Source organism: Netta rufina (assembly GCF_964035555.1).
Source record: "Netta rufina genome assembly, chromosome: 5".
In the NCBI taxonomy this organism is placed as follows: Eukaryota; Metazoa; Chordata; class Aves; order Anseriformes; family Anatidae; genus Netta; species Netta rufina.
Window position 1 is genome coordinate 47,488,136 of NC_140128.1, and position 240,883 is coordinate 47,729,018.

The following is a 240,883-nucleotide window of genomic DNA, read 5'->3' on the forward strand; positions in this document are numbered from 1 at the left end:
CCTACACCACACAATTGGCCTTTTTGCTCTTTTTCGTGCCTTTTCTCGCTAGTTACGGGAGGTAACAGTTATCCCTGCCATGGTGAAAATAGAGAAGCTGCACGCGACCAAGTGTTTATGAAATAGAGAAGAGTATAAAGCCCAAACCTCTGTTCTTGCTGTCACCTTCCTGCCTCCATATCTGCACCTGTGAAGTCGCTGCCCTCCTGATGTGGCCGTGGGTGGTAAGCAGGTGGTTTTGCAGGGATCCAGGCAGGAAGGTGTGCCCAAGTTCCTCATTTTGCTCACTGCCAGTTGGCAGCATGACCAAAAATCACCCCCAGCCCACCAGCACAGGTGAGTTATGTTTTAAGTGATGTGCACTGCACAGTAAAGGGAGACGAAGAGCAGTGGAGGACAGCAAAAATCTCAATTGGCAGTACCCTAATAACTGTGGACATTAACTAATCTGATGGGGTTTTAAAGTTCACACTGTGAACACTGATATTTGCTGTGAAATGGGAAGACAGTTTGAACTGATATTTTTCCTATTAATAAGTGTTTGAAAGGATGTTAGAAGAAATTATTGCTGTAGCAATCAGAGCTCTCTGTGTGAAATCGCTTCACGGGCTTTGAGTTCAGGGCAAGGCTGCTGAATAAATTTTGGGAGCTGTCTGGAGAGGACCCAATGCAACCAGCACTGTGCCTGGGTGCAGAATTGTTATCCTGGGAGTATTTCTTAGGTCTGTGTCTTGCCTAGTTTTAAATTCACTCCGATGGCATCGTCTGCACAGGAAGATGCAGGCGAGGTAACAGGACCGCACCGTCCTGCCTGAGGGTAGCCTTTGCCTGTGTGCTTGTACCTTCTTCTCTTTCAGACACAATCAGTCCCTTGCCAATCTGACAGCATGCTGGGAGCCATGTGACATCCTCTGGTTGTTCATCCACCCCTCTGCCACCCTCCCATGACCGGGATCACCCCATCCTCCTGCCCAGCCCCTGCGCACAATTCCCCAGTCCAGGATGGAGCAGCCCATGCTGAGCAGCCAGCATCTCTGCTGGGACGAGAGGAGCAGGGGACACCAGCCATGTGTCTCCCACAAAGCTGTCAGATGCCATCAGCTTGCATGCCTGCAGCCCTGAGGAAATCCCAGTCAGCACAGAAGCGGGTACAGTTATGTTTGTTTAGCCACTCCTCACTAATGAGGGTCAAACCACACCACATTTAATGGCATTTGTAGAACACAGAGCGCTTTGGGTTAGGCATTTCCCTGTGTTTCCTCGGGTGTTCAGTACATCCCCTAGGGTGTATTGGTTCTTACATACACACGTGGTTTGTAGAGGTGAGGCTGTCCTTCACAGTTTCTTCTGTTTCTCAAGCATGCATCAGCTTTGTGAATAGTGCACATAATTTAGCATCAGGTGGCTACACACAGTGGCTTCTCTCTCTTGCTTGGACAGGGAAAAATGCTATTCCCTTTTCCCAGGGTGGAGCTGAGACAAAGATTGTAACTTGTACTGATGCTAAGCAATGCTGTGATCGCCAGTGCATATAAAACCCAAACCAACCTTCCTTCAGCCAAATAATTACATTTATAACATAATACACCTACAGTATTACACAAGAAGGAGTCTGGAAATGAGCATTTGACACTCAGTCCAAACCAGAAAAACCTTCAGTCAAGGAAAAAAAGCAACTGCTAAAACCTTCTGATATTCCTTCCCAGCAGCCTGCTGCAGGGGGGAACAGATTCACTCTTCCTTCAAATCAAAGCCTTTTGTTTTCCTCATGTGTTTCCCACTCTTCTTTCTGCCTTTACATCATAATCAATACAGTCTAAGCTTAGGGAATATTATCGGAGCCATGATTGCAGCCTCTAACATTATAATCCATAGGGTTGCTGGGAGCATTAAAACATCCAGGATAAATTAATTCAGTGTAAGTAAAAGCTTTGAAGCTAGGAGCATCACTAGGCTTTTGAAGCTTAAGCCCTGTTTAGATTACTTGATTAAAGCAGGTCCAAAGCTTCACCAATCAATACATTTTGCTTAGGAGCAGTGTTGATACAGAAGCATATTTAATTGGATCTGCAGCACCCCGCCCAGAAGATAGTCCTTGAGAGCGAGATAACGTGCTGGGGCAAAATCCTCCCCATGTGCTGCGCACGCCCACACAGCTCACTCGCAGAAGTGGTAGGGAACAGCCTGGGTAAGGGAAAAGGGAGCAGGGAATGACTAGGAAATTACAAACTTGGAAAAGTAACTGAACCTTCTACTAGCCTAAAATGCTATCAAGTGACCTAATGTAGACAGATGCACCTACATCCATGCGTTATTAAAGGCACAGTCCTGCTCTTCAGCCAAGGTTTACCACCACCTTCAGAGGAAACAGGGCAGGGGGTTTGGTTACCTGGCTGGCAGCATCTCTGACACCATTACCAACATCACACCCAATGGCCAACATGGACCAAAAGGCAATTCTTTGTGCTAAAATTAAGAAAATGGCTACAAATGCTAAGTGGTATTTATGGGGTTTTACGGGTCCCATAAAATTATAGTATTTATGTTGCCTGTTTAAAATATTACAGTTTTAACAGACCAGTGAACTCTGCTGGGTTTTTCACAAAACTGAGAGAAGAGGATACAGACAACAAGAGGGTACAGACATTGAATTTTAACACCAAAATCTAAAACCTTGTGTCCATCGTAATAAGACTTCTCAGCAGTTCAAGGTCTGTCCTTTAACCTTATTATCTGTGAACAGATCATCTGGAAAAGCCCTTAGTCTGAACATTAGATCATGTTTCAGAAAAGCTAAAATAACTATTTATTTTTTTTTGTCACCTGAAAATATGAATATGCAACAGGTACTGCCCATTCAGACTTACAGTAAAGGGGGAGAACACGCTTACTTTTGCTCCTCTTGGGTTATCTCCCGAGTTATTTACACCTAAAAATAAATAAAAATAAATAAATAAATAAATAAATAAATAAATAAATAAAAATAAATAAATAAAAATTAATAAATTCAAGTGAGGATCAGGGAAGGACAAAGGAGGAGGTCAAGATAAACCAAAGAACACCTACAAAAATGCTTTGCTTTCTTCAGAGAAGGTGTTGCAGTCGGCAGAACTCAGCACAGCTCTCTTTTTAAGGGTTGCTGAAGTCCTGGTTATATGGGGAATTGTTTGGCAGAAGTGCTTGAGGTCCTAGGGCCACGTAGCAGAGATCTGAGCTCACCCTGGCTCTGGGCAGCCCTGCATGGAGCCAGCAGGAGGTGGCCCCCAGCACTGAGCTGCTCTCAGGAGGCAGTGAGTGCATGAGGTGCTCAGTCCTGGCTGCGGGGAATGCCAGACGATGGCTTCAGTGCCAGCACTGGTGATTGGAAACAAAGCTGCCTTTTGTACCCCGGTGGAACACATGATCCATTTAGATTTCTAATTGGACCTGATTAGACATTTGGACAACTTATTTGCAGTAGCAATTTAAATGAATTGGTTGTATTTTCCAGCCTATTGAATAGGTCTTTAAGGAGCTCCGTGACGTGCTGAAGTATTTCCACAGGTAGCTTGTTTGGCACCACGCATGCTCGCACCCAGGTTTCACAGTCTCCTCCCCACAGCTCCAGCAGGGTTAGCTCCAGCAGGCTGAAGGTCCTCACCTATACCTGTCAGTGAAGAGCAGATAATGGTTTGCGTATTGTCCCACATCCCCACATGCCTCCCTGGCTGTGCAGCTAACTCCACATTCAGACTTCGGGTAAGAGTGAGCCACAGCACAAGAGAAATCACAAGTTTCTTTTGCCAGAGGTGACTAAAATGCAGCTATGAAAAACTTCTAAGGCGGTGAACCTTATGCAGCCTGCCCCTTCCTTTGGCAGCCACTTCCGAGTTTCTCATTTGTCTCAAAATCTGTATTTTATCGTCAGTGCCTTAAAATTAAATATGCATTTGTCTTTTTACTTCATTGTACATCAGACAGTTATCCTGATAGTGAGCTCGTGTATTTCAGTGGCATTTGCACTCTGAATGAATAAACAACTGGAGGCACTGTGAGGGATACAAGCTTTCCCTGCCTGTGAGCACATCTTTTCTTTTGCCCCTGAACCCGGAACCAGAAATGATTGCAATTTTTCCTTATGAATACAGCTAGGCACAAGTGATTACTTGGCTGTTTCAAGATGAATTGCTTTAATAATAATAATAATAATAAAATTCTCCCAAGTCTAGGAAACAATTAATCCTTTTTTTTTTTTTTTCTTCCATTGCCACTAAACCCTGAAAAGAGATCACTCAGTGCAGCCTTCAGAGTCCAGGTACTCCATGTGGAAGCGAGGCCATGGCAAGGCCTTGCTTCGTGGCCAGTGCTTTGCTCCACAGACCAGGGTCCCCTCTGATCCTCCCATTTGCTGTGAACACCACCAGTGACTGGGATGACATTACCCGCCTGACGGAGATGAGTGATTTGCTTCCAGTTAGATCCATTGTCACAGGCTGTTAATTCTACTGCAGGCTCATTTGAAGGGAGTGGCGAAGCATCATGGCAAGCAAACAGCTCCTGCCTGTGTGGAGCACTGGCTGCCCAGGCAATAGGGCCTCCTGTGTGTTGGATTTCAGCAGTCCCCTGTTTCCACATTTGTTTATGCTCCAGCTTACTAAAGCAAACACAATGCCTATGCAAGGCTAGACGTTCCTAAGGGGTCAGACTGTGTTAAGTCAGATGGCTCTCTGTGTAAATAGCTGGTGTTATAAAAAGAGAGATAAGAAAAAGCTGTGAAAGGTACTTTGTACTCAAACTCTGTATTGGAGGCTGTCAGCCTGCCACCACACAGAGTATGGTTCAGTTGCCTGAAATGAAGAAAAACAGGGCAGTGAGGAAGAAGAAAGGAGGATGGAGATGTGGCTTTGCAGAAGCAGAGATGCATCCTGACATGGAACCCAGGAATCGGTTGGTAATTCTCTTCCAAGTCATTTAACAAGTGGAATAATTTCAAGGCGGTGATTTTGTTCTCACTCACATCAGCATTCATCAGCCTCCAGTCCACTAGATGAAGTGACGTTTAGGCTAACTGGTTCAGGAAAAGCCCTCCAGGCATTATTTTAATATTATTTAACTTTGGTACCTGGGTGAGGAACTCAGCCTCCCAGAGCATCCCCAGAGCATCCAGATGTTGATGGAAAAGAGACAGTTCACCCCCATGGAGGCTCCTCCACCATCCAGGGAGCCTCGCCTCCTCGTTCTTGCACCTATTTCAGATATTTAAAGTTAGGAGATGTTAAAATGGTTCTCACTTCTCCCTGTAGAAAGTTAATACTAAAACTGGTCCTGTGTGTTGTCATTTGGGGAATAGTCTAGCAGAAATGTTAAAGGATGCCCTGTCACTGTAATTGCATGTTACTGTTCAGACGGTGGCACTTCATTACGTGGGACAGAGACAAGGTAGCAGGGGCCTGGATCCCCAGGAGCAGCTGCAGTGCTGGGACAGTGGCTGTGGTGGCACAGAACAGGCAGCCACAATGCTTTAGAGGAGACAAAATGCTGTGAGAAGTGGTGAAATCAAACAGGATTGTCTGTCTTGCCTGGGGTGCCTGAGCTCTGTCTGTATTCACGTTTTTCCTCAGAAATCCCAAGCTTGATGAGGAGTGACATCAATGCAGCCCCAGCACGGAGAAGGGTTTGTAGCGAACACTGGCCATGCAAACCTCCTCAGGGTACATTTGCATGGCTTCAGGCAGCCTGAAATGTGCTTCACATCACCATCCCTGCCATTAGGGAGAAGTCCCTCAAAAGCAAAAGGTCTAGGAGAGACAAAGCCATGTTGGTTTCCTGCATGAGATCCTGAGCACTCACTTCTGACAGGGCTTCCTTTCCCCAGGGCTCCTGGATGTCTCAGCACCAGGAACCTCTCGTGTTGCCTCCTCTTCCTCCTCAGCAGCTGGTAAGCACTTTCCTTTCCCTCCTCTTCTCCACTTTGCTCACAAAACTCAGCAATTCAAAGCAGCTGACCGGCTGCTGTTTGCAGTCTTATAGCTAATATTCCCCAAATCCATCTTATGCAAGGTGGATCACCAGCTCTGTCTCACTGCAGGCACAGCTCCTCCCCACCACTGTGAAGGAGGGGACAGAAGGCAGTGCCCACCAGGAAGAGGTCAGGTCTCCTCCTGGAGGCTGGAGGTCTCTTCCTCCGGTTGAGGAGGATTACAGTACTGCATTACACAAACCCCCTTGTATTTGATTACACCCCAGGTAGCGTGGCTTCTGTAACTGAGATGGTGAATGAACTAGGTTGGAATAAGCAAGTGTATTAATTAGTATGCCGATAGCAGAATAAAGCTATTTTTAAAATCACTGTACAGCACTGCTCTTTACTATGATTGCGGAGATTATATAAGATGATGATTAAAATCAGGTTCCTGCATCGCAGACTGATCCTTGCTTTAGAGATGCAAAAACAAAGCTGCAGAGGAGTGAGGAGAACGCATTTTTTTATGTCTCTCTCTGTTTGTATCTCCTAATAAAGGGCAAAGCAGTCATGTCATCAACCTCTGAGTCGTCATCCTAACTCATCCCACTTTTTATAAGCAATATTTTGCCAACAAGCCATTTATTTTTTAAGAGTGGGTGTGTACATATGGGAATGTCGGCACAGGAGAAAACTGCTGTGTCACCCACCAGCACGTAGCGGAGTTACCGGGCGTCCCCAGTGCACAGCGCCTGACTTGTGCATTGCATCCAGCAGAAGTATTTCTCATGTTCATGCATCACTCTGTTGATGTACTAACATTAATTAAAAAAAAAAAAAAAAAAAAAGCAGGAGAAGAAAAAATGTCTGCACTATCTTTGTGTATTTTATAACTCATTGAAAATAGAAAAAGAGAAGCATCTCAGCAGTAGGAAGATACTGCACTCCAGGACCAAGAAAAGATGCTCTTGTTTTCAATCACGGTTACTTGGGAAAAGCCTCTAGAAATTGATTGTCATTAAGGACTTGGCGAAAACATTGCTTATGATGATAAGCAGAGATTTCAAAATTTTGTGTTTACAGCCTCCTGCACTGTTATATTGTTATATATACAATAATTATTTGATTTCTTACACCACAGTGGAGAGCAGCACTGCTTATCAAATATAAAGAGGCAGCCAATCCTAACACAAATAGAAATATAACAAAGCCTGCAGATTTATAAGCAATCAGAACTATGTCAAGAAGCATAAGATAAAAAGCACGGTATATGTTTGTTGTTAATTCTGACAAATGTTTGCCTTACAATGTTTTCCACAGAGTTTCTCGCCATTGTTAATCAATCATCAGCTGTATTTTTAGATGAAATTTTTAAATGCTTTAATTATCTTGTGTGGAAAACATGCCCAGTCATGGCATCGCATTGTATTAAAGCTGAATATTTAGTCATTTATAGTAGTTCTTTAAAGAAGCAGATGTCACAGAAAATATCATTATTTGATTTCCTGGCATAATAAAGGATCATACCTTGAAGCCATTTGCCATTGCTTACATTCTCTTCTTTCCTTCCAGTCACCTCCACCAGACGACATACCCAGGCAAGCACAAGGGTCAAACACAGCCTTCTATGCCAGGGTGTCGATAGTAGCAGGTACTGTTGTAGAGAGAAAGAAATTTAATAAGGAGACCATATAGACTTTGGCATTTTGTGCTTATCCATTTTGTGAAAGACACCCTCCTCCTGCAAACAGCTCAGGTGAGTCTGGGCTCCCACGATCTCCCACCATCACGTAACCATTGAGGCCTGCGTTGTTCTTATGAGGGCTCCCTCAGCCTCATTCAGGAGCTCAGCTCCAGTGAGGGCCAGAGGGCTTGGACGAGGACATGTTGCAGCTCTGCAGTCTCAGTGGGAGAAGTGGGAAGTGCCCTGCTTGTGCTACCTGGGTTGTTTGGATGTTTTTAGCTAAAATTTGCAATTGCAAAAGCTCAAAGTCCTATACATGCCTCACTCCTGCTGTTTCTCCATGAGGCCCCTAAAGGACCCCACCACCATGTAGGGAGCAGTGGGCAGCAAGGGCCCCTGACAGCATGGTGGCTTTTGGTGGGCAGGTGCCCCTGTGTGGAGCAAGGCCCAGAGGGCACTGATAGCACTGCAGACTGCAGACATGGCCAGGCCCAGCACCCTATGGTGGCCTCTGAGGTGCTGTGGTGGCCAGGAGGAACCAGGTTTCAGCATGGTGGCACCAGCGCCCGCTGAGCTGGTCACAGCCAGATCTATTCAGTCCAAGGCTGAGGTCAACAACAGGGAGGAACCTGCTGGGCACCACCACTGTGGGGTGACAGAGGACAGGGCTCTCCTGCTTGAGGGTATATATAATAAAGGATCCAGCAAATGTGGACTGGAGACCCATTTTGTGTCAAAAGGGGCATGTGAACTTCTGAGGGAGGGACTGCAGCCTGTGGGCCACCCATGATGGAGCATGGTCACCTCTCAGGGTCTGCATCCCATAGCAGCCCATGCTGGAGCAGGGTCAGCCCTGAAGAAAGGGCAGCAGAGGAACTGGGTAGGCCCAAAGCAGCAGGACAAGCAGTAAGCATCAAAGAGCAGCAAAAGAGCCCCCACACGTCACTTGGACTGCTCATGCTGCTCAGCGGCTTGCTGGAGGCATTTCGACAAACTGATTGTAACCTGTGGTGAAAACAGGGATGTTGAGGCTGGAGAGGAGGTAGGACAGGTGTTTATGCAAGTAGTTGATTGTTTGTGTCCTTTCTAAATACCCAAATGAGCAATCAGCAGCTTGTGTTAATTGGCAATAAAGTAAAATTTGCAACTGGAGACCATTTTGCCCATGACAGGCAAATTTCAAGGTTGCACAAAAAGCTACAGCACAGCTGGGATTCAGCCTGCCTCAGAATGCCTGAGGTGAACCAGTTAAGGCCTTCCTGCAATTCCCCTGCAAGGGAAGCCCAAGACCATGCATTTGGCAAGCCTGCATCTAAAGGCTAAGATCTCCTGTGCCGCGACTGGGTGGGCCGGGTTTCTCTTGTCCGGCAGCTCCCCAAATGCCCTGAGGTGTTGCAGGGCACGGTGTGAGGGGGAGCAGGACAGGGAGCTGTGGGCCTCCCGCCCCCAGCACACAAAGCACTGCCAGTCATCTGCAGAGCATGGCACGGTGGTGGCTGTGCAAGGAGCCACCAGAGGATGGCCCAGAGCAATTAAACGTATTTTCATTCCCACCAGTCTCCTCTCATCTCCTTGTCTGAGCTGTTTTGTCCTCACCTTCATTCTGTCACAGTGGCAGCGAACGCTGAGAGCAGGTTTCAGAGCAAAACTTTGATGGGCAATACATTAAAGCACCAATTGCCTGGTCAGACATAGGTCTGGGCATTATCATGCTCTTCTATACCTATCTTGGAAACTTGTTTCTTTTGTCCCGTGCCCTCAGGAGGTGTCCACATCTACCTGGTCCTTGAGATGCCTGCAGTGGGGTACCCAGCACCAACTGCAGGGCAGCGAGGACTGAGGGGTATTTCTGTGGCACCGCCTCAGCCACCAGCGCACGGAGCTGCCAGGAACCACCCTCCGCTGCCAGCACCAGCTCCACCCGGCCACAGAAAAGATTTCTGTTCGACAGAAGAACAGTGGAGCTTTTCTTCTCTTTCTGCTCAGCCCTGTTACAAGTTAAATCTATAAATATAAGGGCTCGTCAGAGAGCCCATGTTCAAACCACAGTACTTGGGGAATAATTTATAAGATTTCGCTCCTCAGATTAGTTTCAAGTGGAGAAAGCTATGAGGCAACTACATTGTTTTATGTACCCTTTATTATTCACCCTCTGAAGAGATGACTTTTGCACTGTTTCCCCTGCTCTAGCCTTATGTTTTATTGCTTGGACTATACAGAAAGGCATCGACCAGGCTGGGCTTTAGCAGAACTGGTCCCTGTGGCAGCCTGGGGCAGCTCCAAGGACTTGAAGAGTAGGACATCTACTAGATGGTGAAGGACTGATTTGCTTTAGGCAACTGGCTTTCAAGTTCTCAGCTTTACAGTATTTCCTCCTACAAAGAGTCTTCATACAGCAGTGCACAGGAGTAACTTGGCAGAAGAACTGGGAGTCCTGATGCTGCAGAAATAAGAATCAAGCCTGAGGACGGCTGATGCAAAGATTAGAAAGCAATGTTTTTTGGACTCTTATATACATCCCGTTATATACGTACAATTACTGAATCTCTTCTGATAGTTGATAATATATAATAATAATAATAAAAAAAGACACAATTCCCAGTGAAATCAGCTTTGTTTCCAGACTCTGAAACTGATGACAAAGGAAGATCAAACCCTAACTTTAACAGCAATTTAATATTGCCTACTCATTTGCATATGACAGGAAATTAACATGAGTTGATACCTACTGCAGTGAAAATACAGGTAATGTTCCACTGGGGCTAGAACTATTTAAAAATGAAACAATTAATTTGCAAAAGAAAATCACTGTTGGTTCTCCTTAATATCTAAGTATATTTTGAAGCCAATATTCACAAAACTACAATTGTTCAATTGATGCAACTCAGTAATTTTTATTGCAACTGGAAGACAATACATCACAGAAACTTTATGGTAGGTTTTGGGAAAGTGTTATTTACAATAATAATTGATGAAATAGTTTGTCTTTGGCAATATGATTACACATCAAGAAAATGTAAAATGCAAGTATGCCTCTAAATCAACATTTTCATATTTCCTAAAGATCAGCTGATTGCACTTGCCTTCGGACTGCTCATTTAGGTAAACACAAATACAACTTAACATCACTGTTCATTCCCCATCACAGTTCGTATTTTAATATTGATGAAATTGGCAGTTTCAGACGCCAAGTACAGGAAAAAAAAAATTGGCTTATCACTGTACTAAATTAACTTATTGGCCAGTTAAGGTCCTGTGACCCTTAAGCATTGATATTAAATTTCTCGGTCTTTTGATTGCTTTATCACTTTTTCTGTAAAACAAAATATTTCAGAAATTACAGATCAGAGTATAAAAAAATGTACAAGTCCATAATGCTTTTCATACACGCACAAGTCATTCCCCCCAACATTTTACATCATGGCAGTTTTAAGTAGTGAGTGTGAATGATGCAGGCATGGAACTGGTTATCAGATACAGGTATTACTTTCAGTTGTTGAAAAATCCCACACACATACTCAAGAAATGTACAATGCTCTCTTAACTTAAAAATGTACTGAAGTTTAATGTCATCTGAATGAAAAAAGAAAGTCTTGGGATTTTAGGCCACAGTAAACACAAGAGAAAGAATCCCACTTCTAGATGATGGCCATCATAGAGCACAATGCGTCATTTTAGCACAAGTTGCCATTTATCCCTTAAACCCTCAGACAATGAGCTCTCGTAACTGCTGGCCTGATCCAAAGCTCAATGAAATTAACTGAAAATGAAAAAGTGAAACAAAAAAAAAGCCTTCCATTGACTGTGAGAGGCCGTTACATCAGGTCATTTTCCCCCTCTTTGCAAAAGGAAATGTGATACAGTAGAAAAACCATTACATAGCTTCAGATAAATATTCCTTGTTTCAATGTTAAAACGAAAACAAAACCCAAGCTCCCAAAACCAGGAAAGGCTACTTATTAGAACAACTCAAAGTGACCTTTAGATCATTTCTGGTTTTAAATGTACACCAGCAAAATACAGCACCATAGACACATTAGGTTGAGACTTCTTTTTGGTCAGTGAAGCTAGTACTTGTTGGCTGAACTGTGGAAGAATCGTAAGGTCATATACATGATAAAGCAACCCAGCTGACAAGTCTCTGCTTAATTCAAGAATAACCAGTACTAAAAATAAAAATGCAAAAATAAAAAACCCTAATAAACCACCATCAATTAATACTTTCTAAATAAAAGGGGGTTAACAGATGAATTCACAAATGTATGCAGATTTATACAGAACACCGAATGTTGTGTGTAAATCCTTATAAACTCCAGCTTAAAACAGAAACACACAAATGTATAGTTCGACTTACACATTCCATTTCAAAGGAAAAGAGACATCATTACAACTTGGTAACTGTGCTAACTGCAATATAAACCAAACAGAAAGTCAGAGTTTGGCAGATAACTAAGAAGAGGGTTATCACTTAGGTTATATAGCAAAGTGTTGATGTATATTACATAGAGTAGTATAAATAATAAAAAAGTATTATTTAAATTAGATCACAGTGCTGCATTATGTGCATAACAGTGTTTGATATATTACTGGAGGGCTGTGAAGAACACTAAAACTTAACTGGTCAGACAGTCAACACTGATACTCTGTTACAATCAAGAGGATGTATGGTTCAAATGCTCTTTTGGTGGCAAAGTCAAGAAAAAGTTTTAAAACGTTTCCTACAAGGTATGCCAATGAGCTCTTGAGGCAGCAGTGGCATGCCTGAAGGAACGTCTGCATTCTCCATGAAGTGAAGTAAGTCGCATTGCCTCTGAAATTGTAAATGCGCGCTCTCTGTAGTTTTCTTCTAATCCTGGAGTATGGGAGAGGAATGTTTTAGAAAATGCCTAGGGCCAGATCAAAGGAAAAATGGCCATAATACTAAAACAGTAGATTTTCAAGAACACTTGGGTGTCCATAGCTCCACTGACTGCAATGGAGATGAGACACCTGGAGGTTCTAGAAAATCTCAGACACGTCTATCTACACCTTTAGATACAGAAATACTTCAAGAAAATTCAGGGCCTCAATTATTTGGGAGCCAATATCAATTGTGGCTGCCAAGAAAATAGGACAAAGTATTGTTTTGGTCATTTTATCCACGGTGCTGTTTGGCATACAATTTGGGATTCCGTTCTTTGCTCAAGTTCGTTGACATCTCACTACCTCACTCCAGTGAAGAATGCAGCCCACAGGGTTTCCTTGTATCTTTTGCAAAGGTAGACAGCAATTCAGTTGAACACTGGGAGCTGATGCACCTCCTTTGGGACTCCTTTTTCCCATTTCAAGGTAAGACAGGAGTCGGCCTATGGACATCAACTGAATTACCAGTGAGAATACAGTCACAGGCTAGTTCTGTAGTCCTAAACAGCACGTCTCATCACTCTGCAAAACTCTGGTGACCTCGACAGAACTACTGCTGGTTTTGCCAGGAAAAGATCAGCATCAGATTGCTTTCAGAAACAGCTACAGATGATGCATTAAAGCTGTTCAAGAACTGTGCTTGAGTTTCTAAATGCAGGCAAAATCTGCATCAAAATGACTTCTCAGTAGAACATCCACCTGCTTGCAGCATGCAAGCACGAACGGCAGATTTCACCTCCCTGCAGACTCCAGTGAAATCTGCTCGTGGCATTAGCTCTGGCCTGCAAGAGCCCCTTGCTGCAGAAGGCATATTCCCAAGGAACACGTGGTGAAGTCTGAGCGACCCTTAAACACATGCCTGTGTGAAACCTGCCACTAAACACTTGCTGACCTACTGGGATTCCCCGAGCCCCCACCTGTTTTGGAGAACCATGAATTTGGCAATACTGATAGGATGAGGAAAATCGAAAGTTTGAGATTCTATGACTTCTCACCTAAAAATGGCTTAGTAAGGAAAGCAAACAAGCAAAACCAAACCACCTCATGTCTGGAAAGGGAGAGAGTTCGTAATACAGTGCAATAACCACTCAGTTTTTGGCATGACTTGGTGAAAGGAGAGACAACTGGATTGAGAGGCTGACCACGCACTTCTTTTGGGGGAAAAAAAGTTTCAATTCCTCTTAAATAAGAGAACTTTTCTGATGGAGCATTATTACCAATTCTGACAAAGCTGCCATTGTCAGCCAGGCACAAAAACGTTTTAAAAGGCGACTCAAATATTTTATACAACTCCAAATTATGTACTTCTCATCAATAGTTAGAGGAAGGGTTGGTAGGGACGAGTTGTTTCAAACTCCAGAAATCATCTGTTGATGGCATCAGCGCTCAGCCAAACTGCTGGTTCCTGAACAAAACTGTGTAAATTCCTACTGAACACCACCTCCTCAGCAGATCAGACTAGGAACAACACATTTTACATGAAAATAGATGTTTGCCAACATTTTAAGTTTACCAGCAAGTATATAAAGGAGGTGTTGAAGTTGTAGATAGATTATATATGTGTATATATATAAAAATAACCTGCCTAATTAGATATTTATGCAAATGACCATTTTCTAAGATAATACTAGAGGTAATTATATATCTAGCCACCAAGAGTCCACATTAATGTATGGTAGGTATACAGCAGATACTGATCTCACCTGCACTGCCATCAGTGAGGTTGCTCTGAATTAGTGTTGTGTGTGACTGGGCAGGAGCTGGCCACCTGCACACCACCACATCGCTTTCTCTGGAGGAAAGAAATGGGTGAGCCCTGTTTTGAATGTATTTTCTGCCACTGAATTTGAGTTTTAAATGTGGCTTTTTGATAAATACTAGAGGAGCTCCTCGATGGAACAACTTACGCACTGAGTGAAGGTGGTGGCAAGCTGGTACTGTGCTGTCTGTATTTCCAGTGACTCTCCCAAAGTCTGTAACAGAAAGGACCGAGCTGACTGACCCAGTGCAATCACACTGGGAGGGCTCTGGCCAGAGGGAAGGATATGGCTCATTCATCTCTGTGCTACCTGGCCGACAGAAAGCTTCCCGTTTTCCCCAACTTTATCTCAAGGGCTTTTGGCAGCCAATAGATTTAGTATCTACGTACTCCAGCTTTAGCTTATGCTGGCCATCAGCCCCGGGACCAGCAAAGGGGAGCACACAGCTGCTCCTTCCACCGTCCTTGGCTCTCTCCTTCCTGATCTGCATAGCTGGCAGTTGTGCTGGGCTCCAGCAGCTGTCAGGCAGCTCCTGGATCCCGGGACACAGGGGTGAGATGGGAGGAGAGGCACAACATTGTGTGCTGCCCCCAGCATGGTCCTGTTCTTCACATTACAAAATGTTCGTGGAGCACAGGAAGGCTGGCAGGCCCAGCCCAGCCTGCCTTCAGTCTTCCCACTCCTAACTGCACATACAACAAGTGCAGTTTTTATTTCACCCCACGGAGTGGGAAGTCAGACCCTTCTCTAACTCACTCTCCATAAACCAGCTCCGCCTTGGTGATGCTGCTGCCTGGAACAGCTGTGAGGGCTGTAAACCTGTTCTTTTACAGGAGCAGACCATTTCATTCTGTTAAGTGGTAGGGTTTTTCAGTCCTTGGGATTTTCTTTTTGCCTCTACGATATTCTACATGAGGAATTTTTCATGCCAAACTGACGAATCCAGGTGAGAGACTGCATTATTTATTTCACAGCTTCCCTCGGCTGTAGGGGGTCTCCATTCTAACAGTCGTCATGTCAGGAGAGGAGCACTATACCTGAATCACACCCTCTGTAGCACTGGTTTTTCTCGGGACACCTCAGTAAGGCTCTTGACTAACATCATTTTCTCATGGCAAATTAGCAAAGCTATTTTCTTATCTACTTATTCCTGAATCAAATCAGCGAGTTTTCCTCAATTAATCTCCCATTATTCTCTTGATTCTGTCATACACACTCACTACTAAACTTGCCCTCATATTATTGCGTCATGTTACACATGTACAGACGAAGAAAGGACACACTTTTAACTTTTTTTTTCTTTTTTTTTTCTTTTTTTTTTTTTAAACAGAAGTAGGGAGAGGGGGGCTGAATGTGCAGACAAGGCAGTATAATTCAACCATCCAAGCCCTACCAGAGCATGAAGATTTTATTTTTTAATATTGCAGAGTAAGTTCCCCAACAGTCAGTGTTTGTCCCTGAAGAAGGTTAAACCTTAAACACCTGCTTCAAAAAAACCCCAACAACAAAAAAGAACCAAAACAAAAACAAAACGAAAAAAAAAAAAAGAAAAAAAAGAAAAAAAATATCAAACTCTAAGCCTAAGGGCTTAAAAATTAGAGGCATAGCCTTTTTCTCTATTTTCTATATTTATATGAAAATAATTCATGCTTCATGCTAAATACATTATTTACCTTACAAGAACTTTGTCATCTTTGAATAAAAAACATTGTTTGCTTTTTGTGTTCCCCCCCTCCCAAAAGGAATCCATGCAATGTGGATCAGTTTTTTTCTGCTGGCTACGCTGGTTGAATCTGGAAATCTGCTGTTATTTTTGCACAGACGACTCCTGACTGACATTAACTGCACACTCGCTTCTGAGGGCAGTGTTGGAGCTGTTTTGTTGAACTTAATTTCACTGCTCACCAATATGCTGTCTTGTTTTGTGAATTACAGAATAATACTAATGGCAGGTTTTGTAGCTTTTTTCCCCCAGTTAGATCAAGTATTTGATCCACAGAAAAAGATTTGGATTTATTTCCTTCCTTAATATAGCTGTAATTTCTTAGACTTGATTGCTTTTCACTCAGGCAGTTTAGAAGACATAGCTTGTTTTTCCCTATCACTATTATTTTTTGCACGCAGTGCCGATTTTCAGGCTTATGGCTTTTTGAGTATTTAATTTAATATAGAAGACATAATTCAATGCTTAGCGATGCTATTGACAGTGCCCCTCCAATTCTTCTCATAGTTTCACTGAAACCCATTGCATACATTGTTTCACTTTCCCCAAACTAAGTTTACCAGTCTTCCCATTATGAGCCACGTATAGTACATGAAGCACTACAAGTGCATTACAGTATGCGCAGCTGCCACCAGTGGCTGTCCAAAGACTTCTATGGCACAGTATCTGAGTGCCTCTAGATAGTTCTTGGTTTGGTGTTGAGAAGTACGTGCCTCCTCTTTCCCCCAGATCTCTTTATTCACATTCACTTATAACCCAATTGTAAGGCCATTAAAAAAAATATCATAAGGGCCAGGCCTGAATGACTACTAAATTATGCACATCTCTTCTAGTGTAAAAGGGATTTCCAAGTGCCCAATTTTACTCCCATCACAATAATGTTGATGTCACTGCGTATTCAACCATGCATTTTTTTGACAAGCCGGAGAAAGCAATGGCAATTTTGGCTTTTTGTTGTTGTTAACTTTTTGTCTTCAGGTAATGAAAAGCTTTTGTAAATTAGCTGAGTGTCAGTATGAGTTCTATGGCTTCAATCTCCTTTAAAAGTAAAAATCTTAAGGGTCCAAAAAAAAAAAAAAAAACAAAAAACCACAAAACCAAAGGAAAGAAAGAAAAAAAACAAAACCAAAAACAAATAGAAAGAAAAAAAGGAAAAAATTGCTGATATTGCCACAAATCATTAGAATTCACCTGACGTGCTGAAACAAAACTTTGTAAGTTCAAACAAATCATTGATTTGTTCTAATTTTTTGTGGTTTCCTTTTGCTCTTTCTGCCCCTTTGCCGTCCGATTGGTGATGTTGTTCAAACAGGACCGAATTCCTGCTAAATGCAGGAGGGATCCTGCCGCTTCTTTCATCTCCTCATCGTCACTCTCAGGGGGCTTTTCCGTACGTCTCTTTTTAAGAGGCAGTGTGTCACTTGGTACTTTTTTCGCCTTCATTAAATGTTGCCTTTTCTTGTACTGGGATGCATATCCACTGTCAGCTAAAGAATCCTTGGTCTCCTTCCGATTTTGCTTTTTGTCCTCCTCTTCTGTTTCACTATGGCTCTCGTGGCTCTGGAAGCTAACTTCACTTCCTTCACTGCTGTCTTGGCTACCTTTAGTTGCAAATTCATACTGGTCATCAGCAGAGGAAGAGGAAACGGAGTCACTAGCAGGTGATGTGCTCCTGTGGTTGGAAGATTTGGCACTGCTGTAGTTGTGATCCTCCTTCGGGTCACCGCTAACAACTGGAGAGCCACACGACTGTTCGCTTTCTGTCCGCATCCGGCAGTTTGTTATCCCATTCCTGTAACAACAAATGGAAGCGGTCTTAAAAAACACATGGAAGTAATCCTGCTTCAGAGCAAAAGATACTGAGGTAAAACCAACTGACAAAGAATTATGACCATCAAAATAGTGTCCATGCAGGCCACTTTCAGAGCCTGACTTTTTACAGACTCCAGTTGCTTGAGGATTGGACTCTACACATGTAACAAGGCAAGAGAAAGGCAGCAACAGTACAAGAGGTAGGAGCAAGGAGGATGGCCACAATAAGCAATGACTAAACAGTCCTGCTCTGAGTTAAAAAAAAAAAGAAAAAAAGAAAAAAAGAAAAAAAAAAAACACCAAACCAAAAACATTGTTTTATCTACTAGTTATTAAACAAGCTCTGATGAGTTGCATCTTTTTCCCTATACCCTTTTCATGTAAAATTAAGCTACCAATAATGTGGGGAAGAGACACTACCTTTCTGGTGTACTGCTTTTGCCTCCTCTCAGAGACTTCCTCAGCTCTCCAGGGTAGCAAATGTTTCAGCTAGAATTAGCACGGCTCCCAGACAGGACTTTTCCTGACAGTGCACCCAAGTAGAGCACTCAGGTAGTAACCCAGTCATGTTTCTGACTGAGATCACTTTACTGATGATCTTAAAAACGATATAATATTAAGACACTAGCTGTCAACAAAATATTATGATGTGCTTAAAACAGACAGTAGAAAAAAATCTGTGTTTGCTCTAGAAGTTGTCGTTTTCCACTTGGGTTTTATGGCACTCAGCGCTGCGGGAACTACTGCAGCACAATATATTTTAAAACTAATAGGGTCCCCTTCTGCACTGAAAATATTAGAGCATTGCCACTGACTTCACAGTACAGAACTCAATGGCTGAAAGGCTGTTGCAGAAGGGACTGACCCTGTGCAGTGCTTAACTCCTACCAAAAAATGAGAAGAGGATGCTCATCACTGAGTAAAGGCATCCTCACTGCCCCCGACAGCTCACTAGCCTTGAACCCCTCATTCAATAAAAAGAAAAATACCAAAACCAAGAAAGATTGTTGCCTGTTAAACTATCACATGATAAACTGCTTCAAAACCTGGTCCTACCGCCTCCATGCTATCACCACGGTGCCTTCACACATTTACAGCTGTGTTGGATAAGAACCTTTTCTTAAATGCACGCTGAACACAGGTATTTCTTCGGAGGAATGGCACAGTGGCAAGCCCAGAGTATTACTGTGCCTCTACTTAAAACATGAGCAAGTGCTTTAGGGTTCAGGGGGTGGACCTCGGGTCTGGTTTCTTTACAGAAGAAACAGCAGAGTATTATCCATTTCAGAAAGGTAAGGCTGAAAGGTGGGAAATATAAGAATGGTAGGTAATCCACAGCTCCCAGTCAGCTCAGTGCTCTTGTCTGTGGAGCTTACTGAAATAAGAAAGAGGCTTTTGAGAAGCAGTGACAGGACAATGCTAAAAGGCAGTGCATTAATCAGTCACTCCAAATGTTCTTATTTACAGTATTTTCAAATAAATGTATATAATGCAAGGGCTGGTTATTAGCAAAGAAAGCCTCTTGCCAACCTCTTCTGCTCAATAAAATTATTTTCCCCTAGATTTTCAAGTAGCTTTATGATCCATAAATTATATACAGAACCCAGAAGGAATACACAAAGCTCCTTCAATTATTAATAACTAAATGCAATGTCATTCATGATTGTGCAGCAAGCCAGCTGCATTTACTCTGTGATGGTTTGCCACTGCAGGGGTTGTCATTAGAGGATGCCAAATGCTTAAAAGAAGAAATCATCCGTACTAAACTAGTTGTAAGGTGAATTTATAACCAGCTCCTTAAGATCAGTCATTACGAAAAAGCATGTGATGCATTTTAAGTGACAGATTCTTCATTTTTAGGGTAAATTTACATTTAAAGATGTTCAAAATTATCATAAATTAGCATAAAATTAAAGTGACTTGATTTTACTAGGCATCTAATAGTCAGAGCAATGCGGTTCAATAAAAATCACATGCCACTGATTTTCCATACAAAACCACCAATAAATTCCTGCTCCAAGGGAACAAACACAGGACAGAACAGGTAGAAACTCAAATGGGATTCCTACTGACTTGGTTATGAGTGAACGAGACTTCTGAAAGATGGGATTTAAATCAAGATGCCCATTTTCATGTGATTGAATCTAACCCTGTTTGTTCCCAGAGAGGATCAATAAAAGGAAACCAACAGTTCCATGAAGCAGAGAAACCATGTGCCAAAAGGCCTCTCTGGTTTGCCCCCTCTTGAGTCTTCAGTGTTTGCTTTTCCATAAAGGGGCTATAATTTGGATTCAAAAGCTCTGCCCAAGGGACTTACTCCAGATCCCAATCCTTTCAGAAAAGCACAAAAACAGAATGAAAAGGCCTGGGGATTACAGAAGCAATGTCCTGGGGGAAGGTGTAGTACTATGGGGTTAGGATCCCACAGAGAGTGACTGCAAAGAGGTATGATGGCAAAGAAAGACAGAAAGGTGAAAAAAAAAAAAAAACACCACAAATGTAATCACTTAAAAAATGGGAGGAAATAGGAAATGCCAATACACTTCAAAGGAAAGGGAACTATGGTGGAACTGGTCAGGAAATGGACAGCATTTACATCTCAGAAAATTCTTTGTTTTTCACTTACATTTTGAAAGATTTCCAACCAGTTCTGCTTGGGGAAATAAAAAAAAGGAAGAGAAAGCAGGTCAAGGAGAGAATTAGCAAAGGATATCCACAGAAATGAAAATGAGTTATACAGGGTTTTAGGATATACATCAGGTCAAAATTCATGTAGCCTGGAAGTAAATTAATCTGATAGGCAATAGCTCAAGCATAAGATATGAAGAATTAGTTGTAATTGATATTACTACATAAATAAGAGTTGAATAAAATAATATCTAAACCATTCATGTTGCACACATGCTTCGAGACGTTCTAAAGCTTTATATTGCTTTTACACAGTTACACACTCACTAACAAATTAATCTTGTGATCTACAAAGTTCAACATACAACATCAGTGGACAGAACTCCCCTGTGTTTCGGGGAATATATTTTGGCCAGCTAAATCTACTATTGCTCATAATTCTGGTTGTAATTCTAACTTTATCACTACAGTAATAGTGATAAACAATAGATTAACTATCTAGCAATAATAGATTTTTAAAACCGGCAACTGCTCTGATGCTTGGATTATCTTTAAATTACACAGGGGAAGATAAAGCATTTAAAGTTCTGTGCTTAGTATAACAGAGAGGGAAAAAATATTTAAATACCTTACTTCCCATTTTCTAGTTCAGCACTTCATTTCAAAATTCTCAGAAACTGACATTTTCAAATATTTTAAAGCAGTGGCTTCCTCTGTCAGGAAAGGCCATGGGACAGTCACTAGAGCTTTTCATCTTATACACATGGACTATTTTATTTGCTTGATGGACCTCAACCACAGTTATACAACCAAAAGTACCAAGCACAGCTTCTTTTAAAAATATTTCAATTTGGCTGTAGCAAAATTACACAACCCTCAAGCACTACAGGGATAAGTTTGGCCTTTGGAAAGCCTGACTCCATTCCCACTGTTAATTGATAAGAGTTCTGTTACTAATTTCATCGGGAGCCAGACAGAGCCCACAGGAGCTGGATCTCAAGTTAGCAATGAAGCAGTTTCCTTTGCCTTTTGAAGGGGTTTTCCTCAGGATTAGACAGGATATAAGTCTCCATCCTTCTGCCAAGGGCAGACATATCTTCCTTAAATTTCTCTACTGTCTTTAAAAGAAGATATGTAACCACGTTCTGTTTGCAAAATGGCAAGAAGTTTTGCTGGAAAATACTTACTGTATTCCACACCAGAGACAGGTACCTTCCCTTGATGAGCAAAACAAACCTATGTAGAGTTTAAGTACCAGCTTAACTACCTCCAGTCCTTCTGGATGACAAATATTGTATACACGTAGGTGACAGTTTTGGAAACAATCAGTTAAAAGATATGAAGAAAGCAATACAGTGTGGTACTGTAAGCGTGGTATACACATTTTGACAGGTTCCAGGTTTGCTAAAACTGTAAAGCACTCTTTTACTGTATAGGTAATGTAATTCCAGAGGAAAATTCAGGAAAGTGAGAAGTTTTAGACACAGGTAGTTGAACTGTTATTTAAAAATACTACACAGGAGCAGATAGGCTGATGAGCTAGCACATGGAAGATAATTGATGCTCACTTGCTGCATGATGAGATTCTGGTTATTGAGTCAAAAGTCAACAAGCTGGTTACACTACTGATAGAAGCTCTTAGAGAGATACTTTACAGCATAATCCTATGCAAAGGACCGCAACAAATATGAGTCATGAGCTGTTAGCAGAAAGAGCACTTTGTCAATATCAACAGCAAATCTGAAGTTCAGACAAATGCAGTGCTCTTCTTTTGCAGGAAAAATAATTGTCAGACAGTACTTTTGTCCTTTAGTTACTAAAAAAAAACCCTTCAGCTGCCAAGGATCCTACCTATTACAGGTGAAAAGGGGAATGCAATGCAACAAGGGTGACCTGGGGCTTGTTAAGCTGATCACACCAGTAATAAACAAGAACATGAAGACTATACAGGTAAGAATTTATGAAAGAAAGCATCTACCAGTTCTTTTACCTAAGCTAAAGTAAACATTAATAAATAAGGACAGTATGTAATTCTACTTACGCTTTAGCATCTATGCTGCACGTGTTACTTATGTTTGGTTTATTTAATCACTGCTTGAATGGCTGACTTGAGGAAGAAAAAAAAAATCAAAAATAAAGCCAGCAGGAGGAACAAAGTCACCATAATGGAAGCTAGGCTGAGCTAATTGCCCTATACATTTGAAGTTAAAATAATCATAACTAACAATCTTGCCTCATCAAATAAAGTTGGGCACAAAACCCATTCTTGTCACACACCAATGATGAGGAGCTACAGAGGAACTGCAGCATTAATGGTAAAAAAAGAACAGATATTTTAAAACCTAGTTATGCTGAAGGAGATAAGGCTTGTTAGTGTTGTATTTTTGTGTGTTGTGGGTTGTTTGTTTTTTTCCTTCTCCAAACTAAAGCAAGTGCAGTAGCTCTACCTGTGTGGATGCACTTGCTTTCCCTAGGAAGAGGGAACATATAGTCTTGGAAACTTAAACAGGAGTTTTTTTTTTCACTTAGGGAAATTCCCTGGGAAATTGTGCTTGCAATTGGAAGGTAACTGTGAAATTCCTTCAGAAGCTAGAAATATTCTGTGAGGAAAGAGAATTTAAAAACAAAAAAATCCCAATAATTTCCCACTAATTTTTATTTTTAACCTGTATTAATTTAAATAATTGAGTTTTCCTAACAAACACTAGTGAAAGCAATTTAACCTGTTACCTAGGCATAAGTGGCATATAAAAAAGTTTTGTCTAAGTTTTCAACTAGCCTGAAACATACGTTGGATTCATCCTGGTGAATTATTATCTAAAAAAAACCAAACAAATAGTTAAGCAAAGATGGTCAATACTATTCTCCAACCTGAATTTTCTGACTGTATCAACAAAGACAATGCCAAGTTCAGCCACAGCATCTTTACTAGGACTGTCCCAAAACCTAATGGTTTTACCTGCTCCTTAAGATTTCCCACCAAGGTAGCTGTGAACTCTGCTTGCCTCTTTCCTACCTGCATCTCACGTGAATTTGCTGGCTAGTGCTGTGGGATGGGGTTGTCTTTCGGCCTTCCCATCAGAACAGGCTGTTGAACAGACCATGAAGCCCTGTGCACCAGGATGAGCGACAAGCTGTCCATACAGTGCTGCAGCTCCAAAGGTAAAAAGAAATCCGTGGGAGCTAAAAGCATCTGCTTTCCTCAGCTATATAATTCAGTGGGAAAAGCATAATTAGGGCAGAACACAGCCAACAGGTTAGGAATTAAGAATTCAGACCCAACCTGGACACCCTGGGAGTCTATCTGAACAATGTTCAACAGCCTCTGTAGCACAGCGAACATTCAGGGCAGAGGAAAAGAAAAAAAGGCCTATTACAGAAATATTACCAAGGATATTTTGTAAAACATCTTTTGCAGGCTATCCTGGACCGAATAACAAGGCCTATGCCACACAGCTGGTGAGGTTCTCTGTGGAGAGAAACTCCACCAACTGCACCTCGGTGGGTCTGCCTGCTTCAGGCAGACACAGACATGAACCACTCGTGCACTGGGGAAAACCAAAGAACACTATAAACGTCATGGTGAGAGGCTTCCTGCTGACTGCTCTGAAATCATAGAGCAAAGAGCTCTTCCAAGCTCGTGCTCTTCCACAGGGTCGGTGTAACTGGTAACGCCTCACTAATTTGGAATTATATAGATAAAGCTTCTTGCATCTTGCCACACAATGCACACTGCAGATGCATTGGCCATTTTGATAGAGACTACACCTACTGAAGTGTCTACAGAAGTCCTCCTAAGTAAACATCTAAAGGGTATTTTCTGATTTTACACTGAAGAGCAAAAGCTCACCTTTGAAGCACAGCCAACTCCTTGTTGCACGGAAGGCACTGCTGGTTTTGCTGACTTTCACTGGATACCTTTTTAACTCAGTATTTTATTTTCTACATATTCAGACTATCACTGCATTTGCTTTTAGATTCACTAAGGGAACTGGATAGGGATATGGTCTGCCAAAAATATCTATGATGGATCTCATGTAAGAGACATGCTACACGCTGTGCAGCTTTGAAGCGTTATTTTCCCCTGCTGTCTTCGGGTGGGTCTTAGACTTGTCAGCCACAACATGGAAAGTATGGATGATAAACAAGCTAAAAGTGGTGGGAATAAAGTAAATAAAAAGCTACTGTCAAAACACATCCAATTATGCTCTGCTGTGGAGATTTAACACCAGAGGATGATTTCAAAGTAAAAAACAGTGTGGGATGCCTTTTCCATTTGTAGATTAGTTTGGAACGGAAGGTCTATTTGTGCAATTTAAGCCAAATGCACTACAACATAATGATGCTCTCCTCAATTGCTGTTCTTTCTTCGTGGAAATGGGTGGATTTGTTGTTTTTAAATACTTTTCAGTAGGTTTTTTAAATTCATCCTACTTAAATTCACTGTATTTTATTTTATATATAAAAGATAGCATAATTGCACATAATTACATAGGAACAACAACACATCAATACATCGTGCAGGAACAAGGTGTGCTAATACATTGTCACACTGTTGAAAAGAATAGCACAGTAAACCTTCCACCTAATGGGAGCTAACATAACAGAAATCACTGATTTCAACAACTTAGTTCTGTGTTGTGGCTTCCCTTCTGAATAACAGAATACCACCTAATTACAGCTGCAAGTCTAACCTAAGACCAACCTTTTTGTTACTTTGTTTTGACAATACGAGCAGTCTGTGAAACAGGATAACGTACTGCAAGTTATTTGCACAGTCTGCTTGATAACAAATCTTTCAGCTGGCTGCACAGACATTTATGTTTCACTTTGCTGCATTCTTCAGCATGTGACATGGACCTGAACTGTAAGTGCAAGCAGTGGGCAGTGTAACAGAACTAACATGCTAGACCTGCAGAGGGGAAATGAGAGGGTTCATCAGTACAGAGAAATACAGAAACTTTTATGTCTGCAGAGACTCAGCAGCAGCAGTATCAGAGTATGTCCTAGGGCACTAAAGGGAAAAAAGTAGCACCAAAAAAAAAAAAAGTTTATACAGTCCCCAAAATGTGAGGAACTCCAATGATGGTACAGAAAACAGCATCTCCTTCAGGGAGGGAGCTGGCAGACTCCATGTGCACCACACTACTTGCTTTAGTTACCTAACTGCCAGCAAGGAAAGAAAAAACACATGACCAGACAGCACACATAGATACAGACACTGTGCAACGAGTGTCTGAAAATGTTCTCAGGCATTTCTGTTTCACAGCCTATATGAAAATTAACAGGAAAGTGGTGGTCTGTGGTCTGGCCTGGTTTTTGAGAGAAACTAGTGGTTTGCCTGACAACCACGGAAGAGGCTGGGTACTAAATAACTAAACATTTCCCAAAGCACTGAATGCATTAGGTGAAAAAGGGGAAAATAAATGCTGTATCTGTGAATGGTCCAGGCAATCCTATACAGCAAGAGACTTCAAAAGCATGGACTGTGGTTTGCAGACAGGCTCTCACAAGCAAACAGTATTTCCCCAGTCTGGGGAACAGCAAGCCCAAAGACCATTAAGACATTGAGGAAATAAACACAAAATGAAATAAACCCCTTAGACAGCAAGGAAGGGCCAACAGAACACCAGCACCTTAGAGAAGAACCGGCAACTTCTACATTATGTACAGTAATAAAGAAAAACAGTAAGAGGTTTAATTTGATATGCAAGGATCCACTACCAAGGGAATGCTAGAGGCCCCCTAAGTTAAAAGAAAAACCACATCATTTTAGGCCTTTCACTTAGGACACCAGAGGAACTCTCCAATACCCATTTGAATAAAATCTTGTAAAGAAGCTGTCTGGCTCTTCCTGAGTATACAGGCTGAGGGACATAATTTCTGCAGATAACTGGAACAAGAGCCTGCACCACCCCTGGTGAAAGCTGGAAGGGGAAACTGACCTGAACATGCCTAAAAATGCCCCCTGCCAGCCTGACTGGAGCATCTCCCTCTGTGCAGGGATGACAGCTCTGTGTGAGCAGAACTCCTACTCGTACTGCAACAGAGGAAGGCTGCATGGACACTGTGATAAACTCCCTCTGCTGTACATGATAAGCAGAAGTTGTATGGATTTTCATGAGATGCCATGAAAGCTCAACAGGACAGGCCCCACTTAGCTCTGTGTATTTGAGGAGAGGAGCAAGCACGAATAAACAGGATCTCATTTTTACAACAACAGGTAACAGAAGTATTCAGTTTTGAGAAGCCAGAATGATGGTCTAAAAGGTACTGTGCATCCAGGCTGACCTTCCTAGAGAAATTCTGAATTTTGATATCCCCAGCAGGCACAATATAAAACTGCCTTCTGAACTTGCTCTACTGCAGAGAGCCCCCTAACTTCTCAAAGTGCATGTTTTTTTCCAAGAATTAGGAGAGGGGATATTGCAGGAGCCCTTAAATATGAGCAGACATCATGCAGACTAGCAATATATTCATAGCAAGCTATTTCTAATACTGCCTAAGGCTGAAGAAGAGAATAAAAAGAATTAGAAATATGTCTGCATTAACAAATTATAAATGCTTTTCTCTAAAACAGGGCAAGAAGCACATAAGCAAGGGAGGTGTAAAATCCCTTATTTCCTGAATTTACATTAGGAAGTAGCTGGCAAAGATCCTGTCCTACCTGCTGGAAAAAAAAATAACAAGAGTCCTCTGAAAATGCATAAAAATTAACATAAAAGTTATATACAGTCTCACAGCAGCATAGCAGTTTGGGGATGTCTACATAGAAGGAAGCTTCTGAGTGGCCTGGAAGGAAGAGCAGACCTATCTCCATCCTAAGTCAACCCTGCTTACAAAACAGTCTCCTCTGCTTAAGCAATAGCCCTGAGCTGGAAATGCAGATAAGCTCAAGAGAGAATATTCAGACCACTATGTCCTCCATTTAGCTTGGACACTTCATAAATATAAATACATATATATATAGAGAGAATTAATGATCCAATAGTCCCAGAGCAGTGCAATCCCCACTGGAGCAGAATGCAAGTCCTGGCCAAAGCCAGCGGCAAAGCTAGTGAAGGGGGTTGACCTCCACTGCTAGCAAGGCCAGACTGTGGAAAAGCGAGACGGAAACAAACTGCAGACTTCTGGAGGATGACCCTCGGGGCTGCGTCCCTACAGCGCAGCAAATGTTAAAAACATTTGAAACAGCTGCCACCAAAAACCTGGATTTTATTCCAATTAGTGTCTTCCCCTCTATGCATTTTTAAGCATCAAGATTACACGAATGTCATAGGTTCTCTCTCTCTCTCAATTTATTGCATGTAAAAACTATCCAAAGAGCTAGACACTAATTCTAAAAAGGGAGAAAAACTAAAGTGCAAATGGGAAAAAATCCCAAGCAAATAATGATGGAGTAAGTAGCTATCAAGCTACTTTATTTCACTGCTCTGCAGCCACTTGCTGAGATCAGAGGCTGCAACTGGAGTAGCCCAGCAAAGCAGGGGCAGCGCTGATTATGAAACCCCACCCAGAACACCCAACTGCTTGAGCTGAAATGGCTTTTACCTATTCTGAGGGCTGTGAAAGAGAAGAGCACTGACAGCACACTTGACCAAATTTATCTCTGTTGTGACTGACTGCAAATGGAGCTCCACCGAAGGCAAATTGTTCTTGCAATGAGAAACCATCACGGCTTTAAGTAAAGCAAAGCACTGATGCACAGTTCTTATTACCATCACTAGATGTCCCTTACTGCCCTGTTTTCTGAAAAAAGTTGAGGATCTTCAGACAACATTTTACCCTTGAATGTTGCAGTATAACCTTGAAATAGAATCTGTAATGAAAGAAACCACCTCACAAAGACCTACATTAATAACAAAATGACAGCTATATGTTTAGATATCTTTCAGAAATTGCTTTAATATTACTGATATGCTTCTCTCTCATATTTAATCCTTGGAAAAGGTTCAGGAAATTGTCTTTAAAAAAGTGGCAGAGGCAGGGGGAGCAGGAAAACACATCTGCACTTAGAAAAACAGGTCACCCAAGGAGCTTCTCACCATAAACTGTTTGCAATTTGCTAGTGAAAACAAAACTATGCTTTTTATAAGCCACTATGCAACAGACAGATATGCTATGACTATCCTGCAAAGAATGATAAACCACACATTTTAGATGGCAAAGGTTTTTTTCATTTATAATCTCCAAAGCATTAGCAAGCAGTAAAGTTTCTATTGATGTGAGCTTACATATACTTCTACATTCTTTACAAAATACTAATTTATTTCACAAGGATATCACAATGAATGACTCTTACCTTACTGCAACAGCCATGCTTCCTATAGGGTTGATTGGCAATGGCCTGGCTCCAGGAAATATTCCTCTACTCAGAACTCGAGCTCCATTTTGTATCACTCCTGGAGGAACTAAGAAGAAAAAAAAAAAAAAAAAAAAAGAACATTTTTCCTTTTAAAGGAAATGCCAGAAAAGCATGTGTGCAAAATGTGGAAGTTAAGCTTTTCAAATAATTGAGAAAACATCAGAGAAGTAATACACCTCATGTAGTACTCTGCTTACCTTTTAGCTTCTCAGTCTCAACTCTCATGAATGCCATCCTATTTTCAATGCTATTTTCATGGCAACAAGTTTAGCAGCAACCAGTGGTAACATGGCTTGTAGAAGCCACTGCCTGACCTAGCTGCTGCTGACCATTCCTTGTACAACTGAATCACTGGATTTATAATCACAGTTCTGCTGGGAAGGTATGTGCTTGGAGTCAAAACCAGCTATGAGCATGGATGCAACTGTTTCATCTACAATAAGAAAGAATGACCCCTCACAGACAAACAGAATAAAAACAATTTACTCGCAAGGACATAAGTCACAGCTTGTTATCATCCTGGCTCACTTTCTGAGCAACAATCTCTTGGCCTCTGTCTCCTGCAAAATAAAATATTAACTACAAATGCGGATTTACAAGGCAAAGAGAAGAGGCTGAAAAGGCATTAGCTCCATACCACTTCTCAGCTCCTCTCTTCTGCACCCAACGACCTGTGTCACCCCACCTGACAGCAGCAAAATGCCCCCAGAACCCGGAGAGAGGCTTCATGGGGACTTTTACCTTGGCTGCATATCAAAAACTGCAGCTCTGCCCAATAAGATTTTAACCAAGGACTGAGTGCTTTGTTTGCATCCAGGCACTTTTCTGTGTCCTCAGCATTTTCTTCCTCCACCCTGGGCTGCAGGACTACTGAACACAGCACTCACCTGTGATTTAGGCACAATACCCTTGGTTTGCACTGCTGTTATGTCCCTGCAGGCTGCAGTGACAACCTCCAACAGCCTCCACCTGAACTTGCTTCTTTAATGTCCACAGATAGACAGTTTGCTCATTTTTTCTTTACCCTCATAATAAGTCAACATATCTACCATACCCTCCCCTGGTGGGGAGCATCCAAAAAGACAGTGGTTACCATCACTCTGTATGTCATTTTTAAACATCCAGGTATTATAAAAATACATATGAGATAAAAACAAACCGCATCACCTCACATACAGCTACAGAATTTTACTTTTAAAGGTTGTACTTAAGCAAATTACAGAGACTGAGAAACTCATTCAGCCTAAGAACCAAAGCATACCCAGCTTCAAATGCTGACCCCTAAAACTGTTAGTGTATTCCTAGGCAGAGAAATACAGGCTTAGAAGTACATTATTTTTAAGCTGCTGAGGTACATTGCTATCAACACCAAGCCAGATCCAAGCTCCCCTTCCTGCCATCCTGATGCTCACCTTGCTTCACTCCTGACCACAAAGATTAGTTCTGGGAAAATAATCTTCTTTCTGCTGCTGGTGAGAGCACATCACCCCTAATCAAATCCTGCCACTGCCTGATACCCACCCTTGCATTTGAGCACCTCTTAAGAACAGGTCATTTATATTTAGGTGCTTAAGTACAGCCTAAAATGGCTAAAATTACAGAATCTACTTTATAACAACTAGGGTCAGCTTTCAATGACCAAAATAATTTAAAAATTGCTTTTTACTATTTATACTTCACTGCTGTGTGCATTTTCTTCCAGCACTAGATTATGAGAAATCGATTGTGGCCATTTCACTCAGGGGACACTACAAGACTTTCAGTGCTCCAATGTTTGGGTTCGTAGGTAGTACAGAGGAATGCTAAAAAATTGCTAAAAAATTCAGACTTTGGAGTTTTTATTATATTTGTTTCAACACCATGGCCTTAAGAAGGCCAAAATAACACTGTCATAAAAGCAAAGCACTCTGCTCAAGGATATAGCTAACCAAATGCACAGATAACAGGCAAACTCAAAGCTACAGACAGATAAACCTGCTAAATATCGAAAGATCAATAAAAAGACATCATTTCCAATGGCATGGTTTTTCCATCAGGCTTACAAGAGGGATAGATATCATTTTTCACTATGTAGTACAGTTTCTCTGTATTTACAAAGCTCCCTTAGAAGAAATGAACCAAGAAATTTGACCTAGAGAGATATGGTAATTTAATCTTTACTCAGATACAAACCATAGAGTTTTATACTGAAATAAAACATTTATGCATAAACACACACAGTCACTTGTCAATTAGTTATGTGTGTTGCTTAAATAAATACACATATCCAACTTCAAAGTAAACACGCTGACAATTCTACTCTAAAAAAAGAGCAACAGGCTCCTTGATGCCCAAAGTCTTCTCTCCATAGTTACCCAATTACCCTGGTCTATTGGCAAAGTTAGCTGATGCTTATCTTACCCTGGCTTCTCTCCTGCTCTCTCTTTCTGCCTGACAACTCTGTTGCTTCTTTAAAAAAAAGCCTGCTCACTCTTCCGAATCAATTCTCCCAAAATCTTGGCTCATTTCCTTCCATCTTGACTTTCTCTCAGTTTCATTCTTCTGCACTGCTATGTATATAAAATACACCGTAACGTTTCATAGCTTGGACTTTCTATATATCAACATCCCCACTCCAACCATTCCTCCATCTTCCACCACCCTTTGCTCTTTGCAGGCTTTTAAGTCATGATGCCCTACTCAGAAGCATTCTCTTCCAAAGCTTAATGTTTAGAAACATCCTCACCCCAACACACAATCTCTGCCCTTCAGGAATGTACAGATCTTACAGAGAAGAAGGAAGAGAAGAAGGAAGAGAAGAAGGAAGAGAAGAAGGAAGAGAAGAAGGAAGAGAAGAAGGAAGAGAAGAAGGAAGAGAAGAAGGAAGAGACGAGACGAGACGTAGAAGTTTGCTATCCTATGAAATTAACCCCAAAGAGACACCTTGACTGCCCAGTACCTGTATTCCCACCTATGAAATTCACTTCAATTGTGCCTGGTCTGTTCAGCGTGCCACCACTCATTCAAAGACTTCAATTAGTACCAAAAGAAGCCTTCATTTTTCTCTGAAGTACACCACAGCTCTGTATATTGAAATCAACACTCAGAATCCAGTAACCATTTCAGCTTGCAACAGCAGTGGTTTTGGAACTCATTTCTCTTTTTGTTTGCCAACGCAGCAGTACCACTACATGGGTAGTTAAGCCATGCAGACAGAAATACAGGAAGGTTGTAGACAAGGGATCAGCTGAAGGAGGACACTGGACTTGGCAGTGTATCCTTTCTGTAAACATCTGGAACCAGCAAGAGAAAAACACAGCTTACTGGTAAATGAGCTCCTGTAGCATCATAACCTCACATGAAAAGCAGTGGTGATCAAAATAACTCAGTGGTAAACGTTATTAATTTCTACATCATGCACACAGCCGGTGTGCCACTGTAAGCCTGACACCTATTCATCACGCATCTCTACTTATAAACTAGCATCTCAAGCAGCATCGATACCCATCCCTCCCCAGATGACAGTAACTGATTTATATTACAATTTTTTTTATCTATAAACTGCTAATGTGCATGTTATTCAGGGTACCTAGATCCTATCCCTGCCTTTGTGCAGGCTGTATGAAGGTGGTTACTGATTATCCAAAGAACTGTTTTCCAGCGTTGGTATGTTTGAAGGTTTGTGGATTATTTACTGGAAAAGATGCGGTACTTTTATTCCAAAGATACAGTTGTGCCTTTCCAGCTTTAATTAAGTTTTGAAGCCGTACTTTGAGGTTAGGCGTTTATACTTTACATTGAAGATTCAAGGTGTGGAGGTAAAATAATTTAACCCGAACCATATCAAAAATCAGTGCCAGTCTGGGCTAACACCTTACAGCCCTGACTCTTTTCTAAGGCTTCTTTAACCAGTAGCACAGGCAGGTTACACGGTTCCTCATTCCTAGGCAGAAGTGTGAAATGCAATTTACACCTTTTCTGTGCAAGTGCCTAGAGACATTTATGTCTGAGAAACTCAGCTCTGGAGTACAATGCAAAAAGATCAGTGCACCTCTTTGATAAAGGTTTCCTCTTTCATAAAATGTTCTTAGTGAAACTTGAAGAGTCTGAAACAACAAAATCATTACTCACCTTTCAGCTTCTATCATTGCTATGTTTTGAAAGAGGCAATGGATCTCATTTCTCTCTCAGAAAGCTTAAAACCCAAGCAATACTTCAACTGCAGTAAACAGAGGTAAAAAAAATCTAGAGAGATCTGCCTTTAATCTTTTGCATTAAGAAGGAAATGATTTGGGGATCTTACACTGCTCTGGTGAAATTCCACAACTGGAATAGGATTTGATGGAATTTCAAGCCTCTAGTGATTAACTGTGGAGAGAAGCAATACACGTAACATCAAAAAATCAAAACTACATCTCTGAAATTCTCCAAGGGGGAGAATAATCCATCTTTTATACTCTATAGCGAGCCTTTACATTACAGTTTAACAGACAATAAAGTGAATGCCATGTTGTAGAACATACCATAACCTGAATCCATCAAAGCATTGTGTTCAGATAACGTTAGAAAGATCCAAGAGAAGTCTACAAAGATCCAGTGCTGCTCTGCAACCTGCACGCAGCAGCTGGAGGTGAAAGATAACTAGAAGGCCATATGGCCATCCTACGTCTAATGCAGGACCTGCTTGAATTCAGAGCATATTCTTGAGCAGAGTATCCCAAACTATGGGGCTTCTTTCATCACAGCCCTTGGAACATGGCATCCATAACCTCTTCCTCTCAAGTGTGCGTGTGGTGGTGAAGCAAACTTCACCTAACCAGCTGAGCTAACAACCTTGTCCAAGATTTTTTGTAAATCAAGGAAATTAAAAAGAAAAGATGTAACAAACAAGTAGCTTATGTCATCTGGGAAAGAAGCATACTCTATTAAACTGTCTAGCTCAAGGTAACCATGATTTAGACCAGTGAGGAAGAATGAATATTTACTGAAAATGAACTTCTCAAAAGTGAAATATTAAGAGCACAAAGGTATCCTGTGGGGACAGACTGGTTCTCTGCCTCTCTGTCACCATGTGGCACATGCATTTATGCCAGGACTCTCTTCTGTGACCCATCACGTGTAGCACAGAACAAATCACTGTAGGCAAGAGAAAATTGAGTTTCTGCTAATATCTGTCAGCTTTAGCTTCTTTCCGCCAATTCCTCTTCTAGGACAGTGTTTAGCAGAATACTTTATCTCAGGCTACAAGGACTGAAAATAGGAAATTGCTGATGATGTGTAATTGATGGGACAGAAGAAGTTGCCAAAAGCAAATGTTTTCTGCCAAATGTGTAACTTTATTCACTTCAACTCTCTTATCTCAGCCATAAATTTGATACCATCTGCCCAACTTCTTCAGTTTTACTGTTCAAGAGTAATTTCACAATTCTTAAATTCCAGAGTCTGCAGTCCTAACGAGCTGCAAATCAAGAATGCATCCGACAAGCTATTTACCCTAAGCAAAAATTTGAGAGGGGAGGGAAAAGTATATCCCGATAATCCCATCCCACTCATACCTTCAGTATGGACATTTTATAAAAACAATGTAATCTTCAGAGTTATTTTTCTGCATTAAGTAAAAAAAATAGCGCTGCTTATTTTGGAGAACCCTGTAGTGAAATATCTTGTGTTCAGAAACAGGACAAAAATTAACAACCCCCAAACCCACACTTCCCCCAAACAAACAAACCAAACCATACTGCTAAATCAGAATACAAGGATCAGGGAGAAAGTATTTCAGAACAGAAAGTTTTCTCTCCAATTTCGTTTTTTCACTTTAATGACATAATACTGAAAAACTGAAGTTAAAAAAAAATCCACTTAAATAAAAGTTGAGGATGCCATTCTCCGCAAGTCGCCAACAAATGGAATGGAAAGTTTCAACCCAATGAAAATGTTTTTCCAATTTTCACTTTGCTACAGAATTGTCAGCAAAAATAGCTTTATGAAACATTTCACTGTCAATGATTTGTCATTTTCTGATATAAAAAGTTAGGCTGGAAGCCGCCTCATCAGCTATAGTAAATAATTTGTGCACAAGCAGTACAAACAGAACACTGCACTTAACAAATTTCACTTAGAATAAAAATACACCAGGAAGGCAGCATTTTCTATTTGGTCTGTTTTTAAGGCAATTTTATATCAGCTTTTTGCCTTCGTTTCTCTAAATGTACCTCTGATGTATACAATCCACCTGCATTCACTTAAAATGTAAATTTCATTGGGGTAGTTTTAGAAGCACAGAAGTAATAGATCTCTTTCAGGAATTTCTTCTTATCCCATCAAATTTAAAATATACTAAAGGTATGTATCCTGCATTATATATAACTTGATGAAAGAAAGACTTCCGAAACAGAGAGATGCTGATCGCACCCTTGGAGAGCCTGCTCTTTAAGAAGCACCCAGAAAAACTCCATTCTCCTATCTTCCCAAACATCCTTGCCACAGTGCACCTATAAGGAACCATCCCCAAAAACAGCACTGTAAAGTATCCTGAAGGCCACCACTTCACAGCTCATCTGGAGGAGTAGTAACAAAAACAGGAGATAAATTCTGGGAGCTGAGGAGCCTCTCCTGGAATTTCCTGGTTTCCACCCAAATCCCTTCTGCAAGCATTGTTTACAGCCAATGGTAGTCTTAAACTTCAGCTTGAGCAACATACACATGGTGGTGTGCAATTCCCAAATTATATAGCAACGGGCACAGGCCTGTGAAGCTATGTTTAAGATCGCTGAGTCAGGAGCTTCTCACATTAAATAAGGTTTCCAGCACACTGCTTTGACCACAGCACGTTTCACCAGCATTTGCATCAACAACAGGCTATACGAGCTCCCTTCACACTGGTTTTTGCAAATAGTTTCAAGTTCACTATGATCTCACTAAACAGAAAGGTATTGCTACTTAAAATGCCAACAGTGACTTGAACCTCTGGAAGTCCAAACACTGCAGAAGCACTAAATGCAGTCTCCATTTTGTTCATGGCAAAACAATGGCTAAATGACATACCCAGGACAGTACCGCTCTGGAGTCAGGAATGCTCTGCTGGTGTAAGTGCCAGCTAGCAACATTCACATTATCACTGGTAAGAAGCGAAGTACTGAAAATCTTAGCAATCGTACAAAATAACTCATGGGCTTGACTGAGTGAGTAGCCATGACCTCAAAGCAGAGCTTTGCCACGTATTTGGCACCTTTTCCTTTGTCCTCTCTGTGAGCTAGGTTCCACCAGAGCAAACAAGCCCAGCCACTGGACACGACCTGCCCGTGATGGCCCAGCCAACATGCAGTCCCCTACAGGTAAAAATGCAGCATTCAATGAAAGTCATGTATTTTGGTATGAATATTCATGTACTGCTACTATTGAAATCTGAAGTATTCACAAGCTGTGATAGTTCTGACTACAGAAAGCAGGTGTTCCAGGTTGTGTGTTTTGTTTTGTTTTTTACATAATCAAACAATACAAAACTTGATGAAATGCAAGGACTTCAACAAACTCAAATAAATAAACCGTTAAAACTATGTTTCTGCCTGCCCTTAGCATATCACAGTATTTTAATGCTTCATTCTCGGTGCCGGTTGGATGGTGTGTTTCAACAGAGTCCTGCACAGACCTAGCAACTCCTTAACTTCTGCCTTTAGTTACACTCTCAAAATATTTAGTCTGTGAAAATAGTGCAAAGTGTTAATATTTGGAAATTGTTTAGAAATTTCTGATGTCAACAACCCAACTGTAATTGCACTATTTCCAACCTTTAGTGACAAAATGAACAATCAATTTCGTAAGTCTATAAAGTAACCCCCGCGCCCCCCCAATGTCCAAATCATGATATTTTACTCTTTTATTTTGTGATTTTTTGCATGAAAATTAAACCACGGTGTCATTGGAGCAAATGGAAAGCAATGCTTGTGCTAGATCAGACACCATTTCATGATTTCATATAAAAGCAAAGGCTGATTTTTAAATTCATGTGCGGCTGTCAGCAGCGTTGAAGATGTTGGTATGGAATTTTAAATGGCCATTTAGAAATGTAAAGCTAATTAATCAGTCTATGACAAGGAAGGACTCGTTTACTCTAGATTTGCTGATGCCACTGAGATGGGATTCCTTTCTGACAGACAATATTAAAAACAAAACAAAACAAATTTTAGTAGGACTTTGAATGATGGCTGTAGCTAACTTTTATCCTGAAGATGCTTTTAGCATCCACATTGCCCAGACAAGCACAGATTTTCACCCTGATGGAAAGGCAGCTGTTAGTTCAACAAGATGCCTTCAAAGTAAAAAGCCAGCATGTGCAACCATCCACACAGGCATGAGTTTGGACTGTGCCATAACCTCCTTTGGATATATCCATGGTTCACAGTGACGTTTACATATTTTCAGGACATTTTGCAACCCTGATGGTTTGAGCGCATGCTTGATACCACAGTGTGATACGACGAACAGAATCCTAAATCTTCAAGGCGCCAAAGAATATCAGCATGCTTACTGCACTGGTAATTTACAGGTTGATTTACAGAGCACTGCAGTCACTAGCAGAGCACAGAATGAATTGTGAGCTTCCATACGATGCTCAGGATTGCTGTGAAACTTTTATAGCCCATTTGCCTTTTATTTGAAAATGAATTTAAAATGCAATTTTTCATGCAATTGTTTCTTAATGTGCACTAGTAATTAATTTGCTTTAAGTTGTCTAAGATTTTCCTAACGTGGTAGATAAGCTAGACTCTACTGCAATTTGTACAATATGCTGATTTATTTCCTCAAGGGTCCATTCTCACACACACACAAATATTTCTCCTTCATAATTTAGAGGACCTCTGAGGTTATAATCAACACTCCTGCCTTTTCTCCTGGCTCCAGTCAATCCTACCCAGCATTTGGAAGGATTCATGAACTGAGTAGACTCAGCACGTCATTGTAAAGGCACAGAAGAAGACATCGTTACTACTTGCTGGCATCGAGGAGGGAGCAACACGAGTGAAGGAGCCACCTTCCTGCTCTCATCTCCCTCTCACTTCTGAGGCCCTGACACAACAGCCCATGGGGAAGGTGACATGGAGGAGAGACATGCCAAACTCGCAAAAGGTTACAATTTCCTTCCTCAGAATGACCTCTTCAAACTGAAATGGCAATGAGCCATTTTCCAATCCACACTCTAAGATCTCTATGACATGAAAGTGTCCACATCACTTTCATGCAAACAGCTACAGCGCTGGGAAACATGTACATGACACAAAAATCTGCCATGTGTGTTTAGTATGTGCAGCATACTATGCATTTCCTCCCTTTCCTCCCTTCCATGGCTCCTCCAGAAGTCTGGATTATTGTGATTTCTCCCCATGCTTTTCTGTCCACATACCACTACATTTCTTCTTTGGTCTCTCACACACAACCTGTCTTGCACTCTTATTCTATGCCACTCTCTTCCTCTTTTTTTTTTCCCCCCCCACAACTCTGACATACTGAAATTTCTGATCCTCTAAAGACTTCTCATTTCATTCTTCCCCCAACCCCACCAATAACTTCCTCTCCCTGATAAAATCCTTCCTTTTTCCTACCCATACATAGCTGGAATTGCTCACTTTTACTGCCCACAGCTCCTGAAGGCTGTGTAGGAAATGAGGGCAAGGACCAGCCTCTCTAGTATGGACTGTTTCTTGGTACATCACGCTCTCCCCCCACAGGAGCTTCTCAACAGATATTTCTCTGGCAGGGTCACAAAGCAGGCTGACAATAGCTTTCCTCGGTTGCACAGGAGATGCTTTGATGGTAATTGACTCTTCCCCAGGCAGAGTATCAAAGCGCGAATCAAGGCTTCCCCTGGAATTTGGATTTGGTTGCCTGAGCTAGAACAATAGCGGTGAGGCTAGACAGGCTTCATAATGGCTTCTTCTTTAACTTCTGCCTTGATTTTTTAGAGCCGCCTGTCACTTGGCATTACTGCCGTGCTTGCTGACCAGTGATATGTTTGTTTTCTTGCACTCCCTGCTTTTGTGCAGCTGTATTCCTCCATGGATTCCTCTAATACCTCTGCTGTAAGCTCTCTGGGGCAGGATGATTCTCCCACCATGTGTGCAGCCCAGTACAGTGGGGGCCGGAGCCTCTTCAGAGCTCTGCTAATACATGGCATCAAACCCTCAGGCCTGGTCACAGAACAAGAAGGGTTGTATTGGCAGGAAATCAGACTTTTCCTTACTCCCTGTTGCCTGCCTACTGCCTTGAATCAGACAGTGCAAAAAAGGGAAGTGGGCAGGATGCGTGCAAGGAAGGAGTTGAAACGGTGCCCAAGTGAATGGAAAGTATCCAGATGGCTGCGGTAACTCACACGATGGGAGTCAAATCAAAACAAAATGAAAACAAAACCATATGCCGCGTACCCTCCGCTCTCTTGCTCTCTTTCTCTCCCTGCCTTTCTCCTGGCTGTTGCCCCAGGTCTTTCCATCAGTATGGATAATAGTACGTTACTCAATTACGTGTATGTCATGAATAACAATAACCCCTCTTTTACATTAGAGATTATGGATTACTATTATTCATGTAACAATGACTGTAACATGAACCACAAAATTATACTCATGTAAGGGTCAAGGAAGTGTAAGGGTCTAAAAGGGAAGTTGTATTTCTTCATTAAATCCTTCTTTTTATCTGGTATGCTGTATACTTACAAAAGAGAATATTAACTTTACATGTCTATGTTGCTATATGCTATAGAAATATCTACTCACAACCTGCTTGTATCTCAGGGGGAGTATTCAAAAGCATCATGGCAGTGGCAGCATCAATGTCAGGATCTGGAAAATCAACCAATAAATACATTATTTACAACTGGGCTAATCTTTTTGCCCCCGTTGCTAAACTATAGGTTCAATTGAATCTCTGCAGTGAAAAGGTGTAAGAGTTCATTACTCAGATGGCTCTTTGATCCCACATTGTATTCACCCCCAAACTTGCATGTGATCCCAATACTGCTGCTGAGCTGAGCGCAGTGATGAATGTCACCACACCGTCCTCGTGTGTGCACGGTAGCACATTAGCCTCTGTTAGCCTCACGAATTCGCTATTTAATTTTGTGACAAGTATTTAGATTTCATTACACAGGATCTGTGAAAGCAGGTGCAACATCACAATTTGGTATCAGCACAACGGGACAAACCAAGAGAAGAGAGGGAAAGCATAAGGACACACCTTCACCTGAGCAAGTACAGAAGACGACGCTTGGTCTTTTTCATTTGTCAGTAAGGATTTCAGTCATGTCTGAGAAAGTGTTGGGAGCAAAACTGCTATGATTTAGAGAGAAGAGAAAAAAAAAAGAAGCTAGCATTTCATTGAAGCACCAACTTACTTGCATCCTTATCCATTGTCACTTTAATATAAGCAAAAATCATCAGCCGGCTGCTGTTACTCTTAAATTGGTTTCTGAATCCATCACCAACAGTCAGTTGACAGATGGTAAGTTATAGAGACAGAACAAAATATGATCCTTTTATAACTATATTCACTTGCTTCACACACAGCAGCACGGCTGCCATGGAAATGTGGGTAGCTATGACAACAGTAAACAACCCAAGAACGGCCACTGAATAAGCTGAAAAGAACATCTGCCCCAGCCAAGCGTCCCAGCTGCCCTGGGGCGCAACTCGCTAATCGTGCCGTGTGACAGAGAAAGCCGCCTATGCCGTGTCCGAATAAATGAAGTGTGCAATTGAAGCAGACATAAAAACGCACACCCTTGCCGACTGCTGCCTCCGTGCTGCTAAACTGAATGACTAATGAGTACGGGTTTCTTGTTTTTATTTTATTTTTATTTTTTATTTTTGCAGCTTGTTAGTATTTATGCTAAATTGCATACCAAAAAATTCAATTTACTGGTAATAGCTTCATGGCTCTTTCTTTTGGCTATTATGTCAGAAAACTACTTTTCACTGTTAAAAAAAATAAATATTTTGTACATCTATATATTTCATATCTGTTTCCAGGAGAGTAATGTGATGTGAAGTAAAAATCCTGCAAGTTATTAACAATGCAAATGGTGTAGAGAGCATCTCACCCATTAAGAATATATATTTTTTTTACTAGTTTAAGCATGTACTATTTTGCTGTGATAACACAGCTGGAAATACAATCCTAATATGGCTACTCTATTATTTAATTGCTAAAACAGTAAACAGCAACACTGTAGTAAGTGGAAAACTAAAGTCGGAGTAGCAGCAGACTACCAGAATAAAAGGTGCAAACATACTGAGGAGCAGATGCCTGTCTGTGTCCTGGACAGATGAGCATATTCTTTTCCAAAAGTCACCAGCAGACTCCTCAAAAAAGCAGCTGTACCAACTTATGTTAGTTTTCAACTCTGAAGGTACATCAAAAGCAATATTCCTGCTGCAAGCATCTGTGCTGCAAGTGCCACCCCCGAACAGTTTAAGCCCTGAATGCGTGCCATTTTGCAGCACTGGGTCCAGACACCACACAGACCACACAGCAGAAGAGGTTCCCTTTAGTCAAACTGAAGAGGGATAATCTGCCTAAATTCAAAATAAAAAGGGGAAAAAAGCAAAGAAGCCCAAGACAGTAAAGCCAAACCACTAAACCAGAATTCCTCCATCTCTTTCACAACATAAAGGACTGCTAGAAGTTGAATTTACTGTCCTAACTTGTACAGCCAACTTCAGCATTTGTTTATAGACTGTTCCTGGATTTTATTTTCTTGTTTTACTTTAAATAAGTCCCACTACTTGCTAACTGTGTAGCATAAAGTTAATTTTGCTGCTGAAAGAATAAAAGGGCACAGCAGAGAAAAAAAAAAAAAAAGACAAAACAAAAAAACAAACACATTTCCTATTGACTTTGGGTTTTGTTTGTGCAACAAGCTTCTGTGTTTTCAGATAAAATTGATGCAACCAGTCTATCTTGAAATGTGTATTCTTAGCCTTCAGACCAGTAACGGCACCACCATGTTTCTGTAATGACTTCATGACTCTAATACGAGTTGTTTACAACACACTATTGAATCCACGGCAGCTGCTTTCCAAAGCACACCCGTGATTCAAGCCCATCCGCACGTGCTGTGGTGCCTGGCATGTTTATATTGGTATGCTCCGGAGGACACCAGGCAGCTCCGTGAAGCCCCAGCAGAGACAGGCACCTGTGGTGGTGTCAGTAGGACCGAGGACAAGGTGCTTTGGGTCATCCTCCTGCAGACGGAGGAGAAAGGAGGGCCTGGCTGCACAGGAGGAGGCCTCAGCCAGGCCGGAGAACGAATGCATCAGACTTGCTCAGGGAAGAAACCTGGGCAGTAGGTAAGGCTGAAGACAAGGGCCAAGGACGAAGAGAGGGGCTGAGGTCAGGCACAGCTCTCAGCAGCCACAGACCATACCAAGAGGTGCAGCAGCAAAGCCTGAGGGCAAACTGAAGGGCCGGATCATTCTCACACAGCGGTTCCGCTCACAGTCTGGAGGTGCCCTTCTGAGAAGGATGCCAAGAAGACCAGTGAAGATGCAGTCATGAGGAGCAGCACTGAAGGCAGGTGAGGGCAGGGTGCCCCCCCTCAAACTGCTGCTTCCCGCTCAGCTCCCTGACCCCCAGCAGTGCCCCCAGCCCCTTCCCACAGGTGGGGTCTCCACGAAACCCCTTCCAGGCCGACCCTCCCGCTTCCAGCAGCACAGGCTGACCTCGGGGGGCACCCTGACTGGCACAGTGACAAGGGTCCCTCTGTGCATCGCTGAAGCCCTGGATTTCCTAGCTGACTTCCCTACCCCACCTGAAGTGTCTGTGATCAGCACAAAGGCTTTTGAAGTTATTAGCAGTGGGTGGTGAGTGAAAAATGATTGCAGAAACAGCTTTCCCTAGGAAACCGGGTTAAAAATAACTACATCCAAAGTTTTGGAGTTTAGAAAATTAAATAAATATTTAAATGAATGCATTTGAGTTTCTTTTTGCTAATTAAGGTAAGTGGAGAGTCAACTCAGTACACAAACTGCGTTTTCACTTTTTGCTAGTGGAAAACAGAAGAGGCCCAACTTTCCCAGTGAAAAAGGAAAGTAAAAAACAAAGAAGAAGGAGGTTAGGGGATGTTTTATGAAGTAAGAGTCAAAGTCTCAAACAGGCAACATCAGATAGTGACAAAAAATTGCCAGCAGCCACATCCTCCCTAACAGACAACTGCTGCCTCATCTACTCGGTGCTTCACGCTACACCCTGAAGTTTCAGAGCTCGGTGCCCCATCCCCAATGTGCCCTTTACAGGCTATCAGAAAGAACCTGGAAGGAACCTCAAGCACTTACATGAACTCATAAGGCACAAAAGCATACATCCCAAGGCGGTTCAAAGCCAACGTGGTGCAGGAACTCCGACACAGATGTAGTATCCCCACTAGCAATGGAAGCCTAGCATCGTTTTTGCTAGCATTGCTTTCAAAGACAAAGCTTCCTTTGATGAAGACAACATCAAAAACAGGTAAGACACAAACCTCATAGCAAGTGTGTTTCTTGCATTTTAGATTCAAGGCCCTATTCAGCGAAGTGTTGAAAAGTGAACACCAAACCTGTAAGGAGCATGCAGTTTTTTGTTTTTTTTTTTTTACTGTGGAACTAACCTAAAATGCATCCCTTTGTGGAATTACAATCCAGTACATGTTGTCAAGATGTGTTTTGAGCCAGGCCTACATATTACCTGTGAAGATTAGAATCTGTCCTGCACTGACATTGAGTGGCAAAATAGTAGGCCTGAAATATTATGGCACGAGGTAATTTAAAAACATTCAGCAACACAGAGGGTAACCTTTGGGTAACAGACTGTTATTCTGGAATTGACAAAAAAAAAAAACCAAAAACAAATAGGGTACCTGAGAAAGTTGGACAGCTGTCCATCTATTATATTTGTGATCTCTGATTTGAGTTCATTTCATAGAGAGCGGAAGTGTTTTATAAGAATTAATATTATGTTCCTTATTTGGTATTTTATTATTTCAAGCTTTTATCTGATCTCACTGAATGCTTCAAATCCAGCCCCGTCCAGCTAAGCCACAATAAAAATTAGAGTAACAGAGTCCCTCTTGATTTTGCTAGAAGGTATTTATTTTTACAGCTATACTATATGATTTTAAAGAAAATAGCAGTTAAGGCAATTCAAAGCAACCATGACCTGAATTTTCAAGCACAGATGCCTACTGAGAGACACTTAAGATGCATATTTAGGTAATACTAAAATGTTACTGCCAACTGATGTAAAAAATACAGTTAGTAAACAAACTGCACCATCTGTACACCGCAACCATTGCCATGTTATCTCATCAGGAAGGAATTTATAAGATCTTCTTTTAATTTAAAATTACTATATCTAAAATAGAGCTATTTTTGTAAAGAATTTCACTTCACCATTCAGTGTTGTAGCTTTCAACCCCTTCTGTTTCTGCAACAGCATCCTCCACTGCTTTTTTCAATTCAAATCCTCTACTCTAGCTGGCATGCATAATACTTACAGCCACTCCATTCAGAATATAAAAGTCCAGTTTATTCCTTTTCTACAAGATCAATCTCTTTATTCCCTGCCTCAATTCCTAGTATAGCCCACTCCTATACCCTTTTCTGTGGTCTGATTCTTTGATATTTTCAGTTTTCACCAGCAGGAAAATGCTGCAATAGCAACACTGTCTCCCACCTTTTACCTTCGGGCTTATTAAATTGCAGCAGAGTGAAAAGCAGCTTGGCTCTATTAAACTTGTCTGTTAATAGATGTGCCTATTCCCTTCCCACATCATGATGGTTAACCTTGGTATGAGTCAGGTTAGGTCAAAGATACGGAGATAATTAATAGAGTGAAGGCTTTTATAAATATATATATATATTTCTGATTTTTTATTTATTTTGCTTAATGACAGAATAAGAACTTAGTTATTAAAATAGAACAGCAAAGTACAAGATAGATAGAAAGAAATACCTGAAGAGAACTGTAAATACAGTAACTGTAAAACTCTTTGATGTAGGATGCTACTGAGTCCACTTCTGCAATATTTAAATAAGGTTGAGTAGCGCTCTTAAAACAAGCACGAGTACTTGTGGCAGCATACTGTAAAACAATAGGATTCAGAACCAAGAGCTTGGGAAGAAACACGAAATTATATTCATACCTCAACAACAGTGCACGAAAAGACCAAGAACAGGAATTGTGAAAGCTTACAGTAGAGGCTAGGAGGAAGTTATTTCACAAGTAATGCAAAACTGGTCTGGCAGTTACAGTGGTTCTCCCTCTCCTTTGAAAGGATCTGGTATGAGGCACAGGAGACAAAAGGTATGGGTCTAAATGAACCATTAATTTTTCCTGTGTTTTAAGTTTATTTGTGGCACTGCCAAGTAAGCTACTGCACAAAGAAACCCAAGAAGACAAAGTCCAAGTTTAAACAATACAGAGCATTTAAAACAGAAACCTTCTTCCTGCTCCTCTGTTTTGTTGAATTTATATCATCACAGATCTACTGAAGCAATTTCCATTTTCTGACCACCATTTTATCAGCTGAAAATCTTTACAAACAGTTACCACATGTATTCTTGTTAAAAACACTAGTTTCTGTATAAAAAAGGGTAGGAGAAAGAGTTAAAGAAGGTATTACAAATGCCCAAATTCATCAAAAGGATCATCTATCGCTTTGAAAGCTGTATGAAACCAAAACATATCATCATAACTTTTTATCTCTGCAGTAAAGATTAAGATCAATTAACTGTTAAAAGAAAGACTAACAACACTGATATGTATTTTACCAGCACAAGATAAACATCTTCTAAGAGACAGCTATGGAGATATGAGAAATACAACTTTTATATGAAAATGGCACATTATAATATATTCTCTGCTTAAAAACAGGGGAGATGTTTGATTTGTTTTTGTTTCTTTAATTTTAAAAGCACTTTTCCTTTTGCCGTGCATTACTGCGAGCTTCTTTGTCTACATTGAAGGATGTGAAAGTAAAATCTACCCATTGCAAAGGCAACAGTAAAGACTTCGTTGACTCCATGCAGCCTGTGCAGCTGGTGGGACTGAAGAGAAAACATCAGCTGGAGAAAGCACTAGCCACGAGCCTAGCACAGAAGAGAAACAACTTGCTGTTCCATCATGTACTTACCTAATTCGTGATCAGGAATTTCAACCATCTTCTTAACTCATTGCTGCAGCCTCAGCTTCTACAGTAGAATACGGGATTGTGAGGGCTTCAACTCCTTGCAGCCTTACAGGTTGCACACACATTTTCATCAAAGGATACACACACACACACACACACACACTCCCTCTTTGTCCCCAGTTATACAGATGTGTTATCTCTAACTGGGACATCAAAGTGATCAGTGCTCGAGCTTTCATAATGCCCCTGCTGCGAAAAATGTTTTTTTCTTCCAGCAAAGCTGGAAGGCAGATGGCAGGAGGAAGCCCTCTACAGAACTCAGACCACTTAAAGCCAAATAAACCATACCTTATTGTCACAGGCAAGTGTTTTTTGAAAGCACTCATTTCCCTCTTGTGCTATTTCAAAATCATGTCCGTCCCAAGCCAGCCACTGCCCTTGAGAACCGCTCACGCCTTCCAGCCCTGCACGTGCAAGGCATGCTGGCTGGCAAAGAACCGCCACTTCTTGCACAGCTGGAGGGACCCTCAGGGAAACGCTTACAAGTTCCTCCCCTCTCTCAGCCAAGAGTTGTGCAGGAAAAGGTGGCTTTTGGGTACTTCTCAGCAAGGCACATCTTCGGGAGGGCTTCACCCATGCATCCCACCTGCTAGAATCGTGAGGGCGCAACCCATGAACACAGAAGAGGCAGATAGAAATTCCATGTGGGATTCAGGATCCAGTGAACAAACAGAAAAATGTCAAGTAAACATGAAAACAACAACGAGAAAGGTTTTTCAGTGATTTGAAGGAAAAAAAATGCTACTAATGATGAGGAAAGGGGTCAGGCATGTGACACTGTCAGCGAAAGGACTGAATATATTGTAACTGGGGAGCCAAATGCAGCAAAAACAACAGCAAAATGATGAACAAAAACCCAACAGCTAAAATAGCTGTGTGCTAATAAAGCAGGCAGACTGACAATAAAAGAGGAACTCAAGGTACTAGTGTTATTACAGGAAAATTCACAAACAGGGTGGAATAGCAATTACTATTGAAACAGGTGTCAAAAGGTCTGCGCTTTTCAGGGAAAAGAAATGCAGGTTTTATACAGTAGGATACTGTCACGCAGTAATGAAACTGCAGGCTTCTGAAAAAAATAGAAAATGGGAAATGTTGAGATGAAAATCAGGCTGTTGCAAGATGGTCAAAGAAGTTTTCTAAGAGAGTGACGCTGGGCCTGCTCTTGACTTTTTGCACCAGCTCTAGATGTGGATAGAGCTCTGCATCATTAACGAAATGGGAATTATGTCAGCACAGGAGACTAACTCCGCAGTACAGAGTAGAGAACAAATGCTATTAGCAATGGTAAGGCCAGTTATTCCTGAATGTGACAGCTGACAAGTTTCTTTATCCACGTTGCTGAATGAACAAGAATAGATTCTTTTCTGCTCTTTTTCTTAGGTAATAAGGACAACTTTGGAACAAGGGACCACAAATTGATTCAGCTTATATGAAGTGGGAAGAATAACAGCGAGCCTAATTTTGCTGCACAGCTATGATTTCAGGAGAAAGTTTTGCCGAACTAAAAATGGTTCCTCTGGAACCGCTGGAAGACACTGTCTGAAGAGCCCTCAGCATGGAGGAGATCGGCAATTTCCGTAAGTCAACGTGCAAAGACCTCGCTCAAACTTGTATCCTGAGAAAAGCTGGCAAGATTCATTCATTCGTTAAAAAAAAAAAAAAAAAAAAAAAAAAAAAGCTGGACAACTGAAGTGACTTGGAAACCTACTTTAGGAGAGAAAACAGAGCTTGGCTTCCTCAGCTAAGCAAAACAAGCAGAGAAAAAGTAAGGCTCTGTCAATACAACAAGGTGACCAAGGAGCACAGGAGGGGGAGGAAGCTAAGAAGAAGAACCATTAAGTTTAAAGGTAACATCAGTGAAACAACCTCAGTGCTGAAGAGACTGATAATTAGAACAGTTCTAGACATCCGAGCAATGACATTCTGGAAAACTCTTCTAATGGGAGCTTGAACAAAGGAAAAAGATTGAATGTGAGCTTTCACAAGTATTTATGCAGTGACAGGGCTTAGAGTGTGACCCAGGGAATGGGACTCACCAGAAGCTGCCTTCCAAACAGTGCTGCTCTACAGCACTTCAGCCGTGACACCACGAAGGAAAGCTGGTGAGCAAGCTGTGCGAGATCTCGCTTCCAAGAGGTCTCACCTCTCCCTCTGTGCACCCATGCCTACAGATAACTGCCTGTGCAGACTCTCTCAACTTCACTTTTCTGCTTTCCTCAGCAGGGCAGTGGAGCAGGTCCAGGCAGGAGGTGCTGGGAGGTGCCAGCAGGCACAGCTTCGTATGCAGGGGACGTGGAGAATTGAAGGTTTGGCTCAGTAACCTGCAACTTAGGGAAGTCTGTGCAGAGTGGCTTCTTCATGAATCTAGGAAAGGCTGGGAAAATTGGCTGCAAGCCCACAAGTTCCCTCGCTGGTATACATTGTGCAGGCCTGGGTTATGAGGTGTGGATGCAGACAGCCAGAATTGCCACCAGAAGTATGTTTAAAATAGCACACAACGATAAGCAGAACCGACAAGCAGGTACACAGAGGGGTGGGCATGCAGGCTGCCTGGGCTGAACTCCGTATCACAGAATCATGAATCCAACCCAGGTTTGGCTTCTAGCTCTAGATTAGATGTCTTTTCTTATTTTTTTTTTCCCCCAGGGAGGGTTAAGAGAGGATAAATGGAGGTTGGTTAGTGCTAGTTCTTGAGAAGTGTCACACCTTAGAGAGCTGATCACTTTCTGTTTGCAGAATTATGTCCAAGACAGGCACAGCATAAATAAATCAAATCCTAGTCAGTACCATTTACTTCTCTTCTTCCTCAGATTATGATCAATGAGCAGCCATTACTGTGACTCAATCAATAAATAAATGCATCAAATGACTAGTTTTGAAAAATGATTACTAAACACGTTGGAAACCCTGCTTGGGTAACTCTTTCTCCCTTGTGAGTGTTTTTAAGTGTATCCCCATTAAAGACCAACAGGACCAGACACCCAGCCACATTGGAGCAGATTAAAGCCTATTTTCCATTAGAGCACTCGACAATCGATACCTTGCACTGCTGCAAGCCAGCCCCAGCCCGCGTGTGCAGGCACTGCAGACACGCCGGTCCCTGGTGACGACCGAGCGCTCCCCGCAGGGAGCCGTGTCCAACACCGCTCCTACAGGCTGCTCGTCTGCCCCTCAGAGGCAAATCGATGGACAAGGGAAGGCAGTCCCAGCAGCAATGCCATCCTGTGACAAAGCCGCTTCCACTCTTCCTGCAATACTTGTTCTTCTACAACTCATCCGTTTTGAAACAAAGGGAACAAGAGAAGAGCAGGAACCTGGTGTTCAGGACCTCTTGACATTTTTGGCTGCATACCCAGGGGAGTTAAGGGAAGAAATGCAGGTCAGTGGGAAGACAAATGTGTTTCATGACAATTATTTTGAAGAATTATTATCATGAAACATGAAAACAAGACAGCCTTTGAAGACATCAACACTTCAGTTGTTGCAGTATGATGTAACATAACCAATGAATTAGCAGCAGAATTATTTTCTAATTCCAACAGTGAAAATATTCTGACACCACATTAGCCTTTTTTAATGAAAGCTCCTATTGAAAGCAACGCACTGAACACAGGCTGGCTGAACACCGAGGAGACTTTAAGAGTGTAATTAGTCAGCCTTATGCAGGGCTTTAACTTATCTTAAATAGCATACATAATAATAGTATTTATTTAAAACAACTGCAACGCATTTTGTTCAGACGAAACATTACAGCGTATTTATTAGTTTTTTGTTTCTTACTTTCAGTACTCAGTAGATGAGATTTTGTAGAAGATGCACCGCAAACCTGAACAAACTATAAAACTCGCTTTCGCTTATACTTTTCAGTTGCATGTGCATCTTGTATCTTCCAGTAAACACTTTGCTAATGCAAAGATCTAGTACCACCTGTGCTATACAATATCAAACACGTAAGTTAAAATTGGCTTTGCTGGAATACTTTATTTAAACATTTCAAAACCAGAGGAAATAAGAAACGCTATGAACCAAACCGTGGTGAGAGAAGAATTCACTTGAGCCACTAGAGAGGGACCCAAGGCTTGGCTTTGCACGTAAGTTGCATTTACAGGCCCTGGGATGGTTCCAGCAGGCCAAACTGCTACCAAGGAGCTCCTTTCTAACCAAAGGGGTTGAAACACCTTTCTACTTATCATTGAGAAGGGGAGGCACAGGAGTCCACTTCTGCCAGCCTTTGGTTTGCTGTGAATGGTCTAAGTAATGGACAGAAAACAACACAAAGTCCTTTGCAAGCTTTCAGATCTTCAATGGAAAGACGTATCACAGAATCACAGAATTTCTAGGTTGGAAGAGACCTCAAGATCATCGAGTCCAACCTCTGACCTAACATTAACAGTCCCCACTAAACTATATCCCTAAGCTCTACATCTAAACGTCTTTTTAAAGACTTCCAGGGATGGTGACTCCACCACTTCCCTGGGCAGCCTGTTCCAATGTCTAACAACCCTTTCGGTAAAGAAGTTCTTCCTAAGATCCAACCTAAAACTCCCCTGGCGCAACTGAAGCCCATTCCCCCTCGTCCTGTCACCAGGCACGTGGAAGAGCAGGCCAACCCCCACCTCACTACAGCCTCCTTTAAGGTACCTGTAGAGAGCGATAAGGTCGCCCCTGAGCCTCCTTTTCTCCAGGCTGAACAATCCCAGCTCCCTCAGCTGCTCCTCGTAGGACTTGTATACTTCACAAAATGGAGTGGGTAAGCTAAGGGGGCTCTTTTCCCGTTCTCTTTACATAATGAATGGAGAACCAAAAAAGCTGCTGGATGTCTAAAAAAAAACAACACATGAAGTGAAGCTTTATCCAAATAGTAGCAAGAGCTGTGCCTGTAATCGAGGCGTACATAAGCCGGGTAAGTAGCAGTCTCTGTGGAAGAGGATCGCAGTGCCAGCATCCTGCAGGGCTGAACCTGGGACTGGAACAGCTGTACAGCTTAGCTACAGCTCAGGACAGTTTTGTAAAATATTAGTGCTTCATTAACAAGAGTCACAAGTGTGTTTTTGCACCATTCTCATGAGAATACAGCAAGGCTGGGAAGGAAACAATGGCTTAAATTGTACTAGGTCTCATTACCACTGCAGCTCTACCAACCTGGGCTGGAGGTAAGGCCACTGCTCCAAGCACAGTGGGTGGGTGATAAAAGCTGCTATGAAGAAAGAGGCAACTTGGTTTCAGCAAATATAAAGTCTTGTCATTGATGTTATTTTTACAACTAAATAAGAAAATGCCCCACTCTCCTTTTTGTACTCCATAATTTCAGTGAATTTCAGTGAGGCCACGGTTTATTGATTCATCCACAGGTCTCTGTAATACCTGTCAGTAGTATAGCATACAGGTATTTCTGGCCTTTTAGAGAGTTCTTCACATACATACAAGTAAACAGTTCACAGCAACTTCAACTTAAATTTACTGGCATGATCGGTGTGTGTCAGATGTGTGTGTTTGTGAGAGCAAAGCACCGCCTGTCTGAGGAAACAAATCTGAATAAAGTTTGGCAGTCATACTGATTAAATTCAAACAGAACAGAGAGAACACATTCATCTTGCCCTGCTCCCCATCTCTGCCTCTCTGAACACCGACCTTCACTGATCACCTGCCCTCTCAAGCGAAAGCCACATGGGCTCACTAATGACCACTCTAAGAGACCCTCTGGGCTCATCTCCCGACCCTTCCACAACCACAAGATACAGAGTGTCTACACACCAGCACCTCATAGGAGGTCACCCTCCCCACTCTTCATCTTCCTGCTTCTCTTCTTTCTGTGTCCAGCAGGGGGTAGAAAAATCTCAAAGTATATGGGTGGCAGACCTCAAAACAAGCAAATTCAGAATGAAAAAAGCTTCTATTTATTTTTCATTTTAAGTTCATCATTTATAAGCAAACATCTGTCTTGCAAGCAGTCAAGAATAGAACTGAAAACCTTATGGGGATTCTTTTCTCTTCCTTCCCATAGCACATGCCCAATGCCCTGGTTTGAAAATCATTTTTCATAAATCTAGCGCAACATTTCATCTGCTACAAGAAACATGCTAATGGGATGCATTACAGTCATTGTAGAACCTTAGTTATAGAAGCCACTAATATTCTTGCATTGGTATATACCAGTGAAAATACTTCTATTTCATGCAAAATTGTCAGTGAAATTCCAGTAAAATCAGAGAGCCATGAGTTAGAGGTAACCAAGACAGGTAACCAAGTGCAAGATTTAACAATAACACAGTAACAGAAAACAGAATAAAGCCTTAAAATGGCCAGAAATAAATTGTCTCTCTCCCTTGTTTCAGAGGAGACCAACCAGTGGCAGCTGTTGTCAGATTAACAATTAACATTGCTGGACTTGATGCTGGCTGGGAAGGGCCTCCTTTCTCAGGGATGCATCTAGGCACCTACCTTCATTTCAGTTTCAATGCAAAATACCGGCAAAAATATTTGACGTTTATTTCCACATCATTATTGGACATTTTAGAAGTGTGGGAATGTCTTTGCAGTTTATTCATAATGATAGTTTTAGAAGTGGGAGAACTTCCTTTTCTACTCCTTTCATCTCAGAAACATCAAATCTGATCTGGTCCTTGATCATGATAATGTAACACAGCTTGCTTAGGATTTTTACTGATGGGACTGTTTTGAGATTTCTAGAAAGGACGCTGATGAGTATTAACTATGATGTCTGTCATTTTATATCTCTGGGTAATCCTTCAGTTCTAGCATTGTAATAGCAGAGGGCCTCTCAAGAATTTAAACACAGAAATTCTCCCTTCTCATTCCAAACTTTCCGATTAAGTAGTTTGATTAGGGGTATATGTGTACAGAGAAAGAAAGATGGACAGATGTGTTTGTACAAAGTAATGGAGAAAAGAGGTAGAAAAATGAATTTTGTAGCAAAACCTCAGGTAAAACTCTGGCTGAGCACATATCCAATGTAAAATCCGCCTTTCATGGCCCTCACAGTCAAGGCAGCAATTGGATGTAATTGCTGATGGAGGTCACAGCTTTTCAGGGACAAACCTGTAGGAAATCTCTTGGAAAGCTCTGACTAGGCTTTCTAGGCTGGAAAGTTAAGCAGATACAGTCACAAGAAGCTCTATACATCACAGAAGGAAATTTTCTTTTAAAATCAGCAGAAAGGTTCTCTCTGAGTAGCAAATTTTCAGATGTACTAACAAGCTATGTGAGAGCTTACATTTCAGACCAAAGGAGAGGTTGAAAGTTCCCCAGTCCAGATGGGTGACAGCAGATGCTTCTTGCTGGTGTAGTAAAATGGGGATTCGGGATCTCTGAAAAAATGACAGGCCCCCAGAGCAGAGGCAGAAACAACTGGTCTGCTGCGGGAAGGACACTGCCTTGCATCTGTCCCATCTTCTCCACCACCCACTTTTGTCACTTGCTCACAGAAACCTGGATTTCCTAACACAGACCAAAACACAAATCTAAAAGAGCTGGAGGCTTACATGCCATGTTGGTTGATGCCATCACCTCCATGAGAAGACACACAAATCTTACATCTCCACAGTGCCACCAGCTGACCAAATCCAGAGGAAGCTCCTCGCTGACCCTGCATGGTTATTCGGTCTTCCCTAATTTTGCCTATTTTCACACGTTTTTAACATGCTAAACCTCATCTTGCTTTACAAATCTGGCTAGGGAAGAGCAGTTGACTGTAATCACCTCTGCATTTCACAAGCTGGCCAAACGGCTTTCCTTTCAGATGCCCTAAATGTATTGACAGCTGTTCTCATTAGTGACTTTCCCCTCTGCACCCTGCAGAACACAACTGAAAACAAGTTACTAGTCAAAAGCTTTCCTAATTCTTAAAATATGATTCCCTTCCAATTTTCCTTTCCATCTTCCCATTCCTCTTTGTCACACATTAGTCCTCCCAATGCTTTTTTTGTCCTTCTTCTAAGTGGTGCCTGTCACCACAGCACTGCTGCCAACTCCAGCCCCAGGCCTGCCCAGTCACAGCCATCACCTGTGCTTCCCAAAAGCAGGACTCAAGGCCAGGCCTGCACAACGACTGCTCCCAGCAAGCCAGGGCTGGACTTTAGGTGGGGTCAGAAACAAGCTCCACACTCAGCAGACAGCGATAGCTGAACACTGAAATCCAATGCTGTAATAAGTAGGTCAGCTTGTTCCTATAAAAGCAAAGGGTTTAACGCTGACCGTGCCTGCCAGCGGGAGCAGGAAACGACTGCAGCTTCCCACTGCCCATGTTCAGCCCCTTCCTTTCCACGACTCTTCTCCTTCTCTTCCTCCTGCTCCTCTTGGGCCACAGTGTGCAGGTGCTGGACCTGGCGAACCTTGGCCAAGCGACTCCTCCTGCGCAGGGCTGCGGCCGGAGCCACCCCTGAAACCTGGCAGCAAATTCCAAGAAAACAAACACCATCGCTAGGCAATTGAAGGGGTTGGTAGCAACAAACAAAACCCGCTTCGATGAGGATCCAGGGCTCTGTTTTTGCCAACAGGTTCAACAGGTTTTGAGCATGAAGTCACAACGAGCTTTATTAGTGCCTAGAAGCGGAACACCACAAAGATCTCGTTATCTGTGTTTCACCTCTGTCCTTGTCCTTGCTGGGCACACACTTCAGTGCCTCAGTGCTTTGCAGCTCCGCTGCTCTGTCCCCACTGCAGGCCTGGCCCTGACCCCTCAGCTCCTGCTGCCTGTCCTCCTCCCTGCCTCCCGCAGCACAAAACCCCAACACCCTTCCCAGCGCAAAACCCCAACACTCTTCCCATTTCCTCGCACGAGTTTCCAGTTGTGTAAGGAAGCAGTACTGGAACAGCAAACTCAAACTTCACACGGCAGGACTGAAACTGAACTCTCCCTGGTGAGCGCTGCTGCTGGCCCTTCTGAGGAGACCGCTGCAGCCTCAGGGGAGAGAGCTCCATAAACGCGCGGCAGGATCACACCCACACACCTCCTTCACATCCCCACAACTGACAGAGAAAGCTCATCTCGGTGCAGGGATATCGCTTGCTAGGGACACCAGGATATTCCAATAAAGGCTCCGATCTACTCTTTGTCATTTTTTTTTTTTTTAAATAGAACAGCAGTCAATGGTGTTTACTAAATATAGCACAAAAACCAAGAAAGTTGATTCAAACATTTCTTTTTCTCTCAATGAAAAAGACCACGACGGTGCCTCTGGAAGTGTTTCTATGAATCAGGCCGGCATGGCACTGCATGGACTGGGAGAGCACGACACGATGCCAACCACCACCTACTCTTCCCACGAGCTGCCCTGGAAAGCGTTCAGCTTTTGTCAATAACCACCAGTCCATTTTATTTTGTGATGCTGCACAATGTAGCAGAACACACAAGCTGGCTGTAATCAAAAGCTTTATAGCCTGCTAAACTTGTTTTAAATAATGCATAAATACCAAAAAAGACACACTGTACTCTTCATCCGTTTTCACGTGAACTCAGTTCCCTGTTTGTTGCATTTTCTGTTTATAGCAGCATGACTTAAAACCACAGAATAAATAAAATTACTTTCCACTCCATTTTAGCTCTATTCCAGAAACGTACACTACATTTAATTACTGTTTTGGTCGAGTCCACCTACACAGATGAGCTGTGCCTGTGTGAGTCAACCGGTGTGTCTGCATGCAAAGCACAGAAGAGGTTAAAAAAATGAGGGCACTTATGTCAGCCCCTCCTTCCTCTCCCCTGCATTTCATCACACTGAAAGGGTTTAAAAGTAAAAAATTCCTTCCACATCATATAATCCTGGCATCTGCTGTGTAGCAAATCAAGCTCACTCATTTTGCGATGTTATTCCCAAAAGTAGCTGTACAGATTCAGGTCTAGAACTCCATTTTCCATTCCCCGAAGTTTCTGAATACCTGCTTTTCCTATTTAGGTACATCAGAAAAAGCAGTAAACACAGCTAGTAAATACAAAGCAATCTTCTCTGTCTAAGTGCAATTCTGACTGCATTACTTAAGAAATATAATTTCCTGAGGCTTTTTACTACCTTGCTTTATGATACACATGATATGGTATCAATCTACCAACTTCCTTCTGCTGCCCCTTTCTTCAGCAGCTCGCAGCTCACCCATGACATTATTTAGTTCAAATACTAAGCCATTACTGAGATTAAGGCACAGAAGGAATGCAGTCTAGAGAGCGAGTAGGTCGCTGTGGTCATGTTTATTATTTAATAACAGTGGGAATAATTCATATCACAGCAACAATTCTCTGTGACTCCATTTATCAACTTCAAAGTAAAGCACATCAGACCGCCAGGCAGGGACAGGAGACCCAGAGACTCAGCTCAGCCGCACTCCCTCTGACAAGCCCTGGGCCCACAATCAAGGTTGGGCTCCAGAGGAAGACTTTTGGGATCAGTCCTTCTTCCCATGTCCAGCAAAGCTGTGTCAACAGAACCTGGAGTGTGGCAAAGCCTCAAATTCATATCCCCGTTCACTTCCATGCAGCCACTGTGGTTTCAGGTGAGGCGTTGCATTCTCCCTTCTAAATGGATGAAGTTTAATTCCTCAATGTTGCATGGGCTGCCTGTCTTCTTTAGTTACTCAGCAAGCTTTTTGAGGCAAAGACTCTCTAACTACATGCGTCTTTGATGGCAGTAATTGCTGCATTTGTCCTGAAGTGCAGTTTTTCAGAGTTCTAATGCGATTGAACAAGAAACCTAATGCCCTCACTAACAACTTTCTGATACATCTCAGCCACACAGGACAACGTCTCAGTCACTGAGCTAAGATAACCATTAATTTCCTTCTTTAACATACTTTTCTACACGCTCACAATTTGTTGCATGGGATTTTCAATATATATTGAAGCTACAATGAAACAGAAACAAGAAGGGTAAGAAAGAGAAGACTTTATTCCAAGAATTCCCTGAGTCCTAGAGACGGCGTAGATGAGGTATTTTATTTTCAGCTTGCTTTTTCTTAAATGCCTTTATTCTGAAGCTTCAGCAATTGATGAACTACTAACTGTGTTTCCAAATCCTTACAACAGGGCCAAGGTTTTTGCCTTTTTGTTTGGCTAATCTTTTCACACATCTATTTGCCTTGCTGCCACGACAACTAAACAGCAAATAAGTGATTTGGGTTCATTCAATAGATTCCAAATTGGGAGCCTGCCTATTTTGTTTGCTTTAGGGCAAAAGGAGGAAGCAAACAGCAGCTTTGTAAGTGAAGTTGCTGATATTCTTCTCTCAATTATGGCTCTGAAAAGATATAGAAATGCAAAGTACTCTTTACAAACAGAGTCGGTTCATGCTGATCCAACTTGTTTCAATTCACTTTAATTTAATTCTGCCTCTAGAGGTAGTTTAACTGTGATACCTACCATGGATTTTTGCATTTAGACAGATTGTTTTCAACGCAGCAGGACAAAATAATGTTAATAAGTTCCATTTAGTTTTGAGTATTTGCTTAAAAAGAGGGTGGAGGCTCACAAGCAACAAACTCCAAGGCCATAACCTGCTTTCAGGGTGCTTGATCCTATTTTCTGATTTGTTTCATCTTACCATTTCCCAGGGCTGACATTGTTTAATATTTTTCCCTCTGAGGTGGAAAAGAAAAAGCTACTTTATAATGTTAAAAACAAAGCAAAACACTAAAACCAAAAACAAAAAAATATATACAAGCATTTTTGAATAACTGCTTGCCAAGGATGTAATGCTGCGTAATACTTTTGCAGAGTAGCTGCAGCAGGAGTCAGGTCTGGCACATGCCATTTGAGCTGCAGTTTGAAACAGGTACGGTTGTTTTGCTTTGAAGCACAACTTTACTGCTCTATGACTTTATGGCAGTAATTTGAAGACTTCTTATCCAACTTAAAAAAAAATAAAAAGAGAAAAAAAAAAACACTGGAGTCAATATATTCTTTAATAAAATTAAGGCAATTTAAGATTTTCAAACTTCATTCAGCTTCTTCCCAGCCTGGCCTGGCAACTAGACAAGTACAACACACACCATGGCAAGAGGCCAGAGTAATATCACAGCTAGGAATCTCCTTTCTTTAAAAGTCCACAAAATGTCATGAATGAGATTTGGCGTTTTTTTTTTACACGGATTTTAAAAAAACAAACAATTCCTGCATCTTCACTGAAAGGGAGCCCTCTCATGCTATTCTGCAAGGAGCAGAGAACAAAGACAAGGGACACGAAGAGCATAACCCACTGAGCTCTGCCAGCAGAGCAGGGGCATCTCCGCTTCCAGCTTCTCCTTAAGCACCACAGGCAGTCACAGAAAACTGTTTATTCAGCAACATCATGCTGGGAAGTAAATCCTCAATGCTCCCAACACACAACTTTCAGAAAGTTCCCAGTGGTGCTTTACTATTCCAGTCCCTATTTACTGTGTGCTCAACAGAAGTCACATATATGATTAAAAGCAAAGCTGCTCTCACGCAGGATGACCTCCTGAGTGCAGAAGAATAACTTTGCTCTAGAAGTGGAATTGTTGTTGGGTGGGGGCAAGATGGAGGAATGAAAGGGGAGAGGCAGAACAGCAAATTCCTCACCTGGTTACCCCTCCTGGAGACAAACATGAGAAAGGAACAAAAAAGATGTCACCTCAGAGGCCCAAGAAATTCAAAAACATGTGACCAATACAAGACTCACAGACCTGCACAAGGATGGAAATCTGCTCCTTTGTCAACTGAAGGTAGAAAGTCAACCAGAAAGATGTGAACAGCCCTCCACAAAGCTCACAGAAGCACAGAATACCCCGAGTTGGAAGGGACCCACACGGACCAATGGGTCCAGCTCCTGGACTCGATGTTGACCCAGCTGTAGTTTCTGGTGGCATTTACAGCCCCATAGACATCCACATCCTCCCTCCCTCCCCCATATGAAGGTTCTCGCTTTACACAAACTCTACAAATGATTAAAAATTACACAAAATTTTATAAAATTACATGGTATGCTTCTGCTTCTGCTGCCAGCCCCGAAGTGCCGAGCACACTGTTATGCTATCAAGTTCTGTACTCCGTGCCAGTCACTCCCCAAGGTGTTTATGTGAAGCACTCAGGCAAAATGAACAGAACATCTGTATTCTATTTGCTAATGAGCAATCATCATTTCTACAATTCTCCAGCCAGGGATTTTGCTGTTTGGAATACTAATGCCATTTAAAAAAATTAAAGGGAAAAAAAATGTTCTGCTCATTAGTACTACAGTTACTAAAATACTTTTGCACCGTTTACAGTGCAACCAGGCTTCTACTGGAGTTGCTTTTTCAGTATTTTTAAGAAAATTAGAGCTTTCAGAAATAAAAACTTTGATGATATGTACTTAATGTATTTTCAGAATTAACATCATTTGCAATGTAGTGCTTGCTTTAATTGCTTTTCACCCACACAGAGGCAAGAATTTAAAATAAACTATTATAAAAGCCTTTCAAACACACCCTTCTGAAGATCCCCTTCATCGCTTGCTTTTTGTATTTTGGCAGCACCCACAGCAGGCTAGAACAGGTTAAAAAAATAAAGTTATAAAAATACAGGCCAAGGTCTGCCAAATTAATTATCTGAGACTCTGGGTGTGCAGAGACAGCGGGGGAAGACAACAGCTTTGAAACGTGGGACACGTTTTGTCTGTGGGCAGAAACGGCTGGCAGCTTCCCTGCTACCCACGGGTGTCTGCACCACGTGAGGGCCTGGCTGCTGCTTGGACAGAAAGGCCCTATCCTAAAATCATGCAGCACTCGGGCATTTCAGTGACCGCGTGCAACCCTCCTTTATCATGCCAGGCATCAGAAATAGTCCTGCTGAAGTCAGTGAAGGGCAGCAAATGAGATCAGAATAGGATATTAAATTGACAAACATAATTAAAGTGGCTTATGTAAGAATTGTCCGTATATTTGCTCATGGCTTACTGAAAAATAACTTAGCAATCAAGAGGAAAAAGACTAAATACAGGGTTTGATCGACCTAAGAAAGCCCAGCGTGGTACTCGTGCTGTGGTGTGGCAGCAGGGGAGGGAACACAGCCCTGCGAGGCACATGGAGCACAGCACCTCAGAAACGTCTGGTTCCCTACACCGGGGCACAGATGTATTTCAATATGCTGTCATGCCCTAAGAATAACCACCCTTATCACCCGACCCACCACGGCACGGGGCATGGTCAGGACATTTCAATCCCTGACAAGACTGCCAGTGGCAGCTCCGCTCCCGAGCGGGACAAGGTCTCTGCCACTGCCACAGGGTCTCCTGGCCAGGGCGAGGCTGCCCTGAAGTGCACGTCCCGTCCACTGCCATGGCAGCCGGCAGCACCCGCAGCCCCTGTCACGCACAAGAGGGAATGCTGTGCCACGCTTAAAAGCCACCTTCCTTGGAGGCAGAACGAAACAAGAGGAGACAGCAAGGAGAGCCTCGCTCCTGCAAATGCTGGGTGAAACCATCTGTTCAGTGCAAGCCTTGCCCTCGCTGCACATCCTTGGCTTCGCATCACTTCAGAGATGTTTCGTTTGCACACAGCTGGCCACATTTCCTGTGTTTCGTCCGGTCAGGAAGGAGGAAGTCTTTATTCTTCAGCATTTACCTGTAATTTTAGCAGTAACCAACCAATTCTGACAATATGTCTTTTCTTCTTACAGGTCTTCCAGCTCCTGGCAAAACCAGACCAAGCCTGAACTGAGAAGCTGGCCCCAGCTCTCAAAAGGCCCACCAAATGTCCTCTTCTCTAGCCTGCCTCACCTGAGCCAAGTATTAGGACAACCAAAATTAAGGCTACACAACATGCTGATGTGAGAAAGTGCTTCTTGTGCCCTGACAGGGTAACTTGCACCCCTTCTCATCTGCCTTCAGCGCGCAGTCTGCTCTCCCCAGGCGAAGGAAAAACACAGCACAAGGGCTGCTGCCATTCTGCAGCCTTCTAGGTCTGCTTAAGGAAACAACAAAACCCTATTCTAATACACAGATGACCACAAATCATACCTCTGCCTCACTTCCCCAAAACTAATTATACACGTGTCACCAGAATGTCATACATCTCCCTCTTTCCACCTAAAGACCACACTTCTACTCTTCACGGTCTAACACATCATATACTGAACACTATTCTCCATGCAACAGTTTAGGGGAAAAAAAAAGCAAACTAATCCTTCAAGTGATGTGTGTTCTTTTATAAACTTACCTAAAAAATAACACTGGAGCACAGCAGTTATTATTTAACAACACATCCAATGGGGAAAAATAAACCACACACCTTATATAAATATCGATAGAATCCTTTCTTCTTACTGTATTACTAGTAGCCCATACCCACACCAACAGCAAACAAAGAAACAAGGTGTACTTGCACTGAAATATCCAGCACGCCTTCACTGTGAAAGTCAAGCATGAACCACATTTAAAGGTATACTAAATAAAAATCTGGTACATTGCTGAACACAAATTCACACAGTTCGCTTTAAAGTGCAGAATTTGTTACATCTGAGTTTGAGCAAAGCTGCAAAATTACCTGTGGAGGGCCAGAAGATTCTTTTAAAGGGAAATACAAGAATAAGAACCAAAAAGAAGCAGGAAAACCTCAGAAAGTACAAAAGGAAACCGTTAAACTGAGCACGTATCAATGCCTGTGGTAAAATAACAGAGGTGGGCTGTGGAAAATACAAGGCTGAAAGACCCAAAATGTTCACACAAATACAGAGGGACCATCATTTGCACATCAGGATTCCCTGTCTCAGTGTGAATCAAATGGAAACTCAGAGGCAACATTAATTACCTTCATTATGCAATGCCTACACATTTTTGCTAGAATATACTAGCAAACAAGCAGACCAATTGTTTCAAAATCCATCAGAATCACAAATATTGATGTGTTTCTTTGACTTCAAGAAAAGGAAAACAAACAAAAAAAATAAACAAGCAGTGGAAGTTGAATGGCCCACACTTGCTAAAAAGCAATAAATTAGAACTGAACAAAAAATCCCATGCAAACATGAAAGAGTACAGAGACCTTTGTCTCCTCAAATATCCAAACACCCCCCTCCACTAGTACATGAGCACACAGCACTGGGCAACGTACCAGCGACACACTGCAAACAGAGCAGGCTGCATTACTGAACCAGCAGCAAGACACGAGTTCTTAAACTAGATTTTAATGGAAGTACTTTCATGAAAATTGAAAAATAGAGGGACACCAAGAAATCTGATGGAATTCAGTGCAACACAAGTAAGTCTGATAAAATTTTCAGTTTCTGTTTTAAGTCAAAAAGCCAGCTCTAGAGGATGTTCTCACAGCAAGCCCACTAATGAGGAAGTTTGATACTTTGAGCATAAAAAGATAACATATTCAAATGGTAAGCATGGGAATAAAGCCACCTACCTTCAAAGTACTTGTGACCAGCAGAAGGCAAGGGAGTTGGATCTTACTTTCTTCTTACACATTAATGGAGTCATGGTCACTCATCATTAATAAACTAGTTTTAGCAGTGCAAGATTGTAATTAGGAGAAAATTCATATGCGAGTCCCAAAAGGAGATGCATACAAAGAGCATCAAGCAGCAGGACTGTAGGAAACATCTGATAACCAAATGTGTGCACACAACATAAAACAGAGACATTTGTTTATTGACAGTTTCAAACTAGGTTGAACATTTTATTTACTGTTATCTCATTTTCAGTATTACACAGCTCATCTGGGAGAGGGCAACCAGGATGCAAGTTTAACAAGCACGAACCACGTTCTTGTGCATGTGCTTGTGCTAACAACCACAGGGAACATCAGCTCTTTACCTTCTGCTTTTCCCTGTGTAGGGCTACAGCAGCAGAACTACCTCAAGGCACATCAAGCACGTGGCACGCAGCATCATCCCTCGTACCAGTGTCTTCAGGCAGCTGCTGAGCCAGGTGACCTGCTGCCAGCCAGGCTGTTCCCTCCTTGGCAGCAGCAATGCCTGCTCTAGGTGGGGTATAGAGCTCTCCAGCTGCCTCCCTCCACACCCCGCTGAGGTGAGTCCAACTCTTTTTCCCAGTCAAGCCTTGTCTCCTGGTGCAGAGATCTGGCAGATGCCACTTCTAGCGGGAGGAGACAGAGCCAAGCATTTGGTGGCTTGCAGTCAGACTTTTTGGGATGGGACAATGTTCTGGTGGGACATCTGCTATGGATGAAACGGTTGAAATAAGATGTTCCTGAAACATCCAGCCCTACCACACTGTTTGGATTCCTTTGGGGTTGGTGCATTCAACTAGGTTACTGGGTTTAAGTTCAAGGAAAGAACAACCAACCACATTTTAAACTACCAGGGTTTCGATACAGACATGCTGACAAAATCACAACATAAAGTCAACAGGGGTGCCATGCAAGTTTGGATTTCTCTTTCTCCTTCCTCTGAGACAGCACACAGCCGCACAGCCCCAAACAGACAGACAGCCCCCGTCCTTCCAAGCAGCTCTGTGCTAGGTTAGCCTCATCCTCTACGTGCACGTTAACATTAAATGGTTCCATTTGAGAACTACCCACTGAAGCAATTTTAGCTTCACAATTAGCACCAGCATGAGTACAGAAAATCAGACCTATGGCTTTAGCCCAGTTCCAGTCCTCCTGTACTGAGTCCAGGGCAACGATTTCATAAAGCACTGCAGTATCCTGTACAGCTGTGTCAAAATGGCGTAACACTGATCGCCTGTGACAGGAGGCATTTGTACTAAGAGATCTCTGAAAGCAGTACAGTATTTCTTTGTGTGAAGGAGCTGAGAAATCATACTCCCCACCCCCCCAAACCTTCTTTTCCTTTGTGCACTGCCAAGCAAAACGGGCCCAAAAACATGCTCTTTTTATTCTTTAACTGATGGAAATTACATTAGAGAGAAGCCCAGCACAAAGGAAGTTTTGGCAAGGAATATGCCTTTTATGTTATGTTCCATAAAACACTCAGAGATGTATCGACTGATATTTACAAGAGATGTTCTTCACACAGCTATACGTGGTGGCTGCTGCACTGCTGACTTGATCTCCACTTCAAACTGGCAATATAAAACAAAACATTTGGTATAAGCACTTTTTAAAGAAAGAAAGACCCGAAAAACAAAACTCCTATTCCTTTATGCCAATTTTTAAACTAATGTGTGCTGCACATAGGAAAGAACTTCCAACTTCCCATGCATTTCTGAGTATTACACAAAATAGGAGCGACCTGCATTATAAGCAATTGGTAACAAATGTATATGGAGTCTTTGTTCCTACATGAAAATAACTCTAACTTATTTCACAATCTAAACAATCTCCTCTTCTGAGCCTTCGAGCCAGCGTTATTCCCCATTTTGTTCTTTCCCACTGGCAGCACTGATTTCCTGCCTTCCTCTGTGACTGCTACAACTTGAAAACCAGGAAGACTTCTGGTTTCAAACTTGTGCTCCATTTCCAGTGATAGTGGTCTGGAATAGTTTTTGTTGGGAGACAGCAAAGAGTCAACAAACCACACGAATATGGGCAAGGTGTGCAGCACGGTGCCAGAACACAGTCCTTCCCAGCAAAACCTTTCCATCACAGGGGTGTGCTCCAATCTTTAGCTACACGGTTTTGCTCAGCATTGATGCTGTCACTGTGCTCTGAAGTGCTTTATTAGTGGCAATTCGTCCCCAAAAGGCACTCTTATCTGCACAACCATGAAGCTGTTTAGCAGTAACAACACTAAGAAATTTTCCAGTTTTGATAAGGATAACTAACACGCTGAAACACTCGCCAGTTTCAACTTCTTGCCCAAATACTGACAGAACATGATTTGAAACACATGAGAGAGGTTAAGGGGTTAGAGGGTGAAGACTGCTCTGAATATGGCAGAGTTCATTTTTGTAGCCACAGCCCACACTTGCCCATACCACCGTGTCCATATAGAACCAGGAGGAAAGCTGCCTTGGTTTGCGCTGACTTGAAAGAGCAACAAACCATTGTGGTGGCAGAGGTAACACATGCCTTGGTGTGCACGAAAGCCATCTCTAAACAACCGCCAGGGCCTTTCATGTACCTGACGAGGCTAACTGGCAGTGGAGCTTGGAGGTCTCTTCTACACCCAGGGCCTCTGGGGCACGGGGAGCACTCATCAGCGGTGCTGGAGGCATCCCCTAGGGTGATGCTCACCCACCCTCCACGTCCCATTGCAGCAGCATTCTGCTCCTCCACCATCCAGACTGTCAGGTCCACATTTCCTTCTCAAGAAACCAGTGGCTGGCAGAGCACAGCTGGGATCATGCTGGTGTGAACAGCCTCACACTTCCAGGGAAGCAGGTCACAGCCCAAGCAGGTACCAGAGACCTGCTCTCACCAAGCCCAGGTACAACACTGATAGAGCCAACAGGGGGAGAGCTTTTCATGGACACAGCTGTACAACTCTTCTCCGTGACAATAAGTGATTGCTCTTCTGAGTTCCCAAAGCTGCAGTGAGGAGTTCAGCTGGGAGCACTGGTTTCTCTTTGTGAGAGGATGATGAGGCGGAACTGGCAAAGCTTGCTGGTGTAAACCAGAGCTTGGTAACATTTGAGCCAGGTCTGCACAAGGAACTCACTGACACAGCGATGTTGACAGACAGCTAGAATTGGTGATGCCTTGAAAGAAATACTCTAGTTAATAGAAGCAACTATGCCAACAAAAATGCTTTTGAGTGGCCCGCCATGTTATTAAGAAGAGAGCTTACCTGTAAAACCACATTAACAAATCCTCCTCAACAAGAAGTTCACCCACATTTAATGCTCAGGAGGTACAGCCTTAGTTCTGCATTTCTGGTAGAACGAAACACACCACAGCCCGTCAGGCAAGGAAAAGTTCTCTCCATTGTTTCTAAATAACTACTACTTTTAAATACAGTACTTGCAGCAACGTTCTAAAAGTTAACTCGTATTTCAAAATCTTGCTGTTTTGCATATAAAGTCATTTTCACTGCACTTCTAAGAGTTAGACGCTTAAACGTCTGGAAGGTCTTTAAAGAAATGAGCTTTCAAAACACTACAGAAACTTAATTTTCTTTATTTCTTTTGGCAAATTGAATCAGAACTGTAATACACTCTCTGTAGCTTTGGTAAATTACTCGTTTCCCTGAACAAAAGAACATAACTGGCCCAACATTTGGGAGGAGTTTTAGGTTACAGACAAAATAAACATTTCACAATACAGAAACTGAGCTGAAGCAATGACTCAACACCCATTGTATCTCCTTAAATTTACTTCCCAAATTTTATTACTTCAGCTTTTGCCTGTCATTTCTGGAAGGAAGGGAAGTGCTTAATTGAGAACTTCATCTAAGAGCCACAGGAGTCTGTCCTGTTACTGTGCACGTGTTGCTCTCATTAACGTGACTGTCTGTCAGACACACGAACCAGGATGAGAGAACCGAAAATATTTTAAGTTGATTAGTAGTCAAAATGCCCCTTGGATAGTATGGTGGCACTACTGCCAGCTTTTCAGAGTTTCAGCCTATTTACTTTCAAACCTGTCAAAGCCATGCCCAAGCTGTAAAACGTACCTGTGTCTATCTGAGCCACATGAAGGTCCATGAGTCACCGAGCAGAAAAGCTAGACTGATAGGAATCTCACTTCTTTGATGTCTTCCAAAACCACAATAAAAGCTCAACTTTTTGTAAGTGAAGTTACGTTACATTCGGTAAGCACTGTGTATGTAATTAAGCACTCGTCAATACCGTGGGCAAAGCAAAGCCAGCGGGGAAGGCAGAGCCCCCAGCCAAAGCTCCACACATGAACGCCACGCTGCCACAGGATTTGCCTGGCCCAAAAAGCCCCACAGAAATTCAGGTGATGCACGAGCTGCTTCCCTACCGCATCCCCTGAACATTAAGCTGTTAGAGCAAGATCATTTCACTTCCAATTGCTCGCCTCCTCCCCCGTTTATCACTCCGCACACCTCTCGGTGTTAATTGCTTTTTAAACAGTGCTCACACTTAAAATTCAGACTCAGCCTATACCATTTATTTCCCAATGTAACATGATGTTCAGAGTAAAACACATAATTACTGCATACAAAGTTGTACAAATATAATTAAAAATAAGGTGGCAACTTTTTCCCCCTGCAACTCACTTTACAACATCCATCCCCTAATTGAGACTAAAGCTTCCGATTCATGCGGGTGTTTTAGTAGGAGCACGAGCAGTCCGAACCCCTTGGTGAAGGCCACCCTGACTCCACGGACTTGCAGAGCTGCACGTGGTGGAATCGGGAGCTCCCACTGGGGTCTGCTTGCAGCGACTCAGCTCCCAGCCACCAGCCTGTCTGCGGCACCACACGTGTGGTTTGGGGCCAGGCCACCACACTCGGGTGACAAAGGATGATAGAAATCATTAGGGCTGGAAAAGAAGTGGCGTTAGCACGAGCACTCATAGCCAGCACATGGGAGCCTTTATGAGGCTGTATAAGTTATACGCTGCTCCCTTAAGCTCCACTCGGAAAGAAGGAAAATCATTAAAGCCTAGATTTGGGCAAGGCAACACAGTAACCCTATTCTCTGCATCAGTGCTAGTAAATATACGCTATGCTTTTTGTTTTGTTTTTTCTTTATTCTGGTGTGAAATCAGGACTACCAAGCTAAGCAAACTAACACTGTCAAAAGGCTAGGTGGGAAAACATCAGATTCTCCTCCTAAAAAGAAATGCTAAACATTTCTTCCAAGACTACTGATATCAACACCCAATACTGATTGCCATGAACGCTGCCTCTTGCCACAAGCTCAGGTAAGAGGAACCTGTTTGGTTTTATCCACTAACGGACACAGGAGAAAATGACTGCAGGAATTAGCATCGACCCTGAAGCACCCTTACCCCCAAGCTCACTGAACCTCTCATGAAATGTAAACTTTTGTTCATACCTCTGACCAACAAGAAACTCCAGTGTTCACTGCCAATTTGGGATCAATTATTCTTGGAAAATGAAGATTTTCAGGAAGAACTGAGGTTCTAAGATGTGCTGGTTTGGGTCCTACAGGACAACAGCAAATTTATTTCCTTTTTACTTCTCTCCCATGCAGTGTAGTGTTTTTGGGTCATTGCTGGTTTTTGTTTTTTTACCTCGCAGCTCAATTACTAACTCTTCCTTCTCTACAACACTTGCATCTGTTTCCACAACCTCTTTTCCAGGATAGGGCATGTTAAGTGTAAATACAAAAAGCCCATTCTCCTGTCTGGAGTCACAGGCAGTGGTTGCTGCAGCAATGGAGGCAATTCAAGTTTGTGCTTTTTGGAAGTATAAGCCTGCTTCTTGCTTCGGAGAAGTAGCTTCCACTATAGCTCTGACAACTACAGTAGAGCTTCTGAGCACATTTCAGTATAAATGACCTACAAAATCATCTTTTTATAATGCTGGTACAGTTACAAGTGCCTTTTCTACAATTGCTTGATTTAATTGGTAGGGATAGGAGAGAGAGAAAAAAGGGAAATGTGTGGCTAGAAAACCATGATCAAGACCAGCGACGGTGGATCAGCTCCTGCAGCTCGTCCTGAGCAAATGCGTCGGTGTCTCGTGGAGCAGGCACATACTAATCCCCCCAACAAACAGCCAAGCTGGGCTAAAGCATTGCCAAGAATATGCACATAGCATCAGTGCAGCAAAATACTCCATTAGAGAAGAGAAACTTATGCTTGCAACAGATGTTGTGATTAAAATGAAAAGGGCTGCACAGCTACTCCTCATTCTACCCCAGAAGCAAATTACCGAACTGTAATTAACGATTGGTTTATTAAATAAACACTGGGCTTTTACGTCATAATTCTCCTAAAATCCTCAGCCGTTGCATAACACGTAAGGCTGAATTGACATGGGCTACTTTGATTCTGAAACATCAGTGTTCATTCATCCTGCAGAGGCCCAGCAGGACAGAGTTTACCATCCCTTTTAAAGTCAAACACAATGTGATTTTACTTGCTCTTCAAGATTAGGTCAGTGTTTGCACTTTTGTGTGTCAAATCAGTTTTAAAGACTCCCTTTCAGAAGTTCCTGGAACCCACTGTATTTATCACAGCAACAAAGCCACAGGAAAGGTCTCTTTGTTTTTTGTTTTTTTATGTTTGCTTTGTTTTCCTTTGTAAAAGTACAGTACTTTCTGGCATCCTTTTCTTTTCACAGGCACTTTTAACAAGCCAGCACTGCCAACAAAGGCAATCTGTTTCATCAGATTTACTGAGTCCATATTGTGAAGAGACTACAGATTTGTCAGGGCAATGCCGAAGTCGTTATCCTCTGCTAATAAAACTTGCTGTAATATGCTGCAATGCAAACAGTTAATCCTAGAAGCTACTTTACAGAAAACAGTAAAAATATCAAGGTTCCTGGAGGCAACATCATTATGCTTTCTAGGGTGCTACCAGACATCTCAGCCTCAATACTACTGGAGAGAAAAAATCTCCAAGTTATGCTTGAAAACCCCTAATCCATCGTGGAGCACAGAATCACAGGTTTTATAGCCCTCTCCACTACCTCCAGAGAACGCGAGCAAAGAACAAAATACCATGCTGTCAGCGTGGAGAGAGCCGTTCTGCTCCGCTACCCATCAATGCAGGGCGTGATTAAGTCTTGATTCCTGGTGCCATAGACTTCAGATACAGAAGTGAGCCATCCATTTCCAACCATGATCACACTTAGCAGAGAAAGCAAAGGAACCAACAGTGAAGTCTGCTCGGCTGCTGAAGTGTATTCTGAATCACTTGGAAGTAAGATTTCTTTCTACACTGATGTACAAAACTCCACTATGTGGAGGCACCAGCAGATGCTTATTTATCGAAGGGCTGGCTTCACGAAGAAGCAAGAAATACTTGGTTTAGATGACAAATCATTCCACAAACATTATTAATCCTCAAAGCGGTAAATATTTCAGGTTTCGAGAGCCAATTAGAAAGGTCAGCATTCATCTTTTTCTGTTTCTAGCCCCAATACCTTTTGCACTCTGCTTACAGATTAATCATTGAAGGAAAAGTTAGAGTTTTACAAATAGGAAAAATAACCTAGGTGTCATAAGAGAAGGTCCAGACTGGATACAAATTCTCTCTACCTGTTTTGGTTCCGATGGCTATAGCCTACCTTAATCCAAAATCTAATTATTTGGATTAGATTAGGAGAGTGGATTTTCCTGAAATGCCCAGGCAAACCACATGCAATTTCATATTTGGGGCACAGGGTTACATTTCATTTTCAAACCCCTTTTAATTCCACACAGGCATCTGTAACTTCTATTTTTCCATTTCCAAACAGGAAATATTTGTTCTTCTGCAAAAGTTTAAAAACCAAAATCCCTGTCTCTAAACCCCGCAGAAGACTGTTATTTGGCTTTCATTGCTATTCATTTGCTACACCTGAGGTCATTGCTATTACTACGAATCCAATAAATTCAACAGTTTTTCAAGTGAGAAGTGTTTTACAGAGGGATTGGCTTGTTGTTGGTTTTTGAGGTGCTATGTGCTTATGTTCCAGAAAAAGGCAAAGTAGCAAATAAAATACCAACACTACCCACATCTGCCAGTGCATGAGATCATTCCACCCGAGATGCAAAATACGGGATGTTTCACAGAAGCAGGGATGCAAACAAATCAGAGTCATGAATGCACAATAAGACAGCAAAGAAAGCAAAGCTGACATGGTAACGAAAAGCATGCCTCCCATGTAAACACTTTCTGATTACAAAATGGGAACCTTGCTTCCATGCTTAAAATAAATAAAAAGCCAGCCCCACCTATAACTGGTTGAACTCATCCAAACTGGTTCCTGGATATGTTCAAGTTGTCTTCATGAAGAAGTATCATTAAGAAACAAGTAAAATCTCTTCCCTTTACTGCTGGGAGAATCAGGATCTCCAAAATGCATTAGTAAGTACAAAACAAAAAAAGACTCCTCCAAAGCTATCCGCATACATACAAACCTCTTCCTTGAACGGGGCACAGAATTTGGATCCCCTGTTTCTGTGCCGTTCTTGGAGGCTGCACTGAGCAGACATGTACAACTCGCAATTTACTTCCAAAACACCCCCTTAGGAAAAGATCCTCCAAAAGATTTCCTAAATGCTCGTTTGTACACTCTGTGTTTTAATTAACGTACAGAATAGAAATTACCATTTAGATAAGATAATGCTCCCCAGCCACCCCACCCTTGCTTTCTGAAACTCTGCCAGGTTTATCAGCCCCTCATCTGCCCGTATTTGCTAGCAATCCTCAGGCCCCAGTTAGCATTAATTCAGCTGCAGTTTGAGAGTTTCTCCAAGGCACTCTCTTCAATTCCAAAGTGCATGAACTGCTTAATTTGAGTGCTCTGTGATTCCAGTACTTTAAATAGAAAAAAAAATACTGCAGGAAATTACTGACTGACTTATGTGACTGCTCCAATAGCTGTGCAGATGAAGTGAGCTACATGCCTATGTGCAGCTCCAGCCAGCAGTAAGGAATGCAAAGATACCCAGTAAATCTTTAGTCTCCTGACTGAAATTTTGGAGTTCATGGGCATGGGTTGTGGAACCCTAAATGGACAGGGTCAGGGGGGCTGTTACTTGACAGCAGGCCCAAATCCTACACAGCAACGATGCCTGCAGTGAACAGTCACGCAGATAATCAGAGATAGAAAGATGCTGTCTGGCCGTGGAAGTACTAATGGGATTTATAACCACCTAACCTGGATAATCTTCTACCCAGTTCCTTTCCCCACTCCTTGTTTGGGATGGTGGCCAAGTGCTGAATGCCTTTGCATCCCCTTATCACCTCCTCTGTCTAGGCTCTTATGAAGTAACCCTGGTGCGTAAATGTCCACCACAGACAGCAAAAGCCTGTGGCAATTTTCTTACCGTGCAATTATTAATTCAGGTATCCAAACCTCAATGTCCGAAGCAAAGAGGGAGATATGTAACAATTCTGCAGCATGTTTCTTGACTATGTTGGGAATCTCTTATGATATGGATTCTAAAAAAGGACCAAGGAATCACAGTGGGATCAGGGATTCTGTGGCTCTTGCCAAACTTGTTGGGCTCAAACTCTCCACTTAAGCTTGGGGTGCTGGTACTCACCCAAACCTGCTGAAAAGGATGCTGGGCAAATTAATTAGATAATGCTTCAAAGTGCTTTGAAGATGAGAAGTGCTGTATGTGGTAACTGCCAAGTTATTAGCACAATCCAAGTAATTCCATAGTTGCATAGAAAATATTTGGTGGTTTTTGAAAGCTAAACATGCTACATGTATACACGTCACGTTAGATATTGCCTATCGTAGGTCTTTTGATTTTCTTTTTGGCCTTTTGGTTTTCTGCAAAGTGCCATGCACCCCTGAATTATGGGCTTAGTTATAAACTTAGTTATCATATAACATATTTCTATTATAGTGACCGGGTTGTGAATTCCTAAAAAATGCAAGTTTTCACTGACAGCAGAAATTTACCCAGAATTTCAGTTTCATCAAAGGAAATAATAAATTATGAAGCCAGCATGCACAATGGGCAGAGGCAAGGGGAATAAACTCTTGACTAAACAATTAAGTAAAAGAATAAACTTGTGTTAATTGGAAACCTTAGTCTCTAACTGAGCAAATTCAAACTTTTACAACGGCTGCTCAAAAGCCTTTTTTTTTTTTTTTGAACACCCCTGATAATAAAATAAACAAACTAATTCCATCCCCTGCAGAACTGGCATGCAGCATGCAAAAAACATGGCATAACCAGCAGTCTAGATTTGCTTATATACACAAATAACTAACCTAAATAGAAGTCACGGAGGTGGCAGAATCCCCTCTCCCCACCCAAAAATAATAATAAAAAAATCCCACTATGAAAAGGTGAAGCACTTAATAGCTAGGAAATGCTAAATTTAGCTAGATTTATAGTAACCCACCAAATCGCAGTTTCCACAATTAATGCCTTTAATAGAGGAGGAGAACAATGCAAACATACATATAAAGTGATTACATAGTAAGAGAACTGCATCCTAAAGTAAACAGGAGAGATGAATTAAAATTATATGGAAAGACATAAAGATGTAAGTTTTGTTTGTTTGTTTGTTTAAAAAAAAACTCCTCTATTTATAATAGACACATCACTACCAATAGCTAATTAATGTAACTGACAGTCAGCTTTGTAAGGAGAATATATTATGGCAGAAGAGCAGTGTGACGTGGTTCAGCAAGTGCAGAAGAAATACGACTTGTGAAACCACCACTGCACAGCAGGCCAGAGAAAGCCGGGTTGACTCTTTGTGTTGGTATAACAAGAACAGCATGTCGAAATCTTCCCCAGCTTCAGCATTTGTCCTGAGTTCATTAGAATCAGCTAGATTGCAAATCATTTTGGAGACTTAGTACTGTGTAAAACTGCTCCCTTCCATCTCACAGAACCCAAGCAGAGGAAAACGTACAGATTCTTAGCCAGGTGAGCTGGATGCAATGGGGCATTTCTAAAGATGTCTTTAATACCAACCATAATTGACCCCAACTGGGTTTCTCCTTTCACGTCTCTGGATGCTGTTTTTCAAATTGCCTGAAAGAGGAAGGCTGTTTCCTTTTGAAGAGGCCACCTCGCTCTGCCCTTCGCAGGGGCCTCCTAGCCCTGGGGTCCCCACTGCCCCTGAGCAGGGCTGACCGCAGCTCCCAGCCGAGGGAGCCAGCCTCCTGCCCAGGGCAGCCACTGCTTTGGAACCAGTGAGAGGACATGGGAAACTCTACGTCATTATTTTGCAAACAGTTTGCATACCTGGAGCAAACTTATTGCAGGGGCTCTTTTGCTTCGGGAGGACCAATCGCCCACAGGGAAGGAGTTCTGCAGGTGTCGGCCTGTTGGTTTCCTATGTCAATCCAACCACACTTCACTTCCTGATTTTTAGTTAATATATACTGAGGAAACACCTACACGAAGACTCCAAGGAAGCTGAGGTGTTGAAAAAGACACCTGTAATAAGTGAATGCCCAAAGAGCGTTGCGTGCTGCACGCTACCACAACAAGCAGCCCCACAGAGCAGTATGGGGTATTACTTTAACCAGCACACGCATTCCAGTGGAGACTCATGATGCTAGTTACAGCTGCCACACAGTGATTCACACGATGCAGGTACTTTGAAAAGAAAAATTCAGATTTTCATCAAATTATTTTTGATATAACTTGAATAACCTACAGTGTGTGATGAGAGAGGTTGAGGGATTATTAAACATTTACAGATATGGTTGCTCATGTGAGTTAGCATTTAACACAACCCCACAGCTAGCCATTTTCAAATCAGAGTGTTTAAAGTCACAGAAGCAGAATAAACTGCTGAGGCTCACAGCTCCTCTTTCCTCTTGGGTCCTTGGCCAGCCTCCGCAGCACCTGGGTGTGCCTCAAATTGCAGGTTGCAGACTGCTCCGAGAAGCAGCTTTAGGATTCTTACGTATTGTCTCAAGTGTGTAAAGCTGCACCTCCTCCTGTCAGGCTTACAGAGTGCTCTCCCCTAGGATATTATCCGGAAAAGAATTTCAGCTTATAAAGCAGGTTAACCAGCTGAATAATACATCTAGAGGAACTGTATACTTTAGGATTTGTTTTCACATAACAGATCTGCTCTAAGGTACATTTTTTTCCCTTATTATTATTTTAAACCAATCTTCTGTGGAAAAGATTATTTTTGAAGTGCTGTAAGTACTGCCACAACATCTCCATTTGTTCAAATAAACTCAAATAAAAAGTGAGAGATGCCTTTAGTTAGGCTGATAGTTCACTATCATCACCTTAAGCCATTATACTCCATCTGTGGATTGCTAAAGAGCTGCTTAACGGCCTTGTATACTAGTACATTTCATTTGGGCCCCTTACATTTCATTTTCCTCCTCTTGCACAATAAATACTTAAGATCTCTTGTTGCAGTTAATCATGGAGAAAGTAAAATATCAGTCAAAAACTCAGCACTGTTTGTTGTATAATTTTTGCTCACTGTACTCCCAAGAGTGGAAACTAAGGGCTACCTAGAGGAGTTTAATGTATGTTGGAGTTCATGAAAGTATCTGCACACAGGCAGAAGGGGCATCTCTACTGACAGCTGGCATATCACCAAATGTTACAACATAAATTACCAAGCCACTGACCTATTTGCATTTGCAACTCTGGTAAGAGAGTAGCTGTTGATCCTGGCAACACAATTTCAGAAGGATTCATTTCAGAATCTGCTAGCAACTTTGGACCCTGTTCTTTAGAAGTAATTGGAGCTCTGCTAGTCCATGGTGACTAAACAGAAAAGCCATGGAGTCATGACCTTGGAGTACTGCCTGTTCGCTAGATTTTGTTGCCACCGACTTCTGCCCCTTGTCATTTCTGCCTTCAAGCATTAAGCTGTTCAGATGGTACTGGGAAGTCAAGTGTCTGCTGGGTGTCTAAAGCATTAATTTGAGCAGACAGTACCGAGCTGCTTCTCTTGTCTTCTGGTATGAAACTGCACTCGGAGCACTCACTTGTACTCAGGTTGCCTTTGCAGGGATTAATTCTGCTCAAAGCATTAAGAACAAACATCACTGTTGTTCACCAGACCTGGCCACATTAAACCCTTCCTCAGACGTCAGGTCACATCCTTCAGGCCTCGTTTTCTTACAGCTACTAGGTAGGCTTCCTGTGCAAGTACTGAGCAGAAATAGCAAGATGCTGTAACCTAACAAAAGAAGCAGCAAAGTTACTGACACAGTAAGGAACTGTATCAAAAAGCTAGAACAAATAGATCACCTCAGAGATATGACTGGATGACAAATTAAAGCAAACCAAAATCAAAACAAACCAAAACAAAAATAATAAGAAATGTACTCCTGTTTCTTAAATGATCATGCATCTTGGCCAGCATTTGCTATTTTCCAACTTTAAGCCACTAATTAAATTCTACTACAAAGAGTTTGAAAATACAGACCTAGTAATGCTTCTGGTCCATCAGTGAGACCAAGACAAGTTGTGATACTATTAAAAACAAAAAATACCTCATCTCTCACTAGCCACTGTAGCAAAACCTCAACAGACAGATCCAGAAGTACACCTTCACCTCACTAAGGATCACGCAGTCTTCTCCCTTACGACACATAGAGAAATACACCCTGGTTTGGTAATAGAGTAAGTTGTTACTGACATAATGGCATTGAGAGGAATTGGGGGGGGGGGGGGGGGGGAACAACACGAACTGATGGTAGGGTAAGACAACAAAAGCAAATAAACAAACAAAATGAAAACAAAACCTGAACAACTTTATCCCACACCTAAGTTTTTTTTAACCCAAAGTGTGTTGAGCATTAACAATGTCAGAATCAGTGATCGAAACTGGAACTGCTTGAAGGAGAAGAGGGAAAAACAAACAAACAAACAGGGAAACACTACTAAGGGAACAATTAGATCTGCTCCAAAGGACCAAAAGGGATGGCTGTCGGAAACATGAGATACGATAAAGAAGAAAATATGTATAGAGAAAATAGGGAAAAAAGGAGAGCCATGACGTACAGTGTTGGGAAAGGCAGTGCTTGTCACAAAAACTTGTGAAATGTATGATTTTGCCATATTCGTACCTCAAGTCTAGCATCTGGCTGACAAAGAAACCATTGCCTATCAAGAGTGGAAATAGCTGGGTTTCCAGAACAACATTAGATTACAAAGGTAATTTTTCCTCTGTGCATGGGTTTCACAGTTTACATGAACAGGGCAGATGACCAAATCTACAGCACAAGAAGAGGTAGTTCTCTATGTAACTGCGTATTTATCTGTACATGTTCAATATATTTGATAATGCACATTTATATTAAAGGTAATTGTTTAGAAATAAAGACACACATGTATTTGTGCACACAGTTATCAGGCTGCTTGGCCTTAGCTATTTTATCTTTTCATCCCAGGAGAAACATTTTATTGTTCTTATTTCAGGAGGAACAACTTATACGTTAGTACCAGAAACTGAATGATGAAATTCAACATGTGTTTCACAAAGCAACGCGTCCTATTATAAAGAAAAACAAGGTATTCATTCACATGAAATAAAGAACCTCTGTTAAAAAGCTGCAGTGCAAGGACGTACTGTATATATATGAAAATAAAAGACACGCAGCAAGTGTTCTTAGCATCTACATTCAAATTGTGCATGTGTGTAAAATTCTGGAGTTTCCCATTGTTCTGTAAGAAATTTTAATTTTATTTCACCTTATCCTTCTCCTGCACTAGAGAGCAGTATGATGGGCCAGACAAAGAAATAAATATTGTCAGAGAGAAAGTGAACGTATTACCTTTATTTTATGCAATTGCAACCAGTGTGAGACTTTGACCTTTAAAGAAAAGGAAAACTTGAGAGAAAAAAGCACACAAGATGAAGCCAAGGATCTTAATAATGGTACTTCCACATTGATGGAAGCTGTCCCAAAATAGTTCAAATATAAATTCCTGTTTTCTTTGCTAATTTGTCGTCAGTATTAAATCTATTAACAACAGGATCAATTCTTTCACCAGCTTCAAAGTCTTAAGGACTTCTGCCAAAGATCACTTTTGTAAGAAAACTTGAGTTCATCTCATTCTGCTGATCTGAGAGGATTGTTCAAAAAAAGTTCTTGTCCAGGATCCAAATGCTACTTATCTTTCCTTTAAAAGGGAGGGTAATGGGAAGGTGCTGTATCTACAGCAGGCTCATGTTCACAGTCTTCTACCCCGGCAGGTGCAACTTCAAGTAGACTGAAATGGATAGCATGAAGGCCTGCTCACCCCAAAAAGTGTCCCAGTTTTGTTTCTAGGGGGGTTGTGAACACACTGTACTTCTACTGATATAGGAAAAAATCCTGCCTCTTTCCTTCTTAAAGTCCTAATTCAGTTTGAAGTCTGTTATAAATTGCAACACAATAAGCCAATGCGTTCATAGCTGTAAGAAGGAACTTCAGCTATCCCAGAGCTCTGCACATTCTGAAGTGTACAGCTGAAGAATTCCCAGTGGTTACGTTTTATTCCGATGTCTGAAACCAAATGTTTTTTTCAACATTTAGCTTAAATAACACACAGCATGAAATGTGCATACCGCTAACCTCCCTTCCAATCTAAGATACCCTCTAGTTTTCTCAAGCGTTCAAGCAACGTTAGGTTCACTTAGTAATATGCCCTTACTGTTAATTTGCCATTTCTTGTAGATGTTTAAGAAATGCCTTTTATGGAACCAAAAAGTTACCACTCTTTAACCAGCAACACAGAGATCTGCTTTGACCAGCAGGGAGAAATTCTTTGCGTGTTAGAGAGGAACAATTATTGCCAATGTTAACCACAGACACCACTAACACAGCATACAAAAAAACACCAGACGTGAACATCTCTCAGACTTGATCACCATTGCTGTTTTTCCCATAATTTTCCTCTGTTTGCTAGTTTGGAAGCTTTGGTCTGCCCAGGGATCCAAAAATGTGTTGCTGCCCATCACACAAGCAGGGTCAAAGCGAGAGAGCTTCTTAAAAAATCCCAGAGCTTCTGCTTTAATTCTGCCAACGTAGTTCTGTTTCAACAAGCCTGACACGTCCTCGAGGATCAGCCCAACATGACAACAGCTTCCCTTGTTCGTGGCAATCTATACACCACCACAACTGCTCAGAGCAAAACAACTGCGAAATTGTTCTGATTTAGTAACCTCCACGTAAGGCACAGACGTATGCCTCTCTCGTGACTGTACTCTTTAACAGACTCTACAATTATGAAAGCCAAGATTACTTCCAACATGAACCACCTTCAGATTTTAGGAACGCCAAACAGTCGCAGGCTCTCAGCATGGAGCATATGCTCCAGCTCATCAGCCCAGAGATCCTGATGGCAACAATCACAGTAATTTTACAGTTACGGAAAAGAAATCTTTGCATACTCCACCGTTTTCCACATTACTGCACTCATCTTACTGCCAGTTTCTAACCAGGACCTGTCAGAGTACTGCCATAAAACAGGTGGGATGTTATGTCCCTGGTGTAGGCCGCTGAGCTCTCCTGCTCCACGCCTGGACCAGCCAGAGGGGACTGGGCCCAGGTGCCACAAGATGGACACGCACTGCTGCCAGGCGTCTCGCTGTGCTCGTGTCCAGCCACCCGACAGCCCCTCGGGAGCCCCACCAGGCACATGGAGATGCTGGGCATGGGCACACAACTCCTGTGCTCTTAGTAGCCAGCAGCTCCTGTCAGGGAATGGGAAACACAGGATGAGCCCTGGATGTATGGCAGTGCTGGCACAGGAGAAGGCCTCTGAGCAGGAGCTTGCTAAGAACACATTGAGCCATTTTGGGGTATCCCTGAAGCAGAGCTACCTGCAGGTCACCTCAGCACTGACTGGGGCAAGGACCAGCCCCTCCTCGCCTCCTCCAGGCTTTGGGCAGCCTCCCCATGTCCCTTCCTACACAGGGCTGTCAGGCCAGCGCTGCGGGGACTTGCAGCAGTTACCTGTCCTCTCAGTGTGCACTGCGAAGTGCCTTCTCACTGCCACCGGGCACGCTGTGGGCAATCATGGGCAGCCAGGCCCTCTCCAGTGCCCAAGGCTCACCTCACAGCCTGCACCCACACCCTCTGTTTGCCACGGAGAGCAAACAGCAGCGGTACGCTCTGTCCCGAGGCCCCAGGAGCTGTAGCTTCCAAGGAAGTCAGTCCAAGGGACGGTTACAAGACTTATCTGCAAAGATAGCATAAATGTCTATGCAGGTCTAAAGTCACTGAGTTTAAACTGGGTGTGAATTAAACTTATCTCAGTATGCTCTGCAACTTGAGCCAACATGAACACGACCTGCCTGCTGCACTTCAGCCTTCCTCCTCGTCAATGCCAGGAGCCAAAGGCAGCCCAGGCATTTTGGTCACTGGGAACACGAGCAGCCAGCGGTCACACTTCCCTCCTAAAGGCTCCAACATCAATGTTAACACAACCACACTTCAGGCACTTAATAAATTACGGCTTTTGCCACCATCTTACATACTGAACTAGAAAAATAGGAATAAAAAGACTGTACCTATAGTGTAGATAAAAGATCCATACTGTACAGCTAACACACAGCACCCTGTGTACAACCACACCACACAAAACACAGAGCTAAAAATGTCATGCCAAAGTGGCCATTTCAGTAAGAATTTCTTCAAAACACTGTCTGTGGCTGGTATCTTTTATTGAATGCACACACTGTTTCAAAACCCTCTCATAAACACGAGCCCCCACCAGCACCCTCAGGACTCTGGAGCCCAGCTAGGGCTTTACCCACTTTCCCAAACAAAGGCGAGCTCTGCTGTTCAAATTACTCCCTCAGGGACACATTGTACAACCCCTCCGACTTCATTTTACTTCTTCAGTAATACCACTGCAAACACACTGAATGCTAATAATAAATAAATTATTCAAATATTCTGTCTCCACAGAGGCAGCACGTGAATCATCTTCCTGAAAGGAAACTCCTGAAGAGACTGTCAGGTACCCTTCACGTGTTGGGGGGGGAGCCAATTTAAATAATAATGCAATCTGAATGAAAAGTGATTTATCGTAACAAGATAGCAGCTTTGCTTTAAATTCAATAGGTTGACTGAAGTCAAGTCATTAGCAAATGCAGAGCATGGCTGTTAGCACTGCTTCAATAAGGGTGGGACAGGTCCTTGGAGAAGCAAAATTTGTAAAGACAACAAGGTGAGGTCAAAACGTTTGGTGCTCTTCTGATGAAAGCAGTAAGCTGGTGAACTCAGCTGGACACTCAAAACCCCCAGATCTTTACAAAACAGTCATTTATGGAGTTAAAAATCAATTTCCAGATGTTCCTTTAAAAGTAAGGAGACTGACTGAAACTTCAAGAGAAAAGTCTAAAATACAGTTTTTGCTAGCAAAAGCTAACAAACAGCGCTGTTGCTTTTCACAGTTATGTTCCTCCCTTTTTAAGGCTATCCCATTAGTGGAGCATCAAAATATGATACAGAGGCAGTATTTTGTAGACTGACAGCTCTGTGCAGTGAGAAGCATTACTATCATCATCCACGTTTCACAGAGCAGAAAATCAAGGAATTATAACCCCGAAGCAAAAAAAAAAAAAAAAAAAAAAAAAAAGTAGTTATTTTTGGGGAACATGAGATTCCCAAATCTGTGTTAGGAAATGACTGTTCAGTTAGACTGGGGCATAAGAGTCTCACCCAAGGCTGTACTATAGATCAGACACTTGCTGACTTCTCTTACTGACTGCTTGTGCAGTGGAACGAGCAGACAAAATGAATTTCCACCTCCACAAGAAGCCCACTGTGCCTGCAGTGGCCCTCTGCTATTTGCTGGTGGATGCTGACCCACGCATCCCAGTTTTTCACAGCATCAGAGGGAGAACGTGGGCACACGCATGCACACTGGCACCTCCTCTGTGAGCCTGTTGCCAGCTCCCATCCTGAAGGCACAGAGAACAACTCCCCCCACACCACTCTGGAGGAAAGACCAAGGAGAGTGTGTTGGCAATACATCTCCAACCGGTCCCTACTTCTGCTGTATTTGTACTTCAGTGTCACTACAAACACCAAAAGCAGGCTGAACATCTTGATTTATAAGAGTGGACAATTCTAATTTAGCCTTTATAAGGGAAACCAGTAACAGTTGCACCCCTTCTCCCTCCTCCCTGCTGGCTTATTTCCACCTCCGCAAGTCCTTCTATTAATAGCCAATACTTGGAAATGTGAAGTCCCAAATCTGCTCTCTCATTTCTTACAATCAATCACTCAGCAGACAATGGATTAAGTGGACTGGTTGCTCATGTCAAGGATTCTCATGCTTATTAAAGGAAAACATCTCTGTATGAATATGTGCCTGTTCATAAATGAGCTGGCTCCCATCTTTAACACAGGGCTTCCCAGGCCTCGTTTGTACACTTATTGCACAAAATAAACTTTATATATAAGAGATACAGCTCTTTTTGCTCTCTCAAATTAATTTTATTTCTTATCCAAGAATAAAGAGAGCTGTGGGCTTTGCCATTCTCCAGAACATCTCATGTTATGGTCAGCTGCCAGATGGTAGTACATTAAAATGTGAAATCCACCATCTCGGCCTGAGGGCATCACGGGCCAGTACCTTGCCTGCAGAAGTAGTGTCCGGAGTCTCCACATCCACTCTGCAACAAATTCCAGTCAGTGTCTCCTACCAGTCTTGGTGACTGATACCTGACCCTGTGAAGGCAGAGTCATTCACCTCCTTCCTGCATCATCTCCTTCCTGCATCATCTTCCTCCTTCCTCCTTCTCACAGGCAGTGCCTGCCACCTCCAGCTACAGCAGGGGCAGCTGAACCAGGGTAGATTATGCCCACGTGGTCAGAAGCACCCGTGAGAGATGGATGTGCCTTATAAAACGCCTCCTCAGAGTAGAGGCTGAGCCATCCCCATGTGAGCATCCTATCTCTTCCTCTGTTCTAGAGAATGAAGATGCCTGTTCCCCAGGGCTGATGGTACAGAGGAAACAAAGCAATGTGTGAGCTTCATGAAAGACAATCGCTCATTTCTAAGGCTTCCCCAGCCAGCTGGGACCAGAGGCTGTGCAAGACTCCTCACTCCTCCTCTCCCATGCTCTGCAAGTGGGAGGGGATTTTTGCCAATCTTATTTTCCCCTTTTATCAAGGGAATCGTGACTTTAAAAGAAAGCTGGGCAGTCTAAAGTCAGTTCACTAAATGCAGCCCAAATGCGAGTCCAGGTCTGCAAGAAACATTTTTCACATCTCTGGGGTAAGAGTTCATACCTTTAACATCTGCAGGCAGCACATTTAAACTGCACTGATCATCAGCAAAGCAAGAGGAGGAGCTTGCCCAGAGAAGAAAGCAGACCGTAGACAGAGATCATGGCTGTACCTCTGGCTGACCAGGAACTGCTGGAAGCAGTAATCCCAGCTGGACTATCCAGTCACACCGAGGAGGACCATCTCCATCTTTAGCTACAACCACAATAGCAGCCAGATGACCCAGGCTCATTTTCCTTCCCTGGAAGGCAAAGAATCACTCACCATGCTATCACAAGGGCCTTCTTCTGTTGGCCTTGGACAACAAGCTCAGAATGCTTACCTAAGAACCCCATTATGCCTGGCAGACTTGCACTTGCCTTAAAACAAGGGGAAGACACTATGTTTTGTCAGTGCTGTCCTGTCAGTTGTGGGGCTCCTGCATCTTCTGGGGCAGCTTTCACAGCTCCTACACTCCTGCTTCAGTCCCCACCGGAGCAGGAACAGCATACACAAATCTCTGTTTTCACAGTAGAGTGCTCTGTTTTCTTGCCAGCTGTAATTATACCCACAAGCACCATTTACGTACACTTCCTTGAAACTCAAGACCAAATAAATTCGGTACAAGAAGACATAGTAATATGTTGCACTTAGTTTTATTGAAGTGTGAGGGCAAATAAAACACAAAGAAGTGTAGAACTTCCATTTTTTTGTTGTTTTGTTTTTGTTTTAAAGTTTTATCTTTAAGAAACAAAACAGAACACTTCCACAGTCCAGTTATATCTTACAGGTGGTACATGGCAGCTGAGATTTATGTATGACTGCTGCTAAAAGTTAATTGGAAGATGTATTTCTAATTTATTCAGGGAGAATGACAGAAATATCATGAACGAAACTTGTATTATTGCAACTGATTTGTGAGCAACTGCATCCTCAAGACATTATCATAAGCTTAATACTTGAGACCTGTGCAGAAGAAACAACACAGACTTTCTTTGGACACAACGCATTTGTTTCAAAGCCTTGAAGTCAATGTGTCCCCACCTATCTCACCCAGCACAAGGTCCTGAAGAGTTTTCTATACGTCCACTTTAAAGACTTTTTCCTGCCATGTATTTTTATTAAATGAAAATGCATGTGAGAAGACAGCTGAAAACAGAAAGAAAGAGAAAAAAAAAAAACATAAACACAGTGGGAACAAAGTCTCTCAATACAGAAGGTGTATTAAGTAACGATTTTGAAACAAACAATACAATATGTACAATACTGAGTTACAGACACCTACGTAGCAAAGGCAATGCAGTAAGAGCAGAACACTGTATTTCTGTCCTGGGAATTCTGAAGGCTAGAACACAGCAATCTCCTTGAATATAAAAATTAATTTTGAGAGAAGGTATCCAAACTTGGTAAGGCTGAAGGTCCTACCCATTCACATACGTACTCATGAAGAGTACGAGGATATAAGGTGCAATCCTCACCTAGTAGAAGGAGCTCAACATTTTAAAAAGCACCTGTGTAAGTGACTTACTCAACATGAAAATTAAATTTATCATTTGTTTTAATCACAAAGTTAATGCTAGGAGCCACAGTACCATGATCCCCCAAAAAAGAAACTGAGGTAGCCATCTTGTCTCTAATAAAATGATAGGCAAAAGGAATACAGCATATATATTTTAGGAGGTAAGTTCAAAATTCTTCAACAAAGTACAAGCAAAGACAGAAAGGAACAGAGAATTAATCCCACTCATGACAAAGACATTAAGGACATAGAATAGCTACAATGAATTTTAACTTCCTTTTCTCTTCCTCTGCTATTTTGAGGTACACAGATAACTGGTTTCTCAGTTGCTCTTTCTCTGGAGAGGTAAGTTAAATGCTTTACAATGGTTAAGATTACTTTGCCAAACAGTTCAGGTATAAAATGAATGGAAACCAGGAGCGCTTGCTAGTCTTTCTTGGCTCAGAGAAGTACTACTTACATCGCAAAATTTTTTCTTCTTCATTCCCCAAACCAAAAAAGGACATTATCTTTAACAACTCAGGAGAAATGAGGTGTGACAAGTGCACACAAATATTACATTTACTAAAATTTCAGAACCATTCAGTATTATTGTCTGAAACACACACTGCACATTGTTTTCACATATTCATTCAGCAAAATATTCATCAAGTAAAGACACTTTAAAATCTTTTTGTTACCTGAACTTTTGCCAATTACATGGCAGTGTTAAAACTAGCAACAGATATTTGAATCAATTTTTCATTCCCTCATTTGAATTAAGCTGGATATAGGCACTGGCAGACGGCACTTAAGATGGTCATGTAAGATAGGACTTGATAAACCTCTCCACCCCCTCACCTCCAACCTCCCTGCAGCTGCTAGCATTCCTCCACACAGGTCTTGTGGAAAAGACAGAAGCAGCAAAGAGGTGGATGCACTATTTCCATGCAACCTGCTGAAGCCTGTGCATGAAAGAGCTCATTGTCGGGAAAAACAAAAGAAAGAAAGGCAGAAAGAAAGGCTTTGTTATTCTGTTGACTTAAAATCAAAACCAGTAAATGTTAGAAGATAGCCTTAAAAAGTTTTTCTTCACACTCTCATCCTTCAAACCTCATTGCTGGATCGTGTATATTACAGTTCAATTTGGCTGGCTTTTCCTCTTGTAATAGCAACACAGAGTGCCAACTGAGTTAAAGGTCTGTTAGGCTTTGTTAGCTCCTTGAAAAGGCAGTCATCTCTCTCTTTTTCTCTATTTCTTTAATATGAAGACTTTTTTTGTGTTTTGTTTGTTTAATTTTTTTAGCCCCCTGACCCTCCCCCCCCTTAACTGGAAGCCAGAGGAGGGCAGAGGAGAAGAGAGTGGAGAACAGTGCACTTTTCTTTATTGGCAGATGGTTTTAAGCAACAGCCAAGGCAGGGAGGACTACAAAATAGCTGTTCTTAGCTTCTGGATACCTTGCATGAAAGGAAGACATAAAACATTTACACCATACAGACTTGACAGAATATTTTACATTCCATAAACTAAATTACAAAAAGCTTTATATGTGCAGGTAAATGCTTAAAAACTGAACTCTTGAACAAATGAAAACGAATCAAGCCTGTCTATTCACAACAGTGACAAAAACAACAACAACATTCCAAGACTGCAAAGACAGCAGATCTACCCTACTGAGACCAAATTCAATCGCTGCCAAGCTCTACAATTTATATTGTCTCTGACTGTTAAGAAATAATCTAAATGCCATAATGCATTTAAAATGTGTATGAACAAATCTCAGCAAGATAAAAGAAGGATGCAAACTGTCGTATGTGCAAGGAATGAGTTGAAAAATATCGTCAGGTAAACTATAGATGTTGGATTATGTTGGTGGGTTGTAGGTGAGCACAACTGCCTGCCAATTATTCACTTGTGGACCTAGTTGTGAGTAAGGCTTCAACCAAGCTAATTTGTGTAAATGTTCTGGAGGATGTTACACAGCACTTTCAGCCAAAACAAAAAGTCATAAAACTCTTGGTACTATGTGAATGAACACAAAACTAAGACACTTCATGGACAACTGCTTGCAAAGACCATAAAATCATCTTAAATGACGTAAGTTACTCCTGCACCATACACAAACGTATAGTTTGGGGATACATCTTTCTGTGCTTCCCTTAAGAATGACAGCAGTTCTATGTGCACAACAGCAGAAATGTAAATACATTTAGCAGTCAACAATGATTGCAAAAAGTCTGCGAAGACAGACTGAAAATCTTCACATATCAAAACTGCAAACCTGTTCATATTGTCCATCTCAAGTAAATAAGATATTTCAAGTTCCTCTATGAAGACAAGCACCCTTAAACACTGTTTACCAGCTACAGCTCTGCTACCTACCTTTGGGTACACTTAGGTATCAGCACAATTAGGGAGCAAAATAAAGGACATCTCACAAAGAACAACCCTGCTTCATCTGCACAGCTAAAATCAGTGTTACTGGAACATTTTGTTCTAGGCACACTTTATTCCACACATAGGGAAAAAAACACTTTTTCTTAATTTACTGTAAGCAAATTAATAATCTGAGAAAAGAAAAAAGCAGCAACTTTTATAGACTACACTCACTTTATGCAGTACATCGTCATTTTCAAGGCACCAGATGCGCAATAAAGGAAACAGATTAAAGGAAACAAAAACACTTGGTTACTTCTTGCCCAGTAAATATTACAAAAGCTGTGCAATTTGCAAGACAAGGTATTTGTTAAGTAGAACAGTTACTCCAAGATGTAGCATCCATCACCTACCTTGTAGAAGGGCTCCATTTCTCTTGAAAAAGGTGCTTCCTGGCCAAATGGGTGGACCTGATGTGCTAAAGGTAATAAGAAATAAGTGTAAAGAAAATCTCATTTACATTAAATAATCGTAAATTACTATTTATATGAATGCTATTTAGTTTTTAAAGCTAATGCTACTTCATGGCATTTTTGCCTTCAAGCAAGTCTCAAATCTCACTTTAAAAATAGGTTAATTTGATTCAAGATGCATTCTCTTCACAAGAAGAACAACTCCTCAGCACAGAACACACCCACACTCTCATTTAGAGGGAGAGAGAAAAAAGCAATTTGGCATAAATAATAATATAAGAAATGCAAATCAATGTCAAAAATATTTACTGAATTCTCAGTACAGCAGAATATATGCCTTTTTTTCGAAGCCATCTGCTAAAAACCCAAACACTTAATGGGTTTTACTCAGTCATAACAACCCACCATTCCAGCTAAAGTACTAACACGAAGAAACCTTGGCCAAGCACCACCCAGCTCCTGTACCTACACAAGACTACATCCACCAGTGCGCCCTATGTGAAGAGATTCAGTCACTGCACCAGGAACCATTGTGGTAAATGAGTTGTCCCATGAGCGCCAGAAGGAACCAAGCTTGGTTTTGCTATATGCACAGGCTGGTGGCCAGGGCTGCCTGCTCTCACCTTTTCAGCAGTTGTGCCACCCATGGCAGACCCTCGGGTACCCAATGGGTCCTTCTCTGAGCTCCCAGCTTGCCTCCAGCTCCCAGCAGTGCTGCCTGGGGAGATGCATGGCCAGCACCTCTCCCGTAGCAGCCCCACTGCTCCAGAAGGGCCGCTCTCCCTTCACCACATGCCACGCATTTGGCAGAAGGATGGGTTGTTGTTCCTTAACAACAGTCTGCTCCTTAATGAAACAGGCTCCACCATAAGCCCTCTAAAGCTCTAAGACAATCATACGCGCTTCTACTACACAAGGATTTTATTGAAATAACTATCCCGAAAAAATACTAAATCAGTAATAGCTGTACGTCCGAATTCTAGCACAAATTAAAAGTGAGACTAAATAACCTTTAGTAAAATTAATGTAAGGCAACTCTGCCTTTGTAGATAATCCACCTTCCTCTTCGGATACAAGATGTGAACCAAGCCCCACACGCCATCCTTGTTCAACATTACCTTTGTCCTGTTTGGGTTGACTGCCGCTACGATGCAATGAAATGGAAAACAGATGCTGTTACATTTACAGTGTGAGCAAAGTTTTGATAAAATGCCACATATAAAAGAAAAAAAAGAATACCTACTTTTACAATTATTCTGCAGAGACTCTTGTACTAACATATAAAACTTCACTGTGTGCCTTATTTAAATAAAGTGTTAAAATACAGACCATAAAAGGATTCAAGGCAATTACACGAGTAATAAAAGCCTTCAATACTCCTGAACAAAAAGGGGAGTTGAGAGACACAGAGACCAAAATGACCAAAAAGAAGTTAAGTAGGTCTACATTCATACGTGCTCGAGTGCACTGGGGCATGCACTTGTCTGAATACACACGCTCACTTCATACGGCTTAATATAACCAATTGTTTGCATTTCCTATAGCAAGCGCCAGCTCCTTGAGTGCAGCTCCTCAGCTCACATGAAGGTCAAGGGCTGTTGAGGGCATTCACACTCCTGTCAGACAGGCTCGCTGCTTTGTATGGCGGCACAGCCCAGGCCAACCTGTAGGACAGGAGCCATGAGGCTGCGAGGGGAAAGCCACAGTGCAGCCCTCACACTGCACTGCATTGCTGCCAAAGGAATTGGGATCCGCACTGTGGCAGCTCCAGGCATCCCAAAAACCCAAGGAAAAAGGTGGAGCTGAGAGATGGAGCTGTAGCAAAATGGCACTGCCGGGCTGCTGTATGCTTCTGTATGGGTGAGAGAGGGCTTTTATACAGGGAAGAGAGGGAAAAACTTATATATTTGAATAGACAAAGTGTCTCCACTAAAGAAACAAAGCAATAGTGATTTATCTTATTTTCCAACTTGAATAAAAGCCCAAGGCTCTCATAAAAAACTCCATCTGATTCAGCACAAACCCACAAGAACTGAGAAAATTAACTGTGCCTTCCCAGGGAAGGAAGCTAAAGAATTCAAGCATGTAAATAATGTACCACAGCGCCCGGTCAAGCCTTTCAAACAACAAACTTCTGTGCTTGTGGGGCTTTGCTGGAGCTTAGTTAAGCCTGATCAGTATTGGAGAAATTGTCTTTCTGTTCCCAAACTTTTCCCTGTGAAGTCTCAGATGGTATTAATTATTAAAACATGTTTCAAGTTAAGAAATGAGAGAGTTAAACTATCTCTCACTTTAAAGTGTTCAGAAGCTGCTTCTCCCAGCTCCAGATTAGGAAACCATTTTTTAAAGTTCATTCTTCTAAAGACCATCTATAATAAAAAAAACATTTGGCCCATCTCAGGCATTTTCTCAAAGGAATCGTTTCTTCAGTTTAGTCTGTAACAGACTGGAGAACAGTGACTGGTTCTCCTATAAAACAAAAATAGGAAATCTGTTTTATGAACTAGCATTTGTAATCAATACATGTTGTAAGATTAATGTTTATGCAATTAGAATTATTAACAGCAGAGTTTTTCCCTACACTTATGAATTAAACACACTGACTAAGGTCAAATTTCGTTTCCAATAAATCCCCACAAAACTACTGAAGAGAAGTAGAAGCTAGTTTGAGCTCTTGTATCACTCACTGTGAGAACACTTATGACCTGCTATATCGCTGTCACGCACAGGTCTGGTTTGACTTAACCTCCCAGCAGCAGACAAGCACAGAGTACTTTTTCTGGGCTTGGATCACCAGTAAAGAGCTGAAATTGAAAATGAACGTCTTAAAAGAACACTAACAAGCATAGTTTATGGATAAGAAGATCTGAAAACCTCAACAGTTACCTGTCAAGGACCACTGGTTTGATTTGCAGAAAGCATGGTCATTTCTAGCATACCCTTAGCCAAAGGGATATCCAGAGTGCAACAGTATTTGTTGCAAACTCATCAAATTTGTGGCACATGCACCAAGTGACAAGTGGGACTGGATTTCCCTGGGAGCCAACTTTTCTGACACGGCTGGCAGGAAACTTCACTATGCAGGGCCCTGGGCATGGGAAACTGCCTGACCAAGGAGGGGTAGCAGGGATCTTTTGGAAGGAAGGCTTTTCCCCAGGAAAATGCTGCTTTGCTGAAATCTAAAACATTCCATAGGAATGTGTGGATTTGGACACCGCAGTGCTGGAAGCCAGAGCTGTGGGACAGCCACCATGGCGTCCTGGTGGCCGGCCAGCCCCAGTGGCCACCCCATGGCTGAACCCCCTTCAATTACTGCTACCAAAACGCATGCCACGCATTTTACAAGGTCTTTAAAAGGTGCACAGGCTTCAAGAGACTTTAAAAAAAGGAAATGTAAAGCCTTTGTCTTCTGGAATTCACATCAGAGCAAGGAGACTGCAGTTCCTAAAGCCAAGCGCTAAAACAAAAAAAAAGCCAGGGGCTTTCGCAGTTGCAGTATTTCGCAACTATGCCAAAAACTCTCACAGGCCTCTTTGTCAGAAAGGCCTGATTAATAGATTTAGAAAACCCAAACAACTGAAAATTCAAAACAAACTCAATTGTGTGGGCCGGCACACCACAATTAAGGGCTGATGAAAACAGAGAGGAAAGGCAGCAAACAGAGGCCAATGACTGTGTTACCAACATGGCCGGGGGCTGAGGGCAGGCAGGAGGATGCAGGCAGGGGGGAAACAACCAACCTGCCCAGCAGATCCCCCACAGAGGGGTTCCCAAGCCACCAGGGCTGGACACTTGGGAGGGGGATGAAGGATGAACGGTGCCAGCTGTGAGCTGAGAGCTACTGTACGCAGGGCACCTGCACCAGGCACGCAGCAGCAAACACATGTGGGACTGCAGATGGGCTGCAGCAACACGGGTTGCTGCATCCAGCCACTACCAGCGGCCAACACGATGGGCAAGGGCAGCGGTGACAACTGATCGAAGCACCTCAACTCCTCCAGGCAAAGGCCCTGGTTTTGTGAAGAGCTGGGGCAGGAAGAAATGCAGCTCTTCACCTCAGGACCAGCATGGACAGCTCCCAGTCATAGGAGGAGTGGAAAGGAAAGCACCAACTCCTGGTGACTGCTGCCCTCACCCCAGGGCCGGTAGCGTTTTTCAGGACAGTGATATAATGAACTCCAGGAGCTGCAGCTGTTGGGTGAAAGGACCAGAGGCATCGCTGCCCCATGCTGCAGGACCACTCTCACCAGCCCATTCCACAGCGAAAAATTCCTCACCCACACCTCCAACAAACAGTAAATAACTGAAGGAAACATCCAGAAGGACATCAAAACTGGAAACTGTAAACCACCTTGTCAAAGAGCAACCAGCGGAGCATCTTGTGGGTAGAGAAACCCACCTCCAGAAGTTTCTGGAAATCAACAGCAACACCACCATTTTTACATTCAAAGGTGTGAAGGTGACAATAACAATAGGTGCTTTTATTTGGCTGCAGTCCATGAAACCCTGCATCAAGTGGTAGCAGGGAATGGTGCTTCTGAAAAGTACGCTCAGCTCCTGAGGTAAGCGGGATGCAGCCTGCTGCCAGAAGGTACTAATGGATGCCCAACTAAGCTGGAAGACTGCAATTTTTACTGCTCCTTCAGAAATAATTTGGAATGGGGTGGTAACTAAGAAAAAACTTTGGTAGCATATTTGCTGGGAATGTGGTATCCTTCGATGCTGGAAGATGAACAGTACATCTTTAGGCCAGCCACCCCAGGTCCTCAAGCGAGAAACAGCTGGAGCATGGCGGGAGGCCTGGAGCAAGTGTGCAGCCTTAACTCGGGGCAGCTGCCACCACACAGTGGCTGAGGACTCCTCCAGCGCTGCTGAGCCCAACACTGCTCAGATCCATCTGCCACCAACCGTGCTCAGCTCTCTGGCCTTGACCTGAGCGCCACTGCCGGGCCTCCCGGCCTAGCATAACATGGCGGCCGCACTGCCAGGCACCTGCCCACGGTACCACAGCTACACTAACAAAATCGGTCACTTGCGCTACAGATCTGGAGCGATATGGAGGCATTTATATACTGCTGCACCTCTAGCACATGCGTTTTGTTAACAAGGAGAAAAAAAAACAAAAAACAAAAAACACACACAATCCCTGCCAGCAGTTTGCTGGCAGTTAATATCACAATTAGCTATCACCTAGCAACAGTCAAGCAAGCTTCCTCTCAAATCAAAGGATAAAAAAAAAAAAAAAAAAAAAAAAAGCTCTACTAAATTGGCTAATGACAATACATAAAAAATATCTGGAAGGTACGTGTTAAGGTATTTCCTGATTTTAATGAAATCTGATTACTTCAGAGATTTTAAAAATACAAAACCATTACTCTATCTTCTCAGATTTTCCATAACTGACACAACATTATTCTTAAAGAGATTTATGAATTCACAATACTAGTTTCTAATTTATGAAGACTGATCTAATATTCTGGTAATGCTTCTCTTTCCTCTGCAGTTCGGGCTTTTATTGTCTCTCAGTATCTCTCACTTACTGCGACACGGGGGATGGAGACTTTAAGCTCCTGGATGGAGTCTTTCCTGGTTTCTCTAGGGTGCCTAACACATTTTTGGGCAAGTAATATCATTCTGATCTCCTGCACACTCTAAATGAGTTTTCTATATGTCATGACTGCCAGAGGGATTACATCTAAATTTTTATTAAAGACAAAAGGAAAGTTGCACACGAAAGCTATTCATGAACAGAACACCAGAAAAAAACTGTGGGAAAAAAAAGTGGTAAGTTGACCAGATCTTTGTATTCTCCAAATAGCCAAAGCCATTCTCTGTCTCCACTTAAAAGAAGAAATTATACAAGTAAATAAATAGAAAGGGAAAGAGATTGGGATTTAAAAAACAAACAAACAAAAAAACAACAACAATAAAAAAAACAACACTCTTATTTCCAGAATTTGGGATAAAAACGGTGATTCCTATTCTCAAGAAAAACATGGCCATGTGTCCTTCAGAGCCCATCAATGACTCAACTGTGGTGTTTAAAAGACCGTTCTCACTGCCTAAGTAATATATGAAGCCTTCTTGTCCCCTGGTGAGACGCTGTAGCCTTCAGCAAGAATTTCAGTCTTTGCCAAGCGCTGAATATATACTTGTGGACAACAATGAAGGAATTGTTCTTTAAATAAATTTTACAAATCCTTTTTTCTATGGAGTTGTTTCAAAAGAAATGGCTATTTGAAGTATGACACATGGAGAAAATGCAAACTTGCCACTAATCTGCTTTTAAATGTTTTAACATTTATTGTGAGCACATTATAAGTCTAGGCTGAACACTGAAATAGGAAAAAGTCCATATATAGCTGGAAGTTTATGGTGAGACAACTGTCCCACATTACTTTTAATTAAAAAAGATTTGTCTCCAGTGGGAATCAGGAGATGTTGGCTATCAGCCTCAAATTCTCATTCTGCCTCTACCAGTGAATCACACTGTGACTGCAGGCAAGTCACTTCTTCCTTCCTCAGCTTCATTTTTGTTCTTTTGTGGTAAGAACAAGAATACGCTCTTACTGACATAGTCTACATATCTCTGGGAGGAATAAAGAATCGTTAAGTAACAACACATCAGATGAGGAAAAAGTGTTTTGAAGCACATACAGTTAGAGTAGGAACACCACAGTACACTTCTACTAGAGGACAGGTTGTTACTTTTCCTGATTTTGAAGGAAGGAAAAACATCGCAGGTCACTTCACACACTGTAGTGCTGTCTCTCCTTAATCCACAGCTGTTATTACCTGGCTCCTAGGCTATATATCACTGGATGAAAAACTGGTGCTAGTCGGGCTGGGGGCACTTCAGAGTTGTCTGAACTTGCTTGTGTGCTACGAGGCACATCTGTGCCAGCTCCTGCAGGCACCACAGGCCAGTCCTGTGGTGCCCAGATGAGCAGACGATCCCATCTAGGGCTGGCCAGCAGCCTTGAAGACCAGAGGGCTGTGGCCTCTTTTGGACTGTAGCAGCATCAAATGCTGACCTGACGAGCTGGGAGAAGTTTGGCTCTCTTCTGTTCTACAAAATTAGAAATGGAGCACTCCAGTTTGCTGATGATAGCCTCTGTTGCAAAACAAGTGAGGGGGAAGAAGAGCTTCATTTCAGTTTTGTTTTTACTTGAGTAGAATTGGAAGAAGGAAGTCTTTAATCTCAGATTCAAGAAAATAAAGCAAGTCCTAACAATTGCCTATACCTAGGCACACCTTAACTTTCAACTTGATGTAAACAAAGAGTCTACTCTGATAGTTAATGCTAAAAAAACAAAGCTTTGGAGAACTTTGATGCTGAGCACCTGGTTCACCATAAGCCACCACAGAACAGCAGAGCCACCAGCTAGGCACAGTGCTGTAAAGTTATACCAAAACCAGGGTTTCTCCCAAACTGAAACCCATCAACAATTTAAAAAGCCCAAAGTGACCCAATTTACTTCTGCTACTCCAGTGCTGAATTCTCCATTTATTCCTTCTGCAGCAGTCCAGGAAGCTCTGCTGGTACACTTGGCTGGGTCTCACAAACACTTTCTGCACAATGCTCCCGCTACATTTCTAACCATGGCCCATCAGCCTTCAGATAAACGATATGCACGTCTCTGCTGGAAATCCATTAGGGAGAACATGTTGCTGGTTAAAGACACTGATGTACCGTGAACATGCACGAAGTTATAAACATACACGTACACAACAGAGCAAATCTGATCTCTGACAAAACAGAAATGGCAAAAAGGAAGACGAGGTCTTCAAGTTGCCTCCCTCCCCAAAATGTTTCATGTCACTTGCTGAAATTCTTATTTATCTGGTGTGGTGTGACTCCTCATTTCATGAATCTCAGTACCAGCAAGACTCAAAGCCAAGCGTGACCCGCAGGCTGCTGCCAATATGCACTCCCCCTCTCTATTGCTTGCTTAAAGCCAAGGCGCTTACCAGCTAAAATTTTCCATACTTGGTTTTTCTCATTAATCTTGAATGAATGTGGTTCAGATGATTCAGAACTAATCTGGCTTCTGGAATTACAGAAGCAGAGGACAAAACGAATGTTTAACCTCTCCCCTGGAACGTTTAACCTCTCCCAGATGCTGAGGGTATTTTTCCCTGGGAAGCTTAATGTGCTCACAGGCTCAGCAGCACTGCACGCCCCTCTGCAGAGGGGACTTGCAGGCACTGGGTACAACACACTGATGCATACATCACTAAGTTAAGGCAAACACGAAAATGCGATGATGATAATAAAACAGAAGCCAGATACTCACATATTTGGAGAGTCCCAATTACATTTTTTGATTCTATCACTTCACACACATCGGCAACAAGAGCCCTGCATTTAATGGTCCCAGAATCTTGCTACCCACAAAGAGATCAGTGCCTGAGGATTGTACTGCATGGTGTGAAAGGTGCTTAAAAGGTGAAGGATACACAGTTTGTGTGTGCATCTATCATCAGCACAGAAGTGTAATATATAAAGATCTAGTTATTGTTAGAGTTACAGTTTTAGAAATGAACTGCTAAGGCATTAAAAAAAAAAAAAAAAAAAAAAAAAAAAAAACAAGAAGTATCAAAATCTGTCTGGTTTCACTCATTCACAATGCTCACTTTGAAGAATCCAGAGCTTTATCCTTGGGCTGGGGAAGGGACAGACCAACACACACACCATGAGGCTACAGCACCTGACGGTGGGCTGTTCCACCCCACAGACTGGGTCTACAGATCCATCAGAAGAGGAAAGAGAAGACTGTATTTTTTGCATTCAGAGGGATTCTCAAAACCTCCACTAAACTGATCCTCCCACCCACAGAACTACAGAGTTACCAGTTCCATGCACAGAAAGGAAAACGTACCCTCAGAGGTGATAAGGTACCCCCAAAAGTACCAGCAAGCCTGAGGCAGCCCAGGACCAGTCTGTGGACACCCCACCTCTGGCTTCAGGCTGCTCTGTGCTGCCCTACGAAGGCTCCTTATCACCAGCTGGTCATGTTTGCACCCATGAGAGCTCAACGCTTCCCATAAATGGATCCCACATGCTTCAGGTCAGACACAGAAGAAATTAAAACATTAATTAAAATTATCACATGCTCACCACCGTGCAGTAAATTTAAACCAAGTGGCACCAGTCTGACCGAACTCAGTCCTATCAGTCCAACCCGATCAGGAGAAGATGGGAATTATCCTTTTATTCCAGAAAAGCCTCAAATTTAAGGGCTGAGGGAGGTGAGACCTCACACGTAGTTCTACTCCCTCTTTGCAGCCTCTTTAAAGATGAAGAACCAGAACTGATCTCTGGTGAGGAGCTGTAGGTGATCTGTGCTTCTCAGGTCTCCACTCACTATCCCGCTCTCCATCCTCCACCAGACCAGCACTCAGTTACTTCTACACCAGCAATAGCCACAGTACCCAGCTCCCAGTATCTTCTACAGGAGATTTTCAAAGCAGAGCTAAGAAATAATGAATTTCACACATTCTGTACATCTAACTGTAAACAAATACTCAGAGGACTTTATTTTTACTCATTTTTAAATTATCTTTAGCCACTTTCATCTTAGGAGAAAAATAAACCTCCCACCTGTAATGGGAAATACCATTCAGGGTGTGCCTTTATCCCTAATTCTTAGCTCTGAGAGCAGCTGTTCTGCCTGTTGAGAACACCAACATTGTACTTGATAGCTTTATAATAATTTTCTCAGGTTATAGTATTACCTGCATGAATGAAGAACTTGCAAGGGGAAAGAAACACTGACCTTCCCATAATTTCTAACAAGAAGTCACCCTTCTACTTTTAAGCCAGCAATTTTTCATGTGACTGATGAAGTGGCATCCTTACCAAAAAGGAGACTACCTTTCCAGAAAGTGTCTTGTAGCATTGTTTCTTCAACAAATCTCAGCTTCCACAGTGAAACCTGTGATCTGGTCTATGCTTCCCTTCGTTTGCTGGCTGCTTCTCAGGTGTTTGTACAGAAATTGAATGTGACCTGGTATGAAATGGCTTAAGCCCCCTGTTCTTCACTCCGGGACTTGCAGCAGACGAAGCAGAGGTATAGAAACGAAGGCTGTATGAGGAAAGGTGAAGGTGGGCAGGCAATCGTTTGTGCTTTCAGGTGCAGGTTTCTGTGAGGTACTGGTTTCTACATCTCCACTTTATCAGCTGCAACTTTATGTAGGGAAAGTTGAAAAAAATTGTTGCAAACATGACAAAAAGCCACAAAGCTGCAAATATCTGAATTTACTATTTCTGCGTGGTATATTTAGACAGCAGTTTGGTAACAACCTTGTGTGAAAACACAGAAGCTTAGAGAGAGAGTCTAGACCACTTAATTCTCTCTAGATAAAGCTCAAGAAAGCAAAACAAGAAAACCAACATGACAGTTCAGCAACCCACTGTGCCCCTTGCTGAACAGCTCTGGTTTAACAGCCAGGAGAGGAGACCGAGAGCTCTCTCCTTGATGAGCCAGGAGGCCCTGGAAGCTCCACCTGCTTGTGGGCAACCCCAAACCAGAGGCATTTCGCTGACGACGAGCACCAAAAGCAGCTGTTAAGACGGGCATGGCTCTCTGTCAGATACTGAGCAATTCCCCTTCCAGTTGACTCAGGACCTGCCATGCGGTTGCGGAAAAAATCCTCATTAGAATTAACTAGCAAAAATATGTTCGTAAGTGTATGTGCACTCTCTCTCTCTCTCTCTGTAATTAATCCCTGGAGTAAAGCTGTTCCTCGGATCACCTCAAATATAGAAAATCAATGAGTTAGATTACAGGAAACAATTAATTATGGTTCACTGGTGTTTAGAAAGTGCCACTGACACCCTGACACCTCCTGATAGCATCCGTGCCCTCTAAAGCAGCAAATCACAGAAAGTAACAAACTGCGCTGTTCAAACACCAGATGACCTCAAGCTTGCTCATTCTAGTGAAATGATCCTAATCAGTCATAAAACGAACGGGACATAACCTCCTAAACATTACAGGCACAATTAATTTATAGAGCATCCGTTTACTACAACCGATTAGGCAGAAATCTTTTCTTCACGTGCTAAAGTAACTTCTGACAAGTCACGGGGGGCACTGAACAAGCCGCTCCGCCACACCTTGCCAGCTGACTCTCGTGTTAGTGACCTCATTGACAGCCAAGTCCCTTTTTTCAGTCTCATTTATAGCACATCACTGCATTCTCCAGCAAACGCACAGATGACTGAAAGCAAACACACACACATCGGAGAGCAGCACATCCAGCCCTTGGTAGCACCGACCCCTCAGCTACCGCCTGTGCTCTCCATCAACCACAACCCACTGAAACACCAGCTCCTGTTCAGAAATCCCTGCACCTACAGTTGGCACCACAGAGAAACATGAAGGGATGCGGGGTTTTAGCAGAAATTGTTGTCATCTCACAGTACCCGTTGCCCTTTTCAAAGCATTTTGCTCTCCTACTTGTAAGAGGCCTTGCCATTCTCTTGTCATTGCTAACCTCTGCCTCAATGGTCTCCTCCTCCTCCGTGTTATCTCCTCTCCTGAACTGCTTTTTTACATCTTAATCTTATTTCAGAAAGTTTGTGACTAGTGTGTGCCACAAGATGCCTATAGCATCATCAACTTTACCACTGCAGCTTTATTAAGCCGATTAAACAAATCCCATGGGCAGTACGAGAGCCTGTGTTCCTTCACCAATCCCCGTTCTGTCTGCGTGGGAACTCTGGTGGTGGGCTCACCCCTCAGTCCCCTCCCCTCTTTTCTTGGAGGGACCCTACGACAGGTTTTGAAGGCTAGCCTGAGCAGGGTGGGAAGGCTTCACGCCCTTTCCTCCTGGACGAGGAGGACTGTGATTGAGTCACCATCCCTGGAGGTCTTTACAAGACGTTTAGCTGTAGAGCTCAGTGATATGGTTTAGTGGAGGACTTAGTGTTAGGTCAGAGGTTGGACTCGGTGATCTTGGAGGGCTCTTCCAACCTAGATGATTCTGTGACTACACACACTGCTACTGTGCCGACAGGAGGCTGCTTGGAAGGGGAGCAGGAGCTACAGGACCTGCACCTCTGAGCAGGCCGACAAGCAGCACTGCTGCTCATCTCCGCTACGGGTGGCGAGAGGGCAACCAGTGCCAGTCTCGTGGTAACCACCAGGAAAAGTTTTCCCAAAGAAAAAAGGAGTTCAATCTGCCTCCTTCCCTTGGCTCTCCTTTCAAAGAATACAAATAAGCTTCCTGAAAAACAACAGGCCTTTTGATGAGCCAGTAGCTTTCCTCTGTTTTTGTTTGTTTGCTGGAAACACTTTGATTTTGCAGGAAGCGCTAACAAATGCGAGTGGGGATCAACTTAGCTAAAGAACCTGAAAAAGCAACGGGACACAGCTCCCCGACTCCAGCCACAAACGGGATTGTCTCACTGGCTCGAGCAAAACTGCTGAATTATTTCCGTAACAAAAGAAAGGCGCTTTTAGGTCCCATAATCTCATTTCAAATCCTTTTACCCACTCCCTACTCTTTTTGGCCTTGAAATTGCAATCCTCTTTCAGTAATCTGAGGACTAATTGGTGCCAGCACTCCAGTTCCTCTTGCCATTTTCTTCCCCCTCCCTCCCGCACTATTCAGGTGCTGAAAAGGATGGCGGGCCAGGGCTCAGCGCCCCTATAATGAGTCTGTCCCTACAGAGTAACTGCTCATAATTAGCAGGAAGCATTTTGCCTTTAAACCGCGCAGCGTGCGTGGCAGGGTCTCGCAGAGCCAAGGAGCCACCCCGGTGTTGCTCGAGGAGCTCCAGAGCTTGCAGGCCATCTGCACGCTGGGCACGCTGGGGGCTTCGGGGCTCAGCCAGGAGCAGCAGCGGCCCTGCGAGCTGCGTGTCGTGTTGATGGGACGGGATTTAGCTGGGGTGGTGCAAAGGCAGCCTTTGTTTGAGAAAGGTTCGAGAACACGGGTCCCTGAATAATAATAAGCAAAGAAGAGATTTAAGCAAGCCTGCTACTTTTCAGCTAATGACTGTCTTTGCAGGTAGTGCCAGAAAGGAACAAAGACTTCTCTTACCGAGGTACTATCAGTGTTGACTGTTTCCCAGCCAGATTTGGGAGCAAAATTCGTTTTTCTGTAATTGGAAACTTCAGCCTAGCGAGGGCATTAAAAACAAACACACAAAAAAGCTGGCTCCAATGGACATTCATTTCCAGCAAACCTAGGGCTAACCTTAAGCTTTGATTCAGGAAAAATAAACCAAAGGCTTCAAAAGTTTTTAAAGCTGGCAAGATTACATTGCTGAGAGTCTGCACCTAGTTTTGGCACTGATTGTAATACAGTGCTGTGTACTGTCTGGAAGCTGGGGGACAGCAAGAAACTTGTCATCTGATGGGATGTGCATTGCCTCCATCACACCCCCAAGGAGTGCTCCGAAGTACGAATGCAATTGCCAGGCTACATCCATACCCAGCTCACTAATACATGTCCTTAGGCAAAGAGCTACGCTGTGAAGAACCCATTAGCGTCAAAAACCAGAGGACACAGCCCAACACTCTCCTAAAGGATGAGCCCTTCGCGTGGAGCAGCAACAAGAGGTGGACTGCCAGGTGCCGAGCCTCCTGCAGAAGCCAGTGCAGGGCCACATCACCTCACTGCACTTTGGGAATCTGCCAGCGCAAAAAGGCAAGCCTGGCAGTTTCTGTGCAGAAAGGCTTACACTTGAGCACCCTCCTCACATCCAGCCAGCATCGGATTGGCACTGGGGGAAAAAGCACGAGTTGTCACTTCAAGTATCCCCTGGGGACGGTGTGGGTACACAACAACTACACAAAAAGAACTTGTGATTTATTTCCAGCCACAGAAATCGATAGCAGGCTTGCACACAAAGATGAAGTTACTGATGATTTTCCTTCCTTGGCACCATAGCTTGAGATCAGCCGGTGTCTCAGTGGCCTATGATTTAAGCAGTATGCTCAGCTTCGTGCATACGACTACCTTCTGAACATTAGGATGCCCCACCAAAAAAGCAACCCCCAGCGTGACACCTCGCTGAGGGAATCGTGCTCCACCCCAGCTGGAACAAGCGCATTTAAGTCTCATCTCCTGGAAATGCCATTTGCAGCCCTGTGCGCAGGGTCTGCTGCTGATCTCTGTTTGCCTCTGTGTCAGAAATTCAAGACAGAAAGACTCTCCTCGGGTCATCCAATTCTGCTTTCTGCCAACAGAAAACTGCTTCCTACACTCAATTTCCTAGGATTTTATTGAGTCTGCTTTTCAGCTCTCTACCAGATGGATTTCAAACCATTTCCTTTAAGAGATTAATTCAGTCTAATAAGTTCATTATTTGCGCCTGGTCAGTGACCAAGACAGGCCAGAGCCCATGTGCTTGTTTCTTCCCCACAAGCTATTAAAGAGACAAGTTTTCCATCCAGGTGTCAAAGTCTGTGCACAACAGCAATGCAGCAGGCCCAGAGAGACATCCCGGTGAAAACCGAGTTCCTGCTTCACAGAGGGATTACTGTTAGCTTGTTTGTTCCCTCCAAATCACCTCCCCTTTCTACCTTGCAGTTTGAGGACTGGAGATCAGAAGGCAGGCAGCGAGGAGCAGCCCGTGCTGCCTCTCCCCGGGTCAGAGTCCCCAGGTAGCATTTGCCCACTTTGGTGCGGTTCAAACTCCCATGCCAGCCGAGGATTAGCGAGGAATTAAGTTACAGATTAATTAGATTAGGAATAGCCCTACTGATACTGTGTCTGAGTACAGACATAGATGCAGCAGGCTGCTAAACTGTGCCATGCGAATTAGGCTCACCGAGACTGGGGAACCTCAATGTTGGGATAAGGCTCCTCTTTCCCCAGCTGCTGCTTTACCCAGCACTGGGAAACTTCCCTGTGGCATGGAAGTGATTTGACAATACAAGTTTGCAAGTCAAGAAACCTTTAGGGCAGTTTTAGAGCACTAACCTGCCAAAATACACCGAAGTATGATGATGCTCTGTGCTCTTCTGTGCTTTGGGAGCTAGATTTGAGCATTATTTTGTTATCACAGCACTGTGCCATCCACCCAGCCTCAGGGACATTGTGGTTCAGTGGCACGTTCTCTCTGGTAGGAATGTTTTAAGAAAGCCCACATCCCTCCTTGACAAGCCCCAATCCCTTAAAAATAAACAAACAACCAGGACCCAGTTTATGATGCAGTGCCACGAGCTTCATCAGCACAGCTGAGAGGACAGCTTGCTACCGTGCAAGGGCAATGAGAGCATCTTAAAAGGACGTGGCAAAGGACAGAAAGGAAACACAAAAAGAAGAAAAAACATCACAAAAACCAACCCTCTGCTGAGCAATCAGGAGATGCTGCTCCCAGGACCATGCGGCCAAAGCCTAAGCACGTTTCTGTTGTGTTAGGTTAGCCAGAAGGCAAACTGGGCAGTAAATCCAAACAGTTCATCAGAAATGTCCCCTTAGTCTGGGGGGCTTTAACGATCAGGCACAACTCAGGGCATCCCAACCCCCACAGAACAGAGAATAGCAATGAACATGGAAATGAACAAAATGGTTCTGGTTGTTGTTGTTTGGTTGTGGGTTTTTTTGGCAGTGCCACTCAACAAATTCAGCTCCTGAACCTCTTGCTCCAGAGCTCATTGATACAGCTTGCTGCCATGCCTCTTCAAAACAGGGTTTGGATGGTAATATCCCCCGGGAGACAGAAAAAGACCAGTTCTAGCATTTCCAGCAGAATTTTCCATTCTCTTTTTCCCCAAATCTCAGCAATTCTATTTCTACATCTGAAGCCAAAAGCAGCAGAAAAGAAAAAAAAAAAAAAAAAAAAAAAAAAGCAGCAAAAGAAAGATCTACATCACTTTAGCAATACATCTGATTATGGCTCTTCAACTTCCATGGAAAGAATGTGTTTGTCTAAAGTCTTCCTTTCGCATTATGTTATACTTGCAAGTAGGAAAATAAAAGCTGGCTGCTCCAGAAGCTTTGTTTGTTATTCATTCCCTTAAGTATAGAAAATGATTTCAATTTAATTAATTGTTTTATTTATTTTTTTAATCTCATGAGAAAAATGGTTGTCTTCATCTTTCATATGCAAAACAGCTAACCAAAGAACATTTTTTCATCCAGAGAAGGAACTCCAATTAATAGAGATCTTAAATACTTGGGGAGCTGCTATGAATTTTGCCACTGATCAGACAGCTGGCTGGAAAAAAATGTCTTTTCAGGAAAGTTACATAATTAAAACTAACCTAATTTATTATTATTATTATTGTTATTGTATTTTACTTCTATTTTTTTACTTTTTTTTCCTCCATCTGCTAATCCCGATTAAACACTGAAACGAATGAAACCCAAAGAAACCCCAATTTGCTAAGTTTACATCTCTTTTTTATATACTGGGACCTGCATCCAGCAGAACCATCTAATACAAATTCCCAGTGCTGCTTGGACATTTTAAAGAACCACTGCATTTTTATTAGCTCAATCTTCACTATCTGCATTATTATGCAATTACTTTTGCAAATTTCACATACTCTGGTTTAAGAAACAACAACAACCACACACACTAAAGCAGAGAATTATATACACTTTTAGACACTGAAGTTGAAGTGACAAAAGAGTCTAGTCTGATCTGAGTTTTTCAAACTAATCTTAGGACGTTTCCCAAGCAGTCTATAGCAACTGTTTGAACAGGATTTCTATTAGAAGGGTACTTAATAAAATCCTGATAAAAATAGCCACAGAAAAAAATAGTGAGAGGTGTAGAGCTCTGCAAAATGTGTAGGCAGACAACACAGCCAGCCATCAGCTAAGTCAAAAACTGCAGCATGGACAAACACGGACAAGAGCAGTCAGGGGAAAGGGGCCACAGGCAACAAATACAGACGTCAACCAGCAGCTGTAGGGACCTGGACACTGGCTATTACCTTTGGAAAGGGCTGAATCGTAAACTACAGTTATTCCACATTCACAGATGAAGTCCATGTAGCACCAATTCCAATACCAAAAATATCTCATACAAGCTAATGAAAAGAAAATTTAACAACTGCACGTATGCCACAGCAAGGTAAGAATGAAATACATTTACATTTGTATTAGCAAGACCCTTTGGCTGTACAATCCTGGATGCCTTAGGAGGGGAGCAATGAAGAACGATGGTATGTGACCGAGGCACGACACAAGCCTACGGAGTACGGTCGGGCAGGTAGCAGGAGGAGAGTGCCAACAGGGCAGAAGTGAGTCCGAGTGGAAGGAAAGGAACGTGACGGCTCCGATCCACGCTGGTACTGGGCCGGCCCATCACTCACTCATTCCTTTTTCGTGAGGAAGAAATGATCCTGAGGCACGGAGGGTTAAGTCCTGCACCTTTGCGCCCCCGACAGCCGAGCAAACTGAGCCTGTTCTCCTCTGTGCCCCCCACGAGTCACCGCACAGCACAACTAAGTCCCCCGGTGTGTTTGCCGGGACGAGCTGACGGGACAAACCCACTGCAAGCCGGTTTGCTTAGGCCACCCACCTATCGCTGTTGCGCTGAGTTTCTGTAATGGAAATAGTTCACCTTCGGTAAACCAGCACATTTTGTTTCCAGGCGCAGAAGAGAGCAGCAGCCTGGCAGCCACGATGCCTTTGGACATAAAAGGCACCCAGTACATACACACACACCCCCGTGCACTCAAACCCCTGGAGGATTGCACATTTATCACTAAAATACGGTCACAGGGGGAAAAAAAGCCTTGGACTGAGCACATGGAATCTCCCCAAAAGCCTAACAGCATCAACCCCACCGAAGTGGATGAAACCAGCAGCCTGCTGGGGCCAGAGCCCCCACCAACAGATGCCAGAGAGGAAAGTTTTGCAGAACACCTAAGAACGGCACAGCAAGGTTCATCTGTGCTTGTTAACACAGCACAGGCTGGCTTGAAATATTGGCAAGATGGATTCCAACCTAGAAAGCCGTGGAGTCCAGCATCCTCATCCAGGCTGCATCTGAAGGAGCTCTGGAAATCGCAGCTGAACGGAAGCCCACTTTCTGAGGCCTCCTGTTTAACATCCCCCTTTCCCCACCAACCTTTAACTCATAGCAAAAACAAACTAACGAATCAACCAAGCCAAAAACAACTTACAAATTAGATATTTTACAAAGCAGTTTTATGATTTAGAAATAGAGCGAATCCCCCCAACAACCAAGCATACGCATACACCCCATGCATGCACACTGCATTCGGGGCCACACAAAATTTAAGGAAACTCAACAACACCATTTTTCAAATATACCTAAAACAACCCCTTAATTCTCATTTATGTTTAGAGGTACCAAAATTGCTTGACACACTTTCTTTAAATGGCTGTGGGGGTTCCGAAAATTAAGTTCAAGAATCTGTGAAGAAATGTGGTACAGATAACCAAACTATCACCTTCAGAGCTTCAACACAGCTTTACAAAGGGAAAAAAAAAAAAAAAAAAAAAAAAAGAGCTCTTCTTATTTCATAAATGGAAAGGGAAAAGAATGTTTTACCAGGCCTCCACAGCATAAAACACATTAGCCATACAAAAAGCAGCAACTCTCAGCTCAGGTGAACGCGTGGGGAAGGCGGCCTCTCTTTTCAGCCATACACAGCTCTGCTGAAGTTGGAAATTCCTCAACTAAGGACCCCCCGCGGCCTCCTCCAAAAAAGGTTTTTAGATAAGTAAACTTAGTTCTGATGAAGCTAGCAGCTTGATTTCCACGTCAAAATTCAAAACACAAAAGTGCTAAAAATTTCTGGTTAGAAAAAGGACTCCATACTTTTTGTTGCAAAACTTCAAAATGAGACATTTTAATACACTTCAAGCTCTTTTAGTTTTTATTTCTCTGAGCCATTAGCAAAATAGCTTTATTTGAACAAAAAGCAGTCCTATGAAAATCAGAGGAAGAGGATCCACTCTTACATAGTAGGATCCAAAGATAGGCGTTGTGGTGATGAGCCACGGGGAACGTGGTCACGGATCACCACCGGCAAGCCCTGAGCTGAGTTGTGTGACACCAGAAATCAAGTCACAGCTGGCAAAGGTGATGATAAAAATCATGGTTCAAGCTTTCACCGATTAACAGACAATCCCCAAACTTCCTTTCTTGCGAATAAACAAACTTTCTTCTCCAAAATATACACACAGACTATAAATGGCACGTACACGTATCCATATGCTGGGACACCACATGTGTCCCTGAAAAAGACTGCCAGCCAATAAAGATGCAAAAAGCCTAACCCTCTGAAACTTGTTTTGAGCTTTTTATCTGAAAATAAATATTTACTGAAGAAATAGCTTTGAAGGGAAACTTTGCCTTTCGTTTTAAAATTTACGGCCATGGGTACTGCAACGTGATACTGGAAATGCTCTGAACATTTAGGATGTTTTTTAGAAAAACATTTGTAGAAAGACTGATTGATACCTCGAGAAATCCTGGCTCAAATACACAGGCAAGGATTACGTGGATACCTGACACAGGTACAAAATGCAACTGCACCTCTCATACTTTAAATGGGATCTTTATTCCTCAACATTCATTCAAAAATTAGGCAAAAGGATAAAAGGTGCACAGTTTTATGACAGCAAATACTGCAATTCTTGGAAACCGTCAGTGCACCTTACTTGGAGTCTAACACAACTATTAAATAAGTACTGAAGACTTAAACTACAGAATTCCTTAGAATCACAGGAGCAACCATTACAGAACAGCCATCCCTTCCCTATTGTTTGAAAGGCTCTGAAAAAATCTTCATTGCTTTTTTCCTCATAGAAGGTCTGTTACTATTAATATGACATTAGAAACTGTCCTAAGAATGTCGGGCTAACAACAGAGCCGCAAAGAAAGTGACTTTCCCTGCAAATCATTCTTACTAAAAGAACCAAATAAAAGAAAGCCAATAGCTAATGGAGAGTGAAGTAAAGATAATCTAAAGAAAAAGGAATAATTAAAAATAAAGTTTAAATTTTAACTTGATTTATGGAAAACCTTTATTAATATATGGAAATTAGAAACCTTTACTGAATTTAGCTTCAATAATATACAAGACACCATGATACTATTTGCAGTTTCCCAAACTTTGTGAATCTGTTTTCATATGCAGAAGTCAAATAATTTCCACTGCCGTAACATTGTATGATTAACAAACATGATACTCATGTCATCCACTGTTCATCACACAGACACTCGCTCCCAAGTCCTCATTTTCAGCTCCTAACAATTCAGGGAACTGTTACTGAATTGCGTGGCCCAGGCTTCCCCACCCTGCAAGCGCCGCAGCTGTAGCAGTGATGCAATGGCTGCTAGTGGGGTGACAGGCGAGAGATGAACCCAACACCACCGAGTGACCAAGGGAGAGGGGAGCCCCACGCCCTCTGCTTTCTGCACCACTACACGGCCCTGCACCGCACCAGGCGTGCCCTCAGTGCCCAACAGCACAACGGGGACAGCACAGGGAGGGATGGGGAGTCACAGATGACCACCTCAGAGCACAGCACCCATGTGCGTCCCAGTTCCTGCAGTCACCAATTCACGGCTCTGTCAATGAGGCTACTGTAACCATTATTCGTAGCCACGTAGCTAGAGCTAGAGGGATTTACAAACAAACTAAAAAAAAAAAAAAAAGTTAAAACACATCCCCAGACTTTCCTTTTCCCATGAACTTAAGTGGAAATATCTATAGTATCATTTCAAGCTATCTTTGGAATATGGCTGTATTTGTCTACAGAACGCAGAGGAAGGAAAAAAAGCCTAAAAAGCCAAGTAACTGGGAAGACTGCTCAGCAAATGAGGCTGTGAATAACAACAACTTAATGCAAGGAGTTGGTATTTGCCCAACATCTACTGGAGAAGAATGACAGGCCAAGGATGCTGCTTTACAGTTCTTCACCAAAGGCCTTCAAACACGCAGCCAAAACAAAGATGTGAAGAACCAAATCTGCATGTATGTAGCAAGTGGGAAATATGACATTTGCACCATTTTGGGGGGACAGATGAGAAAGAACTGAAAACACCTCAGCTGAAAAAGCTCAGAAGCATTCGTCTGATTTTGAGAGGAACAAAGACGCAATCAGAGAGTTATTTGTATTTCCACCAGTCGTCCTTGCTGAGCACAGGGTGTCACAGCAAGGATTCAGGAAACTCTGTTGTATGAAAGGGGACACACTTGATTTTCTGTTCTTCTTTTTCTGTCCATGATCTGCTGCCTGCTTCCCCCATTCATCTCCCTCCTCTCAACATCCCTTATACTGCACAGTACAAGAAAATTCCATTTAAAAGGTAAGAGCTGATCTTATTTGTTTTATAAAGCCATAGCGAATAGGATACTTCCCATACCACAGAAGTCTACTGGCTAAAGAACTGATAAGAATATAATAGAGAATGGGTCCTGGACTGGCAAATCCTCAAATATTTATGCATTGATAGCGTTAGAGGCATTCACTCAAGCAAAAGTTATTTTCCTTGCTATTCCTATCTGGCATCAGACAGAACCAATGTTCTTTCATTTGCCAGAAAACTGAAATAAAGCAGCATAGTCTCAAAATACAGATGATGTTCAAATCAAGCCAAATTACTGTGTCAGAGGGCACAGCTTGGAAGAACTTGTTTTCCTTGTGTTCCTGAACTACAGAAACAGCAGAACAAAATTCCCCAAAGACTCCGCCTTGACACCATACCAAGGGAAGAAAACTCATTCTGACTCAACCCAGGAAGTAAAATATTGAGATCAATCTTGATAAAGGGGTTGTAGCATGCACAGAAATAGTAGATTGCCCTATGGTCAGTTTCATATCCTACCCAAAGCAGAAAAAGTGACACAGAATTAAAGCTGTGCTTCTAGGCTGCAGAAGACAACCAATTAATTTATTCTCTAGGTCCCTTTTTGCAGGGAGATACCCCACAGTGTCTTTCAGTGTTTCAAAGTACTCAATGAATAGAAAAAGTTTATTTCACCAGCTTCACCAAATGGCCAGAAAAGATCATTTCTGATCTCAATACATAAAGCATTACAGATAAAAAGAGTGGTTATACACTGTCCAGAACAATAACCTTCAACATGGTCACTTTGATGCTGGTTTAATTTCAATAGGCAACAGGGTTTCTGAAGTTTGTGACAGTTTTAGGAAGGGAGCAGTGAAGCCAAAACCAGCAAAAAAATTGAACGAGTTTTTCCAAATCCAGTAGTTTTATAAGTGGCCAATCTACAAAAGCAGTCCTTGTGGTGAGGGGAAACTATTTCCACAGCAAGGTGACAAACTACCCTGTGCAGAGTTAATGATTGAACTGTCCCCTGACTGTACCAGCATGGCTTCAGACCTGCTGTTTGCACTGTAGGACAGGCCCAAACCTGAGGTGGAAATGTCTGAAGAACCTTCTCCCTCAAAGAGCAACCGGAGGAAAAACAGAGGGACTTTTAAGGGCCCCCTAAATGAGACATAAATATGGGTGCACACTGTAACAGCGTAGCACTTAAACCAAACCATCACCTGGTGGGTGTTTAACAAATACTGAACACAAAGCTTGCTAAAAGCAGCCAACAAATAGAAGCTGGGAGTTGAGTATCACAAGGAAAACAGAACAGTTGTTCATTTAGCATTTGTGCAACAGCTTCAAAGTTTCCCATCCTTAGCAGGCTGTATGCAGACCATGCATGCAGTGATTGCTCAAGTCTTTTTTTTATTTATTTTTTTTCCCCTGTAGCAGTGTCCTGGGTGCCCCATGAGAGCTGGGGCCTCCAGCACTGCGCACACGCTGCTGCCTGGGGAGCTGCCTGGGCACCAATCAGGGCCACCAGTCTGCCTCCTCCAGATGTGGCAGGAGGCTTTAAACCAGGGAAATTGAAGCAGAAAGCTGGGATTAAGAGTAGCAGGACTGCATGCTTTCAGTCTCAAAACAGGAAAATGTGATTTCCTTTGGTTCAAATTCAAAATGAACAAGCAACATCAGCGTCCCCCAGCCACCATGCTCCCTGTTCACTACACGGCTTGCAGTGATAGAAATCACAGAAGCTTGATATCCAATATACACCAAGTCTTGTATCTCACTAATAAATTTCAAAAGTCAAACAGGGGCTCATGATCACAAAGACCCCGCTCCTGTGCTACCCATCTGAACAGGGAGCAGGTGCCACCTGCTCCCTGGATACCGCGTGCACCCAGTGCTACCAGGGAAGCCACGCGTGAAGCAAACCCATGTATCCACCAACCGCAGTGCCGCAGTCGGCTCCTCGTTCAGCCCAAGATGAGACGTATGTATGGGAGTGTGGTTATCTTACCCTGATTACCTCACAAGGAAACCTGTCACATGCACCGTTCCTTTTACAGCAGCACAAAGAAATGTGGCGTGTCACAAACACACGTTCCCACGGAGACGGGCCACCACCAAAATGGAGGCCGCGGGAGGCCCCTCAGGAGGGCTGCCCTCCTGAGCCCGCTCCAGACCTTTGGCTAAAACGCGTGAAAAGTGCTGCTTTGCAGTGGGCTTCTTCATAATTTAGTCTTCACAAAACGCCTACGCTTGGGACAGGTCACTGGCTGAAATGGTATGAATTAAGGGCAGAAAGAAAAACATTTTTAGCAGAAACAGATATTGAAGGACATGACACCGGAGAAAGAAGTGATTAAAATTTAAGGAGCTCGTAGCACTTCTAGAAAGCCAGCAGCTGCACGGAAGGCAATAGTGATAAGAGACACTAAATTCAATAAAGCACAAGCCACTCCTCGTTTTTCGAATTCTCCAGTTGTAAAGTTTCATAAAACGTTTGGTCACTAACATACCCACTCCTACATCATGCACTTCCAAGAAAGGAAGGGAAAAGGAAGAACCAGGCCAAGCAGCAGTGCCATTTAAATGAAATATGCTCTGAAAAGGGTCTTTACACAGAAGGCAGTCGCTGCAGAGGTGGCTCTGTGACTTGCTGAGCCTAGACTTCCCTGGCTGCTGAGCCGGGAACCCAAGAGCCCCACTAACACACAACGCATCAACCAATCTCACCCAGGCTGTTCCTACAGGAGAGATGCAAAGAAACCAGGGACCAGATGCAGCCTTTCTGAACAGGTGGGCTGGGGCAACGCAAGAAAGAAACCTCTCTTCAGTTCCTATTTCAGGTCACTTTGCAATTTCATCAGTTACATGGCAGCTTAGCCCAGATGTGCCAATGTTCACCACTGGTTTAGCAAACTACAATTAGCAAAATACATTGGAAAAATAAAAAGCAGAAAAAAGCAACACTCTACACATCGTATAGTCTATAAAGTGGTCTAGCCAGGATTCTGAGGTCACCCAGATCTCCAAAAAATTCTTAGCCATCTGTGATGCTAATAATTTCTGTAATTTTACATTACATTTCTTGACAGTATTTCTCCTTCTGCTAATGAAAATAATTGAGAACTATACTGATATGACATACTCAGAGAAAAGAAAAATCCACTTCAAGATCTCCTCAAAGCACTACCAGAAGAGAAAAATCACACCTATAGTTCAGTTAGAGTCAGAAAACTGAAGGTAAAGCATGCAGATAAAATATCAGGGCACTGACTTACATAGTTACTTAACAAAGTTTGTGTCTATAAATACGTTTCAAGGTTGCTATTGCCAACACAACTGTAAATATTTAAAAAGAAACACACCGTAGCCCTTGGACTAAAGCACTCATTTTTCCACACCCAGGAGAGTTTTTTCTTTATCACACTGTGTATCAGTGTTAGTTAACCCTTGAAATTCATCATAAATGACATGATATATGCCTCCATCAGAAGAATTAGAAAATAAAGGTTTCTCTGTTTGGCGTGAGTGTTGCTTTTAAGAACACATACCCAACCCAATTAAAATTAAGTTATTTGCATTACTATATACTTCCTCTTAAGCTTACAGATAATCTTCTTCACGTTCAAAGAAGCAGTAGCAATTCAGACAACAGTAGTCTGAAGTTCTGTCTTGTGTACAAACACTGCGACTTGTTTTTCCCCCAAAACTACGTTCTTGTATACATGGATCCCAGTGTAATCCAAACTTCCTGGTTTGAGTCAGATGTCTAATCTAAAATGATACTAGTATAATACTGAGTCAGTCATCTAAATGTGTGGGTTCACATTATAAAACTCCTTCATAAAAAGTCTTCCCTGTTATGTTTATGCAGCATGTTCTGTTGGAGTTGTAAAGCTAAATTATCTGCTGGAATTAACTCTGCTCAGAAAAGGAGCATTTGTACATTCAGTGATCGTCTTGCTTGGGATATTTTTACAATACATTCCTCTGCTCCATGCTCAATTCACCCCTAAGCTGCTTACGCAGATACTAAACTGACCATGTGATTCATTTGTGTATCCTTATTCTTCCAAAACATCTGATAAAGATAAGCAATAGGTCAATTTGCCCCTGTGGAATCGCCGCAACTGATCCTTATAAACCTTACAATTCCTCTGGTTAACCCAGTTTCCTACAGGCGTTCTAATATTGGTGAATTATCTTGTTTCAGGCGTATTTCATTAACATCAGGTGACATGGTTTCTCTTAGTTGTGGGCTTCAGTTATGTAAGGCTGACGGACAGCGACAAAACTCTGCCATCCAAGGATTTTTTCTAAACATATCACTTCCACCATCAGAAGAATTTCCCTTGGAATTTGTTACTATGACAATGTATTGCTCGGGAGATATGATGATGGCAGAGCGGATTTACATTTTTCTACCCGCTACCAAAGTCTTTGTACACATGAGAAAGCAATCACATACATATGGGATTAATGTTTTTCCAAACGCACAGGGAATGTTCAACCACTTGCGAATGTATCAGAAATATATCCAAAAAATGACTTTGCCATGTAACTACCAATGCATAATGAAATTAATTCAACAGTCACTGATGGCCTAGAGAAGCCTTATGCTGATATTCTGTCAGTCTGTGGCAGGTGACTGACTAAATATTTTAGAAGACCACAGGAAGATTAAGTTTTATTTGACAGTGGAAGTGCTGAAAGACACCCAGCTAAAAATAAGAGCAAGACCACAATATTTTAATGCAAAGCTCAACCTCCTGCGGGTGTCTATTTGTGAGCAGTTTACTCCTGCAGCCTTGCAAGCTCTTTGTTTTATGATGCAGCCATTATCAGAAGACTCATAGCTACTGTGCGAGTGCCTGGCAGCACGAGCTGAGTAGCAGCAGCTCTTCCATCTCCCTCTTTCCAGGGAAGGCAAGTTTCCCTTTCAGTCTGGGGACTTGCTTGACGGTGTTTTGGTGGCACCCTCCCACCCGTTGCTCAGAGGACGGCTCTGCCATTTGCCCAGCTACATCTGGACATCATTGAAGGATGACCTGGAAAAGCCACCGCGAGCCCCTGCAGGTGACAGCTGCCAGCAACACCATCGGTTCTGGCCAAGCCACCCCACAGAGTGAATACCTGCTTCAGGCATCAAACACCGGGGCTACTGCTTGCAGCTGCGTGTGTTTGCCGGAATGTTTTGCTTGTGGGGATTAGAAGGGATCAAAATCCCTCCAGTTGTGTGTCAGATGTGCTTTACACTTTCACTTGATAAAAGAGTCTCTGCATAAATCTATATGGGCATAATTAAAATACTCTTAAAAATGCAACAGAGACAATAAAATGAGGCTCTGGAAGCAAACCTCATTCAAATACACAAATTACCATTGTAATGCCATCACTCAAATTATTCATCTGTCCTTCTGCGAAGTGCAGTAGCGGGGGGATCGCTGGGAGCAGGGGGAGCGTAAAAGCGAAAAAATCCCATGGAATGGTGACACTGTGGAAAATATTTCTCTAAAGCCCCACAGGAAAGATAGGATGCAGCGAGGCCATACCGCGGATGCTGTGCGGCTTACAGGAGCCCTGTGCTCCTGTCACCTCCCGGCGCTGGCTCGCTATAAGTCAGCAGCTCATTTTGTAACTGGGGAGGGGAAAAAAAATATGAAAATAAAACTAAATAAATACACAAACACCACAATCCTTCTGCCCCAGGCGGCAGACAAAGCCGGGTGCAGGATGCCGATTCCCCTAAAAGTTGCGGGCCGCCTGCCGTTGCTATGCAGGATTCCCTGTCACCACGGCAACGGCGCGGCTGCGCCCCAGCGGGCTGTCCCCGCGCCAGGCAGCGCAGGCCCTGTGCCGCCATAACGCCGTGCTGCCATGCCGCCGTGCCGCTGCACCTGCCAGGCTACGTGGTGCCATGGCGACGCCCGTTGCCATGGAGGCCGCCAGGCCAATCCGGCACCCGGGGCAGGCGGCCGCTGCTCCCGCGCCAGCATCCCCAGGCACAGTGCTAAGCGCAAGATCCATTCCGGAAAAATCCACCCCCCACCCCAAAAAGCGCCGGAGTCCATAGGGTGTTGAGAGCCACCACTGCCATGGCTCGGTCACAGTGATGCTGCCGGCTGGGTGGTTTTGTAGGGTTGGCTGCAGGCAGCCGGCGTTTCCAACGCAGCCTTTGGGGAAAGCGAAGCGAGCAAGCTCCATGTCAGCAGCGAGCAGAGAGCAGCTGTGTCTAAACCCAGTGCCTGCATCTCCGCTTGGCGGTCACAGGTTTCCCTCTTCTTTTGCTAAGGTTAGGCGTAAGCACCAGCCCACGTGAAAACACACGCAGAGCACATGGACAGCTTCCACCCCACGCTGATGCTGGCAAAGCAAGGAAGGCAGGGGCTGCTGCTCACCCACCCGGGGGCTGCGTGGGCACAACACAGCATGCCCCAGGAAAACAAACCCATGCCCTCTGAGCACGGGTACCCTGCTGTCCCCTAGTGATAACGGGGCGAGCCCTCCGTTCGCCATTTCTGCTCCAGGTATGGTGCGAATGGAGCACATGGCTCAGGCGGAGCAGGGCCGCCACCAAGGCTCGGCGCCCCGACGTCCCAGCCCCGCGCATGGCTGGCTGCAAGCTGCCCGGCCTCACCACACTTCACGGCTCAACCAAGGTTCATATGCAACACTGGATGAAAACATTTAGAGTTGTAAAATGCGTCTAGTGCTTACCTTTGATATGCCTGAGGAGATGTGGGAGGTGTATTGAACACATGCGAATATGGGTGATAGGGTGTCTTTTTCAAAGCCTGAATAAGATTTTGTCTATATTCTGGGTCTATACACCACAAGGACCCCTTTCCAATACTCTGCAAAGAAAAAAGAATTAAAAAAAAAATCAAATATTTGATCTAATGGCATAGCCTTATTTATTTAGCAGTATTTGTCAGGAAAAGCAGTGGGTTTGGGTTTTTTGTCTGACACAAGTGAACACAGCTTGCTTGCCAGAGATTATTACTCCATTAATAACGTACTGTGACTATATGATTTAAATCACACTTCTGGGGAAAAAAAAGTAAGAATGCATGTTCAGTTGCTCTTCTCCCCCCCCACCCTTTGATACTAGTTAATACAATTTAATATCTGGCAATGTCCCCACCACCCCACACTGGAAAAATAAGAAGCTTCAGTTACTGTTCAATGGAAACTCTGAAGAAAGCTAGGTTCTTTTTGAAAGTGCTTTTCTTTTCCTTTTGCTGTTACACTAACAAGAAACAGGGCTAAAAAGGAGGGGTTTAAACACCCTAGCAACTGTTTTAAAAATAAAAGGATTTAGTCCCTCAACCACATGACATCAGTGCCATTATACTACAAGAGAAAATTAATCATCTTTTCTCCCCTAAGGGGAAAAAAGAAAAACAACAACACGAACCAAAAAACCACAGTAAAATCAGAGTTTAAACCATTTCAGGGTGTTGTGAAATTGTGATCGGTTAAAATAACAGTTACCCTTTGTGGACACACAGAGCAGCTCAAGCAGTCGATCTGTAATGGGAAAACTACACTGAAATTCAGCATTATTCTTTGGTGATGAGCAGCATGATTTCGGTTCTTGTCTCCGGATGCAGACACCTGGAACTGTTCTGCATGAGCAAGCAGCAGCACAGCCCTTCCTCGGCCCCACTAAGAAAGCACACGGACCGACCCAAGAGCAGCCTCAGTTTGCACCAGTCCTCATTATTGACTGAGTTGCACTGGCAGGCTTTCAAGGCATTAGGACAAGCATTTTGGTAAGTGCTGAGGCTTTCTGGAAGCAGTGGGGAGGCGGTGCTACCACCTCTGGCCGCCCCTTCTCCAAACTCCCATCCTCAGCAGCGGAGCAGGGCTCTCAGGGTCATGCAGCAAACCCGCATGGGCAGAGTCAGGCTGAGGGGGAGACTGCTTCCTAACGCCACACAGAAGACCAAAGCCAGCCACTTTGTTCCTTTCGGAAACTTCTCTGTGGAGCCCCACCAGCTCAGCTCCTAAGTGCTCCTCTGCCTTACGGCAGCTTTAGGATGTGTGTGCAAGACACTAAGTGCTTGCAGAGCTCCTTCTCTAATCTGCGCTGAAGCCTCCCCCAAGACAACAGAAAAATAGGAAAAAGGCTTCCCTAACGTCACTGGATTGCAGTGTGGGAGCACCCAGCAAGCTGGCAGCACCACCTGAGATGTGGTGGAAAAAAAAGGAGAGGAGCTGGCAGGACCCGCAGCAGCCAGGACCGCTTCTCTTCAGACACAAACCCATTTCCTGCACAGCGCTCCTGTGGGACCACGCTGTCCCTCCCAGCCTACACAGCCACTTGCGAACCAGAAGGCTGCCGAGCAGCCTCGGGGGAGACAGCTGCCAGCTCCTGGGCTGAGGCTGGGCCCCTGCAGGGCCACAAGGCCCAAGGGGCTCGAGGGAGGCAACCAGGCCCCTGGCTCTCCTCCAGGCATGGTGCGAGAGCAGCTGACCCGACGCCCGCTGCTGGTGTCACCAGGGGAAGCCGTGTGCCATACATCTCAAACCAGGGATTTTAGCTTTCAAATCCGGGACAATAAGCCAGAGCCTTCACATGATAGGCTTGGTAAGTGACTTTTTAGGCAAAGGACAGAGTCAAAAATAGAATCCAAACCTCCCAAATTCCACTTCCACACTCCATCCAAGAGCCAGAGCAAGAATACCACAAATTTCCTTTTAAGCGAGCAACATGCAAAGCTAGGAACATTCTTTGGGAGAAAACCTTTGCTGGATTCCTTACTCTTGACAGCATGGGACAAGGTTTAAAAATGCTGCGCTTAAACACTATGCATCTTACTTGTTCTTCCTGGAACACAACATACTGCTTCCAAACTTCAGGGTTTTTTCCTTTACATGCAATACAGAGTTTTCATCTAACCTAGAAGAGATCAGCCCCTAAAACCCTTTAGAGCTAGTACAAGTTGAGGGGTTTACAAGAGGAAGTCACTACTGAAGACTAACTTCAAAACCTTGCATAGTTGTTAAGCTACATTTGTTTCACTTGCTCTTGTGAATGCCAGAAATAATCTCACTGGAAAACAGAAACTCTCACACAAAAGGTACTGAAAAGAGTTACACTCCTTGTTAAAATAAAGGCTGGGAAGGCAGATTTGCTGTATTTTCACTGCAAGTAAGCTGACTTATAATTTAGCAGCAATAACGAACACACTGTAAGGCAAAGCTCTCCAACCACGCAAAGTTCCTTTTTTTTTTTTTTTTTTTTTTTTTTTAAGCTATTTACCTTTGTTTTCCCACAATCACACAACAGAGCAGAAGAAAAGAAAACTGAAGTGTCATCCTCTCAGAATCCTTCCTGACAGCCAGAGGTGTGACGAGCTTCGTTAACTGTTTAGATGTGTCATTAGTCTTCCCATATACAGAGCAATCACAGGAAAGGAAATCTTTGGAACTCAGACCAATCGGTTAGTGATTAATTTCCATCTTATGACACTTGGCGTGCTGCTTCACTACCTCCTCCAAGCCAAAAGTCAATAGTGTCTCCAATCAAAAACCAGCAAGAAAGGAAAAAAAAAATCCTTGGATTACATTTGTCTCCCAGGCAACAAGTGACTGAGGAGTGGATAACAGCCCCTGATAATCTCGGCACTGGAGAGCTTTCAGACTTCCCGACAATGCCTCCTCCTCCTCCCTGGCCTGAGCACTGATCTCCCTCGGTCCTGCCGTTCAGTCTGTGCTACTTCTGTATTGGTGTTTGATGTTATTAAAAAAAAAGACAGAGTATTACAACGAGTCCCCTTCACCTTCTCCAAGGGCAGATTATAACCCTAGGCAAGCTATTTCAAAGGTACTAACAGGGGGAAGAAACCAACATGTAAAAGTTACCCCATAAAAATTTACAACTGAGTACTTTTTCTTTAAAAAGTTTCCTGATTATGCTTTCTGCTATCATTAAGATATTGTTAAGCCTTTTTTCTGTCATCTAATACACACACAGGCTGTATCTGGACATTGTGTGCTACATTCCAACCTTTCAATTCGTTCATTCTTTCTGATATCTCAAGTACACAAAGCTGATTTCCCCCAGCAATTAACGCTGGTGCACTACCATGAAAAAGGTTTAAGATATTCACTGTCCAATTTCTTTTCCCCCAATTCCCATTTCCAGAATGGACTGCACACAGAAGTTTTAAAATCCTATTTACACAACCTAGTAGGATCCAAATGAAAAAAAAAAAATGTTTGGCCATCTTTTAGTAGAGTGGAAAAAAGATGCCTGAAATATAAAAAGAAACAAAAAATGATGCTTACAATTGTTATAGTTAGGAATAATAGCATTATCCACATTAAAACTCCTCATTATAAAGGTTCTGCTTCCATATACCTCACCACTGACTGTCTGGCCCTACACGTTACTTACCGTCTGCCCAAAGCTCAATAAAAAAATTGTGTGTTGAGCTCCTTCCAAGACCGACGGCTGGGAAAAATACATACCCTGTCTATATAAAAATTCTGGCAAATGCTTATTTGAGGAATTTCGTTCCCTGGTTATTTTAGCACTGACTTGAAATTTGTTAGGAACGCAGCTTGTTTCCAGGGTGGTTCTTCTCACCACCACACAAACAGTCTGCCCAAAATACAGCTTTGGGAAGAGAGTAGACGCGGGAGCCACAAAACACACGGGCTCAGAGAGACTTGGGCAAATTGCTGCTGCAACTTCCACAGCTCCAGCCACACGGCTGCTCAGAGCCAGCACAGGACTGCACTGAAAGCAGGGAGCAGCAACTCTAGGTCACCCATTTTGTGGAGCAACACCCTGTGAGGGGCCCCTATGCCCGGGTACCCCAGGGGCAGACCTGCCTCACTGCACTGTCTTCCCTCACCTCCTGCGTGTGCCCGGCGCTTCTTCCACAAGCCTATGAAAGCAGAAATCAGGCTGGGAATGGGAAACCAGGCATGACAGTGAGTAGGCATATGGGGGAGAAAGGGGATGAGCTGGGCAGTTGACTCCTTCGAGCTGAGGAGCCTGCTGCTTCAAACAAATAAATAAAGCTAAGCCAACAACTCCCTGCTGAGTAGACCTGCCAAAACAGAAAGGGATGAATGCCCAGAGTTAGACTCTCCTAAACTAAAATTATCAACAACATGAATTAGGAATGTGGCTGTTACCCAAACTGAAGCAGCGTGCACATACACCATCCTTGAGAATTATTCCGCACTGATTACTGGGGCACTTCAGGAACTATTAAAAGCAAAGAAAACAGAAAATTCCTGTTACTCGAAAAAGGAAATGTCCAACTAGCAACTGCAGTCCCAAGTTCTCACATCTTGAAATCACAGCACTGTGACACATCACTCCCCGACCAGGTCAGCTTAAGTCGGTGCAGTCATTAACACAGGACCTGTGAATAGCACTAATAACTCTTTCTAGCTATGAGGAGGAACCTTTTGGTGTCAGCATTCCCCATTACCCATGTAATGGCTTGTTCTCAGCAGGGATGAAACCTACTATTGTTACAGCAAATGACCTCTCTGCAAGTAATCGTAGAGAGATTATTGGCTATCAAAGGTTCTCATTCTACAGAAATATTTAGCCCATTCTCATCATGCCCAGTTACCTTGCAACAGCCAACTGGAAGCAAATCTTCACACAGACTTGCCAACACGTTCACCCATGGGAATACTGTACAGCTTTTCTATAGGTGTCCAAGTGTGCCATGCCAACTCAGAGGTGTTTCTACACGATCAAGCTTTAGTCAACCCATTTTCATAAAGCTTCAATTAAAGTTTCAGTTAAAGAACTGGAAGATAGAAATGACACACGATGCCACCACAGAATTTAATGCAACCACTTGAGTAGCCACAGCCATGACCAGAATCTGAAAAAGTAACTGGTTTTTTTCAGACCAGAAACAGATCTCTGTGCCCAAGGCGTGAGAGGGAACTCTTCCTCAGCTTTTACACCTAACATCTCAGCCTGCTCCTCACAGAGGCCACATCCCAGGAGCCACCGCTGACCACGCATAGGGGTATGAGGAGCCTGGCCGTGCAGGTCTGTGGAGAGCACCTCCTGAGCGGTGGTCAGGCTGCGAGGGCCTGTACGAGCTCCCCGAATCACAGGATGATGGAAACTCTGAGGACTCCAGGGCCCCTGGAAAGAGCACGCAGGTGTACTCACCACCCAAAATGCACAGATATTCTGGAAACCTCACCTAAATCAGCTTTCTGCTGAGATCCTGGGGAGAGCAAACTAACACCGGGAAAAACAAATGCGCCCTTCTTCTCACCTTATGAAAAAAATGTATTTCATAAGGAAAGTGAGGGATTTTTGTGAGGAGATGTAATGACAGGAGGAAGGAAAGTAAAATACTTTGGGAATGGTTCCTCATGACACCTTTAGCTCCGAAAGGCGCAAAGAGAAACGAAATCATTACTCTAAAAGGCACCTCAGCAGAGAATGACTTGTTTAAATAACTTTTTTTGCACTAAGCAGAGACGCCTGCCAAGTGAGTTAAAAACCATCCTGTAGTACAATGTAATCACAGATCCTTCACGAAATGCGCCACTGCTCTTGAAGCTTTGCAAACGTAGCTGCAGACACAATGGGAAATAAGCAGCTCGCGCTACAAAATTCAGCCCAACTGGGGAACTGAAGCCTACAGCGACCATTGGCGTACCTCAGGCTTCTCAGCACTCCCAGAAAACTTTTGCAGCCTCCAATGCTACCCACAGCCCAGCTCTGTGCTACCCACCTGGAGTGCTGCCGAGCAGCATCTTGTCTTGCCTCTGCCAGCTGCCTGTCCCTCACCTCGTCCCACCCTCTGCACCACAGGCAGCCCTGCTGGCGTGGGACCTGCTCGGGATTGTAGTTCTTTCATTTACATGAGGTAGAAGCAGCAAACTAATGCCAAGATTGGGGAAAAAAATACTACATTAAAAAAATTCTAAACCGCTGACCTGGAAAATACTCAGGAAGATTTAGCTTTAAGATGCCAAAGTTGGTCCGCTGGCCTTTTTAAAACTCTGTTGGTTATTCTTTACTCATCAGTGTTTAAAGTTATTAGGACAGACTTGATATTGCTTGCTCTGGTTAACTGTCACCTACCATAGTTTTCTAGTTTGAAATAGTTCTTGTGAGTGATCACAAATAATAGTAAACCTTTATGCTCTTTATCAGCTCTGTACCCTGCAGATGAGGTTGGTGAGTTCTCCAGTTACTTCACTGATAAACAAATGAAGTAATTCGCAGACAGAGCATTAGAATCATCTGAGGTCAGCTAGTTTAAGAAAAAAAAAGGGAAGAATAAATAAAGAAAGAAACACAACTGCTAAGGAATTCTTAAAGAAAGAAAAACAAAGCCACTGCCAATGATTGCTATTATTATAAAACACATTCCTTAGATCTACTGTAATCTCACATAAAAATTACAAATAACTATTCATGCAGTCCAAGGGTAAATTTTAATCATTCTTTTCAAGCATTACTAGCACAGACTAGTGAAACTCTATATGGCCAGCTTTAGAAAACTGCACTACAGACCTTAACAGCAATTTTAATGACAGTAACAACTGCATGGTAAGCATTTAATTTTCATAAAACCTCACACAAAATCCCCCAAACCTACAAACTCAGAGGAGTTAGAAACTTCCTTTGCCCTGCAGAGGAACATTTGGCATTGTTGTAAGACAGTTTGACACAACACAGAGAAAACTGAAGCCATATTTGCATGCAACATGACAAAACCCTCACACCCATTTCTCCTGCATGTTTTCAACTCTTTTCCACTAAGCACACCACCACAGCTTGGATCAAACACAAAGCTGAAAAAGAGCTTTGACTAGTTACACGACCATAAATACGTGCTCATTTAATGTGTGAAACTAAATGTTTGATGGGAAGGTTTGCTGAAGCTCAGTGTTCAACTCTGAGGAAGCCAGTTACATGGAGAAATCACTGGCTGTTCTCAAGAAAACAAAAGGTTGGGGCTTTTCAGATCTTATTTTGCTCCGAGTAAAAACATCCATTAGTTCAAATTGCTGCAGTCCAGGTCTCTGCTTGCATGCTCATCTCATGGTATTTTAGCTTATGTGCTCAGTGAACTACCAGAGACACCAGCGTGGCAACCAGTTGTTAAATCCCTGGCCTGCCTTTAGGGAAGCAGCCTGCTTCTACCCCAGGTAGAAAAACATCTCCATCTCTGGAGTCCCGTTCACAACATGGGCGATCTCTCTCAGACGGGAGAGGTGCGTGGGTACAGCTCCACAAGCCAGCAGCTTCACTTCGATGAGAAGCATGACTACAGTGAGAAAGGGCCACCTAGCCTTGAAATAAAATAAAACAACGCCCCTCCAGCTAGACAACACCATGGGCACAGCAGAGCCAGTGCTCCTGAAGGCCCTCCACGGCTCCTCTAGCCTGCTGGCACCTGTGTCCCCACTGGTACAGCCACACTGTCACCAAGCACAGCCGCAGCAAATCTGCTACACCACATCACCTTCCCGCTGCTCTCCCAACAACGTGACTGGTGTTGTGTGGTGCCACCCATCTCTGGGAGTCATACTCCACCTCATCATCTCCTCGCTGGGTTTATACGCAAACCACGCTATAAAGCTACCACACAGCCACGTGGAAATCTTGCAAGCCAAGGAAGAAGCGCCGTCGTTAGCTGCCCCTGAACAACACCTGCCTCGTACGCGGTCTGTGCTGCCCCAAGGCAGCGCCTAGCAAGCCCAGGCCCTCCCAAAGCCTCCCCCGGCCCGGCAAAGCACGGGCACTGGAGAAGAAAGCCCGTGACACCACTAGGGAGGAACAAAGCCTGAGATCAAACAGGCGCGGGGAGACCGGGCTGGGAAGTCGGGAGAGCCCAGCAGACAGGCCTGTCAGCATGAAGGGCCGTCACACAGCACACTTGAGGGGGATTAGGTAGCAGGTAGCATTAATAATGCTGTTTCAGCCTCTAGGATTTCCGTGTATACACAGAAAGTGTAATTAGTCCTACTCTGTTGAAAGGAAAATTGAAGAGACAGAAACAAAAGAATAAAAAAGAAGTTCAGCGTTCAAGGTCACCTATAAAGTCAATGGCAGAAGAGAAGAAAAAAAAACCCACCCCGAGACTGCAGAGCAGTAGCTGTTTTAGTGGGACATGATGCTTTCATGTCAGAGGGGCACTGGTTTAGACACCCACCGGCCATCCGATACTCCTCATGGCTTGCACAGCTGGAGACAACGCAATTTGGCTTTTCTTACAAATAGATAGTTACACAGTACGTGAAAACCTAGGACAATTTTAAAGCACAACCCTTCACCCGACAGATACTCAAAAAATTATCCAACGCTTATATCTGTGCGAAAGGTTTGGGGGTCATTTCATGTCTGCCAGCGCATTCATGATGAAATAAGCTGGGGAGAGGATTTCCAGGGGAAGGGGTTAACAGCCAGCAGAGATGGGTGGGAGGGAGTAGGTTGAACTAAATCCATTAGCAGTGACAAATAAAAATAGAAATAAGGAAGACCTGACAAAAGCTAATGGATTGGCACCATTTTCCCATATAACTGTTTGTTTAATGTAGGGTTTTTCCTTGCTTAGTACTTAATACTGCTTCACGCGATGAATTGAGGGGAAAAACCAGGCACTTTGACAAACGGTTTGAGAGGCTGCCTCGATGTGGTGTTCTGAAGTGTCCTCGTGCTCTGTGAAGGACCGCAGCTGTGCTCCTCCCTGCGCCCCGCTCAGCAGCCACGGCTCATCCCCAGCACCTGCAGCGGGCACATGCTGACCCCGGGCCCTCCTCCGCTGACAGAGCCTGTACTGTTATGGTGCAGGCACCAACACGCACGTTGCTTCTTTTGCTCACACATACCCTGATCTTTCCTTTGTCCCACTGCTACACCAAGTTCAAAGACACTGATTTTTTGCCACCATTTATCTTTCTCTCTCCTCTTTCTCATGTCTAGAAGATGAACCCCAGAAAGCAAACCAAAGCACTCCCCTGGCACTGCAAACGTCCTCCACAATAGGGCCGCTTCTCAGCTGCCCCTGAAGCCTTCACCTCGCTTCCCCAGCTCAAGAGCATCAGCAGTGCCCACACCGTGCCACCTGCTGAAGATGGGGGATTTCACTGCAACTTAGGAGCTTGGCAACAGCCCTTACAAACCCTCGTTCCTCCCAGCCACGAGGCTCTGGAGAAGCACCTCATCCATGAGCCAGCGAGGGTGGGAGCAGGACAGGGTTGCCGCAGCGGTAGGCATCGCCAGCTGGAGGGGGGCTGTTCACAGAAATCGGGTGCTGTGCCCTCAGCAGGACCACTCGACCTCAAGGAGCAGCCAGGCCGCTGCTGGGAACCTTCTGCGTCCATCCAGGAGGTGGAAAGCCACCATGCCCTGCAGGCACACTCCCTGCCAGCAAGGATGGCTCCCTCCTGGGACCCGGGGCTGCTCCACGCCTCCTCACGGTGCCTGGGCAGCGGCACTCTCACCATCTATCCCCAGCTCACCAGCACTAGGCTTGTAAAAACACCAAGAGGAGACAAGAGAGGCTTAGTCTTCAAAGTTTTGTCGACAGTGAGATTAATGAGAACTGCGAGAAGACAGTTATCATTTAGGTTTTCAGTTGCCTTGGGTTTTCAGGTGCCTGTATTTTTATGAGCAAGGCTACACGGGTTGCAAACGGAACAACGCTAAAAGCACGCTAAAAGCGGCAGATGCGGCAACGCTTGGCATGAGGGACTTTGCAGCATGAGCCACTCAATCAAGCGTGTTTTAGAGTGGATAATTAATACTGCATTTCAGCATCCCTGAGCACCTCCACCAGGAAAACAGATTTGAAAAGTGTGCAGATAGTTTATTAAACATGGCAAAGTGATTACATTAGACAAATAAGACAGACTCGCCGGTGTGTGTGGATTTAAAGCAAAAGATGAATATTTAAATCCAGATTTTTTCCAAGGAAGGTGGCAAGTCCTTGATCAAAACCTACAGCTTGGCAAGAGCACGGCTCGCAGGCTTATTCATGGTATTTCCCAGGCAGACTAGTTCTGCATTAGCACAACATTCATCAGAGTCTGAACAATTAAGGATCCTGACTCAATATATGTTCCTCCTCCATTTAGAGTCCACTTCATTTTATTCCAAATCCCACAGCGGTTTTGCTATGTCACACAAAAAGTGAAGGAAAAGCATGTTTCCTCTAATTCACAAAAGAGAATCGAAAAGACATGCAATGCAGGCAGCAGCAGCGAGCCAGCCTGCGAGCTGTGTGAAACAAAACCCAACAGAAATAGAAACGTCACTTTTCAGGGCGCTCTTTTGGCTAAGCTGGTAGAAAACAGGATGTGAGCATCAGTTGCTGTGTGCAGAAGAGAGGTTATTCAGAATAGCAAGTTCACGCACAGCCTGGGTCTTTTACCCTGTAAGGGAAGAGTGGGAGGAAGGGGGAAAAAAGCTTTCAACCCACGCACCACAGCCCTGCCTACTTGGGTTTTCCCCGGTCTTTTTTTAACATAACTAACTCACAAGCAGGCATTTTAAAGTGCGATGCTCACACACAGCCACCCATGAAACAGGACCGCGTGGGAAGCCCACTCTTGCTTTAAGCGTGCCAAGAAGAGGAGGAGAAAAGACACCTTCCTTGGGAAGAGGATCTGCAGGCAGACACAGGAGTGCCCGCAGCCCTAGCAGAGCGACTGCTGCAGCCGCCAACAGGACAGGCACCGTGTGCAGGAAGGAAGGGCTGGAGCAGCAGAACAAGAAGAAAAGTAGAGTCTGAGGCAGGGGAGGGAAAACAGAGAAACCAATGGAGCCTGGAAACCTCTAGAAATTAGAAAAGCAGCATCAACTGCTAGACAGGGCTAGCCCACTGCCTTCCCCCCTCCCACCCCGTGGTGTTTACTAGCGAGCTGTTATTCATTCTAATCATAGTACACAAAAAGGCTGCTGATCAATATTGCACAAGGGTGATTAGTGCTCAGTGATTAAACATCAGTGTATGAATTTATCTGACTCAACATGCCTGAAGTGGAAGGAAACACAGAGAAACAACTTCTGAGCGGACTTCAGTAATGAAAATTGACAATTCATCCACCATCAGATGTTAGTGCTCTGAGGAGTTCAGAAGTAGCAAGGCGGAGAAGATTTATGATATTCTCAGAAGGACAGAAAATTGTTTTCCTCCAAATTATTCAAGATCAAATGTGCCTTTGAACAAACCTACACTCTAAAGGAAAAGAAAATCTCATTTAAGGATGCCAAAGTGAGGCTATTTTGATGACACAGGTGTCACACAAACCGGCCTGCTGTGACCTGAGTCACCGCTCCAGGTCCCCTGTGATCTTTTTCTCTATCGGTTTCACACAGGAAGCCTTCACGTTTGAGGCACCAAAAATAGCAGACGTTTCACAAACGAAAATCTTGGTTCAAAAAAGCTTGCAACTTTTTTTTTTTCTTTTCTAAAATGCAAATACACTCTCAGCACAGCGCGACGATGAATTGAAGCCCTTCACCTGGCCACACTGTCCTCGGCCAGATGTATGCGAACGGCTCCACTGCTGGATCGTGCAAGTTAGAGACAACCAAGAGAAAAAGAAACAAAGATATCATTAGGAAATGAATACCTAAATGTGAGATGCAACTGAAAATAACACACAAACTCCCTTGCAGAGAAAGACGTGCAGCTAGAGAATGAGGTCCAGACTGCTGAAGGGCCTATGCAAAGGCTGAGCAAAAAGGAAGGGGCACCTAAAAATTAACTGCGTTGATCCGAAGGACAACTAAAAACTTCTGAGAGCACCCATCTCACATTTCAGATCTGTGTAGCACCCCAAGCCCTGCTGAAAAAGCAATAGCTGGCCCTCCAGCACGGTGGCGGTGTGAAAATCTACCCACAGCTCCCGCAACTGCTGTACAGCAGAGCATTTCGCCAATTGCGGTGTTTTCTCTGCAAAAGGGTCCCCAGGGAAATGCCAAACATACCACCAACAAAATTTTGAAAGAAACTTGACATATTACAGCTTTATCATAACCTCCAGAATGTGGCTTTAATACTGCTCCTTCATGGCCTTTTTACCATACTGGGGTTTTAGGTGTTTTTATTAGCAAAGTCGTGATATGGTGCAAAATCATGAAAACAAACTGAAACAAACCAAAATGTTTCCAGCTGTCTTCATATCTGTAAAGAGCCTGGAAATGGATCTAAGAGGTTCTAAAATAAGACATCCCCCCATTACTTGAAATAACATCATGGTTTTTAAGCCAATGTCATAAATGTCAGGGCCTAAATCTCTGCCTAAATAATCCCCCCCAAACCCATCACAGGCATCCAGACCTTTACACACCCGCACCTGGCCACCAGCACTACTTCGTCTAACTGAAAAGCCACCCAACACTCATTTGGGTAATTACAGAAATCCCTTCCTTTACAGAAAGAAGTGTCTGTATACAGGGTGAGAAGGAATCCCACCCCATTAACAGAGCTCAAGTTACACACGGCTGGAATTGAAACGCCGCTTGAACAAGCTGCGGCACCATCCTATTGTTTAAACTGATGCCAAACAACAGGAATTCACTGTCAAAACAGGAAAAAACAGAGCTGCCTGATAGAGCAGACTCTTTCCCTTTTTAACGCATGCCTGAATTAGAGATTCAGAGTGCGAATCCAAAATCAAGACGGTGACCCCTGCTTTACAAATTGTGGGGGAAGTAAGTTGAGGTTGACGTGACGCATGAATGGGTAAATCCACCGCAACTGAGACGTGGACGCCTGTCCCCTCAGCTCAAGCCCAGCCAAACAGATTTTTGGCATACTCAACACTGAAGGGTGAGAGGGACTTGAGTGGTGGTGAAGGAGCAGATGTTAATTAGCAAAAGTGGGTAGATCATAAGCGTGTTTACTTTGAAACTAAAATAATGCAAATATTTTAGCTGGGGGAAGGGGACCACATTTTCCTATTTTTTTCCCCAAGTCAGCAGAAAAACAGGATGAGAAAGCAAAAATCTTTCCTTCGATTTCAATACTGCCAATTAAAATCAAAGCTTTCTAAATGAAAATTTTATATTTCATCTCAAACAAGAGGAGTGACAGAAAAGCTTGTCTCTTCGTGGAAATGGTCATAATTACATTTCTGTTTTTCCAATTTCAAAATTACTCAGCTCTGAAAGCCAACAGCAAATGACACATCAAAGCGGGCTTGTTAAGCCAAGAACAAGGAACTTTATCCCTCCAAACAAAAGCCACACTGCCTAAAAAGGCACCCAAGTCTTACAGGTGTTTTAGCAAGACCTGACAGAACAATTAACAGAACTGGAGGCTTTTTACTAAATTTTAAGGGCCAGTTTGTTTGGGGGAAAAAAAAAAAAGTGGAAAAAAAAAACACTAACAAATGAGAGAGACAGTTCAGGTTACTATCGTGATTTCGAGTGATCTGTTCAGTCTGACTGGTAACCATTAGTGGCAACAGAACACTTCTGTCCTAAGGAAATTTTGCCCAGCCATGCCACTACGAGCAGCATATTGGTTCCCGATGCAGAGATACAAGGAGGTGGAAAGCTTTGTGTGACAACCCAAATCCATACTGCTTTTTGCTCCCATTTTACCTTAAAAGCGTTTTGATGACCTGAAAACCAAAGTGGCTATGTAGTGTTTATATACATACACACACACGCACACAAAGGGATAGAGAGATACAAAAATAAATTAATTTAAGCAGAAGAGGAAGTACAGCCTGAACAATAAAATCCCATTTGTCTCAATAGCTGGGAGCTAGCACTGTACTGAGTCTTCAGTGCAATTTGTCTCTTTATGACAGCTTCTTTCCTCTTTCTCTGCCATGCAGCCAAACGTCTAAAAAGCACTAGAACTTGATATATAATTGAAAAACAAAAAACACAAACACCTACTCTTTTACAACAGCAAGGTTTGCGTATTTAGCATTGAGGGAAAACATTTATCTTTAGAGATGGGGGTAAGAGAGAGACAAGACGAATTAATTAGTGCAACAAGGTAATCAGGTAACAATAAATATATCAGTTGCTGAAACAGGAAAAACATTTTGGACAAGTGTGTTTGACTACTTCAAAGAAACTCAATGCTAGAATTGCCAGCATTTGTCTGGTGCCCAACCAGCTCAGCCCCATGGCGATGCCCTAACTTCCCTCCTTCTCTACAAAATGCCCCAAACCTGCAGCTCCCGGTACCTGCCCAGGCTGTGCGGGAAAGCAATGTATCATTTACAGTCCTCCTCTGCTAAGTACCTCAAGAAGGGTGGAACCACCTCAGGCTCCTATCACCATCTTCCCTTAAGCTTATACGTGACTATAGTCTAGTAATAATCTAGAGGGATATAGTCTAGTAATAATCTAGTCAAAGATGTTCATCCCCTTCCTCCTAACCTAAAAGCATTTCAAAAACTCTTTTTTTCCCCAATTTAAACAGAACCACATAACCTTCTGATAGGTGTGTTCCCACTCTCCACCCTTCAAATAAAAGGGTGAGGAAAAGAGTAGGAAATATGGAAATGAAAGCTTGAGATAAGGTGTGTCAGTACTAACCCCAGTTCTGCATTAACCCCTCATCCCCTGAGTGTTACCCTGTAGGCATTTTCTTCCCACTATAAAATCAGAGATCCATTTACAATAGCTGCCTCATCCCAGTGAGTACCCTCCCACAGTAGGCAGCCTTGGGATCTCATAAATACAGCTCTGGAGCAGAGCCTAATTTTCTGCTGATAGTTTGAATGAGTGTGAATTCTACTGGTAGCATCGACTCGATGCTCTTATGCAAAGTCCCACAAACAAGTTCCTGCCCCGGGCACTGCTACAGACAGTGCTCCCCACTACTCAGACTTCCCTGTCCAGGTGCCCGTTCACTCCTCCGCTTACCAACAGGCATCTGTCTCTCTGCAAGTTACACCGGTGTTTCAGCACCCTGGCAGTACTCAGCTAGTGGCAAATTGCTACCGTTCACTGCTACAACAGAACACAGCAATTCAGCGTGCTGGAGGTAGTGTTTTGGTACCTTAAGTCACTGGTGGAGGACAGCAGTTTGGGCTCTTTTCTACTGTAGGAAGGAAAAACCCGCTCGCATTTGAGATCCTCGGAATGAGTCCTCTCACAAATTCCTACAGCAGTTCCCAGGGCAAAGTTTCCATAACACCCAGCATGGAGTTTGAAGAACATAACTAACAAATTAAAATGTACTATCTCCAAAATGACTTATGGATAACCGAGTAAGAGCCACAGACATAATTTATGGTTACAACTGCTACTTTCCACAGCCCCCCATCCCCATTCTGCTGTACCCAAGAGTAAATCCAAAGCAGCTCCTCTGAAGTCACGAGTCCAGTCTAGTGTGAGAGCAGAAGGAAAACAAGTAATATTCCAGGGTAAAAGGGGCTAATGAGTGACCTACCAAAAATTCAGGAGGAAAAAACCCTAATGCTAAAGTAGTCACCCCGCTTCTTCCTCCCTGCCCGTCTGCACCTTACGTGACCTCGGTCACTGCTGAGCCTGAGACCACTTGAGCCACAGGAAATTTAGGGCTTGGGGAAGCAAGCTGAGCTGCCTATCAGTACATATAGATCCTGCCCATGTCCAGACTTACAAAATGTTTATTCTCCAGCAAAGACGGCCACATTTCTATTGCCATTGCAATGATCTCTACTAGATGTCCCGATACTGCAGCGAGGAGCACGGACACTGGTTTTGCTCCAACGGAAAACGTCTCGGGAGCCTCTTGCTCCCAGCGGCACAGCCAAGGAAGGTGCTCCTTGGCCTCGGCCCCGAGGCCAGGCAGCCTCTGCTGGACTCAGAGCGTCCCAGCAGCAGGTTGCAGACCCCTCTCCAGCACCAAGAGCGCTGCTAGGGCAGCGCAGCCTCTCTCTCCATGATTTAAGATGCACACTATTCCCTCCGTGCCCAAATTCCTCCAGTGCAGAGAAAATATACAAAGTTAAATCAGAAAAACTAAGGCATAAACTGTTACAAACATTGAAGCAGACACAGGATCTATTTAACCTTCAAAGATTCCATAATGCAAGCTTCAAGGACAGGGACTCCTAAGTGCGCCTGGACAGACTGCCTGTTTGTTGTTTTTTCATTTTTGCTGCTTGTCAATTAAGCACTGACAGGTGATCGATTCTGGCACCCCCTCTCCTACCTGTAATAATTTCCAGTCCCTGAAACTGAGCAGGTATCCAGCCCATGTTTGGTGAGCTCTGAGGCACGAGAGGAAGCAGGAACAGCTGGGCAAGGGGCTGAAACTTACTGGGAATTAAATCGAGTGGCAGGTGTTAGCAAGGCAAAATTAACCATTGTTTTTTACTTGAGAACTAAAAGTGAAGGGCTGAGTCATGGCAAACCAGTTGCCACTGACGAAGAAAAGCAAAGTCTCATGGTTCTTAGCAAATTTCTTCTTTATAACAAACTGGCTTGAACTCCACATACCAACAAACAAGATCTATACATGCTTCATTAAAGCAAACTTTCTTCACTACCTTCTTTACACAGAAAACAGGAGACTTTCACTGGTTCAAAATACCATATGATGAATCAAATAAGAGAAAATACTTGTAGAGGGAAGTCTTCCTGAGCTTAAAAAAATACACAAGCATGCAACAGCCTTTCCCCAGGTGCTTACTGAGCAGTACCTAACCAGAGGTAGCTGTATGTTTTTTTCTTTAAGGAAATCTGTGTCCACAAGTCCAGCTGCATCATAATGAGTTGCCTCGTTAGAGCTACAGGCGGTGTTTGCATGACAGCCTTATCTAGCAGTGCTCTGCCCAGTCTCAGAATGACACAAGTCACTTACTGCTAAACACGAAGCCACCACCCATCAACACACAAATACCAAAAAAAATTAAAAATAGTCACGCTGGGCTTCTTCTTCATAAGGATTTCAGCCTGTGTTACCCTGGCCCATTTGTTTAACTGAATTTATCAGGAAGACACAGCAACAAGAAAGCAGAAAATGATTCAGGAGGCGCAGGTACAAGCAGCCAGAGGCCGCCTCGCACATCCCGGCAGGCTGGATGTCTGAGCACCATGAGGAGGAATGGGAAGCTGCCGCAGCAACTTGCCACCATCCCGGGAGGGGAGGCAGGTCCTTCGGCAGCTCAAAGCCTACCCCAGGCTGCCAGAGGAGTCTCTGCAACTGCCGCTCCATCACGGCCGGGCCTCTGAGCGCTTTGCCAAGAGGTCCTTGCCCAGGAAGCCATGGCACGCAGCACGACTCGCTGCTCTGCTCCAGCCAATGTGAAAGGCTTTGCTTCCCCCTGAGGAAAGGAAGGAGGAAGTCTAAAGGACACGAGTTTTGTAATTAAAACGGATGCTTTGATGTGTTGGTGAAGAACTGAAGCACGAGACAAAAGCAGCGAATGCTGGGCAGGACGAGCACAGCCCCCAGATCCACAGGTCCCCTCTAATTCCCCGTGGTGCAGCCTTCATTAGCAACATGTACAGTGTCTCTCCTTAGCCATCCCCTTTCCTAGCTGCTCCTCAGAGCATCCCTAGCACAGCTCCCCTCAGAGCCACCTCTGCTGTTTCTATAAGGCCCTTGGACAAAATAAACAAGCAAACCTTACACAGGTGAGGAAACACACGTGTGTGTGCCCACACTCCCCTCTGCAGTTTTCTTAGGACCATTTTCAGCCCAAGAGCCGTGCTGCCGCTGGCACCCACCTGATCACGATGGCCATGAGCTAAGCAGGGAGCTGAAAATGAATGCAACTGAATTAGCCCACTGAAAATAACCCAACTGAAAATAAAGTTTTCATCCAGCTCGCCGTACAGGGACACATGCTGCTAAGAGCTGGAGAGGGGGTTGCAAGGCAGCCCTGGGGCCGTTTAATCCCCCAAAGGGAATTAAATCAAGCAAAGGAAGGGTGGCCAGGCCAGGGAGGGGCCGCGCCTGGTGCTGGCAGCCCAGGCTTTGATCAGGTTAACCAGCCTTAAAGCACCCCGAGGAGCTGCTGAACACGGGCCATTTGAGCAACAAAGAGCCCAGTCTTGCTCTGGGAGAAAACCAGAAGCCAACTTCTTCAGCAGAAGAAAGCCTCCAACTGCATTTGAACTTCTCTCCTGAACTTCTCGCCTGTGCCTGGGGGTTGTGTCTGGTGCTCCAGCCTCCAACAGTCTCTCCCCTCTGGCACTGCCTCTTGGGCAACCCAGCTGAGGGCATTCCCCATCCATCCTGTCACCTGTGGGCTGTCTGCTGGCCTGTGCTGTGGCCTGAGCCAGGGAATCGGGCTGAAAAGCAACTCAAGAATTGAAAGAGAGTGGGGAGAAAAATCCAGCTGGATCAAATCTGAGAGCAGATCCACGGTTTGCCACTGGAACGCAAAGTGTGCGTGTCAGCAAGGTGCTGGAGCGAGCAGCCACCAGCAGGGCAGGAGCGGCCGTGGCGAGCAGTGGCAGCGCTGCTGACCACGCTTCGTGTCATGTTAGCGAAGGGTGAGCAGCACACACGCGGCCAGTTACTTCAGTTTATTTATCCGAGGCAACCAGTCTGCTCTGGGAGGTCAGAGCCCACCGACGTGGCTAGCCATCACAGAGCTCTTCCCTGCGAGCAGGGTACGGAAACCGGCTGAGATCCAGGCTCAGAGGACTCTCTGGTCCTGCCAGCTCTTCACATCACTGGGAGGAGAGCTGATGGCGCACTGCACAGCCCCAAACCTGCTCAGACACCCCGTCACTGCTGCGAAGAGTGAGCTACGGCGTCAAGTCAACCAGCTGGAAGCCAGTCAAATGGAAGAGTATTATTTCCATGCAGAGCTTAGGAAATCTAGTATTTAGTATGTCCTGTATAATTTCTTGGTTTTGCACTTCAAAACCAAAACTGAAAGAGTTAAGAAAGCTCTCCACAAATTGTCTGATATCTGGAAATCCCGTATTAGGGGAAAGTTCTGGGGACTGCTGTGACTTCTCCGGAAGGAAATGACCCTCATTTCTTTAAAAACGATTTGAGGAGAGCATTTCTGAGAAGCTAGATAGCTTTTTAATATGACAGACTGAAGCAAAAGAAAATGGATTTCAAGTTCAACAAGACAGATTCCAGCTTAGAAAAACACATTTCCTTTTAACAATTTGGGAAATTAACAGCTGGATCAGTTTATTTGGGACATTATTTTACTAACAGAGCCAACATCATCTGAAGTCCTTGACATGAGTCTGAGCATTTTCTTTAACACTTTAGCTCCACCAGATGTTACAAACCCAGTGAAATCCTGCCATTTGGCTATTTGGGTTAGTGCAGGTGACAACAATATCAGAAGTGGAGGAGGTTGTTTCTATCCCCAGCGTGCCACGCAGCACTCCAGCAGATCTTCCTGAATATGGTTAGAAGAGGAGGATAAGAGGAGGGAGGCGACCATCACCATTGTGTATATGCAGATTGGATTAGGAGATCTCAATGAAGAATAACCAGGCTCCCTCTGCTCTGGCTCCAGCTGGCTCTTATCTTTCTGCAGGGCTTTACCTGTCAAAAGCCCGGTGTTATCACCTCGGAGGAGAGATGCACACAGAAAGAACTCCTTACTGGGAAGTCCCCCACCATGGTGTGGCACGGCGTGCAGGAAAGGTGTGCGTGAGCTGAGGACAACTTGGAGGCCGGCTCCCTTGGAGCCCTACAACCACCCGGGAGCCCTCAGACCTCAGAGCCTGCTCCAGACGGAGGAGGAGCCTGGCTGGATCTCCATGACCCAGTTATGGTCCACGGACTTCTAAGAATAACTCCTACATCAAGCGAGGAGAATTTTCTTCTCCCATCCCCATAAACATATCCCTTACCCTCGTTACATTTTTATTGAGACGTCCCTCAGCACGAGTGCCAAACAAACCTTTAAGAGTCTTGAATTTCTTCAGCGTGCACGTGGCTGGGGGCACACGCGTGTTTCCCTGCCCCAGGCAGCACAGGGCGCACACAGCGAGGAGCCCGCTGCAAGGAGGGGTGCAAGGAGCACAGGGCGAGAGCCTCAGCTGCTGCAACTGGGCGCTGCTGTGCCAAAACAGAACGCAGAGAAGCCAACGATCTCCTTTCCCCTCCTTTCACAGTAACGATTGAGAAAGTTGCGTTCACGGAAGGCACAGACGAATCCATGCCCTGAAAACACACCCCTCCCCGCCTTTGTTCAAAGCTGGAATCCCTACGCGGGTAACACAAACCTTCAAGGGGGAAAATAAATAAAAATGGGGCTTTAACAAAATGTTTCAGCAGACCCTCAGCTCCAGCAGCACTAGTGGGCGCAGCTATAATTACAGCAAACCTACATAATGCGTCTGAACTAGCGGAGCCCTTTCCCTGCGAGCAGAGGAGCTGCCACATCAGTAACTCTGTTGCTAGGGCAACTGCTTACTTTCCATATCAACTGCAAACTCGTTGCTGTGGAGACACATATACAAGAAAAATTCCTCTCCATAGCCAAGGACCAGATGGTAGGGAAGTCGGGGAAGTCATGGGCTAGCGGGTTGTGCTAAATGGGACGTACGCTAGAGGACATTCAGATGCCTGCGCTCACAAAGGGATTAATCTGAATGGCGGGGCTCACGGGTCCGGCAGGACACACAAAAGGGAACCCCGCTTCTGCTCCCCGTCGTGTGATGCTTTACTCTCTGGCCGGCTGCTACTAGACCCTGAGCTCAAGGCAAAGAGGTGTGCGCAGGCCAGGCTCAGCATTTTCCCCTCTCCAGCCCTTCTTCATCCCGAGGTCAGCCTCGTGGCCAAGCTCTGCGTGCAGCCGCCCTGCCAGGGGAGCCCCACGGCTCCACAGCTGAAGGGGACGGTGGTGTTGGTGGTGTCCCCATAAACCTGGGGGACGTCCCACAGACCCAGGGGGGACCTCGTTTCCCAGCATCGGGCCCAAGAGCACCTGAAGAGGCAGGCGGAGCGATGTGGCCTGCGAGCCCTTCTTTCCCTGACAGGGATCTCAGGCCAGGAAAAGCAAGAATTTGTAGGCATGCAGGAAGAGCTGCGCGTATTAAATACATATTTAGCCCCATGAATATAAATTAGGGGAGCCCAATGCTGAGGAAACTACCAGGCGGAGGGAAATCGAGAAAGAATTAAGTGTTCAGCAGAACTTTTTTTAGAAAAACGATTACTGAAAGGCTCTACAAACAAACACTGGAAAGCACAACTCTGAGAGGAAAAGCTTCTAGCTTTTCACAATGTGTCAACGCACATCAACTAGCAAATGCCTGCAATTCCCAGCACCGATTAACTCCTTCCCCCCATCCTGCACGTTTCAGAGCCTCGCTTGTTGGCGTTTCAGAGCACGCCGTGTGCTAAATGCTCTTTACCCCCACATAAAAGCAGAAGGACAGACAGACTCCGAGCTTGCAGCCTGCAGAACCTGGCTGCAAACTGGGAGAAGCGGCATGAAATGGTTCCTTGTAACAGAGACCCCTTCCCCCCAGGTCCCAGGGACCCCACTCTGATTCACAGGCCGCCTTCTGAGCGCAGGAGACACTTGCTGTGAAGCACCCGAATCAACCCTGAGGCTGCAGGCACGCACATGAACATATTTCAACGCCAGCAGTTGAAGTTTGCTGCTTTCCAAGTCCACAATTAGCTGTCAGGCACCTGATTCAGCAATCCTGACTGAGCGCCAGCTCTGCGCCCGGGTCTCAGCCGGCCATCCCTCAGCCAGGACACGAGATAAAAGCAGCAGGGTGTTTAAACAGCCCGAGTCTGTGCTTTTAAACTTTCAGATTTTCGTCTCAATTACCTTAATGCTGGCAACCAGCAGGGTGACCGGCTAGTTATTAAGGGCTCAGGAGCACAAAAAGATGGAAGAAATTCTCTCTCATAACCTGGGCTTTCCCAGGGAAGCACAAACCCCACCTAGTTACCGCTATAGGCAAGGACTGCCACCACACCTCACCGTCTCGCTAGGTAACCACGGATCTAATCGTGGATTCACGACGTAGGTGACGAGTCACGCATTGTGCTCCTCCACTTCCCTGTGGAGAAGTGCTTCGTGGTATTGTTCACATCATCTCGGAAGGCTGCCGGATATTTGACAGATATACATGAAGACGAGTTCCTCATAGGAAGGAAGCTGTAATCTAAACAGTCAGCTTGTAAACAGAGGAAGAGGGATAGAACAAACGGCAATGCCAAACATTCGCCTGGCCAGTTACAGCATTTGTTTTTTTTTTTTAAGAGTACTGTGTTAAGGCTTCTTATGGTCTGGGGCAGGGTCATAAAAACCTGGTGTGGCACTTACTATTACAGTCTCACTTCCACACAAGAATTTAAGGCTGGTTTGCATGAAACAAGATCCAGTTCAGGCACAAGTTTTTTAATCTCACGCACAATTGTTCACAGCAACTAATTTGTAAAAATACCAGCGTACAGTGTGTCATCTTCAATATGTGGACAGTGGATTCCAGGGAACGACATTAAAAATAAATAAAGTCAATCATTTAAAATGGCAAAACTACTGAGAAAATAAGTTAATTAATCTAAAATGGAAAGCTGTTAGCTTAGGGTAATGTAAGATTCTCCCTCTAGAAGAAGAAAGCTTCTATTCCACAGCATTTAAAGTTAAATCGCACCCAAAATAGGGAGAACAGCACCACCAACAGAAGTCTAGCTTCAGGGTAACCAGTGACGAGACAATCACAGCATTTACTTAACCGGCATACAAAAGCAGAGTGCATCTATTATTTCTGCCAGAAGAAAGCGTTCACTTTCTGACCGTCAGCCAACTGCAGAGACAGACAGTCAGCAGTGTGATTTTACCTGCTACTTATTCCACCAACCCGTGAGAAGGACTGTGAAATTAACCTGCAAGCTGGGGTTTTTATCGGAATACTCATACTTGGCCAAAGGTTCACCCAGACCACTGCTTCTGGAGGCCATCCCCTTCCGAAAAGGAGATCAGCTCCCAGTCTGATTTATGCAATAGAAGGTTATGCAAAGCACTGCCTCCGCCGCTCGGCTCATTTCCCCATTCCCTCACACACAGCCTCTTCCTGCAGATGCAGTTGAGGATCCAGCAATGAAACCAGACAGCAGCTACAGAGATCCGAAAGCAAAAAATCTGTTCCCCAGATTCTGCCACTGCACTGTTCCCAGAAGCTGCAAACGTCCAGAGAGAGAGAACAACCGCGTTTTTGGTAACTTTCCCCTGCGATGCCAGACCCATCTCCTCTGTCTGAAGAGTTTCTCTACAACCTGCCTGAAACAGAATAAAGCTTCCTCACCAAAATTCTGAACTACTTCTGCTTGGTTTAAAAAAAAAAAAAAAAGTTTTTTTCTGATTACAACACCCAGCAGTAAAAAAAGAGATGAACTCTTACATAAGGCATACCCTTTCACTATACATTTGTATAAGCCAAGAACAGCAAGCAGCCTATTTATAACATGATTACATTCATCTAGTATAGCTGGAAACCATTACCACAGCATGGTAACTAAAAACAATATTTAACCACTATGCATGAAGACACCAGCTGGGGGGAAAAAGAAAAAACACACACACCGAGTACTTTCTTACAGATGTCTAGACAATGAATTTAATAAAATCAGAATGAGCCATGCTAAAGAAATGTTGGCTCTCTGAATTTAATGAACTACATTACCAGGGACAGCATTGCGTATTCTGCTTTTTACTATTATGAATTTATTTTAGCACTAGCAGGTGAATTTTATCAGAGCCAGACAGGTTTCCACAGTTCCGAACTTACCTGACTTCTGTCTTTGTCCACCTTCTTAAAACACTTATTCAAGGATAGATTATGTCTCACAGAATTTTTCCATCCAGTGGGCGCGTTTGCAAAATATGGAAAGTGTTCTAAGATCCAGTTGTATATATCCTTTACAGGCAGTCTTTTGGTTGGCGAGTCCTCGATGGCCATAAATATGAGGCAGCTAAAGGAGTACGGAGGTTTGCAGTTGGGGTTCTGCTTGGCATCGTAGGGCATGTCAGAGTGGGCAGGAGACGGAGGCGTGTCGTCACCGATGTCCTGAACGGGGCTAACGCTTCTTAAGACCGAGTCCCCAAAGCTTTTCAGCAAGTTCTTGCTCTCGTGTAACCAGTTCAAATTTGTTAGTTCTTCATCTTCCATGGCCCCTTTATCTAATCTGATGGCAGGCAAAGAGAAATCTAGGTCCTCGTCATCGTGAAGTGCCTTTGATAAATCACTATCTTGGTAACGTTGGCTCAGTCCGCTGGGCACACTAATTCCTGAGCCCTCTGGCTTCTTACTGGGCGGCATGACTGGACCCATTTAGGCAGAGACTCCTAGGAGAGCGAATCCAAAGCGAGGGAAAAAAAGAAACAGAGAAAAAAGTTAGCTCATGAAAAGATACTGCAGAACATTTTGACAGCTTTTCCCCAACCAGTCACTTGGCCTTTTGCGATCTGTATTAAAAATGACAGACTCACATAAACAGGCATCCCCAAACGCTGAGTAAAATAATCCAAAGTCAGGAAAAGGAAAGAAATTTCAGTGAATGGAGTAAGATGATAATCTTGATATGCCACAGTGCTGCGTGTACTTGAAGCCCCGTGCAGGAAATCCTAAAGGCACATTCCTTTAATGATGAATACGTGTATCAGACCAGTGAGTACTCTGAATGTATCAATTTAATAGACATGTAAACTTAAAAAAAAAAATTTTTAAATAAAAAGAAGGGGGGACTTATTACAGCAGTTGCTTCAGATTAAGTTCAGCTGTTTCACTTTTGAGGACAATACAGCAGCGTTGTGATTAAAGGCGCTCTGGCTGAAGGCTCAAGCAGACGAGCATCCAACCCAGTTGCAGTCACCATTGAAACCAAACTCCAAAATTACAGCAGAGCTCCCAAAACGGAACGGGCGAGAGCAGGGAAGGAGGCAAGCAACGCACAGTAGTTTTGGGAGCGGGGCCAAGACACAGGGAAACAAGCGCCAGAGGAATAGAGCACTTTAAAAATGTATGTAAACAGAGACAGCTCCAACACAAGCCGGCCGTCTCTCAAACATGGCAGAAAATAGAGCCGGGAGGGCGGCACGCTGCCATCCTCAGCAGGCCCTGGGGATGGGGGCGAGCCGGGGGGCTCGGGGGGCTGGGTGATTCGGCCGGTGGGTGAGGGAAGCGGTGGATGGGGGGTGAGGGCAGCTGTGCGAGCGCTCAGGCAGCAGCGGAACAGCTCTGCAGAAGCCGCCACAGACCGCCCCGGCTTCCCGCACAGCACAGCTGCCAGCGTTCAGGTCTGGAGACGCGAGCAGAAGCAAAATAAAACCGGTGAGGGCTCGCAGCGCACGTGAAGCACGGGCAGCTCCCGCATGACCACAGGGCGCAGGTTCCCCGTGCTGGGGACCGCCGGGGACGCGCTCACAGCTCCCGTGGGCGCGGGGCCGCGGCGGGGCAGGGCGCGGGGCGCGGGGCGCTGCCGCCGGCACAACTTCGCCTCCGCGAGTTGCGCCCCGGGAGCCGGCGGCGCTGCGCTGGTGGCGCTGTTGCCATGGCGACGGCGGCTGCTCCCCGGGCACCGGGCGCTCCGCAGCCCGCCCCGCCGGGCCCTCACCACACCGAGCGCTCCCGGGGCTCGGCGCGGCCGGCACGGGGAGGGGGGGGAGAGTGTGAGGGGGGCGCCACTGCCACGGGGAGGGGTTCGGCCCCTGCCCGCCGCCAGACAAAGGCGCGGCGGCCACACAGGGCCGGGGACCCGCGGCCGGGCGAGGAGCGGGCAGGGGGCGCGGGGCCGCCGCAGCCGAGTTAGGGGGGGGGGGGAAGGGGGCGGTGCCGGCCCCCCCGCCCCGCTCCCTCCGTACTCGCCGCGCAGCCGGGCCGGCGGAGGGGGCCGCGCGCCCATTGGCCAGCGGCGCTGCCAATCAGCGCGGTTGCTAGGAGACCGGCGGTGCCCGGGGCGGGCGGGGGCGGCCGGCGGCGCGCACCCCGCCGCTGCCGCCCAGATGTCAGCGGCCGGGCAGGGCCCGAGGCTCCGCTCCCGGCCGGGCTTCGGCCTCACCCCCCCCCCCCGCCCCTCCCGGCCCCGAGCCCCCCGCGGCAACTCCCGGGCAAGTTGCGGCCGGGCACGGACCCTCCGGACCCGGACCCTCCCCGCTCCCCTCCCGGCCCCGCCGGTGCCGTGCGCGACCCCCGCTGGCGGCGGGGTCCGGGACTCACCTGGCGGGGGGCGGCCTCGGCGCGGCCCCTCGGCGGCTGGCAGCGGCCCCGCGCCCCCCACACACCCCCCCCCCGCCGCCTCAGCCCGAGCCCCGGGGGTGCCGCGGGGGTCCCGGCGCAGGGGGCGCCGCCGGCAGCATCGGGGCCCGGGCGCGGGGCCGCCCCGCAGCGGGTCCGCCTGGGCGCGAGCCGGAGAGCGAGAAATTGTTTCCAGCGCAAACAAAAAAAGGCGACACATGACCAGGGGAGGGAGGGGAGAGAGCGAAAACGTGGGCTGGGCCTGCCCGGGCGGGAGAGCCGCGGAAGGGAGGAGGGAGGGAGGGAGGCAGGGCCGGGGGGGGTGGGGGGGGGGAGGGCGGCGGCACCCCCGGCAGCGGGGAGAGCCCCCGCGGGAGGGACCCCCGGGTGGGCGCCGTGGGGCCGGGCCGGCAGCGGCCGCACGGGGCTGTGAGAGCCGCGGGACCCCGCGGGGCTGCACGAGTCCAACAGCAGCGGGAAGCCCTCGCCTCAGGAAGGGTCCTTCCGAATCGGGCCCGATTTCGGTCAGGAGGAACGGTGCCTCTTCTGCCCCTACACGGGACACAGCTTGCCCCTTGACACAGCTGGTATTGACTTGATTAAAAAAATAAACCCCTCACCACCAGCTGAGTTAGATTGATCGGAGTGAGCTAACTCGACTTAAACACGAGGAAGAAGTTGCCCAGTCTAGACAGCTCCGGGTAAATGTGATCTCCTCCTCTGTGCGGTGTTTGATCTCGGGCAGCTTCTGTGATGCACAGCGTTACGGCACAGCTGTCCGCCTTCAGAGCGAGCACCAGACATTGTTCTGGGGCTCAGTCAAGGACTTTCTACTCTGAGTAAGCAAGGCTCACACCGTTAGCATACTTTCAAAATCAGTTTGCCTTCAGTATAGAAAAGGTCTGCTGCAGGAATCTATAAGCAACTTAATACCTGTTAGAAATACAGGAATGTTGGTAGAGTCCTGGACACAGAAGTTATCCCTAAGCCAAGAAGCAAAGTATTTTAGCAATTTTATTTAGAAAAGTTAGGACAGCTGTCTCAAGACCTTGCAGGAATTCTCTCCTGGCCCACGCAGTCAATATTATCCTGCTTAAGCAGGATCACCACTACACTGTACCACATTTCTGTGCCCGTATTTAGCCATTTTCTGAGGCATCAGTTACCTTTTCTAATCTCTACAACATCTGCCGAACTCTCATTTTTAGACAGGAGAGTAGCGACAACTTGGTTCTCAAAGTGCAGGGCCGAGAAGTGTTTCGCTTATTCTCTCAAACACAAAATTCCTGTCATAACTCGCTAAGACCTCCTTTTGCCGATAGCTCTCCCTCCCCTACCCAGCGAGCTGCTGTTTCACATTCTTGCATTTTTCAAGAAGACACGCCGGCAGCTGGATCTCAGGGTGCAGACAGTACCTGCCAGGCAGCATCTGCGCTGTTACCGCTGGCAGCCCTGCCCTGTGACCGTGCTGCTTCCAGCACCAAGCAGTCAGCAGACCTGGAGTTTACACAGTTCTTATCTCATGGCCATTTTGTTCCAAACCCAAACTAAATTAGCAAGTCATAACTCCACCCACCTGAATTTACTCCAAACGCTTCAGACGTTTCTCTTTGTGAATCAACACGTCTCTTTGCCAGCCAGAGAGGAGATTTATCACATCTATTTTCACTTGTAAAAGTCAAGTGTCTTAGCATTTGGAGAAGTTAGCTAATGAGAAGTACTCCTGAAGTGAGAAGGGGGAAGCCTTGCGAGACCCAGGGTGGTATATAGAGCATATTGCACCTTGAGTAGGGCCTTACTCTGTGTGTATCCTGTTCAGGTACACAGATCTGCTCAGAATTAGGGGAGAGATTCCCCGTTAGTACTGGGAGAACAAGGCCAGTTTTACCCCCTTCCCGTGGCAGGGAGGAACTTCCCCAGCACACACAGTCGGGATTGCAGCGAAGCACCAACATGAGGCATTTGACGAGCACACAGCAAAGCCAGTGCAGGGGTCCGCAGCTGGGGACCAAGAGGCCTCGGGGAGCAGGGGGACGAATCCTGCACCCCAGGCTGGGGGGCTGGCACAGGGCTACGGGCAGAGGCACAGCATGGGTGCCTCCTGCTGCCTCCCCCTCACCCTGCACTCAGCAGCAAGGAGCTGCTGGCTGGCTCCTCCAGTGACAACTCTGGTATCTTGCCTCTAGGGGTGAGGGTGTCCCCCAGCTTCCCTGACTTGTTAATGGAATGGTTAACTAACTTCAGAGGGCCTGCCGCCCTCTCCAAGCCACACGGCTGGCTTAGAAACCAGCAGCATCAGCACATCCATCGAGTAACTCCCCGGAGTCTTAAGCAAGCCACCAAATTTACTTGGGTGTTGATGCCTCCATTTGTGAGCTAGGAATAACACAAACTCGTTCTGCAAAAGACTGGCAACACTGAAAGATGAAAACTGTTTGTACATCAGGACCAAAGCATATGCAGCACTAAAGGCTGAAGAGAAGTACCAACAGTGCAGAGCTGCACTTTAGCCCTGTGGGCTAATATACAACAGCCTAATCTTTCCACTCAGTTTTCAGAATACCAACCGCAGATGTTTCGGTATCTTATTTAATGAGGATTTCCACCCATCTCCCTGCACTCCTTCATCTCTTATCCTCCTCTAGATTGGAATCCCTGATAACCCCCTACAAGCAAACGTTGCAAAATGAGCACAGCAAGGGTCACAGGCTCTTTACCAACGCTCCGAAGCTCAGCTACCCACCTCCGTTCTCCATCTCAGCTGCGACCACCTTCCTTTGCTAGTATTCCAACCATGCCACATGACCTCGCTATAGGTTTCTATCTGTTGCCATCTGACCCCACCAATCTCACCATTCGATAGACCTGCACTTCTTACACTCATCCTTAAGCCCTGTTCCTAACCCGATCTCCAACTGTTACGTCCTCACTGACTGGCATCCCTGTCAGTGTTTATTCTCCCTACATCACAGGCAAGTTTCTTACCTAAGTTCTGCTGCAGTTTGTTAATTGTTCATTTGGATTTATAACTGGATGTGCAGCTATGCCCAAAACCCACCCAATCCTGAAAGGCCCCTGATGCACATGTACAAAGACAAGCGGATGGGGCTGCTGCCCTGTGTTCCCTGTGACTGCTGTGATCAGCCTCTTGTACTGGGACATCTCAGAGTCGTAACATCATCCGCTGACCATCTCATTTGTTCCCATTCTGCCTCTGTGCTGGCTTCCCCTATCAGTGTTGCCACGTCTAAGTTGTTTTTATCTCTGAGGCAATGGATTTAATCTTGCATGGAGCTGCTGAACACCTTCAGGCACCATTAAAAACTAAATCATGAATACAATATGTGTTTGCTTGTTTCCTCTTTCACAATTCCCATTACCAGTGCCCTTCTCCAGTTACCATTCTGCAGCCTTGGACCCTTCCTTCACACCACCAGCACTGCCCAGCACTGCCTTTTGTTGTTCACCACACGACATTCAAATACACATTAATGCCTCCATCTGCCCCAGCTGTAACTGGGTCCCCTCATTCCAGGAGCAGACACTCAAAACCCTCACTGATGGCATACCAATGAGTAGTCTGATACAGACCCTGATCCTGCAGGATCAACACTTCGGTATTTCTGACCACAGCAGACCAACCTGGTTTTGTTGTTTGTACCATACCCAGTTCTGGGGCAGAAAAACAGCTGTATCTGAATTCCACACGAAGTCACTGCCCCCTGCAGAGGTAGGAGAGCTAACCATCTGCCTGCTTCACCCTGCCTCCGTGCCCCATGTCCCCTGGCTTCTCCCACTTCAAGCACTAGCTAAGGATGCAAGCTGCATACACAATGGAGACCAAGCTTACTCCAGCTTCCTGAGAGGAGATCTATCTTTTGCTTATTCACTTGAGACACATGGAAATCAGATTTAGAAGGCATTTCCCAACCTTTCATTTAATTATCCCTCTAGTTCTCATTTGCCCCAGCTGGAGAAATCCAACAGAAACAGAAGTGAATCAGTGAGAAAAGGCGCACCGAAATGGAGCTTCGTCAGAAGTGAGGAGAAACAAAAATATCTACAGCATCTCTGCTTCACGGTCTGAAATACACTGACTTTATTATCAAATGCAGAGCTTTTATGAAATAGTTCCTTTATAAAATAATGTATGCACATTTACGATGTTATTGTAGTAACACTTGCTCGCAGCTTCTGAGAAAATGAGTATGCTTAGCACTAAAATTATATACAGCTGACAAGCTACCAGCAAGTGTGTTTCTGTACATGAGTGCAGTGGGAGGAGAATATCTCGCATGCTAGTTTGTCCTATGTACCTTTATTAAAATACGTCCATATGAGAGATGCTTTACCAGGGTAATAACACCAACACACGAGGGTCCCAAGCATAAACCTAGCTTTTGCTGGTAATGGCAAGCTCCTGCCAGTGCAGCTTATTTTAGTAGCCCAGCCAGCAGGAACTAAAATGTTGCTGGGATAAACATAACTAACTGGAGTCGTCAGCTGCAATGGCTATATTGCTCTGAAATCACATCTAACATAGCTGGTAAATTAACTGCAATATAAGACAGTACTTCTACTACTGTTGTGGTGTTTGCGGAGGCTGGGAAAAAAAAAAAAAAAGAACTAAAATAAAGAACTATTTTCTGGAACTATTTTCTGGGATTCATTGCACAGACTCTGCTATCTGCTGCACAGGTGTAATGCAGCAAAATTTCATCTGAAGTTATCTCAAAATCAGTATTTACCACTTGGCAGCTGAAGTCAAACATACAAGTAATCAGCAAAACCAGGAATCAACTGAATTTTTGTTCTTAAAAGCAAGGTGGAAGAAAAGCAGCAGCCAACATTGCATAAAAGTAAAGATCACAATCTGGGGGGGGAAACTATAATGGAGGACTAAGTTATTTTATGAAGTTTCTAAATTGTATTGCCAACAGAATTTCTAAAACTGAGACAGAATTATTTCTGGATATCTTGAGTCCTGCCTCAGTTTTTCTGAATACAAGCTGTTAATTTCATCAAAGACTTCAGGATTTTGTCCTTTATTTGTGTACCTATACATGCAAAATTTAGTTCCATGAAGACTTCACTGATTGTAAGGTTTGTGTTCACAACTCATAGTTTGAGGACCGCAGGAACTGACATATAACACAGTTTGCTATCGCTGGTGTTGTAAGCTAAGAGCTGATCACCCTCCCCTGACCATTTGCTTGCACTGGGTGGATTTCCTAGCCATGATTGTATTGATTCCCAGCTTGATTTCCAGCGCATTGTACAACAGGATATTCCAGAGTGCTTTCCTCTCCTCACCACTCAGCACTACTCTTCCTGTACATTTCTTGAACACCGTTCCCAGAGGAAATCCTGTGAGATGCGGGTCCAGATTCCCAGACTGCATCAACACGGAGATAGCCTCTATGAGGTGATGCACTGCTGAAGTACAAGCAAGGATGACCTACAGTGGTGCCTGCCAAGCGCTGCTGCGAGGATGCAGGTTGGGTAAACAAGCAAAGTGACATAAAATGATTAAGCAGACCTCTATCCTTGATGTGTTTTCAACACTACATACCAGTGCACCAAACACATCAGTAAGCAGAACAGAAAGCAATGAGACTGCAGTTGAAGGAATGAAAAAAGAAACAAATGAAAAAAGAAACAAATGAACAAACAAACAAATTAAACAAAAAATAAACAAGCAGACAAACAAACAAACACACCTGAAACCAACCTAAATCACCCACATCTGAACAGAAATTTCTGTTTCCAGCAATGGCAAGTGAACCACCCGCTGGCCGCAGCACTGGTGTTCGGTTAGGTGGGCTTCCCTGCAAGCAGCTTTTGGCTGCTCCCCAGTGACGAGGGATCATTACAGTGTGGGCTGACATAGCACTGGGTCCTTAACTTACCAGGTCCCTCAGCACTGCTTCGGTCTTTTTGGCAACAAGTAACGTCAGCTAGCAGTGGTAGTTAGCCACTAGATACGGCACGTCTGACGCCTCAGATTTTTTGCAGACAAATTTCTCATTCCACAGATTTTGCACAGCCATGAGAATAAAACGGGCCTGGATAGCCAAAGCAGTAGCCAGTAATGCTGGGGATACTGTTTCTTTAAATCCCCAGCCCTGTAGACACAGATAGTTATGGTTACTTCTAAGGTTCAGGTGGTCCCAGCGCAGTGTAGCACTTCCACAAGCATTTCAAGGACCAGAGACAAAGAATGCAATGGCCGTAACAACGTTTTGAAGCATGTTAGAGGAGAAAAGTAGGGGTTTTTTTGTTTGTGCGCATGTGTAGGGTTTCACTTATTCCACTTATCATCAGTCCAATAATTTCAGTGCTTTTTTCCGTAAAGGAAAAAGAAATACAACAGAAAAACAGAACAGTGTCAAACCAAACATCACATATAACCCCCAAAGCAGAGGCTGTCGCCGAGGAAGGCCCTGAAGGCTACAGGGCCAGTACTGGGCAGCAGACAGGGGTTTGGGCAGAGCACAAAAGCCAGCCCGGCCGTGACAGGGGACGGGCTGTCCTGCGACTGGGCAGCCAACCACCACGCTGCCATCTCACTGTGCCGCTGAGCAGAAGGCCTGTGTAATGATAACCGCAAAACTCATTTAAGCTCTGAAAAGGCGACTAATGAGCTCATTCATGCTGCCTATAAATTATTCACTACAACACTGACCCCGCTTAAGACAAACAGCAAAGTAAACTTTAAACACTGGGATGCGGAGCCTCACACCGGTGCCTCGCTACAGTGTCCGGGCCTCTCCTCTCTCTCACTGCCCTCAGGAAAGAGGCAGCAGCTGCAGCAGATACGTGTTTATTTCTCTGCTGCCCGATCTTCTTCATTAGTAGTTACAGGTGATCATGAAGTGCTATAAATAGCTTTAAATTATACTCTTCTGAAATTGAAGTCTGGCCTCAAAAGGAAGGCCAGGTCTAACGAAATAAGAGCATGACAGCAAGCCATCTCCAGAACCTGTTGATACTCCTGTGAACATTCAGGATTTGTGCTAAAATAAAAACTTCAAAAACACATTTTTTTTTTTTTTTTTTTTTTTTAGGTGCTGGACATGCCTCTGATATGTTTAGAAACATTGCATTTCTAAGAATACTTCTGTTATCCTGTTTAGCATGAAGCAGGAGACGGGCCACAGTTCAACGTCCCTGGTGCGAGCAGTGTGTTTGTTGCTGCTCGCAGCGCTGCAACAGGCACCGGCTCTCTTCACATGGTGCTCTTCTCTGCGAGATAAATTGCTCACAGTATCTACGAGTACCAGCTTAGTATCTTGCGACGTGTTCAACTAGCAACTACAAAGTGACATTAAAGGCACTGTCTTTATACACAACACGTGTCTCATCTTCAGTGGAAAAAAACGTTACTCGCACCTCTGGTTACACAACCCAATTCCAAAGGTCAAAAACAACTAGATAAAAGGGAAAGCCGGGAGTCACATAGCTGTGTAAGGTATATGGCAAGGTGATCTGTAAAGGGTGGGAGATGTAAAGCAACATCATGGCAATACTAAATGTGAAAAAAAGGGGGCTGGCAAGGAAAGTTCACAAATGAAATAACCATTGCAATTTTAATGATCACTCTTTCAAACTGGAAATGTTACAACCCAGCAGAGTGAGAACTTGTGTACTGCTTAAAGCAAAGGGCTTTACGACCTACCGACAACTGCATTGTTAGTCTTCATTTATTTACATCCATGATTCTGAATTTACAACAGATGTGCTGAATCCCTGCTGCCCTGCTAGTACTGCTCTTTAAAATGATGATTAAAAGAAAACAACCCAACAACCTAAACCCCCCAACAAACACTAAGAGAGCACTGGAGCAGCCTACACCACATAGCATGCAAGTCTTAACTTATCAGCAGCTCTCCACCTGACAAGATTCCTGAGCCTCTCATAGCTGAAGGGTGTTGGCAAAGGGCTGCTTTGAAACCCTGTCACATGCCGGACCCCACCAACCTGTCTGGCAAGTGGAGTTCACCTCCCAGTTCAGTGGTGGGAAATGGAGGCACCTCCTGCACCCGCCTCCCTGCTCCTCATTTCCCTAACAACACCCAGCAGTGATGTCAGTTTTGCCCCAAGACACGATCCGGTCCAAATAAAAACAACCCACAGCTGGCTGCAAAATCAGAGGAATACCGAATCCGGGGGAGGAAGAGCAAACAAACTGACAGTACAACTTTTAACTTCATGGAACAAAGCCAACACTTAGCTATGACTGAAAATTAATCTCTCGACTGGCTGATGCCACTCATCTGGTTGAGGGTGCCTCTTCAGTGGTCAACGCCACTCATCTGCTTGAGGGTGCTGTGGACGACTTTGGCCTGAGAAGTCACCTGCGGGCCTTGTGACGCTCTTCTCAGTAAATTCATGTGAGACTGCCATGCCATGGGTACATCAGACAGTGAGCACCAACCAGAGAGGTAATCCACACCACCACCAGGAGCCAGCTGGTGTCGCTGAGGTGAAGGCGGCTGGATCACACTGCACCCTGTGGGCAAGCCCAGCCCAACCCAACATGTGCAGCTGTTATCTCTACTGGAAAACTGCTCCTGCAGCTCCTCAGCTCTCCAAAGCACATAATCTCATGGCTCTCAAGACCCTAGTGTGTGCTTATCTGTCAGGAAGGTTGGGTTCCTCTGTGCTTTGGTTGTATTGTTAAAACAAAGTATATACCCTTATCAGAAATCGGTAAGTTCAGACACTCACAAAGCAAAAAACTCACATATTAAACTCAAAGGAAAAGCTATGTCCCATTTGAATTGCATAACGCTCACCTCCTTGTATAAGAAATTGGCCTCTACTCATCCATTACCACATGCCAGTTCCAACCCAAAGACAGCATTTATACACTCCCCAAGCTACAGGATAATTAGAGGGAAAGCACAACTTCGCACAGTGAGAAAGTTCTTAACTATTGTCCAGATGAGGCTGGCGATTACCTGTATTATCCTTACTTTCACTTATTTCTGGTTATTGTCATCACTACTGCAATAGTGGAGAATGCAAAACAAATGCTCTGGAACAAGCACTGACATCAGTGACACACTGCTTGCTCTTCTGCCACCACACCAGGACTTGCACGCTCCCTGTACATAGCCACATAGGTGGGCTGAAGCCCCTTTCAGGTACCCAGTGATCTGTGGTTCTTGTGCTCTGCTTCACTGCATCCTTGGATTTATGCCAGCCCTAACTAGATCAGCATCCAACCCTCTACCTTTATTTCTCCCTTTCCATCCCTGTCACATAACTCCACTGAGCCTTTAGCACCAGAGTTTAGAGGCTGCTCAGCCCAAAGTTCCTCTCGCCCACGTCCTGGTTCCTGTCCCATCCTGAGGAAGAGCAGGGCAATGCACAGCAACACACTGCAGTGTACTCCCGTACGTCCAGGAACCTGTTGCTTAGGAGCTTCTGCAACTAAAGATGTTAGCAGATGCTGTGTTATGCTATAAACCCAAAGATATATATTTTTTTTCTATCAATTTGTCTAAAACAGGTTCATGTGAGCTTCAGCATCAACAAAATCTTGTAACAAGGAGTTCTATGTTTTAATTACTGACTGTGGAGAAAGTTCTTCCTTTGCTTTAAACCTGCCATCTGACAGCTTTAGTTGAAGGCCCCTATTCCTTGTAGTAAGTGAACAGTAAGGAATTACCATGCAGCTAGAACACACGGCTCATGTCTGTGGAGACTCCCCTTGATTTTATAGATGCTTCTTACTGCTCAGACTGCTACTAATACACTTACTCCTACATTTTTGGAAGTAACTGAAGTTACACATAAACAATAAAACACAACATATAAACATACCCATCACTGACCATCTAAACATACCGCCATAATTACCAATATTGTGTCTACCTAGATGTGAGAAAAGGGTGCTCTCTTTCTATGAAACAGCCCTAACAACATGCTTTCCCTTGTAGTCACATCTTGCTTCAGACTCTCACTTGAAGCACTTGGAGCTTTTCCAAGCACTTAATATGTCCATACAAAATGTGGAAGCAGATCGTTCCAGCTGACAATATCTTTATCCATGGAGAGAACAGCAGCTGGGAGCCTCATCCAGGCTCAGGATGTACCGGATCAGGCCCTGTGCAGGTGCAGACCTTTAAAAAAGCTGCAGCTTCAGAGTTACCGAGTTCCTCAGTGGGGTGCTCCAGTGCAGGTTGCAGCCTCCCGGCTTACACCTGGAGTCTGCAAGTGAAAATGTTCTGGGGGATAAGGAAGGGTCACAGAACCTGTAGGGAAGGCTATGGGGAAGGGACAGAGACGTGGTTTCACAGAGTGGCATGAGTTAGGTCAAGTCTGGGGTGGTGAAAGCGGGAAGGGATGTCTTTGGGACATCTTATGCTCATGTTTCAGCTCTGGCTCCACATGAAAAGGACAATCCCCCCTTCAACAGCCTTACACATGACAACTTGTATTTGGGTCGATACTTCAATAATAAGTGATAAATAACAGTGAACATACATCCAGAAAGTCCTTCATTTCCACTCAGTGTCCCAAATTCTTTACCTGCACGTCCAGCTCCTCTGGAGCACTTCCTAACCGGCCACAGCCGGTGCAGGCCAGGAGAGCTCTCCATTTTGAGGCAAAAACCAGTGGTGTTTTGTGGATCAGCTGGCAGGATATTTCTGAAAGCAGCTCAGTTCAGTCAACAATCTCCCCCTGGAGTCCAAGTACATCACCTCAAAAATATGTCTCAGCTCTTCTGGCACAGAGCCTGGGAACCCAAATTTGTTTCTGATCCAGGTTGTCCAGCTGGCAGTGTAACAAATTGCTGTCCTGCCATCAGGATGGATAAATTCATTTTTCACTCATTATGTTATTCCAAAATAGAGCAGGAGCTTTATTTAAAACAAGAAAGCAATACACTGTGCTCCAGGAAATTAATAGCGCAAAAAAATAGCTCTTTTGCTTTATAAACCACATGGAAAAGAGCTTGAGTTAGAACAATGTAAGTTAATATCCCAAGAAGTTTGACAAAAAAAAACAAAAAAAAACCACTCTGATTGCAAATTCTGTTGCTCCCAGTGTTGTGGCTAAGGCTAATGTTACCGTGTGAGGCAGCCCGGCTTTCCCTGCAAATCACTGATCCTTTGCGCTGTAGTCCCCAGAATGGCTTCAGGCAAAATGGCGTAGATCCGTATCAGCTGCGAGATGTGTAACCTATGGACACATTCCTGCACGTGCACAGGACCGGCGAAGCACGCTGCAGTCAGCTACACCTCTGGTGTTCAGATCCCACCTTCCTCAGGCGTGAGGCACCGTGCTGTTAACCAGCCTGGGGGCAGCCCCACAGCTCCACAGCGACAGGTAGCCCCAGGGAACATCGTGGGCACGGACCCTGCTTACCCAACAGACTGCAAGGACTGCTGTCAGCAGCTAGTCGCAGCAATGGAAGAAGTCCCCTTACAGTCGCCTTACACCAAGGCGTTACTTAACAGATACACTAATGGGCACTGTGGCCACAGGCAGGCCGTTCAGAAGCTCCCACGGAGACCCTGGGCACCCCAATCACTCCCATTGGACTCTCCTCTGCCACGATGGGGAAGGACTTCCTACATCAGCTGCTCACGCTGACTTGCAGACCTTTCGTGTACAGGAGCCGTCTGTCCTGGTGCTGCCTCTCATCCCCCTCAACCGTTTTCATGGAAAAGCGAATTACCCTGAGCTTTTATTACTGACTTGGTTATTTTTCCTATTAACCTAAATCAATATACTCATCCAGTAAACATCCCAAAACTCAAGTCAATATAGAGAATTCATAAGGTATTGCAGATTTACAGATATTTACAGCTTTGATTAGAGATCCTTAGATGGATGGTGCAATGGAGGCACAACCAACAGATTAGATTTCAAGTACTGATGGTAACTTGTAAGAAAAGCATTGGAAAGATTTAAGAGCCCAAGCCTCAGTGACTTTTAATTGACTTTCAGTGAAGTTAGTATTGACAAAGCCTCCAGGTACTTTCAGAAGCGTCATCTCAAAGACGACGCTGCGTGCCTGTGAGCAGGGAGGGCAGCTACGGCAGGGGATTCGTCTCACCGGGGTCCTGACTGAAGGTTACCCTTGCTCTATTGCATCTCTTCCCTGGTTACCTTCTTTCAGCACGTTAGCAGCAGAGGGAAGGGACAGGTCTGTTTTCCCCCCAGCACACTCCCCCAGCCCTCTCTGTGCACCGTTTCACTTCCAGAGGAATGAAAGCCACCGAAAGGCCCAGGACATTGCAGCGGTGGCACAGAGCAGCCAGGGGCACAGCGCTCTCTAGAAAAGCAAAGTAGCATATCCCTGTTACTGGGTTCTGAAAGTGGATCAGAAATCCTACATATGGAGAGATTTCTGTATTTAGCTCCAATTAACTTGACTTCAGTGCAGATATGCCAGAGCCAAAAATAGATCCTTGACTGTTTGACTCCCAGTTTCTGTTCTAGCCACTACACGGTGCTTTGACAATGATGGGTACTTTACATAAATGTTGGTTTCTCTTGGTATTACATATTTTCTGTTGCCCTTTCAAATGCACTCCACTTCAAGTGGGCTGTCACATACGCGTATTCCCTGAATCAAAGAGTTCGGTTTGACGCTCAGCAGAACTATTCACACTACAGCCCTTGTGATACACCAGCTAATTACTAGGAATTACATATATATCTTTTATCAGAATACATCCATCGGAGTTCACTCCCCTGCTGACTGCTGCCAGCTGAGCATAGCACCAGGTATAGACTCGGCAAATCCAGAAACAATTGCATCAGAGCATAGAAATAGGAACAGGGCTTCAGAGAGACGTAAGCCCAGGGCAAACATCCACACCAAACATCCCAGTATTGCTACCACCAGGTCTCACCATTAAGTGTGTCAATTTAAAGGTTTTAGAAGAAAAAATAAAAAAAGAATGATCTTATGTGGATTCCAGCCTGAGGGCCCGGCAAGGCCTTTCCAAATTGGCATCAAATCCTACACTGGTTATTCTTGGAACGGTTTTATTTACATTATTGCAGTTCTGGGTAAGGATTGCAAGATACAGCTCTGAGATCAGACCTCTAATCCTGCCTCTCTGTTTACTGCATTGATTGTGCTCTCGTAGACTCTGATCTCACCACTCCTGCGCAGTGCGGGCTCCCCTCCGTCAGCGGGCAAAAGAAGAATTACGGGACGGGGAATTAAATTGGGATTCAACTGAAAAGCTGAGGCAGAGCAGAGAATGATGAAAACACATCATCTGCCATGAGCAGTCTTTGCCACGGTTAAATTTAGAATGTAGGCTCCTCAAGCAGAGAGATGATCCTCTCTCCCTGTGGGGCACCAGCCACACGGTGCTACATAAATATTAAAATAATAATTGATGATTAATTAATAATGGCTTCCTTGTTCTCATGACCACCTCACAGCTTCCATAAGAAATATTCATTTCCTTTATTCTAGATGCAGATACAAACAATCATTCAGAAACTTATCTCCCTGGAGAAAATTCCCTGTCTCATTCCCTTTCACTGAAATATTATTTTCCACAGCTTCGGACATGACATTCTGCACCACTCACAAGCACTCTGCCTAAGAAATAAACACTAATTAAAAAAGCCTCACAAGCCACAATAACCAAAATAAACATCACAAAGGCAAAGTTGAGCTACAGGGAAAGAAAGAAAAAAAAAGTGAATCTATTCATTCTCTCTCGCTCTACAGCCACATCCTCTACAAAGACAAAAGTCTGTCGGTAAAAGCATTTCAGATGCTTTAAGAAGTATCTAGGGATACCTGTAGTCCTTTGGTGACTGTAGAGATGGACATCGGACTCTGATCTTACAGCTTCCATGTACCCGTGTATTGTTCTTGCTTTTGATCTGCACTAAATCGAGTTTCTGTAGAAATTCAGCAGCCATCCATTCCCGTTGCTCACCCTTTTGCACTGCCCATCTCTTCCTATGCTGAGGCATCTCCCAGCTTCTCTTCTGCCACCAGCAAGCCATCTATTGAGCCATCACAAAACCTTCTAGAAAACCTTCTAGCTAGCAAGCCCTCTTGTAACCTACCCACTTAAAAAAGCAAAATGCAAAATAAACCTTTGTTCCCCATCTCCCAGCATTCACCCCTCAAGCTCCCAAGCTGGTTTCTGCAGCCTGATTTCACTTCCCTCCAACTTAGCCTGCTTCCTGGATGTCACATCCTACCAAAACCTTGCCTTGCCTCCTCTTCTCAAAGCTTCCTCTTCCTCCTCATCCTTTTTTTCTGACTTTTCTTTTTGGTTCTCTCCCCCAAAACAACCAGCCTTAGACTTTTCCAGCTGCTAAGCTCTGCAGGTGCCAGCTACCTAGAAATCACAGACCTTCCTAAGGATTAAAATCCAATTTAGCTTTCAAGATAACTATTAAGATAGTTGAGCTTTTTAAATAAAATTCTGTTTCCTTGTGGAAAAAAATAACATCATGCAGGACATCAACATTTGTCTAGGAAATTTCTTCGTGGTATTTTTACTGATAATGAATGCCATCTCTTAATAATCCCCCAGCTCCTCTTTAGAGACAATTATTATAAAAACAGATCTTCCTAATGAAGATAGAGTTACCGAGTCCAGAAGTTTTAAATCACTAATCAGGATGGCTGTGAGACTCCATGCAGCAATTAGTTCTAAAACCAGCTCAGATGAAGTTGGATCGCTTTACGAAAGGGATGCTACCGCACGGTGATTGTGTGCCTACATCCGTGCAGCCCTCATTTCCTTGGTCCTGATTAAGTCACATGCAGTGCGTGCATTGACATGCGTGTGTCATGTAGGCACAAAAGGACTAACAACACATTAAAACCTTGTCAGAGAAATTCAGACAGCCAGAGCCCCACGTGCTCTGGCATACTGCAAGAAACGCCACAAGGAACAAGTGGGGGCATGCACAGGCAGTGAGATAAATGGGAAAAAAACGTGTTCTGCACCAAAAAAAAACTTTGTGGCTGTAAATATGAGAGTTGCTGGCCTTCACCTGGTTCTCCTGTACGTGCAGAATGACAGCCTGGGTGTGAGGAGCTTGCTCCGTAGCGGTGTCACCCCATGAAATGACTTCTGCACATCTTGGAAGCACGCAGTGGAAGGTCAGTACCTTCCTCCAGGAATCTCATCGCACCGTAACAGACAACGTTCACCACAATGCTAGAAACAGGTTATAAGAATTTGGAAGAGCAATTGTAAACTCCTGAGCTGGGCAAATGAGCGAGGCCACAGTCCCTCACCTGACACCCTGCAGCTCCCACAGCCCTTGGTTCAGGCCGAGGGCTGCTGCCTCCTTACAGGACAGGGCTCTAAACAAACGAGCGCCATTAAAGCACGGATAATGCCTCTGAACATATGCATTGTTCATGTATTTAACAAGCACAGTTTAGCTTTAATTATTTATGATAACACTTCAGAAGAAACTAGTAAACACAGCGCAGTATATTCTACAAAAGCAGTAAAGCCTTTGCTGTGGGAGACTGCTCGGTGGCTTTGTAAATGCTTCATCAAATTAGGAAATGGAGGTTGTAATTGACTGAAAATCCTCTCACCTCAGCTACCTGAAAAGGAGCTGAGGAGGAACAGATGAACAGAGGCCATGGTCCACCTGAGGCAGGCGGTGTGGGATCACACTGTCCCCCAAAAGCGCTGCAGCACCGTGCAGGAGCAGACCAACAGCCTCCTGAGGTCCCGCCAGAGGCAGCAATTCCTTACCATGGCTGGAAGGAGCTGCTGGGGAGCACAGAAGAAGGAAAGGGGCTCATAGAAGAAAAAAGAGAGAGAGAAGTCATGGGAAGAGGGACAGGAGCACAAACAGGGTGTTGTTGCATCTCTGCCACCGTCCCTACAGCCCTCTGGCTGCGGCAGCACCAAGCACTTGCTTCTGCTGCTCTGAACTTCGGTTATCCAGCAAAAAAAACAGGACCTTCATTAGAAGAGAACACAAGTTAGTTCGTACCACAGGAGAGATCTGAGTCATGCCACTAAGCTAATAATAATCTCAGCACTTCTTTTCAATAAGGCCACCACTCCAGCACACCTCTTGCTATTAATGGTTTCTTTCCATTAACCTATGGCTGCAGCACTTGTGCTTCTTCACTTGGCTACGGGGGGCTGGCAATTGCTGACAGCCCTTCTGCAGCCGCAGTCTGGCCAGGAGGCACTGGCAGAGGAGGGCAGGGGGCTACAGCTGCTGCTGCAACGTGATGCACCTTTCCAGGCTTTCACCATCCTCCCAAATGCAGCTCTCTGGAAAGGAAACAGAGCTTTCCTGGCTATCCCCCTCCTGGTTACCAAAGCCCTTTTCCCCAGCACGTGTGACTCACAGTCACTGCGTTCACTGATCACTTGAAATTTCAGTGGAAAATGCCGACCACTCCAGCAGAAGGGCTGTGCCAACGCTGAGGGCCAATTCCCATTGCACAGCCGCCTGTTACGTCCATCGGATATGCTGCAATCTCTTAGTCTGGGTTAGTGCATCCAAGGGGGGAAAACAGAATGGCTTGGGGCTGGTGATATTCCAAAGCTCTGATCTGTACCTTCTTGAGACAAGGGCAGTGTGTAAATAATCTGTGTTGTCTAACAAAATCCAAAAATATCTGCTAATAAAGATCGCCACCCCGAGCACTGCCAGGCAGTTTCAGGACACTTGTCCTGTGTGTGTGCTAAGCCACTGTGCACAGATCTTTGGTGAGCAGAAGAACCGCCTGTCAGCAGGAGCTGCCACCTTCCTGCAAACTGCCCTGCCCCACAGACAGACAGAAGGACCGTGCAAACCCCTCACCGACGGCCACGTGCGAGCGCAGTGATGTCCGAGTCTCATGCCAATTTGGGATTGTTATTCACTAGGGAAACCTGAAACTAAGTTTAGCTCTTATCTGGAATCAATTCTTTTGCCCTCACTCTATAAAAGTCAGGCCTCTTCCCTAATGAAAAAGGTGATATTCACTCCGGCTTTGCCTTTTCTGTGTTTCGACTTAAGATATCACTGGCTGTGTTTAATAGTTTCGCTCCTGCAGAGCAACCTTCTGAAAAGGTCAAAACAAAACACTAGGAGCCAAATTCATCGCTGGTACAACTCCATTGACTTCAGCAGCATTACACCTGGGATAGATTCAGCCATAACTGCTTCCATTAAGGTAAGTGGAAAAGAAGTGTACTTGCTGTCTTAACTTTACTTTTCAATTGATCTGTTCTGTTCTACTCTGTATGTCTCGTTGCAATCAATAGGAATATATCTATTAGAGAAAGTTACAGCAGAAAACATCTAAATAGCTTTTAAAAAAACCCTTGGCTTCTCAGTTTATAATGAATGTCAGGGAGATGAGAAGGGAGCAGACATTCAGTGAGCACTGAAGTGCTTTATCTTTTGAAAGCGGACAGCTGTAAGAAGCTACCGTAAATATTTTTCTGTATAAGCTACATCATAGCAAACAGAGATCTTTCTTACAGATCTGGTCTTGATAGGAGACATGAGCTGCCATTCCTGAGCAACAATGGCAAATATAGCTCAGATATTACAGGAACGGATGCTGCAAACACCTAAAATGGAGTAGGTTGGGGAAAACAAACTTCTCTGGGATTGCAGTCATGTTCATCGTGTTCTGCTCTGCACCACAGCAGCCATGCCAACAGACTCCTTCTCCAAGGCAGAGGCAAGATTGTGGCAATCTTACTGGTATTTCAAGTGCTTATTTTCTTTTCTGACCTTGTAACGCTTCTTGCTTCAGATCTTCTCTGTCTGCCATCAAGGCACCCTGCCACCACACCAGCGTCCATTTCTCTGGCTGAAACACCACCCAAAGAACCACTAACTGAGCAATACTTAACAAGTGATCTCAGAAGAATACCGCAGATCAATCTTCTGGATCAGCTTTAGTCACTGAGGATATCTGTCATGAAATGAGATGATGCTACCAGACCAGCCAGCTCCCAGAACTGCAGTCCTGTGGCTCTTGTCATTTTTACTGTTTACTGACAGAAGGGCTCACCTGTTGCTGGAATGTGACCATGCTCACCTACAGCCACAGCACTCTTGTTCAAACACAGCTGCAATAAAGCCAGGAACTGCTTGAGGTGCTCTATGTGCCCAGAGGATCAGGCACCAATGTTACGTCCACGTCCCACCTCTTCCACAGCATCAGGGCTGCAGTACCCTCTGTCCCTCCCTGGCAGTCACGCCTCCTCGTAGGCTGCATGATGAAACCCAGCAGGATTACACCAGCTCTGACAATTACACGGACCCCTCGCCATTGATCTCACACCAGCTCAGTCAGCTCCAGTGACCAGGTCTCAGGTGCTAATGGCCACCACCGAAAGGCTGCTCTTAATGCACAATCAGTCAAGGGAGAAGCAATCATTTGACAGGATGCTGCTGTATTGATTCTGTTTGCATCGCTGAAACGCTGCACCATAAGGGATGAGGTGTTCACAGCCAGCATGCTACACTGGCCCTGTAAAACGCTGTGAAGATGTAAATCATGAGGATAGGAGGATTTGGAAAAGGCCTTTTTCTGCTCTTCATATTTGCTTGCTCTTCATTTAAACTGAGTATCATTCACTTTACCTCATGTGCTCTGAGTAGCTATGCAGCTGAGAGTAACTTGGTTTTCCCACCACAATCAACAAAGCCTTCTTCCCTTCATCTCCCCACTCCTCTCATTGCTTTGTGGCCACTTCAGTGTCAAACCTGCTTGTCCCTGCAATACGCCAACGCTCCTAATGCAATTTGCAGCCTACTCGGAGAGCGCCTCCTTGAAAATAATGTTAATCAGCATAATTTCTCCTCTTCCTTTAAGGAGCTCTTGATTGGGTGCTTTCAATCAGCTGTTGGCCAGAGTTACCTCAGGATTTCTGAGGTTCTCATGGTGAAACGGGACAACGCCACTGAGCAGGCTGGGAGCATGCTTGATGCATCACGCTGATCTCAAGGAGGGCCTATGAAACTCTCATTTGTCAGGTTTCATTACATTCGATAATGACTGGAATTTTCCTGAAGCGTGTTGCTCACTAGAAAATTATCTCCCAGAGTTTTGCTCCCCACTTTGTCTAACGCTGCCTTCAGAACAACCGAGGGCATCTACTTCTCCCCTGCCACTGCTCAGAGGAGGCCCGCGAAAGAGGGGTTAAGAGTTCACTGCCAAATGTATTTATCTCAAAAGCAAGTATAATTCTTTTGCAAACAGCTAAGTGTCAGTGCAAAGCCGAGCTGATTCAAGGTAATAAAAGCACTTCTGTAAAGCTTTTAGGTGACACTATATCCCTTGCAAGCTTTCTCCATCCTTGCTTCTACTTTATCATCCAATGCCATCATTACCTTGACCAATCTGCACATTATTTCCTTTCCAAATGGATCGATTTCAAAACAGCTCATCTGCTAATGCTCAGCACAGGTTTGGGCGATTCTCCTATTGTTTCAATTATTTCTTTGAGGAAAATTTGATCCCGTTAAGCAAACAAAGCTTTTATCTTGGCTAAAGACGGCCAAGCTACAGTCACTGCTGACCAACCAAGAGCTTCTTCTGAAATCCTGCCAGCAGCTGCAGCACCCTTGGGTGGCACATGTGTACTGGTTCAGTTCATGACACCTCACAGACAACATCAGCCATACCCTGCACATTAAATAGGTGAGCTACTGACACAACTGAGTGCTGGATGTTTCTGAAGGAAGATGTGCAACCTCAGTAAATGACACAGTGATCCCCCTGGTTTTGGCCTGCCGTGGCAAAGGGAGGGCTTCCCAAAGACACTAGGGAGCAAAGGGAACAGTACATGTGGCTTCGACCCAATTTCCAGGGCCTCTTGTTTATGCAGTTAATTCCAACTGATCTGAAAGGCAGAACCACAGGAATCAACATTTGAACACGAGCCTGCTGTACTTTCTCTGATGCCTTCAGAGATTTGGCCTGGCAGTCCATAAGTAACACAGTGTGCAGATCAGAAAGCCCCAGGCAAAAAGAGAGTGGTCACAAAGGAACAAATAGAGCAAAACAAACCATCTTCCAGCTGCAGCTTGTGGAGCAGGTCTGCTGTCCCCTTCCACCTCCTCGCTCTGAGATAACAGGGCCCATTTAAGCAAGCAGGGACCACAGAGCAGCTCCATCCATGACAGTTTGAGGCACTACACAACGAATGAGCGCAAAGTGATTTGATTATGAATGTCCACCATTCAATTTTAAACACTACCACCATCTCCCAGGATCATTTTGGGTAAAGTGTTGCCAGCCACACTACAGGAGGGTGTTTACCAGGGTCTGCCTTTCACACAGTCTAATGCAATGTCATCAGAAGAGCATCATCTTGGCCAGACTCTCACCTGCAGATACATCCCACTGGCATTTATATAATTTTTCTAACCTCATTCTGACTTTCATGAACAGCCCATGAAAACGGTTTGTAAGCATGAGACCAGAGAGTTACTTTTCATTACCGCCCTTAAAACATCACTCTGGTCTCCACAAACCATCCTGTCGCCACCACCAAGTGCCCAGCAGCGGCTGCAGCTTTCTTACACTGGGAGGTTAGCTCTGGTCTGCAACAAACTGGGAGGAACTGGGCTCTGCAAAGATGCTGCCTCAACCCCAATCAGACAACAGAGTGCTATTTTACTTTAATCCCCCTAGGATCCCAACAGACACAATTTTGCACACACAGATTTTTCAGTTTTTACTTATCTTCACAGGGTGCTCACCTGAATTGACTTTCGGAGTGGCTGATTTCCCCAGGAGAGCAGCTGCTGGGGACTGGGAAACCTGCCCTGTTCAAAGCAAGGGATTCAAACGCCTCTTAAACTTGTAAAGGACTGGATGCAAACTTTGTGGCCCAGCCCATCACCAGGTACCTACAGACACTTTGGCATGCTAAAGCAAATACAGCAAATAACCCTATTATTTCTACACACCATTCTCCGTCCTGATTTGAAAGAGCTTTTCAGTGAAAGATGCTTTGCATTATGCCGAATGCAGAAACAGTTCCTTGTCCTGCAGCACCTTGTTGAAGTGCTTCAGATGGGCCTTAGTCTTCTCTGCTTCAGGCTGATGTGTGCACACTTTTAGGAGCAAGTGGCAGACTTAAGCCTTCATTGATGCAAAAGTCAATTTCTCGTTCATTGCTTTCACATGCATGAGCATAGCAAGAACCAGAACATTTCTGAAATATCCCTGTTGGTCACATTTGTGACCCGGCCACTTGGGAAATTCAAGCCACTCTGAATGATGGTCATCAGCATCAGCCAGCTCAGACCACGTGCAGGGTGGTGTTTCACTGGTAGGACATCAGAGGTAGCAGGACGTCTCAAATTGACATATTGGTTTCACTTTGCTAGACATAAGGGATCAAAGTCATCGCTGGCATAACTCCATAACCTTCAACAGACGGGATGTATTTGGCCCCATATGCCTGTAGCAGCTGGGGACTGCAATTGTTTTTCTCTTTTCATCCATGTTTTGAGGATACACAGCCTGGTTTCCTGCTCGCAAAGCAACTTGAAGTTTTTCCCTATACGAGATGTAAGCAAACAATCAGAATTATCATACATGGCCCTGCTATGACTGTTGTGGTCATCTGTGGCACATATCTGAATTTTAAATTAAACGCATGCTCTAAATAGCCTGTAGAATAATCTCCAGCTTGACTCTATCAGACACACAGCAATCTGTTCAGCTGGCCTTCCTGCTTACCAACCATGGCATCAGACTCCATTTTGAACGTACAATTATGTTTCCTTTATGTAGCATCTCCTACCGCCTATTGTATTCATATAGAGAGAAGCAGCTCATAAATACCATTTCATATTCCAAACAATTCGCTATAGGCAACTACACCATTACTTTGTTCAAATACATTTACATAAATCAGTATTAGAATGTTTTATCTTAGCAACTTTATTTTGTTCCCAGAGCACAAATTAAATGCATGCTTAAAGCAGAGTATTTTAGCAGCAGCTATTCGTGAGCTGTTTATGAGACAGGATTAGACGCTTCCATCTATTTTTTTCATTCCAAATGTAATTTCTGTAGCTTTCTCTGTACATTTAGAAACCACACATCTAATTTGCAGGGGTTTTCCTTGAAGTGCACAGCAGAATAGATGACTGTGCCACAATCTGTTCGTGCATCAGCCCGTGCTTCCCTTGACTCACTCCGTATTCTGCTCTGAACACTTCTTGGGAAAGGCCAGGAACAACAGTGAGATCCACTCGCTGCTTGACATGATTATACCACAAGCAAACTGTTGTTGTTAACCAAAATTTGCAAATAGTCACTGGAAGATAAATCTATTTCAAGTAAATATTTCCCTGCTTAGATTAATTGAGCAGAGCTAGTCCTCACTAGCTCAGATTTACAGACCTGCACCCGCCGATACATCTTGGAACGAGACACGTTGTTCTTGCATTATTCAATTACAAACGCGTACATCCTAAATGTGCTTGGCTCACGCACCGCAACGAGTGACACCGGGGATAAAACCAGGGGCTGGTTACCCAGTTACTATCGCCCCAGCCATGCTCCGGCACCTGGCCAGGCCTGAAGGTACGATGGCCCATGGCTACCCGTGCCTTGTGATGGGCTCGCCAGTGTCATCCATGGGGCCTGGAGCACAGCATGCACACGGCAGCTCCCAGCACTACAACTTATGTCCCATTGCAGGCGCCTCTGGTACACCTCAGCTGCTGGCTGGCCACTTACAGATCAGTTTAAACGCAGCAGAAGCAGGGACAAAGCTGAGAAGGCTGGAGTAAGGTTCAATGCAAACACCAGCTGCAGCACGGTGCTTCACCTCCGTCTTGATCTCAAAGATAACCGGGAGTTGTGCAACCGGCAGTGACAGCTGGGTCAGGCCAAGGGTGGGGAAGAGGAGCAGGCCAGAGGATCAGAGTCACAGAACCACAGAATATCCCAGGTTGGAAGGGACCCACAAGGATCATCGAGTCCAGCTCCTGGCTCCACACAGGTCTACCCAGAAATTCAGACCATATGACTAAGAGCACAGTCCAAACACTTCTTAAACTCTGGCAAGCTTGGTGCAGTGACTGCATCCCTGGGGAGCCTGTTCCAATGTGTGACAACCCTCTCAGTGAAGACCCTCTTCCTGATGTCCAGCCTGAACTTCCCCTGTCACAGCTTGACACCATTCCCTTGGGTCCTGTCACTGGTCACTAAAGAGAACAGATCGGTGCCTGCCCCTCCACTGCCCCTCGTGAGGAAGCTGTAGGCAGCAATGAGGTCTCCTCTCAGCCTCCCCTTTTCCAGGCTGAACAGGCCTAGTGAACAGGCCATCTTTGTAGCCCTTCTCTGGACACTCTCCAACAGTTTCACATCCTTTTTGTACAGTGGTGCCCAGAACTGCACACAGTACCCGAGGATGCTCACTTGCAGGCTCTCCTAACTCCGTGCCAGTGCTGCTTGGTGTGAGGGCTGGGTGGTGACAGCACGGAAAAGCTCCTGCAGGCCCCTGCCTTCTCCATTCCTGAGCATTCCCAGCCCCCAGCACTTCATTCACAGAAGATGGCCCAAATCAAATCTCTTCGTCTATGCCTAATTTAAGGGTACTGCATAACTGCATAGGCCTGACCAGACCTCTTCCGAAACCAGCATGTCGTTGAAAATTGCTTCAGCTGCAGAGACTTTCCACCCCACAGCCACGGCGATACCACGTGAATAGCAAGTAACTGAGTGCTAGCAGCCCAGCGAAGCTTCAGTAACACAGCCATAGAAGATGGCCATAATTTATCATCTCTGCGGTAGTTTAATCCCAGATGCACCATTTGCTAATTTATTTCCATATGTACCTGGCAGACAGATTAATCAGCCATCTCTCTCTGAAACCTAGATTGCACTTTATCCCTTTAGTAAGCAAGAGAAAACAAATGTATGCAGCAAAACAAGAGCCCCTTGCAGGGGATCTTTGTCAACCTTTATGGCTTGCGGTTTTCTTTTTTGGCTTAACAATGGCTTTTCAAGAGCATCCCACCCACATTTGCTTTCACACCAGTGCATTTCTCCACCTTTTGGAAGTGTCTAATGCTCGTGAGAAGGAAGGCAGAGGGAGGGAGGGGATGCCCCTACTATTTCTGGGGTCAGTCAGGGAGCACGAGGTGCTATAAGGGAAGGGGCAGCAGCCAGGGGCCATCCCCGAGTCCAACCGCAGCTCCTCTGGTTGTTCCTCTGTGCCGTAGTTTGCAGACTTGCAATACTGAGATAATAATATTTTACAAAACATTTTGAGCTCTACTGATCATCTGAGCTAATTACTATTATCAGCAGTAATGTGCTTCCGATGCACTTAGCCCTTCTTCTGGAAAACTCCGCGTATCCCTGGGAAGGGGCCGCACCAGCCGGAGCCGAGCAGCTGCTGCCACTTCAGTGGTGCCAGTGGTAATAAAAACAGCGTCACTTCTGTGCCTGGTGCCCTTTAAGGATCTGTTTGCAATCCACTCTTTATTTTGATTATACGACATTATCTGCATTAAACATAATTAGCCATATTATAGCATTTGCCAGTCTAAGTGTAGTCACTGCACAAGGCCGGGTGGAGCTGAATGAGCACGGCACAGTCTAAAACTGAACGGGAAGAAGTAGCTGGAGTCAGTGCAGCCCCTGGAGGGGACATGGCCTCGGGCACCTCCTGGCCGCAGACTTTTTGTGTGAAGCGTGTCCTTTGCATAATCACGCCGTGACTCCGCTCCCCGTGACAAAGCCTTAGCGGGGACACGCAAGACGTCACTATTAAAACACGGAGAGGTAACAAAACGATTGCTGAATTCGAAATGATTTATGAACTTCAGTATCCTCATAACAGTTACAAGAATCCAAATACATAAATATTTGGATACGCCACCGACAGATGGTGCATACCGGAATAATCATACAGAATATGTCACTTTTCAGAACGTGCTTACTCCAGAGCTGGCATGTTTCAGGGGCTTTCTGCTACTAAAATAAGCACCTTGTATTTGACTCTCCAAAAACATATTTTCACAAATACACTGGTGTCTTTTGATAGAAAAGCTACTGCTTTGTCACCATACACACGCCATACCCAAAGAGCTGTGTGCCGCATCTGGCTTCCTTTGCTGTGCCTGCCAGTTGGTCCCAAACATGGCAGCCACGCTCCTCATTAAACTCAGCTTTTCAGTCTCAGTGACAGCCTCTTGCTGAAGCATATCTGTAGTTTGGATTTGATCCACAAGTTACCTGCGATACCAACTTCTGTGTTCGCAAAATCAGAAAGAACAAGCTAGCTTCTTTTACCTCTGTTCCTCCTTCAACAAGTGTGAAAAAAAAACAGGGCTGAAGAGAACACTGGTCCATTTTACTTCAAAGCCAGTGCCAAAACAACACGTGCTGTAAGCTCACGTGGGCTGGAAGAAAAATTGTCAGCAAAAACACCATTATGATACAGCCTTCCTTGGGACAGGCAGGGGATTTCTGAGCTTGCTGGAAGGCACCCAAGTGAGCACGGCCATGAGACAGGAGACACGACCCTTGTCTCACAGGTGAGACACTGGTTCTGTTTACACTGCCAGCAACCACCCATCTCTTACCCACACAATTGAAAATTATGTTTGTTAATTAATAATGATTACATCAATTACAGTGGAAAAATGCACCGATTTGTGTCAGGCGTCAGTGAAGCGGTACCAAAAGCAATGTCCCTGGCAGCTGCTCGTTCATCCCCACACCCAGGACAGCGGGAAGGGGGACACTGTGCAGTCACCCCGCAGGGTTATTACCCACCAGCACCCTCCACCCACCATAGGAGAGGGCATCCTGGAGGACATCGCCCTTGGTGATGGTCCTGGGAGGTTTCCTGAGGGGCCCATCCTTCCCTCAGCGAGTTCCCAGTGCACCAGCTCTGGTCCTCTCTGCAAGTGACAGCACACTGCTGGGGAGCTGCTTACGGCGTGCCACGTACCGAGCTGCCTTAGCTGCTGGTAAACAGACAAATTGAAAAGATTAATAGGCACTCGTTTGTTTTGTTACACTCTCTCCCATTTTCCCAGACAATCAAATTGGTAAATTAGAGGCATAATTTTCCACCAATTAATACCAGATGTGACACATTTTTGACATTAAAATACTAAATATAAAGGAACTGTCAAATACTTCATATCCCTAATGCATTGTCTGAATGAGCAAGCTGAAATCCTCGCACCTCAGACCTACACTGACATGCAGACACAAAGGATGCTGATGTTTCCTATCACTACACATCCACACGCTGAGCACTGACTCTTCTTCAGTCACCAGTGCCTTTCCCAAATGTGTATCATCTACAAAGCCCAAGCCCTGGAGCAATATTTATGCCTGTAATTCAGTATAGAATGTACCGTCATAACATAAAGGTAGATGCCAATAAAAAGTAATAGAAAAAGTCAAAGACAAACCAGGGTCACCACATGTTTTCAGCGCAGCTTGGGAAAACGATAGTTACAAAAGCTTTTAGGAAAGAAAATGGAATCTGAAATCTCAATCTGGCTGCATGTATAATCAGCTGACCTGGTGCTTCTCTTTTGCAACCATTTCTGCATTAAGACATCAAAGCGCTAGTGACTACACGGTCTGTAGCGTGCTAAGATCCAGCAGCCTGTAAGACTGCGTTAAAACAGTTATTTGCAGTCTCTGTGTAATAAAGAGCCAGGTCCTACGGGTGGCTGAACACATCCTTAAGATATTACCGGAAAGTTTCTTCACCCCTCTTTACTCCTTCACATTTTAGCACATTTGACCACACTGAGGGAACCTGCCTGGCACAGCACATCCTGCACCCAAGCCCTGTGCTCCCCTGCAGGCTGCCCACCTCCTGCAGGTGCTGGTGTCCACAAACATGGCACCTGGGGGGACAGCAGCAGTGCCACAGCACCCCTCTGCCTCATGTGGCATGCTCCTGTCCCCAGCACTGTTGGGTGACCTGCTCGAGGCCTGCAGCAGCCCAGTGCTTCCTCCCTGGCAGTGAAACAGCCCCAAGCAGTGAGGCTGGCCCTGCAGGGACCTCTCTGCCCACCCTGGGCAGCTGCTGAGCTCACCTACACCTTGCTGGGCTGCCTGCAAACTGCAGCCATAGCACCTGAAGCAGCACGACCCTCTGCCCTCATCCTAGCATAAAGAGCCTACAGCAGGTGTTGCAGCAGGTGCCCCTGCCTGCACAGTCTGCCAGCTCTGCATCAGCAGCAGGTTTGGGGCACAGAGAACACTGACCAGTAGCTCCCTCTCCCCTCAGTTATTGCCATACCCCTTTTTCCATATAGGCCCAGATGGAGGGGATTTTTGGTGAAGGCTGAAGGTGCCTTTGCAAAGCAGGAGGTATCCCTGCCCTCCAGCAAACCTCCCTGTGAATCCTCCCCACGGGTGCTGCGGAGCTGAACTGGTACCGCACGGCCCGTTACCAGCATCACACAGCACCCCTCCATCAGCTCTCTGCCACAAACTCCAGTGCCGCTCCCCAAATTCACCAGGTGGCCATTGCCGCAGGTTTCACCACAAGAAAGGGGAGTGGACAAGGAGGATGCCTGGAAAACAGGAAGCTTTTCCCATCAGTGGCTGCTTTCTGACAAGGGACACGTGCCCCAGCAGGCAGAACCCCACCATAACTACCCCCACAGGCAACAGCATTTAGGGAAAACGTGCCTGGGAGGAAGGCGCCCTCCCTCTTGTGTCTTGTCACGCACACAGGGAACGTGCTCCGCAGCCAGGACCACATCCCGTGCCTTGCCAGTACAGACAGGTACCTGGCGCATCTTCCAGCGGCCAGACTCACCTCATCAAACCTCTTACTCATGGGAAGCTGCCACAGACATCAGCAGAAGCTTTCTCCTGATTAGAAGTCAAAGGCTGTGCTGCCTTCTGACCCAAATTAACTGTCTCCATCAGGATTAACTGCCTCCATCAGCTCTCCAAAACCTGCAGGGGCACCCAGCCACAGCAGGAAAGAGCTGGACCGAGAAGGGGCTCAGCCACGCCTGCAGCAACACCCGAGGAGCCTGCAGCAGAAGGGTCCCCAGGGTCCTGGACCCAAAGCGAGGGCCAAGTGGCAGGTGGGAAGAGCTGATGGGACCTTCCCTGCTGGAGCTAGGATGTTTGTGGTGGGATGAAATCCAGCCTGAGGCTGCAGAGCAGCTACTAAGCCTGCCCCAGCCCCTGCCCAGGCTCTTTGCTGGGAGAGATGTGAGAAGGGGGCACAGAGCAGGGTCGGAGCCCAGGCAGAAATATCTCCCTTTCAGTCCTTTCCCACAGAAGAGCGGCGGGGGGCAGAGGGGAATGGACTTTAAATGGCTTTGCAAGAGGAGCCTAGATGAAAGCAAATCAGCTACAACTGAGAAAATCCAATCTACTTAACTGTCCTGCACAGAACTAATTTTGCCCGGTGCAGCTGTGACCTTCGCGAGCATCAGGTCGGCAGCAGCCTCACTATCTCCAAAGGAAGGTGGAAGATAGCGTCCCTTAGCCGGCCACCACCATGTCAGGGAGAAAAGAGCCCTTTTTATACACTGTGGTCTCTGGATCAAGAGGAATGTTACTGGAAGATTACACTGCAAATCTAATCCCCTATCCCTAATGCTCAACAATCTGATACATGAACTTGCCTTTCATCAAAGAGGCCGGCAATTGCGGCATTAGGCAACTCGAGCAATGGGCAGGGAATGAGGCTGTCAGCTTTATCAGCTGGCTCAGGCACAGGTGAATGGTCACACCAGCTCCTCCCGATGAGGAGTCCTTACACGTGTGTTTACCCAGCTACAGGTTTAAAAAGGGTCTAATGTTTTCCACACTGCTGGTATGAATGCTCTCCTGACCATCCCGACTCCTCTCTAAGTACTTGCAGACTGCCCATTGAGGTGGTATCTGACAGCTTTCAGTCTTTAATGCTTTTACGTTCAAAACCTCACTGACTTTCAGCAACCTTCATTCACTCCTCCCAGAAAGGGGAGCAGCAGGCGAGCCACCTACAAAGAGTCACATCCACTAACCTTGGCTACCCAAGGGCAGGCACATAGCACAGGTACATGTCCAGGTCCCACCCACACAATGCAAAGGAGCAAACGGTCCAAGGGACGATCGCCAGGACGTACTGGTCCATCGGTGCAGCTCAGCTGGTGACTTGTTACTAACAGAGGTTACTGGAGCTACCCCTGCATCTTCAGATAAGCACCATGCTGTGGAGCAGGGGACAAGATTCATATTTCTCATCTCAACAAATGAAAAAAAATAAAACAACATCTTACTTTCATAGCCTTAAATTGGAAATAACCTTATCACAAGCCAATATATAAACACTGCTTTGAAATCAGAATCAAGTCCATAAGCCACAAGAAATTGTTTAAAAGTACTCAGAGCACATAGGCTAGAAAAAGTGTTCTATGTCTATGTCTTCCCTAGAGAAGTGACCTCGGAGAGCACAAAAACTGCCTCGGTTTTCAGCCAGCAAAAACAGGTATCTTCTGTGAATGACATCTGCAAGTAGTAATGAGGAGTAGACCTCTCGTCAGTAGGGTTCTGTTCCCTATACAAGAAATCTACATTGCCAGTAAAAAAATGTTAAGTGGTCCACAGCGGAAGGAGGTGTACAACCCCTGCTGGAGGTGTCTCTGTAGTTAGCTACAGGACACAGATTGCCATCTCTCTCCGCAGCTGGTAACTTCATCTGCATGGTGAAAAAATAATTTGGCCAAAGGGAGAAAGATGCCAAAAAAGCTTTTCGTCTTAATTTTACTCATTTGGTTCCTGACCCTTGAATAGGAACAAGCAGCAAGTTCAGTTAAAACCATGAATGCGCAGCACACGTAAGCACAGTGCATAACAGCACTCACCAACAGCACTGCTGGAACAACTCACACCTCAGCTGTAACGTGATCTGCTCTATCCCAAACCTTTCTTGTTACAGGATTTGTTATCAGGTGTTCTCTTTCTACCCCACTCAGCACCTCAGGCTCCTTTATAATCAAGCGGACACACGAAACGATCGGCAGCTGAAGGATCCAACAAGCACTATTTGCCTAACGGAGTCAATCAAGAAGGATACAAAACGTACTGAAGTCACAGAGCTGACCGTGCTTCAACTTGCATCAGATTAACCAGAGGAGCTCAGTAACCAAAGCCCCAGCTCTGTGTCAGGCTTTGTGATTAAAGAATCAGGCTGACAGCCAGGAAGATGGACACGCTCTTGCTTGTCCACAGTGGGGTCTTAGCCTCGCACCACTGCAGGCTCTCCAGGAACCACCTCCGATGCCAGGAAGGACAGGACTGCTCTCCTGCCCTCTGCAGACCAGTCCCCGGCTGTCATCGTGAGAGAAGGGGGCACTGCAAAGCTCGGGTCTTGTGGCTGCACAGAGCTTGAACTGATGGCTGGAAGTGAGAACGAAGCTGATGAAACTCGGAACAATTTACTGAAAGAACAAGCTACGAAGGGAAGCAATGATCTACATCCCACAGTCTTCATCATGGCAGGATACGAACCCGAACAGCGTTTAACAAAAGCCCAGTGACTCAGGGGAAGACTCACCTGTGTTATATAGGACGTGACACTACCCAGAATATTGAGATCATCTGCGCTTAAAAACTGGGACTTGACGAGTCCTGGTCCATGTATATGACAGAACGATGGATGTACAAGAAACATGAACCATTCTCGGCTTTTTCCAAATCAGCAAACATTTGTGTGCTGTTTGTTTTGTTTTTTATTTTCCTGTAGCGACCACAAGCATCGACTTCCTCTATTTTCGTCAGAGGAGCTCTTGGTGACTCACACGTGGATTGGGAGCTTTCTCAGCCCACAGCTGAAGGCAAGGGTGTTAAATATTTCATAGAGAGACAGCTTTTCTCCCAAATGTTTAGGATAAATAACTTAACCAGAAACCAAAATACAAAAGGGTTTTAGCTGCTGGAAAAAAATGTCTTCTTCCCTCCTGAGCAACTCATCTCCCACAGCCTATGTCCCCCTCTGGTGTCCCCCAGCGCCACCACCACGGACCCTCACCTGTGCTCTGAGGCCACGTCCATCTCGCAGCCAAACTGGGCTCCTGTTTCACCAGCAGGGTACTCAAAACCAGCCTGGCCTCAGGAGCCTGGTGCTCCCAGCTGAGCCCGGCTGGTACTAACACTTGTCACAGAGATGACAGTGGTGGTTGGAAGTTTTTGGAAGTTCCTGTAAAATAACCATGTCTAGGCAGCAGAGCAGGGGAGAGGGGCACCCTCACACGGTCTCGTGGCTGTCTGACTGCTGGGCAGAGCAGTGACCACCCTGGAGTTCTGCCTTTTAATGTGCAACAAAAAAGAGGTCAACTGCATGAAGTTTAACAAGGCCAAGTGCCGGGTCCTGCACCTGGGGTGCAATAACCCCAAGCAGAGCTACAGGCTGGGAGAGGAATGGTTGGACAGCTGCCAGGCAGAGAAGGACCTGGGAGTGATGGTTGATAGTCGGCTGAATATGAGCCAGCAGTGTGCTCAGGTAGCCAAGAAGGCCAACGGCATCCTGGCTTGTATCAGGAACAGCGTGACCAGCAGGGCTAGGGAGGTGATCGTCCCCCTGTACTCAGCTCTGGTGAGGCCGCACCTCGAGTACTGTGTTCAGTTTTGGGCCCCTCGCTACAAGAAGGACATCGAGGTGCTTGAGCGGGTGCAGAGAAGGGCGACGAAGCTGGTGAGGGGTCTGGAGAACAAGTCCTACGAGGAGCAGCTGAGGGAGCTGGGCTTGTTCAGCCTGGAGAAGAGGAGGCTCAGGGGCGACCTTATCGCTCTCTATGGGTACCTCAAGGGAGGCTGTAGCGAGGTGGGGGTTGGTCTGTTCTCCCACGTGCCTGGTGACAGGACGAGGGGGAATGGGCTTAAGTTGAGCCAGGGGAGTTTTAGGTTAGATGTTAGGAAGAACTTCTTCACTGAAAGGGTTGTGAGGCACTGGAACAGGCTGCCCAGGGAAGTGGTGGAGTCACCATCCCTGGAAGTCTTCAAAAGACGTTTAGATGTAGAGCTTAGGGATATGGTTTAGTGGGGACTGTTAGCGTTAGGTTGGAGGTTGGACTCGATGACCTTGAGGTCTCTTCCAACCTAGAAAATTCTGTGATTCTGTGAAAACATCTGCATTAGGCAAGTCACTGGACCTTCTGAGGTCCGTGGTTTCTAACCCCTTATTATCTGCTGACTTTATTCTGTGCAACTACTGTGTGACTGTGTGCTTTATTTCCTCGTGGTCATTTCTATGCAGCTATATGCCACAAGTTGGAATGCAAAACAAAGTGAAAGAAAGGATTGAATCCTTGAGCAGCAAATTGTAAAGTCTCTCTGGTATCTGCCTACAGGGAAGCAGGATGAAATCCTTACCTAAGCATCAAGCAGGATATTTATTTAGGCATTGTTATCTCTGTTGATGTATTAAAAGAACACATTATCAGTGTAATGTACCCTCATCTGAGAGCAAAATGAAGATTTGCACCACGCAATCCAGAGCACTGACTTTAATCTCACCAATTTATTTGCCAGGAATTTGAAAAACGAGAAAATTCAACTTGCACAGCCATGAGCAAGGACCTTCTCAGCGGGAAACCCTTGGCTTCAGGGTGGACTGTCACCTGCAGTGTGCTGTTATAAAGGTCAGCTTTGGCATTTGTCATCCGCAGGGCAGGAGGCAAGGCTCATCTGTTTTGGTGCCCCTTCTGCTAAGCTAGAGGCATCGCTGGGGTGCCATATCACCAGGTCCTGCGCTGTTCCAGAGCTCTGACATCTGCTAGGAACAGTAAATTTTACTCTCTCTCTTTTAAGCGAAACAGGCTTCCATTAAAAATTATGTAAATACTGCTAAGAATAATAGAGAAAATTAGTTGAAACAGCACGGCAGCAATTAGTCACAGGTCCTACAGGGACCGGGCAAGCGCTGCAACAACATGCTGAGCACAGACGCAGCCTGAGCCTGCTGCGTGGCAGCGCTCAGCACACCACAGGATGGGACCAATGCCTAAAATAACCCCTCCTGCCAGAACGCAGGTTTTAGCATTCAAACTTCATGCAAACTTGAAGGGGAAAATACTGAAGATGCCAACTTGAAAGCTTGCTGCTGACACAAACTGAACAGAGGAACAACAACTAACCAAGAAACATCAAGTGGAGGTCAATGTCTGCCTCCCTCTGTACCTCACATAAATGCATGGCCCTTTCTACCCACTTCAGTGGCCACTTCAGAAGCAGAAAGCTCTTTGAGATATTTCACTAGACTAAAATCAAATTCTGATTTTGCTTATGCCTCTGTTTTGTTGTTTTTTTTTTTCTAACCTGAAGCCTCCCCATCCTGTTTTATTAAAGGATGTAACTGCGAGCAGTGGGAGCAACACTTCTCCTCTGGTAAATGACAAGATGGGACTGAAGCCCTGGGATGGAGCAGGTCAACAGAGATGTGCTTAAACCCAGGGCTGGCAGGAGCTGAGCTCTAAAATCACAGGAACAGTTAACATGCCATACATAGAAGAAATGCCTTATTTTGAGGACTTGTATGCATGAATGGCTCACCTTCCTATAACCCCTCAGAAGACTAAAATAACAGATTATTTTTCCCAGAATACCACTAGTTTTTGCCTACTTGACTCAGAGGAGGAGACTTTGCTTGTATTGCCTTCAAATATTAATAGTGAACTGCCAAGGCACATTTCTTATTGAGATGCACTTGTATTTCTCTGAGTAATTCCCAGTGGCATTAATGAGAATCACTTATATAAATCTCCATGCACCAGGTTAAGAACCTCATCCCATAACCATGACCGTGGCTTTAGAGCAGGCGATACTCAATTTCTTTCTCTCCCCGTTACAGCACAGTTCATATTTTGAAGTCCTCTGTACCTCCCAGCGCTGTGCTGTTCCATCTCCAAGTCAAGGCACCTTCCAGCTCCCCATCCCACACAGAGCCAAATCCATGTGCCCTTTCCTCTGGGAAGGGCTGTCCTTGCCTGGACACAGTGAGTCGTCTAAGCCATCAGTGGTTCTACTTTGGGATCACAAATTCCCGCCACAAAGAAGAGCAGGACCTTCCCTGAGCCATGCTGGGAAACCTCTCTGATGGCCAGGTTTCCCTGGTGCCACATGGCTCCTACAGCTCTGCTCAGCCGAGCAGCGTCGCCTGCCTCGTTGTGTAACCACTCGATGCTCTCACAGCGAGGATGCCAGCTCATCTGAGCCCAATTAAACCCCCAAAGAATGATTCATATCAAACTGAACCATATTTACTTTCGGTTCATTATCACACTCCCAACTTGTAATTTGGGGGAATTTTATATTCTGAGTGCAGCAGCAGGCTGCGGGCTGAGCACCTCTTGCTGCTCATTAAGAGACATGCATAAGAGAGACGCCTTTCCTTTTTTTTCCCCCCTCTCCTTGGAGGGGAGTTAAGGCATCAGAGAACTTTAAAAGCCTGCATCTATTCATTGTATCAATGATACAAAATTCTAGGTAACAGCCGAACCAGAGGGAACTTTGTGTTTGACCTGCTGGATCAGTCCCAGGATGAAGGTTTGCTCTGGGCAAGGACAAGACAAGAAGGTTCTTTATTTTTTTTTAATAGCCTCTTAACACGAGCCCAGGCTGGTGCACAAATGAGCAATACTGCTCAAATGAGCCACACTCCTTTTTTAGGGCCCTGATCTGGCAAATCTCCCACCAAACCCAGCAGGGGCTTGGCAGAGCAGAATCAGGCGGGCAGGGCAGGACCCAGACCCGCAGGATGTTATGTGGTCACAGGGCAGAGAATAATTACCTAAGTCCAAGTTCTCCGGCGTGCTAATGTTTGTAATCTCCATAAATGGCAAAACTATACTATCAAAGCCAGCTCGGAGACAACACAAACCTTGCACTGAGGTGCCAGATTGCATCGTTATCAATTCTTCAAGCCCGTGGTACCTTAAGTGCATTTAAAGGACTGTAACTATTAAAGCCCAATTACCGCGGGGTCTCCAGAGCAGGTGTGCTCCTCCAAACAGCAGCCTCGGAGAAAGCGATTCAAATTGAAATCACCACAGGATTTTCAAAGTGTGAAAGGGACTTGTTGAGAGTAATTAAAGGCTCCAGAACGCAATACAAAGGACATACCCATCTGGGCACATGGGAGCGAAAGCACCATCTCCAGCTATGTGAATTGATGGCAGGAGATCACCAGGGCAGGCACTGGTGGGACAACTGGGTGATCCCTCTGTGAGAACCCTGCTTGATACCGGGAAGATATCACAAAATGATCAGCGTGACTATCTCTGGCTAACAACTGCACTGTCTCTAGATAAACATGGTATCCACCAAGGGCTGGCATGGCCAAGGCAAGACCTTGCCAAGCCAAGGACCACGATGTCTCATAGGAAGATCCCAGTCACGTATATAGGGTGAGGAACTTTGGTAACAGCAGCTGGAAGTGCTGGGATGTTCCAGAGGTGCGATTACCATCAGGGAATCACAGGATTCAGAGAATCATATGGATTGGAGAAGACCTTCAAGATATCAAGTCCAACCAGCAGAACAAAACCCACGGTGATGCCCAGCCGCAGGCCAGGCCCGAGCCCCCGGGACATGCTGCTCTGAAGCACGCTAGCTTGGGGACAACCACACAGGAGGGCACCTTGTTATCAGTGCCCCAAGATGCTGAGGAAAGCTTTTAAAATAATCACAGTTCCGTGGCTACGAAGACCAGAGCAGGCACAGCCCCTGGGTTACACCTCGCTCCCCTCTCCGCCCTGGGAGCTGCAGCTGGGAAAATGAGCCCAAGAAAATGCAGGAGAAACCAGCATCCCCCTTACCATCCTCCTCCTTCAGAGCCTGTGACAGACCTGCTTGGGGATTTCAGTGGCCAGACAGGATGCTCCAACTGAATCCCCGAAGTTGCCAAGGAACTTGAAATAAATACATCGCAGCACTGTCATGCAGAGTTTAATAAGTGTTAACTTCAGCAGGCAGACGGTACGGGGAGAAAAGGGTTGTGCTGTAAAGACTGGAGCGAAGAGGTGGACATGAGTTTTTGCCCCTGACATTTCCACCCTCTCAAATACCTCCCTCTCTCCTCGTGGAGAAAAAAAAAAAAAAAAAAAAAAGAATACAAAAAGCTGCAGACCAAAATCCCATATGCCACTGACTCTGTGGCAGCAACGTGGGGCTGGAAGAAGCGCTGCTGCTGGGAAGCACGCACCGAGGCGTGCCATGGGGCAGCTGAACATCGCCTTTCAGAGGAGGTGCAGCTTCATTCCGCTGTCAAAACACACACAAAGCCTTCTTTGTATTTTGGCATCCCTGTAACGCCCCCAGAGCCAGGAGGGAGCCCTTCCAGCAGGAGGGAGCAGTAAGTGCAGCACAACCCACATCCCCTGCAGCTCGTTTTGGCTTATGTGCCGCCTAACCCGGACAACACACAGGAGCACATAAAAGTTAGAGGCACGTGCCTGGATCTTCGACTGCCATAAATTTCTGATTTTATTGCAGCAATGTGTCTGTCGTAACAGTGATTTGCCTGCGGCTATTCCACCTCACGCCACAATCCCAAAAGATAGGAAAATCCACCAGAGGCAGAGGGTAATAGCAGCAGGCACCCTACTTCAGACCCCAGTCTGCACCCCAAAACTGGGGCTGGGGACAGACAGAGCAAGGACATGCCACCTGAGGGACCCACTTTGTCAGGGGGGCTGCTGGCATCTCTCGTCCCCTGGTCCCAAGGGGAAGGGGCCAGTGCTGGTGCCAGCCCGGCAGCCACAGGGAGTCAAAATCCAGTTTTGCCAAAGCTGCTGAAATAACTGGAATCATCTCTGGGCATATGGCTGCATCTTCAGGGAGAGAGGAAGCCGCGGCTGCCTCCCTGCCAAATTCCCGGTATTTATGGAATATTTACATGTTGTGCATCTCGGATGTCTCTCCTTGCTCGCGCTGCTTGCTGTGGAGGAGTGACGCAGCCCAGCCCAGCAGGGACCGAGGATATCCTGTCCACGGCCCCCACGAGGGTAACTGCACAAAGACAGCTTTAGCTGCCTCAACCCACTATGCTCTCCTCTCAGCTTTAACCAAAATAACCCCCCCAAAAAATGAAATATTTTAAATGCATCCATAAAACACTACGGTCTCCCCCTCATGGCCACAATCTGGTTAGGGAACGGGGGAGAGCTCCAGAGGAGCCCACCACCAAGGCGGGTCCCTCGGCCCTGCTCAGAGGTGGCTCTGAGACAGCTCTGAAGGATCATGACGAACACACTATGAAAGCACAGCTATGTCTCTCTAACATGGAAAATATGTTTTCCAAGAGGTGCCAGTTTCACTTCTTAAGAGCAGAAGACCATGAAAAGGGGTAAAAACCCCTCTGGCTCCACAAAGCTCCTAGTCCTGAGGTGCTCCTTTAGGACGGATGGTACAAAGGAGGCTCCCAGCTGCCACGGAAAAACGTATCGCCACTTCTCTCAGGAAGAAATTGCGAAAGCTAACATCCCAAACTGAGCATCCAAGGGGACAAAGTGACTGACTGCCAGTGCCTAGAGGCTGGGGAACCGGTGACGATTTCTTACAGCTGACAGCTTTGGTGAGGACCTCACCAGAAGAAGCTCTCACACAGCCACAGCAGGCCATGGCCCACCAGGAATGGGCTATGGACGACCTGCAGGAGCCTATCAGGAGAAGAGAGGAGAGGAGAGGAGCTCGGCTTTGCCTCACAGCTCTGGGCTTCCTTCGCGAGGATGATTACACACAGACCGAGTTACACCCCCAGAGTCACTCTTCCTTCCCCACTCCCTGCCCTGCGTTTAAACACCAATGTCAAAGGCGTCACATCTCCTCCGATGCTCAAAGCCTCAGGCATGGTGCACGCAGTTTGCTGCATCCCTGGGGGAAAAGCCAGACCCAGAGGTCACAGCTTGGTAAAGAGAAAGGAGCCAGCAAGGCCACAGGGCGCCTGCTCGGCCCCGAAACGAGCCGGTTTTGGCCTCAAACTCCACCCGCCCTACAGTCGCACCCCGGGATCCACGGCCCGTTCAGAGCCCCGATTCCAGACGTGAACATATTACAGCTTACATATGTCCTAGGCAAAATGAACAATGCTGTGTTGATGTAACCATTGGCAAGCAAAACTATGTTACTTTGAATTGGGAGGAAAAAATCATTTGCATGCCCAAACCGAAGCCAAGAACAATTTTGCCAATACATTCAGAAAAATCAGTCTCTTATGTTTCACAAATATTTCCAGAAGATATTATGGAAGGGTAGGATCTCCCTTAAAGCATGACAACAACATTAAAACACAGCACCACATCAAAAAATATCCGCTCCATAGTACATTCTCGAAAGGAAGCCAGCTGACAAATAAATAGGCGATGTATTGAACAGGTTACAAACAAATACATGTTCTAACAGAAATGTTTGTAACTTTTTCTACTTGACAGTTAAAAGACAGTCACAGTAATACCTACGATATTATTTGAATACTTAACAAAGAGATGGCCGCATTTCAAAAAAGTCAATTTTCCATAAGATCATGTGTAATTCTGTGTACCAGGAGGCTACCTCAGTGCAACAACTGCACACTTTTCCATATAACTAGAAACACATACAACAACGTATGTATTTGTTTATAATCCTATATATACATACACATATAAGGCATATATATAGAAACAAGTCTGGTGTAGAGTTAAGAAGTAGAATTATATCCCATGAGAAATAGAACAAATAACAGATTAAATTCCAGAACAATGACTGTAATGACCTACGGATGAGAAAAGCAGCCCCAAGTATTACTGTTCCAGATTTTTCTTTTTCACAGCCTGCACATGCTCAGCGGTGCAGGGCCCTGTTCGAATTTCTGTTAATTGTTTTCACAATTAGTATTTCACTCTCACTATCATAATTTGAAACGCAAGGTTTATGGCCGGCAGTGGGAAGTCAGTGAGGAACGAAATCTCCCAAGCTCCCCTCAGCAGGTCGGTGGCTGGGCCTTACCAGCCCTCACGCCCCATCAGGCAATGACAGACTGTGAAGCCTCAATATGCACAGAGTAGCTGATAAAGTTCAGTGAAGAGATTAACCTTTACATGTACTTCCTCTAGATTCAGTCACAGTTCAGAAGGAAGTGCCTCTTCTAACACAAAATCTTCTAAAACATTACAGGGAATTCCAACAAAACAACTTTTTTCCCTCAGACATGCTCTTCCTCATCTACACTTCACTGTCATCTTCAGCCTCCCAAAGGGAATCAAATATTACCCCCAGGTGTTCTCATGAACTGCTCCTAGGTGTCTTCATGAACTGGCTGCCGTTTCCAAGCCATCAGGGATGTACTTCTTGGCCACTCTCATCCCACACTGGCTTTTGGTATCAAGAGACAGGTGACATTTTACTACTTGGAAGGAGCTGTGGAAATAGGTATATTTAGACAAAAATAACACCTCCTGTTGAAGACAGCTGTATTAACATTTCCACTTCATGCAGCCCAGAGTAATTTTAAAAGGACTAACTTCTGACTTTCTGCAAAATCAAACTGTTCCCTGGAGCACATATCCCTGCTGCACAACACCCCCATGCTTGTCAAGGTCTTTCCTACCACCTCGCTCCTGTCCAGATTTACTCAAGAAAGAGGGAGATACAAGAGCTTCAGCATCAAGCATCCATCATAAAGTCTCATCTACATCACAGCAGAGCTCCCCTGCTCCCCTCCCCATTAATTTTCTTTCCCCTACCAGGATGGTGGAGATTTCAGACTTATGCTGACTAGCAGAGCTCAGTGGCTACCGCAGAAGACTCAGGAGAAATGCACGACTTACCCCTGCCTTGATTTCATTCCAACATCTGCAACGCCCTTCAGTCAACAGAAATAGCCCAGAAGCAGCTAAATTATAACAGGGATATGATAGACTTTTCTGGAGCAGGGAAAATGAATTAAAGAGTCCCTCCTTCTCCTTGCAGCAGCTCTCTGTGGATGTTCATGAGAATTTGCAAATGATTCAGACTGCATTCACTGGCAAGATCAGCTCTGCCAATTATTCCTGGACCTATCTATTAAATTTAAGAAACCCCTGAGAGGTTGAGCCTGTCACAGACTGGGAGCCGAAATTAATTCACCAAGCAAGGGAAGTTTTTAAGAAACTTGCCACAGATTGCTGGCTTGGGCTCTCACTGGAGAGGGGATGTGGCTTCCATCAGCAAGAACAAAACCTAGCAGACCTGTCCGTTTTCCTCAGTGGAGCACGGCACAATTAGCAGCATTAATGGATAGAGCATTCATTTAATTCAGCTTTTTGTTCCACAAATAAAGTCTTCTGTCTGTTTTTTATTTGGTTTATAAATTAACCTCCTTCTTTTCTCATTAAGTAAACAATGAATGAAAAATTACTCTGTGGGAAAGATGCAAGTGCAAAGGGCAGCGGTTTTGTACTGATGCAGCCATTTCCTTCCATGCTTCCAAATAACTCTAGGAGGCAGAAAATCATTGATGTCTAATCATTTATTTACTAAGATACACTGTTTTCTTTTAGCTGAGCAACTTGTGCCTGGAAAGCTTCACAAAAAGCTGGTCTGTCTATGAACTCCTTCAAAACAGTGATGGTGAAAATGTTAGGGCGCCTTGGTGCAGTACAGGGAATGGAGGGCCACGGCCTCGTGCATTTTATTTGGACCTGAAGTACCCTCCAGTCTCATCACGGGCATCTCTCTCTTTGCTGTGCCTCTGGGGTGAGGTGGTGCCCAGCTGAGGACCGAGGATGGCTGGCTGAGGTAGACCTTTCCAGGGGACACTGTGCTGGCTTGTCCCCTCCACGGCCCACCTTGTTCTGGTCTGACCGAGCATCTCTTTCTGTCTGTGGGTTTAAAACAACAGCCAGATGCTGGGATCCTCCTAGCAAATGCTAAGACACACTTTTGCTTTGACTTCTGCCCTCCCAGAACATAAAAGCAGGTTGACAGAAATGGCCCTTCCCTTCTGCCCAGCACCTGCGCCACAACCCTGAGCCCTGTGTGCAGCTGTGGGGTCCCTGGTGCGAGGGGGGACACGAGAGCCTTCTTCAGCCTACACAAGAGAAGGCTCCAGGGAAGCTTTATCACGGTCTGTGACTACCTAATGGGAGGGGGTAACAGAAGATGGAGCCAGACAGAGGTGTACAGGAACAGGGCAAGAAGCAACAGACAAGTTTAACATAAAAAGTTCAATCTGGATCATGTTCATTTATTTATTTATTTATTTATATAACGAGGACAGTCAAGTAGTTGAGCAAACTGCCCTGAGAGGCTGCAACATCTCCACCTCAGAGCAACTGTGTCCTGTTGGCCTAGGGCAGGTTGTTGGAGCAGCTGACCACCACAAGTCCCTCCCAGTCTAAATTCTGAGCCCGTAATTCTGTGATGATCTGAGATGCTCACGTTTTAAACTAAGAAGTGTCCCGGCACTACAAGCACAAGCAGACCTGTCTCAGTCAAAGACAAAAGCAGTAGCAGGAAAGTTGTTACCTCCTCTGCCATTTCAAAACTTCTTAACATAACAAACCTGAAGGTGTTTCCAGAATCCTATTCTTCTGCATTTATTGCTGGTCACCGCTGAAGGCCCTTGGCACTAGACTAGTGCCAAACCCTGTCCAGGATTTGGTACCTTATGCCCTCATTGCCCATGGGGTGCATCCCATTTCTCCAGAGAGGCCAGTAGACTGAAGGAATGGAAGGGGAACTCAAACCTTGTGTTTTCCAGGCTGGGCAAAACTCTGCACTGCATTCCTCTTCTCCAGATGCATAAAAAGTTCCTCAGTTAATAGGATTTAAGGAACTTTTATAATTTTGTTTCCACAGGGACAATTAACCAAGTGACCAAGAGCACTGTATCCTCCTGCCCTTGTTCCCACTTCATCAATCTTTGTGCCACCCACAAATTTTATCAGAAATAATTTTATATTTACTTCCAGATCACTGCCAAAAATGATGAATAGCATGGGGGCTTCGACTGATCCCTGCAGAGCTACATTAAAAATGTTCCCATTCAGTGACGATTCCCTATTGACAACTACTTTTTGAGATCTGTCAGTTACCCGGTTCTTAATACATTTAACATGTACTTCAGTGAAAGTATATAGTGCTAATATTTTAATCATAATGTCATGTGGAATAAAATCAAACGCCTTACACAAGTTTAAGTATATTATATCTACACAGTTATCTTATCCCCCAAACTTGCAATCTCATCAGATAAATCAGGTTTGTTTGACAAGACATATTCTCCAAAAAAGAATGTTGAATGGCATTAATTATATTCCCTACCTTTAATTCTCTAAATCCTCTATCAGTTCTTCTATTCTTTTGCCCAGGATTGATGTCAGGCTAAGCTGCCTGCAGTTACCCTGGATCTTCCTCTTGCGCATGTTCAATGTACGCAAAATGTTATCATTCATTGTAAATTTCTAAGAGCACTGTGAAAGACCAAATCCTTTACATACTTTACTTACACTGGAAAAGCCTTCATTTTATCTACCTTAAATACAGTAAGACACCATGGCTGCTCCTTTCACTCTGGCCAGGCACTTGCAGTGGTGAGGCACTCCTCGCAATTTGCCTTCATTCCGCAACTGCACGGCCCCACACTCCTTCTCCTCTTGAATGGCCACACGCAACCAGGGAATGAAGTGCCGGGCTTGTAGGGACTAAACTGATGACGCTATGAACATGACACATAGCCCTATCTAGCCTTCGCTATGGGCAGTGGGATCAGTCCAGAGACAAAAAACAACCAGCCAAGGATCTGAGAAGGCAAAGATGGGTTTGGTGGGAAAAGGAAAGTGCTCGGAGGAGGCTGCTGACGCTGAACAGGTCCCTTCACTTTAAGGTATGCCCTCCCTTGGTCCCTACCCCATCCCTGTCAGTCAATTCAGCCTATAGTCAGGCTTACATTTCACACGGAGACCAAGCCATCCTAGTGTATGAGCAGCAAAATACTCTCTATCAACTTTGGGTAGGAATCTCCACCGTATTCTAGTAGATGATGACCCTGCTATAGCTATTCATATTTTATCATCCCTCAGTCAGCAATAGCCATGCAATCTACCCCCATCATGAAGCTTTCAGTGCTATGGATACTGCTGCTACTTGTACAAAATGCCTTGGAGCATCTCTATAGAGGACATAGTTCTGTGTGTGCTTTGTACCACTGACCTACATCAAATCAAGACCGGCGTCTTGTCCTGTTCACCCAAGTTCCCCATGGAACGGGTCCAAGCTGTCTAGAATATCTCCAACGGTACCCAGCTGAGGAATGCGACCAGCAGCTTGGGTCTTCAGACACAGCAGAGCTTTCCACTGCATGGGGAAAGCACTGCAGGAAACAGCATTTGCCTCAGAGCTGGGGTGAGTCGGGAGCAAACCTCCCAGGAATTAAGGGAATCCTATCTAATAACACACAAAGCAATACACAACATCCACCTACCACAAAAGATACAGCATGGCAACCCAAAAATGGACCCAGGGCAGCCAGATCAATGAATTGCACTGAAACGCCCTCCTCTGCCTCGGGGTAATTAGTCTACCGGTAGGAAGTGCTTCTCCAGGGAGCCAGGACACACACCAGGCAGGGAACTTTATAAACACCATCAGCGTGATGTGCATTCAGAAGGGAACACAGAACCAGTGTGTTCACTCCAGCCAGTACTGATAAAATAGGAGAAAATTATACATTTAAATAAAACTCTTCTAGCAGGAGGTACAGTGGCAGTTCAGTGGGAAGCATTAAATACGCTTACTCCACTTCAGCCATTAATTATTTTTAATTTTTAAGCAAGTTATCACAGCTACTATAATATTATAAATATTATATTACTCATTCAAAAAGATTAAATATCTTTAGTAAGAGAAGATATTCTTGTGGCTGCCTTAGTAGCTCTTTGTGATCTGCTACCTGGCTTCTCACCCAACCTCCATGCTTTTCCATCCTAGAAGGTACTGGGTCACCTTGATTCCTCCTCACCCTAAGGAGAAGTAGGAGCACCTTGCATCAAGCAGAACCACACTCTGGATATATCCCAGGTAAGTGCAACTATGCTGTGAGGCTGGCAACAGAGGGGTGCTGGCATCCTGGGCCACGCACTGTATCCGCACCATACCGGCCAGGTGAGTCCCACCACCCAGGACAAATGCATCTCCTTGGTCTGCAGTAAAGGATGAACTCTAACAGTTAAGCTGCCTGTATTATACTGTGGGGTATTTTCTTGTAATATAAACCCTCAAGGGTGGGAAATGTCTCTTCCTGGTTTGTTTATGCAGCACCAAGTAACAGCAGGTACATCGGTCCGAGCGGTGAGCGGGCTCCCTTTTGCAGACCCTGGCAGACACTCTTGTCAGGATGTGGCTTAAAGCACATCCGTATCTGACTCCCCAGTGGAGGAAAACACGGTTGGCCTAACCGTGGGAAGGAATATCTTTCTTTGACCTCTCACCGAGATGGGAACCCACAAACAGTAACCTACTGTCTCTGTCAACGGGAGGAGGACCCACCCTGCTGGACTTGGCTCAGACACCAATCTGTCATCATAAAAATGTATTAGGGACAAAGGTTTGCTTGGGACTAGGACAGGAGCAGGACTACTTGTTCTCTGATCCTACTTTCTATTCTAAGAAATGTTTCTGACTAACAACCTGAAATTCATTCCATTAAAACCTTAATATGTAGCCTTTTGCTGTCACCCGGTCTCCCACCTGGTAAATGTGTTAGCTTTCCACAGTCCTTACTCATTTCCCACCGAACAAGCAGACAGGCTCTCCGAAGACATCCTTCCTTTTGAATTTAAGGCACCTGATGCTTTGCTTCCAGGTACTCCTCCCTGCCACACTCTCTCTGCACAGCCATTTTAGAAATAACATGGACAAAAACAATAGCACTGTCTCCGAGCACAGCTCCACCATCTAGCTGATGGAGGCTATCATTCTAGAGCTGAAGGACTTCAGCAAAACAAGCAGAGAGGAATCTGAACAGCTGAAGAACAAGGAGGCAGAACTGCAGCTTTTCAATCACGAGCAACATGCCATATGCTTTAGGAAATAACAAGTTCAACAGTCAGTTGATGAATAGCTTGCCACCAGAAAACGCATTCCAAAAGGCACCCAACTGCTGCACACGTAAGCACAGAGCGAGCAAGAGTCGAGCCGAACCGTCCCACAGTCCCCGAGCAGCTCCGAGCATGCCAGCGGAGGGAGGCTCGCAGATGGAATTGGAGTCGTGCTCCTTGGGCTGGGGAGGGTTTGTCTCACCCTGAGGGGCTGCACCGTGTGGCTGCAGCGCTGTTCCTGCTTAGGACAGCCCCTGCTTTCCCCAGTACCCCGTCTGTGTGTCTGTACCCCAGTTTGCAGAGAAGGATCATGGGCTGAACACTCACACAGCCCCAGGTCCAGCACAGCCTGTGTTCAAGCTTAAACTCGACAGGAGGTTCATTAGCTTCAATGGCACTGTTAAAAACTCAAAGTTAAGCACATTCCCAAGTGCTTTCCTGAATCAAGCCCCAAGTAGAGAGCTTGTCATTAACAAAGGCACCGGGGGCAGGACATGAAAGATGTCTGCAATCGCACAGGTAGGGTTTTGTGTGAGCTTTTCAGCACAGTTTAGCTTTAGCCATCGTAAATGTACATGAATTTTAAGTTCACCCTGGAGCACAAGAAGGGCACATCTTCTAAAGGCATCCAAAGAGTGGAAAAAAATGTGTTGCATAGTAATTAAATATTCTATAAAATTAAAGTGACACCGTCAAGTCCTATTTGGCTTCAAGACCTGGCCATTACACAGCCTGGTCCAACAGCAACTGCCCTTTTATTTCCCCAGAGACTTCTCGAACTGCATCCTGACCACCCCTGCGCCCTGGCATGGACTCCTAGGGCTGGGAAACCAAAGGGAAGTGCAGCAGAGCAGAGGTCAGATGTCTCAGCCTGAGCCGTGAACCAGAGAAACCACCAAAGGGAGAGAGGTCAGTAGTGAGTGCCGTTCACCAAGCTCCTCTGACCTGTGGCAGGACATGGCGTTACGGGCTGGGGCCTTTCATAAGGGGAGCATGCCTTTAAGAGTCCTGCCTCGATGAGATGAAGCCAACCCAGTTAGTGACTTTAATGAGGATGGCGCAGGGTGCATTTCCACCCAGCCCCAGAGCCCCTGAGAATGGCAGCAGCATGGCAGGGGAGCAGGAGGGGCATCCGTGGCACCTGGGCTAGAAGCAGAGCGGTGGCAGGACATCTGTCCGTCTGTCCCTCTGTCCCTCTGTCCCTCCGTCCCTCCATCTTCCTCCACGGAGGTTGCTGGGCAACCAGCAAGCTTTCGGCTGGCCGCTGACATCCGCCGCCGCGCAACTAACTTGATTTTGATGGATTAGCACAGGGTGCAATCCGCTGCGTGGCTCTCCCCCCGACACACGGGCATCATTAGGATACAAAGGAGAATACGATAAAGCGCCGACTTACCACGCGTGCAGAAGACTGAGAGAAGGAAAAGGCAGGCACTAATGAGATTAATGCTCTGAAGCGATCCCTTATTTCACAATAGAAAGAAAAAAATTCAGTTAATAAAGCCTCACAATAAGCAGAACAGAGATACACACCCAAATCACCACTCTCTTGCCTCCTTAACTCCTGTGCGTCCTTCAGAAACGCCATTTATTCTTTCACTGCTCCTCGTCAGATGATGCTTAAGACTATTTCCCTTCACCTGCTGGAGACACACCGCTGGGACACACAAGTTCCCTCTAATCCAATCCAGCCAGGCATTTATACCACTCTTATTAGCTGGGTACCCAGCACCCTGCTGAGCCGCATTACCATTAATTGTTTCTCAAGTGTCAGCTACAGACTGCCCTGCATCCAGCACAAAGCAAAGATCCGATCCCTGCCCCGAGGAGTTTTACATGCTAAGCAGATGGTTAACGACACCAGAGCAGTAACAGCACTGGTACTGGTAGGGGATGACATTTAAGGAATGTCGAACAAATTAACTGGGTTCATTATAAACTGCACTTGCCTTTCCTGGAGAACTTTGAAAATCTGGCCATGGCTGCTTTTCTTGATAACCTGAAAATTTCTATTGGGCTTGTGAGCTATAAAACACAACCTCAGTTTTTTTCAGACTAAAAGCTGTTTCCTAACTGGAACTTTTTACTGAAAAACTGACCATCCATCTTCCACCAAGCACACACACACAGTGTTTTGTCAGACAGGGGGAGAACGCATTCTTGGTTTCAATAACGTAAGAGGACTATCGGCTCTCACAGCTATGAGACCACAAACCCACAGAGCCCAACTTCTGGGGCACACCACGCACAGCTGATGCACTTGGCTGGGACAGGCAAGGTCAAAGACGATCTGAATTCTAGTTCAACAGATTTCAGCCCACTGCACTTTAATGCCACTGAGACCGGTGTTAGCACCTTCAGTGCTGGAAAGCTGCTCACAATTCGGGTAACAGTGCAGGGTATTATTACAGGAACTATAGAAGTCAGTTCTTAATTCTGAAATACAAAATATTTAAAAGTAGACCTTCCACTCAGCTTTGCAGTGTAATGCACAAAATGGTTGAACTTTTCCTGTTAGTCCTATTATGCCCTTCTCTGTCAATCGTCCAGGACACACCAGACAGCTCTTCCCCAAACACCAAGCCCTTGCTGCATTTAGAAGCACATTTCCAGTTTCTTACTCTACAGTGACTCACTCTGTATTTCCTTATGGACTCCACAGATTTTTAGGTAAGACTCTGAAATGGGAATTGACTACACAGAGGCTTCTTGTGGGTGGTGGAGCATGCAGGTCTAGCTAGCTTTCAGTTACGGGCCCCCATGATAAAATCAGAACGCCCTACCCCACCTCTTGCTCCAGTTCTACCTCACCAAGTAAAATTTTCTAAAGCTGTGAAAAGGCAAGGTCCTTTCTCCATTGCGACTCAAGAACTTCAGGTCTTGTAGCTCACTGGAAAACACAGAAATCCAGGCATTCATGCCATTTTTACACAGACCTGTAATGTTATTCCTGTGCAGGCAGCTAAAAGTTTGCATATGCAAGGTACATAAAGTACTTGCAAGAAAACAAAAGCCACAGAAGAAAAAACAGATCCCCAGCAACTACATTCAGACCAAAAATGTGCAGCCATTGAGCATTTACAGGAGGCAATACAACCTCCTCCCCATTTAGATGAAAACCTTTACACTTCCTCAATGTAAATTCAACTTAGGACAGCTCTGAGCCGACCTAAAAATGAATTTGCGAATAGAATAATTGATAAGACTCCTGGGTCCTTATTTCTGTGTGCTCACATAATGGCAATTAAAGCTAAGCACCTTTGAACAGCCTCTAAACAAGCACATGGAAATCTAGGAGAACCTCTGAGTGGGGATTATGCATTAACCTAATGTTCATAATCATGCTCAGAAAGTTTGCTCTTTCAAAGCTTGAAACAGAAATGTTAATATTCTGAAGCAAATAAAAAATCTTAAGCTATTGCAAAAGGCAAATTTGGAATTATGTATATAATAGGTAATAAAACTTCAAAAGACTCATCGCATACTGCAATTAAAATGCCCCAAACAGATTTTGAATAGCCTTCTCATTTCTAAGGAAACTTTTTTCTTCCCCCGGGTAAACAGCTGAACTCAGGTGAGCACCAGATTATTTATTTTAGGAATACACATACTCTTTCATCACACTGCAGTGAGAGGAGTACAGCATCACAGACCAAAGCGGCAAACAAAGCCAGTTCCACCTCATCTAATCTTGTTCTTTAAGGGTTCATGTTATCACAGAATCACAGAATCACAGAATTTCTAGGTTGGAAGAGACCTCAAGGTCATCGAGTCCAACCTCCAACCTAACGCTAACAGCCCTCCACTAAACCATATCCCTAAGCTCTACATCTAAACGTCTTTTGAAGACTTCCAGGGATGGTGACTCCACCACTTCCCTGGGCAGCCTGTTCCAGTGCCTCACAACCCTTTCAGTGAAGAAGTTCTTCCTAACATCTAACCTAAAACTCCCCTGGCTCAACTTAAGCCCATTCCCCCTCGTCCTGTCACCAGGCACGTGGGAGAACAGGCCAACCCCCACCTCGCTACAGCCTCCCTTGAGGTACCTATAGAGAGCGATAAGGTCACCCCTGAGCCTCCTCTTCTCCAGGCTGAACAAGCCCAGCTCCCTCAGCCGCTCCTCGTAGGACTTGTTCTCCAGGCCCCTCACCAGCTTCGTCGCCCTTCTCTGCACCCGAAATGTGCAATCCCCTCCTCAGAAATCTTCAAGTATGAACAGCCAATGCAAAAGAATAAGCCGCTGTACACAACAGAGTAACAACATAAAATGAGGAAAAAAATCCACTCCTTCCTATTTCCAGACAGTTAACTGGAAATCTTCCATTTTTTGGAAGAGGAAAAGATGTCTGCCTACAGTGTGATGATAGTTACGAGCCATGAATAGGAGCAGGCTCCAACAATTTCTACTTAGCTTGCCTAGGAGAAGCAAAAAAGTGTCCCTGTGGAAGGTGAAACTTCACAATGAGTCACCAAACAAAAAGCAAGCAGCAAGCAACTCACTACCAGGGCTGACAATACACCTAAAGCTCTTACTCCTATCACCGTGACTGCCAGTTGGATTTTAAGCTAAGTCAATGCACAACCACAGACCCAGTTGGGTGAAATCACCTCCTTGATTACGGTCCCCAAGTTACAGGCGTTGGGGACACATCCCTGGGAGTCCATGGTCTTGCCCTAACAACAGGAATGGCTGTGGCATGAGGGCAGGTCTTGAGCACCAGGTTGGTATCATACCACCCTGCAAAGCAAGGTAAAGGATGCTCCTTCACACAACACGCAAAGAAATCAAAGAAGGGCACGTAGATATTAGTGGAAATTTTGCAATGAAATTAGTCCACATAAAATAGAAACAGCATGGTATTCATGACACAAAGCTACTGACATCAGCCTACAGGGCTTTATTATAGAGTGGTCCGAATAACAGCTGAACTACCTTGGATTCTTACACCCAGACTACATGACTTAGGTACTTGTTACTCCCATTCAATATTGGTTCAAAAACTGATTCTTCTGTAGCACAGAACTGAAGAGCTAGAAAAAAATCCCAAGCACCACACCAAAAAACACTTTGCCTTATTTGGTGCCTTTAATTTTCATAGGAAGAAAAACAAACATTTCCAAATCATTTTACACTTAGTAAACTCTGAGTATGTAACATCCCTTTATTCTCAGACAAGTTCAACTTTATCCCTTGTAGCCTGTCCAAAAACATAATAAAATCAAGATGCTCTTGTTTTCCTAAAGACTGAAATCTGAGTGTGACCGTTTCCTTTCCTTCATTAGCAGAAGAATGCATGCGTGGGACATAGGATGAGAACACAACGATGCCTAGATGGAAGGAAAGCAAAAAACAAAACCGGGACAACAAGAGCAATAAAGAAAAACAAAAGTTAGAGATCTCCATACCTGTGGCCTGCCAGAGTTTCATCCAGTTTCTCTAACAGAGATGATGAGGACAACCTACTGTAGATGATCTCACTACCGTCAAAAGTCATTGAAATCCTACGTTGGGACCAGAATTTTATCCCAGTCCCTGATAATTAACATTTTTTTCTGCAGATGGCCTGACCTGAGGCTAAAGTTGCTACTCTACCTCCTCAAATGCTATTTCAGCTAGATAAAATCACACAAACTAATAAAATAAACAGGACAAATCTGAAAGCAAAGGCTCCTGCAGCCAGGCACAGCAACCCTAAGAGCTCCCAGATATGCTCTCTCTTGCTTCTGCTCAGGGGAGTGTTGGTTTGAGTGATCTCAGCCTCTCACCTGGACACACATGGCCTGCCAGTGGGTTTGTGCTCTGGTATTACCTACACACCAGCCACAAAGCCAGAGCAGGACGTGCCTCCAGCTGTGGGCAGCTCCCTGACGAAGGGTGAGCTTTGCAGGGGCAACACCTCACACATCTGGATTTTGCCCCAGGTGTGCCACGGGCTGCGAGGTGTTATTCAGCCACCTGGACCTTCGCAGTACCCATCTGCTGAACTAGGGCAATTGCCTCACAGTAAGCAACAAATCCGATAGACATCAGGACAATAAATAACTTCCTGATTTTTCTATTTTCCTACTGGTAATTATGTCATTGTTTTGCTCACAAAAACAAAAGCCCCGAAGCCCCCACGGTGCAGCACTGTTGAAGGACCATGTTTAAAACCTGAGGACTCCACTAACTTCAAAGACCCACAGCAAAGACACGAGGTGTAAATGAGGAAAGCACACTATGTCAGGGGGTGCAATACGTCAACAGATACACACCAGCTGAGGAACTGATATAAGCATATGTTTAAATCTCAGAAGAGAGAGACCTAGACGAAAACAGACCTGGAGGAGAAGCTGTTCTCTCTCTGAAATGGCACTGTGTAGGAAGAAAATGCTTTTTTCTGTGTTAAAACATCTCAACATTCTCCCTTCCTGTTTTTCTTTTACTTTCAAAACAAGACTTCCACACAGATCGGTGGGAGCAGAACTTAATGTATTAAAGCATAAACAGTTTTCACCTCGGGAGCAGCAGCAGATCAATATGTGTACTGTGGAACTGAGCCTGCAAAACTCGCTCAGACAAACTCCCGACTCCGGGTACCAGCAGTTTGCCAGAGAAAGGCTATTGAAGCCTTTTATAGCAATTCAAGCTACAAAAGGATGTCCCTCTATACACAATCATCACAGCCTGGCATATCAAAGCACTCCCTAAGTCTTGGTGCTCAGCATCGCGGTGTGTTCTTTTTTTCTTTTTTTCTGTAGCAATTTTTGTTCTGCTGAGGAACCCTTGGGCAATGTCCAAGAATAAGGGGAATTTCTGCCACAGGATGCCTGGAGCACTCCTCCTCCACAAAAGAAGGCAATAAAATCAGTGCGGGGATGTGCACAGAAACCGTGCCACCCACCGCCACCGGGCTCCTTGGGGTGCCGGGCAGGGGACTCAGCAGGGCTCCGGCTCCCGGCCAGCCACCAGCACATGGGCAAAGGAGCCCTTAGGGGATGAACTGAAGCTGAGCCCCAGCTCTGGCGTGGTGCCTGATGAAACTCGAATCTGTCTATGCGGCTGCAAACACTGCTAACAGGTGTCACGTCTGCGCTGACAGCTAAACCTCTGCTTGGCCCTGGATTAATGAATACAGTACCTGACAAGAGCAATTGAGGATTAATGGCCTGTAACTGCTCGGCCACCTCACACTCTATAGGGTCAAGCACATAAACATCGGGATGGAAGCAGTTTCTCTCAGCCCACTGCTGGCACTACAAGAACCCCAAGAACCTTCAGGGCCACGTGGGCTGGGCGCTTGGGCCCACCTCACGTCGCCACGTTCAGCGGCGGCCCACCTCAGCCCCAAATGGCCCCTGGGGAAGGGTCCCTGCATGAGGCACTGGTGGCTCCCCACCGAGGGACACCTCAGTCAGACACTGCCCACAGGCTGCCCCACAGTACCATGACTGAGGAGCCAACAGGCCCGAGTGAGCATGGGTCCCTCTGCCTCCAGCTTGTACTGGGACATAGGCAGCCTCCAGCCTCCACCAGACCCTTCCTTGCTGGGAATATCCCCGTACAGGAGAGAAAGACATAAGGGCCCTCTTCTCACTCTTGGATGCTGCATTTAAGTTGCAAAAAGCTGACTGTTATGCCACCTGTGGAAGTACACCTTTTGCTTAGCTTTCCATATCAGAGGTGTCTCCAGGGGGCTCAGGTCACCCCGAGCACCTGCACTCACCTCCAAAGAAACCACCACGCTCAGGCTGTATGGACAAAACTGCAGCCTAAAGCAACAGCACTCCCCCAGTCTGGATCGCTACGCATGTGCCCATACATAGTCCTCAGCCCTGCCTGAATTAGGGTTAGCTGATTATTCAGCTGCTTTATCCTGGGGGAAAAACAAACAACAAACAAACAGATAATCTGGAGATTAAACTGGAATGACTTCCTGAGAAATTGCTTTCTGTGAAGAAAAAAAAAAAAAATGTACCTTACACAGCTCCCAAGGGAAAGACAAATATTCCAGCTGCCCTTAGAAGAGTCTAATAGAAGTGCTGAGTAAATTTGTAACCACGTGATGCTGATCCTCCTTCAAACACCTTCAGATGAACCTTCCAGGGGACAGAAGTAATGCTCGCAAGACCACTGTTCATGCACAACTTTGGGGTGCATACAAGGACACATTACTACCACATAAGGCTGTATTACTCTGTGGTTCACCTTCAAACACAACAGTGGCAGTAGCCAAGAAAACCCCTCTCTCTGTTCCTCAGTTTCTCACATGCAGGTGGAAGGAAGGACCTGGTGGAGGGAGGGAGGGAGGATGACACTGTGGTGCTGCAGGCATGACAGGAGATAAGCACATGACGGCCCACAAGCTGCTCTGATATGATGGCAGCAGGAGCCACACTGATAGGGACATCTCCCATGCTGGGGGCTTGCTTGGGAAGTGTGTTTGGGCCACAGAGCTCAGGCAGGCTTCAGAGGCACTCCTGGCACTTGCAGAGGGGGTGCCCGGCATCTCAGTTGACACCAGCCAGGCTGCTGGTGTGGTTATCCAGTGCCTCGGGGCTTCCTCTCCCCAAACTGCAACTCAAAATGCCCCTGGGCCAGCTCCTCGCCCTGCTTCCGAGTTTCCTGCAGGGCCAGCAGCGACCACAGCTCTCCTGCAATGCCACTGTCCCTAGATCCTCCCTCCTCGCTGGGTCCTGCAGCATCCCTTATAGAGGATACAGAGGGAACAGAGGATATACATGATCTACAGGTATCAGCCCCTGAAACACTATTATGGAACACACTGAAGCCAAAATACACTAGAGGACTGTGAAAAGATTAACCTACAAATGCACCTTCTGACCATTTTTACCATTTTATACAATTTACATGTATATCCAGTGCAGCCCAGCCCTGAGCCTTGCAGTGCTTCAACACCACCAGTGCCAGAACAAGGTTCACCAAGGCTGTGGGTCTCTGAAGCTAGAAGTCAGCTCTGCCCAGCCAGAGAACAGGAAAAAGAGACCACAGTGACCCCTGAGCATGGTAGTCACTGCTAACTCTTCTCTCCAGAAACATAATATTGAGAGTATTTCACGTATTTGTTGGTGGGGAGATTACATGGTGCTTTTTAAAAATGGATTATTAGGGAGAAGTAAATGCCTATTGAGATCAGCAAGAAAACACATATATATATGCATTAAAACTGGAGAATTTTACCTTTCCCTAAAAAAGCAATTGCTGCTGTCAAGTACACCCTTCTATTATAGCCACATGTTCTTTTTAAGAATAGCTAATCAGAAAAGCATACAGAGGTATTTAATCAGTTTTTTTTTTCTTTAATGACCTAATGTTTTGGTTTGCAACTGCTGCCAACTCACGCTGGGTGGAAATTTAGTACTGTCAGCATTTAATTATTATTTTATTGCAGATTTCTCTACCTTCCTACAGTGAAGAAATAGCTAGGAAAAAAAAAAATAAAGAAACCGCAGCAACGAACAGCTTTTTAGCCATTAGACCCTGTCCTTGCCACGTGGCTGTACTGGAAGCAACCACTTTAGGACACCCAGAAGCTGGCTCTGCAGTCCCCCTGGGGCAGAGCCCCATAGCGCATCCTGCAGCCACCAGCTAGGTGGTAGGAGGAACGGGGGCTGAAATATCAAAACACCTGCCAAAGGACCCAAACAAAGAGCACCTGGGTTTTGTTGTACCTGGGGCCAGCAGCAAGAAATTGGACTGGTTCTTTTTGTCAGCTTAAAACCCGTTTTTGTAATTTTCCCCCTCACCTTTTGCATGAACTCAATTCTGCAACCTATAACAAGCTACAGGGGAAATATGTGCGTTGATGTGCTACAGACTGTAAGACAGGTTTATTTGATCCACACAGTGGGAAGAAACAAAAAAAAAAATTAAACAGGCTGTGTGCTTTTGAAGAAATCCAGGTCCTGCCGTGCTGCTTGCGGTCAGCTCCCAGCCCAGGCACGCCTTGCCAGAGCCTGGATGGGACTACAGGCAGCTTGGCCAGAGCTGGACCCCACTTCTTTACAAAAAGCAAGATTTTGGGTTCAGCCCTGGCGTAATGGGGCTGCAGCAAGCCCAGCTCACGATGGCACAGAGGGGAGGTGTTCTGAGGATGCAGGCGGGTAACTTCATCTTCCAGAGCAGAAGAGTAGTCAGCCACACACTTATTAAACCACGTATTAGTTTGTGATAGCAATCTAAGATAAAGCTAAGAGGTTTGTCACCCAAACTAAGAGAGACAGAAAAAAAGATGCTACTGCTGGAGCTGTGTCCACAGAAATTGCTTTTAACCCTAACAGAGGATTCCACTGTCCAGGTGGCTCTCTCCCAAAGAAACACAAGCACCCTGCTCAGTGTACACTGTCCTCTGCATACAGCAATAATCACATTTAAAAGAGAAACAAATGTATAGAGGCACAAAAAATGCAGATAGGAACAGCAAAGTGACAACATTTTGTTCCTCTGATGCTCTCTCACCAGGAATGAAGCACTGCTCTCCTCTGCTTGGCAAAAGCAGTCATGGGCATGGGATTCACTACCCAGACGGTCAATACAACCTGTGGCAGACACAGGGAGCTATTCTGTCTGCTCTATGTCTTCTCCCATTGTACTTTGCACAGTTCCTCACAAGCCACATTCCTGGAGCGAAGAGCGTGTGCTGAAGAAGCCACACATAATTCCAATTGTGCAGAGTGAAAGAGAGGGAAATGGCTTTGGTCACTGGGAGTATTTGAATGTCACTTTGTTAGGCTGTGCATTGCATTTGACAGAGCTAGCAAAGGAAATGAGAAGCGATAACTGATAGTGCCATGATTAGATCAGCCACCTTGGGAAAGGTGCTGAAGCAGAGATATTTCACTAAAATAAGGAGAAACCTGGGAATAGATTTCTGGCAAGTGATCGCAAAGGAGATATGGCCAGAATTAGAAATGGATTTTGCAGGCAGATAAAACGTAATAGATAGAGGGTAGCTCAAAATGATATATCATGAGGCCCTACAGAGTGACTATAAAGTCTGCCTGCAGTTATTTAACATGTAGAGATCCTAGAAATACTTAACTTCAAAATACACTTGCTGTGTTATTAACTTTAACGTGGAGAAATAAAATAACGTTGCATTCAAGCTTTCTAGGAAAAAAATAAGTGGTCTTCTCCCCAGCTCTCTAGGCCCCAGCTTCAGTAGAGCAGCATCACTTTAAACAACATAGAAAAGGGACAGGAACCTTTTTCGGGGCTTCTGTCTTGAAGAAAGTTGCTTTAGCAATAAAGGGTGTCTATCAGCAGTGATAATGAATGCATCGTAATAAACTCATTGGATGCACTTCTGTAATGTTTCCTTCTGCAGCTCACAGGTAAAGCAGTTCTTCAGGCTACTACTAGAGCATTTTTGGGGAAGAGGGTTAGCTTTATTATCTATTACAATGGCCTTCAATCATCCTGCTGTCCTGCTGTGTGTCTGTCTACTCCTTAACTGTTAAATTTGAACATAAGGACAACAACCTTCCTGCAATTCCACAGAGCAAGGTGGCCAAGAGACCGGTGAATATGCTGCCATGGGTGAAAGGCTGCTACCTGGGGTCAGTCATTAGACATCAGGGTTAATCAAGACAAGAAAGAGGTGTGTTGACAACCCATCTTCATTCACTCCAGTAGCCATCAGATGTGGAGATGAGTCCAGGGGCTTAGGAGCTCCAAAAAAGCCACATGTGCACCACTTGCACTGGCCACAAGGATGCTCGCATAAATCACCTTATGTATCAACAGAGAACACGCTTCAGAGGATTCTGAGAGAATCTCTGGGGAAGAGCACAATATTAATGCTGTTTATCTACCACTGGAATAAAAAATGTATAATAATAACCATTATCACTGTATCAGTAACAGAGCGCCAAATTTTGCATTCACAAAATCAGATGCAACTGCTGCTGCATCCCACAGGATCTTCCCACAAACACCCAAAAGTGGACTTTAAACACGAACCATCTACCTTGATCAGATGCTGAGCTATTTGTTCAGGCAAAATTTTCACTGAAATCATCTAAGACAAGCAGAGAGAGTAGATTCTGGCATGGAAAGGGACAAGCTTCATTTTTTTGCCAGCAGTTGTGCCCATGTTGGCACCAGAGGAAAGGCTGGCTAGGTTTTTCAAAGTGCCACACTGCTGGCTTCAACACCTGTAGAAGTCGAGCCACTTCCTTGCTCACAGATGTGGCAGACCGCCTTTTGGCACCCGGATGAAACTCCTTTTCCTCGGGTTTGGACAGAAAAGCTTGATTCCCAGGGAGTCTCCACAAAACAAAATTCTACTTTTGAAATAAAACATGCCATGGGCTGACTCCTGCTGCCGTTTTTGTCACTGCTGCTTTGTCTGAGCAAGAGGTGGGAGGCCAGTTTCTGTCTATATTAATCAATATTCATGTGGTTTCCTGGCCATTCATTCATGTGCTGTAACTGTTTTTGACAGCATAAAATCTGCTGAACGTAGGCAGGCTAGTAGCAGCTGCTGAAGAAATGCCAATAATCATGTGCATACCCTCCAAAGTTCCCCCATGTTCATATGTTACTGGCAGGCAATGGGAACTTAAAGCGAGTGAAACATTAAAGCAAGGCAAATAATTATATTGGTGTGGAGACTTCTATACTGGAGGAATTTTTGCTCCAAATACGTTATTCAGGCTTCTGGTTTTTAGGATAAGGAAGAGCACCTTTTTTCCCGCTATGCTCAGGATTGGGATCTCTGCCGTTCTGTGGTCCCAGCTCTTACCCCCAGACTAAAAGCAGAAAGCATGACCACAAACAAATTCAGATGAAAACTACTATGAGGGGCGGGGGGGAAAAAAAGCTCTGGATTTCAAAATAAGTCCTGAACTGCCCACATCACACCGTCAACAGGCATCCCCATTTGGGTGGAAGGGAATTTATGCCGAAAAAGTGAGAAGGCAGGCTGGCTTGCACACGCTGAGCACAACCAGCACAGGGAGCAGGCAGAGTCTACCAGCCTGGGACATAACGCTCCCGTGGAACTGGGCAAGTGGGAAACAGCGATACTATTATCACCAGCATAGTAATGGCCTTGTCATGGAGCCCCTCGGTGGAAGATAATACTGTCTTTCTGTGAAAAAAGTAAAAAAGCCTACATTGAAAGTACTACACTGAAACCCCTGGTGAGGGGTTCAAGGCCTATATGACTGTATTTGGCCCTTTTCTCATTCATCAGGGAAGCTGCATGGGACTAGGGGCAGGCAGGAGCTCCTTGGCTCCACACTGGCTCTGCAGCCACACGTACACCACCACAACCAACTCCATACCTCAAATCCTGCGACCGCGGTGCTGGGGCAACAAGGAGAAACCCCAGGAAAGCACCCCACCAGTAAGCAAGGTTATCTTTCTCATTTTAGCGGGCAGCCTCAGCCAGGGGGACCAAGACAACATTTGGGAGTCAGGAAACATGACTACAGCAAGGCATGCTTTAGATATAACTAGGAAATAAATAAATCCATGTATTTTGGTAAAGAGACTGACTTTCCAACCCAGGCTGTTTCTGAGGTACCAAAAAGGGGTGCCACAAAAGTAATGGAGGGAAAACAGGTATGTCGCCACCCATCAGTAATGGCAACCTGCACTGTGAAAAGTGAAAGGACTTTCAAATACACTGCATTTTGTTCTTTTATTTTTCTTTTCTTTCCCGCTATTTCAGGTCCCCGCAGTGTGCTCTAGGACTGGTTACAAACAGGCTGCTCTCACGCCAGCAAAGACCTGTTTGTGAAGAAGGGTGACCAACATAGCACACGTGCCTAATTCCTACAAATCTCATTTTTTCACTCTGCATTTTCCTCCTCCTTGAGGACAGTTACTCCATGGCAAAATATATTAACATGATCTCATCTGGGAAAGTGTAAGCGGAGTTAGGCCCCCAAAAGCCATTTCACAGTTCACACACTGAAATTACACAAAAGATGGGGTGGCCCAGCACAGGGAGCCAGAAAGCTCTCTGCAAAGAACGAGCTGACTTCCAGAGCAGTGAATTAGATGAAGGAAAGCTCAGACGTGAAAGCAAGCTGAAGGTAGACAAAACAAAGATGTGGTGAAACCATTTTCAGTCACAAAACTGCCAAAAGCAGATCGTGGTTCCCTCAAGAAGACAACACGGAGGAGTCCCAAGGCCTACGAGACCTTGAGCATGCCTCACAGCCACTGCTACCCTCCTTGGCACATGGCACACTACACTGCAACAGCAGGAGACAGGAAAGTGTATATATATACATACATACATATATATATATACACACACACACACTTTCAGTGTATAACACAGCAGTTACAACATAGTTTCTTTACAGCTCAGCTTTTCAAAGTTTACTAAATGTAGTGGAGATAGTTCACAGCTCATGCCTCTAAAGAAGTCAGGGTCATTCCCTTTCTCTTCTCAACTCCACATGCAGTTTGTTAAGTTTGTTCTGCTCTTCCACCCAGGCTGGCGTTTTGCCCTGCCTTGGCTCTGCGAGATGCCATTTTCCGGCCCTCCTCATCCTGATCTTGCTGCTCCTCTGCACCTCTGCATCCTCTCCCCTGGCTCATGCTGCAGCCTTGGCCGTACTTTTCCCCTCTCCTCACCCTGTGGGTGATGTTGCTCACTCCCACACCAGCCACTGCTGTGCCAATGAGAAAGGTGCTTTCTGTTGCTGACTCGGCTCCAGCCAAGCCCATCTCTCAGCCTGCCCTGCTGACAGCTCTTGGCTGGGCGTCTCGCCATCAGATCAGACCTGATATAGCAGCACTGGACCTGCCGCCAGCCCGCCTCCCTTCACGGTCTGAACCAACTCCCCCCTCGCTGTTGCTCAGGCCTACAAGGCATTCCAGCTCCCCCTGCTTCATGTCCTCCCTCTTCTTGTGACACCTCTGCACAGACCTTCAGTGGCTGTAAACCCAAGTAATCCCACTCACCTCAACAGCATCGTACCAATTTATAAGAGATGAGTTTCTGCCCTGCTGCTTCTGTAAGTAAATATACTGTTGGACAAATGAAAACCCTCAGCCAGGCCCCTCAGCGCCTCCTGTGTTTATAACTGTGCTCTCTCGTTCCCTGGTCCCCAACAGCTACACTCTCTGACACACACAGCCTCCTGAAGCTCCTAACCGGCCCTTCACTCTCCACCACCCACAACTCAGAAGTTTTCTTGCCACTCTTGAGCCTCCCGTACCTATGCACAGCCCACCCTCCAGCTATGCTGAGCTTCTGCCTTCTGAATATGCCTGCCATAATGCAGAATCACAGAATCACCCAGGTCAAAAAACACCATCCAGATCATCGTCCAATCATTCACCTGACCTACCAAACCCCATCACTAAACCCTTAGTGACATGTTTCTTGAATACCTCCAGAGATGGGGACCCCACCACCTCCCTGGGCGGCCCATTCCAATGCTTGACCAGCCTCTCCATGAAGAAATTCCTCCTGATTTCCAATCCAAACCTCCCCTGGCACATTGGTGTGCTAACAGTATTTAATCATCAGTAATAAATGAGGCACTGATTCAGAGGTTTATTTTATGCTAAAGAAAAAAAAAAGGGGAGGGTGGGGGGAACGTTGCCACAGAGCTCAACAGCCAATTTCAGATTTGGGCACATTTAAAAAGCAACTGTCTAACACAACACAGGCATGCACCTGCAAACTGACATGCTTCAACACCTGTTTGTGATTATGAGATGATGTGTAAAGAGTTATTTGTGTCCTCTCCTTATCAAACACTGCGCTGTCCCAGTGAAGGTACCCAGAATTTTCATGAGCATTTTAATATCAGTATAAATCTCACTTAAACCATACACAACACTGTGTCAAATGATGTGGATGATACCACAGCAAGGCCCAATGTTTTTACATTCCCCAGGCCACACCAGTGAGTTCTGCAATGGCTGGAGGCTTGGTACCCAGCAGCTCCACCTAAACATCATTATCTTTGTATGTAGGCCTTCATTTTGTGGGGAACAAAACAAACAAATAAACAACTTGCATACTTTGTTTAGTTTAAAATCTATTAAGAAAACAAACAAGCAAACTTTCCAAAAGTCAGAATAGTACCTGTGTTTGGGCTTTTATACACCTGGAGGGATGTGAGACTACAGAGGCAAGATCAGGGCCTTAATGAGAATACAAGAGAGTTCGCCTCATGCACAATGCCAGAATGATGAAATGTTAATGAAGTGAAAGTGTATTAGTGAATTATTAAAATTTTGTTCCTCTCAGCAAAGCGCAGAGTGAGAAAAACCCAGTGAAGATAATGATAAAAATAGGATCAAAACATTTGGATCCCTTTCTCTACCTCCAACAACAACAACAACAAAAAGCTTTAGAAAATCTGCTGTTAAAATTAGCATATTTATTGGCAGCTGCTGCAAATGATCTACTGTAAGACCCAGATAAAAAAAGATGGATTTGGGGGTACAGTGAGATTTAACCCAGTTCTGGGTTAAACTTCAGCTCTCTCCCATCTTCAATGACCCCTCTCACACCTCTGCTCCTGCTCAGAGCAAGCCCGGGCAGCCACCACACAGCTGCCTTGAGGGTCCCACCATGGGGAGTGGTGCCGTGCAGGAGCTGCAGGAAGGCTCAGGCCTGGGCACCAGCATGTGTCCGCTGTGCCGAGCACTGGCTTCATCTGGGAAAGGGCGGCCTCTCTACCAAGCCCAAGGGAGAAACCAGACCAGAAGCACAGAGCCATGGCCAAAAAGCCCAGCTCTAGCAAAGAGGCCACCCAACTACAGGCAGCAAGATAACAAGAACAAGTGACAAAATATCATCCAGGACAAGGGGCTGAAGTTTCACCCCCAGCCTGTCCAGTTCCTGCAGAGATTGGGGAATAGGCAAGTTTTAGGGAGAAGTCTGAAAGAGCACAGGACGATGCTTTCGCCCACATCTGGGCCAAACTCCTCTCAGGAATGACAGACAGAATAAAGCAAATTATGATTGCTCTAAAATCTCAAGAGGGCTATGGAGACCGGCCTCCTCCTTTGATTAGCAGTGGCTGTGTATAATTTGAGAGGAAACAAGAGCAAGCTTTGAGAGGCTGTTCAGTGTGATAGAGACAGAGGTGCTGGCACAGGGAAGATGCCAGGAAAGCAACCTTTTCTAGAGCAGCCCAGGAGAAGCATAGCTGCACTTGTCAAAGTCAGGCTGAAGGAGGTTGCTGTAGAGAGTTGCTGAAGGCCGAAAGCACCATCACCTCCGGTCTTCCCTGAGACAAACTGAAGCACCATACCAGTAAAGGACTAGAAAAATGCAGCTTGCCAATATCCCTTTTCACCAATTAAACCAAAGTGCTACAGGTGTGCTTTCCACCCATTTAGCACTTTGTGGTACAACAGATCACCCACGTCAAGGAGGCAGGGGGCCACACCACACCAGATGTGTTCCCACCATGGGGAATCCCAGGGCCCACACGGCAAAACACACATCAGACATTTTGTGAGGTAATTTGGGGATGGTGGGAAGGAAAAAAAGCTGTTGTTGCCTCTTACTTACAAAGCAGATGAGGTGCAAATACATCCCAAAGACCCGGCCATCATCCGTCCCTAGCAGGCTTGCCAGGGCTTACCAGCCTACTGCTGCTCGCCGAGCATCCTGGTTGAAGCTCAGGGAACTGTTCCCACTACCTGATCACAAACACTCATAGAAAGTGAGCCTTTTGCTCAGGAAAAAATAAAAAATAGATACAAGAGAGCAGCAACCCCTGTTAGAGACCATCCTTGAGCACTACGGTGTCTCCACCACGGCAGGACACAGAAGTGAAGAAAACCTGACCGTCAGCAAGCAAGTGTTCATCAGCAGCTGGGCTAACACCAGGGCAGACCAACACAACTTTAACCACTAAAAAGACTCAGCAAGCTTTATCCATTGCCCATACCAATCAGCAGGCCCCTCCAGAGCAGGGCTATCCCGCTGCTTTATGCCCACCCACAGGCAGCCTCACTCCTTCATGGGCTGCCAAAGGTGCCGACCTCAGGCTAGACAACTAACTTCAGCCCGAAGCAGAAGTCTCAACACTGACAAAGGCACCTGAAGCTGGCAGGGAAGGGAGGAAGGGTCTGAGCTGCCCTGGCCCCCCCTGACAGCTGGACTTCTGGCACCACAGGTGGAGGAGGACTTCCAAGGCCCACAGAAGAGCCACTCTCTGAACACTGTCTCTCCTTCCAGAGCTCCACGCTGGTTTCCCAGAATCAGCTGATCACTTCTGAAAAAAGCACAGCCATAATTTTTACATTTAAACAAAACGCTGTTTTGTTGGATTCCTTTTTTATTATGATTTCTGCTGCAGTTTGACTTTGGCTTGGCTGTGAGAGCAGGTAACAAGCCAAGCGCGGTTTCATCAGACATATTTCAGAACTGTGGCCAAAGCCATGCTGTGCTGCGTTACGTCTCAAGTCACGAACTGGCAAATTCCAGTATCAGCCAGGACGGTCCCATTCCAGCCCAGTTTCGGCTTCTGGAGAGCCCTCAGCCCTGGCTGCCTCTTCTGCCAGCAACGACTCCTAGTTCCAGGACAGTCCCTATGCCAAAAATCACTACGTCAAGCGAGCCAGGCAGTCTCTTACAAGTTTATGCAACTGTTCCATGCTTCCCCCCTCAAAAACCTCTACGAAAGTTCAGTCTAACGCCATAAATACTCTGTTGTGAGCTGACAGCTGAGAAATACTGTTTATTTCTCTGAATCTCCCCGCCTGCAGGAACACAATGAACCAAACCTCAGCCCCTGCCATTCGCCTGGACCTTCACCCACAGCCACATCTCATCTTGCGAGCCACATCAAGTTGGACGGGACCAGCATGGACTGGCATTCCTGGGGCCACCGTCGAAATTCTCGGCCCCAAATCCACGCGTTCCATATGGGCACACCAGCCTCAGCACACTTGTGAAAGGCAGCTGATTTTCATAGTTTTAATCCATTAGCAACAGCTAATCTAGGGGCAATTAATTTGACTGCCAGCCCTGCCCCGTAACGTTGGGCTGCCCATGTGAAACGCTACCTTTCGGTTTCCTACGCTCATTGAATTTCTGTGGATGTCAAAGAAATGGACTTCGGTGAGGTGATTTATGATCCAGGATGAAAAGCAGTTTGGAAGCGTAAGGAGTGTTCCTACTAGTAAAATTGGTGTACTTCTGATCTTTCTTTTTAAGGGAAAAAAAAAAAACAAACACAAACATCTGTTGAGTATCCACACCGAATATTCAAATCATTAATTAGGCTCAAAAGGCATAAGGTGCAAATTGCATAGATTTGAAAATGTGGCCCAAAGAGCTTCGTGGTTTATTCTGTTTGTTTGTGTTAAACAACAGCAGGAAAAAGAGGCAGGACAACACAAGAATTTTACTTCTTGCATCTCACTCGGGAACAGCTGGCATCACAAAACTTTTACAAACCAAAACCACCAGAGACAAACACGGCAGCTGAGACCCCAAGGACCACGAAGGGTAAATCTAGAAAGTACCTAATCCAGTCCGTTTCCTTCGCTTTGTAAAAACAAGTAACCGACACACTTCCTGCCGGCAAACCTTCCTGCAGATAAGGGTGCTCCCGACAACAGGAAATTCTTTTCTAGAAGCAAGCACACTTTCGCTCCGAAGCCAAACTTTCTCCGCTTGCACTCCAAAACAACTGGAGGCAGCACCTGGATGATGAGAGGCGAGCAGGACGAGAGACAACACAGGACCGCCAGCACCGTGTACATGGTGCAAGGGGAGGGTGCTGAGCCCCTTTCCTGCACCTGGGGGCTCAGCCCCGCACCATCCGGCCTGAACAGCTACCGCTGGCACTCTCAAGAAGTGGCAATGCAAAGAGTGGGACATGCAAGCCAAGGGACACCAAAGGTGGCAGCAGTCCCTGACGGCTCCTAACTGGCAACCAGCACAGCGGTGACACGCTCGGTGCTTCTCTCAGCTTGGTCACTGCAAAATGATGATTAGAGGGCAAGAAAATTAAATGCTTCAAGAAAACTCAGTGGATACTCAGTTCTCAAACATGTCTCTCCATCAAAAACATCTGAGATCAACGTCTGCTACCCAAGAAAATAAGTAAAAGCATTGAAGCCCTTCTTGCAAGTTCCCTGACAAACCCTTCTCTGCTGCTCTAAGAGCAAAACCACTCTCCTCTCACACCCAACAAACTTTCAGTAGTCTGGCAAAGTAAAACTTCAGCCCTGTTTTCTCACGTTGCATTCATCAATAATGAAGTACATTGTGTTCTCTCTCTGGTTTCATCCCCAAACAGCACTCTACAACCAAGCGGTGACTTTTATTAAAAACCATCACACAATGCTTCCCACACCCATTTGACTCCCATTTTTTCCCCGGGTGAGGCTGGGGTTGAGGCCTCAACACTCAAGTTCACACCACTTTGCTCGAGTATAGTTTTGTGTAGAGGAGGAACAAAGGCAGACCCCACCAGCCCCAGCCATCCCTCCCGAGTCCCGAGAGGCACCGCAGGACGGAGGAGTGAGGCCAGCACCCGCTGCCTCCCCAGCCTCCGCTCGTCCTCCGGTGGGAGCCCAGGCCAGCCGGGAGGACAGCAGAGCAGGAGAGGAGCCGTGGAGGCGGCGCAGTTTTACTGCGAGTGACCTTGGTTTGACAGGCACGTTCTCAGGTTTCAACAGATGCTGTGGGAAAGGCACCAGAAGCCAACACGTTCTGCAGGCATTTCTGATGATATGCAGACTTTTTTTTTTTTTTTAAATAAACGGAGGGGGGGGGGGGAAGTCTTCTCAGTTTCCATGACAACAGTGTCTCCACTTGTCTGTTATTAGATACCATCCGCTTCCTGTGTCTAAATTTTTAAACCAATCAGAAAAGTGTTTATAGATGTTGCACTCCTGGGACAGTCCCTCTCCTACCAGAGCTGCCCCACGGGCGCACAGCCTCACGCCCTCACCGAGGCCGCTGGGCACTGGCTTCCACCGGGCACCAGGCACAGAGGGGCTCCTGCTGCCCCGCTACCGCACCCACAGCCTGCTTGGGGGGCAGACGGGCAGAATTGAATAGTGCACGGACTCATTTCACTGTGCAGTGTTATGGGTATACGTGTATAAATACATTTTGGTACTGCACAAACTCGTTTTCGTGGTTTGCATGGTTTTGTGTGTTATGGAGATATGTATATGTATATATATATGTACCAAACAAACTCATTTTCATGGTTTGCTCATTTTCATGTGTTACGGATATATATATATATGGTATCAAACAAACTCATTTTCATGGTTTGCTCATTTTTGTGTGTGTTATGGATATATATACACACACACACGTATATAGGTACCAAACAAACTCATTTTCATGTTTTTTTGCTCGGTTTTGCATGTTATGGACATATATATACATACACACACACATATAGGTACCAGACAAACTCACTTCCACGGTTTGCCCATTTTCGTGTTATGGATATACACGCATATATACATATATAGGTACCAGACAAACTCATTTCCACGGTTTGCCCATTTTTGTACTACGGATATACACACACACACATATTTTGGAACCAAACAAACTCATTTCCACGGTTTTGTGCAACATCCAGCCCGGGGAACACCACGACCTCCCCCCCCCCGGCTCGAGCAGCAGGCACCGAGCGCCCCCTCGCCCCGCCGTGCCCCCGCCGCTCAGCGCCGCCGAGCCGGGAGCCGGCCCCGGAACGCGAGCGGAGCGGCCGCAGGGTGCGGGCGCCTTCCCGGCAGCGCGGCCGGGGCAGCCCCGCCGGCGATGCCCTTGTCCGGCCGCGGGGCCGCGCCGGGAGCCCCGGGGGGCGCTGAGGGGGGGACCCCGCGAGGCCGGGCCGGGGCTGAGCGGCCCCAAAAGTTTGGCCGGGGCAGCGCCGCGCAGCGCCCGAGGACCGCGCGGATCGACAGCGCCGTTACCTCCGCGTCTCGCTCCCTCGCCGGCTGGGTGCGCTGGGTGCGGTGCGGTGCGGTGGGAGCTCCCCGCGGCCGCCCCGCTCCGCGCCCCCGGCGGGAGGCAGCCGCAGCCCGTGCCGCCCCCTCCAGCCGCCCGCCGGGCCACGGGCCCGCCCCGGCACCGGCACCGCCCCGGTACCGCCCCGGCGCCGCCCCGGCCCTGCCCCGCTACCGCCTCCCTGCCCGCCGCGCAGCCAGGGGGGCCCGGGGACGGTGCCGGGCTGGAGGGAGGCGGAGGAGGCCCAGGGCGACCTTTGGAGGTCAGGAGGATGCGGACAGTTGTAACTCGGGAATCCTCGGTGATCAGATTTGGGGAAAAAAAAAAAAAAAAAAAAGTGGATTTTTGTGTGTGTGGTTGTGGTGGGAACAGAAGGATGGCTCCGCTGCCCCTTTTTCTGGCTCTCCAGGTGGATGTTGAAAGGAGCAGCCCAGCCCTTCTGCTCGTGAAAATCACAAAAACCACCCAGCCACAGTGTGCTCTGCACCCCCGCCTCTGGGGGTCCCGCCTGTGTCCCTGGTGCCCCTGTGTCTGTGCAGAAGGCCATGACCTTGGCTGCTTCCCCAAAACTCACTCTTCACTGCAGACAGACTGGGTTTGTCCCATTGGGTGTACACAGCCCTGGGGGCCCCCAGGCAAAGTTCAAAGTTCTGTTTTTCCAGGCTTTGCTCCTAGCCCAGGTAGGCAGCCGTCAGCATGGTGGCTGCTGGCGATGCTCACTGTGTAGAAACACCCGGTGTAGTCCTAATGAAACCACCCCGAGAGGTGGGAGCGGAGCGTTTTGGCTCAGCTGTCATCACGGCTAATGCAGGGGGCCCTGGGCACCACGTCAATAACAAGGCGTCTGCGAATTGCTTGTGAAAGTGTAATTATCTGTTTGCAGTATCGCCACATCTGGGAATCCCACGGATGCCAACGGGAGCCTCCGTGAATGGCAAAGTCCTGGCCCCACTCAAGGAATCCCCAAATCACAGTCATTGTAGGCACTGCAGGTGCTGATTACCCTTCACAGGTCTACTCCATGTCAACGCTATAAAGAAAGCACTTTTTCCTGTACATACCCATTAACTCCAAGCCAGGTAATTTTCCTAATGAAAGCAGCAGCAGCGTTTCTTTGTCCTTTGATCAGGTCGTCTGAATTGCTTTGCGCCTGTATCTGTGCTAACCGCAGCAGCTTTAAACCTCAGCCTAAGTTCCTGCAGAATTTAGCCACAAGTATGTGCATTTCCCTTCCTCTGTTTGCTCCCAGTGATGCAAGCTTCATTATTCCTTCATTTCTTCCTCCTTCCTCCCACTCGTGTATTTGAGGCTTTCTTAGGTGCTTTGTAACTCTGCTTCCCACCTCCTCTTCATTTGGATCCTTCCTAAAGAAAAGAGTGTTTTAGAAGACCCACATTTGCAAGGGAAAAATATTAATAGTGGAAACTTTCTCAGCAATGTATTTTTCCTGTCTCCAAGTGCATCTTGTCTCTTTGCATCAGCCTTAGCGATGTTCACTCTCCCATACAGAGGGCTGCTTTGTTATCTGTATCTGCCAGATGAAATTAATGAAGATGAAATTCTTACCTCTCTCCAAACGGGGGAGAATTTATGATTTATGTTGCAGAACGTTTTCCCATGTCCAAGTCAGCCCATTTCATCTAATTCTCCTTCGTGTTTTTCATTAAGCCTTGTTCTCCTGGAGAGCCTGCAAACCCGGGCTCCTCAGCTGGCAGCTGCTGGGTTATTCCTGGCCGCTGGCATGCAGAGCACTGGGGTCTCCTCTCCCACCCCAAGAAAAACATTCCGGTGTCGGGGTGCTTTGCCACAGGGACCCCTCTTGGGAACATCTCCATGGTGCTGTAGCACCAGGAGGTTATTTACCAAGGAGCAATACAAGGAGCTGTTGCAGGAGATGCACACGGTAGTCCCGTGCTTGCCCAGCCCTTGGCTCCATTGCAGTATGTGCTTTCCCATTCCCTTTTTGCACTTCCAAAGTTGTTTGCTGAGACCAGTCTGGCTGGGGAGCACAGAGGCCAGGTATCATGCTTCATGGGAGCCACATTAAAATGAACGTAACTGCGGGGGGAAATTGGTCGCCGTACAAATGCTCACTCGTCACTTTCTATATGGCATGTTATAGCTGTGCTGCTTACCCTTTTTGTTTCTGGAGCGTGTTTAGTCTCTTCACTTGGAAGCAAAGATAAAAACGGCAGTGTTTTAGCCACATCATTTGTTTTCATGGGTAGGGAGATGTCAGTGGCTTTTATTCCATCTACCCATTTGCCATTAGTATCTGATTGCAAAACCAGGAGACAAATAAAAATATACTGCATTTTCAGACACACTTAATGACTTTTTGTAGTGCCTCAGTTGTTGGGCTGCCTGACTTGGGTTCCACTGAAGATTTTCATAGGTCAGATACTCACATAGGCAGACCCAGGTCATTTCCCTATTGCCTCTCAGACGCATAGAGCACAGCTGGCCCCCGCTGGTAGGGCTTTGTGCCCGACCACTCCACCACGTGGGCCCGAGCCCTGGACAACGCGGTGAAATACAGGGGGATTACAGTAATGACATCCCCTCTTTCATGCTTATGAATCAAGTCCCACTCGCATTCCCCATGGACAGCCAGGCAGACTGTTTATGGCCACACAGGGGTACTTAATTATGCACATCTATGTGCTCTCGTACGACTTTAATAACAGCATAAGAGTCACTTGAGCAATAGACTTGGTTTTATGAACCGAAAGGATAAGACTCAGGTTCTCTGGTGGACAATGAAACTGGATTTCTTCTGCTCTTCCTTATTTTATTTTTGTTAATATCACCCTTAAACTTTGAATTATCCTGCAAGTATTAGGGCTCATTAACTTTGTTTCAGCTTGTACTTTGTGTTAATGGGACGGTTTTTTGTAACAAATATGAATCACTTGAAGGCTAAGGCTTAAATGTTTAATAAAAGTCATTAGCAGAATTATGTGCTAGGACTTACAAGAAAGATGATGGTGTTGTTATGGTTACTGCTGTATCTCTGGCTGTCAGTGGTCTTTCTGACTTACCCTCTGCTTGTGTCAGGCCTTGAGTTTTTACCTTTCCACAGATGGGATAACGTGGTTCTGGCACGCTCACAGCAAGCTCCAGCCCACGTACCTGGTGCATTCTCCAAGCTCGCATGTACATGCGAACAGAGACCTTCATCCTTCCTGTGTGACCCAAACAACATTGGTCAAACAGAAGAGCCTTTTAACCACTGAAATAAAGCATATTGGTTAAAAAAAAAAAAAAAAAAAAAAAAAAAAAAGTCACATCCACTTTATCTTGCACTCTTTTCAACATCTACAGAATTAGCCATCTGCAGATCTGAGCTCTCTCAATCCCTTTTGGGTTCTTGTTCTCCAAAGCCTCCATTTAAACAGTTCTCTGTAAATTCACAGGGCCTTTCGTGTCTTCCTTTGCAGGCACCCCCATACTCCCAGAGAAATCTCCTGCGAGCCCAGCAGGGCCCAGCCAAAATGTCACTGTGAAGGGCACTTGCTTCATTTCCAAAGTGTTTCCTCAAAAATGTGCGCCTGGATTCAGCTTCTCTCTCCTGGGTACACTGCTTGACAATCCAGCTATTGAAGTAGCTCAACGCATGCACACAGTAAACATGTCAACACATCACGTTCATAAATTATTACAGGCAATGCCAAATCTGCCACAAAGATTTTTCGACTTTAGGCTGTAGAAGAGGATCTTCAGTGGCAGAAATGCTGAAAGACTGAAAGCGAAAAATAAGCAGAAGGATTTCTCTTAACCTCATGGAACTCGGATCCAAGACAGCATGCGCTTTACTGCCAGAGGGAAGAAGACTGATGACTACTCAGCGGTGACCGAGGCAGATTTTAGAATAACATAAAACTACAAGAAAACATTCATAAAGCTATTCTGGTACTGCCAAACTTAGTCCGATGTGCCTGTCTGAGAGGATCACTGGGAAGCATGGTAGTCTGTGATGTTTTGTAAAACCAGCTCTCTTTTTCCTTTCTGTTATTTTAACATCCTAAGGTGTACACAATAGTTACAGGCATTATTTTGGGTGCAACCAGTAAGATGCAGGCAGTTTTTCTAGCTATTCTAGATGTAGCCTGAGGCAAAGAGATGCTCAGTCTCCTACCTGCTCCCCAGCCTGTCCCTTCTCCCCCCCCCAGCATACTACAGCTCCCTGTCCTTCTCAGGCTGCCCCCATACAGATACGCTTTCCTGCATCTCTTGGGGGTAAGAATTTTGCTCCCTGTTGTTTTGCTTTTTTTTTTTTGCTTTTTTTTTTTTTTTTTTTTAAGCAAATCTAGTTTATTTAGCACAGAAATGAATTAAAAGTACAGAGCATCCCAGTCTGCTAGGACATCCATCTGCCTGTGCCCTCCCCCTCTGAACACCCTGTCCCCAAATCCACACTGGCAGCTCTGGCTTCTGCAGCCCAGGAAGGTCAGCACATGCATGAAGGCACAGGAGGAGCCAGCAGACATTCAGCCTGAGGAGTCTCCAGGCTTGCAGGTTCATCATTTTTGTCTCTAGACTTGGTGCAGGTAAACCCTCCCTCTCATCACCATTAACAACTCCTGTCCCACCCATGCACATGTGCTCCCTCACTGCCCTGCCTCTTTGAAGACATCTGTAGGGTTTTGTATCTTTACCTTGTTTTTTTTTTCCCCCAAAAGGAAACCTCAAAATTCTCAGCCCGAATGCTTGACACAAGCAACAGGACTTCAGTGCTGTGCAGTGAGAGGATCAGACTCTTGGCAGTTCTGCCTTGATAGGGACCAAGAAACCTGGCCACAGATTTCCTCCTCATCCTCCCCTTTCTCACTTGCCAGAGTCTGTGCTCTGTTCTGTTAATCTCACCTGGGCTGGCATCAGTAACATGGTTTTGCTCGATCACGTTTAATTATTTGTATATTTGGATTAATTTAACATGAGCTTTACCAGGAGGGGCTTTACTTCTGCAGGCTGTTTTCTGTTTCTAATAAGCACGGCCACTTTATTATTCTATGGTTACCTCATTATCCCCGAGAAAACAAAAATTCCAAATTTTATTGGGATGAATCAAAGCCGGTGATCAAACTATCTTGTGAACTAGCTTTATGTTCATCTCATTAAATAATGTAAGCCATAATAATGCAATTAATCAGAAAGCAGACCTTTTTCTGCCAGTTTTTTTGCTTTTTTGCTTAAATATTTATGCTGGGAGAGTAGCCCATCTGGTTTAGATTGTAGCACGGAATCACAAGACTTACCCACCATCCCCTGACTTGTAATTCTGGAAAAGACTGGAAGTAGTTTGGCAACATAATATGTTTCCCTGCCTCCTGTAGAAATAAATCTCCAGCTTCAGAGTAGATTGCAGCTGACAACTGGGTAATTTCAAGACCTAGGCCCAAGTTACAAAATGAGGAACTGAATCCAGATTTAGTTTTCTGGCTACTCGGTGGCTGGATTTATGTTTAGGTTCTAGCTACCATGAGTTAAGCAGGGATTAGCTGTGCAGTCTGCATTCAAGCCCAGGTTTGGGCTCAGCACCCCGTGACATTCAGTGATACCTGGGGACATCTGGGGCTGTCCTGGCTCTCCAGGCATTTCTCACTACCATCGTGGTGCTTGTAGTTCAGTTCCTTCAATAGGTCAGTGAACACAAACGAAAAAACCACTGTGGCTGCAGCTATTTCAGGGTATTTGCATGGTGATTGCCTCAGTACCATTAATGTGCTACCTCTCAACACTCATGTAACCAGAGGAACGTCACCATCCCCATTGTGCAGGAGAGGCACGAAGGCACAGAGGGACCAAGCCGCGCGTGGAGTGTCAATTCACCTGGTAGCTGGTCCCAAGCAAGTGCTGCAGCAACAGAGCCAGCCCTTCCCCAGTTAATTTGATACCACTTGCAGCTGCAGGCGTCTGATCCGTAACAGCACCCTTCTTGCAGAGCTCCCCAAGCCCTTCTCAGAGGTGGCCAAGTAGCCTTCTTCCCCATTTGCAGGTGGAAAAGGAAAACACAAGCAAATTCCTATGGAAAGGACTTACCCAGAGCAATGAGTAACTGAGTGAGAAGGACTGAAACGCTTTGAGGTGTCAGGGTGGGATATGCCAGGATGACAAACTGCTGCGTGCCAGCCCCTCCGACCACACTGGCTGTGCCCAGCCACCTGGAGCCGACATAGGCTCTGAAGCAACCTGGCTGATTTGTACAGGACGTACAGCATGTTGTCATTTAGCCTCTTCGTGATAACTGATGTGGCCACTGGTTTCCATTACTAAGTGACCATCAAGATGAAAAGACATTTATTGCTTTACATCTTATTCTTGCCACGTTCTACACATGGTGGAGCAGGCATGGGGAGTTCTTCCAGTGACACCTGGGCACAGCTGGGACCGAAATGGAGCCTGGCATGTGAACTGCTTCCTGCTGCAAGAACTGGCATGGCCAGGGCAGGAGCGTCACAGCCTGGATCCTTCTCTGTGGTGGGCCAGCGTGGGACATGGACGGCCAATTTTTTCTCTTCTTTTCATTTAATATCCATCCAGATTGATGCTACCAAGAGCCACACAGCTACTCCATGTTACAGAGATATCCCCCCGTGCTGGGGGGATGCTCTGGGAACAACAAAATTTGTCAGCACTTTCCCCTGCAGAGTACAACTCTGATGAGCAAGCGGGACCATTATTTAGACTAGGCAAGATAACACTATAATAAAAGATTTGAAGCAAAAGGAATTCTTCACCATGTTGCTACTTCCCACAGATGAAGATACAAATGCTGGAGGAGGTGGGAGGTTGCAGCCTGTGGACCCAGCAGGTGCTGGGACTTATTTACCCATGAAATTCTGGCTCTGTAACACAGTCTGTCCCTACTGGAAAGTGAACCAGCAGTGAGGTTATGAGCATTGAGTGTGGGAGACCCAGGCTAAAAACTTATTCTTCACAAAGGTTTTTTGACCCGCAGGGCTGTGTCATTTCCAGCAGGGATGTTTCAGGAGCACACAGGTGGTCAGACGCCAGGAGAGCACTCTGGTCTGCCCAAGCACATCTCGGCAAGAGCCAGCAGCGCTCCCAACACTTTCCCAGGTGCTGCCGCAGCTGTGGCTTTGGACGCAGGGTACTGCCCTGTGCTCCCCTTTCGAGGACAGGACAGCGTGGGGACAAAGCTGCTCCTTCACCGAGCTACACACAGGTATGGGGGGCACACAGCACTGCTGTGGATGTAACTCGCTCACTGTGAATTAAGTCTCTCAGCATTGCTATGGATACGCTGGCATGGTGAGACACTGAGCAAATCACGTCACAGGGCCCAGAGATGCAGAGGAGCAGAGAGTCCAGTTTTCATCTTCTTGCCCAAACTCCCTCCTCTCCACACCGTTGTGTCTCCACCAACACACCTGAGATGCTTCTGAGATGCTTCACCTGTTCATGAAGCATCCGTTGTGCCACTGGTTGCCACTAGAATTAACTGTTTAAAATATTCAGATGCAGCTCCCACCTTCTTTTTGTTTTTCTGCTGACCGTAGAAGTAGAGATGGCATCCCTGGGCAGCCAGGCTGGTCAGTCGGGAGGGTTTGTGTTGTCTGTGAGGAGTGGCAGACTCACCAGTTGTTAGAAAAATCCTCTGATGTGTTCATAGCCTTGTTCAGAGGTGTGCGAAGACACAACGCGTTATGGCTCATTACAGAAAAACCACTGAAAAGAACAGTTGCATGGAGACACTGCATTTAAACCTCCTTGCTGGAGGAATTATCAAGCAAAAACTAAGATTTGCACGGGCAGAGCAACACTTCGCTTTGAAAACAGGCTCGCTGGCCTTAGCCTAAATGATTTGGGAGAAAGGTCTTGTGTCACTGCAGGAGAGATTCGTGGATTGCAGAGGGGCAGTGCCCAAGGCTGTGCCGGGAGAAAGGCTCAGGCTTTGCCCTGGCAGCAGGGGTGGCCCTGGGTCACCTGCCCCCATCTCCTGCAAGGGGAGGTGGCATCGGCGAGGCTGGTGGCACAGCCCAGGGAGCCAAGAAACGACATCGATCCTTTTTCCTCCCTCCTCCAAGTCCTGCCTGGGTAATGAAACGAAGAGGACACGGGGCCATCAAAGAAATCTCCTGAATGCTACCACCTACCACTTGCCAGAGACACTAAAAGCAATAGGGAAGAAAAAAAAAAAAAACATTATCTCCTGGGAGGTTAAATCAGCAAGCCATTACTAAAAAAAGATAAAGGGAGACAACTTTCCTCAGGAAGCAGCAAGAGCAGGGTCCTCAGAGGGATCAAGCAATCAAAAAGGCTCTCTTGCCTTTGTTTCTTGAAGTCAGGAATGAACCAGATGCATATGAAATATTTGAAAAAAACTTGCATTACTTAGTATGCTGTGTTACTGCCTGATGAAAAAAGAGCATTGTAACCAATTACATGCTTTAATGAGAGATGGGGCTGTCTCTCCTCACCCCTCTTCCCTGCAGAAGAGATCAGCCTGCTCAGATCTGTTTATTCCCTGGATTGTACACTGGCATTTGCTCTCATCGCTGCAGCAGTGCGTTTCACAGCTCCTCCTCCTTTACTCCATCTGAAACAAACTCCTGGAAGCTGGAGGAAGGGTCTTGCTTGCCGCCGCATCTCACGATGAATGGCTGAAGCTGTTTGAAGTCACACAAAGGTGCAACTGCATTGCTTCAAAAGGAAGTTATAACAGAAATGAATGTGCCCCTTCTCTGAAGGATTGTAAAATGATAGATCGTGAAAATGGTAAATCTGGCCTCCTTTCTGCCCTTGTTTTGGCCTGAGAGACTTAACAAATGTGATTTGGTGGTAATCTGGCTGGTTTTCATCCTCCCCAGAAGCTGTTTCAGGGCCCTTTGCTCAGGCAGCGAGTCAAGGTTGGCTCTGTTTTCTCTTACGCGCTCAACAAGTCGGGGTGTCTCCTGCTGGGGCTGTGCTCTGCCTTCCACACGACAGGGATGTGGGGAGGAGAAGCGAGGGGCTGCCAGTCAGGCTGGGATCCTCACGTGCTGCAGATACACACACAGGTGTCCAAGGAGAAATAACCTTGAACTCCAAAACTCCAAACCAGAGACCGAATGCTTCTAAAGCAAAGTAAAATATTTTGAATTTCCAATACTGCCCACTGTGATTACACCCTGTATCGAAGTATCTGTGGTTTCTCTGGAATGCAGGGTGGCTACATATTTGCAAAATAATGGATGAAAGACTCTGTTTGTAACGATATGAGCAATCGCAGGAGCCGTGACGGAATCTCTCTGACCAGTATCTGTTCTGTCACTCATCTGCTAGCAGTAATAAATGATGGGTCTAATTCAACAACATTCACATCTAGTTTTTATCTATATAGAAGTCTCAGAAAGTAATCTCCCATTGCCCTGCAATGAAACTGGCTATAATTTTTGATGAACTGTGCTCTAAAAATGTGTCTGTACTCGTTATCACCATGCCTCGGTTATGAAAGCCTAATGCCAAAAAAATGAACTTGCTTACTACATTATCAGGACACGCTCGGATTTTTTTCTGCTCTCACCATCTGCTTGCTTTCATATGCTTTCCATTACTGAGACAGTGTATTACACTGCTAGCAGAATTAGTAAGAATAATTTAGCTCCCCCAACAAACATGATAGTAAATACAATGGGCAACACTCTGCTCGCTCCTAAGTCTGTGCAATCCACCCGCAGCTGTTCTGTGCCACTAAATGGGTCAAATTGTTTTCTTAACCCTAAAGGCCCAGCTCCTACTGACTTCACTGAGGAAATTTGGGTGTAGACAATGGAGGAATGCAGCTCAAATTATGCCTAACATCTAATTTAATGGAATAAGGGTTTTTCTTCATTGCTGTGGTATGCTACACTTTTGAGCTACTTACTGAAGTAGGTGCAAACTATTTAAGGCTTGCCTGACACATACCATGATGCAAATTGTACAGAAAGGTCTGGTTAGGCTGGTGTGCCCACAGGGCGAGGACAGCCACCAGCACCAGCCCTTTGAGAAGCCAGAGGGGTGGCTGAGGAGGGGCTATGTTCTGCAGGCAGGCTGGGGGAAGGAGGCATCTAAAGGACTGAGGACCGTGGCCATCTCACCCTCTTACGAAGAGGGCTTGGACCCAGCAGGCTCTGCTGACTGGCTCTGATACTTAGCCCCCTTCAGTGAGCAGTTCTGGGCTTTGGGGTTATACCCTAAAGGAGGGAAGAGCTGATGCCAGAAAATGGGACTTACTGGGCCTTCCTGTGGGGTTGTTTTGTGGATTTGAGATGAGAAGCGCCTTTTGAGCATATAGCCTAATAAAACTGAAGTTTGGCAAGAATCATGTGCAAAAGTGCAGGCTTTTGATTACAAAATACAAAATGACAATACTTTTATATATTACAACATGAAAAATTCAGGCATGCCAGCAATCTGTAATGACCTGGCCATTCCTGTATTTCTCACAGATGAATTTTTTTTTAAACTGTGTATTCTTCTTTCACTCTGCTAGGAAGTCATGCACTCACCTTCCACGAATGCTCTTCAGCATCAAGATGATGCGACACCCCCTTCGTCTCAATCGCTTCCACTAGTGCCTCCGCAAGGAGACGATTAGCCTGAATAAAAAGAAAGTAGCAAAGTGAAGAGGTTAACTCTAGCACATAGGAAGAGCAACAAGGGGGAAGGGCTTGGAGGTGAATCTGAACATCTTCTCTTTATTGCATAATTACAGAGAACAGAGAAGCACCACTTGTCACCAGCTTGCGCACTCTCCTTTCTGCTGCACTGACTAAAGCTTGTTTTCAGGTTATATCATAAAAGAAAATGAATGGAAGCAGGTTTATCTCTGAAATGAATTGAGCACATGGCCACTGAATCTCTTCACCCATACAACACTATTTTGAATACTCTGAATTAAATAACTGCATAACAAAATAAACAGTAGTATATAAACATCAATTAATATTCATAGTAAGTGAACTTCCTCCCAGATTTACTTCTGGTGAATAGCTCTTGGCTCTAGTCCTTGAAAACCAGTGCTGAAAGAGCAGAGCTAAAGCTGTTATAAATTATCATTTGTGATGGCAGTGTCACAGACTAGAAGTCTATCAATGTGAATCATAGTAAATCAGGAAGGAACTCACACAAAACGTGCTGCTGCAATAAACAGGCTTCCACAACTGAAAAGCACTATTGACATCAAGTTCTCAATTCAGTAAAAACATCACTTTCTTTACAGCATGAGCTTCATATTTTCACAATATGGCCCTGCACCCTCTTGAATTAAGATGTTAAAAACGGTACTTCCTTTAGCTGTTCCACTCACTCTCACCTCAGCTGGAGGAGCTGCAGGGAAATGGAGCTTAGTAGGAAATTTAAGATATTGGTATACTGTTATTGTTTTAACAGGTTTACTTTGACTTCCTAACACAAGGAAAACAATTTATCTGGGCTATACGTGGCTGATAGCTCCAGGAAACTTGGTTATCTGATGTAGCATCTCGCTCACTTGCAGAAACTGTAACAGATTCTTCTCCGTGACACTGTAAACCATAACGATTGCATAAATAGGTAGATCTGAAGATGAGAAGCACTGTTGAGGATCCACCTCACAACAGACTCCCATTAGAAATCAAATGACCATTGCAACTGCCAACATGGTATAAATCTTTTGTTATTGGGTTGCTTGGTTGTGGTTACTTGCAAATGAATTTGATTATTAGAAAAGGAAGATAATAACCAGGAAACACTTGAGCTCTGCAAGTTGCATATACTTCCCTGTTGACTTCAAAATGTGTCTAAACATATACAAATCAAATCAAGTCTGGCATCAGTGCCTTCATTATTCAACCCAATTCAGTTCATCTTGTGAACTGCAAATTAGTTCTTCACATATTTGTCATGATTAGGCTAGGTTTATGAGTGATTCATAACAGATGGATAGTGGAATACACAATAAAGGATGGGGAAAAAAAATCAGGGAGGCTGATGTTTCTGGCATGCCTCTGACGGGGATGATATGTGAGGAACGTGATGAGAGCACTGGCTTCCTCTAGAGCGGCTGTGAACTTAGCATATTATTTATACAGTTCAGATATTCCCAATAAGGACCCCAAAATACCTGTTCCCCAAACAAGGCAAACACGTTTCCAAGGGAAGATTTTACTGTCTTTTGTGTGTGTGTGTGTGTGTGTGCACGCACCTCTGGAAAGCAAGCCTTTAAAAAAGAGAAATAGTACTGTTATTATTGTTGGGATCTCACAGTAAAATTCAGCACAAAAAAAAAAAAAGAAAATCATGTAGAATTTCAATCATGCCCTATTTAACATGCAGGTGAAAATATTTGCCTCTGTTCTCTGTCAGGCTAAGGCAGAAGATAAGGTTAAGAGAAGTTAGAGAAAAGGGCTACTTATACTTTACTAGGGCAGAATAAAGGATGTGAAAGTCACAAGGAAAACACGGTCATAAAAACTAATCTATTTCCTTGTGTTCTGCAAATCCTTGAAAGGTACATGATGTTCAGGAAAGATGGAAATCGAGATTATCTTGGCAAATTGATGTTGTAGTGCCGTGATGTGGTAAGTTATAAAGGAAAGACAAGACAGCATGGGCAGAAGACTGTTCATGCTGGAATAATCCTGCAGAAGGACAATAGAAGTTGGTTCTACTGCATCTCCAACAGCCTAAGGAACATCATCAGGAAAGGCTATAGTTCTCCATAATGCTCTCACAGAAATCTCATGTCCAATGCCTAGATCGAAGAACAAATACCGCTAGCAATATTATAGTCTAGATACTCACTGAGAAAGTCAGATTTCTTCACCAGAGTCAATACATAGAGCTGCAGTTAAGACCTGGTTTCGGTGAGCAGGGAATACATCATGCAAGAGCTAATCATAGACGAGAATCCTGCAGTGAGCAGGCATGGGCTGGCTCAGTTAAAATTAAATCAAAGAATAAACAAAAATAGATCTGTTACTATTTATTGAAGTACCAGGAAACAACTAGTGAAAATAAGTTGACCAAATAATTCAAGGACTTCAATTCAGAAAAGGCTTGACATTCAGATCAAAGAAACCTTCAAATAAGCTGGGAGGGGGGGAAAAACAACAATTTTAGTGAAATGCTTCAGATCTAACATGATGAATAATCCTTTCAAAATGGCTATTACTCATAGGGAGATCAGACATCGCAGGTTGCCACTGCAGTCCTGAAATACAGATTGTCCTACCTACCTCTTGGCAACAATCTCCGAGGCGGTGCTGAGCTCTGGGTTCCCTCTGTCCCTCCTCCAAGCAGCAAGGAGCCTGCTCCCAGTTCCACCACAATGGAGGAACAGGGCCAGCTTCAGCTCCACACCCGGTCACACACCCCAACACATGGGACATGCCTCTCACCACAGGACCCCACATCTCTTTTAAAATGAAGCAAAGTTAATCACTCTAAGTCCAAGTAATCAGAGCACTTAGAAGACATGGAAAGAGAGACAGATCAGCAATGAAAACTGACTTGGAGGTCAGAACGTGCAGAAATACAGTGGAGACTGCTAAAAGTGGAGCATTGCAAAGGAAATTAATATAACAAATGGTTCCTCAGCTATATAAACAAAAGGAGAACAAGGAAAAAATGGAACTACACTGAAATGGGAATGATGTAAAGATCAGAGATAATTCAAGTATGGCTCCAAATCTAAATGAGTACTTCAGTTTTCTATAATGACAGTGACGCTGAATTTAATGGAGGAAAGCATATATATATCATGATGGATAACAGGAGAGAAAGAAGGGAGTGGAAATGCAAGGTGGTGTGTTCATATGGGGATTGAAGGAACAGGATGGGGTGAGCTCCCTCCTGGTGACCAGGACACCAAGCAATGCTCTCAGGGGGCACCGGCTCCCCAGAGAACAGCACAGGGAAAACAGAAAGTGATCTGGGCAACTACATGTTCTGTTGCCTGAGCCCAGTTCTCCAGGGCTCTCCTTATTAGGGCAATTTTTGAATATATATGTATGTATGTATATATATATATATACACACACACACACACACACATATCAAAAACATGGAAGTAAACGGGGAAAAACAGTCTGAGCTAACCAAAGCTTATCTGCTATTTATGCCTGAGATAATGCACTTTTCTGAAGAAAAAAAAAAGACTAAATTATAATTATCTGGACTTTGGTAAAGCATTTACAATCACGTCAATTGGGAAATTACTGCTTAAGTCAGCATGCGCAATTCCCAGCACAAACATGTGGCAGTGATCAGGCCAGTGCAACGGGACATAGGCTTTACTGGAAAAGGAGGGACCATGCCAATAGAGTATCCTACACAGGGAGGAGCCACAAGTACTGTCCATGAACTGCTCTTGTACAACAATTTCATTAGAGGTATTTGCAAAAAGGAAGTTACATTAATATGATACTAAATATTTAAGAAAATTGTCTTATGTCACAGACTGAGGAAGTATTACTAGTATGGCAAAGGGTAGGAGTATCATGCAGAAAGACCTCAGTAACTTGGAAAAGCTGACATAGGCTATATTTATATTAAAAAAAAAAAAAGCAAAGGCTGGTAACAGAATTGTTGCAGTAAGGTGGAAAGTTGAAGACTACAGATAAAATCACAACGAGTACTCAACTGCAGGATGAGTACTTCTAGAAAGTGATCATACGTACTCCTAAGCTGCGCTCAGGGCATCCCCTGTGGGTCTCTGCACCATTCTGGTGGTGGGACACACAACAAGGAACTCTTACTGTGCATTGTCCTCCAGCTTGAACAACACACTGGTGGCTGAGCAAGGCACTTCATTTCTGTTGAATGAGAGTCCTCAGCTCTAAACTGACAAAGCTCTGCTGAAACAAGCAGAGCTACAGTAGGTTGGCCCTGGCTGGAGATCTAGTCAAGAATATCTAAGGGAGAGAAAATACATGGGGGAAAAAAAAAATCACAGATCTTAAGCAGGGCTTTGTGCTATAGCTAGTGCTGGTGCCCTGAAGGTTCACTGAGGGGTCTCAGTGAAGGGAAGGGGGTAGCGCTTGCCAGAGGAAACGCTTTTTGCAGTTTTAGCTTCCTTCCTGCTTCACAGCGCTCCAAAGGTCAGCCCCCTGAATTTTCATACCTGCTCCAAGACAGTGCTGAAGGCACAGGTGGGTCCCCCTGGTATTGCAGAGAGTGTGTGGCTACATGAAAGCTGAAGGCCAGCTATGCAGGTGGAACAATCCCAGCTTGTTTTCTGCTCCTTCAGCGGGACCTGAAATACTCACATTTTAAAGAGAGCCTATAAATCTAGCTGTACACGCATACACATGTATTCATTTAATTTCACTGTTATGAGTAGCTATATAAAAGTCCACAAAAATTATTTGCCAGACTTCCCCCTCCTCTTCTGCTGCATTGTAACAGCTGGTATATGGATTTACATTATGAACCTAATACAGTAATTACAACTTTAATAGTGTATTATCCTTTTCCCCCTGATGGGACCTGGCTAAGAGCCTCCCTTAAATTAACTGTGCAGGTATACAGAGATGGATGCTGAGTCCAACAGCCACATCATTTCTGATCTTTAAGAAAAGCTCAGCACAGGAAGGACAGTGCAACTCTAATGAAGTGACTGTAAAACATCTTTTTCCCCCCCCCAAGGGTTGCAATTTATAAAGTTTTACCACCCTATCTTTAACATACGACGCTAGGCAGTCAGGAAGAAATATGTAAAGTTACACTGCTTGCAGGGAGAGCAGCAAGGGTGAGCTCTTCACCTCCCTCCCTGGGGGAGCAGCCTTATGAGTGCCCCGGGATGCCCTCATCCTCTGGCTGAGTGCAGGGGGGAGATGAGGCCAGTCTCCTAGGCTGGAGAACGATGAAACAGATTGGGAAGATCTGAACTGATAATGCAGACTGGCATTTTTCCTCTTACAGCTCTTTTCTTTAGCAACAGCTTTCATTGTTGCCAACCTACATTTCTGGCCCTTGTCTTGCCTGTATATAACAAACATACGCCTTTCTTATCCAGCCTTATCTGGTTACGAGGCTGACAGCGAGTGCTATGGCAGCACGGATGTCCTCTTCTCTGGGAGGAGAGGTATGTTTGGGGTGGATCAGGCTGCTCTCTCCATCCATCAGCCTCTGCTGGGTTAGGGGCTTCTGGGAGTCTGACGAAACATCTCTCAAGCTGCAAGGGCCTGACTGCCGGCCACCAACTCTGTAGGCATTTGAGACATTAAGATTAACCTGGCTGACATACAAATGGAAGTGTCTGTGTCACAGCACCATAGGAAACAAGAACACAAGGTTTAAACGAATATCCCACATTGATTACCAAGGATACTTTCATATGATACTTTCATAACAGGAAGATGGGAGCAAGGATATACCACAACTCTTTCCTGTTGGGACAAGAAGGCAAGGATTGCAAAAATGTTTCCCCATTTTGAACTTATCCAAAGATAAAGGGCAGCAACTTTGCTTTATATTATTGGAACAAGGACTGAGCAAGATTTGGGGCCAAAGCATTATATTATAATAGTTGTTTGATTCCTGGAGAACACAGGACCATCCAAAAGGAGTTTGTCCCTGCCAAGAGCCACAGTGAGGGCTCAGTTGTCAGCATCTCTTGTCTCTGCCTCCCCAGATGCAGACACAAGAAAGATCCTGAGCAGATGTGAACACACGTGAGAAATGTTTGTGCACGCATATGTGAGCAATCAGAGATTGAGCATGAGGGATGGGCAAAAGATTTGTTTAAAATAAAATCACCATCCTTTTATAAGGTCTTACACTGTTAAGAATACATTCATTTCCTGTGACACACAACAACAAATGATGTAAGGAGGAGTGTTCTTCAGAGCCTGTTTGGAAAGCACTGGGGAAGTGGGATAAACACCTCAAACTTTGAGGTTACTCCCCTCTCATCACGCTTCCCTCTACTTTTCCCCGAACACCAAGTTTTCTGGTCAACAGCCATCATTTTACTTTTAATTAAGCAGCCTGCCCTCTCCCTTACAGTGATTTCCTTCCATCCACCCCACCTTTTTCCCCACATTTTCTTTGTCAAAATGTACTTCACTTTTACTTGGAAATCAAGATTGGTCAAATTCCAGCCACTCACCAGTGTAACCCCTCTTGGCTAGGCTCAGGGTATTGGTAACAAATGACATACTTCTGCATATTGTGTCTCACTAATCAGTTTGTTTTGTCTTTCTGAAAGGGACTACTTGGCTTTCAATTAGAATTGCATTACTTACTTTTTGAAGGAGCAAAAATTAATGTCTGATAACATAATTCCATCTCCTACTGACTTGCATGTGACCTCTGGTCTTTCTCTTAAATATCCTGAACCCCCCTTTTTCTACATTTTATTATGACTCACCCGTTATAGTGTTTGTTTCACTTGGTGGAGTCCTGAGTATATTAATTTTGGAATGAGTTTTCTGATACAGCTGTAATATCATCCCTAGTGCTGCTGCATTTTAGCATTACTAAACTAGGAAGACAGATGAGCGAGAAGTGATTTCTTAACTGAGGTAAGTCTCCTTTACTACTACAGTTGATATAACAAAAGAGGTAAGAACACAAAATAGGATGGTAAAAGTACCATTGAAATATTTTCTGGATCCCTGCTGCAGACTGGGAAATGCTGCCCCCCCTCCTTGACTCATGGGTCTGTGCCCATCCCAGGCCCCCAGTAAGTACCGACACACCCAAAAAGCAGAGACCTCCCAGTGGGTAATCTTAAAAACATGAGGTAATTGTGCTTGCTGGCTCAGCAATGGTGAGGTCACATCTCCAGTACATCCCGAGGTAGACACGGAACAACCCAGGACGTAGCAGATGGGATGAGCAAGAGATCAGGCACACAAAAGTGACAGCTGAACAAACCGGGGCTGCATAAACTAAAGGAAAGTCTGAGTGAGGGCACACCACCATCCTTTAAGTGGAACCAGGCAGCTGCAAATAGGGAAAAAAAAGTAATTTCCATGTCTGTGATGGATTGGGCAGGAAGTAATTGCGGAGAAGTAACAGATGAGGATGTAATTGCAACAGTGACAATTTGAGAGATTTAGGTCAGATATTAGGAAAACCATAAACGGGATAGAGACACTCGAGAAGATTCACTGAGGCGACAGTGGAACCACCATTACAGAAGGTCTTTAACATCAGGCTAAAACAAACGGCCTTTAGGATGCATAGTCTGACTTTCAGCAGTGCAGAAAAACGATGCCTTGCAGCCACTTCTAGCTCTGCTCCAAAAGCCACATCCCCTGGAACAACTTCCATGCAGGCCCCCATGTTTCCAGTGCTGTCTCAGTCTGAGCAACCAGTCCAGAAAGCACTGTGCCTTACTTGGATTTATCATCCACAGAGAAAACAGATCTCCATATGGAATTTGCCCTCCAGAAGCAAGCAGCACAGGTTTTATTGACTGAAGGATTTAACAGAATGCATGTCAAACCTCTAGGTACCCCACGCAGAGGGCTGTGATGTCCAAGCCTCAGCTGGCTTGCATCAGGACATGTACTGCCACACAGGCTCTCCCTGAGCCACGTTAGATGAACCATTGCATTCGGCTTCGTTTCATGCAAGTAGGGAGAACTACAAACCACAGCGAGTTCAAAGGGAGCACTATCATGAGCCTGAACAGCATGAGACACCAAAGAAAGTGCGGCCTTAATATCCTGGGAGGTTCCTGAATGTTATCTCACTTCAGCCATGCACAGATGGCCCTTATCTATGCTAAGGAGGAGCATATTTTCTTTCTATCAGAGCAGCAAGACACACGAGGCTGCTGCTTCATCCCTGGTAACATGGCTCTGGAAGATGAAGCAAGAGAGGCAGGAGAGGGCTGCAGCTTCTGTAGAGCTACCACAACACTGCTCAGTCTGTTTCACTGCCATGGTCCTACTTCTGAGTTTCACTGAGACGTGTAGGTGAGACATCCATGCTGTAGTCTGGCTCCAGCAGTGCAGGAGCTGGGTCTCTGGGAATTTGACTGTAAAGCCCCACTGGAGGCTCGGTGCCCCAATTCCCCAGGCCCAAAGACACTGGCCGCAGCTGGTGGCACTTCACCAGGCTGGATAAAAGCAGCCTAGCTTGGCTTTACATCCCAGGTCCTGCACCACTGTGCAGTCTCACTGAACCACCAACTGCTAGGGGATGAAACGAGATTGCTTTTTAATTTTAGAAGACCTTAATCTCTGCCCTGGCTGATGCTAGCAGTAGCCACAGCAGGATGCAAGGTGACAACTGAAGTCCTTTGTTGGCCCATGGTTTATAACAATACATACATAACTCCCTCAGGCCCTGTGGGGATTAATTAGCTAATGTTCATGAAGCTTTGAAGATAAAAAACACTCTGTAAGTGTTAAAGGATTGCTGTCCCAGTGTGTCATGAGGATATCACAAAATTATTCCTTGCTCTTTGAGGAGCAGTTGCTTCAGGTGATCCTACAAGCAAGCTATTTTTTCCCCACTGCTTGCACTAAACTTAAAACTTGATGGGGGAATTATTGCGAAGAAAGATGCAAGAGTCTTCTTTCCACTTCCCCTCAGTTACGTGGGCTGTGTCCCCATTGCTCCTTGACTGTGACATGACTGTGCCATGCTCCTCAAAGGTTTATTTAAGCTTTCCAACACACTCTCCTGCAGGAGAAATCCTGCTGCTGGGATGCCAAGAAGAGCAGATGCAGCACACCTAGCCCTGCCATCCTCTTCCGCAGTGCCAACATGCTGTATTGGTCCAAAGACACACCTCCACAGAGCAGCTTCAGGGGAGCCGGGTTGCAATTGGAACAGCTTTGGAGCTCAGCTTGCAGCTGACTGCTCAGTTCCAGCCACACATAATAGACCAGCAATTTGCTTTCAGTTGTCCCTGGTATCTCTTCCCCAGCAGTGACAGAAGACAAGAGACACTGTCATGTTTGGGAACCAATTCTCCTATAAAGACATATATGAATTTCAGAGCACAATAAGGGTAGATATCTGCAGTACTCCTTCCTAGCCACATATAATCACAAAGGTTTGTAACACAAGCTGCAGCTCAGACACCAGCGGTCTGTCACACCGGGGCTGGACACAATTCACTGCCTGCTGGAGCCTCACTTGGCTCACCTCTTAGCTGAAATCCCTTTCTCCTAGAAAGAGCAAACCCTTATTCAAGGCTGGATGCTTACAGTTGGTTGTAACTCCAAAATAACTGTCAGCTCCAAAGCACATGAGGGAAAAATGAAGAAAGAAAAAGCTTTCCTAAGCTCTCTGGGAGAAGAAAGTCAATTCCTTGACTGACAGTGCAATGGAGGGCTTTCAAGTACTCCACTTAGTCTTAACATTTAAGGGGCTAGATTTTAAGAAGCTAAGCAGGATCTGAAAGCAGACATCAGGTGGTGTATTCGGAAGTCTCCTGGTACTCGGTTTCTATCAATATCATCACAAATCAGAAAGCTATAGTCCAGCCCTGACTTAAGCACCTAAATCCCTTTTGTTTTCCTTGGTTACTCTGAACCAAATTGATTAGTAGATTTAGAAGTGGCAGAAAAATGAAACGTGGAACATTTTCCTAAAATACCCTGTGCTCTAGTTGAATGAGCAAGTGTTTTCTAAGGGAGAAGCTGGTTCGTTAGGGTATTACAATCCTTCCAGGTGGACATAATTGAAAAACCTTAGAAGAAGCTTTTCAGTTCCCATCCTCCGGAAAAAAGGGTGGAGCTCTGCAAAATTCAAGATACAGCATAAAATTTAATGTGATGTAGGAAAACGTGTTCCATCCTTCAGACAAAGATCCACACAAGTTTAGGTGTAGATCTGAGATGGCACACATGATTTATCCTCACAATGCTGTGCATCTTAGACCTGAAACAAAACCTGAATTTTTGGAAGTTTCCTGGTTTGTGTCTGTCACCCAGAATTTTCTGTTTTACACAAAACCAAAGGTGCTGGTCTCAACATGCTGCCTGTTCGAAGTCAGAGGTGGCAGCATCACCTCACATGGCTGTTGAAAGCAGTAATTTCCTTAGACCACATGCATACACTCATGCTGGAGGACTTCTGAGACTTGTGAAGCACATCTGTTCAAAAATGAGACGAGCCTGTTTTCTGCCTTTTTTCCAGCCAATTTTCTTGCTTAGCCTAAAGGAGATATGTTTTTTCTAAGGGACCTCTTCAGAAAAGATGAGGAATTGGGACTTCAGGCAAAATATTCTGCAGTCTTCTCTGGAGAGGAGGTTAATGCATACGCATAAGGTTTCATATTTTTATCCAGATAAGAGTCTCTTGACTTTCTCATTCTGGAAAAGCAAGGCATGCTGCAGCAATACTAACTGAAAACCAGAGGTTCCTGCAGTTTTGTAAAAACTTTCCCAGAAATAAAACCTTCCTGCTACTAATAAATAGCTGCACAAGTATCTTCACATGGCTACAGAAACATTAGCTTTGCAGGAACAGGGTGGGAAACTTCTTGCGTTTCACCAGAAGTCAAAAGCCTCTGGGTTTTTGATTTTGAAAGCAGTGGGGCCAGAGTGCCCACGTTCTGGCTGTGGGTGGGAGGAAAAAACCTGCCCCAGGCACCTTTCACCCTCACGATGCTCCATATGGAGCTTGGCCTTGCAGCAGGACAGGGCAGTCATTGCTGCAGCACCCATGAATGACCACAAAGGTGATGAAGTTCTGTCACACAGTTTCCTCCTTCCTATTTTTAGTGTGCAACACTGATTTTTTTTTTAATGTATTTTTAAATCAACATTTTATTCTTAATTATAACCTGTCAAATCTGATTTGACCCAAAATCAAGGTAATAAATCAAAGCTTTCATATGCATCCATAGTCAAAAGAAATGTTGCTGTAAAAAAAAGAACATTTAAAAAAATTAATGTTAACAGATTCCAGTTAAAACAACTTATAAACATGCAGAAGCATGTTTGGAACATTCCTGCACCACATAACATGCCATGCTACCTGTGGTGATTTACTTATGCTTTCAGGTTCTCATGCACTCATAGAAGTCACAGCTGAGCAATGTTTCTATTGTTCAAAGAGAAATATAACTATCAATTTAACTATCCAATTTTCATATGCATTGGGCCAGAGTTAGACTGAGCACCACTAGCTAAGGCTTATCATTTATTTTACAGTGGGACTACCATGGGGTCTCTGAGCTACAATGGCCCAGATAAGGCAAGCGTGCATTTTGTAACTGTGACTGACTGAGACGAAGCTAGCAATCCCAGCAGGGCTGTTTCAGCTACAGCAGCGTTCCTCCTGCAATTTCTGTTTTTTTCTCCCCATGCCACTCACATCTTTTCAGTTCTAAAATGCTCCCTATTTTTAGTACACAATTTGAATTAAAAATTAAACAAAATGGGAAATAGCAGATTGGCAACCGCTGTCCCAAAGCGCTGTATGCTAATTGCAGACATGTTGCATGTCTCAGCCCTGTTCTCTTTCCACTGAGTTGAATGCAGGTTTAACAAATCCTCGCTCCTTTCTCCCACACTCATCTGTTTTCCTTGTTTTGCTCACTATATGCCTGGTTCCTTCTTCCCTCCATTTTCTGATAGATGTTATTATCTTCCCTCAGGAAATAATAGGAAACTCTCATAGCATACTTGCTCTCAGGCCAATTCCTAGCATGCTTGCACCAATGAAGCTCCCATTGACAAAAATGCTAAGGACCAGCGTAGGACAGGAGATGACTGGGAAGGACTAGAGAGGAACAATGACTTCGCATAGATGAAAAATTTAAGCAGTATAAAAAAAAGTGAATCTGAAGCTCAGGGCATTTACCTATCCAGAACTGCTTAGAATTTAATAGAAAATAAAGTCCTCATAAGAAGGCACAAGGAGACAGTCACTGCCTCTTACATACTCTTCGTTATGAGGCACAGTAGCTTTGCCTTGTGATGCATCCATGAATGGAAAGAGAAGAGTTTAAATGATGGAAATGCAGAGTAGCTTCCCAGAGCAAACAGTTATTCAATCAGCATACATGTCTCTGAAATTGGATCCCTATTCTAAGAGATTAATAGTATTACAGTCTGCTCCAGAGACCTCTGAAATCAGTGGAGATCTTTCAGTCTATTTTACCTGGCTTTTGATTAGCTTCTTAGCATAGACTAAAAGCATGACAAGGTACAATAGAGCTGAGAAGCAAGGAATAGGGAAGGAAAGGTTTGCCAGAATATTACAGACAGCCCTTGTTTTTCCAGAAAAATTATGATGTCAAGTCCCAAATAGCTGCAAAGTGTTTGAACTAATGTGTTCTTTCTATTGCATACATTATTTTTAAAGTGGAATCATTATGCAAGCGTCACCTGAAAGATCTTCACTGCTCACACTTACTACATTAGCCTTAAATATATGGTGTTACTAGAACCCAGGATTACAAAGGTAAATCTGCACACAGCTCTGCCCAGAAACACTACAGGTTGCACCTCTCCTAGTTACAAAAGTCATCAAAATTCAGACTGAGACTCAGAGGACCACAGGGTCCAAGCTCATGGCAGCCCCACTGCATACTCTAGCAGCTGCTGCATACAGTATTTCAGCAGGCTAGCCCCCTTCTCCTGAACAGCTCGGCTATCCTCAGGTTGGCAAAACTCAGCATGGAGAGAAGCAGCCCATCACACCTGCAAGAGACATAGTTGAAAACCTTGGTTACACCATCTCATCCAGCTTTTCCAAATTGCTAAATATATAGTGCCTTTTTAAAAAAAGGCACTTTTAAAAAAAAGGCGTGGCTTTACAAGCCACGCAAGCAGCAGCACACACATAGCAGTGACCTGTTCCAGTCCTAGAGGAATCCAGTGCTAGATGTATGCAGAAAACCCCAATAAATAAATAAATATCTTGTTTTGTCCCAGTTCAAGAAGTCTAAAGAACATCCAGGCTATTTCATATATTCTAATACAACCAAGACATTATTTGGCAGTACCTTTGCGCCTCTTTGCCAGAAGTCAGCTCTGATTTCTGCCGCATATGGCATCACAACCAAGACCAGAGCGCCAGCCTGCCTAGCTCCTCACAACAGAGGCAGTCACAGTCACCTTACCCAAACCTTAGAACACTATCTTAGTGAGAACCCTTACACTTTTAACATCTCATAAGCAGGGCACGTGTTTCTAGTTGCCTCTGAAGGCACATTTGGAAGGTGTGGATCAGCTGGGTCAAGCCTGCTGGGTTCTTCTGACACCTGTATCACTTTCAGGGCTGGGAACCTGTATGCTGGCCAGATTCTCCACACCACCACAGGTTTAACTGCTTCCAAACACACTGCAATGAACAACCAAACACGCAGAAATTACGAAGTGGGATGTGGGGAAAGCATGGGCTCAGCTGCAAGCTGATAAGAAAGTCTAAAGGTAGCCAGAGAGACCATTCATCTGCTTAGTTTTCTGAAGATCAAGCATTTGGCCTATACATTCCTGCCAGGTATGAAGATCCCTTTTATTGCAGTCAGCTTGTGCACATCACTGCATTAACAAAGTGACCTACTTTGCACACTCAGTGGCTATTTTCCAAACCTGAGCATCTTACCCACATAAAAAAAATCAAGGCATAACAATATGCACAAGCAGCCTGGGTAGTGTTCCCAGGGCATTGCCTAGTCCAACACTCCTTCACACGTGAACTTTTCCATGAGTCCACAGCTAGGCCCTTTACATGAAGAAGTAGCACAGGATAATATTGCATGCAAATAACTCCTCAATTTTTTGAGAAACAATTTAAACTGTGTAGAAGGTTCGAGGAAGGAAGAAGAGGGTTAGAGGGTATTCAAGGAGAGGAATGACCAGAGCTCCTCCCTTAGAAATGGGGGGCTATTGCAAAGTTATTTTAGGGTATGTGTCTTTCAACAAAGTACAGTAATGGTGTGAGAAGCTCACTATTTATGCAAGCAAAAAAATGTGTTTCCAAATGTTGGCTCCTAAGGCCACTTCAGTGCCTAAGTAACCTTTATGTTGTGGGCATGGGTAATTCACAGTGAGCCTTGCTGTCTGGTCCCTGGGTTACTGGTTCAGGGACCCGGTGGAAACTCCACACAACCCTGTCTGGCCTCCTACTTGCCTAGTTTTCTTTCTATGGACAGAGTTATGTGAGGGAGGAGGAGGTGGTGTATTTGCAGCTTGTACCTGGGCGTGGGGCTCGCGTGGTTCTCCCAGCTCACTGGACTGGCCTGGGGAGTGCGGGATGCAGGAGGTGCTGACATCTTGGCTCAGACTATTTCCAGAACTACGGAAACAACAGGAAAAGTTGAACAGAAACAGTCTAATGCATGATTGTATACATTGGTATTCAAAACTTGATTTATATGCTTGACAGAAGTGTACCGTGGTCACTCTAAAACTGCTACTTACAAAAGCAAGTGATCCTGTCATGGTGTGGACTCCAGGCTTGTATTTACCCATACGTAATATTTTGGACTGTATCAGAGCAAATAAAATCATGTTTTTGCCCAAGGAACTAAATAAAGAAGAAGGCTACTTTACAGATGAATGATGGAGAGACAGCAGTGTGTTTGCGTTAGCATTTTCTGTAGAGGGCTAGCACACCGGTACTGCAATGCAGGGCTCCACAGTTATTTCAGTCTTTTGAGCCCTAAAAGTAGGGACAGCTTCTACAGGGTGTCCAGTTTGTATTTCATGTGCTCAGTATCACTGCCATTGCTGTCAGGCCATGCCTTGGGGTATCTCTCTTCTGTACCTTTTCTTATGGTACCCATTCACAGGTGGCATTAGAAAGAGGAGTTTGTGGACAGCCTTCCTGGGGCAAGGAGGAGGACTTTTTCCCAGGGCTTGGAGGAGAAATGTGAAGGGGTGGCACAAACCTCCAACTGCACTGTGGCACTAAGGTGTCAGGGAGCTTTTCTGGGGGTCATGGTGGCCTCTGATTTCACCCCATGGCGCAGGGACCCACAGCTGCTGGCACACAACCCGTGGTGCTGCTGGCCAAGGGTGAAGTGAACTCAGTGCACCAAGTCTCAGCCTTGTTCCCAAGGAAAAGACAGGCACACAAACATGGGAAAGAAAAGGCACAGGACACAAGGCATTAATTAGGGCTGCTCCCCCATGGCAGGTTCTGGTGCATTGGCTGAACTTCACTGCTTTACTACTGAGCTGCCAAAGGTGTCTGACTGTATTTAACCACCAAATTCACATCTAGGTTTTTAGGCTAAACTGCTCTGGTCTGATTTTCACAAATGGGAAAGATCTGGGACTTTCACTTCACTTCAACTCAACACCATTTAAAACATACAGATAAATCTTTCCGTGCTTTTCAAGATATTCAATCACTTCACCTTTTGTTTTGTGCTTAAGACATCACTTGAATAATAAGTGAATATATCAGCTCTTACCCTATTCTTTAATGTGTTTTGAAATCTGGCACACACTTGAGGTAAAAGATGTTTTACAGAATCACAAATCAACAGGCATGTTTTTAAGTGTTTTCTGTTTTAATTCTTTCCATTGAAATGTGTTTAAATACAAGTAAGTGTGTCCTGACAGTATTTACTAACTAAACACTGAAATATTCAAACATGAAAGCCTAAAAGCAACATTGACAGGAAACCAATAAAAAAAGCAAAGAGCTATGTTACTAAATGCTAAAACCTAAAAAGGAAACACACTGGCAAAGTAAAAGGGAATTAAGATACGGTCTCAGTTTTCTGCTGTGGTGTGACAAGAAACAGAGAATAGAAGCTCCTAAAACACAGTAACCAGTATATTTCATAGTATAAAAATGCAGAGAAATCTTTATTTTAGAAATCATCTCTTAGAAATTCAGTACTCTAGAGTTCTGCTTTATGGTAGCAACTCATTCTTTGTCTTTTTAAAATACATACACTTCTTGTTCAGTATCTTTTTTTTTTTTTTTTTTTTTTAAATTTAATTGCATATACATTAGTGAATTGCTTCTTTTGATATGTTTTAAGTAAAAACATATCTATTTTTTTTTTTCGATTCAAAACCAGAAGGTAATACCTCTGAAGGATACATACATGCATGAGCAATGGCCACATAGCAGCATGTGCACTTCTATTAGTCTGACTGGAGGTATGGTCACAAATCACTCAGATGAGTTAGTTCATTGTCCATATTCAGTTTATTCACAGAATTATTGTTTGAGGTGCTTTGGCCAAGAACTGTAAGGCCTTCCTGTCAGTGTCAGAAAAATAACCAAGACAAATTATACAGCAGATGTTAGTAGTTCGCCAGCATCGAGTAAATATTCATCTGTATGTCTGCAGGTGACATTACCCACAAGGCTTTTCAGTAGGGCAGAGGGAATCACATCTATTCACCAGCTTGCAGTCACTTCAGAAATAAGAAGTATGCCTTCTGGGCTCTCCTAACATACCTTAGCAGAGGTATAATAAAGTGTTATGTGGCCAGACATTGATACTGACTGACCTAGAGCACAAGTGCTCGTGAGGTTTAAGGAGAGCTGAGCTGGTATGTGCTGGAGGAACTTTTGAAATTCCCACCTATATTTTCTCAGTAGTGCCTAAATCTTACAATTTGCCACTGGAACTGAATCAAACCACAGAAAGCAATATGGGCTCATTGCGGTAATAGACAAATTGATGTTGCCTGAGGACAGCAAATGCTCCAACTGCCCAGCAACGCAGGCAACATCTCACACTTGCTGTGAGAAGCTGAAGTGGGGATTTTTAAGCCATGCTGCTTGGCAAACTTTGAAGAGATTTGAAAATTAGATTGATTGAGCATCACAGACAAGACCATTATTCTTATAAAACTCTTTCTCTGTTCCCAATAAAAAGATTGTTGTAAGCACAGAAATGTAAAGTGCTTTGACAAGAAAAAGCAACAGCAAAGAGTAGACATTGGATGACTTCTGTAAACCTGAAAAGAATTAATCTTTTGAAAATAGAAGTCAGGTTCTCAGCTGCGGAATAAAAAAGGCTCAATTCCACCGTCTTCAACATAATTGTACTGTCTGAACCGTCTACCACTGTGTCATATTCACGAGACACTCTTATTGTACAATTGTCATGGATTCCTCCTTTCTCTAGGATAGGCAAGGAAACCATAGGGCTGGATAATGTGGGAAGAGAAGTACCAAGCAGAGAGGAAAAATAAAATATATATATATATAGGGAAAGAAAGAAATGCAATGAAATAGTCAAAGCAACTGCAGTGTTAGCCACAGTCTAGGTGCAAGTGTCGTGGTTCCACTCGAGTGGGCAGCCGAGCTCCACCACAGCCGCTCTCTCACTCCCCCTCCTCAAAGAGGAATGGGGAGAAAATATGTGAAAAGGGGTCAAGGGTTGAGATAAGGACGAGAAAATCACGCAATAATTATTGTAACGGGCAAAACAGACTCAGCATAAGAAGATAGTAAGATTTATTGCTTATTACTAACAAGCTAGAGAAGTGAGAAACAAAGGAAAGAAACCAAAAGCACCTTCCCCCCCATCCACCCTCTTCCACCTCCTCCCCCCAAGTGGCGCAGGGGAACGGGGGAATGGGGGTTATGGTCAGTCTACAGCACTTCTTCTCTGCCGCTCCTTCTCGGTCACTCTCGTCCCCTGTGCTGTGGGGTCCCACCCACGGGATGCAGTCCTTGATGAACTGATCCAGCGTGGGCTTCCCACAGGCAGCAGCTCTTCCAGAACTGCTCCAGATACGGGTCCGTACCACGGGGTCCATCCCTCAGGAGAAAACTGCTCCAACCTGGCTCCCCCACGGGCAGCAGCTCCTGCCAGGTCACCTGCTTCTGCATGGGCTCCTCTCCACGGGCTACAGGTCCGGCCCGGAATCTGCTTCCAGCAGGGCCACCTGCTCCACCGTGGTCTCCTCCACGGGCTGCAGAGTGGAGCCCTGCTCCACCGTGGTACTCCATGGGCTGCAGGGGGACATCCTGCTTCACCATGGTCCTCACCACAGGCCACAGGGGACTTCTGCTCCGGCACCTGGAGCACCTCTCCCCCTCCTTCTACACTGACTTTGGCACCTGCAAGGCTGTTTCTCACTCCCTTGACTCTCCCGGCTGCTGTGTGGCGCAGCGTTTTTTTTCCCTGTCTTAAATATGCTCTCACAGAGGCGCAAAACAACATCGCTTATTGGCTCAGCTCTGGAAAACAATGGGGCCCTTCCCAAACATGGGGCAGCCTCTAGATCTTTCTCACGGAAACCACCCCTATGGCCCCCTGCTACCAAAACCTTGCCACGTAAACCCACTACAGCAAGTACTCAGGGTTGTCATGGATTCTAGAGGAGCCTCACTGCACACTGAAGTGCCTACCTGGAGTAGGTGCACCTTCAGACCAACTTTCACCAGGGCAAGGCAGTGGGAAGCCACTCTACCCAGATACTGATCTAACACCACAGTTTCAGGGAACACAGAAGGGAAATGGATAAGCCAAAGACAAGTTTTCACTCCAGAGGGAACCAGAGATGGTGAGGAGGAAGATGGACACAGCATTGCTCATTCTGTGGGGAAGAGAGAGTAAACCAGGCTTGACTCATACAAGAAATGGGATTTTAGAAATTAATTAAGGAAAACAGCTTGGCCCAGTGGGGTTCAGGGGTTGTCTGCAGGAAAGGCCAGAGCCAGGACATAGTGCCAGGAGGAAGGGTGCAGAGGAGGCCCAAGCTATGGTCACCCCTGGCCCCAGGCTCAGCCCTGGGATCCCAGTGTGCCCGTGTGGCCATGGGGGCAGCAGCAGAGGGGCACCAGGAGTGGCTGCAGGCACCATGGCAGCGGTGCCCTGTGCTCTGAACGGACATTCTTCGCCCCATCCTTGCTGCCCTTCTCTCCAACCGGTCCCCTCCAAGCAACCAACTGCCTGTATTCAAAGCCTCATCACAGTGCACGTTCCACTCGTCTCCCCTAATTTTACAGCCCCTTTACTGTTCCTTCTCTCATTGCTTTTCCTTTCCAGCCTCCCTCACCTATCCATGTGTGTTACAGAGGAAACACCACTGGACTGGTGGTGTCTGCGCTGCCTGGGCACCTGCATGGCCCACACCACGGGCCTGCCCTGCTGGTTTTGACCACAGGCTCCTTAGGAGCAGGCACTGTCACCAGCCAGAGTCCCAGAGTGTCAGCCTAGCAAACCATGTTTTGTATATTGGGCAAACACCTGTAAACTGGGGAGTGGGCACGAGGGGGAGAGGCTTTTCTTGGAAAAGGAAGAGGAGGAAGTCATGACAGTGTCTGCGAGGCTGCGGGCCTGAAGTGGGCAGCGGAGAATTTGCTGAGAAGGACTGCAATGTGTCTGTTGGTCTTAGCCCAAGGAAACCAGGAGGGGGGCAAGGTCTGGAGCAAACCATCACTCCTGCTGGCTGCTGAGGATCAGTTAGAGGACCAGCACGGCTGTGCAGCCAGCAAGGACTGGGGGCTGCAGCTTGTCGGCCATCTGTGCCTGCCGGGCTCACGCCAAAGCGGCTCTCCACAGGTTCCTGCGCTGACACTCACTCACATTTTGGCAGGCAAGGAGAGGGAGATGAGAGAGGAAAGGTACAGAGCTCTGTCTTAAAGGGGATTATTAGTATTAACAAATCCCTGTTTTCCTGTAAGAACTGTGACTGATTGCACCAAACTCTTCTTGCAGACAAAATCTGAAGAGCTGCAGAGTATAACATAAAAAATGCATGTGTTATGCAAAGCCACACTTGTGTTACTGCTCTCCTACACGCGGCACATCCTGTGTGCCACTGACTTCATTTAAGCTTTGTTAGATTGAGGACTTATTATAAAGAAACACCCACCGTCTAACTGAGAAGCATCAATTCATGTGGATACATACACTCTGCATCAAATATTGAACCCTTCATCCACAGAATTCAATGCCTGAGTTAAGGCAAATTCATATTTGAATAAAAACCTCTTGCATATTTACCTCACAATTCTCCATGAAACACTCAGGTACTTAACTATCTACTGACACACTAAAACTTCACAGTAGCTTTCCTAAAATATATGGCTGAACTTTAGGAGCAGAAGCTTGTACTAGTTCTCAGTTCTCAGGGCAGCAAGTGTCTGTGAGCATCTTTATTCTTCAAGTATAATATCCTATACACATCCCAAGCTGTGTGTGGTTATTTACTTGAACCCTTGTCTTTGCCTTAAACTGCTGAGAGAAAACAAAGGTGAAGAAAGATGACTGGCTGAAGAGTATTCAGTATCCCTCTGGCTCTTAGCTGTGAATCACTGTGTGCCATTGCTTGTATTTTTGACAGGCCTTCAGATACAGCGCATCTCCCCCAGCGTGTCTCCATGCTGTCAGGAACATAGTCTGATCACAGGCTCCCCACTTCCCTCATTCAGGAAAACCTCTTGGCCATTTCAGCAGGAACTTGAGGAAATGCTGCAGGCTTCCCCACCTGCAGGCTGCAATGCCATGTCCACGCTCATAGCTACATTTGGTATGTCAGAGGTAGACCAGATGACACAGTCAGAATATCATTTTGAATTTGTAGATATTTTTAAATGAAATTGCACTGAATGAAGCACTAGCTTCATCAAAAAGCCAAATTCCAACAGAGTTATCAAACATCACTCAGCTGTGAAAAAAAAGTTCTGTTATTCCTTCTCTGTGCTTATTTGCTCGTTTCATGTCCTCAGTATTAATTTCCCTTGGGTTTCCTACCCCTAAGTACTGTCTGATGAGGAGATTCTTTCATTTGGCCCCCGTTACACGGTTCTCCAGCTGCCTGGTGACAACAGATATAATTAGCCTGAATGGGAGGGAACAGCAAAAGATAATCCAGCGAAATGACAGCTGCGAACATCCTGTTTGATATTCTTCATTGTGTGCTAATGACTGTTTTCAACACATGCCAGTGAGACACACTGTGAACATGACTGTAGAGTGGGCACGCATGAGAGCTGAAGAAAGTAACACAAAATCTTCTATCAAAAGATAAATGGGCAAAGAATCATTATTAGATAATCCCTTGCTGACATATCCAAGCAGACAGCGATCTTGGTCCATTTCTGCCCTCAATTACATGGTGCAATGACCAGGCAATTTAAGGGGAGTGGCACCTGTGTTAGTGATGGCACCATGGATCTTCCACATACTATAATTACAGGAGGCAGGGAAAGTTATCAAACATGCATAAGCACAGCTTACACCTAGTTTTGTGAATGGAGCACATTAAGCGTGCTGATATGTCTTCATTGTTCTAGTTTTATATCTAATAATTATATCTAATGAAATCGATCTAGTAATTATGCTACTATTACTAATAAAGCAAATACAAAGCACTTAGCATTCTGCTACAGAAACATTATTTTTTGAGTTTCACATTCCTTGGAGCACTTACCATAGTCTGGTGAATCATGTCTTTCATCTCCTCAGCCTTTCAGAGGATGCATCAGATTAGCAGAAACTGTAAATTGTTTATTTTTACTGTAAAACCATTGAAGTGACTCAGGTTTCTTTGGGGATCAGCCTGTTCAGCTACTTGTACTAGCCTTAAGATAGGGAACAGTCTTCTGGATCTAAAAACATTCTGCATCTTGGAATACACTTATACATAAATGCATGTGTTCAAAAATGTATGTCTTCATTGTCAGCTACGACAAGATCTGTTAATTTAAACTCCATTGATAATGTTTTCTGCTTACTATCATTAATTAAAAAAATATATATATGAAACCGTAATTCTAAAAGCCAAAACT

At 44.9% G+C, this 240,883-nt stretch overlaps 1 protein-coding gene across 5 annotated transcripts; it reads right to left on the reverse strand.

Annotated features, from left to right (window-relative positions):
• Positions 1-10,535: 10,535 nt before the first annotated feature.
• Positions 10,536-208,373, reverse strand: FOXN3 (forkhead box N3). 5 transcript variants are annotated; one of them, XR_014618471.1, is made up of 8 exons: positions 141,327-141,536; positions 138,900-139,456; positions 114,956-115,092; positions 86,932-86,996; positions 39,561-39,626; positions 28,753-28,861; positions 13,459-17,802; positions 10,536-13,267 (listed from the first exon to the last, which is right to left on the reverse strand). XR_014618471.1 is itself a non-coding variant. In XM_084287542.1 (7 exons), exons 2-7 carry the CDS (start codon positions 139,440-139,442, stop codon positions 17,253-17,255), a joined length of 1,470 nt encoding a protein of 489 aa, XP_084143668.1. In that variant the 5' UTR covers positions 139,443-139,456; positions 208,240-208,373; the 3' UTR covers positions 10,536-17,252. The 5 variants fall into 5 exon arrangements, 4 of the variants coding, with proteins under 4 accessions (XP_084143668.1, XP_084143669.1, XP_084143667.1 ...); XM_084287542.1 differs by lacking the exon at positions 141,327-141,536 and adding an exon at positions 208,240-208,373 and having other exon boundaries at positions 10,536-17,802; XM_084287543.1 differs by having other exon boundaries at positions 10,536-17,802; positions 39,564-39,626.
• Between the last annotated feature and the right edge of the window lie 32,510 nt (positions 208,374-240,883).

What these genes read in the sequence shown, in the direction of transcription:
- FOXN3 (XM_084287542.1), bottom strand. Translation starts at nt 139,442, where the DNA reads ATGGGTCCAGTCATGCCGCCCAGTAAGAAGCCAGAGGGCTCAGGAATT. An exon ending in CCCTGAGATACAAGCAGGTT is followed by an intron (nt 28,862 to 39,560) that starts GTGAGTAGATAT and finishes TTTTCTTCTTAG; the next exon opens with TTCCTCCAGGAGTGATACAA. An exon ending in AGCATGGCTGTTGCAGTAAG is followed by an intron (nt 17,803 to 28,752) that starts GTAAGAGTCATT and finishes TTGTTGTTACAG; the next exon opens with GAATGGGATAACAAACTGCC.